Source organism: Crinia signifera, chromosome 3, assembly GCF_055691185.1.
Source record: "Crinia signifera chromosome 3, ASM5569118v1, whole genome shotgun sequence".
Taxonomy (NCBI): domain Eukaryota; kingdom Metazoa; phylum Chordata; class Amphibia; order Anura; family Myobatrachidae; genus Crinia; species Crinia signifera.
Window position 1 is genome coordinate 45,533,937 of NC_139219.1, and position 288,358 is coordinate 45,822,294.

General features: G+C 43.4%; 1 protein-coding gene across 1 annotated transcript; it reads right to left on the minus strand.

Annotated features, from left to right (window-relative positions):
• Positions 1 to 21,473: 21,473 nt before the first annotated feature.
• SRBD1 (S1 RNA binding domain 1) lies at positions 21,474 to 232,645 on the minus strand. The gene is made up of 22 exons (XM_083175725.1): positions 232,521 to 232,645; positions 227,051 to 227,124; positions 219,260 to 219,407; positions 217,318 to 217,443; positions 215,789 to 216,133; positions 212,581 to 212,747; positions 208,994 to 209,111; positions 208,764 to 208,902; positions 203,651 to 203,747; positions 199,603 to 199,744; positions 189,057 to 189,160; positions 187,612 to 187,719; positions 172,855 to 173,012; positions 166,570 to 166,666; positions 159,383 to 159,490; positions 143,829 to 143,920; positions 108,537 to 108,619; positions 53,876 to 53,982; positions 49,913 to 50,089; positions 47,780 to 47,953; positions 30,113 to 30,297; positions 21,474 to 23,780 (listed from the first exon to the last, which is right to left on the minus strand). Exons 2-22 carry the CDS (start codon positions 227,122 to 227,124, stop codon positions 23,491 to 23,493), a joined length of 3,039 nt encoding a protein of 1,012 aa, XP_083031851.1. The 5' UTR covers positions 232,521 to 232,645; the 3' UTR covers positions 21,474 to 23,490.
• Between the last annotated feature and the right edge of the window lie 55,713 nt (positions 232,646 to 288,358).

The window sequence follows — 288,358 nt, forward strand, 5'->3', positions numbered from 1 at the left end:
TATCGATGGTGTAGACATTCGTATTTGTAAATACAAATACGAATGTTCCATCTTTAGGACTACGAATTGTTGTATTTTTGGGATTGTAAATCCCGAAAATACAAATTCGTAAAAAAAAGGTGTATTTCTCCCTACGAATACACCTTTTTTCTACGAATCCATTTTAGTAAATTTCCCCCGGAATGTCTTAAAATTCACATTATGCCACATGGAATGACACAAAATTCACATTATGCCACACAGATTGAGGATCGCTGTTAAATAAGGGGAAAATAAACTGATTTCTTATGTATTGTTGGTGTAAATGGATTGCTCCATGAACCAATCAGTAGCACATCTTAATAGTGCCACTTGGGAAAACATCTTAATAGTGCCGCTTGGGAAAATGATTGGGAAACTAAATCCACCATCTCCCCTGGGGAGACATAATATAGCGATTGGCATCCTGGGTTATTTGCCTTACCGGATACATTTTGACACAAGAGATTTATAATTGCTAATGTACACTTTATCCCACGTAAGTATTTAAAAAAGGCTTTTGCATATTTTAAAATGGTGAAGCGTAGGGTCAGCCAGAATAAGAGACAGAGACAGACCCAATGGGAGGGATTTGTTATAATTGACCTTGAAGCCTGAGAACAAACCAAACTCATCTATAATGGACATGAGTATAGGTACTGAGAAGTGAGGATTTGATAAAAATATGAGTATATCATCTGCAAAAAAGCTCAGCTTGATCTGAACATCTCTCCCCGGTATGCCAGCGAAGGCTGGTGTGGTACGAAGTTTGATCGCCAATGGCTCCAAGGCAAATGCAAATAGTAGAGGTGGTAGTGGACAACTCTGGCGAGTGCCTTTAAGTATCAGAAAAGGTGGGGATAGATGGTTATTGGAGAGTATTTGAGATGATGCAGTGGAGTCCCGCAAGGTTCAATATTGGGACCCACCTTGTTTAATATATTTATTAATGATATTGGAAGTGACATAGCGAGTAAAATTGCAATATTTGCGGATGACACGAAATTCAGTAAGGAAATTAACTGAGGAGAGGATGTGGAAACCCTACAAAGTGACTTAAATAAACTGGAAAGGTGGGCGGAAGGGTGGAAAATGCAGTTTAACGTTGATAAATGTAAAGTAATTCATTATGGGAACAAAAATGAACCAGCTATAGGGAAAGGAACAAGTAGAGATAGCGCTAGGAACAAACAGGCATTAATAGTAATGATGCACGCCAGTGAAAATGGATTGTAATCAATATAAAACTTATATTAATAAATTAAATAAATATACATAAAAATAACAATAGCATATTTAATAAGTATATGATTATGTACCAGCCGATACAGCAAAAAAATATAGAACAAATTAAAAATATATTAAAACTATAACATGCAAAAAGAGGTTTTTTTTTTATTTTCTGGCTGAATAAGCCTAAATGGTAGTCCACTGTAAATCAATTGGGCAGTGAGTAGTGAGCCAGTAGTTGGTAGCATAGGTGCCGATTTATGTTTTTGCTGGTGGGTGCTCAAGCCAAAAATATAGGGGAGTGGCTTCATGGAGAATGGGCGTGGCCACAAAAAGAATACCAATTTATATTACACAGCACAGTTGTCACCAATATTCAAATTACGGCAGCAGTGCCAAATACATAAATGCCCCCCCCCCACAGTACCTGTGCTGGCTACGAGGGAGGGGGATTGCGGTGGGACATGGGCAGATGGGCCGATGCTGAGCTGCTCAGTCAGTGCACGGTATGCAGCACCGGCGTCTGACATCAGGCGCTGGCACCGCACAGCACGCACAGAGCCCACACAGGCTGGCCCGCCCCACATCCACGTATTACTCCGCGGACGGAATACTTCCCGCCATCCCAGCATACTGTTTCCCAAGTGCCAGGTCCGGCGATGTAGGTGCTGCAGCCGCAAATTTGCACGTTAATACGGCGGCCCAGCGGAGGGACTCGGGCCCGTGGGTGCTCACCAATTTCCGTGGGTGCTCAAGCCCTTGAGCACCCACAGAATCGGCGCCTATGGTTGGTAGTTGCTCAATGTATTGCCATTTAGGTTGCAGTAATACTGAGATAATGGCTGCAGTGGACTGATAGATACCAGAGTACCTTGATATTAAGGGACTATATCCTGGTTTAAAGTCCAGACTCCCGTGTGCCTGCCAGCGTTGGATGGATGCTAGAGCAATCAGAAGCTGACGCGTTTCCCCGCCTTCATCTGTCGGAGGCTTTATCAAAGATCAAGTGTCCTTGGAGTGTTGTTTTTGGCTATTTGGTCTATGGTTGAACTATTAATCTATAATAGTGCGGTCCAGTCAGATTGTTTCTCTTACACTAGAGCAGGATCACTGTATCCTCTCACCATGGGCGCACTGTCACATGGTTCTCCTCAGACAGGAGTCACGTGGACAGTCACTGCTGCAAAAGGCTCACTAGCCACTGACAGGCTGAGTGCACTGTCACTTAAGAGTGCAACAGCATACGGGGCCAATGGGGTCACCTACTACTAGGGATGGCAAGAGTAAGGGGCCATACAGCCCACCGGCTGTGGGGACAGGTATAGAGCGCACCATATTAACACCAACAGAATGCTGAATTTGACCCTGACTCCCTTTCTATCCATAACCCTGCCATTTATCACCCCCCTTGGTCCCACCTTATCATCGTTATATTTAAGATTAAATTTGCATTGCAGCACATGCCACGCTTGCCCAACATTGAAAAAAACCTGCACCCTCTTCTGTTTTCAGTGTGAATGAGGCAGAATGACCGATTTCTCATTTATTATTTTTTTTATTTATAATTATAATAATGATGTTGGATTTATATTCTATTTGTAAAGCCTATAATACCCCATGTATTATGATCTTGTCCCCTACCCCCCCCCCCCCTTTTATCTTTTTGTTTTGTAACCCTTCCCTTTTGCAAAAAAAATCTCTTTTCAATAAAGATGATTGATGATAAAAAAAAGTGTGGAGGCCAAGGTGTTCAAACGACACTATATTACTGAATGCACCAATCGGAGGTGGAGACAAGGCTTCAGGAGACAAAGCTAGGCTCTGTGCCAACTGTGGAACCATTGGATTTCCACCATCAAGAAAAAAACCAACAAGCACCTGTAATTAACCATTAATGGTTGTTAAAAAAAAAAAAAACACCATAGCAGGGAGACAAAACGTACACCCCAAACCTGTCCAGCCCAGGTCTGGGAATCCTTGGGAAGTGGAGACCCCTCTTAATAAATGGCCTCCCCTCCTATCATTGACCCCACCACAGAAAATAGGTCTTGTTCCTGAAAGCTCTGACAGTACGTTGGGAACTATGGTTTTGTAAATCTGCAATTTTGATTGTAAAATATTCCATCGATGTTCAGCAATTTTGTTTAGACATCAAACATCAAATTGACCCCTTTACCCTTTATGACCACTTGCCAATTTAAATGGACATTGCAATTATTGCGTGGACTATATTCTGGTGACGGTTGTCATTCAAATCCCAATGTCCATTTAAATGTTCAAAAAATACTGTGAACATTTTCCAGCAGATGCCAGCGTATCAAAATATTGAATTAAAATGAATCGCGATGTTTTGGTGTACGAGTTACAGTACAATGCTTTATGTACTAGAAATTAAAATGGCCAAAGCATACTTTTACGGCCTCATTTGTCTACTTTACCAGTGTCATCACGGAGATACACCAGAAATATGCCATGGGTCATAAAGAGTTTAAGTTAGCTAGTCACAGATCCTGAGCAATTTATATGTGTCCATGATAAAGTGGATATTATAACCCTACATACAGAACACTGCCCAAATAATGTTAATAGTGGGGTGAAGCAGATATTTCCAGTGAAAGGCAAGTTGACATTTGCATTTAAAATATGTTCCTGTCTGGGGCGATATCTGTGGGAAATAGGTTGGGAGAGTAAGGGATAGAGGAAAGACACGAAAGCATGTATTCCCATAGTCTTCCCACATACTGTATGTGCTTCCAGTATGTTTGCTCGGTCAACCAGAGACATTATATGTGGAACAGGGATCATTGCTGGCCACAAGAATCTCAACATAAATCGGGGGAGGTAAGAAAAACTGTATATCCCAGTACTCCTCAGGCGAACAGGGGTATCCAATCCATGACCTCAGTGTTGTGAGGCAGTAATGCTAACTATTACACTGTCCATGCTGACCCATTTCAATGTAACATGCAAGAATAGCCCAAAATATTTTAAAATATTTTTTTTAAATCAGGACGCCAAAAACAAACTTCCTTTGCCTGGAAACGAGCCTAACTTTTACTGGTACATGAGAACACAAATTATACACTAAATACAGAACTCGACCTCTCTCATATAATTAAAATCTTAACTGCTTTAGTGTTAAAATGTAAATAGGAATCCGTACAGCAGCTGTTACATAAGTATTGGAGAATCAATCATTTCTGGCAAGTGGAAAAAAATAATTTTCCATCAATCAGAACTTAGTGTATCTTGTTTAGCGGAATGAGCTGGTACATTTGCTTGGATATAATTTTTCAATGTACGATAATAAAATGAATGTAATGGTATTATATAACAGAGTGTCTTTTGACAATCAGCCATTTCCCCGGAGAATCATGCATTTATACCACTTAAAATTATTATAAAATGAGTGGTGAAATGAGATTTAGCTTGACAAGGCATAATTCAAATAAACTAACATGGTTCTTAATATAAAATAACTAGATGGAGCATAAATGTTATCAGCAGATCAGTATACTTTTATATTACAATATGCTCTTTGTTTGCAGCCCTTTAGACCAAATAAGTAACTTTTACCGCTTTCACATTGCACCTAAGTACCGGGTTCATGCTGGTTCGACCTGTCAGTTGGTGAGATGTGAAAGGGGTTACCGGGTTCTGCAAACCGATAGCAACACGGAAATACGAATCGGTAAAAAAAAAGGGTTCTTACCAGTTTGTTGCTGTGTTGCTTTGCGGTATGCGCAAAACGCTGCCTCCTCCCCTGCCCCCAAAGATGCTCCACTGCTCTGCCGCTCCCTGGATGACGTTAGTGAATCGGCAATATTGCCAGTTCGCTGGCGAGGTCTGAACAGACCAAAATGCTTGGTCGCACCAGAACTAAACTGTTTCAAAGTCCCAGTGCGACCCTGCATTTGGGGTCTGAAAGCAGTATTTAAATGGATTAACCAGTCCATAGAGATAACAGTGATCTCTATAGACACAAATGCAATATAGCTATTTTCACAATACACAAATTACCATTATATATGGATGGAGAGCTGTATATAATCACTGAACAAACATGACCAAGCCCCCATGGTGTTACGCCGCAAATTTTAGTGGTGGTGCCATGATAATAATTTGCAGTAGTTTGCTTCAACAAACCTCAGCCCACTTCACTAGGTAGTGGGAGAGTTCCACGAGGGTTCCTTGTTCTCTCGGGAGTCAGGTGGAAGTGTCCGAACCCTTCTGGAAGTGCAATCAAGTAAGGGGATAATATGGCGCAGAGTGTAAAATGAACTTACAGTAGTAGCTTAGAAGAACATGAGTTGGATTTTTGACAATGGAAGACCATGGGCAAATAAGAAAGAAGAGGTATTCTATGGACACTGGAAATAACGCTGCACTCATTACCGAGCATAAAATAACTCTGTGTGCACTTTATATAGATAGAATTAGTACTGTTCTACACTAGACATTAGCTTGTATTACTAGAGCAGCAGCTAATTGCAGCCACTATATGGTTCAAACGTTCTATCACAGAGATTGTTCTTATATCCTCCGATGCCCCACAATATAAACTTGTGTGTTACAGGAATATTCTGTAACATATTTAGTATAGAAGATACATCATACTTGCCTACCCTCCCAAAAGCTGCAAGAGACTCACAAATTTTAGTGTAGTCCTCCACAACCCCGGAAAGGTATGAGGCTTGCCCGCATCCCGCCGGCTACCTAGTGAAGTTTGTAAGATGATGATAAATCTATGTAGCTTTCATCCCCTGAACTTCTAACTCATATCTCAAACTGTCTCTCTGCTATCTCTTCTTGGTCGTTCCAGAGGTTTCTTAAACTCAACATGTCTAAAGGCCCCCATACACTAGCCGATTTTGGTCAGATTTCAGCCAGATCAGTCGGATCTGGCCGAAATCGGACCAAAATCGGCTAGTTTTGATGTCCCCTCAGATCCGAGGCGCGGTCCCGTGCGCATCGGATCTGCGTCGGGTGGTCGGACCTGCTGCACGTCCGACCACCCGACTTGGGACCTAGTGGGGCGGCGAGGCGGTAGAGGGAGCAGGGGGGGCTGGGGACGCTGCGGGGGACACAGGCGGCATAGAGCCGCGCAGGGGGAGCCGGCGGGAGCTGTCAGTATTGAATAAAAAAAAAAAGCCCATACAATGAGAGCACTCAGCCAATCACAGGCTGCCCATTCATTGTATAGGCTTTTTTTTTCTAGCACTGAAAGCTCCCGCCGGCTCCCCCTGCCCGGCTCTATGCCGCCTGTGTCCCCCGCAGCGTCCCCAGCAGCGGGGGACACAGACGCTGTCCCCGCAGCGTTACCAGCAGCGGGGGACACAGACGCTGTCCCCGCAGCGTTACCAGCAGCGGGGGACACAGACGCTGTCCCCGCAGCGTTACCAGCAGCGGGGGACACAGACGCTGTCCCCGCAGCGTCCCCAGCCCCCCTGCTCCCACCTCTGTAGCCCCCCCCCCCCCCCTGCTCCCCGGGTTTTTTACATGTGATAAATCGAGACGATTTATCACATGTAAAAAATGTCACATCAAGTGCCAATCTAATCAAGCTCCCCCGGGGAGCAGCCGGGGAAGCTCAGGGGGAAGTCGGGGGTGACTTGTCCTAAGGACAAGTCGCCCTAGTGTATGGGGGCCTTAAGACTGAGTTGTTCATCTTCCCAACTCCCGCACTATCTCACCTCCCACAATTTAATTATCTATTGATAACACTACTATCTCCTCTAGCCCCCAAGTGCGCTGTCTTGGAGTAATCCTTGACTATTCCATCTCCTTCAAACCACACATTAAGCACCTCTCACAAACCTGTTGTATTCATATCAAAAATATTTCCAGAGCAGACTCTTTCTCGACCAGGATGCTACTAAGACCCTCATCTACTCACGGGTATTCCCGCACTAGACTACTGTCATCTTCTCCTGTGTGGCCTCCCTGACAAACCTCTGCTGTATCTACTGGATTCTCCCGGAGAGGAGAAATAAATGTATAAGATACATTTACCATACAGAATAACAGGAATAGTAGCTGCACCCACCATGTAGCCCATACAGGTCTAAAGGTGCGTACACACGGGGTGAGATATATTGCTCAGTGTCTCCTTTTCATCAGCGTCCAGAGATGGTCACTGATGAAAAGGAACCTCTGCCGGGGGAGCTGCAGAGGTAATCAGCTGGTCGCGACCAGCGATTAGAATGGGGCTGAAAACGGGAGCACGCACCCGGCGATTTATCGCCGGGGCACACTCCAATCACTGGCAATATGGTCGCCAGCGACCATATTTCCAGCGATTTCAGCCCCTATCGCCCCCCGTGTGCACACAGCTTAAGTGCACAGTGTCCGGATTCAGACGTGGCTGGATTTAGCAATGCTGCGCTTCCTTGGAAGCAGGAGCAATGCACAGATATAGTAATGTAGCAGGAGGCCTCTAGTAAAAGTAGACATTTCCTGCATGCATGTGCGCTCCATTACTGTCTCCAAGGATGCAGCATCGGATCACTTGAGACACTATTAGTCGGCTCAGTGATGCCTCTCTTTTGTGAAATTGCTGCCATCACCATCTCCTCCCTGCCCTCAAACTGTCCAGACTGTCAATCACTTACCAACTGCAGACCTTCTGTTTCCAACCAAACAGTATGGGTCCGGCACTTGCTCAAAGTACTGGCCAACGTCTGGACCTGAATTAGGCTCCAGGGGGAAAAAAATGTGTTTTGAGTGTGTTTAAGCTCTAAGAGCAAGTACTGCAAATTGGATCCAAAATAAGTGACATCCCAAACCAATCAATACTGAGGTTATGGTCAATTTCTCACAACCATTTTGCAGCCGCAAGGGTAAACTTGCAATATCATTATCGACTACTTACAACATTTGGACTTATAAATAGATAGTTACGGCCCTTATTCTGGTTGGTGCGGTAATGGCCGCGTGCGTTCGTGCCACTGATGTTATGTGTCTGCGCATGTGCAGAGGCATATCTGCGCATGTGCGAACGGAACGCACGTCCAAATTCCGCATGAAATGTGTACACTACGAACAGGGGGTGGAGAGGGGCGTGAAGGGCTGTTTGGCCGCATTAACATATGCATACGCCCCGCGTTTCAACGGCGTTCCCATGAAAACGCAGGGCGTACGTATGGTAATGCGGCCGTGACGCACGTGTGGCCGGCGGACATATGACATTGACGGATGTCAGCTGCTCGCCCAGATCCCTGCTTTTGCACAAAGAAATGCCCGTGTGGTCTGAGGTTGCGGGAGCTGCCTGGCCATTCGGTCCTGCGACCATCAAATGATGGGGGAGGTTCCCTGAGATGGAGGAGGTGTATTCTTGAGAAATACACGTGCGGTCCGTTCAGACAGCTTCTTACCGCGTACGGACGGAGTTGGCGATCTGTATGGAAGGCGGGGTTAAGGACGCACGGTGCTGGCCGCATATTCGGATCCGGCCGCACCTATCAGAATAAGGGCTTACATCACTTGTGCTAAGGAATGTTCTAGATGGTAATATTCTTATCTGCGGTATTCCAAAATGTCACTTAGTTCCGTTAGGCCAGACAGTCCCACTTCCGAATGTTATGGGCATGGATCATAGAGCAAACTCTTACATGAGAAACAGTGGTGAAAAACTCATAAAGGTTTCTTTACATTTTTCTGTGGTCTGCTTCAGAATTGTAATGGTGTAATTACTCCAATTGAAATATAAAACGGCATGAAAATAAAAGCTACAGTATTTTATGCTATATAATGTAGTAAACGCCAGCTTTTATTATAAAACATATAAGGTGCAGATCTATATGATGTAAAAACACAATACCATTGTGCTACAAAAGACAGAACCTGCATATTTATGCAAATACTATGGTAAAATGTTCACCGCTCTTCCAAAGAGGAAAACACCCACCAGGGAAACAGACTTACTGACACCATTGGGGGTCACATTGGCAGGACTGGCAGGCACTGCTATATTTGGCCTTTATTGGATTCAAGGATTCCATACACTGCCACGCTAGGCACCTGTATTCACAGGGCTCACTAAAACTGTGAATACACATTTAGAGGTACATTGATAACAGTCTTGGACACATTGAAATGATAGACACACCAACAGGAATCATAGGGACATTGACAGGACATGAAAAACCTCTAGAGAAGACACAAATTGGCATACCCAATGAGCCGTGGGATTTAGGACAGAGGCAGCATGATTCAGTGAGAGGGGATTTCCCAAGGGTGCGGCACATCAAACCTACAGTAGCCTCATTAGGAGGGTGCGGGCTGCACCCGGGGGTCACCTAGCGAAGGGTGACACCAAAGTGTCAGGAGCTGCATTGTAACATTACATGCAACACCCAGCTCCAATCACTGTGTAAATACCGCACTGCAGCTCCAGACAGTGGGGATTCCGATGTTGGAGAAACGACCGTCAGAATCCCGACGTTCGGGGAGTCATCCGGCACCCACAAACCTGATATCAATAGCAACTGCCGGTGCACGCATATTGGTCATACACACTGAGCAATATGTCCGCTATCCTTATCAGCTGGAGACAACATATTGGGCAAATATCGTTCCAGTGTGTCAACCCAGGTTAACAGTTCTATTGGTTTCAGTAAATGCCTGTAATTAAACCTAAAGGGTACTTGTGTATTTTTTCATCGCATGCGATGCGATGCGATTTTTCATTGTAAAGACCCGATTTTTAATTGTATAGTCACCCATGGGTGATTTCATACCCCCACTATCCAACTACGCATGGAGTTGATTTTATATAGTGTGGCAAGCGCAGCGAGCCACCGAGCCCGAAGCGTAGCGAGCACAGTGAGCCCCGCGAGGGGACGCGGATTACTTTACATGTATTCTGGATCCCCTCCCCACGCTTCGCGCTCGCCACACTATATAAAATCAACTCCATGCGTAGTTGGATAGTGGGGGTATGAAATCACCCATGGGTGACTATACAATTAAAAATCGTGTCTTTACAATGAAAAATCGCATCGCATGAATTGTATGCCACTATATTGCATGCGATGCGATGCAATACAATGAAAAAAACGGGCGCCCAGATATTACACAAGTACCACCTAAAGTTCTAATGATCCATATAAAAAAACTGTGGTCAAATCGAGACCCAAACAGTCCACTGTCAATATTACACAATGGGTTCCACTCCTGTCAGCTAAAAAAGGGAAACTGAAAAAATTAGTTGGAACAGGCTCCCCAATCCTGGACAGCTGAAGACTGCAAAAACGTTGTCTGCCCTGATGAATCTGGCCTTCTGGCTGGAAATTTGGAGTAAATAGCTAGGTGGTTGCTAGATGCAAGTGGGAGAAAGGACCTTTTCTGCCCAACTGCATGACATACGATGCTAGAGAAAAGAAGCAAGGTCGGTGGCCTCGCACTGTCACTATCCAGAGCGAGCCATTGTGCCCAAAGTGTGGTGAGCAAAGCGAGCACACAAAGGTACATATGTGCTTCCATGTTTGGACCTTGCTACTCCCCTTGTTGAGCCGTGTCATGGGGTATGGGTAAAAACCGGACCAGGACAGGACCCCCGGGCCGCACATCAAATTCGGCAGTACAGAGCTTGTAGCGTCCAGTCCGGGGGGTGTCCTTTCTGGGGGTGTCCTGCCTGGAAGGGCTGCCTGTGACACCGGTCACCAGGGAGTGGAGGAGGGGGAGATTAAAGCATCCCTGTATGGTCAGGGCATATAGCAAAAACCGGACGGTCCGAACCACAAGGGGAGGCAGCAATCTCCCCTTCCCTATGTCCCTGATGATAGGGACATGGGGTCCGGGGTTTAGTCCGAGTCCGGTTTTTACATAGTCTCCGTGTCATGTGCTTGTGACTTCAGAGGTCTTTTCTCCAACTAGAATCTAAATATCAAGACTTCATGGATCGCTCATGCCATGTGTTAATTGTTCAGGATGCAGGGGGTATATATACATATATATTCATTGTTTTAATTTTTAAATAGCCCTTACAACCGGCCATAGTTTGGGATATGAAAGGCACTAAAGCATTTACAGGTGAAAGCTTACGACGGCTTTGAACACAATGTAAGTCTTACTTATTTTACAGTATAAGTAGTTTTTCCTTGCAGCATGTCTAATTATCACATTATCCTCCTGTCATAGTGAGTTTGGTTTCTTTAATTTATTTTAGTTTTATTATGAATTCGCTTAATAAAGTCTACACCCAATGGAAGCCTCTCCTCATCAGCTATTCCCGGGCTTGAGGGGACAAATGCCTGTTTACATTACAAATGGTAACAGAAATATGCTTATTGGCAGCACACGGGAGCTCTGGGGAGCATCCCAGAAGCCTCCAGTGATGTTTTCTCCTCACAATGCTTTATCTGCCTTGCTGCAGGCTGTATCTACTTCATGTGCAAATCTCTTCTGAACTTTTGTGACTACGAAAGTGCTAAATCAGCTCCTTTGATTCAGGGGGTTAATTATGTAGAAGGAAATGTACTCAGAACCCTGTCTGAGGGCAGGAGACTGCACCCCTTATTGCTGCTGCAGGCTTACCATGACACTGTGCAATGCCTGGGATCTCATTTCAATATTTATTACTTAGATCACTTAAGGGCTGTCAGCTTTAATAATATTTTATCAATTGGATACGTGTTTTATTAACAGTATAGAAAAAAAGAAGACAACATTATAATTTGCATGCCAATTATATACTGGTATTTTTTAATCCGAGATTAATGGATGGTGGCAGACTCCAACAATGAGATGCTGAAATACAAATGGTTTAACATTATGTTCATAGTATTCCATGTTTCGCATGCAGATATGTAAGTATCAGGAATGAGTTATACGGACTTTGCTCATGTTAGGTGAAGGGAGAAAAGTGGTACAGAGGACTATGGTGATTATTCTGGTTTACTCCTTCTGGCAAATTCCTTCTTAGATGGACAAAACCATGTGCACTGCAGGGGGGGAGGGGGGGCAGATGTAAAATGCGCAGAAAGAATTAGATTTGGGTGAGTTATTTTGTTTCTGTGCAGGGAAAATACTGACTGCTTTATTTTTACACTGCAATATAGATCTCACTATAAAAACCCACCCAAATCTAACTCTCTCTGCACAAGTAACATCTACCCCACCTGCAGTGCACATGGTTTTGTCCATTTAAAAAGGAATTTGCCAGAAGGAGTGAACCAGAATAACCCCCTATGTATTTAGTGAAATACCTGCATAAAAAAAGTAAATTATTTTGACAGACACAATGTTGATGTTATATATATGTCAACAGTAGGATGTAGAGACTAAGATTGTAGCCTAACCCTAATTAAATATGTTAACATTCTGACTTTGGTAGATTTTCTAAAGGGAAAATGCTGTAAAACCCCCGTTTTACGGCATTTTCCTATGTATCAATCCCCGTCCGCCCCGTTTTCGCAAGGCTGGGTATCGCCACCCCCTGGGTGGCGATACCCTATAGAAGCCTATGGGCTTCTTTCGCCTCCCGCCGTACGACGTCCGCGCGTTTGCCCCCCCCCCTCCCGTCCTCCAAAATCTCCTCCTCAGAGACGCAGGGGGACGCTGCCAGCCGCCGAGAGGTGACGGAGACCTCCACAGCCCACATCACAGGTATCGCGGGGGTCTCCGTCACCGCAACCCGATGCTGGCCACATATGTTAGTACATATGCGGCAGCATCGCGGCGGCTGCAGTGCGAAGGGCAGCGATGATGTAAATCGCCCATAGTGGGAGATTTACAAAGCCTTGGAAAGTGATAAAGTATAGAGCAGTGGTTCTCCACCTCGTTCCTCAGGACCCCCCAAAGTTCACGTTTTACAGGTCTCCACACAGAATCACAGGCCTTCGAAGCTCTTTTGCATGGCCGCCGCCTCCCAGGACTTGGTCTTCAGGAGCTCTTCTCTGCTCCTCCTCTGCCATCGGACTGCCTACTCCCTGTCTTAAGCTGGCTATTTTCAAATTCAATTTTTTTTCCTTCTCTTTCTACGCTGCTGTCGACCCGGATGGCGCTGCCACCAAATAGGGCTACCTCTGAGCGGCAGGGAAGGGGGACTGCCACACACCCAGTACAGTGCTGCCACAGCACTATGTCAGCGCTGGGAGCAGTTTGCCAGCGGGGACATGCGCATGCAGGTGAGAGTGGGCATTGCTCAGAAGGCCCTGCTCATCCGCCTGCGCCCACACGATGTGCAGGACCTTCTGAGCAACTGCACTGAAATTATCTGACCCGTCCTTTCTGTGTCGGGGGCAGATAATATAAGGCGCTGTGTGGTCTACATACATAGTGATTTACATGCGTTTTCAGGCATTTTCTGAGTGATTTAGTAAAATGTCGTTCCGTGTGTAGGGCCCATAAGCCTTGAACAGAGATAAAGTAGAGAGATAACCTACAGTACATTCAGCACCTGTCAAACGCAGACTGTAAAGGTGCACACACACTAGAATGATTTTTTTGCTGATCGGCCGATTTCCGATAGATCGGCTGATATATCGTCCTATGTTTACTGATAATTAGACGATATTGGTCCGATGCACGCTCCCGTGGATCTTTTGCTAAATCTCCTGATCTTACATGCTGCACGAAAGATCAGAAGATTTAACAAAATATCCATAGGAACGCACATGGGATCTTAAGAAAGATCTTTGGTAAAGATGTGCGCTTGCCTGAAATCTTTTGTCCAGGACAGACAAAAGATTTCAATGATTATTTATGCGCACATCTTAAGATCGCAGATCTTTCTAGTGTGTGGGCACCTTAACATTGTAGTTAGGAATTAAGTGGCTGGCTGGTACTGTATCTCTCTCTACATTATCACGAAGCAAGGCTTAGCATATCTGCCCATTAGGTGTTGATATACTATCTACACATTATGGTGGGAATTCTATTAGCCACAGTAATTGACCACAGACCAATTGCTCCCCCTGAGCTACTCAATTTGTCCCCAACGTCAGCTGCAGGCTGCATTTAACACAGAGCTATTTTTTTTTCAGACCTGAGCAGGCTCAGAAAAAAATAAATATCCCTTTTATCGCAAGCTGCGGCAGTAACACAAATTACTACGATTATTACGGATTGTATGTGTTAACACACAAAAACAGATAATTTAGCAGGTCAAAAAAACTGGCTGTAATTGAATAACTCAAGGCTTAAAATCTTGAAACATTTCGAGGCTACTCCGTTTTTCATTCACATTAAATTATCGGGGCTAACGGAATTCCATCTAGGACAATTAATATAATTATTCATTAAAAAAATATATACTTACCACACACACACATTCCGCAGAATACTTATTCACATCATTCTTGGCTGCAATGCAGCTATTCCCTATAGGACACACATACTCAAGTTAAATTTGCTTATTAACCTACCATGGAATTTGTGAGGAAACTTACCCAAACACACAAAATACAAATGCCACACACACAGAAAAGGACCTTGGTAGGAAGCAATGCTAACCACTGAGCGACCGTGCTGTCCTATACGAAAATCAATGAATACACAATACACTGACTGGCACAATAAATCTGAACACAAAATACACTACGACTGGCACGTGGAGGTGAACTTATCAGGTAAGAACTGTCCATAACTTCAAAATCTATCTCTAGAATTAAAAGAAACCTTTTATTTTCAAGATCATACTAGCTCACTGGTTGCTACGAGCAATGTAGATAGTTTGATACTTTTCCACCACGTAAAGGCTGCTAGTGCCACAGGAGATACAGTATGTGCCTACCTCAGATGAAGAGGGCACCACGACTGGTGTCCTTTGCCACTATTGAAGATGTAGACCAGTGGTGTCGAAATCATGGCCCTCCAGCTGTTGTGGAACTACATATCTCAGCATGTTCTGCCACAGTTTTAACAATCCATTATATAAAATCTGTGGCAGGGCATGCTGGGATGTGTAGGGAGAATAAATTAGCGTGCCGAGCGCAGCAAGGAACCATGTCTGAAGCATGGCTAGCACAGAGCGCCATGTGAGGGGACGCTGTGCACTTTGACTGTGTCCATTTCGACATACAGGGCAAAAGAGTCAACCTTGCCCTTGACTACCTTTGCTACGTTCGACCCCATACCCATACTACCAGCAGCAATCTCAGATCACAGGAGAGTGCAAGCTAAATCCATGTTAACCTATAAATAAATGGGGTATGGATCATATGGTCGACCATAAGTTTGTCATCAGTCATTAGGTCGACATGGGTCTAGGTCGACATGGGACAAGGTTGACAGGTCATTAGGTTGATACAAGCATTTGGCCGACATGGTCTAGGTCGACATGGGGTTTTTCACTGCTTTTTTACCCGAATGTCGACACAGTCGACATGGACACAGGATAAAGTGCACCGATGCGCTCGCCATGCTTTGGGTATTCTCCCACCACGCCCGAGTGGTTGGTAGGGCATGAAATACCGCCTGCCGGGATGTCGGCTCAAAAAACTGTGAAAAACCCCATGTTGACTGTTGACCTAGACCATGTTGACCTAATGCTTGTGTCGACCTAATGACCTGTCGACCTTGTCCCATGTTGACCAACCGACCGTATCCTAAATAAAAGGCTGAGGAATGTGTAAGGAAATCATGCACCCAACAAGTTTATGTTCTACTGTGTCGTCATAATACAACTCTACAATACATTTCATGCTTTTTTTCTCCTTTTATCTCAGTTTAAAAACTCATCCAGCAAGCGAATGTGGCAAGGACAAGAAGAAAACGAATTACAAGCCACTACCAATATTACTTCCCTGTAATGTATTACCAATGGAGAAATGTAATTGGACTGTGGGGAAACAGGAGGTTACTGAAGTAGTCAATTTCCCCTACAAACACAAACAGGAAAGAAGGCTAATACAATAAGGGAATGTGGGATTCATTTTGCAAATTGTCTGATTAGTGGATTGTTGCCCATCCATAATTACCTTAAGATTTTCCCAAGACCCTTCTTTATTGGAGTCTGGCATCGGCACCTCCCGAACGGGCCTGTCAATCAGCTCTTGCAGCTGGGAGGGCCATTGGGGAGACACAATTTGAAGCCTGCCGAGGAAGATGATTAAACAAAGCAATATGTATGAGAAACTAAAACCGGTGTGCCTGGATAACATGAAGGTATAATTCACTTTGGTCTGCAGAATTTGCATGTATGTATTTATGAATATTGGGTGAGCAGAACTCTGGGACGTCATTCACAGACATGTGCTACACTCACCATGGAGGCGGCAGGGGGGTGCAATAGGTCAAGATCTAGGGCGACATTGTTTCATGACTTTTTTTTTTTTGAAACCGACTTGTTCATACTTTACCATCCCAGTGGGCATAGGGAGAGAATATAATATTGTGACGCAGGAAGGCACCGTGCCGAAGCATGGTGAGCGGAGCAAGGGGGCGCGGTACACTTACACAATTACAGGGATATACACTGCGCTATGGGCCTTATTCTGGTTCACTCCTTCTGGCAAATTCCTCCTTAGCTGGACAAAACCATGTGCACTGCAGGTGGGGTAGATGTTACTTGTGCAATCCTCCAGCGGTGAGATACCCACTATTTCCAGCATAAAGACATTCAGTTGTATGCCAAATCAGAACATTATTATGCCCCACTGTGCCATTCCCCCATGCCACTGTGCCGTTTAACTCAGATCCTATATAATATTGCAGTGATTTTTCATGTTATATTTTAAGTGATATTAATATTTTTAGAATAATAAAATGTTCATGTGTATTTAGACAGTCCCGCTTGTCCTTACATTGATGGTTAGATAACTTAAGCGCTGCTTTTTTCTCCCTTTTGTTCTATTGTATTTACTTGAGGTGCGTGACTATACACCTCACCCAAGCAGCTGCTCATTGAAAAAGCCACTCCTAAAAGCACCTGAATACATCCTCTGGTAAATTCCATGAAGGATAGCAGCAGCAGCTGCCTTGTCATGGGAGGGTTTTTAATCAGAGGCAGCACAGAGCCGGTCAGGGCTCCTACAGAGTAAGGTATAGAGGGACAAACACATGCTTTTCATGCAGTATTTTTATATATGTTTATATTAATCCACCCCAACCCCCCTGCAGTTGACCATTGACCAAGTTTATACTGCTTTTACTCTGTGTTTTGACAGTGTAATATTCTCCAATGCAGTTTGCGGCCAGTAATGACAAGTAGGAGGGGGCCCTACTTTCTAAAGTGCCCCTGGCCCCCCAAAGGCTTAATCCGGCTCTGTGGGCAACCAATCAGTTTCTATCTATTATCTTCTAGAAGGTACTAAATAAATAAGTAGTAGATTCTGAATGGTTGCCCATAACAAGATTCCAAATGAAATAGACCTCCCATCTTAGTAAATTTACCCCAGCAGAGTTTGTTCAAATACAGATGAAATACGGCAGAACACTCATGTACAGTACGAACCAATAGACCATCAGCAGGACTTTTATTTTAGCATTTTAAACTCTCTCTTTACTGACTGACCGATCCGGACATACTTCATGTTTGGCGCCTCCGGGAAAAGAAAGAGTACACTCTCAGAAAACAGAAATTCCCCAAAACAGTTTAGTCAATTTCCTGATTTTTTTTTTGTTGAGGTAAGTACTACAAAACATGTCGTTATTGTAGACAGGGGGGATTAAGAGGTAGGGGAAGTGTGTTCAGCTTTTCGGGTGGCACCCCACCTCTCTCCACAGCGCAGGCGTCCGCGGACTACGGCCCTGTGTCTGAATGTACGCACATGCGCAAGTCTCTGGGATCAGGGTACCCATACCCTGTTCCTAGTGATTTCTGTGCATGACATTATACACTATTTTTAATATAGAGGCCACTCAATGAACCAAATTACTCATTTGTGTGCTAAAAAATTCCATAACAGAAAGTAAAAGCAATTTTTGCAGGGACACTGATCTGTTTGAAACTTGATGGATATGGAGAGAGGGAGTTGTGAAGACAGTGATTGGAGGTAGGACAGATAGGGATTGGGGGTGGGGTGGGCTAAAACCGGTCACAGCTCAAAGTGAAAGTTAAAAACAGCTCAGTGGAAGTACATTGCAGAAGCCGTCATTTTGACTTTTAACTAGCATATTTATCAGACAGTCAATGAGCTACCTACAAACATTAATGTACAGTATTAGTGCATGACATAAAAAGAATAATCAGTATACTGTAACTAAGCATGTTGAATTTAAGTTGCTATTGCCCCGCCCACACACAAACACAATAAAAAAAAGCAGATTATGTTAATGGCAGAAATTGGAGATTGTGCTCGGGAAGGCTCTATATGGCGGACTAGTCACAACTTTTGTCCAACAACACCTAGGACATTATGGTGGGTATCGGTCCTTTTCAACAACAATTTACATTCGACCTACAATGTCAGGTCTGTTTTTCCAACTGTGGATAGGCTAAATCGGCCGCAGATTCAAAAATACAGCAACCATTTTCGACAATGCAGAATCGACTTTTGAAAAACGCCAAATCTGCATAAGTGAGTCCAGGGCAACAATGGCCAGGGTTGAATGCCCCTCTAAAGCTGAATGGGGGAAAAACTATTTTGGAAAACGTATACAACATATAAAGAGTTGATAAGCTCAACTGTGAGAATCAAATTTTTCTTGATGGTCTCACAAAAATAGTACAATTAAATACAGTATATTATATTGGTATTATAGGTGAGCTTAAAGAATATAATGAAATTCAGAATTTGTAATATTTCCGTTTTCCAATATTCATGAGATTGCATCAAATTCATTAGGGGCGGTATTCAATGTGAATACCGGCGACGTGCAGCGAATCCTGTTTAGGATTCGCTGCACATTCGCCACTGCTCTCTGCGTTTCGGAGCCTCGCTGGCTCCGGTATTCAACGAGTCAGGGGCTCGCTGCCCCTGACTGGTGAATTTGAGCTCCTGCGGCGGATGCCGCAGGGAGCCTGAGGACAGTGGCAGGCAGGTAAATGGAAGTCTCCCTGCCTGCCCCAGAACGTTTGTGGGGGGGAGGTGGGCTCCCCGAGTGCCAGGCAGCACAGGCTGCCCCCCGGGGGTGCCAGCAGGGGACCGGGTATATTCACTACACCCGATCATGAATATGTAATGATCGGGTGAAGTGAATATATGAATATCTAATGAGCGGCTCGGCTCCGGCCCCCTGCTGGCTGGTCTGTGTAAAAAAAATATATATATATATATATATATTTTTTTAAATTAAATATATAATCATGTGCTTACAGCACATGAATAAAAATAGCATGCCCCTCCTCAGAATAAAATTCCAGATTTTTTTACACCAATAGTAAAAAACAAAACACTTTATTTTAAAAGTTCACCTTCCACTTCACCATAAAAATATAGCGATTGCTACTCGGTGAATCATGGCGAAAAAAACCTTGAAATGTATTCGCCATCTGGTCATTGAATAGGGTGATTCACCGTTTTAGTCAGAAATTCGCCTTACAGCACAAAATCGCCATAAAAACCTGGCGAATCAGCCTCATTGAATACCGCCCTAGGAATTAGGAACATACAGTACGGATGCTTCTACTGTGTGGTTGGGTGCGGTGTGGTTGGATGCAACACCGAGGCTGCATGAATGGATGTACCCTGAAAATTCAAGGCATGGGGATTGGGAAGTCAGATGTGCAGCACATAAATCATGAACTCCGATGTTGGTAGTTACATGAGCGTAACAAGCTAATTATCGGCTAACACTCTTGCATGGGCACAGTGTACACACAAATACAATGGATGGCCCATTCTCCCCATACATCAGGCAATGCATCGCACCATTGTACAATGCTTGCCAGAAGACCTGCTCTGCTGAGAAGTCAGCACAGTAATAAGTAATTTCCCCAACCTCCAGACCATCCACCATCACAGTGATATGGAGTTTTGGTGAACTCTTTAGATTTCCCCTGTATGATGTCACTGTATATGAATCCAGTATTTTAATATGTGAAATATTTTACAATGTCTCCAAAAGCGGAGTAGAAGGACTTGGAAATCTGTATTTCCTAGAAGAACTACATAATGGCAGATTTGTACTTAAAACCTCCTTGAGCACGACACACTTCACTCATTTATTTATTTAAACATAAGAATTAATGAGCAGTGGTCTGTCCTCTAGCAACCAATTCGATTCTGTCGATCATTTTCTAGGATGCATAGAGAAATGAAAGACAGAATTTTATTGGTTGCTATTGGCAACATCACCTCTTTTCGGCCCTTATTCTGGTTGGTGCGGATATGTCCGCATGCGTTCGTTCCGCCGATGTTTTGTGTCTGCGCATGTGCAGAGGCATATCTGCGCATGTGCCAAAGGGACATACGTCCAAATTCCGCATGAATTGTTTACACTACGAACAGGGGGAGGAGAGGAGCGTGAAGGGCTGTTTGGCCTCATTAACATATGCATACGCCCCGCGTTTCATGGGCGTTCCCATGAAAACGCTGGGCATACGTATGGTAATGTGGCCGTGACACACGTGTAGGGGGCGGACATATGACATTGCCGGATGTCAGCTGCCCGCCCAGATCCCTGCTTTTGCATGGAGAAATGGCGAGTGGTCTGAGCTCGCGGGAGCTGCCTGACCACTCGGTCCTGCATTCGATGGTATGCGACCATCGAATGATGTGGGAGGTTCCCAGAGATGAAATCCACTCGTGCTCCGTGCAGTCAGTGGCTTACCGCATTCGGACGGAGTGAGCGATCCGTACGGAAGGCGGGGTTTAGGACGCACGGTCCTGGCCGCATATTCGGCTCCGGCTGCACAGACCAGAATAAGGCCCTTCATTTTTATAAGCTTTATTAAATGTACCCCAAAGTGCATATTGATAGAGGAGGGTTGCTAACGAGACTCCACTTTGCCATACGAACTTACAGGTATATGAATGTAAGTCCCATTGGTGGAGGGTAGTCTCTCCAGTACCAGCCTCCGTCCTCTGTATCAGCATACCCAGCATTACGCGTTGGTCAGGAGCACTAACAAAGAGGAGGAAGGCCTGCAGAGGGACGGTGGTGGAGCCAAGGCCAGTTGTTGGCCATATTGGCAGCACTACAATGTGCGTGAATGTTTGTTTTAGAACATCTCTAAAGTCTAAAGGGCCATAGACACTGGGCGATTATGCCCAGCGTGTATGGTCAACGATGACCGCTGTCATTGTGGGGGGCAAAGCCGCTCAGCCCATACAGGTTTTCAATCTATACATAAAAAACAACATTCCACTTTAATAAGAAATAATACAAATGAACCTCAGTGTTTTTAAAAACTTTAGTTTGTTTTCTGTTCTTATTTATGCCTAGTACAGGAGAAATGATATATTAGACATATGGATCATGTCACTCTGAAGGATATGAAAACGTTGATGCTTGTAAATCACATTTTTAGAACTGCCCACACTAGCAATATCATACCCATTTCCTGCCACCGGACTACATCCCAAACTACTGTATTGCGAGAGGATAAGTACACAGCAATAAGATTGACAAGAGGGTTCTGGGAGAAGATCAGGGAATTGTTCACAAAGCAGAAAAAAATGGCATTCTACAGATAGGTGATCTCTGCAATTAAACTTGGCAACATCATTACAGAATATTAAGGAAAGGTCACATTATATATGTAGTGTTCACTCTAGCACCCTGCACCTAATCAATGAGGAAGGCGTTTTAAGAGAGGAGGAGCCCATGTGCAGCTTCCTCTGTCCGGGCCCACCCCACTAAGCCAGGACCATAGTGGTGCGCAGTCGAGTCTGAGCACTACAGTGCTTAAACCCTACTGCCCATGCGCAGATCTCTGGAAAAAATGGCGTATCGGCTATATTTTCGGCAATTTCCGCATCACTGCACCCACCGTCATGGACTCAGGAGGGTAAGTATTACAAATATGTGAGCGGTGTGGGCCCCACTGGGACTCGGGCCAGTGTGCACCACACTACATCCAGGGACGTATTTATAATGGGTGCAGTGTACCCATTATAAATACGTCCCTGGATGTACAGCTACTGTAGCTTTAACGATACAGCACATATAAAATGTTGCCAGAAAAAGTTAAAAGATATCCGGTGTATAGATCTACAGTAAAAAAGAAATCGATTGACCCTAAATGGTCGACATGAAAAAGCTTGACAGGTTCAAAAGATCAACAGGTAATAGGTAGACCGTATTTGAGGTTGGAATGTTCAAAATGTCAACATGGCAATAGTCGACACATTATTATTATTTTATAATATCTTAACCATCCATGCGGACTGGGAATAATGACCTTGTCCAAAGCGTGGTGAGCAAAGTGAGCCCTTAAGGATACAAGTCTCCTCTAATTTGGTTAAAATATGGTGAAACATACAAAATAACACTAAAATAAGAAACCTTGTGTTGACCATTTTCATTTGGATCTCTTGAACATGATGACCTATTCCATGTCGACCAAATTGACTAGCTATCTTTTTCTTGTAGACCAGGGGTGGCCAAAACTTCCTCAAGATCTACCAACAGTTTAGTTCAGTAGGAATGAATGCAGCAGGTTTGAAAAGGTGGCAGTTAATAGTGACTACAGCTGTGCACCATCTAGGTGATTTGTAAAATGTGGACCATTGGTAGATCTCGAGGACCAGTTTGGCCACCCCTGCTGTAGACCTACTGAACCACATCCGGTTACAAGAAGCTTTCCTCACTTATTAGTGCTAGAATGAACACTAATATCCACACACAAATCTACATTCCTCATAATGCCTTTAGACAAACATAATGAAACATAAACAATAAGGGATACAGCATCTTAACACATTGAGCAACACGGCAATCAACAGAAGAATGTGCACAATATTACACATTCCATTCTAAACTCACCATAAAAAAACTAGGCTTTACCTGCTCATGTACAAAAAAAAAAGTAATTATGAGAACCAATCTCGAATAAAAAAAAAAAAGCCCAATATTTTTTGGGGCAATGTTACTGGGAATTGGGAATGTATTTGTGCTATTAACATAAACGAATGGCTACCTGTTCTGCAATTAATATTTATAGTTTAAGAGTTCAAAAGCTCCCGGTCTAAATAGTTCTGCTAATATTAGAGGGAAATAAAAAGCACGGAGAGGACATTTTAGACATGTGTGATGGTGATGTGAGAGGAAATAACTTGGCGTTACAAAAATAACAATGTATCCTGCCAGAGTTTATTTCTGACTGGCATGTCTGCTCCAAATCCTAAATCATGGAGGCACTTTAGATGTCAGAACAGCAGAATTTCTACTAGTAGCAGCTGAAAACATCCAACATTATAAAACACGCAAAAGTTCCAGAGTTATCCTCGACTGTCTAATGTCGATATTTATTACTCTAACTTCCACTCGTTCTCCAGGTCCTAATCCAAGGCTTCGTCTCCTCTTTTCCTTGGACAGTTTTTCCTCCGATATATATCTCATGGGGATTAACCCGGCTTTACCCACACCGATATCAACAAAAACACCGAACAATGTTGCATTTTCTACTTTCCCAGTTAGAATAGTCCCGACCTTCAGATCTTCGAGGCAGACAATATTGGTTTTGAAGTCTGTTTTGTCAAATTCTGTAAAAAGGACAAACATAATGTTGATTGTTTCTTTACATTCTAACTCATTATTACACACTGAATATATTGAATGAACAGGTGGGACTTGGGATTGGAGGATGGATAGTAGAGAGAAAGGGAGAATGGACGAAGAATCAAGGGTGGACGGGAGAAAGAAAGAGTAGATGGCAGAAGAGAGAGTAGATGGAAGAATGGTGGTTGACTATGAGAAAGAAAGGGGGATGGTAGAGAAAAAGGGCGAATGGCAGAAAGGGATGGAAGGTGGGAGAACGGGAGGATGGGCAGGAGAATGGGAGGGTGGACGGGGGGAAATGGCAGGTAGATGGGAGAATGAAAAGTTGGATGTGAGATTTGAAGGGTGGATGGAAGAAAGGGAAGGTGGATGGGAGAAAAGACGCTGTATGGGACAGTTAAACCACAGATAGAATGGGATAATGGATAGGTGGAAGGTATATAGGAGAATGGAATGATGGGAGAAAGGGAGGGTGTATGTTTTTGATAGATGGAAAATCATATAGTCATGTACTAGAACAGATACTGGAGCCAGGTAGGTGTCACTGGAAAGACAATAGTGAATAATCTTGCGGTACATTAGATAAAGGATGAATAAGTAGAGGAAGATAACAACAACCAAGTTGGTTAGTGTTAAGAAACAAATTATGGTAGGTTACTTTTTTGTAGGTTAGCAAATAAAAAATGAAGTAGAAACTGATGAACATTAAGAATGGAGAGGGTGGGCACTCTAGTGACAGGATGAAGGCACTGAGTATGAAAAAGAAACTGCAGTGCAAATAAGAATATTGGCAGATAGTCTAAGCTCAATATCTTAATGGATTCAAAAACCTTTAAATGCACATTTCATCCTTTCCATGAGACATTTCTCATTGATTTATCAATCTTAATCCTGAACGACAAGAAGATCTAGTCACTAGGTAATACCAGCTCCTCCTAGCTCATAATTAATCCAAATACTGTATGTACAGTATTTCCACACACATTCAATGCTGTTCTTCATCAAAATCTAAGCACGTAGTGCATGCTTGTACTTAACTAGTACACTGGAGAACCACATGCTGACTCAGAGGCAGATAAGGCATGCTCAGAGTTTAGTCCAGTTAGAGAACCAAAGGCTGATGATTACTCTTTTTATCCTAATATTATATTTAGAAATGTTTCTCATAAGCCGCATGATTTTCCTTCCTGATTATTAATACCGGCACAATAATCGTTATAAATCCTATAACAAAAAAAATGAATTGTAATCATCTAGGGAACATCTATAAAGAAACACAAATCATACGTGCACAAGAAGGAAAGTTGTACTGTGAAACAACTCATTTTTGTGGTCAGGCGACCACATATTCAGGAAATGAATTCAAATCTGAAAATAAATTACATGCCATATAAATTGTGAATCAAGAAATGCGCACTTATTAAATAAAGCCACCAGAGACGGTTGGAAGACTGCGGTTAGCTTATGACAGGGCAGACTTCAAGGAGTAAATGTTATTTCTTGGGACGGTTGATGCTGAATCTGATAAATGGGTGATTTATGAGCGCGATCGAGAAAAAGAAATACGGTTTTCACTGATCTCTTCAATCAAAGTCTTTGTAAAAGTTCAGATTGAGAGGATATGGTGTCCAGCTACAAGACTAACATTAAAATAGGTATTATTATTTTAGTGTAAAGCCGTGTTCTGTTTGAAGCTTCTCATGAAAAATGACTTTCTTCTAAATACTTGCACAGAGAAGATCCTTTTGTATAATCCAAAGATAAACGCCACATAAAGGTTATTATAAAGAATAAAAAATAATGATGAATATGTATACTTATATTTATGGAAGAAAAATTTAAGTGTATATAGAGCTTCTTTAGTGCTGGGAATAATGCACCGCTCACTGAAGATTGCAACAATATTAAAAGGCGATGAATGATTCCTAAAAAAGTCTAATGTACAATTTACTGTACCTATATTTGCCGATTTCTAAGATATTTGTTACTATGAGATTCTATTTACATAACTGTTGGGAATATTTTATCCTCATATAATGTTCACTGTTCGCCGAAAGAGAACATTGAATGCCGGACAGTTCTCCGTTTCATAGTTGCTACAATTCACTGGTGTATTTCAATGGGGTTTTGACTCTAATTCGCCGAGAGTGTATTCAATGCTAGAATGGCGAACTGCTTTTTACCGTGATTTTCGCAGAGTTTCATTATTTTGCACTCAACATCTTTTCTAGGTGAATTGGAATGTGTTCTTTTAAAATAAAGGTTTTCTATGATTTTTGTGGGTTTCAAAAAAAAATTTTTTATTAATTGAAGGGTCATGCTATTTGTATTAAAAAACTTGTAGCACATAAATATATTTTTAATTTTTGAACATTACGTATGCAAGGGGGCGGGGACCTGCTCATTAATATTCACTGCGCTTGGTCCTGCTCATTAGATATGCATGGAGCGGGACCAGCGCAGCAAAATGGCATGGGTTTATTCCACAAGTGGACGAAAGACCACTGGCAAGATGTTTTTTCCATCCCATCTGGTTAGTTTTCAACAGCTCCCTCATACTTGTAGATCTTAGGTGCAAATGGACCTCTCACCACGGGTCAGATGCACTAAGCTTCAAAAATGATAAAATGGAGAGTGCTAAACAACCAACCAATCAGCTCCTGCCTGACATTTTTTAAACACAGTCTGTGACATGGCAGGTAGGAGCCGATTGGCTGGCTGTTTATCACTCTCTATTTGATCACTTTTGAAGCTTAGTGCATCTGGCCCCATATCTTATAATGCTCGATTGGGTACATGTTGGGCCACATCTTTTTTTTTCAGAGCTCTTAAAAAATGCTCCTTAAACCTGTTCTGAACAAGTTAGGATCGACGACATGGTGAATTATCCTGCTGAAATAGGTCATGAATGTGAAGCTTTGAGAACTCTGATCACCTTGCAATGAGCAAACTGGCCGGTCTTCAAACTGACTCACGGGATGGCAGATTACAACTGATGCAGGTCTGGCCATTTCTATGATGTCACAATACAATGAAGCCACGTTACCTTCATATAATGCTTCTATAAAGTATAATTCATTTTCTCTATGTAAGTCAATAAATTTGTTGAGACATGTATGTAGGATAGTGACTACAGTAGACATAGTGTTCATGTCTAAATCGCATGCAAATTCAAATGCGACTACTTGTAGGGAATTTTAGAAAACTGCTCATGTGCAGCAACAGACACAGGCATCTTTGCACATCTATGAGCGACTCTGAGTTGCTTCTCTCCAATTACCAAATACTGTAGGTATTACTGGTTGCATTCACCTGGGTGTGTGGCTATCATTACACCATGTTCAGAATAACGCGTATTCCAAAAGGATTTCTGTGGTTGTATCTTGCACTTAGCATTGGTTAGGTGTAAGTGCTGGTAATAGAATTTTTTTTCTTCAAAGAACACTATAGAAACATAGAATTTGACGGCAGATAAGAACCACTTGGCCCATCTAGTCTGCCCCTTTTTTTAAACATGTTACCTCAAACCATATTTGATCCTTATTTTTTTGTAAGGATATCAATATGCTTATCCCAAGCATGTTTAAATTTTACTACTGTATTTGCGTCTACCACCTCTGTTGGGAGGCTATTCCACTTATCTACTACTCTTTCTGTCTTCCTCACATTTCCCCTGAATCTTCCTCTCTCTAGTTTCACTACATGTCCTCGTGTTCTGTTGCTCCTCTTCCTGTGAAGAATGTCTCCCACCTGCACCTTGTTAAAACCCTTGATATATTTGAAAGTTTCTATCATGTCCCCCTTTCCCTTCTCTGCTCTAAAGTATACATATTAAGATCTTTTAGTCTTTCCTGGTACGTTTTGTGATGTAGGCCATGCACCATTTTAGTTGCTCTTCTTTGTACAGTCTCTAATGTATTTATATCCTTCTGGAGATATGGCCTCCAGAACTGAACACAATACTCTAGGTGAGGTCATACCAATGACCTATACAGTGGCATTATTACTTCTTTCTTTCTATTGCTGATACCTCTCCCTATGCAACCAAGAATCTGACTTGCCTTCTTCATTGCTTTGTTACATTGCCTACCTGCTTTTAAGTTCCCCGAAATAGTGACACCTAGATCCCTCTCTTCCTCAGTAGTTTCCATTATAGTGCCATTTATACTATATTGAGTCTTTGGATTTCTGAGACCCAAGTGCATGATTTTGCATTTTTTGGCATTAAACTGTAGTTGCCATTCTCTTGACCATTTCTCTAATCTACCTAGATCCTCAATTATTTGTTTTACCCCTCCTGGTGTGTCTACCCTGTTGTATACCTTTGTGTCATCTGCAAAAAGGCACATTTTACCCTGAAGTCCATTTGCAATATCACCAATAAAGATATTAAAAAGCACCGGTCCAAGTACAGATCCCTGGGGTACTCCACTTGTAACCTTTCCCTCCTTTGACTGTACTCCGTTTACTACAACTCTCTGTTTTCTGTCCTGCAACCATGCTCTTATCCATTCAACTATCTTAGAATCCAATCCCAAGCTCTCAAGTTTATTTAACAGTTTGCGATGTGGGACAGTGTCAAAAGCTTTACTAAAGTCTAGATAAGCGACATCTACAGCCCCACCTTGATCTATTACTTTAGTCACCCAGTCAAAAAAGTCAATAAGATTTGTTTGACATGATCTTCCCCCAGTAAACCCATGCTGTTTTGGATCCTGTAAATTGCTGGTTTTGAGATATTCTACAACTGTTTGTTAAGAGTGTTTCCATCAATTTCCCTACTACTGATGTAAGGCTCACTGGTCGATAGTTGCTTACCTCTTCCTTGCTTCCACTTTTGTGCAGTGGGACTACATTCACTGTTTTCCAGTCCTCTGGGATTACTTCAGTAGCTAGTGACTGGTTGAATAATTCTGTTATTGGTTTTACCAGCTCCCCTTTAAGCTCTTTTAGTATCCTTGGATGTATCCCATCTGGCCCCATTGATTTATCCACTTTCAGTTTTGAGAGTTCTGTGAGGACTTTCTCCTATGGGGCGGATGTATTAAGCCTTGGAGAGTGATATTGTGGAGACAAACAACCAATCAGCTCCTAACTCTTATTCTTCAAATACAGCCCATAGCATGGCATTTATAGACAAAATACCATAGTTAAGATTGTACCTAGTGCCCATGCCCCATGCAATGCGGGACACTTTGCACTTGCTGACAATGTGCGCACCTGAGAAGGAAGATGGGTGACTGGAGAGGCAGGTGGCATCCGTGCCCCCCTTGTATCTCCAGCAATGAAATATTTCCCCCTTGTGTGTCTCCAGCCATCAAATGTCTTCCTCATATTTCTTCAGCAATCAAGTCTCTCCCTCTAGTGTGTCTCCAGCCATCAAGTCTCCACCCACCGTGTCTTTAAACATCAAATCTCTGCCTGCTATGTGGCTCCAGCTATCAAATCTCTCCCCCTTGTGCATCTCCAGCAATTAAATATGTCCCCATTCTGTGTCTTCAACAATCAAATATCTCCTCCATGTTTGTCTCCATCTACCCAATCCTAACTCTTATCATTTAATAACCTCTACTGTCTACCCTCCGCTTCACTATTCAGATGTGTGCTCTATGCTGTAAATGACGCTGACATGACTTAAGATGACACCAGCAACACACTGATGGAAGCTGTGTATCTGACGTTGGACTGTACAGACATTCTGCTGCTGCTGGATGGCCTTTTCTTCCAATGGGAGGACAGCCACAGTCACCAAGAACATCTGAAATCTGCATAGGGACAGCTCTGCTTATACTGTAGAGACGCCAGTTCTGGACCCCTCACTTAGAATAAGGTTCAACGGCTAATTGACGGATCCCTCATACCACCTTACTCCCAGATGTCGAATATGAGTTATTCTCCAATTTTCACTACTAACTACTTTTCCACTAAGCTGCGAGAATCGAATAAGTATTTAAATCCACCGGGTATTTTCATATTAATCACTGGGAATTTTTTTTACGTAAACCAATTTTTTTTTTTTATCGTATTCATTAGGTATTTTACTATGTTTTGACTTATTACCTTAATTTCCAGTGTATTTTATGACACAAAGCCCTATATTTTATTGAAATATCGGTCATCAGCGCAGTGATATTTTGGGCGTCCATAGATCTTAATATCATGTAGACCTAGTTATTCAATCACTTGCAACTAGTTTTATAGTTAATTAGGCGCTGGACTGTGTGAACACAATTCCTTATGTCAGCGGCATTTACACAAAGGAAAGTGTTGAGGTTACAGTCACTGCAATTAGAAGAGTGTTAGTTCATTAATGTACCTGTCCGAATGTCATAGCCTTCGGGCTGGCAGAGACCATCGATGATCAGTTGTAATGTGAGAACTGTTGTCTTCAGTTTTTCAGCTACAGTATCGATGCCTTCTTTATGAACGAACCCATTAACTTGCTTCTGTAGGTTCTCTGTACCAATGGCATCAGCACGTCCACCCACCAGGGTTAGAAACCTGTAATGGCCAAATACCAATTTACTGAAGGGCTTTATCAAGCTAAAGTTCTGCTATGTAATATCATAGGTACAAGAGAACATAGCAAATATATACAGAAACATACAGACCAGATGATCCAAAGCTTGGTCCTCAAGGCACCCAACAGTCCAGGTTTAAAGTATATCCATGGCTGAGCACACATGGTTAAATCAATTTGACTAAGTTACTGTACTTATTAAGTCACCTGTGACCAAGCATGAATATGCTTAAAACCTGGACAGTGCCCGAGGACAGCCTTTCGGAACCTCTGATATAGAGTAATGAGAAGATGAAACACAACTTGACTAGCGGTAGACGTTCACAAAGACTGTTAGCAGAGTGTAAACATAGATGGGAGAAGAACACCTGTAGATGCGTCCTCTTATGTCTTTACTGTGGTTATGATAAACTGCCCCTCTTGGCGGGATGCAGTTCAAATCCCGGCGGTCGGAATCCCAACCGCCGAAATCCCGACACTTTCTCCCTCCGTGGGTGTCCACAACACTCATAGAGGGAGAATAAATTAGTGTGCCAAGCGTAGCGAGGCACCGGGCTACCGTGAGAATATTCTAGTGTCGGGCTTCTTTTTTTATGTAAATGCTTCTTAATTGCAATGCAATTCAAATAAGATGCAGAAGGAGATTGTGCTTATTAATGTGATCTATCGCAATTGAATATGAGTGTGACTGAGTCTGAAAAGGAGCAGAACAGAGCTTGTATTGGAAAAAAGCTGCAGCTGTTAGCGGTTTGTGTAGAGATTCAGCGACGTAAGCCCCGTACACAGGGCGATGGAAGCTTTGTGCTGAGTGATCTAGTTCAGCACAGATCACTCAGCACATTAGCGCTGTACCAGCAATGTGTGCTGAGCGAACAATGAAGATGCCACCCATCTCAACCAATCAGATTATAGTTATCATTTTATAGAATGTATTAGATAAATGCTAGAATCTGATTGATCTGCTCTTGGCAACAACTCTTCATTAGATGGTTTTACTTTTTCCCTGAGTTTTGCATCTAATGAGGAATTCAAATGTGCTTGATAAATCTTTGGGTGAAACAAACAAGCTTCAGCATGATTTCCTCCCAATATGGTTTATTGGGCAATTAAATTGCAGCCTGTTTGGATTTTTTTTTTTTTGCAGGCAAAAATACAGGATCCAAGAAAAGTTTTCAGATCCATGTGTTTTTGCGTTTAGGAAAAACAAAAACAGCACTTACCGCAGTGAGTCTAAAGGCAGTGATTTTGTTTTGCTTGTCCCCGGGAGGTGGTAAACACATTTCCAACAGTACCGGCTTTTGGGGAGAACTGAATAACCCCCAGGGGATCAATAAGCCTGACTGCAGCTAATTCCCCCTAGCCACAAACAAATTTACTAGTTACATAGTTGGGTGGCCAATCCCAGGATTTGGCCCCCAAAACGACGGGATTTCAATCCTGGGATTGGAGTTTCCAATCCCGGGATTTTAGGATTAGACTGCGCATGCGCAGTCTATTTCCGGGCAGCGTCTGAGTACTCGCTCAGACGCTGCCCGGCTTCTCCCATACCCAGCAGTGCAGCACTGCGCAGCGTGATGAGATCAGAGGTCACACTGCGCAGGGCACAGCCGTACAGCCCGCATCAGCCAGCAGTCCACCCACCCAGCCTTACCAGCTCCCAGCCTACCAACCCGGCGGCAACCCAGCCAGCAGCCCTCCCGCCCGCCCACTCAGCATACACGGCTCCCGGCTGCACCCGGCTCCAAGGGCGTTTTTTTATTATTAGAGATGCCAATCCCGGGATCCCGGGAATCCCAGGATTGAGCATTTCTCAATCCCGAATACTGGGATTGAAAAAATGTCCCAGGATTGGCATCCCTAGTACATAGTATGCTATAAGGTCACAGACTAAGACGGATAGTTTAAGAAAAAGTTGCAAAGCCTGTGACGCATCAAACAGGGCCCTTTGGAGAGATTTGAGGATAGGTGTATATGGACACATCTTGCAGAATTTTACAGACATAATGGGGGGGGGGATTTAATTGTTTTTATCTTGGCTAACACCAGTGGGCGCCCAACAACAATTCAATTGTTCTGCTGTTTGGGGCACCCAGTACCCATGGAGTTCACATCTTTTTCTCGCAGTCATCTGAGGCATTAAAAAAAATTTCTGTAAACTTAGCCCTATTTTGACGCCAAAATCAGGACTTTAGACGGGTTTTGCATGGCTAAATCCTGTCTATTTAGGTGCGACATGCAAACCCAAAAAAACAACAGAATTGTGACAATTCTTTACGCATCTAAACAAAACCTGCTTAGACAGGAATAATAGACGCCCAAAACAATTGAATTCCCCCAATATGATCTCTGTTGATCTTTCCCGTGAGATCTATACCGTGTTGCAAAACTGGCTAACAAAGGCTCGGCAAAAAAACACGCCAGCAAAACCAGTGATAACATTATTCCTTCTAATCACACGATATCTGTTCCTTCCACGTATATTAAAGAAAACGCATTTACCAAAAATTTGTATAATTTAATTCCTTGTCAAGCTGCAACATATCTGAAAATATCTGATTTAACTGTTAGTCATTCATTTTACTATAAGTATTACTAAAACATGACTTTTACTCCACCACATCTAAAGATGATGAAAAATTCTAAAAACATCATTGCGTTCCATACACTGAGAGATTTAAGCACTGTAACTAAATTACCGGAAGGCTAAGTCATCGCCGGGAAAACATCAATGAAATTCTGATTCTAGAATGTCCTTTTAATAGCCTTACACATCGGGAGGGAAAAAAAATTACGGGTTAAGTCTTTGAAAACGGTTTCTTGCTTTTTAAAATGCAGGTTTTAAATCCATACACAGAGTTTATTTAAAAAGATTATCCACCTTCAAACAGGGTCATATTTTATACAGAGAAAAGCAGCCTTAACACTTAGCTATCGATTGCAGAAGAGCTACCAACAGAACTGGCCAGTTTAATACAGGATGTTGCCAAACCCTGCTTGTTTCCAGACTTTGCGGAACTTGAATAGGACTGGATATATAATACCCAGTTTCTACTCAAACATGGATTGAGGATGCACGGGATAAAGTTGGAGACAGGAGGAGGAATCAATACGTTGAACTGTGTAATGCTTTACTGATAATGCATTGTATCGATTGGCTCTATTTTTAAAATTCAATGTTAAGAAGAGAGATAAATAATGACTTGATTTTGAGAGCACTTCAAGGTGAAGAAATTACAACGGAAGATGACATAAATTAAACTATCATCATGGGGCTCTTTTAAATCAGTTTTATTTGGAAAGTTCCAGTGGGTCCTATGGGATCAGCACATAGGTAAAGCTGCAATCATCAAGTATAACCATACTTGCCTACCTGACCCTCTCCAAGAGGGAGAAAATGCTCTGTTCCTGGGCTTCCCTGGTAATGTATAATTGCCATCACCTGTGGGGAGCTAGGCAATAGATAAGAAAGGTGTTTCACCACAGGTGATGGTAATATGATGGTCATACATTACCAGGGAAGTCCAGGACCAGAGCATTTTCTCCCTCATGCAGAGGAGCAGGTAGACCAGTATGAGTACACCCCAACTATTATCTTTCCAACACCGCAAAGTACCACACTTTTTCCACACTAGTTACAGGTAGCCAAAACTGTGTGTTTGTGTGTGTAAATAGAGAGATAACAGGATATACTGCAATGAGGTAGATGCATTCCTCACAACATGACCCTCTCCAGGAGTAACATAATGCTCTGCTCCTGGACTTTCTTCTTAATGCATGATTACCTTCATCTGTGTTGAACAGGTTAATTGATAAGAAAGATACAGTAACACAGGAGATGGAAATCATACATTAAGAGGTAAGTGCAGGAGCAATGTGTCCCTGGCAGGTGTATAGGTGCTCTCATTATCAGAGGCGTAGGGAGGGTGGAGCCGGCGGGACATCACAGGGCGCCGGAGCCGTGCAGCCCGTTCCCTGCTATCTCCCCCGCCCACTCCTCACCAGGGCTGAATTTCTCCCAATCTATCATGGGCGGCAGCCACCACCAGCCAGGGAGAAGTGAAGCCGAGCAGAGATCCCGGCTGCCATCGTAGCAGGTTCGGGTCCCCCCTCCGCCCACCCCCTTCCAGGAAAGTGACAGCTGGGCAGAGAGCCTGGCTGCTATCAGAGCAGGTCCACGTCCCACCTCTGCCCACCTCTCCCCCCCCCTCTGTTTGTAAATACCACTGTATTTTTCCCTGTATGGCACTATGAACACATTTGGTGGCACCACATAAATAAAAAAAATGGTAGGTGTAGGGGAGATAATGTGAAGGACACTTAAGGCAGTATTCAATGCTCCCGATTCACTGGTTTTTTTTGGCGAATCGGGCCCTTTTTTTTTACTGCTTGCGGTGAATCTATTTCACTGAAAATCTGATTCGAGCATTGAATGCCGGCCAGTTCTCCGTTTCATGCTCGCTGCAATTCGCTGGTGTATTTCAATGGGGTTTTCACTGGGATTCGTCAAGAGTGTATTCAATGCTAGGATGGAGAACTGCTTTCAGCATGATTTTCGTCATGATTCACCATTTTGCATTTGACATCTTTTAAAGGTGAACTAGAAAGTGATCTTTAAAAATAAAGTTGTTTTTTTTTGTGTCAAAAAAACTGAATTTTTTTTTCATGAAGGGGCATGATATTTTTATTCATGTGCTTGAAGCATATGAATATATATTTAATTTTTAATTATTTTTTTTTACACAGGGGGCCGGGAGCCGCTCATTACATATTCATATATTCACTTCACACTGCTCTTGCTCATTACATATACACGAGCGGGAGCAGTGCAGCGACTCCCTACCCTGTCCCCTGCCAGCTCTCCCGGGGGGGAGCTCCTGCTGCCTGTGTCCCCGGGAGCCTTCCTTCTCCCCCGCACATTCTGGGGCAGGCAGTGAGGCTTCTATCTCCCTGCCGCCATCCCCCAGCTCCCTGCGAGTATAAATTCACCGTCAGGGGCAGCGGGCCCCAGCGGTGTTGAATGGGGTGACAGGGAGGGCTGGCAGCGAATGCTCCAGCCCTCCGGAACCCTGCGAATGTGCAGCGAATCCTAAACAGGATTCGCTGCACATCGCGTAATTTATCATTGAATACTGCCCTTAATGTTCGGAGACAGTAGCTAGGGTCACAGAGAAAGTAAGGGACAGTTTGCGTATGGACGGCAGGATGAATGACAGAACCAGAAACTGATATCTAATGGCTATGGCCTAGACTGTGAACTCGCTGAAATGGGAGACACTGTCCTTGTTTAGTTCTAAATATACCAAGTCTGCATAGAGTGGTAAGACAGCAATGAGACTGGAGAAATCCCAAGCTGTATATATTACATGAAGATGTAATATAATTATCTACTTGACCAGAACTTGACTGCTGTTATTTTATAGTGTCATTCGTTGAAACATCACCAAAACCTACAATTTATACATACAGGCCAGGAAAAATAGAAATGAATAGAATCACATTGTCTGAGATCTCCATCTCTACTAATAATCCCATAATAATACATTCCTGCAAGTCTAAATCTGCAGCTTTATGCCTAATTATTCATTTCTACATGTGCATGCTATTAAATAACAAAATAAACTTTAATCTCTCATATTTATTCTCATAATATCCAGTTCTACCAGTAATGCTCCTAAATTACCTGTCAAGTAACATAAACATGTCTTCAATAAAGAAATAATAAAAAAGTGATCCATTAGATATCATTTAATAAATATTATATATTTAATAAATGCTATAATACATTAGTAATTATAAGTAAATTAATTGATAATGATATATTTAATTAATTATAATTTAATCAATTATTTTATATATATATATATATATATATATATATATATATATTTATATATATATATATAACAACAGAGGAGCGCTCCATAGTGTAAAACCGATTTTTTAATAAGCATAAAATTGCTCCGGTGCAGTCAAGGTGGACTCGTACCAGAAATAAAACAGGTGTGGGCTGGGTACCACAAGGCGTATAATAACAAAGACCAGGCTTATCTCCTACCACCTCCGGGGCGCTGCGGACACGATCGGTATCCCGTCGGGCTCACACAAAGTGGGACACGGCGTTCCGAGAGTCCTAGCAGGAACAGATGAGGCAGGGGAGACCCGGCGTACAAGCAGGCTGACGTCACCAAGCCCCGCCCTAACGCGTTTCGTATAGGAACTTCGTCAGAGGGCCCTCTGACGAAGTTCCTATACGAAACGCGTTAGAGATACCGATCGTGTCCGCAGCGCCCCGGAGGTGGTAGGAGATAAGCCTGGTCTTTGTTATTATACGCCTTGTGGTACCCAGCCCATGTCTGTTTTATTTCTGGTACAAGTCCACCTTGACTGCACCGGAGCAATTTTATGCTTATTAAAAAATCGGTTTTACACTATGGAGCGCTCCTCTGTTGTTATGTTTCTGCAGATTGTTGTCTGATTCCTGGGGTCCTGGAATCTTGCAGAGTTAGCTGTAGTCCGGATTGGGACTTAGTGTACATTTTAAAAGAGTCTGCCTAAACCCATTGCTAGCTGGCTGTGAGGACCGCAAATTAGCGCTGGACTGATACACCTGTGCATTTTCCATATATATATATATATATATATATATATATATATATATATATATATATATATATATATATATATATATATATTTCCAAGCAAATAGCTGCGTCACTCCAGGGGTCTTTTCTCAGATTTTAATGCATGAATAAAGTGCTACAAGTTACATGTTTAACTGGTCAACGTTTCGATGTTCTCAAACATCGTGTTCACGACCACATGCATCAAGGCTTCAAGTGCAAATACAGATACAAACAACCGCACGGCGGCGGAGAAGAAATATTTATACTTACAGAGCCCGCGTTTTCACCCCGGCAGCCGGCTGCAATCTGCTACCTCTCCGTCCATCAGGTTGGGAGGCGCTTGCTGGTGACGTCTTCCTGCATCCGTTGCTAAGCAACACAGTGCGTGAGACGCCGCCGCCGGCTACCTTGGTGAATCGACCTGCCTGTAGGAAAACATACATAGTACAAACAAACAATAAACATTAAACATTGGCCATTACAGCAACACGGCAGTACTAAGTGCCATAGACGCACTTAGACAATAATGAATACTCGCAATAAATAAATACTGAATAAGACTGCCGGTTGTAAGGTCAAGGGGATAAATAGCGGGGACCTATATTAGTGGACACAGCACAATTAATAATCCAAACTGCAGATATGCTACAATGGGGACACGTCTAGAGAAATATGCTCCAACTCAGTCTCTCATTAAGACCGTTCGGTTTAACTGTCTTCAAACGATATATCCAAGATGTCTCCAACTTAAGCAGTTTACCATCCCTGTCACCGCCACGATTCATCACTGGGACATGGTCAATCAAGATAAATTTTAGATCAGCCACTGAATGATTGGCCTCTAGAAAGTGCCTCGCTACTGGTTGGTCAGATTTTTTGTGTAGGATTGCGTTGTTAATTGCCGACCTATGTAAGGCCATCCTATCTCTGATAGTTCTAATTGTTTTTCCCACATAATGCATGTGGCATGGACAGAATAAAAGATATATGACATGGGTCATCAAACATGTCAATACATGTCTGATAGGGATGTCCACACCAGTATGTGGGTGCTTAAAGGAACGGCACACTACAAGGTTTCTACAGGTTGTGCACTTCAGGCAGCGGTAACATCCAAATGGCTTCTGTAAGAAATTGGGTGCTTTAGATACTATCTTGTCAAACCCGGTGATGTCCGTATGCACCACCTGATCCTTGATGTTCCTCCCTCGCGTGTAACACGCCATCGGTTTGACTGTTCGAAAACAAGGAAGTGTAGCATCCAATTTGACTATGGGCCATAGAGCGGTGGTGGCTCTCTGTACCACAGGGCTAGATGTGGTATACTCCTGTTTCCAAGGTAAGATTGATTGTTGGGCCCGAGCTTTAGGGATGAGTAGCTGTGATCTGGGCATTGCCAATACCTCAGTCTGGGTAGCTCTTAAGGCACGTAAATGTCATAGCCCCTTTGCGCAAATCGTTGAACCACTTGGTTAGTACTCTCAGTAGCGGCTTCCAGAGTGCTTGAAATCCTCGCAACTCGCATAAGTTGCGATTTTGGAAGACCTCTTTTAAGAGGCTTTGGGTGGTGGCTTGATGCTGCCAGTAGTGTGTTTCGGTCGGTGGGCTTAGTGAACACCTTGGTGATGATACGAGAGTCATGTATTGTTACAAGCACATCCAAGTAGTTAATGGCTGCTGTTTGGATATCCATTGTGTACTTTATAGGTGATGAACTTTCATTAATTTGAAACACATGATCTTTCAAGAGTTGGACCGGGCCCGTCCAAAGCAGAAATAGATCGTCAATAAATCTGACATACATCAATATATGTTTACTGATGGATTGATTGTGCAGGAATTTCTGATTTTCTTCCTGGAACATAAAAATGTTTGCCAGGCTAGGCGCTACCGGGCTGCCCATGGCACACCCGCTGGTCTGCTGATAGAATTCCCCACTATATAGGAAATAATTCCTCTCCAGAGTTAGTGACAACAATTCAACAAATAATGATTGATCCAGGTCCATGATGTCATTATCCCTCAGGAAGGACGCCACTGCTGCCACTCCTGCTTGTTGTGGTATGGCTGTATATAAGCTACTCACGTCCATAGTAACTAAGACAGTATTGATGGGAAGAATGTCAAATGTTGCTAGACGTGTCAGGAAAGCTGTAGTGTCCTTGATGAAGGTTGATTGTATCTGAATATATGGTTGGAGGATTTGATCTAGAAGCTTTGAAACAGGGTAGTATAAGGAATTAATTGCGGCAATTATGGGACGTCCTGGTGGCATGCTGGTATTTTTGTGGATCTTTGGTACAGGGTATATTATCGGTATTACTGGGAATTTCTGGGTTAATGCTGTTGCAAGTGTCATCTCAATTTTCTTATTGAGCACTGCTGTACTAAGCAGCTGGTCCAGTTCCATTTTGTACCGGTTGGTAGGATCCATAGAAAGTTTGATATACGTCTTTGAATCCGCCAGTTGTCCCTCCAATTCCAATTTGTAGTCAGTGAGATTTTGGACTACAATTGCACCGCCTTTGTCCGCCGGGCGAATCAGTATGTGGCGGTACCCTGCTAGTTGTTTGAGAGCCTCCTGCTCCTCCCTGGATAAATTATGATGTATTTTTGGAGCTGCTGCATTGTATTTGATTACAGCGGTGTTGACTAATCTGGAGAAGGTCGGCACTGATTTGTTCACTGATGGTGGGTCAAATGATGATTTCGACCTAGAACGCACGAAATTCTGCACTGTAGTTGGAATGTCGGCATTGTTGTCATGATATTGGAAATGTTCTTTAAGCCGTAGATTTCTTTCAAAACGGAATTTATCTATTTGCCACTGCATATCCCGGTGTGTATTGGGTGGAATAAATGAAAGTCCTTTATTTAAAACTGATATTTCTGCTGGTGACAAAACGTGGTCGGAGAGATTGTAAATTAATTCCTGGCGAGCGCCTTGAGTTCGCGCTGTCCTCGCGTTTTGGCCCCCCCTGCGGGTGGTCGCCCTCTTGCGCGTTTTTGAGCCAGTGGTGGATCTAAAGGGGCCGCACTGCTCTGCGATGGTTCGTCGGATTCTCTCACTCGAAAATCACTGTCTGAATTAGATGTTTGAGTTTCACGCATACGATTTTCCCGTCTACGGCGGTAGTTGTAAGTTCCACTGCGATTATATTGTTGTGATTGTGGCTCACCACCCATCAACCCTGACTTCTGCACCAAATGGGTGGGAATTTTAAACAAGTGCAGCAATGTCATCGAAGAGTCTGCACGTGAACTTGCGATAGTAAAGACAAAAATCACAACCATCGAAGCTGCCTACAATATACCCCAGATCCGGATTGAGAACCCAGACTGGCAAGAGAATCTCTCACTAAAAATCGACACATATAGGAAAGAACTCCTAAAATTCAAAGCAAATAAGTATAACATCGTCACGAGAGATTATGAAGAAAATAAGGTATATCGGTGGTTGATGGGTGGTGAGCCACAATCACAACAATATAATCGCAGTGGAACTTACAACTACCGCCGTAGACGGGAAAATCGTATGCGTGAAACTCAAACATCTAATTCAGACAGTGATTTTCGAGTGAGAGAATCCGACGAACCATCGCAGAGCAGTGCGGCCCCTTTAGATCCACCACTGGCTCAAAAACGCGCAAGAGGGCGACCACCCGCAGGGGGGGGCCAAAACGCGAGGACAGCGCGAACTCAAGGCGCTCGCCAGGAATTAATTTACAATCTCTCCGACCACGTTTTGTCACCAGCAGAAATATCAGTTTTAAATAAAGGACTTTCATTTATTCCAACCAATACACACCGGGATATGCAGTGGCAAATAGATAAATTCCGTTTTGAAAGAAATCTACGGCTTAAAGAACATTTCCAACATCATGACAACAATGCCGACATTCCAACTACAGTGCAGAATTTCGTGCGTTCTAGGTCGAAATCATCATTTGACCCACCATCAGTGAACAAATCAGTGCCGACCTTCTCCAGATTAGTCGACACCGCTGTAATCAAATACAATGCAGCAGCTCCAAAAATACATCATAATTTATCCAGGGAGGAGCAGGAGGCTCTCAAACAACTAGCAGGGTACCGCCACATACTGATTAGCCCGGCGGACAAAGGCGGTGCAATTGTAGTCCAAAATCTCACTGACTACAAATTGGAATTGGAGGGACAACTGGCGGATTCAAAGACGTATATCAAACTTTCTATGGATCCTACCAACCGGTACAAAATGGAACTGGACCAGCTGCTTAGTACAGCAGTGCTCAATAAGAAAATTGAGATGACACTTGCAACAGCATTAACCCAGAAATTCCCAGTAATACCGATAATATACACTGTACCAAAGATCCACAAAAATACCAGCATGCCACCAGGACGTCCCATAATTGCCGCAATTAATTCCTTATACTACCCTGTTTCAAAGCTTCCGGATCAAATCCTCCAACCATATATTCAGATACAATCAACCTTCATCAAGGACACTACAGCTTTCCTGACACGTCTAGCAACATTTGACATTCTTCCCATCAATACTGTCTTAGTTACTATGGACGTGAGTAGCTTATATACAGCCATACCACAACAAGCAGGAGTGGCAGCAGTGGCGTCCTTCCTGAGGGATAATGACATCATGGACCTGGATCAATCATTATTTGTTGAATTGTTGTCACTAACTCTGGAGAGGAATTATTTCCTATATAATGGGGAATTCTATCAGCAGACCAGCGGGTGTGCCATGGGCAGCCCGGTAGCGCCTAGCCTGGCAAACATTTTTATGTTCAAGGAAGAAAATCAGAAATTCCTGCACAATCAATCCATCAGTAAACATATATTGATGTATGTCAGATTTATTGACGATCTATTTCTGCTTTGGACGGGCCCGGTCCAACTCTTGAAAGATCATGTGTTTCAAATTAATGAAAGTTCATCACCTATAAAGTACACAATGGATATCCAAACAGCAGCCATTAACTACTTGGATGTGCTTGTAACAATACATGACTCTCGTATCATCACCAAGGTGTTCACTAAGCCCACCGACCGAAACACACTACTGGCAGCATCAAGCCACCACCCAAAGCCTCTTAAAAGAGGTCTTCCAAAATCGCAACTTATGCGAGTTGCGAGGATTTCAAGCACTCTGGAAGCCGCTACTGAGAGTACTAACCAAGTGGTTCAACGATTTGCGCAAAGGGGCTATGACATATACGTGCCTTAAGAGCTACCCAGACTGAGGTATTGGCAATGCCCAGATCACAGCTACTCATCCCTAAAGCTCGGGCCCAACAATCAATCTTACCTTGGAAACAGGAGTATACCACATCTAGCCCTGTGGTACAGAGAGCCACCACCGCTCTATGGCCCATAGTCAAATTGGATGCTACACTTCCTTGTTTTCGAACAGTCAAACCGATGGCGTGTTACACGCGAGGGAGGAACATCAAGGATCAGGTGGTGCATACGGACATCACCGGGTTTGACAAGATAGTATCTAAAGCACCCAATTTCTTACAGAAGCCATTTGGATGTTACCGCTGCCTGAAGTGCACAACCTGTAGAAACCTTGTAGTGTGCCGTTCCTTTAAGCACCCACATACTGGTGTGGACATCCCTATCAGACATGTATTGACATGTTTGATGACCCATGTCATATATCTTTTATTCTGTCCATGCCACATGCATTATGTGGGAAAAACAATTAGAACTATCAGAGATAGGATGGCCTTACATAGGTCGGCAATTAACAACGCAATCCTACACAAAAAATCTGACCAACCAGTAGCGAGGCACTTTCTAGAGGCCAATCATTCAGTGGCTGATCTAAAATTTATCTTGATTGACCATGTCCCAGTGATGAATCGTGGCGGTGACAGGGATGGTAAACTGCTTAAGTTGGAGACATCTTGGATATATCGTTTGAAGACAGTTAAACCGAACGGTCTTAATGAGAGACTGAGTTGGAGCATATTTCTCTAGACGTGTCCCCATTGTAGCATATCTGCAGTTTGGATTATTAATTGTGCTGTGTCCACTAATATAGGTCCCCGCTATTTATCCCCTTGACCTTACAACCGGCAGTCTTATTCAGTATTTATTTATTGCGAGTATTCATTATTGTCTAAGTGCGTCTATGGCACTTAGTACTGCCGTGTTGCTGTAATGGCCAATGTTTAATGTTTAATGTTTATTGTTTGTTTGTACTATGTATGTTTTCCTACAGGCAGGCGATTCACCAAGGTAGCCGGCGGCGGCGTCTCACGCACTGTGTTGCTTAGCAACGGATGCAGGAAGACGTCACCAGCAAGCGCCTCCCAACCTGATGGACGGAGAGGTAGCAGATTGCAGCCGGCTGCCGGGGTGAAAACGCGGGCTCTGTAAGTATAAATATTCTTCTCCACCGCCGTGCGGTTGTTTGTATCTGTATTTGCACTTGAAGCCTTGATGCATGTGGTCGTGAACACGATGTTTGAGAACATCGAAACGTTGACCAGTTAAACATGTAACTTGTAGCACTTTATTCATGCATTAAAATCTGAGAAAAGACCCCTGGAGTGACGCAGCTATTTGCTTGGAAATGTCTGTATCTCACTGAAGGCACCCGGGGCAGGTTGCATATTTATGTGGAGTGCTGAATCTACACCAATCCAATATATATATATATATATATATATATATATATATATATATATATATATATATATATATATATATATATATATATATATATAAACAGAAAATGACCCCACGTGCGCCCTGTTTAGTGAGCAGCTACTCTATAGGGAGGCAAAGAGGAAATAGAAACAGGAAGTATAGAGAGCGCTGTAAATTCCACCACCTACAATATTCTCACCACTAATATCAATGGTGCACAATACAATAACAGAATACAATGTATATTCCTAAAACCAGAGTGCTTTATTGTATTTCAAGATCCACATCTGGACATTGTTTCCTTTTCAGAATAAGACATCAGTAACCCGACGCGTTTCATCTTGAAAAATACTTCATCAGGGGTTTTACACAAAAATTTAGGAAATCAATCATAAAAATGAAGAAGCATATGTTCTTTACAAGGATTTGTCCCACAAGATCCCAAAATCTAAGTACATTTTCATACACGTTTCCCTCCATGTTTACACTGAATTATCCACCCATTTTTGGTGATCCTGTAGTAATCGCTCTGCAATGTCCTAGGGTATGGATGTGCTGCTGTAATGATGCTTAGCCTGATGATTGTCCTGTCGGACCAAAACCTTGTGTACTGTATTAGGCCATCGCTATGTGAGAAATAAATCTCTTTTACTATTTTTGAAATTAAAAAGACTGACTGAAAGAAGGTTTTGGGTTTCTCCTGGGAGCCACTCCGGATGCTGTGTATTTATGGATGTTAGTGCGGTCTAATTTTTTTCCCCATTTTGTTTATTTGTAGGGCAGCCACAAAAATGTTCTAAAAAAGGTATAATTTTCCGCCTACCAACATTAATTAAAATGACAAATAAAGTCAGATTAAAAAAAAACAACAGGCTACAGCATACCTCCCAACTGTCCCGTTTTTCACGAGACATCCCGATATTTTGAGGCGGTCCCGCCCCCCGCCGCCAGTGTCCCCTCAGCCTGAAGGGAATAGTCGTCTATTCAATATTGCAGAAGGGCGAAAACCGGGGGTGTGGCCTGAGGATGCATCATCCTGTGAGGCCATGCCCCTTTTCATAGGCCACGCCCACTTTTCGAGCGCTGTCTTATGAAAAAGTGTCCCGTTTTGAAGATGACATATGTTTGGAGGTATGCTACAGTTTGCTTGTTGACCCAACACGGGGCACTGAAGGATCTAGCTGTCCAGCACGGTCATATCTCCACACCATGAAGTTCCCGTTCAGGTGAAAAAGTTTGAGGTTAACAAGGAGAGAATTCTGCGTAATTACGGAAGAGAGACAGTAGAATGGAAAGAAGAGGCACTTCTGACACTGGAAGCAGAGCAAACCACTGGGGACCCTTATAACCTGTGCGGTGAATACAATGAGGTCTTGTGTTAAAGTGTTCTCTATTTGTGACATTTAAGAAGGTAAAGTGAAAACACTTCAAAGAAGATCTGATAAAGACAAGTGCAACACTGAAAATAAGCCAGTACCAGAGTTATTAAGCAAGTTTACAAGGGCCTATTGGTCATATATCAGTCATGATTGCCTCCTATTTCCATACATTTTAAATCTCAGAATGGTGCAGGCAAAGGGTTAACAGGATACATCCTTGTGTGGTTACCCTGTACACTGCAAAGTAAGCTCAAGTATCATGACTCAAGAGTAAACAGTATCATGTGTTACAGCACAGCAATGTGATACCCCCATTACATTCTGTTCCAATGCCCCCAGATTAATGGTGGTGCAACACTAGCTCTTGCAAAACACAACAAAAAAATCATTATATGCCGCTATGTGGTGCAAAATATGTATCAGCTATCAACGCACAAAGCTAATGAGAAGAAAAAGATGACTGATGGAAAATATTTGCATCATTAACATATATCAGATATTTTAATTAGTTGTAATTAATGTTGATAGGGTTAACAAAAGAAAAGAAAAAAACTGCACCAAAACGATACATTTGAATGAGATGTGAAAACAAAAAGTGAGTTCTCATTCTAGTTACAGTATTATGGGTCCCCGGGAGCCAATCCTAGCAATTATCAAACTCACTCATGACATGGTTTTGTATAATCTACAAACATAATAACCGTCACTTATCATTAATAACAAAGGGATTCACCAGAAGCAACATAATGTAGGCAATTCAATTATTTATCACGCCTGACCTCCCAGCTAAAGTGACTGGAGGTATGGAAGGCTGGGATATTCAATTGTGGGTTTTTTTTTAATCGCACTGATGTTGCTCAGGTCCAGCTGTGTAAATCAGTTAAACACAAGCAAATTGTTGGGTGCGAACCGAAAAGTGGCGTTTGTACACCAAACTGGGCCACTTTTTGCACATTTCAGATTGGTAGCATTGGGGCTGAAAGGGAATGGGTCATTGGGTTGACCCAATTCAGGTCAACATGCAGTGGGTCGACCACGACACTCCTTAGGTCGACATAGCTAAGTTCGACAGCGTTTCGAAGGTCAACCATGGCAAAGTTGACAGCCAAAAAGTCGACATGAGTCTTTCACATTTTTGTCCCAAATGTCGACATGGACACTGTTAAAGCGTACAGCTGCGCTGACCATGCTTAAGGCACGGTGCCTTGCTGCGCTCGGCACACTATTCTATTCTCCCTCGACACCGTAGTGGATGGTAGCGCATGAAATAACACCTGTCGACTCAAAAAAAAATTGTAAAAAAACTCATGTCAACCTTTTAACCGTCGACTGTGCCATTGTCGACCTAATGCTCGTGTTGACCTTTCAACACACACATTAGGACGACAATGTTTGTACTTGGGCAATGCGGATCCCTTGTGGTGCCATACAAATAAAGGATCATAAGGTACCTAAACCATAAAGATGCTGAGCATGTTTCCTGTGACACTACAGGCCTCAAGAAACGGAGGCATTTCACGATATTTAGGTGACTACGCAGGGGTCTGAATCTGATTAAATGGCGTGAGTCTGCCTAACACAATGCATGAAGTATTAAGTAATTGGTTCTGGGCGGCAACTGGTTAGTGAGTATACAAGCATGAAGCAGCAGTGCCTGCTGGGCTGCCAGTAGTGAGCATGCAGCCACACTTCCATGTTTAGCCTATCGTAGCCTGTACATTGCTGCGACCAGGCACAAAGTTGGTTGTGACTCCTGCGCCCAGTATGACATAAGTATCTTATGGCAGCTACGTACATACTTTATACTGGCCAGCAAACTGTAGTGCTGATGGTGAGGAAACACATCCTAACAGTGATATATATACTGTATATGTCATACATGTAACCAGTCAGCACCATGATGCCAGAGACTGTATTAACTACTATATCTATGCATGTCCTAGGTAACCAGTAAACTACAGCAATAGGTGTTACTGTCACCATTGTGAAATGAATCAGAGCTTTCACAGACATCCACCAATGGTTATAGGTATAACCTATATAGGTTTTATACGCATGATGCCATATAGAGTCATGTATTACAGCTCTTTGTTGAATCGTTCCCCTACGCATTCGCACAGGGTAGCGGTTCCTAGAGACTGCGCATAAGTAATTGATTATTCGCCAGCTGCTCACACACAGCAGTGCGGGCGGGGGGCCGTCGGCACGCCCATGGGAACGCCCAGCAGCAGATGTCAGCTGCCCGCTCGCTTCCCGCGCAGGGCACTCGCGGATGTAATTACATCATGCGAGCACTTGAAAATCATTCGATTTCGGCGACCATTTAATGATTTTGCCCCCCTGCACGCAAGGCTCCGAATGGATGTTTATCCATTCGCAGGCATGTAAGGAAATTGGCGTGCGGGGGAGGGGGGGGGGGTTCGTGCAGGCGCCGTTTAGAAGACCCGCAAAGCTGTGCGTTTCGCAGCATTGTGGGTCAACCAGAACCAGGCCCCATACGCACTGCAGTACACCACACAAACATTTTCAGTACACATTCTGCGCTGCAGTCCAGAAAGCTCCAGTTCCACCTCTGTTTTAACAATATACATAGACTTTATAAGATCCTGGTAGTCTAATGGAAATAATTCCCAGCATAATGTAGTGTTTTACTGTTTTAAATATCAGATGTGTCATTCTTCCAAATTCATATTTTTTGCAAAATGAAAAGGGCAGAACATTAAACTGAAGGAAACATTTGCAGACTGTAAAATTGAGCTGGCCGTGTGTTTTAGCAGCCTCCCCTCAGAATGACTCCTTACCTCATTGCTATGCCGTACGACTCGGGGTGAACACACGTTTGATCCAGGGGGTTAGGCTTGGCAGGCACGTTCGCTGTAGATTTTGCTGTCTTTTTGCCTTGTTTTGATACGGTGCCCTGGGTAACAGACACACTTGATCCAGCAAAGTTTGAGGCCTGGCAGCCTGACGGGTCCCTTAGAAAGCAAACAATCGCTCAATGATTACACGTTGGATAATCCGGCATTCCTCCACAAGTGTGTTATTACATGAGTTACATCACGCTATAGAAGGCTAAAAAAATGCTGGCATTTGTAGTGCAACAGCAGCCAAACATAGGTTACCTATGCCTGCTGTATATAACATATACTACATAGACAGAGTTTAAGTGCTCTAGTTCAGGTCATACCAATGTATTAGTTTAACCTACCTTTTGCCAGATGCTGAAATAACTGCAAAGTGAGTTCCGCTAAAGCCACAGACATGATTTAAAATGTATGTGTTCAAAATAAAGCAGACCAAATGGGCCTGATGTTCTAAGCTTGAAAGGTGATACAATGGAGAGTGATAAACCACCAGCCAATCAGCTCCTACCTGCCATGTCACAGGCTGTGTTTGAAAAAATGACAGGTAGGAGCTGATTGCTTGGTGATTTATCACTTCCCGTATCACTTTTCAAGCTTAGTACATCTCGCCCTTTGCTGCATTTTCAAAATGTCCCCATACAAAATCCTCTTTTCCTTATCTCCAACACTCTGTCATGAGAATCACCAGGGTGCTGGGAGACCCAGAGTGCACTTCTGCATGAACATTCTAGGAACGGTGGTCAAGGACTACTTTGTTTAAAGAAATATAACTTCACTACTCATCTCAATCAAGTTGTCCTAGTCCACTTTGAATCTGGGTGAATCTAGAGCTTCTTCCATGGACTCTCTCTTTTCTGACTCTCTTTTGGCTCCCACCCAACTGGAGGTCACTGGGCTTCTTCCTACCGTTCAATTTACCTTCTCCCAATTGAATTAAACCTACCTCCCTAGGCTTTTTAACCCTAGATCTGGCATAATATCAAAATCATCTTGGACCTCTTTGATTTAGACACTTTTTCTCTGATTTCTCCCCCATGCAGGATAAATGTGGTCTTCCCTACAAATGTTTCTACCAATATCTCCATTTTCATTCGCCTTAATTTGGTACCAAGCATAGCCCACAATATACTCCTTGCAAGAGTTTTTGACTCCAAAGCATGAATTCCAGTGGCCTCATATGGTTTCCTGTTTTCCCACAACCAATCTGCTAAAGAGCCCCATGTATTGGTCTGGGATAGACAACTCATTAATGGGAAGGCATCAGACAACATGCTGCCAGACATCTATAGGAATGAAACAATATAAATATGATAAAGATCTATAGGAATGAGAATTAAAGAAAACAAATACAATCACATGTTCCGCTGGTACCCAGTTCCTTCACATCTACATGCTATTTTCCTCAATCCACAAACAATGCTTGAGGGGCTGCTGGGAGAAGGGCACTCATGGTCATGTTTGGAGGCTTTGTCCAATAATGAAGAGATTTTGGGTAGTGGTGACCTACTTCCCTGGTATTACAAGGCAACCATTATCTTCATTCTTCTCTATGTCATATACAATCACATCCAACAACTAATTATTCATGCTTTCAACACTGCTAATTGTAACATTGCTGCCTGGTGGAAACACCTGGGTATTCGCCATCTCTCTACCCTACGGAAAAGTAAAACACCTACTACTGTACCTTGAATACATATCCAGCATTCTATATGGGTGTCCTGACAAATTTATACATTTTTAGGTGCCATGAATTCTTACAATGAGGTCTTTTCTTCCAGCTGAATTGATGAAACCTGAAGCAAAGAAACGCACACCACCCGTGGCTGTGATTGTATGGCTATGGGGTATGGCCCCTTGGGGAAGCGGTTAACGGTTCTTTAAGAATTGGTAGTGGCACAGCCACCATGGACCAAAGCATTAGTGATTTTTTGTTGTTATGTTAGAACAGTATAAATGTAATACACAAGACTTATTTCATGCAATGATAGGAAGAACAGGGCTTGAATTTCAATGTAAGGAATTGCTGAGCATAGTCTGTATGAACGCAGTAGTGATGTGGAAACCTACCTGGAGAGGTTCTTGACATACTCCTGGTTAATTCTAATGAAGCCAGCACATTGTTGGAAGGATTTGGGACCCAGCCCTTTTACACATTTGAGCTGCTCTCTGTTGATAAAAGATCCATTCTGCTCTCTCCATTCAACGATATTCTTAGCCCTAACGGAGTTTAACCCTGCAATATGCCTGGCAAAACAAAACCAAAAATGTCATATTAAAAGAAAACCATTAAATACACCAATGCTCTTCTGTCTATGTAGCAGACGTTCATTGTTATAAGCCAAAATCATTTCCAGACTGCCACCACCACAACAACAGATACAGAATTAGCAGATGGTACTAATGTTAGTTCCTTCCCTGTTTCTCCTAAAGTACACTGAAGCCAGTATGCGAAAGTTAGACTGGTCATTCATTTGTAGCCTTCTAGCTTGGGAATTTTGGAAGATTGATTTACAACGAACAGGAGTAAATATATCTTTTTTTATCTTAATGTCTTGATCACAATTATAACTTGCTCCAAAGATAATGCATGGGTTCTCCAACTTCAGATGGTCTAGAATGATTAAAAAAAAAGGTCTCCTACAGATGGAGCGCCTCTCAGCCAGTGCTGAAAATCACCAGATTCCTTTAGCTGGTGCAGGCTGGTGGAGAGGGGCTCCCATCTGATGGTGTCTCACATGCACGTGTGTCTCTGTCAACACACGGCAGCGGGGATCTCTTTCCCTGTCCGTCTCTGCTTCAGGAAGACAGGCGGAGATCGGGGGGAGCTGGGGGCAGCTAGGGTGGGTCATCGGGGGAGCTGCAGAGGGCAGAGGGCTCCGTCGGAGCGGGGGGGGGGGCGCGAGCATCTTGTGCGCATTCGCCCCCTTCTGGTGATTGGCGGCTGGTGATTCTATCGCCAGAAGCAGCTCCAACAGGAGCTTCTTTATCTGTATGTGAAGGAGGAAAGGAAGGGGAGGGAGGATTAGCTCAACATGCGTAGTATGAGAGGAACGGACCACATGGGTGCATGCTATGGTCTATGGCAGCGGTTACAAACCATGGTCCTTAATTACCCCCAACAGTGCAAGTTTTCCAGGTCTCCACACAGAATCACAAGTCAAATAATTAGCCACATCTGTGGATCTTTTAAAATGTGTCCGTGAATAAGGAGTGCACCTACGGTGTGACCTGGAAAATGTGAACTGTTGGGGGTACTTTAGGACCAGGGTCTATGGCCAAAAATGTTTTTAATGATTAATATGGCTATCAGAATCTATATATATATATGATGAAAACTGCTCACATGCAGTTGAAACGGCTGTCAGGTCGGCAGCTGTCTCTTTGTGCAATGATGTAATTGCAATAAACCCTTTTTTTCTTCACCTACTACCGTGTGCCGGCTCCAATCCTTTCTGCGAGGGGGTAAGTGCTTTCTATATATATATATATATATATAGAAAAAATAGGAAGCCAGCACATCCAAATGAATGAAAATAAATTATTTTTATATAGACAAAAAGAGTTACAGCATACAGTTCAATGGATACATGTTACCAAAAAGTGGCAAAGTGTCAGCACCTTCTAGTTGGACCACCATGCTGACACTTTGCCACTTTTTGGTAACATGTATTCATTGAACTGTATGCCGTGTTTGCACCATGCTTGGTGTGTCCTTCTTTTGGATTCTTCAATTGAACTCTTTTGTAATACAGTAGACATCATTTTCACCAAAGATTAATTTGCAGCTGGATCCCAATAGAATCTGTGATTTAACATACAAGGGACTTTACACTTACAGCATCTAAAATAAAAGGACTTTTTCAGCAATAAAAAATTTAAATTGGGTTGTGTTAAACATTTGGTAAAATATTATTTTCTTTTTAGCTACATCTTTAAACATACATTTTCGACTGGCTGCACAGCTGTAACATAGACACAGAGGTGGTTGCCTCATGTGATATGGGACCTTTGCATGCAACTGTGGTGACCAATTGCATGAAAAACGTCCATATCACATTTGATTAACAGCAGGTATGATGCGATGCATGGTGCTGTGCGCATCGCTAGGAGCCCTTAAGTCACACCGGCTGTAGAAGCGATCTGTTGGATCGCATGCGAGCCGGGAAGGCTTGGGTGGGATCACATATGATATATTGTAGGCAAAAAGGACTGCATAGGATATATCGCATGCGATCCTGCTGCACGGACTGAGTTACATACAGCTGAAGATGTAGAGTGGTGGATTCACAGCTGTAACATACAGTAGCTAAGTGCAACACAACTGAAGATGTATAAGGGTCAGTGGCGTAGCTATGTTTTGGGTGCCCCCCCGCCGTTAGGGGGGGGGGGGGCGCCCACCCCCCCGTCGCCGCCCCGCCAAGCACCCCTACCCCGCCGCCAATGCAAACCCCCCTCAATCCCCCACAGAATTACCTATCTCGCTGGTCCCGGCGGCTCCGTTCTTCTGCTGAGGACCACCAGAAAATGGCCGCCCCCATACAGCAGACAGTTTCAGAGAACAGTGTGCTATATGGGGGCGGACATTTTGTGGTGGTCCTCAGCAGAAGAACGGAGCCGCCGGGACCAGCGTGATAGGTAAGTCTGCAGGGGATTGAGGGGGGGTTTAACTATAGCACCGCAGCCCCCGGCGCCCCCACATGCACAGCGCCCCCCCGCGGTGGCGGGGGCTGCGGTGCTATAGTTACGCTGCTGATAAGGGTGGCTGTACAGCTGTAACATACAGTAACTAAGTGCAACACAGCTAAAGATATTTAAGGGTGGCTGTAAAGCTGTAACATACAGTAACTAAGTGCAACACAACTGAAGATGTAGAAGGGTGGCTGTACAGCTGTAACATACAGTAACTAAGTGCAACACAGCTAAATTATATAAGGGTAGCTGTAACACACAGTAACTAAGTGCAACACAACTGAAGATGTATAAGGGTGGCTGTACATTTGTAACACACAGTTACTAAGTGTGACACAACTGAAGATGTATAAGGGTGGCTGTACAGCTGTAACATACACTAAGTGTAACACAACTGAAGATGTATAGTGGTGGTTGCACAGTTGTAACATGCACTAAGTGTAACACAACTGAAGATGTATATGGGGTGGCTGCACCGCTGTAACATGCACTAAGTGTAACACAATTGAAGATGTATAGTGGTGGCTGCACAGTTGTAACATACAGAAACTAAGTGAAATAAAACTGAAGCTGTATAGTGGCAGCTAAACAGCTGTAACATACAGTAACTAAGTGAAATAAAACTGAAGATGTATAAGGGTGGCTGCACAGCTGTAACATACAGTAACTAAGTGTAACACAACTGAAGATGTACTGTATATGGGGTGGCTGCACAGCTATAACATACAGTAACTACTGTAAGTGTAACACAACTGAAGATGTACTGTATATGGGGTGGCTGCACAGCTGTAACATACTGTAACTACAGTAAGTGTCACCCAAATGAAGATGAATATCGAGTGGCTGCACATCTGTAACTAAGTGCAACACAAATCAAGATGTATAGGGTTGTCTGTACTAGAAAGTAACAGGAAATATTGAAGGAAAGAACATGTCAGCAATAGATTTTACCTAGTTATATGCATGTTACAACTAACACAGTTAGTTAGTTGATGATTAGTTTGGTTGCTCAGTTAACCTTTCTATATGAAAACATACACGTGAAGCATGTTTGTCTCTCGCACAGTGAATGACTCACAAAGACATTGTGATGTTAATTCATCCACAGGAACAGTTGGGAAAGCAGTGTCTGTGTGTTCTAGGTTAATATTATGTACATTGGAGAAAGACAAACAGCATTAAACTAATAACGTGCAGTACACAAAGTGCATCATTGTGTGGTTTCTATAGAAGAGTCCCAGGAGCAGGTGCTAGCGCCGGGATGTCCGCAGAATTACTCTTCCCATGCTGGGAAGTTCAAAGTGAAATGAATGGTGAAGCAATGTACAAGGCTGTGTTTACCTCAATAGAGTTTCAGAGCAGATGTTGATATCCACCCCCACAAAGCTGACACACTCCTCCACCACGCTATCCAGGGTGCCTTTAAGCAGGACCTGCGAGACGTCATGCTGGAAGACAGAAGTAGAGATTAACGTTACAGGCTGACACTGGGTGCTATATTGACAGTGGCAATGAACTTGCACAATTAACCTTTTAGCTACCAGACTGCAAGGTCAGGAGACAGACCACAAGAGAGCATTCCGTTTAGCTTGCAGCAGGTGCTAATGGAAGCCTTGATTATGATGGTTTAATAGTGTAGTATAATAATAATAATAGGCTGCTTACTTCTGCTGTTTTGACTCTAATTTGATGTTGGTTACTTACGACCTTAACCTTTTATTTTATCAATCTAGGTAAACACAGTAAGACCACAATAGGACAGAGGTCCAATTTAAACAGGATGTACAGTTACACGATACAGTAAGAATCCTATTGTTTCCAGCTGTTTCTACAGACAGCTGTCTGCACAGTACAGCTGACATAATCCCCCCACACACCCTCCGGTGATAGTCAAGCTGATAGGCTTCAGAGGCATGGGTGGGTATAGCGCGCCGAGAGTGGGGATTCGGACAGTCATTAGTCCAACGTTGGAATCCCGACTGCAAAGTCTCAGACATCGGGGCTTGGTGGCTTTCTACGCTCGCCACTTATTCTATTCTCCCTCTATGGGGCCATGGAATCCCACGAGGGAGAATAGCCCCGGTCATTCGGGAGGCCATCCGGCACCCCAGGGGCATCATTGGTGCAGTTCAGATGTGGTTGGCATTGCTATTGCTGCTTTTCCCTTTGATAGCTCCATTGTAGTGCAAAAGCCACCTATCATAGAGACCAGGAAATTTCCATCCAATGACAGAGATCCCTGGTCTCTACCATCCTCCTAAACGACAGCAATACGCCTTAGGGATGGCCATCGACCATTGATGATTTGAAATCATTAATGGTGTATGGCCAGTGTAGAATATTTTTGCTATTGATGGGGGTAAACTAGATGGTTTACCTCCATCGATGTCAAACATAAATTAATAGTTTTTTTTTCCCCCCAAGGGTAGGGACAGGAAGCATAGTTCCGCCCTAACACGGTGAATCCCCACCCCCATGTTATGATTGGCGCACAGGCCAAACAATCAAAGAAAATGGATGACCATCGATAGGTAAAAATCCATTGCATAGTATGACACTATTGATGACCAGTTGCACTATTGCAGATGGCAATAGCAACGATGGCAATTCCTAACGTATCTACATTTTCAAAACCAGAGGCTGTTGCCACCCACCTTCTTATCCACAAACAGCATCGCATGCATTTTCAGAACGGGTGCTGTGCATGCATGCAGATAATCAGTATTTAGCAAAACAGGGACACAGCTCCGATCACATCTGAATTAGGCCCCATACGCAGCCCAGTAGTCTTAGAATTAATGGTAACACGTTACCCGTAACGTGTAATAATTTAGGTCAACACATTTACTCAAAGAAGATGCTGATCTGTAGTACCATACAAGCAGGCACTTCAACGTAAGATAACAAGTGTAACACGTTATAACATACAGTATCTGACCTATTCAATGTGACTTCTGGGTGATCAGATTTTCCACTAGCTATTGAAATGTAGGCTGGATTAGGCACAAGACCATGCTAGAGAGGTTTCTATTCAATCTGGTCACGCTTGTTTTTTATGTGCCCCCATGACAGTGAATGTCTGGTGCATATGAAAATTCATTAGCATGCATTAAAGAGGTAAACAGGAGTGAAGTAGATCATTCTAGTGGAAGCCACATGTCCCTTCTTCTCAGGTCTCAGAAGTGCTGGAAGAACCATCACATATATGAGGTCACGTGATGTGCTTTTTTTGTGGATTGGATGCTCCAGGCTGCAATTAATATCAAGTTCAGTCTTCTTCTCTTATGAGCCACTGAGCTTCACCTGCTGTGAGTACTCATCTTTAAGAAGAGTTGGTGCCACGAGTTAACCTTCAGCCACAGTGAGAGATAAGTTATGTTTGCCTACATAAAGCAGATAAAGGGACATAAAGGAGATAAGGGCACAGGTGAGGGCTTGGAGGGCCGTCTATTGCCCATTACAGCCAGGTACCATTTGCTGATTCTTTTCTTCCAATCACTGAATTATACAGCAATTCAGCTAACCCCAGCACCTACACAGGTAGAGCATCCATAAAATTCCTTTCTTACAGCAAGCTGGATCTCAAAGTTGTAGAGGCTTCTATGTAGAGACTCCAGAAATGGGTTCATGATAGCGTTGGCAGTGGTAGTCAAGCCTCTGTGGTGGCTGAGCACATCCACTATGGAGGATGGCCACGCTCCAAAGCATGGGCCCCATGCTTTGGAGCGTGGCCAGCCTCTATAGCGGTGTGGCCAGACTATATAGTGGGTGAGTGACGAATCAGATGAGCATGCATGGTTTGTGCCCATTGATATAGTGCATGAATAATAAAGAACCAAATGAATAACAGCAATAAAAAATACACCATGAAGTAATAATGTATAAGTGTACAGTCTGGAACCTGATCCTAAACGGAGGGAGTGGGCTTTCAAGCAATGTACCAGGTAGCGCAGACGGTGTAATGGATAGCATTACTAGCTCACAGCACTGGGGTCATGGGTTGGATTCCAACCACGGCCTTACCATGCAGAGTTTGTACATTCTCCCCGTGCTTGCGTGGGTTTTCTCTGGGTACTCCAGTTTCCTCCCACAACCCAAAAATATGCTGGTACAGTAGGTCAATTGGCTCCCACAATGTGTGTGTGTGTGTGTGTGTGTGTGTGTGTGTGTGTGTGTGAACATGTGGTAGGAAATATAGATTGTAAGCTCCACTGGGGCAGGGACTGATGTGAATGATCAAATATTCTCCGTAAAGCGCTGCTGAATATGTGTGCACTATATAAATAACTGGTAATAAATAAATATATATACAGTATACCGATGTACCATTGAGGGCCAGCCCAACTTTGTATATCATTTATACCCCTTTCGCATTGCACCTTGGACCCGTGTTATTGCTGGGTTGGTGACGTGTCGACCCGGGTTGAAGTGTGGTAGGAAAGCACCAAAGCTTATACCCCAGGTCGACCAACCCGGCAATTCAACCCAGATTATAAAAATGGTTAAACCCGGTTCGACCTCTGTATAATGGGCGACTCAGGTTTAATCTGAAAGCTCTGGACCCGGGATCGAGACCCTGGATCTGACGCGGCTTTGCTGTGTATTAGAGTAGTTTTAGCTGAGTGCAGGGTTTGTGTACATCCATCAAAGCTGCACAACCTATTTAATTACAAAGCAGTATATGCTACAGTCGATCGGAACTAAATCACTGAGCTGGCAAATATTTATTTCAGAAAGAAAAAATAAATTGCACTTCTAACAAATACACGCAAGTGTTTCCTTGCCATGACACCTGGGAACAAAACTCCCTTTGATCAAGCAGTCTCCATCATCACAGTAACCTTACCACACCTGGAAGCTGCGCTGATGGTGTACCGGCGTCCCGACAACGGTTCACACATCACTCAACATAAGGTGTTAATATCAGCAATGTCAGTGTTCATGAGCAACTGGAGCGTGGAGAAGGCCCCTTTTCTGTCTACCCATGCTCAATAGTCTGTAAAACGACTCAGCAAGTCCTTGGTAGATACTGGAGCGATTAGAAAGGAAAATACCTGGCAATATGCCTTTTCATTGAAAAAATAGGTCTCTACCTCTTGCAAATATTTGCATTTAATTCATAGTTTTCTAATTCCCAGACTGTACTTTGGCATCTATTTTGTGCAATAAAAATACCTGCAAAAAGCTTTTCCTGTAATGGACATAGAAAGCCAAACATTATAAATGGGAAGTACTAGGTCATTTTATAGACCACCTGCACTCTCAGAGGCACGGGCAGAGAAGCAGTTATGTTGTGTAATACTTTGCACAACTCAATTTTAGTTTTAATCATATAAGTATTTAAAAGATCAAGAAACAATTACAAAGGCGATCAAGAAGATGACATTGAAAAAGGAACAACATTAACAGTAAACAAACTGTCATTTTTGAGATCCAGTCTGTGACATGACCGTTAGCTGATTGGCTGGTGGTTTATCAATCTCCATTGTATCACCTTTAAATCTTAGTAAATCTGGCCCATAGTAAGTTAGTAGAATACTCCCAGAAAACTGTGAATAGCAAATAAACTCCGAAAGACTTCAGGGAGAGATAGGGGGAGAAAAAAGGATAAATATAAAGGGGTAGAAGAGAAGAAAAAACCAAAGTGGTCCACCCTGGGGAAAATAAAGGGTACTTATGTATTATCTGGGCTCCCATGTTAAATGCACCCCATTTTTTCATACCCCTACTATCGAACTACGCATGGAGTTGATTTTATATAGTGTGGCGAGCGCAGAGAGCCACCGCGCCCAAAGCGTGGCGAGCCCCGCGAGGGGACGCGGTCTCATAAGAAAAACGGGAGCCCAGATATTACATAAGTACCAAATAAAGTTAAACCGGGCGAGAAACGCTTAGTGTGTATGCACAGATCATTTTTCAGCCCAGCGATATTCCATATCATCGGTCCCCATACATGCTGGGCAAAATTGCCCAGTGTGTATGGACCTTTAGAACATCCTCTCCAACCCAGTGTACTGTTCTCTTCCCATGGCAGTTTACAGTTGCATACAGGTTACAGCATATACCCACTTTGGAGCCAAGAAAATGAGACATGGGTAGACTAAAGAATATCTATCTAATTTAATGCAATCCTCAGGTTTTTGTTACTAATAAAAAAAATTCTGTTTTCTCAGCAAGTACATCAACCCTCATAGGTTCCAAAAATATTGTGAAATGTTAATAGTTAGATACAGGGGAAAAATGTTTGATCACAATGGAGAAATGTTAAGATCACCTTCAGTAGGGTCTGGATAAAATGACTTAACATCCTTACAGAGAGCTTAAAAGTAACATGAATTCCTTAAGTGGCCTAAGTCTGTTATCAGGAGCAATAGCTGGAGGCAAGAGAACACATAGACAGGGAAAGTAAAAAGGTTACAGGAGGAGTTTCATGGAAAGCACATGTGATTTCCAATAAAGGGCATTTCTTCTGCCTGTGTGCCTATATAAAATATCTTTTTCCTTTTGATTGGCATGTGGCAGTTCAAAGCACTAATCAACGATGGCACATGGCAAGTGACCCATGAAATGCACAGAGCAGACAGGAGACTGAACGTGCTCAAAGAGTTTCATTCTATATGCCTTAAAATACCAGTAAAAACATATCTTCAGATCTGTGTTCCAATGATCCGCAACTACAGAGCATAGCAATGTACAGAAAAGAAAAAAAACATTAAAGATGTTGTCTATGGTTTGCATTGCACCAATCTTGTACTCAGAGCTGGTGCAGCCATGTTGTAGACCAGTGATTTTCAACCTTTTTTACCTTGTGGCACACTAAATAAGATTTTAAAATTGCCAAGGTACACCATGAGATCCCCACAGGGCAAAACATATTGGCCCCCACAGGAAAAAACAACCCTATTGGCCCCCATATTAAAAACCATCACACTGGTCGCCACAGGTATCAAAAATAAAATACATTGGCCCTTTACATGAAAAGAATAGACCAGTAAATAACAGTTGAACTGGTGGTGGCTGTAAACTGGTTTGGGCATCTCTAGAACTGGGGGCACACTTGAGAACAGCTCAAAGCACACTAGTATGCCACGGTACAGTGGTTGAAAAACACTGTTGTAGACCATCCTAGCATATAGGAGAATGCATCTTATTCATTCACAAGGCACTACATCCATTTACTTCTTGTAGAACCAGTTAATTAAAATCTACCCATTGTTTAAAGCTTTATCCTAGAAAATAACAGCGCTAATGTGTGTAATCTGTACTTTAGTCATATCATTCTATTGATAAGTTGCATAAGGAGATGATGTGGTGGGATGAGGAAGCAAGGGGTAATCTGTCTCACTTTGCCGGGAACTTTCTGAATGTTCTTGCACCCCAATGTCCATATCCTATGAAGAAACATGACACACTGAAGAGATGGGCATCACCTAAATATCTGGTCTCTGAATTATATGCTGAGCTTAAACCCCTTGGGTCTTCTCTGAGGTATTGTCCTCAGTGTACGTGGAGACAGATCCAGGGGGTCTTTAGAGGAAGTTTTATTTGTGTAAAGAAGAAAGAAAACACATATAAACTGTATTGTTGGTACTATGTACTTAAGACTATAAATAACCTAATAAATACTAAAAAAGTAAAAATACTAATGGGGCTCACCCATCCACACTTGGAGCTGAATTTAGGTCTTCTGGAGTGATTTTGTAAGCCGAGTACACACTGGAGCGACAGAAATTCATTCCGATATTGGAACAAATCCCCATCAGTGCAGATCACCCATACAGGAGCAACAGTAATGAAGGGCAGAAAGATCACTGTTCCATCCTTCATGAACATAAAGTCACCAGGTTTGATGTGCAGCACATTAAACCTAGCGTTGTCCTAATCGTGAGCAGGTATACAGCACATACACACTGAGATAAGCCAGCGTGTATCCGGCTTTGGTCTCTATTACAACATCATTTACTGAGACATATTCCACTATTTCCCATATTCATTATTCTATATTTTTGGGATTTTGTTCTGAAACCACCGAAATCTCCACTACCTCTCGACAGCTATCAGTATACATTACCAGATACATACAAACTACAATTTATCATATTTTAACGAACAGTGTCGTCTTTTTTTCCCATTTAATTCCAAATGGAATTGAGAATTAGACGTACTGTAAACTTCATTAAAGAGATATAAAATGAATGAAACATTGATTTCTTGAAGATCTCAAAAAGTAAGATTTGCAATGGATTGCAAGAATTATTTGTGTCACGTGGAGAATTCGGTTGAATTACAAGCAGAATTTTTTTTTTTGAACCTTTGAGTGCCAAGTGACTGTCAAAATTGGTGCAAAATTGCCAAGCAAACATTTTTATTCCTCATAATGACCTGCAATGTTTACCTTATATATGAAATATAATTCTGACACATGTTTTTATTTGAATTGATATAACAAATGTGAGGAAGGACGATATTTTGCACATTTGTAGTAGAGTTGTTGGCATTTTTAGATGATATTTTGCGCATCTCTCACAGAGATGCTGGCACTCAAAGGGTTAATATGGGTTCCATAGTCCCATACATACAGGCTTTACAGGGCGCGATTCTAAGTAAGACACTAATCAGCTGCAAGTGCAGATGTCCACAGCAGCCAGATTCCCTACTTTATGTTAATGAGTATTCATCTGTATAAGCAAGTTACCATGTGATTTCATGTTCGCACTAACTACTGTTTTTTGATCTATAGGAGTAATCATTGGTGTCGTCATTCACTCCCACCCCATGGTGAGTGCAAAAGGCACACATACCCCCCACACACATACCACAAAGAAGCAGGGAAGTCTGGCTACACGTCTACAAGACTCCCATGACACTCTCAAGAAACAGGTCTTCCAATGCATTTGCACCCCGAAACACCCATATCACATAGTGAGCCGTGGAGAGTGCAGCCCATTTCCGTATCCTTCATCAAGATAAGCATGTAAGGTGTGGTGCTTGCTCTCTCCCCTAAAACTCTGCTTAATTTCATTCATCTATTTAAAGTTCAAAGTTTCTCATCTTAACTTAAATACAGGTGTTGCCACGCGCAACGTATGATCCCATCTCCACTAAACCACTCCCACGGCTCAAAGAAACACATTGAGTGTCGATGGAACAGCATACCGGTTTCACACCGTGTGTGTGGCAAACATGGCGAAGCAACGATGAGTGAGGCTACATCTATAGTTAATATATTTTTATGTATATTTGTACATTAGACATAAATGCTTGAAACACTCATGGCAATGAATGGTAAAAAAAACCTCTGTGTCACTATTTATTACCAGTTATTTATATAGCGCACTCATATTCCGCAGCACTGTACAGAGAATATTTGAACACTCACATCAGTCCCTGCCCCAGTGGAGCTTAAAATCTATCGTCCTTACCACATGTACACGCACACACATTCTAGGGTTAGTTTTTGTTGGAAGTCAATTAACCTGCCAGTATATTTTTATAATGTGGGAGAAAACCGGAGTACCCAGAGGAAACCCACGCAAGCACGGGGAGAATAAACAAACAAATATACACAATTAGGGCCATGGTGGGAAAATAACCCATGACCTCAGTGCAGTAATGCTAACCATTACACCAAAAACAAGAAAAAATGTGAAAAAGTCCCAAGGCGCAGCCAATCCTTGCAGCCACAAGTTTGGAAGAGGGACCACAAACGACGTCCCTGCTGGTTATACTTGGCAGAAGAAGAATACACTTGTTGGCGCTGAATTTGTTGTCACAGATTTATTTGACAGTCGTCTCCGTCAAAATTCGGTGTATATGCAAAAATAAATAGAAATGCAATGGGTAAGAGAAAATAATTCACTAAGGGAATATCTCAGTGACTTCGGGGAAGGGCTCCGTACCCAACTCACAGAAGGGAAAAGAATAATACACCTATAAAGGTATCTTTTTCACTGGTTTAACCCTTGAAGTCACCACGTGCTGTTTGGAATCCGACAATGGTGGATGTGGATAAGGAAGGGTGCGTACCGTACTCACTTCTCAGGAGCAGTGGAATAAAGCGCGTAACGGTTTCTTTGCTTAAAGGGGTCACCACTTCAGTGAAGTACAATTCTCATCATACCAAAATACGGGGTGTCATTTGTATAGATGCGTACCGTACTCACTAAAACAAAGTGTTGCTAGAAGCACATAAAGGTATCTTTTGTTTGAGGAGACCTCCGATCCCTTTCACACCTCGTCTCAATATCCACAAGCAGTGTAATTGAGGGAGGAAGGAAAAAACAGTGGTCTCATACGTAGTTCAACAAAAGGTTTAATATACCACACAGTAAAAAAGATAAAAAACATGGAGTAAAACAATCACCTGAAAAAACGGTCACATTGGCCAATGACCGCATATGCAGGAAGATAGCTCACAACAAAGTCCTCAATCACTCCTGGCCAACATGTTTCAACGGCTGCTGCCGTCTTTCTCAAGGCTCTAACCATTACGCCGTTCATGCTGCCACTTGAATTGCGGATGCAATTTTGCAACACATTTAGAGCATATTAACCTCAAATAAAAGAAAACGTGGCCCGAATATTAAAAGCATGCGCGGATGCTTAGCGCTTATATAGGCTTCGATGTTCTGATAGCACTAGCATTTTTACATGCAAAACCATTGGCCAACTGAACACAGACACCTAGATCTGAACTCTGGGTGCAAAAAGAGGGCTTCGGGCTACGAATTGCTGCTGTAGACCTACAAATTGCTGCTGTAATAAATGAAATGTATATATTATATCTGTGTCAATATCACATTCATAAAAGGCTTGCAGCAAAAGTCAATGCTTACAGTACATTCTTCTCCTATAACTATGTAACAGATGCCAATGGCGGCATAATAATGTTGATACAATATTTATATTGGGCGCATTTTTGGAGCAACAGAAGTCAAACACGGCAAGGACTTTCAATGTACACATTCGTCAGTGAAATGTTACACTACTGCATTAGAAGGCAATTTAATATACATAAAATATCTTTGAAAGAATCATAACAATAAACTGTTTATAGATGTATAAAGTGAGTGAAATGCCTGTCGTATCTTTTGGCTTCAGAAGGGTCACCCCTTCCCAATATTGAACACACATATTCGCAAGCTTGGCCACATCTGGAAATTCAGCATCTACAATGTGAGGAAATGTATTCAGCTAGAACCTAGTAAAATACTTCAAAGAGGTGAGTGCACCAGGTACAGGCTGCTCTGCTACTCCAAAGAGTGATCTCTTGTATTTTATACATCAGAAAAACAGTGAGCATTACATTTTAAACGGATGTTATTTCACAAGTCTGTAGTAACAGCTGTGATCTATTAAATTTGTGAAAACGTTAAAAAAAAAACTAAAAAGAGAGGTCAATGTGAAAGGATCTTAAAAAGTTAAATCGGTGACGTTGGTAGAAGCTTCTTTTTGATGCACCGTCAACAATTCATGAAATTGAAGTGTAGTAAACCCAGAATTTAGTCAAGTAGCTGCACAACACAAGTTACCCATGGATGGTGATTATTTTTTTTTAATGAAAAAATATAACACAGAGGCTCACCTATTTAACCATAATGATGGGTCAATTTTAACTGGAGCCACAGGCTGCTGGTGCTTGGACATATAATTCTTACAGCTCTGAACCGATACTTTAGCTGGGCATGAACGTGCAGATAAAATGCCCATCAGCCTCAGATATTGCGAGGGCCCATGGGAAATGTCTGTAGGCCAGCCACAGTGCGGCATACAAAGCCGATGCAGCAAACTTGCACATTACGCTGCACTGGACGATTCAGCATGCTCGACTGATCAATATTATTGGACTAGTCTCCCAAATTGTCTAATCTTTCCAAGTGCCAGGATCATTTACCATCATTGACACCCTATATGAACAAACATGGCTGCTGTGCATCTGGGTCACAAGACTGCCAGTAATTATGTGGGCAGCAGATACCCAAACATGGAGATGGTGATCATCCCAAATGGATTGTTTCCTGGTATGTCGGTTGTTTGGAGAAACACATAGAAAAGATTGGGCAAATTTTCCATTAGCACAGCCACGGCTGCTCTGTTCAAATAGGTTACTCAAAAAGGTTTTCACATGTTGATATGGAGACATTTGGTCTAATCAAATGTTTAAGTCTTTGATGAAATTAGCAAACTGCCTCCGTGCTCACTGGTCAGATCAAAAGGCTGTTGATCATGAAAGCACATCATTGCATGTCTAAACTCAAATCAAAATGCTAATCCCAAGCACCTAGTACACAAAAAGCCAATTAAGATGCATAAGGGAAGAAAATTTAGTGCCTGGCTCGGGAATCGTGTCCGGGGCCTCGCACCTTTATGAGGATAGGTGCAAAACCCCAAAAGTGCAAAAACACAGAGCTCTTTTGTACAAAGGCTTGGTTCGCTCAGAAGAGGTTGGATCTGTGAGCTGAGATGCCAGCACAGGCAGGCTGCCATAGGTACAATGACTGATGGAAGGAGCAGTGCGGATTGATGTTATTTACGGCTTGGAGAGTATAGTTTTGCACTGAATACAGAAATAAGAATCATCTGCAACCTCTGAGGACTTGAAGATTGGGTCACATCCCTAGAAGTATAATAAGATGCACCTTGCACCTCTACCATACAATTTTGTTGATGAGACATTTCTACAAACCCGAATATTCACCTCCCCCCCCCCCCCCCCTCCCACAGCATTTTATAGTTAGGTTAGAAACATGCAAAACCGGAGTCACTTTTATTCCCCGTATACACGGTGCGATTAGGGTTAGCTTTCAATTCAATTTTGACTATATAGTCAAAATCGAATCAAAAACAAATAGACATTGGATGGTTTTTAATGTGCAGCCCCAAAAATCGAATAGAAAAATAGACTGTACAGGCAAGACTATATAGTACAGATCTGTAATATATAGTCAAAATCGAATGTGTTCACTGCGCCGTGCAATTCGATCCCGATCGAATCCGGATTAAATAGAAAATGAATCGCACCAGGTGTACGGGTCTTATTGGTGGTCATTGCAAAATCTGCAAAAGAGGCGTGGACCTAAATCTGCCTGGATATGTTAGACACCAAGGTGGTTAATATAATATCACACTGTACATAAAAAAACAGAAAATCATATATATATATATATATATATATATATATATATATATATATATATATATATATGCAGGGCTATTTTTGTGCAGGCTCTAGCAGGAACTGTGGCCCTTATTCTAGCTCACTCTGACAAAATATTTCTTAGATGGACAAAACCATGTGCACTGCAGGTGAGGCAGATGTAAAACCCCACCCAAATCTAATTATCTCTGCACAAGTAACACCTGCCTCACCTGCAGTGCTCATGGTTTTGTCCATCTAAGAAATATTTTGTCAGAAAGAGTGAGCTAGAATAAGGGCCACAGTTCCTGCTGGAGCCTGCACAAAAATAGCCCTGTATATATATATATATATATATATATATATATATATATATATATATATATATATATATATATATAATTCCAAATCAACCGGCACTCGCTGATACTCCTTGATAATAGGCCCCGGTGCCCGAATGGTAATGATAATGCAGGAATCCAAAAGAACAGCACTCAGGAGGAAGTAGGTAGCAAAGAATAAAGTCTGTGTTCAAAGAACAAGCTTTCGGGGTGTGACCCCCTTCGTCAGGTACATACAGCTGTATGTACCTGACGAAGGGGGTCACACCCCGAAAGCTTGTTCTTTGAATACAGACTTTATTCTTTGCTACCTACTGCCTCCTGAGTGCTGTTCTTTTGGATTCCTATATATATATATATTTATTCAATTTACTATGTTATTTTAGCCATACATACTCGAAATTTGTAAAGTGGTTTAAAAAAAAACTTGATCTTAAAATGCATAAAACTTAGAACACGTACTATGAGATTCCATCAAAAATTATAAAAAAATTATAAAAAAAAATAAAAAATTTCTAACATTTTTGAAGCTATATCCAGACATTACAGTCTAGATCCACTATCAACGGGGCATAGTAAACCACTGGGCAAAGCTTGCTTATGAAGCACATACTGACAGACTGACAGCCCTGGCAACCACAATGATCATTCCAGCAGCGAAAAGAAAAAAAAACCTTTAGCATTAAAACATTTTACCATTTTCCGAAGAGCATTTATGTCAATTGGTAAAGGAATATCAAACAGACATCACATTGTAGTGAGTTATTGACACCTCCCTGCCAGGCTGGGTGATGTAAAATAAACTGCGAAGAGCGTGGAAGGCTACAAAAAGCCATCACTACAAAGACTGGCCAAAGCAATTTACAGGAAAACATCAGAAGTGTGACAGGAGCAATTAAAGCAATTATCACGCAGTAAGCATGTTAGGTTAAATCTCAGGTTCAAAAACGCATCAGAAGTTTAAGTGTAAAAAATGAAAAAAGTTTTCTCTATGGACTTTGCAGCATTATTAAATTCAGATGCAAGGTCCTGTTTATATTGGACAGCCCCCAACAGTAGAACAAAGTAAGTCTGTCTGAGAGCCATAAGTGAATTCTACAAGTTAACAGCTATTCATGAAAAGCTGCCATTTCAAGATGTCAATCAAAGCTGCCCATAAGTGGGAACTCCTGCAGACATAACCAGCTGCAGGTTTGAAAAGCAGGGACTTTTTTTTACTGAAAGTGGAAACACAAATTTTGTTTGAACGGGATCTTTTTTTTTTTTCATTCCAGAAATATTAGACGGCCATTTTTTTTTTATTTTTACAATATCAATGACATGACAGGGGACAACACTGCAAGGAGGTGCTTGAAATAACATTGTGAAAAACTGTCTGCCAATAACATAAAAGCAAATGATAAAGATGACCATTAACAACTGTATTGTACCATCCGAAAATAGATTAGTATACTGCTGAAAAATTCCAAGCGTCCCTACTTTTTCTCTTAATATTTACTCAACCGAACGTGTTATAGCAATTCAGGCAGCAGTTGATAAAAGGACATGTCTATAGCCAGTAAGCATACTGGCCACCAGCAACTGGCGCCACTATCTACATGGGTGTGGAATCTGAGCAGCAGCTTTGAATGCCCATAAGCGGAGGGCCACATTCCTTGCACCAACAGTATTGTACAGTGACTGTATTGCACAGCTCACGTCACATGATGAAGTAGGAGGGTAACTGTATTGGTATAATTCCCACTGCTCAGTACTGCTCCTAGTGTTTGTGGTACGACAGAGGTAGTGCTTTGAGGAAGAAGTTACAAGCTTATTCCTGGGCACAATGAAGGAATCGGTGATGCAATTAGGAGTCGATTCTTCTAAAGAAGATCATTTCATGTAACATTGGGTTCACTAAACTTTACACACACAACAGTGCCAGAAGTGGCTGCACTGAGCCTTGCACACCATGATCTAACCTGTTGTAGCTGGAAATTAACCAGTTACAGCTTATTGAAAACATGGTCCTACTGATCCACTCACACTTGTGATCTCTGTCCATGCCCGATCCAACTTATTTGCAATCATCGATTACGTCCCCTGGAACATGCTAATATCTGCGAGATCTGTCCACAAACCCACTTAAATCTGAATCGCATCCCTAATGTCTAAGGTGTGGAATGCCAATAGAAAAAATACCAACAACTGTCGGTAGAAGCGCATATGCTAGCATCCACACATTCATTGGCATATTTTTGCTCCTCCAGCAAAATCAGCCATTTGCAGGGACTGCTTAGAAGTGGCAATTAGTTCCCATTGGAAGTGCTCCCTGTTCATCACAGCCAGACAGGCAATCCAAGGAGAAGGTGTTTTCTCCCCTAGGGACTGCCAGCCCAGACAGTGATAGCAGAGAGAGCATTTTCCATGGTAAGCCATTTATCTCCATAACATCAGCCCTTTATAGCTTCCATGGGCTGCAGTCGATGCAGTCCATACAAGCCAGACTGTTTTCTACAAGCGCTGTGCTTAAGTCCCACCCCTGGTGACATCAGCTATCACCAAGAGGGCAGGGCCAGGAGGTGGTCAACCACCCATCCCACCCAGTCCCTCATGTAAGGAGCCGCCGTTGAACACATTAATGTGAAACACAAAACAGGCAAATGACTCTAGTATGTCAGCAGTCAGTCACCTAAAATGGTCTTGCAAGAACCCCACCGAGCTGTATATCATAGCGATTACCACCACCATTAACTAAATGGCCCAGAACAACCTCTGACAACGCTGCACTTACTTCCATGGAGCACACAGGCCAAACTATGCATTGCTTTTCAAAGTGACACTCGGGTACATCATAAAAAGGATTTAGGGTGTAAATAGTAACCCTGCGACACTACATGTAACACATAGTGACAGATGAGAATGCCATGAAAAATTGTGATTTGCAAAAATATTTTAGACACAGTAATAGACCCCTCAAGGGATCCTGAAATCAGAGATGTATAATGCTACAGCCAATTTCAGAACCGTAATAGAAAAGAAAAAGAAATCCTTCCTTGAAGTCATGAAATTTTGGCAGGCAATTTACAAGAAACCCCTCATAAATCGGCAATTACAAACTACAGACAAATAAAATGGCTGATTTATTCCTATAATTTACAAGTCACCCACAATTAGGCCCCTAGTAATGAACTCATAAACACTCACTGGGCCATACTCTCAAAGGAGGGTAGAGGGGGAAAAAAACATTGAGTTTACAAGTAAAAAAAAAATCCCCTTTTGTCACCAAATTAAAGGGGGAAAAAAGAATTGCAATTCAAAGATTTTTTATGTACATTTCTTAGATGGAGTTTTTGCAATAAAAAACACAGATGAGTAAATCTTATATTCACTGGTTTCATGATTCAGAGGTGGTTACTTAGATGCAGCAGCGATGCCGTTATTTTAATGTGGCAAGAAGCACCTGGTATAAGTAGTATCTGTGATCCTTTGCTGCATTTGAGAAAGCACCATCATCACTCCGTGACAACATCACCCATAAGGTCACACAAGCCGTATCACCCATAAGGTCAAACGCTGATCCTGGCCTTGACACTCACTTAGGGAAAGAGTCCGTTGCCACCCACTCGCAGCCCCCATATGGCTGCTGACTGTCGATCACATCAGCAGCCATTTTGGATCTGACGATGCAGGACTCATTTTGACTACAGTAGCAGGAGCATTGGGTTAAGGCCCAGAGTGGGAGAGGGTGAGTCAAATTGTATGCGAGATGTTCTCAAATAAAGTATGGCTAAGCATTAGCAATACTAAAGTAATACACGATAAAAGGGAGAGACTGGTAAACACAAACACACAAGGAAATGCCATGAGGGAGTGTTGGAGGCGATATACGGTCGGAGAAGAGAGATACAGCATACTAAAGGATGGGTTTAAAATTCTATGACTGAATTAACTACATCATGCAAGCCATAGCTAACATATAAAACAAGGATACAAAAAATAACAGCTCTACAAAGAGGCAAATTCCGGTGGACTCAAAAATGGTAAAGATAAATTAGATGGTACTCTTTACCTAGAACGGCGCCCATCGCGGTGATCGCGACATCGCGGGCAGTACATAAACGGCCGCGACGCGATGCCCGCGATCACCGCGATTTTCCCATAGGGAACAATGTTAAAAAGCCTGATTGACCGCGATTTTGCATTCAATGCCTCATTGCCCGCGATTTTCACATAGGAATCAATGTTAAATGGGCTACAGAGCCCAAATAGGCAGAATTAACCCTTAAATGTCCCCCCAATTTTTGTACGCCACCCCACGATCCACGCCAACCCGAAGCGTGGCGAGCGCAGCGAGCCCGCGAGGGGCGGCGGTACGCGTCCTCCGACCTTTTCATGCCCTACTATCCACGTCGGCGTGGAGTTGAGAATAGAATAGTGTGGCGAGCGTAGCGAGCCACCGAGCCCGAAGCGTGGCGAGCGCAGCGAGCCCCGCGAGGGGACGCGGATACCTTCACAGGTAAACGCGTCCCCTCGCGGGCTTCACAGGTGTCCGCTTTTCGCCACGGATACCTGTGAAGCCCGCGAGGGGACGCGTATAACTGTGAAGGTATCCGCGTGCGCTCGCCACGCTTCGGGCTCGGTGGCTCGCTGCACTCGCCACACTATTCTATTCTCAACTCCACGCCGACGTGGATAGTAGGGCATGAAAAGGTCGGAGGACGCGTACCGCCGCCCCTCGCGGGCTCGCTGCGCTCGCCACGCTTCGGGTTGGCGTGGATCGTGGGGTGGCGTACAAAAATTGGGGTGACATTTAAGGGTTAATTGTGCCTATTTGGGCTCTGTAGCCCATTTAACATTGATTCCTATGTGAAAATCGCGGGCATTGAGGCATTTTAAAGTAAAATCGCGGTCAATCAGGCTTTTTAACATTGTTCCCTATGGGAAAATCGCGGTGATCGCGGGTACACGATTTTTATGTACCCGCGATTTACCCGCGATGACCGCGATTTTTTACCCCCGACGCCCGCGATTCTAATCGCGGGCGCCGTTCTAGGTAAAGAGTACCAATTAGATCATAGTAAAGCTAAGGGGTCAGGCTGTATATGGAGGGAGAAAATAACATTAATGAACCCTATCAGTTTATTCCAACAATGTTTAACCTTACAACACTCACAATAAAGCAATTAAAAAAGTTTGCTTTAGAGCAAAGAGATTTGTGACAATCCCCAGATTCTGTGGATGTCACATGTTTGCGCTGGATTGGATACATGTATGTAGGCAGTAATGGGGAACAAAATGTCTACTTTGTAAATACAGTATTTAAATAAAACAAGGTCAAGCAAGTGAAATAACTTTTGCAACCTTAAAAATTAGAGCAGAGACCTGTCTTGATCATAAACTTTGGTTATAGACCTTAAGGTGCGTACACACGGGGGCGATTTTCTACAATATCGCGGGAAATATGGTCGCTAAGCGACCATATTGCCCACGATGGGAGTGTGCACCCGGGTGCGCGCTCACGTTTTTACCCCTGTAGTGATCGCTGGTCGCAGGAACATGCTCCTGCGACCAGCTGATTACCACTGCCGGGCTCCCCCGGCAGTTTTTTTTTCATCAGCGACCATCTATGGTCGCTGATGAACAGCGGAAACTGAGCAATTTATTGCTCAGCCATATATTGCTCAGCTATATATGGCTGAGCAATATATCTCCCCCGTGTGTACGGGGCTTAAGTCCTTTGTCTCGCCAGGTCAAAAAAGATTATGATGGAAGGAAAGAGAGGTTCATCCCACAGGGGAACAAAGAGAGTTAAGGTGACTACTATGAAAGTTTTGGGCAATAGAAATCCAGGAGAGAAAGGTAAATGGGAGTAAAGTGGATGAAAGCTTTGTAAGTCAGCATAAGGAACTTAATTTGGATTTTGCAAGGGAAGGGCAGTCAGCGAATGGCTTGTAAGAGATGGGTGGATGTTGTACGGCTGGTGAGAAAGATGAGCCTGGCTGCAGCATTGCCAGCCAGATTGGTTATGAAGAAAAGCATTTGTCATAGTTGCAACATAGGAGGAAATTGTCCCCGGAAGGGTAGATGGGATAAATTAATGGGGAAAAGGTGCAGAGGTGGTAGTTAGTGATCTGAGATGCGTCCTAGGATGCATTGTTGGATCATCTCCTTCCCAAACATCAGTACTTTGCAGCATGAGCCGCAACTCCAACCACAGCTAAATAAGGGCCTAGGTGAACATGGTTTGTACAGATGACAGTCTAGGTCACAGGCAGTGCAAGTCAAATAAGAACAAATACTTTTTAGCACCTGATGAAAGAATCATGCTAGCAGCATCATTCCCAGAATCCTTTGTGTGCTGAACAGCTGATTTGACATTGACCATTGAGTGTCAGGCCAAATAAAGCCAGTTAAGTCTCAGTGGATGATGGGCTGAAGGGTCTTTGCAGTCTTTCTGCAAGAATTTCATAGCAGAGTTAAAATATAACATAACAGATTATGAGAAGAACCATAATAAGGCTGCAGTGTGGCTGGATATAATGGTTAGAGAATTTGTGCTTCTTCTCAAGTTGGATACAAATATTAGAAAAAGTCTTGCATGCCTTGATGATTTTGACCGAGGTGTCTTGTGCTACTAAAGGTTTATGTCCTTCTCAGGTGAGATTGCATGTCTTGTGAGAAGCAGACCAAAAGGAAACCTAGTGGAGGCAATTGAGGCATCTTTAAAGAGGGTCACTCTGAGCTGGGAGAATGAAGATGTAGGAGAAGAGCAAAACCAGTGGAACCATTCAATAACCAAGTTGCAACATTCTTCCTCAATACCCAGTAATGATGGTAACATGCTGCATACAATGTGTGCTAATGTAAATCCCCAAACATTTTTCAGGAACCCCACCAGTCTGAGGTTATTCCATTGACAACCCATTTTCTAAATCATCTACTTTTCGAGACTTAAGCCCTGAACACACGGTATAAGGTGTATATTCCTGCCATATTTTCGTGGCTGTTTCACGCCAATTAGCAGCCGTATTATCAATACGGCTGCTTAGTAAATCAGGAACCACCATTCTTTTGAATGATGATTCCTGTCGTATTCTATCGATGGTGTAGACCATGGGTCTTCAAACTGCGGCCCTCCAGATGTTGTGAAACTACAAATCCCAGTATGCCTTGCCACAGTTTTGCTATAAGGGAGTGTTAAAACTGTGGCAAGGCATGCTGGGATTTGTAGTTTCACAACATCTGGAGGGCCGCAGTTTGAAGACCCTTGGTGTAGACATTCATATTTGTAAATACAAATACGAATGTCCCATCATTAAGAATACGAAATAAGTTTTTTGGCATAGTAAATGCCAAAAATATGTATACCCCCCAAAAATTACGATTACGAAAATACGATTTTTTTCCACGATTTTTTTTTTGTAAATTTCCCCTGTAATGGAGATGGCACTGCTGCTCCATTATCCCCCTATTCCATAAAATTTCGATTTTTGGGAGTGATGCGAGTGTACATTTTAGTATACACATCTCCCTTTAAGGCATATTTTGGAGAGAAAAACCCCATCATCAGTCACCTACCAGGCACCTCCCAACTGGTAACCCATTACTTATACAAGTTGTACACGCACATGTCAACTACTCAGCAAATACTGCACAGTTTACTCTCTCTGCAACCCTGAACTCAAATTGCTAATCTTAAACTCTCCTGATAATTTACACATTAAATTGAGATGTTCTAGTCCAGGGGTTCCCAAACTCGGTCCTCAAGACCCCACACAGTTCACGTTTTCCAGGTTACCCGTAAGTGACACATTTTAAAAGATCCACAGGTGGAGCTAATTATTTCACTTGTGATTCTGTGAGGAGACCTGCAAACCATGCACTGTGGGGGGCCCTGAGGACCGAGTTTGATAATCTGTGTTCTAGTCTCATTCAAGTATATACAGTATGCTGGTGTTAAGTGACTCCAGTCCAGATCGAGGTGCCACCATCATTAGTTATGGCCAGGGCAGATATCATCTGTGTGTGGGAGCCTGAAATTACACCTTTGAGAGAGTATTGCACCCAACACTCAAGGGGAGTTGATAAAAGTAGTGTAGGCCCTGGGCCCTGGATGCAAGAGGGACCTGAAATAAGGCTATGGGACCATTTACTGTGCTGCCCATCACAGTGCTAGTAAAGTAGCTATGGGTATGGGTCATAGGGTATGGGTCGACAGCATGAAGGTCAACAGACATTAGGTTGACAGGGCCTAGATCGATATATGAAATACGTTGACAGGCCTCAGGTCGACACAAGTATTAGGTTGACAATGGGACGGTCGATAGTCCAAAGATCTACAGGATTTTTCGTGTCTATGCCAATGTAAGTCTACATGGACACCGTATCAGTGGACCAATGCGCTCACCATGCATCGGGTACGGTACCTCGCTGCCCTCAGCACACTAGTCATATACCGCAAGCCAGAAAGAGAAGGAAAAGCAGGAGGTTAAAAGGAGGCAATACGCAGTGGTTCTTATTTCTTTACCTTAGCATCTGCCAGTCATCAGCATACACTCCTAAATTGCTTGGCCACTCCTGTTTAGTAAACTACCTCTGCACTCAGCAGCATGTTGCCATAGTGGATATTAATGCCCTTTAGTAAGAGGACACCTCATTTCTAAATAATGTAATGTCACTCACTTCAGCAGCGGCAATTGTGTGTTTAAACACATGTTCCGGAGAACGTAGCCTATTAAATCACGAGTGACCTGACAGGCTGCATTCTCGGGCAAAGCAACTGCTGCTTCCATTAGCAGAACAGAGGTTCATTGGGTACTGTACTTAACTTCCAAATAATAAAGTGCTTGTTTGTGCTGTTTGTTTGGGACTATAAAGAACCAAAAAGTCTTGTAAAAATTGTTTTTAAGAACATTGCGGTAACTTGGAAACAGTTACTTTACTTCACTTGGCCAGGGTTCGCTCATTACAGTATAAAGATGCAATACATAATGACAAAAATATGTTTGTTCTAGTCTAGGAAGCTCTGCATTGCCCCTGAAATCATTTCTTACTGAAATAGAAGCAAGTTAATGATCTGGAATGTGAGTGGGCACATCCGTACAAGCAAACACCACCCAGAATAGATGCATGCATTTCGCTTGGTGGTTGGATTCTGTTTGATTAAGGTCCTGCCAATGAATTAGCAAATACATCATATACCAGTCCAGCCCTAATAACTATGGGCCTTATTCTAGTTCACTCTTTCTGACAAAATCCTTCTTAGATGAACAAAACCATGTGCACTGCAGGTGGGGCAGATGTTACTTGTGCAGAGAGAATAAGATTTGGGTGAGTTATTTTGTTTCTGTGCAGGGTAAATACTGGCTGCTTTATTTTTACACTGCAATATAGATCTCACTTTGAAGTAAAACCCCACCCAAATCTAATCCTCTCTGCACAAGTTACATCTGCCCCACATGCAGCGCACATGGTTTTGTCCATCTAAGAATGATTTTGTCAGAGAGTGAACTAGAATAAGGCCCTATATGTTTAATAGCTGCTTACAGCCTGAGCAGCAGTCTTCACAAGCTTGTATATATACACACACACACACACACACACACATGCACACATACCTGCCAGCACTGCCCAGCTAAAAAAAAGGAACAAGATGGGTACACACAGAACGTAGGGACCTCTCCTCATGTCATGCACACACCCCCCCCCCCCCATCTTACCTTGAAACAGAGGTGAACTGGAGTGCTTCCTAGTGGCAGGTAATTTACTGTCACAATGTGCTGTCAGTATAAAAAGCCCATCTTCCTGAATAGGAACAGCTGGAAGGTACACTGCACAACAAGCGCTGCTGCGCACGATGTGCAGAGGTATTATAGCACTGGGGTATTTTAAGAACCGATCCTGAAGTTATAACACTTCTTGTCATTGTTGGGAACACTACACTAACAGCAGCTGCACATAGCTGTCCAAGTAGTGTAGTTCAGGGTGTATGCCCACTTCCTGATGTTTGGAAACATCACTGTAATGTAAGACCAATCGGCACCAACATTACATGAAAGCCAAACATATAGATATGCTCTCATACATCTAGCCTCAATACGTCACCCAATTTGAGGTGCCTCGTTTGAGTGAGCCACCATCTTTTTTTATTGGAGGAAGCAAAAACGCATCTTAGTCGCAGCACAAAGGACCCACGAGGAGGCTGTGATGATTCATTTTATATATGACACTTGACAATATTTGTGTGCGACTGAGTCGGTATACAGGGAAGAACATGTATAGGAAAAAAAGCAGCAGCTGCTGCTTTGTAGATTCAGAGACTCAGTTGCACACAGATATATTAGTACTAGTAAGCCCGCTCGAAGCAAATGCTTCGAAAGATAGTCTGCTAGCTTGTGATTGCCTCTATGTTTGTGCATGTGTGAGAGAGAGAACGAGATGTAGTTTCACTCGCTGGCAACAGATGGCAATATTTTGGAGACACACAATCAGACAGATGAAACGCGTTGGTGGTTTAATGTAAGGTGAGTTATTTTGTTTCTGTGCAGGGTAAATACTGGATAAAACTGTATTGTGTAAATCAGACTATTTGGATACATCTAACAACTGGCTTTGTATTTCACCTACAGATGTGTCCACATGCATCTTTGCTGCACTCACAGCCCCTCTGCTAGCGCTGGGCACTTTTCTTTGCCAAAACTGTGCCTTAGACACAATGGGGTTTATTCGAGTTCATTCTTTCTGACAAAATCCTTCTTAGATGGACAAAACCATGTGCACTGCAGGGGGGCAGATGTAACATGTGCAGATAGAATTAGATTCGGGTGAGTTATTTTGTTTCTGTGCAGGGAAAATACTGACTGCTTTATTTTACACTGCAATATAGATCTCACTTTGAAGAAAAACCCCACCCAAATCTAATTCTCTCTGCACAAGTTACATCTGCCCCACCCGCAGTGCACATGGTTTTATCCATCTAAGAAGGATTTTGTCAGAAAGAATGAACTAGAATAACCCCCAATGTGATATACAGGTAGGATGAATAGGAAGACTGTGCAGATTCATTTGATATACAACACTTACATATCTGTGTGCAGCTGAGTCTCTGAATCTGTAAATACTACAAAATCCTTGATGCAGCGACCATGGCTTGTTTCCATACCAAGTTCTGTTGTGCTTCATATACAGACTCAGTCGCGCTGGGGCTGTCGGAGTTGCACAGCACCTGTCAGCTGGCTCACTCCATGCATCTCCCAATGCGGGGCTTATTGAGGCTAGATCAGGCATGGCCAAACCAGTTTTAGCATTCCCTAATAGCAAAACTGTGACAAGGTATGATGGGACTTGTAGTTTCACAACAGCTGGAGGGCCATAGTTTGGCCATGCCAGGGCTAGATGCATGAAAATACACCTGTATATTCTGCTGAACAATACAGGTTATTAGTAGGTACTGTAGTAGTAGTCTGTGTTCTCTGTACATGGTAGGTGTTATATTTGACCACTTTAACAATGTCGCTGAAAAACCTATCACTTTCAGCACAATAATAAGCCTACTACCAAATGCACAAAACGAACATCATTCTGATGAGATGACAGTCCAATTATTTTCCCTGTATAAAGGAAGTGGAGACCTCTGTCTGCCAAGTGCATGTACAGTAAACCCCTTCGGGAGACAGTCTATTAATTACATTTTAAAAATATCTATATATTTTTTTAGCAGATGGAGAATTCTGCATTATTGCTACTGGTAGTATGGAGGAAACCTTCCGAGTAACAAATACACAGACATTTGCTGGTCTTCACTGTAGACTGCTTCTTCATCTTGCTGCATTGACATTATTTTACCTCACAAAAAAAAGCCAATTTGGGTGCCAAGTGATTTTGGCAAAATAGGTGCAAAGAAATTGCAGAGCAAACATTGTTATTCATCATAATGACCTGTAAGGCTTACCTTATATAGGAAATAAATAATCTTTTTTCGGTACTTGTTTCCTAGAACGGCGCCCACTAAGCAATTTGTTTAGTGGGCTATTCTGCGTAGGGAAATCGCGAGGGGCGGCGGAACGCGTCCTCCGACTTTTTCATTACCCCACTATCAGCGTCGGCGTGGAGTTGACTTTATAAAGTGTGGCGAGCACAGCGAGCCCGAAGCGTGGCGAGCCCCTTGAGGGGACGCTGAATACATGTAAAGTAATCCTCGTCCGCTCGCCACACTTCGGGCTCGGTGGCTCGCCACACTATATATAGTTGACTTCAGGCCGACGTCGATAGTGGGGGAATGAAAAGGTCGGAGGACGCGTTCTGCCGACGCTCGCCACGCTTCGGGCTGGTGTGAATAGTGGGGGGGGGGTGCTTTAAACCTAATTTTGGGACATACAATCATATTATTGTATAGCTAATGTCATGGCATCGCACACCCTATAAAATCGAATGCGATCGCATGCAATTTTGCGGGACATGCGATGCGATATAAGTGGGGTACATTGACCATAGAAAAAATTACATAAAAAAAACGCATCGCATGCCGCTATAATGGCCCATGCGATGCGATGCGATTTCCCTACGGTGCCGTACGTAGGAAATCTGGGCGCGGTGCTAGGAAACAAGTACCCCCTTTTTTTTTTTTGAACATCTCTCACAGAGATGTTGGCAGCTATCAGCATAAGAATGGGGCATATAACAGTGACCAACTGGCTTTTGTAAAAATGAAAAGTATATTTTCTAATAATTATTATTTTTTTATTTTTTAAAGTACATGGCTGATAATTACATTAGCCTTAACTAGCATTAATCAATATACAGGTTAAGTATCTTATCCAAAATGCTGGGGACCAGAAAATTTTTGGATAACGGATTATTCCGTATTTTGGAATATTTTAATATTTGAATGAGGTATCTTAAGGTATCTTGCATTTGTGTTGTATAAACACACCAAACACACGAAATACACGTAAATATATTTTATTTGTGCATAAAACAAGGTTTTAAAACATAAAACACAGTTTGTGTACAATCTCAGACACGGAATTTGAATCTCAAGCAATCATGTCCTTGCCCCTATTTAGTGGCAGTTACATGTTATTTCCCCAGTAGTGCCAGTTAGAGATGTCCCCAGTAGTGCCAGTTAGAGATGTACCCAGTAGGTTTTGAGCTAAAAAAATAAAAAATAAAAGTACATTTTGGAGACTCTGGTTTTCGGAATAATTTGGATAACGGATATTTGGATACGGGATACTCAACCTGTATAGGTTTACAGAAAACTGTAGTATTGCATTGAACGGTAAACCCCCCCAAATGTTCAGTGAATTGGAGTGTGCCATGTGTGTAATGCTGTAATGCAGCACATCTGCTTCCTATGGACTCTAATAACTGATCTGCTCCCAGCGTCCATCAACCGCAAAGCGTCTGTGGTCGGACAGCTGTCACACACAGTATTGAGCTATGGCACTGGGAATGGGGCAGTAACAGCCGTTTCCATTTCGTGATGTCAGAAAATAAAACATTAACATTTCTAAAGGAGGTGGATACAGCAATTGTACACAGTGGGCCCAATTCTGGTTCACTCGCAAAAGGAAATTCTCTCTCTAATGGACAAAGCCATGTGCACTGCAGGAGGGCAGATGTAACATGTCCTATAATTTTTCTCTGTTATCTAATTTGCATAAATATATATTTTATCAGGGACATCATTTGCATAATCATAATTTTTTACTGTTACACCGATTGCAGACCATATCATTTTTCTTTGGTACATCGATTGCGTAATCGATCCTTTTTGTTTGATACCCGATTTGACCAATCACAACTATTTCATACAGTATTACACGACTATATATTTTTCCTCCGCTATATATATTGAAATAGTGGGGATGTTGAGCTCTTCACACCCACAATCCTAACACCATATATGAAGAAAAATTATATATGCAAATAACTATGACGATGCAGAGCCAGATTTCACACTAAAATTCCCATGATCCTTTGACAGCTATGATACGGTGTAGCAGAGGGAGTCAACATGGGGCTCTCCAGCCATTGTGCGGTATTCAATGCCGCTGGCGAGGGGGTTTCTTTAAGGGGAGGATCGCTAAAAACAAGCCATCCTCACCTTCTAACCCTGTCACCAGCCGCACGTCCAATTCTATTTTCTGGGGGAAGATGGTGAGGATTTGCCCGAATGGCAAGGTTCACCGCTAATGCAGCAAGCCCGCTGCATATAGCTCGACCCTCGCCGTTTTGACAGCCGCACTCGCTGTTTCCAACTCGCTGAAATAATCCAGCGAGGTGGAAACGGCAAGTGCAGGGGGGTCAGTTGCAAGCTGTGACGGCGAGCTATTGGCACTGCTCATTGTCACAGCCCGCCAAAGGTAATTGAAGATACCCCATTGTGAATCTACAGGTTCCAGTAGGAGATTATGGGCGACATGTACTAAGCCTTGAAAAGTGATAAAATGGAGAGTGATAAACAACCAGTCAATCAGCTCCTACCTGTCTTTTTTCAAACCCAGCCTGTGACATGGCAGGTAGGAGCTGATTGGTTGGTGGTTTATCACTCTCCATTTTATCACTTTTCAAGCTTAGTACATCTGTCCCTATGGGAGTTCTGGCTCCACAATAACTGTCAGGTTATAATGACGCACATTAGCGGTTGGCACATTGGTTAATACAAAAAGATCCCACAAAAGTGCCTACTTATGCCTTTTTATTTAAACCACAGTTTATATTTGAAATAAAAATTATATGGAGCAGTATGGCATCTTAAACAGTGCAGAGAGCGGTAGTCAGACACAGTGGGAGCATTCGTTAAACCCTGACACCGTCAGTCATGGTGGTACACTGCACACTTCAACTGACCTCATTGGGAGTCACCCAGAGATAATGCTCCAATTCACACAACTGCAGAGGAACCTCGCTGCATTCATCAGCAATCTGTTTATTGAAATAAAATACGCAGCGATTTGATGTCCACAGTACCTGGGCTGTGTTTTTAATAACTGCAGATTTTACAAGCACATTATTCTTTCCATTAGGATTAAAAACCTCAACGAATAGCAATTTGTGAAAGAATTCGAGCAGGGCCCTGAGCCCAGAACTATGACCTCTGATGAGATGCTTGGCAGAGAGAAAACTCTGGGTCTCCTCAGGACATCTGGTTTGTATTAGATTCCCTGAAAAAAATAGCCCCCGTGCTGGGGAAACTGGTATTCACTTGGCTTTGTCTATGTACTTAGATTGACTATAGGATTGAGAAAGGAAAACTCAACAGAATAAGTGTCAGTTATAATAGACTTCTTGGTGGCCTCTCCAAAGCCAAAAATATGTCTTCCTGGGCACTTGTTAGCGCATTTTGCTGTGGTGTTATCTTTCTGCCATTACACATAATTCCTCATGAGCATTTTAGTGTACTCCCTGCAATAACTAAACATTGAAAATCGGCAGAGTACTTCCCTGTCTCCTGGCACACGTAATACATACATATATTATATCCAAATTGTACTGTAGCAGTACCGAAGTGTAAACATAAAAGACAACAGATGGAAAATTAGCAAGGAGATTCTATAAACAAAACAATATCCCGAGGATAAATATATGTCAATTGAACATTATAGTGTTCATTCTAGCACCCGCTATCTTTGAAAACCCATGCAGTTCCTCTTCCCTGCCTGGGGTGTCGCTGTCTGCTGTAGTGCTTCTAGCACAGTGTGGTCTGTATATCAGCACTGATATGCAAACCAGACCTGTGCTAGAAACACCACAGCAGACAGCAACACCCCAGGCAGGGAAGAGGAACTGCATAGATTTTCAAAGATAGCGGGTGCTAGAATGAACACTACATTACAATATAAGAACATTTTAGACAATAACAAATTAAAGATATTAAAGTTTAAATTTTGCCAACACCGAGGTGGCAGCCATGTTGGGGGCTGGCCCATATCAATAATAATGCAGCCAATCAATTAATTAGGAATGAGTGACATCAATGAGATATACAGTAGCGGCAGACATTTTGTAGACTAAAAATGTAATTTAAAAGAATTAAGTAGTTCAATGCACTTTAAAATAAAAAAAAATGCAAATTACATTTTCAATTACTAGAACGTATTGCATTTTCTATTATAAGAAGTACAGAATTATGATTACATTCATAGTTAAGTCACAATTTTCCACTTGAGTATCATCACCGAAGCTTCAAGTGGCCCCCATTTCATCTGGCAACCGCAGCCTTGCCATACACGTATGTAGTGTTCATTCTAGCACCCACTATCTTTGAAAACCCATGCAGTTCCTCTTCCCTGCCTGGGGTGTCGCTGTCTTCTAACTGTCACATTTCAAAACATCCTGCATTCCAACTACAGATTATTATCCTTTATTTATACGGCACCACGTGGGATGCGCAGCACCCAATTTCAGAGTGCAATATGAATAAGCAAAACAGTGACTTACAGTTGGTTGAATACAGTAGAGAACTGGCACAGGGTAGCTATGTGTATGTATACATACACTTAGCTGCATCAACAGAGGACACTGGAATAAGCATCAAAGTGGCAAAAAATTGTAGGATTTGGTGCCGTCAAAGACGATTTAAGAGAAGGAAAAGCACATTGGGGAAGAAAGCCCGGCTCATGAGAGCTTACATTCCTAAAGGGGAGGGGCAGACAGACATGGATGGCACAGATGGGGTAGAAATTAGCAAATTACACTGGGTTAGGATGAGAGTTGGATGAGCTTGGTGAAGAAATGGCTCTTGAGAGCCCGTTTGATGTTTTTTTAGCAAGGTGCAGAGTCTGAGGGAGAAAGGTAGAGAGTTCCAGTAAAGAGCAGCACGTGGAAAGACTTGGAGGTAGGAGTGTAAGGAAGTAGTCAGAATACAGGAGAAGTTGTCCACCCCTGGTTTTAGAGTGATTTTCAAATTAATAGAGGCCTAAACTGGGAAGATAATCCAGGAGGGAAGGTGGCAGAATTGACAGAGGGCTGTGAATAAATTAAACTGATTTCCCACCCTCAGTCATTTAAATTTATTGGCTCTCCCCAAATGTAACTAAATACAAGTACAAAGCTGGTTATTTTTGACAAAAGTCAATAACATCACAGATCACTTTTGTACCGCTGAGTAACAAAACCAAAAAATAACACTAATAAACAACAATAAAATGAATTTAAACCAATAAATGAAAGATACCCAATGCCGAAAGACTTCAGGAAGAAAAAAAAAATCCTTCATTTACCTTAGAGTTTATGTTTAGTGTTATGAGCATGATCTGAACCAATATAAGAAACCACCACAGTAGCAATAAATTCAATAAGAGCAATACAACGTTTATAACTTGTTATTCAATAGGTGACTTTATTTTACACACACCGGTGAAAACCCACTAATAAACTTCCTTGATGTTGTACCGCTTTTAAAATACAGCTTTTGGTTACGAGCGGAATTTATTGGACCCACTCGTTATTTAAATACATTTTATGGTAAAGATTTATCAGCAAGAAAAATGTTTCCCATTTGTCATTAGATATTTTCTTTGTAATTCTCTGGGTGTTTGAGGGCCTGTAACACTGCAATGACATCTGGCACTAACGGAACTCCAGAAACAGCCTGCGCTGTGTTAATGTGACAACTGCATGTGCTGAAAGAAGTAATGCATTCCATATATAGAAACTGACATACCCTTGATTCATTTTAAGGACAAGTGTAGCCAGCATAATATATGATGCTATGACATTGAAAAAAAAAAGTTATGAAACTTTCTTAATGCCTCGACACAATGTAGGTCAGTGTGCACTAAAATAGTTTATGACACGGGTCGTTTCTCTATGCTGCCAATTAAACAAGTCTATTGACTTTACCTAGAACATTATTAGAACAGTAATATAAACCGCAGGACTGTGGCAGGTATGACTGCGGATTTTTACATCTAGGGCTCGGACAGGCAAGACTTGATTTTGGAAAGAAAAATGTAAGATGTTAACCCTTTGAGGGCCAACACCTCTGTGAGAGATGTGCAAAATATCGGCTAAAAATGCCAGCGTCGCCATCAAATAACGGCTTCTGCCATGTACGTTCACTTTGAGCTGTGACAGTTTTTACTTTCACTTTGAGCTGTAACAGTTTTTAGCCCACAAACTCTTCACACCACCACCTATCTGCTCCTACCTCAAATCTCTACGTCACAGCTCCCTCTCTCCATATCCAGCAAGTTTAAAACAGATCAGTATCCCTGCAAAAATTGCTTTCACTTTCTGTTATGACATCTTTTAGCATACAAAGGAGTAATTTGTTTAGTTCAGTGGTCTCTAGGGCCACTGGTGGTATGTCATTTTAAGAGGTGAGGAGTGGTTAGCCTTTTATTATATACTGTATATAGATGAGAAAAATTAGAGCAAGAAAGCACTTACAAATGTTAGCCATTATAGGTTAATGTACTGGCTTGCAGTCTTCGTAGCAAATTGGTGCATGTGGCCACCGAGGTCAGAGAAACTGACATGCTATGTTTTGCCATTTTTACTTTTTGACTTATGCTGCCCATACATATGTGCGATTGCATTCGATTCGATCTCGGGTTCGATTTCCAATAGTGCATTTGATAAATCGCATGAAAAAAGCATTTAAGTGTATTAGATTTTGCATTCGATCATGCGATTTATCGAATGCGCCATTCGATAAAAAAAGAGGAGGGGCCAGGAAGTGACCAGAACTCTTCAAGAATCGCACGTGGGCATTTAGAAAAATCGCATGCGCACAAAACAGCATCCGACCGCACGTACAATTCGAGAAATATTATGCGCAGTACATAAGACTGTGAGACGCGACATTCGAGCGGCGTGCCCGCGCATCATACAATTATTCTATATATCGGCCAGATGCGGTCGAAATCGAAGGATTGTATGCGATATCTCACATATGTGTGGGCAGCATTACATTCACAGCTGTTTATGAGATTGTGATTTGCTGCTTGTGATTGCATCACAGTACTTTTTTAACAGGGCTGCATTGCTCCCCCAGGTTTACATAGTATATGAATGTTTTATGGCTAAAATCATGCAGCTTTTATCCACCAAGGCTTTAATGATGAAACCGCATAGCACAGTCCAAAATTCAAAAAGGGGAGCCACACCAACGCCCAGTGAGTCAGTTTGGAATGGCATTTGGTGTGGCTCCCCTATTTGTATTGTGGACTGTGCTACACCCTCTCCTCTAGAGCTTCCACTGATAGAAAATACCATTGTATACACAGTTTAAATAGCTCTTTAAATGTTCTAACCCTAATAATATATTGATCTCCAAATTTGTTTTAATTTGTAAAGAAACCTAAAAAGGGTGAAGCCAACACCCAACTATGAACACAATAATGTCCTTGATGACAGCAGCATGATACATCCCCTGCAGCATCACAATGTTTCATGCTTTGAGCTATAAATGCCCGTACACACTAGAAGATTTTCATTTCAAAAGACTTTGCCAAAATCTCTGATAGATATATCTTTCATCAAAGTAGTGCGTACACACTGAGCTATTTTCCCCAAAGAGAAGAGATTTTCAGGAAAGGAAAGACTTTGCTGAAAATCTTTCATATAATAGGCTATTTACATAATGGGCGGGGTTTGAATACCAAGGGTGGGAATAGTGGCCATTTTATTCAGTGCATTTCTGTACTTGGGGAATTACTCAGAACTAATCGCTGGGCTGCGTATATTCGGTGCCCAGCGAACAGGTAAACTCCACCCTACTCTGCTCCGACTGGGAGAAATCCATTCACCTGCACCAGCAATGTATACGTTACCGCCATAACAAAATATACATTGGGCGGTATTCAATGAGCCTGATTCGCTAGGTTTTTATGGCGAATTTGTGCTGTTTGGCGAATTTCTGACAAAAACGGTGAATCACCCTATTCAATGACCACATGGCGAATACATTTGAAGGTTTTTTTCGCCATGATTCACCGAGTAGCAATCGCTATCTTTTTATGGCGAAGTGGAATGTGAACTTTTAAAATAAAGTGTTTTGTTTTTTACATTTGGTGTCAAAAAATCAGGAATTTTATTCTGAGGAGGGGCATGCTATTTTTATTCATGTGCTGTAAGAATATATATTTAATTTTAAAAATAATATTTATTTTTTTTTATTTTTTTTTACACAGCAGCCAGCAGGGGGCGGCCGGAGCCGAGCCGCTCATTACATATTCATATATTCACTGCACGATCATTACGATCGTGTGTAGTGAATATACGCCCCCCTGCTGGCACCCCTGGGGGGGCAGCCTGTGCTGCCTGGCAACCGGGGAGCCCACCTAACCCCCCACAAAGGTCTGGGCTAGGCAGAGAGACTTCCATCTCTCTGCCTGGCACCGTCCTCAGGCTCCCTGCGGCAATCGCCGCAGGAGCTCATATTCGCCAGTCAGGGGCTCGCTGCCCCTGACTCGTTGAATACCGGAGCCCGCCGGCTCCGGAACGTGGCGAATGTGCAGCGAATCCAAAAAAGGATTCGCTGCACCTCGCAGGCATTCACATTGAATACCGCCCATTGTTGAACTGCATCGGCAGTGTATACATTACCGCCATAAAAAATATACATTGGTGGCCAGTGGCAGCGGTATCGTATACATTGCTGTCTACTCCAGCAATGTTTACATTACTATTATTACTATACATTGGTGCACAGCAGTGTTTAAAGTGGTCCTGGTGAGGTGGTGGAACTCACTTCCCCGCCTCTCTACCCACCCCCCACCCCCATTATGTCACAGCCAGGGAGGGAGCTAGGGTGTTCGACGCCCCCCTGCATGCTTTAAATTTATGGCCTATGCCAGTGGTTCCCAAACTGTGTGCCTAGGCTCCCTGGGGTGCCTCGGGACACTTGCAGGGGTGCCTCGGGTTGGTCATCCAGGACCAATTCAGATGATTTATGACCAATTATTTCTGGACAAAACCAGTGCTGGTGCCTGCCAATCATAAAATGTGTACAATCAGAATCAAATCCTGCCCTTTACCACAAAACTGAACCTAAGATGCATATATAAACACAATCTACTTAATTTGATATATATTTTGGGGGGCCTAGGGGTGCCGTGGAAAAATTTTGATCCTCTAGGGTGCCGTGATTAGAAAAAGATTGGGAACCCCTGGCCTATGCCATAACCCATGAAAAGAATAATGTACAGAACAACCCAACACCTAATAAAAACAGGAACATTTTGTGCCAAAAAATTTAGGGCATGGCTTTATGGGACAGGGGATTATGCACACAGTAATACCAACTACACATTATGCCACACACCGTAATGCCCATTATACAATATGCCAAACATGGTAATGCCCATTACACAATATGCAAAACACAGTATTGCCCATTACACAATATGCAAAACACAGTATTGCCCATTACTTATTATGCCACATAAGTGCCGCTTACATACATGCTCATTGCCAGGTATTACATTCTCAGTGCCAGGGCTAACGTGCCCAGTGCCAGGGGAAGTGACTGTGTGCTCTGCACTGTGTGGGAAAGGAGACAGCAGGGAAGAGCGGTGGGAAACCCGGATATCTCAGAGCGGGTCCATCCGTCCGTGGTGCGGCTATTTCAAATGACTCGCCGACTTGCGAGCCAGTCCGTGCTTGCGGCCCGGCAGCTCCTGATTTGTTGCCATCCCACGAGCGCCGATTGGCTCACAAGCCGCTAGCCGGCGCATCATTTGAAATAGCTGCACCATGGATGGATGGACCTGCTCTGAGACATCTGGGTTTCCCACCGCTCTGCCCGGCTGTCACCTTTAGCGATGCGGATGGAGGCGGAACCATTCCGCCTCCAAAATGGAACGGACGGAATCACTTTAACCCCTGGTGGGCAAAGGTGCCTGTGCCAGCAATGTATATATTACAGGATAATTAATAATCATTGGTGCCCAGTGGTGCCAGTAATATATACATTGCTGGCTAATTAATAATCATTAGTGGGCAGCAAGCTAATTAATAATCATTGGTTCCCAATAATAAACTAGGCAATTTTCAGCTGAAAATCGGCAAGTGTGTATGGGCCTTAAGACTAATACACTAAAACCAGCAACCACTAGAAGGTGAGGAGCACCACCCCAAAATATAGAAAGTAGAAATCCGTAAGCACTCATCTTATTGCATGGACCTTCTATAACAATACATCAGAACAGGGGAAAAGTTGATTTGATTTATTATAACACACTTTTTCAGGATTAATGCATAAAAACAGAACTGTATATGCGTGATAAATGGCATAAATGAAACTTAAACCATAAGCAGCCTACTTGTTTTATACATGTTCACTGAAGTGCCAAAAGTAATAAGATAACAGTATGCAAAAGGTATGTAGGTGGCGCCACTATACTTTAACATCTTGGAAATGGCCAGACCTGCATCAGTTTTAATCTGACATCTTGTGAGTCAATTCAAATACTGGTTAGGCTGTGTGAATTATTCAAACGGGGCATGATAGTTGGTGGAATGAGACAAGCCATTACCAAAGTTGTGTGGACATTCAATATTCCTTAATCTACACGGTCACGTGTGTAATCGGAATTACACTCAACCACGGGTACTTAATGATCAGGACCAGCTGCGACACTGGCTCAAATCACATCCACAGGTAAACACATATCCAGCAGGACAGTGCAGTGTTCTTTAGCATCCATGGGAGTGACACGGTTAATGCTACAACACTTTGTGATGTGGGTAATTGAACCCTGGAGGATCAACAACATGTGGCATGCTCTGATGTGTCACAGTGCCAGTTGTTTTGGGCTCATGGTAGGATTTAGATGTGATGCAGATCCCATGAGGCCATGAATCCAAGTTGTCAAGAAGGCACTTTGTAGGTTGGTGGTTGTTCCATAATGGTGTGGTGTGTATTCACAAGGCATGAGTTGGGTCCAATGGTTTGCCTGAACATGCCATTGACTGGTAAATGCTACATTGAAGTGCTTGGTGACCATTTGTAGCCTTCATAACTTCATGTTCCCCCACAATGATGGACTATTCTAGAAGAATAATGCAACATGACATTGGTCCCAAGTTGTGTAGAATTGGTTAGGAGCATTCTGGAGCATTCCAATGAATTGTTTGGCCACCACATTCCTCCGACGTGATCCCAATCGAGCTTTAATGTAAAGTAGCAGAGAAGACCATTCACATCGAAGAATCTGCACTTACAAATACAGTATCAGTGAGGACGCTGGGTGTGGTATTGCTCAGAGAATGTCTAGGTCACAGGTTGACATGGAAACGTCTGACACATGAAAAAGGTCTTTCATGGTCAATGTGGACACCTAAGCATATGGACCACCAATTAGTGTACGACTTCCCTCTCCACCCTCTGCTCATGGCACACTTTAAAGTTCTCGAATGGAGTCCATGTGGATGATAAAGTATGAAAACGTTGTTTTTTTTAAAGATGCCTTCTTAGATGGAGCGTTAGCTTCCTTTTTTTTACACCTTCAAAAGGAATTTTATGTCCCTAAAAGAGATTTGTCTAAATATCTTCAATTGAGACATTGTCTCCAAAGCTACCTACCTGACCCCCCCAGACAATTAAGTGTTCCTAAGCTGCTGACTTTTCTCCTCACGTCCCAACCTATAAGAGGAGGTATTTCTAGATGGTATCAACACCTGATTGGGGCATTTTGAAGAGAGATGTTCCCTGCACAGTCCAAATGGGAAGCGGATCTACCTAATAGCGTTACTAAAACAATTTGGAAAGATATTTTCAATTCATGTTTTAAAATTTCCAAATGTATAACTCACTCTGAGATGTATTTTAAGCTAGTCCATAGAGTCTATTTTACTCCAGAACGACTCCATAGGATTTGGCCCGAGACTTTCCCTCATTGTTGGCGGAATTGTGGAATGGTGGGAGACATATTTCATATATTTTGGCTGTGTCCATTAGTGTAGCCTCTCTGGCAGGAAGGTTTTTTTTTATCTCCAAGGTGCTGGGAGTCGCCCTTCCAGTTGATCCCCTTGTAGCTCTTTTTCATTATTATCCCAATAAACTGTCCGTGGGAGATAGTTACCTCATGGGACATATTGTAATAGCTACAAAGGCTGCCATTGCCCAACTATGGACGTCCCCAATATATTGATGATTGAGAATAAGATCCATAAACATTTTGTTTTCGAGACAGCGGATAGTAAATACTCCTCAGCTACCTCCATTTACATGAAATTGTATAAGTGGACCTTATATAGGGAGAAATCCGGTCAAACTCCTATCTATAGTGCTCCTATTGATCTGTCAGTACTTCACTCTCCTGATAAGTAGAGGATTTTGATTAATCACTGATCAATATATAATATGTATGTAACCAGGCATATATGTACCTGATATTATTATGTGTCCTTTAATGTAGGTTTTATTTTTTTGTTCCCCCCCCCTTTTTTTGTTTGTTCCTTTTCATAAATAATTGTAATATGTAAAACCCTTAATAAAAATTATTCTGAAAAAAAAAAAAGAAAACTTTTTTTAAAAGTCCACAATTGCACATGTAGACCTTTTCATGTGTTGAACTTTTCGATGTCAACATTTTGCCAATGCCAACTTTGTTCATGTCAACTTTTTGGTTTTGACCAATGGTCTTTCAACCCAGGCATTGTCTGTCATCTGTCCAGATACCAAAAAGAGCAGGGGTCAACAACTCTCCAGAGGTCTTCACTTGTGAAATCGATACCATGTTGAGTTGCCGCACTTCACCAGGTTAGAGGGGGTCCTACATCATATTGGCGCCTATGCCATGACTTTTGGCACTTCAGTCTATATTACTTATATGTAATGTTTCTGTGTACTTTGCATCAACACCCTTTTAGAAATGCATGAGTACACAATACAGTGGGGCAAAAAAGTATTTGGACAGCCACCGATTGTGCAAGTTGACCCACATAAAAAGATGAGAGAGGTCTATAAATTCCATCATACAGTAGGTACACTTAAACTGTGAGGGCCACAATGGGGGGGAGGAAACCAGGAAATCACATTGTATGATTTTTTTTAAAATAAATTTTTATTAAGTCAAGCAGCAAAGTATACCGCAATTACATTGTAAATTCACAGTGATACAATATACGGTAACAAATAGTTACAATGAAATATGGAAACCAGAATGTAATGTCCAAAGAATCAGAAAACTACATTGTCTTATATTTTTAGAGAAAAAAAATATAGGGGAAAATGTAAAGAATACGAACTCAACCAGAAAGAAACATGAGGGAGCAGGTACACAAAGACAGGGGGTATGCCTCAGATTTGTGACACATATATCAATAGAGCATAGGCACATTGTATGATTTTTAAACAATTTATTTGTATATTCTTGCAGAAAATAAATATTTGGCCACCTACCAACCAGCAAGATTTCTGGCTCTCACAGACCTGTTACTTCATTAAAAAGCTCTTCTATCCTCCACTCGTTACCAGTGTCCAGACTGGTTATCTTTATAAAAGACACCTGTCCACACCCTTAAACCGTCAGACTGCAACTTCTACACTGTGGTCAAGAGCAGAGAGCTGTCTAAGGACCACAGGCATACAATTGTAAAGCTGCTCAAGGCTGGGGTGAGCTACTAAAAATATGCAAGCAGCTTGGTGAGAAGAGGTCAACTGTTGGCGCAATTATTAAAAAATGGAAGAAATACAAGATCACTGACATTCTCCCTCGACCTGGGGCTCCATGCAAGATCTCACCTCGTGGGGTATCAATGATCTTGAGAACGGTGAGGAATCAGCCCAGAACTACATGGGGGGACCTGGTCAATGACCTCAAGAGAGCTGGGAACACAGTCACAAAGGTTACCATTAGTAACACACTACATCGTCATGGATTCAAATCCTGCTACTCAACAAAAGATCCCCCTGTTTAAGCCAGCACTCGACAAGGCCCATCTAAAATTTGCCAGTGACCATCTGGATGATCCAGAGGAGGACTGGGAAAATGTGGTCAGATGAGAGCAAAATAAAACTTTTTTGTATAAACTCCACTCGCCGTGTTTGGAGGGAGATAAGTGGCATCCCAAAAACACCATAACCACTGTGAAGCATGGGGTGGAAACATCATGCTTTGAGGCTGCTTTTCTGCAAAGGGGACAGGACGACTGATTCATATTAAAGACAGGATGAATGGGGCCATGTATCGTGAGATTCTGGGCAAAAACCTAATTTCCTCAGTAAGAGCGTTGAAGATACAACATGGCTGGGTCTTCCAGCATGACAATGACCCCCAAACATACCGCCCAGGCAACTAAGGAGTGGCTCCGTAAGAAGCATTTCAAGGTCCTGGAGTGGCCTAGTCAGTCTCCAGACCTCAACCCAATTGAAAATCTGTGTTGCCCGGCGACAGCCCCAAAACATGCAAATCTAAGGAAGATCTGCATGGAAGAGTAGGCCAAAATACCGGCTACAGTGTGTGCAAACCTGGTCAAGTAATTGCCAACCGAAGTTATACTACAAAGTATTGAGTTTCATTTCATACATTGTGATTTCCTGTTTTTTTCTCCACATTATGTCTCTCACAGTTGAAGTGTACATATGCTGGAAATTACAGACCTCTCTCATCTTTTTAAGTGGGTCAAATCGCACAATCGGTGGCTGTCCAAATATTTTTTTGCCCCTCTGTAGGTGTTTACCAGATAATGGACCAGTTTTTTTTTGCTAAAATTGTCAATTTGTACTAACGCAAACATATACAAATGGAGCCACACTTGTTCATCCCGCTGATATGCCAGGCATGCCGTTTGATGAGACGGGGAAACACGAGCATTTCACATGCACACATGTCCTATTGCCACGAAAGAGGCATCCAAGCATTTTGCACTTATGACAGAATGCTCTGGCGTGTTGGTGGTATGAACAAAAGCAGCTCCACCTGTGAGCAATAAAATTAATGCATGTTATGCTTCAAAATATTGAACAGTGTGCAACAAGACAGGCAGTTTTATCCAGGGCACATCACTTTAGTGAAAATAAGACGTGCACTAGAGGTACAGTGATTTATATAGAAATGACAGCGTCCCATTTTCTCTCCTCTAATTGAATAGCAAAACCCTGCAGTTGCAGGAAAGAACCTCACTGCTGGGTTTTTCAATTTTCCACCATCAAATCAATACCCTCTTAGTGTTCCTATGACAACTGACAGTTTATTATAGTATTACATTAGAATTATTTTCTATACTGTATATTGTGGATGAAAGCATCAACTGTAACTTAGACCACATGTGATAAACTAAAAGGTAGCCATCACACTGTCTACTAAAGTGGCCATATCATTCCAATCACTGAAGGTTACACATTGTTAGATAGAACTCTTGCTGGCTGGTGCCCTTCAAAAGGTAAAACGAAGATTTAAGTTTTAGTAATACTGTAGAAAAAGAAACGGAATCCATTCGTGTTGCTGTATTCTAGAACACGGTTTGTTATTTTTTTTTATTTCATCTCTTTATTTATATACACCGTACAAAAGTTTGGCATTTAAATCATTGCAAAACAAACAGCAATAAGTTTGTCGCAAATACTGAACTTTTATTAATTCTAATTTGATAGATTAATATTTACAACTACAGTAGACACGTGTTTAAAGTTCAACTTCAATGACTCCTGGGATAATTGGGTGAACCTACCCCAAAAAAAAATCAAAAAACATTGCAACACAATATACATATGCTGACCAAACAATAAAAAAGTATAGAACGAATAAAGTCTGAAAAATAAAGATCGGACATATATAACTTTAACCATTGGTGTTTTGTTTTTGTTAACGTTAAGGTATCGGGGGGGGGGGGGAGGAGATATGCAGTGTAAAATCATGCAGTCAGTATTTTCCCTGCACAGAAACAAAAAAACTCACCCAAATCTAATTCTCTCTGCACATGTTACATCTGCCCCCCTGCAGTGCACATGGTTTTGTCCATCTAAGAAGGATTTTGTCAGAAAGAATGAACTAGAATAAACCCCTAAAAGAGGCAATTAAGTCATACCATACCAGAGAGTTGTCTATGGAAATAAGAAAACCACGGGCCCCAGACAGATTTGTTCATGCTGTTTTTCTCCTCGGGTGGTGCGATCGCATCGCATGTGATCGCATTGCACCGCAAAATCGCGTGCAATTGTATAGGGTGCAATGCCATTTACTTTACTATACAGTTGTATGAGTTGCAATGAGATTGAGGCATCCCTCCAGGATCCACGCTGCCTGAAGCATGGCGAGCGTAGAGAGGCGGAACGCGTCCTCCCGACCTTTTCATACCCCCACTATCCACGTCGTCGTGGAGTTGATTTTATATAGTGTGGTGAGCGGAGCGAGCCACCGAGCCCGAAGCGTAGCGAGCCCCGCAAGGGGACACGGAATACATGTAAAGTAATCTGCTGCGCTCGCCACACGATATAAAATCAACTCCACGCCGATGTGGATAGTGGGGGAAAGAAAAGGTCGGTAGGGCGCGTTCTGCTGCGCTCGCCACACTTCGGGGTGGAGTGGATACTGAGGGGGTGCCTCAATCTCATTGCATGTCATGTATAGTAAAGTAAATGGCAATCGCACCGCCAGGGGGGGGGAATAGCAGTGAATATATTACATAGGAAAATCGCATTGCACGCAAAAACGGCATGCAATGCGATTTTCTTACGCAGAATCGCCCACTAAGCTATTTGATAAGTGGGTGCCCTGCTAGGAAACAAGTACAGAGTTTTCTTTGATATTTGTGTTAATATAAGATTTAGCTATACGTAGTAGGATATCTGCCCAATACTCTTCTCTATACTGATCCCTAAGTCTTTTTCCCAAGCCCTTTCAAAAGGTGTGTGTGTGTGTGTGTGTGTGTGTGTGTGTGTGTGTGTGTGTGTGTGTGTGTGTGTGTGTGTGTGTGTGTGTGTGTGTGTGTGTGTGTGTGTGTGTCAGGTTGAATATTTAAAATAGAGTAGAGAATATAAATGTCTCCTTTACACTCAGGGTTATAGTTGAAGAAGCTTTTGTGTCTTACAGGTAGACTGGATGAAACTTTTCAATTGCGTACCGTATATTCAAAATTGTATTGTCTCCAATTTGTATTTCTCACATAGATCTGAGAAATTCTCAAGGGATTCTATAACACGTTTAAACAGTAGTTCTTTATAAGTATTTATATTATTGCAATATTTGACTTTGCAATATTTTAATGACTGATATTAATGCTAATCTTATTGTTTTGTTGATCTGTAATTTGTATCATACTTTGCATGTGATACTCGTATTTAAGTTCTAACATAACATTTGTTTTATAAAGTGCATTTCAATGCAGAATTTCCAGTAACTGAGATTTGTAAATATGCCCAATAGTCTCATAAAACATATGGTTAATGGACTTCTATTACTCATATATTGTTGCCAATGGTTTCTTATCCACCCCTTTCCCTTCACAAAAATGGTCTAGACAGGGTTCCCCCCTTTCTCCTTTCATCTTGGTGCTGGAAACCCCTTGCAGTTACCCTGCGGGACCGCTGCTTATATTCAGGGATATATGCATCAGGAAAGTATTCACAGCACTTCACTTTTTCACCATTTTGTATGATACAGCCTTATTCCGAAATGAAATGGAATAAATTAATCTTTCCCTCAAAATTCTACAAACAATACCCCATAATGACAGCGTGCAAAAAAAATTTTTGTGGAAAATAAGTATCCACAGCCTTTGCCATGAAGCTCAAATTTAGCTAAGGACATCCTGTTTACACTGATTGTCCTTGAGAAGTTCCTACAGCTTAATTTGGAGTCCACCTTTGGTAAGTTCAATTGATTGGACATGATTTGGAAAGGCACATACCTGTCTATATAAGATCCCACACTTGACAGTGCATGTTAGAGCACAAACCAAGCATGAAGTCAAAGGAATTGTCTGCAGACATCTAAGACAGGATTGTCTCGAGGTACAAATCTGGGGAAGGGTACATAAAAAAATCTGCTGCTTTGAAGGTCCCAAAGACCACAGTGGCCTCCATCATCCTTAAATGGAAGAAATTCAGAACCACCAAGACTCTTTCTGGAGCTGGCCAGCACCGTCTCTAAACTGAGCAATCGGGGGAGAAGGGCCCTAGTTAGGGAGGTTACCAAGAACCAGATGGTCACTCTTTTAGAGCTACAGCATGCCTATGTGTAGAGAAGACAACCTTCCAGAAGGACAACCATCTCCGCAGCAATCCACCAATCAGGCCTGTATGGTAGAGTGGACAGGCAGAAGCCGAACTTTAGTAAAAATCACATGGCAGCCCAACTGGAGTTTGCCAAAATACACCCGAAGGACTCTCAGACCATGAGAAAAAAATTCTGGTCAGATGAGACAAAGTTAGAACTCTTTGACATAAATGCCAGATGTTATGTTTGGAGAAAACCAGGCACCACTCAACACCAGGCCACAACCTCATGTGAATATTTATGTACATGTGATTTCTTAGATTCTTATTTGTAATGAATTTGCAAAAATCCTCCCAAAAACATGTTCACATTGTCATTATGGGGTATTGTGTGTAGAATTTTGAGGGAAAAAATGTATTTGTTCCATTTTTGGAATAAGACGGCAACTGTCGTAACGTAACAAAATGTGGAAAAAGCGAAGCACTGTGAATAATTTCTGGATGCACTGTATATACAGTATAATCAATTGAAACGTGTTTCTGTTTGATAACATGATGTTGTCCCCGACCTAGCTACATCCCTCCCTGCTATGGGATACGGTCATTAGGCCTACAACAACTAAATCAACAAGCATTGGCTTAACACCACTAGGTCGACATGCAGCTTTGTCGACATGGGTCAAGGTCGACATGACAATAGGTCAACATGACATTAGGTCGACACAAGCATTAGGTCGACATGGTCTAGGTCAACAGTCAAAAGGTCGACATGGGGTTTTTCACTGTTTTTTGAGCCGGCAGGCGGTATTTCATGACCTACCATCCACTAGGGCGTGGCAGGTGAATAAAATAGTGTGCCGGGCTCAGCGAGGCACCGTGCCCGAAGCATCGCGAGCGAAGCAAGCGATGTGAGGGGATGCGGTGCACTTCAAACTGTGTCCATGTTGACTTTGTCGACATTCGGGGGGAAAAAGTGAAAAACCCCATGTCGACCTAATGCTTGTGTCGACCTGGACCCATGTTGACCCAATGCTTGTCAAGCTAATTGTCCAAACCAAGTTGTCCAGACCAAACGATCCACACCTTCTGCTATAATGAATGCCATAGCTACATTCAGCTCATTGTAGGATAACGCATGGATATTCATACATCTGAAATCCTTTCATTGTCCACTTTTTGACAACCTTTAACACTACTATTTGTTTTATTACAATTCCATGTCACTCATCAATCTATAAAATACCTTGGTATTTATAGTACTATATATAGTCTTCATGCATTAAACTTCTAACCTATTTTGAAGAAAACACTGTTCCAATTGGATAATTGGTTGCACGTACCTCTCTCATTGCTTTGAATACTAGCACTCTTTAAGAGTGTAATATTTCCCAATTCAAATGCTCCCATTACCCATTTCTAAGGCAGGTGTCAAAACATGCTCTAAAGCCTTTAGTAAATGAATTTGGTTATATTGAGAAAACCCAAAGATTTCGCAGCTATGTTTAATACAAACGAGAGCATCAGGGAGATTGGGTCTTCCTAATCTACCGCCTTCTCTTCTGCAGCCTTCTCCCATTGATTGTTAAATCATGGATTTTTTGTTAGATGAGTCACTTTGCCCTGTACAGAAACACTGCTCTGCCTTCACAGAGCGTCTATATTTCCTTATATACCAGGGCTGGGCAATTGCGGTCCTCCAGATGTTGATGAACTACACAGCCCAGCATGCCTTGCATCAGTTTCAGCATGGCCACATAGCAAAACTAATGCAAAGCATCCTGGGATGTGTAGTTCACTAACATCTGGAGGGCCGCAATTGCCCAGCCCTGTTATATACTAAACAACTTTTTTCTAAGACACATGTGCAACTTGGCTAGCAGTCACCAGGAGATTAGGCAGGGGTAACCCAGACTCCATGCCGGACCTTCATGATACCTGTTTTTAGTAAAGGAAATGTAAAGGAATCAGGGTCATTTCAGACAACTTTTATCCGTGCAACCACAAATTTCATATTTCCAACTCCCAATCTTTTAATATATTTACAACATTTTGCCTCCAGTAAATCTCATCAGTCCTATACTCGGAACTAGGGAGGCCAATCCTGGCCCACTTTTGTAAACTTGGGATTTTACTTGCATCCCATAAGTAAAACCCACCACCGGGTACTACTGCATACTCTGCCTGGAGTTTGTGCTTTACGGGTGTATACCCAAATTACGTACGTACCTCTCTTCACCTCTTGTATCATATTATATATTGTAAATGTAAAACACTTGAAATATCTTAATAAAATGTTATTTATAGAATAAACAAGTTACCTGTCTCTAATTGAATGATTTCAAGTAGCTAATCCATAAATAATACAGGCTTCACCGCTTACTCACAAAACAAAAGGACCTCCAACCCTTCATGCTACTAGAATAACAAACGCATAAAAAGGTTCTAATAAAGCTTTAACTGACAGATTTCTGTAGAATTTTCTACCATAACAGAAAAAAATACCCTAATTTCATTGCAGGTTGGAAGTTCAAGTCTCACGTTTTCACGTCACTCTAGAAATCATATTTTGGATGATAAAAATAAAGACAACATTCATCTGAAATAAGCTGGAATTATTTGCAGTTGAGCAAATGTATATTTGTTTTGATTTTAAGGTCTTGCAAAGTTGAGGCCTATGTGCACAAGAAAAATATTAAACTATCTATAACCTTGTGTCAACAAATGATGCTACTGGGAATGGTTACTGAACTAATTTTCCAAAGAAAATTAATTACTTATGACTTACAGTTGTGAAAGCAAACAACGTAAGTCTGGATTAAGAGACTTTTAATTTCTGCTTGGAGTAGCTATTAAACCGATTTCGTATAAATCAAACTATGTCATGGAAAGCGGGGCAACGATGAAACCCTAGACAATGACTGACAGAGAAGATTGTGTATTTATAGAGCAGATGCAGGGAAAGGTCACAGATATTAATCATTATCTAATAAAATTTGATTTGAGTTTCTAAAACAATATTTCCTATACTTGCAAAAAAAAATGTTGACTGTGGCCAGATTTAGACTACATCAAATTGCAAACTGAAAGCAAAACTTTGCCATGTGCATCTGGGTTTCCAGACACAGAGACAAACTCGTACTCTACTACGTGTCCACGTGTAAAAAGATCACGAAGCAGATTTACTAGCAAGTGTAACCTGAAGCTAAACTGGTATTACGCCCTCAGATGACTTTCATTTATTAACTTGTACAAACCTCCAGGAACTTTTACAAAATACTAGATTTATCTTTCTGGGTGTCCTCCATGTTTTTAAGTAGCATTACAATGCTTATTTCCCTTATGTGCGGTACTCTCCCTGCTGTCTTCTAACTGCATTCAGAGAACCGCACTTCAGTGATTGAAGAACTAGAAAGCAGAGCACATGTAACAGTTAGCAGCAAAATTCTAAGTACATAATGTAGGAGTATTGTCATTAGTAGAAATGAATGAACACTGGTGAGAAGAGATGTGGCTATAGATGGTAGGTTATACCCCTTTCACACAGCACTTGTTAAATGGTATATTGCCATTTTTTTTCCATTATAAAATGTTTAAGGCTGCATTGGGAAAGCACCAGAGTTCATTTACAGCTTAAAGATAGCCAGTATTTCAAAACGTTTAAAAAGCAGTCTCCTACATGTTTCAGAGCCGTTTTTTATGCATTGAGAATGGCTCTAAAACGGTATTCAGTAAAAACAACAAATTACAGACCTGTGATAGGCTGTCCCCTGCATTCTGCCTTGAAACGTGTTCAGGGATTAAACGGGTTGACTGATGTGAATGGAACTTAAACGTTATTTAAAGCGGAAATGTACTGCAATGTGAAGGCTGAGACCCATTTTAAATCCAGTTTAAAAATACCGGCTTTTGAAACATTTTGGCAGTGTGAAAGCGGTATTAGAGAGCTGTAATTGACATGCAAGAAGAGGGCTGTGAGAACAGGAAGGTAGAGGGCCCTGCCACAAAATACAGAGAATTTTTTTCTCTAAAGCAAAGGGTAAAATATATCTAGGATGGGGAACCTTCGGCCCTCCAGCTGTTGTTTAACTACATATCCCAGCTATAGTTTAAGCAAGGCCAAATAGCAAAACAGTAGCAAGGCATTCTGGGATGTGTAGTTCAACAACAGCTGGAGGGCCAAAAATTCCCCATCCCTGATCTAGCAGGTAATTAAACTTGCCCAACTGGTATCTATTTTTGGCCATTTTTAAACAGATAATATTTTTGTTGAAAAACTTATGCCACAGCCACTGTAATTAATGTGTATTAAAAGAATCAATTTTAAAACTAATAAAATCAACATGAATAGGGTTGACGTGAGTTTTTCAAAAAAAATTTAAAAGGTGGTTTTTCACACTTTAGTAAAGAATGTGAGAATATAATAATGTCCCGAGCGAAGTTAGCCATGCATACATATGTCCACATAGACACCCAAAAAAAGTGAATAACTTATGCCGACCATATTCATGTCCATGTTGACCTAAAGCTTATGTTGACTTTCTGCCAATATCAACCTAGGGTATGTCAACCATCCTTCGGTGTTGACCATTAGTGGTTGACCTAGACATTGCCGATCATGTATACCCATAACCACTTTGAACTGCTCAGTTTATAGAACTGAATATACCCATTACTCATTAAACTCTGAATCCTATACCTTGCAGAACCACAGCTGTTGCAACAGCAATATGTAGGTTGCTAAAACAGATGAATTGTAGAATTATTGCAGTTGATTTGTAAGGGAAAATATTAAATATGGACATACAAGGTGTACAACATGAAATTAAGCAGGACAACTACGTGGAGTGGAGCCCCTGCTCATGAGACATATCATAATCTTGTACTCTTTAATAAGCACAAACATTGTCCTACTGATTTACATTAGGGATTTGTGTGAAACAGGAATAATCATCAGAGTGCGAGAGATAGATTAATCATATGCGGTTCAAAAATAACAGAGCGACAACTGAAATGACCCCTCATGGACAAAACTCATCTCTTCTAGTTATTTCACACATCCGTCAAGCTTCCAGTTACTGCAAGGAAAGCATTACATATAGTAGGTGCTTATGGAATATACAGACTGTAATATAATCTACAATCCATTTCCTGGATTTATAAAGGAGACGCAGCAGAGCTTCAGATTCTGGCAAGATCTTTGATTTGGACTGTTTTCAACTTTGTAGAACAGACATTACCACCATCAACAACAAAAAATGATGTTATATAACTAAAGCAGAAAGCGCAGATGACCAAAAAGTTTCTACATTCCATACAAAAATACTATGTATAAACAGGATCATATACTGTACATATATATATAATCACTCTATCCAGGGAACTACAACACAGTACCGTATACATGTACATTCATGTTGCAGTCATTTCTCTGATACCTTCTACCATTTGTTTGCCAACTTTACAGACACTGTTGCTTCTAAGATGCTCTGAATCTTCCTCCTTTAACCTCGCCCATTGAACCTAATTTCTCTATCACTACTATGGTGTTTGGCTGGATTTGGATCTCTCACTGCGGCAAACTTATTTTCCATCCCCTCTCCATTAGACTATTGCTCTATCATAACTCCATCTTTTAAGGTTCTACTCACCAAATGCAATCTGGATATTGACCTTCGTTCCAAGGCCTCCTCCTCTCTCCCACCTCCACCCTCTCCTACCCTGGACAATCGGACTTTATAATTCCACCCTGATGTCTGCTTTTAAGTCTTCTGCTCCAGCTGTTACTCTCAGACTACGTTGTTCGGAACCCAAACCTTGTCTTTCCAACCTCACCTGCTATCACTAGAACTGTGCTTGGACTGTTTAACAGTACTGGAGAAGGTAATGCAACAAATAACAACTTCAAATTTGTGCTTTTATTCCAGAGAACCACCATATCTCATGATAAAATATCATACTTGAAACCTCTTATTTTCTCGCAATTATCCAACCAATGTTTATATTTTTTTTATAAAAAAAAAAACCCTGACTGGTCAGCCTGAGCAGAGATTCTGGGGTAGTGGAGACCTGCCAATGAAGGAGTTCCCCCTCCAGAATTTACCTGTTCAGGGTAAAGCCTGGGGCTGTCCTTGATGCTTTTGATCCCGCGGGGCCACGCATCGGGATGAAATTTGCATCGAAGGCAGTCAACATACTTCGATTCAGGGTCATTTTGGATTTGATTTCGATTCAATTTTGCTTCTATACGCAAAATCAAAGCGTGTGTATCAGTCTTGTAGTCTACAGCAAGTATCTGATTTAGTTTGTGACTTTTCAAGTATCACATTAATACAGCACTTGAAACGCGAGGGGTGGCGGTACACGTCCTCCGACCTTTTCATACCCCCACTATCCACGTCGGCGTGGAGCTGATTTTAGATAGTGTGGCGAGCGCAGTGAGCCACCGAGCCCGAAGTGTGGCGAGCGCAGCGAGGCCCACGAGGGGACGCGGAATACATGTAAAGTAATATGCGTGCGCTCGCCACGCTTCGGGCTTAGTGGCTTGCTGCGCTCGCCACACTATCTAAAATAAACTCCACGTCAACGTGGATAGTGGGGGTATGAAAAGGTCGAAGGGTGCGTACCGCCGCCCCTCGCGGGCTCGCTGCGCTACCCACGCTTCCGGTTCACGTTGATAGTGGGGGTGGTGTAGGGGTGCATTTGACATTGAAAGCACCCATTAGGCTGCTTATATAATAAAAAATCGTATTGGGGGGTGCATTTAACATTGTAAGCACCCATTAGGGTGCTTATAAAATAAAAAATCGTATTGCATCGCATGCGGCTATATGGCATGTGATGTGATGCGATGGCATAAGATGCCATAAAATGGAAAAATTGGGCACCGTGCTAGGAAACAAGTACCGGATAAGTTTTTATGGATCGTGCCTTCTCAACTTTGATTTTCTAAATGACTAGTAACTCAAGAGCATGGGGTTTATGTATCAGCTTATTTATTTAGGAAACATGGAGACAAAAAATAGTAAATTCATTTTTAGATATGATAAATACATATTGTGGTATAAGAAAAATAAATGTTTCTGATACTTGTGGAATCTCCTTATTAACCAGCAATAATTGATTGCATAACCTGAATATAAAAACATATAGCTCTGCAAAATGACATGACCACTGACACAGGTTTTAAAGGGTTTTAGAGATATGGGTCTTGCATTGGATGTAAGAACGCAATAATTTTGGAATGAAGATGACCAAGGTCTAAATCAGGCTTGTCCAACATTGGCCCTCCAGATGTTGTGAGACTACACATCCCAGCATGCTTTGCCACAGTTTTGCTATTAGAGAATGCTAAAACTATTGCAAAGCATACTGGGATGTGTAGTTTCACAACATCTGGAGGGCCAACGTTGGACATGCCTGGTCTAAATAAATGGAAAAAAGTGCAATATCAGAGATTTTTTGACTTGCCATACATACAAATGTAATTTATGCAATTGAGTGCAACTGCAAAAACTTCTATATACAATAGATCGAACCAGCAGACCATTAAAAATCATAATATTGAAGCACCTCCGTAATATAAAAATAGGGCTGGAAACTCACGTATTATCGTCATACAATTCATAACCACGACATAAAAAACATAAAAAAAGTTTATGTTTTACGTAAAGTGACACTAGATATAAGAGGTGGTAACCACTTCGCTAAATTGGCAAGATAAGAAACGTCCATGATATTTGACTATAGCACTTTAAATCCCACAGGGCTAAACAAAGATTTTGAAATTAAATGTTTTTTATCATTTCATTAATTTAGTCTTTGTGATGTTTTTCTTTGTTTTATCTTTGTAGTATTATATCTGTTTTAATTCTATGTATTTTATGTTTTTGAGGCAATGACTTAAGAGAATGTCCATGATCTTGAAGTCTTCACTTATGTGCTTTAGGAATATGGCCGCTACTATGGAAACTCTTCCCCCCAGTGCCGTATCAAAGGAGGGGGGGGTGGGGGGAGAGAGAATCCGGATTACCTAATTAGATTTTAGTTGTAGATACTCTATGTCTGGTATTAGGCTTCACTTGTTCAATTGGATGAAATGTAATGGGAGGAAATTTTTTTTTTTTGCGTTTTTTTTTCCGCAAAATATGCAGTTTTCGGGCATTTCCCGAAAATCGCATATTTTATAGGGTGCGATTTGCGGCAAAAAATCTCACTTTTTGCCGCGAAATCGCACATATTGAAGTGGTGATTTTTAGTCACACTTCAATTCGCATCCAGATGTTTTCCCATTGGAAAGCATCTAACTCACACATGTAATAGGGTGCGATTTTTGGTAAAATCGCAAAAAAATTAGACCAGGTTCTGGCTGGCGAGTTTGACAGAACCATGCACAGATCATTGTGATCTGTGCATGGTTCTGTCCAAAAAAAAGGGTTAAAATTAAAAAATGGGAAAAAAAATGCGTGGGGTCCCCCCTCCTGAGCATAACCAGCCCCGGGCTGAAAGAGCCTGTCCTGGTTTCATAAAATCACAGAAACAAGCAAGTTGGGGTTCTGTGGATTTTATAAAACCAGCACCAGGCTCAAGGGCCGGTCCTGGTTCCCAAAATACGGGGGACAAAATGAGTAGGGGTCCCCCTATTTCAAGAACCAGCACCGGGCCCAACCAGCCAGAAGGGTAATGCCACAGCAGGGGGGGAGACTTTTTATGCAAGTCCCCCCAGCCAAAGCATTCACCCCCTGACCGGTCAGCATGGGCAGGGGTCCTGGGGAAGTGGGGACCACCCCAAAGAAGGGGTCCCCCCCCCTCCAAAACTTACCTGCCCATGCTGAAGCCCGGGGCTGTTCTCAATGCCCCTGGGCGGTGGGCATCGAGCTGATACTGGTGTAAAAAAATAGATGAAAAACTATTATCTTATACCGTGGAACTATGAGTCCCAGCAAGCCTCCCCCGCATGCTGGGACTTGGAGAACCACAAGTCCCAGCATGCGGGGCATTAAAGGGCCCGCTGGCACTTGTAGTTCCACAGTAAAAGAAATAGTTAAATAAACACACTGACACCCATTTAAAATAAAACTTTAATACATACAAAGCCCATACATACTGATACTTACCTATCTTGAGCCCGTAGGTAGGTCCCAGGGTCTTGATCCGGGGCCTCGTCCTGGTCCGGATCTATGTCAGCATTCTTCTCCATGTCAATGTCCGTGTCGTCGTCCGGTTCGGGGTCCGAAGAAATCCATGGGGGACCTGTGGAAGGAAATCCTACTCACCCAGGTCGTCCATGGAAGATCTGAAGTCTTGATCCGACGTAGTCCTGGACTTTTGTCACCTTCTGTGACACGCCGGCATCTCCATCGGCTCCCCGCATCGGACTGTCAGAGGCGCAGAGATGTTTCATCTTCCGCGCCTCTGCATAGAATGATTCTATTGGCCGCTAGGCGGCCAATCAGGAGCTGACTTTCTCAGATCCTGATAAAGATATACCATATATCAAAACCGGTCGGCCAGCAGGTGGAACATCGGGATAGAAGGACTTTCTGCACATTGTAAGGATAACCAGGCCCACCAGGGACGCCTGTTGATTTTCCATCGTGCCTGGTTTGTCTGCAATTTCATTGTGGACCACCACCTTTGGTGAGAGTCTTGAACTACCCGATACCCTTGTTTTTATTATTTTATTTGTGTATTAAAAAATGTGCTACACCATGATTCATTTCCTCTGTCTTATATACTGAGTGAAAACGGAAGAAGAGGTTGTGTCTGATCCAGTGATGACAGCAGTGTCCCCCCTCCCTATGTGATACTAGTCTACCATAAACAGTAGACCTTCTGCTTTTGGTACAGGTCCTAATGTTCTGGCACTTGATTGCTTTTTGGTGAATTGGAACTTAACAATACTTCCCAGAGGACTGGAAAACAGCGAATGTAGTCCCACTGCACAAAAGTGGAAGCAAGGAAGAGGTAAGCAACTATCGACCAGTGAGCCTTACATCAGTAGTAGGGAAATTGATGGAAACACTCTTAAAACAAAGAGTTGTAGAATATCTCAAAACCAGCAATTTACAGGATCCAAAACAGCATGGGTTTACTGGGGGAAGATCATGTCAAACAAATCTTATTGACTTTTTTGACAGGGTGACAAAAGTAATAGATCAAGGTGGGGCTGTAGATGTCGCTTATCTAGACTTTAGTAAAGCTTTTGACACTGTCCCACATCGCAGACTGTTAAATAAACTTGAAAGCTTGGGATTGGATTCTAAGATAGTTGATTGGATAAGAGCGTGGTTGCAGGACAGAAAACAGAGAGTTGTAGTAAACGAAGTACAGCCAAAGGAGGGAAAGGTTAGTACCCCAGTGATCTGTACTTGGACCGGTGCTTTTTAATATCTTTATTGGTGATAATGCAAATGGAATTGAGGGTAAAATGTGCCTTTTTTGCAGATGACACAAAGGTATGCAACAGGGTAGACACACAAGGAGGGGTAAAACAAATTATTGAGGATCTAGGTAGATTAGAGGAATGGTCAAGATCATGGCAACTACAGTTTAATGCCAAAAGAAAAATCCAAAATCATGCACTTGGGTCTCAGAAATCCAAAGACTAAATATAGTATAAATGGCACTATAATGGAAACTACTGAGGAAGAGAGGGATCTAGGTGTCACTATATCAGGGGACTTAAAAGCAGGTAGGCAATGTAACAAAGCAATGAAGAAGGCAAGTCAGATGCTTGGTTGCATAGGGAGAGGTATCAGCAGTAGAAAGAAAGAAGTAATAATGCCACTGTATAGGTCCTTGGTACGACCTCACCTAGAGTATTGTGTTCAGTTCTGGAGGCCATATCTCCAGAAGAATATAAATACACTAGAGACTGTACAAAGAAGGGCAACTAAAATGGTGCATGGCCTACATCACAAAACGTACCAGGAAAGACTAAAATATCTTAATATGTATACTTTAGAGCAGAGAAGGGAAAGGGGGGACATGGTAGAAACTTTCAAATATATCAAGGGTTTTAACAAGGTACAGGTGGGAGACATTCTTCACAGGAAGAGGAGCAACAGAACAAGAGGACATGCACTGAAACTAGAGGGAGGAAGATTCAGGGGAAATGTGAGGAAGAATTACTTCACAGAAAGAGTAGTAGATAAGTGGAATAGCCTACCATCAGAGGTGGTAGACGCAAATACAGTAGTACAATTTAAACATGCTTGGGATAAGCATATTGATATCCTTACAAAAAAATAAGGATCAAATATGGTTTGAGGTAACATGTTTAAAAAAGGGGCAGACTAGATGGGCCAAGTGGTTCTTATCTGCCGTAAAATTCTATGTTTCTATTATATGGTATTTGCTTTCTTTTGGGTACCCCCTTTTGAGAGAAACTCATCCATGTGAGTTCAGCACCCAGGAACACATCTGCCTACCATGTAAAATCGAACCCTACATACCTAAAGTACTGTAGGTCTTGAAAGGTGAAGTAAGTAACTAGAATTAATAAGCCATGAGAACAAGTATGCCATTTAGTGTTGCAAATTACTGATTTTATTATATATATATATATATATATATATAAATATATATAAATATATATATATATATATATATATATATATATATATATATATATATATATATATATATATATATATATATATATATATATAATAAATATGTTAACAACTGTGCAGGATTACATAAAAGTGTCCAGTCATTAATCAATTAGCATTACTGAACATCACCACGATATCATATGTCCACACTCCAATGAAATCAGATCCTTTCAACAAAACTACACAGACTAGTAAATTAAATGGACAGGTCTCTGGATATTGTGTTGAATTGGATTTTTTTTAAACATGGCTTGAAAATAAATCCCAACAGAAATATTTATAAAATTAAGAAATAGATTTAAGAATTCAATTATCCAATACATTTTTAAAATGTTGCACAAACCTGTGCATAAAAAATTGTAATGATTTGTAGAATAAAAAAGGATAATTTTTTTAGTAAATATTTAACCATAAACAGACTACTCATTTTTTTATAAGTAAATAGTGCATTACAGAATTTGTACATAAAATAAAGCAGGTTTAGATAATGATAGCTGAAAAAAATTAGATTACATATAAATTTAGATTTTCTAAAAAAAATAAAAAAAAATCTATTGCTATTTGCAAATAGCAATAGAAAAATACATACACAAAATGATATAATAAAAACGTAATATTTCTTAATATTTTGTATTGGATTTGTAATTCAAACTACTAAATTGCACAGCCGCTAAAATATAAATTAAAATAATAACTCACTAAATAAATAACATAAAGAATAACGTTTTTGACACTTTTGCATTAATTAAAAAGCAATGTTTAGCAGCTACTCCAAAAATGATGGATTACGGAGATTAAATAGTCAGCACTGCCTTACCTGGTACATTCCAACACCAATGTGTTTGGGTTCGATTTTCACAAGCTCAGCTAACGGATCTTGTACACGTCTTGCTATGGAAACTAAAAAAAAAGAATAGGGAAACAAATGCAGTTTTATGCGAAAGTCAGTTCCAAATAATTATTGCAGTTTTGATTTTCTACTTCAGACTAATAAATGTAATTTCACTAAAGCAGTTCATTCAGACAAACATTTGGCAATATTATAAATGTGCTTTTAAAATAAAAAAACACACCTAAAACAATTTATATTTTTAATTTGTATATTATATGTAGCATGCTAAAAAAAAGGTTTTGTGAATGTAGTATATTATGTAAATATATGTACAGTCTCAACTCAAAGCAATTTCATTCAATGTTGATAAAATGATATCAACATTTCATGGAACATCCCTAAAATCCTGTCTAATTTTAATCAAGTTAATGGAGGCAACAGGTCAAATATAATGAATGATAAACTGTTACCTGCATTTCCTCATCCAGTGGTTATTACCATATATCTAAGGTCGAAGAAAGCTAAGGAGGGTATTCAATGACAGTCGGAGGGTATTCAAAGATAGTCGGAAAAATTGACAAACATCTATTCAATGCAGCCATTTCTGACTGCATTGAAGCCGGTGCAGATTTGACTTTTTAAAAAGTCAACTCTGCATTGTCGAATCCGTGGCCGTTTTCGATAAAATACATTATAGATTCAACAATGTCAACTATCAGATTGTTTCCACAAGTCAGAAGATTGAATTCCGACTGTCAGATTGACCGATATTCCGACAGACAGAAACGTTCTAAAAGTCGGAATCAACATATATGTTTATGTTTATGTTTATCAAGACCACTTCTCCATAAGCTTTCTATTGATACTGATAAGACCAAAACAGATCTCGCAAAGCTCATTGGACTGTAACCAGGAATTTAAAATAGATTCACTCATTTCATTCAAAACAAAGTATTTAATTTTTTATGAAATTACTGCACATGTATGTGACACAACACATTAAATGGCATTTGACTGAGGTATTATAATGTTGGAGCACATTTTCCAATCAGTATAGGTTTGGACGCCAGTCCTTTAGGAGGCTAGTGTGTCTAGTATATGAAGGGTCTAGTTTGTAAAGGGTCAGCTTAACATTAATAACAGCGTTATACCAGCATTAATCCAAAGGAAAAAAAAAGACAAACAACAAACCAACATTACTACAGAAGGACTGCATTACAAGCACAAACCTCAGGTTCATTATGTGGCCACACCCACCAGTTCTGCTCCCATGAGACCAGGTCATTTATGACTATATCAAAATAGTGATTCCCAAATTATCCGACTTTCATGGTCCCCTGCAAAAGGTGTTTTTATCATGTGTCCCTCCTCCAACAGTATATTTCCACCTCAGTGTGCTATTCCTGTAATGTATACCTCCACAGGTTGCACACCCTGCCACCAGTGACCTACACAGTGCACCCCAACTGGTTGCCTCGGATGGTTCCCCTGCAGGCAGGATGTGCTTCACGTGGATGTTTCCATACACTGTATATTATATACTACACAAGCATCAGCTTTCCCATATCTTCATTGGGTCCTTATATAGCTCACCTCCCACATGTAACCTTCGTAGTGCGCCCAACATGGCTGCCTCATCTGGTATACTTGTGGATGGGATGAGAAATACTGTACATGGACCTGACTGTCTTAATGGGACCCTATTCTACACTGCAATCCCTTAATTTTGTGTAATTTCTTCTAGGGGTAACCTATTTCACCCAGTATAATCCTATGCAGTGCACCTTAGATGGCTGCCTCACCTGGTACTTTGTTAGGGTGGAATACACAACTTGTGGAAGCTATTATCCAAAATGCCTGCACCAAAACTGCATTGTGCCTTCTGGCCCTGAAGAAGCTTAACTGCGAAGCGCGTGCCGGCAAGCGGTGCGCAGGCAGTTGTGCTGTTTATTATTTTCTTTACCATTGCATTTTGATTTGTGTACTACAGTGTGTAACCTTGGAAGCCCTTATAAGGGCTCCAACGTATACCTGTACCTCAGTGGATATACCCCACCTTGGGATATCCAACTCTCCTTGCTACTCTCCGCCTGAATGCCACTAGTGGAGGTTGTGTTTCCACACTCCACCCTAGAATCCGTACTCTGAGCTGGTTCATTTACGTGCCGTGTCACTAGGTTTGGGGTTGAGATCTCTCTGCCATTTGGGACAGAGGTGACACCCCATTATTTGACACCCCAGCTTGTGAGATACCTACTCCAGGTGACCTACATAGCACCTGTGATTCTGCATTCTTACGGTCAGAGAGGCATCAGTGGTGACTGTGTTTACCCCGGTCCACGGACGGGGACACACTTTACCCCAGAATCTCCATTATCAGCTGTTCAGGCACTGGGCCACATCACTATTGGTCATAGGGTCGAGGTCTCTCTGCCATTTAGACAGAGACGACACCCTATTATTAGACCCTAGTGACCCTACTGCCTGGCATATGTGCCCTTTCTAGATATACACAGCACTCAAGATTCTGTTCTGTGTCATGGTACACTGATACATACTGAGGTCCTACCACATATAGAGCTATTGGCAATTTATAACTTAGCTCCTCTGGGTACCCCAGCTATTCGCTCAGCAGGTAGAGATCTTGGATCCACTGCACGAACTGGGGCATTTACACACTGACCAGCCTTTATACGTCATAATAAACTTACAGCCACTTCTGCCTGCCACCTTAGTTTTAATATAAGTGTGTTACCCTACCCTGTTATGTTATATGTCTTTTAACTATTTTTTCGCAGCCTTTTATATAAAGTTAAATAAAAGTTAAATTTTACATACTTACCTTATCTTTACGGTGCACCCACACAAGGACACTCTTTCTCTTCTTTATCCTCATGCCTACTGTGCTATCAAGGCATTTATTTTTTGTCTATTGCTGTACTACCCAAATCCTATGCATTTTTTTATGTCTGTAAAGCGCCTTAAGTCCTGTTGGAGAAAGTGTGCTATATAAATAAAACTTACTTTCCTCTCTGTGGATTCTTGGGGTCATTTACCATAGTATAATATATGGAAGTGTCCATAATTGGTGGTACAGTTGGTAGCTTCTGGGCTAGTTTGTAGCAACAGTATACTTTGTAAAGATATTGCTATTCATAAGGTTGAGTGGTAAGGTCCTGTGGCATTACCTATACTCTGATCATCAACTCATTAGCAGCTACATTATGGCTCAATGATGTCACTAGCACCTGAAGGACATTAATGTGCCTCTATCTCCGTTTTGTCACTTGCACCTAAGTGAATTAAAAGGTCCGCTTTCTCAGTGATGTCACTGGCTCCTAATTTACGTGACGATCTGCTGCCTCAGTGGAGTCAGTAGCGCCTAGAAAATGCAGAGCATAGAAGGGCCCCTTTATAAATGACGTCACTAGCAATTATGTGAATGTGTGGGTCTCCCGATCACTGCTTTTGCTACCTCCTTTGTGAATCGGGTGGCAACTTGCTTATTGATCTCAGTATCCTGAAATGGGTGCCGGACGGCTCCCCGACAGTCGGGATTCTGACAGTCATTACTCTGACGTCGGAATCCCGACTGCTCCCTCATGGGGGTCCATGACCCCCATAGAGGGAGAATAAAATAGGTGGCAAGCGCAGCTTGCCACCGTGCCCGCAGCGTGGTGAGCGCAGCGAGCCCGCAAGGGGCTTCATTGCGCTCCCCCGCTGTGCAGTCGGGATTCCAACATCATAGTAATGACTGTAAGACATCATAGTAAGACATTCTGGGCTACTTTCTGAAGACTATTGGTGCATCTCCCAGAATGGGTACATCAATTGTGGTTGACAGGTATATGTTAGCAGAGTTATATGTTAGCTGGATTATATTAGCAATCCTAGTTTAATATTTTTTATATTTAAAATTGTGAAACAGTTCAAATATTTGATGGTCTGTGTGATTTCAAAACAAAGTATAATAGCAGCAATTCTCCAATTTAGACAACATTTCACCATCAATACAATACAAAGAACTGAAAATAATATTTTTAACCCCTTCCCGACATTTGACGTATATATACGTCATGGCCGGGATGTACTTCCCGACACATGACGTATATATACGTCATGACTTTAAACTGTCCCCGCGTCTATAGACGCGGGGACAGAGGGACGATGTCTGCTGTCCCTGACAACAGACATGTCCCTGCATGCCCAGGGGGGGCTGCGATGCCGCCCCCCCGTCGGCGATCGCTGTGATTGGCTGTTCAGTGTGAACAGCCATTCACAGCGTTTTCCTGTGTTACCGGCGAATCAGACGCTCGGTAACACAGGTGTCAATCACCGCCGGGCGTCAGGGGGCATGAGGGGGTCATCGGTGACGACGACACCTCACCCCACCTGCCCCCAAGGCTGTGATTGGTCCGTGGGACCCACGGACCAATCACAGCCAAGGCGCGTGATTTAAACCTGTCGTGATACATACCTGATCCTTGCCTGAAACTTACCTGATCACCGCTGATCACCGCTGGTAGCGTGCTGCCAGCAGCTGGATACTTCCTGGATCTTGTGACTTCTGTGTGTGCTGCTGCTGCAGTGTCATAGAGTCACAGATCGTGAGAGATAGGGACAGATAGTGACAGAGAGTGATAGAGAGTGATAGAGAGTGCTATATTTTGTGTCTGCTGCACCCCCTTTTGTGCTGATCACTATATTTGAGGTGATCAGCAACTTTTTGGGGGTGCAGAGGTTTTTTTTTTATATATATACCTGTCAGTTGCAGCAAAGGTTGTGCTGCATGTGCAACTGACTGCTGCCCCCCCTTTTGTGCTGATTGTGCTGATTAATTAACTGATCAGCAACTTTTTGGGGGTCCAGGGTTTTTTTTTTTATATATATATACCTGTCAGTTGCACCAAAGGTTGTGCTGCGTGTGCAACTGACTGCTGCCCCCCCTGCTGCCCCCCCTTTTGTGCTGGTCAGTTTAAATTAATTAATCAGCAACTTTTTGGGGGTCCAGGGTTTTTTTTTTATATATATACCCTGTCAGGTTGTGTGTCTGCTGCCCCTCACTGCTAATCAGTGGTGCATCACTGCATCACTGATCTGCAGTTTTTTTTTTTTTGGAGAGTGCAGTGGGGTTTTGTTTTTACACCCACGTTGCTTGTGTGGGTGTCCTGTGGCCGCTGAGCGCTGATCAGTGACGTACAATCACTGAACAGCATTTTTGGCACAGGGTTGATATCATTTTTTTTTCTGCAGTTTTTTTAAATTGTTTTTTTTTTTTGGAGAGTGCTGTGGAAATTTTTTTTAAATTGTTTTTACACCCACGTTGCTTTTGTGGGTGTCCTGTGGCCGCTGATCAGTGACGTACAATCACTGAACAGCATTTTTGGCACAGGTTGATATTTTTTTTCTGCAGTTTTTTTTAAATAGTTTTTTTTTGTTTTTACACCCACGTTGTTTTTGTGGGTGTCCTGTTGCCTTTGAGCGCTGTTCAGTGACGGACGTTACTGACCAACATCTGTGCTCAATTTTTGGCGCAGGACCTTTTTTTTTTTTTTTTTAACCCCTTCAATTTTTTTTTTTTTTTTATTGGGATCAAATTCCTGTATAAAGTATTTTTTTTTCTGCACTACATACACACTACACACTACATACCCCCCGTGTTGAAATAAAGTTTGTACCCCCCCCTACACTATACACGTGTTGAAACATTACACTTACAGAAACACAAAAATAAAAATGGCATCCCAAATGTCATCCCAGTCATCCAGAAGAATGTATTCAGCGGAGGAGGCATATGCCATGCTTGCCTCTGACTCTGACACAGCCAGTGATGCAAGCGGGGAATTTGAAGGATTCGCCTTAAGCTCCTCTTCCTCCTCTGCTGATGAGGGACCCCCTCAAAGACGCCCCCGTAGAGCAGCTGAGACCCCCCCCAAATGATTGATCCCGTATGGACCCCACCACCAGACAATTTTGAGCCCCAGGTTCCTGAGTTTTTGGCCATCCCAGGAATCCAATTTGATTCAGCAGGTCTCAGAGAAATTGACTTTTTCAAATTATTTTTCTCTGATGAGTTTATAAATTTAATGGTGGACCAAAGTAATTTATATGCCCAGCAGTTTATTGCTCAAAACCCCACGTCATCATTTGCTAGGTGGACCCCTGTAGATGCAGTAGAGATGATGACGTTTTGGGGTCTGGTGTTACATATGGGCATAGTAAAAAAGCCAGAAATTAGGCAATATTGGAGTACAGATGTTCTGTACAGCACCCCATTTTACCGTATGGCCATGACTCGGGCTCATTTTGAGATAATCCTTAAATTTTTACATTACACCGATAATACACTGTGCCCACCCAGAGATGATCCCTTTGACCGGCTATTCAAAGTCAGGCCGGTCATTGATCATTTCAGTGCCAAATTTGCAGAGATGTACATCCCTGAAAAATTTATTTGTATTGACGAGTCCCTTATACATTTTAAAGGAAGGGTTAAATTCCGCCAGTACCTTCCCAGTAAGAGGGCAAGGTATGGCATAAAAATGTATAAGCTGTGTGAAAGCACCTCAGGGTACACCCACAGGTTTAGGGTATATGAAGGGAAGGATTCAAGAATTGAACCGTCAGAATGCCCCCCCTCCCTCGTAGGTGTTAGTGGAAAAATTGTCTGGGATTTAGTGCACCCCTTCCTGGTTAAAGGTTATCACCTCTATGTGGATAACTTTTACACTAGCATCCCCCTGTTTAAGGCCCTTGGTTCAAGAGGTACAGCAGCTTGCGGTACTGTGCGTAAGAACCAAAGAGGCCTCCCAAAAACGCACATTGCCCAAGTAATGAGAAGGGGTGAAAGCAGGGGAATATGCACCGAAAATATGTTGTTGGTCAAATATAAGGACAAGAGGGATGTCCTTATACTGACAACAATTCATGTACGAGGTACCAGTACCCACACCTCAAAACCTAATTGTATCCTAGATTACAATAGGTACATGGGCGGAGTGGATCTTTCAGATCAGGTACTGAAGCCGTACAGTGCCCTGCGGAAAACAAAAATCTGGTACAAGAAGCTGGCCGTGTATATCATCCAGATGGCACTGTATAACGCTTACGTGCTATTCCGTTCTACCAGCCAGACGGGGACATTTATGCACTTTCAAGAGGAAGTCATAAAGGGCCTAATATTTGGGAACCAGCAGGCAGAGGGCCCCAGTACTTCTAGTACTGGCCCCCGTATTGTACCAGGGCAGCATTTTCCTAACGAAATCCCCTCCACTGCAAGAAAGGGCAGGACACAAAAAAGGTGCAAAGTTTGCTATAAAAAGGGAATAAGAAAGGAAACTATTTTCCACTGTGAAACTTGCCCCGACAAACCCGGCCTATGTATAAAGGAGTGTTTTAAAATATACCACACATCTATGGATTATTAGGTTCATCATTTCACCGTGCTTCGGGGTTCTTGCTAATGCCACATAGCACCCACCATTTATTCCACCAGAATCTGAGCTGCAAAATCCAAAAATCACTCCTTCCCTTCTGAGTCCTGCCATGCACCCAACTGGTATTTTTTGGTCACATATGAGGCATTGCCATACTCGGGAGAAATTGGGGCACAGATTTTGGGGTGCTTTTTCTCCTTCATACCTTCTGAAAATGAAAAATTTTGAGCCAGAACTGCATTTTTGTGTAAAAAAATGTAATTTTTTCATTTTCACTGCCCAGTTGTATCAAAATTGGTGAAACCCCCGGGGGTTTGAAATGTACACTATACCCCTAGATGAATTCCCTGAGGGGTGTAGTTTGCAAAATGGGGTCACTTGTGGGGGGGGTTCCACTGTATTGGTGCTTTGGGGGTCTTGCTAATGCGACATAGCACCCACCAACATTCCACCAGAATCTGTGCTGCAAAATCCAAATATCACTCCTTCCCTTCTGAGTCCTGCCACTTTTTGGTCACACATGAGGCATTGCCGTACTCGGGAGAAATTGGGGCACAGATTTTGGGGTGCTTTTTCTCCTTCATACCTTCTGAAAATGAAAAATTTTGAGCCAGAACTGCATTTTTGTGTAAAAAGATGTAATTTTTCATTTTCACTGCCCAGTTGTATCAAAATTGGTGAAACCCCTGGGGGTTTGAAATGTACACTATACCCCTAGATGAATTCCCTGAGGGGTGTAGTTTGCAAAATGGGGTCACTTGTGGGGGGGTTCCACTGTATTTGTGCTTGGGGGGTCTTGCTAATGCGACATAGCACCCACCAACATTCCACCAGAATCTGTGCTGCAAAATCCAAAAATCACTCCTTCCCTTCTGAGTCCTGCCATGCACCCAAATGGTATTTTTTGGTCACATGTGAGGCATTGCCGTACTCGGGAGAAATTGGGGCACAGATTTTGGGGTGCTTTGTCTCCTTCATTCCTTGTGAAAATGAAAAATTTTGAGCCAGAACTGCATTTTTGTGTAAAAAATGTAATTTTTCATTTGCAAAGCCCAGTTGTATCAAAATTGGTGAAACCCCTGGGGGTTTGAAATGTACACTATACCCCTAGATGAATTCCCTGAGGGGTGTAGTTTGCAAAATGGGGTCACTTGTGGGGGGGTTCCACTGTATTGGTGCTTGGGGGGGGTCTTGCTAATGCGACATAGCACCCACCAACATTCCACCAGAATCTGAGCTGCAAAATCCAAAAATCACTCCTTCCCTTCTGAGTCCTGCCATGCACCCAAATGGTACTTTTTGGTCACATGTGAGGCATTGCCGTACTCGGGAGAAATTGGGGCACAGATTTTGGGGTGCTTTTTCTCCTTCATACCTTCTGAAAATGAAAAATTTTGAGCCAGAACTGCATTTTTGTGTAAAAAAATGTAATTTTTCATTTTCACTGCCCAGTTGTATCAAAATTGGTGAAACCCCTGGGGGTTTGAAATGTACACTATACCCCTAGATGAATTCCCTGAGGGGTGTAGTTTGCAAAATGGGGTCACTTGTGGGGGGGTTCCACTGTATTGGTGCTTGGGGGGTCTTGCTAATGCGACATAGCACCCACCAACATTCCACCAGAATCTGAGCTGCAAAATCCAAAAATCACTCCTTCCCTTCTGAGTCCTGCCATGCACCCAAATGGTATTTTTTGGTCACATGTGAGGCATTGCCGTACTCGGGAGAAATTGGGGCACAGATTTTGGGGTGCTTTTTCTCCTTCATACCTTCTGAAAATGAAAAATTTTGAGCCAGAACTGCATTTTTGTGTAAAACAATGTAATTTTTCATTTTCACTGCCCAGTTGTATCAAAATTGGTGAAACCCCTGGGAGTTTGAAATGTACACTATACCCCTAGATGAATTCCCTGAGGGGTGTAGTTTGCAAAATGGGGTCACTTGTGGGGGGGTTCCACTGTATTGGTGCTTGGGGGGTCTTGCTAATGCGACATAGCACCCACCAACATTCCACCAGAATCTGAGCTGCAAAATCCAAAAATCACTCCTTCCCTTCTGAGTCCTGCCATGCACCCAAATGGTATTTTTTGGTCACATGTGAGGCATTGCCGTACTCGGGAGAAATTGGGGCACAGATTTTGGGGTGCTTTTTCTCCTTCATACCTTCTGAAAATGAAAAATTTTGAGCCAGAACTGCATTTTTGTGTAAAAAAATGTAATTTTTCATTTTCACTGCCCAGTTGTATCAAAATTGGTGAAACCCCTGGGGGTTTGAAATGTACACTATACCCCTAGATGAATTCCCTGAGGGGTGTAGTTTGCAAAATGGGGTCACTTGTGGGGGGGTTCCTAAATTTTAGCATCTTATGGTGCCTAGAAACCTACATGGTGCCTAAAAAATAATCTCATAAAAAGGAGGCTCCAAAATCAAGTAGGTGCTCCTTCTATTATGAAGCCTGTGGTTTGGTCAACGTGCACACTAGGGCCACATATAGGATATTTATGAAAACAAAAGAATTGGGGGAATCAATTTTTAGTCACATTTCTCTAGTAAAATCTACTGTGTTCCTTAGAAAAATGTATTAAAATTGCAAATCTGCAAAAAAAATGAAATTTTGAAATTTCACCTACACTTTGTTTTAATTCCTGTGAAACACCTAAAGGGTTAACAAACTTCCAAAATGCTGTTTTGAATACTGTGAGGGGTGCAGTTTTTGAAATGGCATCATTTATGGGGGTGTCTCACATACAAGTCCCTCAAAGTCACATCAGAACTGAACTGGTCCCTAAAAAAATCAGTGTTTGAAATTTTCTTGAGAATTTGCTATTCATATTGTAAGCCTCCTAGTGTCCAAAAAAATTAAAAGGAAGTTGAAATAATGATGGAAACATAAAGTAGACATATGGTCTATGTTAGTTATTAACTATTTTGAGTGGTATGATTATTTGTCTCACAAGCAGAAAATTTAACATTTTGCAAATTGCTAAATTTTCCATTTTTTTACGACATTTTGGTATTTTTCACAAAAAAACACAGACTGTATCGACCCAAATTTACCACTAATTTGAAGTACAATGTGTCACGAGAAAACAATCTCAAAATCACTGGGATAAGTAAAAGCAAAAAAAAGTTATCCCCACTTAAGTGATACATGTCAGATTTGAAAAAAAGGGCTCTGTCAGGAAGGCAAAAACTGGCTGTGTCAGGAAGGGGTTAAACAACCCTTCTCTTACAATTTCTTAAGCTTGAACAATTTAGGGATAGAGGCAGGTAAAAATATTTGATTTCAATAATTCATTGTAGTTTCTTTTTCTCTCTGACACTTCTGTCCTCAAAAGAAAACGAAAACGCACTTAACTCAAAGAAGGCAGGCTGTGCAAAAGGTTTTGGGTTTAGTAAACACGTGAAGCCCATTTTCACTTGACTATGGGGGTTATTCAGACCTGATCGCTGTTGTGCAAATTTGCAACCCGGTTTGATTATCGAATGAAATGCGCATGTGTATGAATAGTTGCGCCCATGTGTGAGCCAAAAAAGTGACAGAATAGCAAAAATATCGGTACTTGTTTCCTAGCACGGCGCCCATCGCATGGTATAATATAAGACTAAATATGGTATATGATGCAATGCGATGTAACGTGATATTGTACAATAAAAAATCGTATCGCATCAAAAATATCCCCTCTTAATTTTACAGACAGGAAGCCAGCGTTTGGGGGTGGTAACGGGCTGTTTTCTGAGAGTATCAGAAAAAATAATAATGCCATGATGTCAGCATTGGCATCAATCAGCCTGTTTCTGTCGCAGAGTTGTGGAACGGTCAGACTCACTCACATTTAAACAGACTGGGGAAGTCATTCAATGGTTAATGAATTGCGTATGGATGTGCGACAAGATAGCGGTTTGAGAAATTTCACCATTTGTTTGCAAACTTTCACAGGGTTTTCCTTCTGTCTGGGCAGCTGCTATCTACTCGCAGTCATGTTAAACTTTGCAGATGTGCGATTTAGTCTGAATCAAGCTCTATATCAATTAAAAAATTGTTGTCTTTCAATTATTTTGTCCAGAGTGCAGGAAAACCATCCCAGAAATGGTGTAGTCAAAAAGTTGACACTCATAATAATTAATAATAATAAAAAAGTAGTTGACAGTCAAAACAGTATAGTTTAATATCAGTGTTTGACAATTTACCCTTTTCAGCCTGTTTATGGCTGTAACTGCACTTACAGGCAGTAGCTTATCTAAGAGTCTGGTTGCAGCGGCAAAGTGAAAGACGTTACTCGCACTGCACTTCTCGGCCACAACATCATGGAGGTTAAGTGATGGAGTGGAGAGTCTGGAGCTTGGATCAAAAGGCAAGTCTGGGGTAATCTGCAAACAGCCTTCTCTGCCTTGGGCGGCAGTTGGCCCCCTATCCACTTGGGGTAAGTCTGGGGTAATCTGCAAACTGCCTTGGGGGCAGTTGGCCCCCTATCCACTTGACTCGCAGGGTGGCCTACCGGTACTTACAGCTCTGCATAGGCAACTAGTGACATTCAATATGACTACTTGGCTCAATCATGCAGCATTTAGACAGAACATGTGTTGGATACAGAGATACTATTTGCATAATGGAGCAGGAAAAATTGCTGCACTATTCTTAACCCTTTATGAAAAGTCCTTAACATTGGTCAACGTCATGCTTGTCTGCAATTACAAAATGTGCATGATGGCAGGCTACTGAAGGTTATATATGCTGACGGGTAAGTGTTCGTTCTAAATTGTGGTGCAAGATTAAATAATCTTGTTTAACGCACGATTACAATAAAAGAGGTTATGAGCTAGTATTTTTTGTTCTTACATCTGTTCTCCTAAGCTAGTCCTGCCATGTATTGTCATTGTAAAGCGAACAAAGGCGTGAGAGGAACATAAAAATGTGTGAACAAACCCTTTAAGCAATTGTAGGAATGTAACATTGCTTATAAAATATCAGGGATTGAAGAACCATATTTCTAACTTCATTTTACATACTTCCTGTACGTAGGCTGTTTCATAACAAATCTAATTTAAACAAATAAGAGTCTTGTCACGTATTGGAATCCATGATTAATAAAGTGTTCCATTAAAGAAATCCCCGTGTGCAATATCTGTTCTAATCCGAAACTAAGAGCTTCGTAAAATATTTGGAAAAATCAATAAATAAGCAAGTAACCAGGAACTTTTACACTTTCCTCCTATTGTATGAGCACCTCTGTAGTTTAAAGCAGTTTTAATGTGGAGTCTACTGCCCGTCAGTCCTCAGTGTGTCAATGCATTGTAACTATGGGGGAACATATGGATTGTTCTAAACTTTACCAGATGTAAGATGATGTTAGATTAAGTTATTTAGTGTGTGCTACATGATTTTAGATTACGTTAAATTAGCATGTTTGGAAGGAGCACAGAGTAATGTGAGCAGTTCCAGCTCATGCAATCTGGCTAAGCCCTTTAACCCTGTAAGTTGAACTGAAAAATAGTCCTCGTCTTCTTGTGAATCCTGGTAAACACCAATGGGAAAGGTTGTCAGAAAGTGTTCTTCTATTCTGGCAAAGGGAGATTTTTTTTTCGTCCTATAGGTTTCTCAAAACACCTAGAACTAAAACATTTGCACGCGTTCTTTGTTTGAGCATGATGAATTAAACAGATTGAGAGTCGCCGCCAGCCACATTACGCACACATAATTTTGTAGCAAAATTCACGTGTTCCTGCACAATATTTATACATCACATAACATTATTGTCCACTACTTCCCCACTCCAAAAAAACACACTTAACAATAACCTTCTTGTATTGATTACTTGCTATGACATTCTAAGTATTAAAAAAAAAAAACATAATAAACAAATGTTAAAAATGTTAAACCACTAGGAAAATTAAACTCATCCAGTTTCCTGCCCAATAGAAAAACCAGAGAGGGTACAGATTCTACAATGATGCATTTAATGATAAAGATTTCTTGAGTCTGCTTAATGGCCCATGTTCTGTACAAATGTTTCTTATTATAAATCAATTAAAGAAGTGCTATCTTAAGGCCCCCATTTACTAGAACGATTTTGTCTGATTTCGTCCAATTCCGACCATTCGGGTGCCACATCGTTTGTGTTTTCTATCTGATCCGATGCGATGCGTGGTCCCATGAGTGTCGGATAGGAGCCTCTAGGTTGGTCGCACTGCATCTGTGATTTATCAGAATCAGATGTAATCGGATGGAAAAAGGAGTGCTTTTTGTGCACGCGATATACCGTATGCGATATATTGCAGAAAGTTTGATATTTCCAGTCCCTCCAGCCCCTTTATCCAGCTCATCAGATATATCTTATGGCACAATTGCACATCTCATGCGATTTATCTTGCCTTGATCAATTGTATGAGGTAATATCTAATGCAAAAAATTACACCAAGGTACCAAATTGCCTGAAATCACTCCCGGGAAGGTCCAGGGGGAGATCAAGGAAAATTGCATCCAATTTCAGCATCAGATATATCGTTATAGTGTAGTGTAATAATTGCATTAAAATATACTTTGTAGTCATCATAAATTAAACCTTTATATCAGGAAGCCCTCTTTATGGTGGTACATCCTGAGTACAATTTAGCATGCACTTATCTCTTGATACATAATGAATGGTAGAAATACCAACCATCAGGAAAGGGCCATTGGATATGATCAAAGCATCAAGCAAATCTGATGCATTTTACCCCTTTGAGTGCCAACATCATTGTGAGATGTGCAAAATTCCTGCTGAAAATGCCAACATCTCTGTGAGAGATGTGCAAAATATCGGCTAAAAATGCCAGCGTCGCTCACATTTGTTTTATAATTTCAAATAAAAAATTTTTGTATATAAAAGGTAAACATTACAGGTCATTATGATGAATAAAATACTTGATTGGCAATTTTCTCAACCAATTTTGACAAATTCACTTGGCACTCAAAGGGTTGAATACACATTTAATATATAGGACAATAAAGGATACTGAATCAAATAAATATTCTGCCATATGGTGTCATTTAACAAATAAATCCTAATACAAAAATAATATTAAGTGCGAATGGTCCAAATGGTGCAGAAAAAAAAGAAACTTAACAAAATAATTAAGAAAATATCCCCCAAAATATGTGAGGAAAGTAGGGATTCTACAAAAGATTGTATTCAGAAATGAAACGTGTCATATGTTTAACAAAGTCTGTTGTTTTGTTCAGAAGTAATTAAAAAAATTAGATTTTCACTAAATATTAATGATTGGCTTTTATTCATAAAAAAATGATCTAATGTTCTTTTAAAATCATCTCAATGTGAAGTTCACAATTTTTTTTACATTGTTTTGCAAACTATTCTAAAAATGTAAATTATCACTGAAACTTTAAAACAATGTATTTTCTTACTCAAAATTATTTTATGGACAGAATCTTTCTTAACATAAAAAGTATTTTCAAGTGTAAATAAAGAATATGTTAGCTAACTAATCACAAAGTTTTAGTTAAGTAAAATACAGGTTGAGTATCCCTTATACCCTTTCACACCACAAATGCACAGACAAACCCAGGAATAAATTCCAGGGACAAGCAGGGACATTCCCGGTTTAGGACCCATTCACACATTTATTTATTTATTAAGTTTCTTATATAGCGCACACAGATTCCGCAGCGCTTTACAAAGCATAGTTATGAGCAAAAACACATAACGAATTACAGCACAAGACAGTTTAGGACAAGTACATGGTTAATACGGATAGTTGCATCAGGGGACAGGACACTGAAGCAAGCATCAGGGTGGCAAAGGTTTATATATTCTAAGAAAGGCACATGAGGAGAGAGGGCCCTGCCCGTGAGAGCTTACATTCTAAAGGGGAGGGTTAGACAGACTGGGGTGACACAGAAGGGGAAGAGGTGAGCATAAACAGTAGGTTAGGATGAGAGATGGTCAGGTTTTAAGCAGGATGCTTTTGAAGCAGGGACAACGCGGGTCGGTACCTTTCACACAGAACCCGGGTTGACCCTGCATTTCTATGAGACTATTATTGAAAATGGCCTTTTTTCAGGCCCACATTAAGATTATTGATTATTAATAATTAAGACACAAAACATTTGTAGTGTTTCAGCTTTTGTTTACTTGTATAAAACAAATTAAAAGGCATATAAAAGCATTAAACTTTGCCTATTTCTAGGCACAAAAGTACAACATTAAATATAATGGCTCATTAAACACATATCAAACACCCCCCCCCCCCCCCCCCGACCCCATAACACAAACATTTTGACCTTATAACAGGCCAAAATTATAATAAACTTTAGTGAAAAGTGCAAACCAATCATTGGCTAGTGTAAAAACTAACCTGCTAAATGCACAGGCATATAAAGTGTCCAACTTTTTAATGTGGGTAACATATATCAGCATATTAATACAAAAATAACATGCTAAAAACCCAACCCCCCACCAGCAATAAAATTTAAAACTGCCTATTCCAATTGCCTGTATACAGGATATTCAGGTGAGGGTAGTGGAGGGTTAGGGGGTCATAGTAGGGACCTCTGTTGTTACCCACAAAGTGGGGCAGGATGTGTTCCAGGAACTGGAATTGATGGTCTTGGTAGCTGTGCAAGATGCGCTCTTGGTGACCCATTATCTGCGTTATGAAGGTCTGCTGCAGCTCTCTTTCCGCCTCTATGAAACAGAGTTGCCGGGCATCCTCCTGTCGCTGCATGTTGTTGTCCATATCGCACAGTTCTTCACAGAGCACCATGGTCATTTCCCGTGCTGCGAGCTCTACTTTCGTGCCTTTGCACTTCCTCTGAGGAACTGTATATACTGCAAGGGGAGTAGGAGAAAAGGGCATAAGAAAAAGCAGTGGTGTAATCGTAAATGTTTGTGGCCTCCTCCCACCTACACATGATACACTCTGCGACACCAAACTTTGCGGTGGCCGGTTACGGTGGTGTATAGTGCAGCATTAATGTGTATTGGTATGCCGGTACTTTGGACCTTAATTATGGGATGCAAGGATAAATACTTACTATTGGTATGCATCACAGGGCGATCTTCCTGGAGTTTAGCCGTGGGAGTCACCTGGGGTGATGGGGGGCACATCGCTCTCCTGGACAGTCACAGCATCTGCACTGGTGCCGGATATGCAGTCATCAACAGGGTTGGTGGATGAGTCCAAATTGGAGCTGATAGGGTCATCTGTGAATAGTATCGGAGATGTTGGGCCACATCGGGTACTGTCTGTGGACGGACTCTCAACATCAACTGCAGGTGAGAGAGTGGCAGAGCTGTAGGATGACAGGCTGATGGGGTCACTCAGCGCAGTTTTGCCAAAACATGCTGTGCACAGCTCATAGAAGATCCACTCGTGCCTTGCAGCCCAACTCTTGTTCCGATTGTGGTTGTGTATGCGGTTGAACTGTTTCTTTAGCACCTTCAGCTTGTTCACCACTTGCTGCTGGCTGCGAACGAAGCCCCGCGATGCCAGGATCTTCGCAATGTTGTGGTATATCTGGGCATCCTTCACAGTGCCTGTAATCTGTCACCTGATCTCCTCTTCCCCTCTCATGGTCAATAGCTCTCTCACCTCCTCATTTGTCCAAGACATTGCACACATTGCAGGCTTTCAGGGGTTAAAATGCACTTCTTGGGTCTGTGGTGCCACAGAACATGCACACTGTCTCCCTGCACACTGTATGCTGCCTCTGGGCGTGTCTGTGAGCATCCACCACAACAGGATGTTGCCCTGCTAGCAAATCAGCATTAGCTGACATAAGCAGAGGCAACACGGGAAGCAGGGACATGTCCCTGCACCTTTCACACCAGACAGTAGTCTGGGAAGGACCCGGGAGCAACCCTGCTACCTAGAGGGGTTGAATTGCTGGCAAATTTACCTGGGAATTTGTCCCTGGAACCTTTCACACCAGCGCTAGTCGCAGGTTGTTCCCGGACCCAACCAGGGAATTTAGGCTGGTGTGAAAGGGCTATTATCCGAAATGCTTGGGACCACAAGCATTTTGGATAAGTGATTATTCCGGTTTTCGGAATATTTTTTTTTCTATATACTGACCTGGTCCCCTGGCGGTCCCCCAATGCCCACAGTGTCCCCTGGTTTCCGCAGCGACCATCGAATTAGTCTTCAGTGGCATTCCCAGTCCCAAGGATGCATTGCACATGTGTTCTGGTGACGTCACCGGCACAATGAATCCTTGGGACCGGGTATGCCACTGAAGACGAATCACTGGACACTGGGGGACCAGTTGAGTATAAAAAAGGCATGGGGGAAAAAACAAAACCCCACCCTCCTGAAATATTCTGAAAACCTACGGTTTTCTGAATATTTCAGCTTTGGGAGATCTGGATAAGGGATACCTAACCTGTAGTACTTTTTCAACTTTGAGTCCATGTTTGTTACTTATTTTTAAATTTTTTGTAAAGAAAACATTTTAAAATATCCTCTGCATGCTTTAAGATCACTTTTTAAATTTGATCTACTGTATTAATGTTTTTATTAATTTGTCATTAGAGCAAGAACTACAGCCAGCACAGACAGCAAAACAAGGGGCATTTTTTAGTTGTGGAGTGGAATTTTTCTCTGACCACACTACAGTTTTCTTTCACCAAATATTACGAGAGGTATGCCATAGGTACAGTAGACAAAATCTGACTGGTTATGAATTGCAATCACTGTCTAAAGTTTTTGTCCAATGTCAAGGCACAGAATCATATAAAAGCAGCACTGCACGCCGAAGAAGTTAGCATGTTTATTTCATTCACAAACTCATTACGGAGCTCAACAGATAACACTGGAGAGCCATGATCTTTTACGACTACAAGAAAGTTTTGACTCAGCACTGTCCTGAACCACTGTGTTTGATTGATTTGCAGAATTTCAGCACGGGAGACAGTCCCTGGTAGAAGAGGAGCACTGAGGATGTCCTGTATCTGCCATCTCAGAGGACAACATTGCTTGGCCCAGTCTCATCAGGATCCATGTACTTGATACTCCATAAAAATATTGGTCTGAGCAAGGTTTGGCCTGCACAATGGAGGCCCCCATCAGCTGACTTGAGAGCAGGAGGAAGCTTGGATGAAAGTACTGTGAAATTCTGGCCAGGTTTGATGGCAGTCACTCAAAGTCTGTCTAGGAGATCATCAGTGGTGATAAATCTTGGATCCACAGTTTTGTCTCAAGGCCAAACAAGTCGGCTCAATGAACCCCAGATGAAGGTGCACCACCACAGAGGTTCCACCATAAACGCAGCATGGCCAAGCAGATGGTGGCTGTTTTTGTTGCCAAAATTAGTCATACAGTACCACTTATGTAGCAGAACATATCTAAGGACTGGTACACCCTACCAATGCTTGTCATGAATGCAACCAGGAGCTTGGCCATCTCCTGTTCAGTCCAGACCTGACCCCATGTGACTTTGTGTTCCCTCAAATCAAAGTGTAAGATGCGTTGGATTCATTTGAAGTCACCAGAAGTTGCAAGCTGAGAACTTCATCCAACATGTAGAAGACATACCTGCTTCAGACTGGGCCAGATATTTCACTGAGTGGTTTGAGGGCATGCTAATTTACATAGACTCTTCCAGCAAATACTTTTAATGTTCGCTGTATGAATATATTCTTTGTGCACCAAGAAATGTATTGCACACCCCTCGTATATCACTGTTCTGTTCTGTTTTCACATATGTTAATCATTCTTTTCTTTTTGTAACTTACATATACATAGGAAAGAAGTACCTGGATGATCTGTAGTAATCTGCTACTCTCAGGAATTTAATGCTCTGATTGGCTACAGCTTGTTCTAATTCTGCCCACTTAATCTCCGGCTTGGATTCGTGTCCAATTTTAAAGAATACATAAATTAAGTTCGTTAACCCTAATCAAGAATGCACAAAACATTGGTGCTGCCAGTAACAATTTTTAAAATACTGGAATCCTAAATTCTAATAAAGGACAGTGACAGCTACAGTATGCCTGACATGATTTACTTTACAGAAACATCCACTTCACATTAATAGAGGAATGCTACTATTTCAGTATTTGGTCAGAGGGGAATTTCAACAGCTCTCATTGTTGATGTAACATACAGTGATAGTGGCAGCCTCTAGACAGGCCTTAAGACAAAAACCCAGGTTACGGTCATATGATCCCTGCCTTTTCACTAAATATACAACACAAATGCACCTTATCCCTAAGATGCTATTTTCTGGAAATCTGTTTCCTGTATTGCTGCTACTAATAAGTCATGTAAAGTATTCTAAAAGTATATTAAAACTTGAAAACCAACAGACAGCATATAGAGTACACTTCATTTACTCTCTATTTGATATATATAAGGTGTGCCCAAATAAAAAGGAGACTTTTTCTGTAGCGGTGTTGTATCTAATCACAGTGGGTTCATGTGCTTGCAGATAGATGGCATGGAGATTTTCCCAGTAGCTCATGTGTAGTGAACGGCTTCGGCCTCAGTTTCTTCATTCCTGGAAAGTTGTTTTGTGTGGTCGGATGCATGATGGATTCCTCCAGATCAGCGCAAAGAGCTGTTATCCAATTTCTGAAGCATGCTCTCCTTCTAGACAATTTCTTTGTCTAGAAGGAGAGCATGCTTCAGAAATTTGTCGCAGGATGATGGCAGTGTACGGAGAGCCACGTCATCTATCGGCAAACATTTAGAAACAATTTCGGCGCCACTTGGAACGCATTCCAAGATGGCGGTGGAACGCATGACGCGTTTCCGCCTTTTCATTTGTTCTTAACTCCGCCGGAAATATCCGGCTACTTATGAGTCCTAGAGACAATAGCGCTGTATTTGCAACACATTTCCAAGATGGCGGTGGAACACATGACGCACTTCCACCGCTTAATAGATTCTGCCGGGGATACCAGCAATAGCTCCCGCTTGGCTTCAAGTATTTATAAAAAAGAGGCACATATCTATTACAGTTGGCCAATATAATATAGGCTATTTAGCATGAAAGGGCTGCATTTAATAGCTGCCATTTTCAAGATAGCGCTGGAACGCATATATCTTGTACATGGTGTTGTTTTGGAGCGCACAGCCATCATGGTAGTGGCACACATAAAGTGATAATAAATTTAGGTAAAGTGCTAGTGGATTTAAAAAGTGCCGATGGGTGCCAATAAAGTGCTAATGCCTGTATATCATACCTCTTTAAAAAGAATTACAAACACTGTATTCAAAATAATTAAAACATTAATGATAAAAGCAGACAAAAACTTGAACCACTTTAACTCAAAATCCACATTAAGTCAATGTGGTACTAATGAGTGCATATTAAAAAATCCATCTCATTTCTTTTTGGGCCATTTTTTTCTCTTTCATGTATATGATTGATTGCGAAAGCTAAAGAGGAAATTTTGGTATAAGAACTACCGCCATCGCCGTATGCCTGATTTGTTGTGAAAAAAATATATATAATTCAATGTAAGCATACTAAGTGGAAACAAATAATGGGTTGAAGAAGTATAAAAACATTTTATAAAAAATGGCCATTGGAGACGGAATCACCCTAGCAGACAGGCATGAGTAAGCAGGCAACCAACAAGGGTAAACAGGCAACCAGGGTAGATGGGCAAGTGGAAGCAGGCAATCAAGAAGGATGGACAGGCAAGAGGAAGAAGGCATCCAAACAAGGGTGGACAGGCAAGAGGAAGCAGGCAACCAACAAGGGTGGACAGGCAAGAGGAAGCAGGCAATCAACAAGGATGGACAGGCAAGAGGAAGCAGGCATCCAACAAGGGTGGACAGGCAAGAGGAAGCAGGCAACCAACAAGGGTGGACAGGCAAGAGGAAGCAGGCAACCAACAAGGGTGGACAGGCAAGAAAAGGCAGGCAACCAAAAAGGGTGGACAGGCAAGAGGAAGCAGGCAAAAATGGATATATAAGAAGAGGCCTCCGCAAGATCGAGGGGGTGATGATGATGAAAGCAGGTTAGAAGTGGCGAGGCGTGATAAAGTAGGGTGGACAGACACATGGAGCAGACCAGAGAGAAGGGAGAATTTGCAGAAAAACAGGGAGTATGGGTGAAACAATGGGGGTGATTCACATTGACTCGGTAAGCATAGTACATTCAATGCTTATAGAGTAGTTAGATGCCACCTGTCAGGCAAGCAAACTCATGTCCCCCTTCCCCGAGCCAACATCTGCATTTGTATGCTCACACATCTATTCGCATGCGAGTGTACGGGCGAAAAATCATTCGATGGTCGGCAACCATCAAATGATTGTTCCATCCCTTCACAGATAAAAGTCAGTCTAGGCTGACTTTTATTTACAAGCTCCTGAATGAAGACTTGGCGGACGGCTGACTTCCTATGACGTCAGCAGCACATCCCGAGCAGGCTTCGGCATGCCTGAGTTCACATGGGGATACCCAGTGTTTTTCCTGGCGCATCCACCATTTTTGTGCGACGCCCAGGAAACGCTGGCCATCCCCATGCTCCAGCCCCCTGCTCGCACCACTATGTGCGAACGTTTCGGCGAGTGTGATACTCACCAAAGGAGTTCGTAGTGCGGGTCTGCACGTGCGTATTTTCACCAATAGACATAAACAGACCCGCACCATCAGTTCCGAAACAAATTCAGCTCTTTCTGAGCCAACCTGAATCACCCCAATGTGTGATATGCTGCTGTTTGTGTGTATGGTAGGTGACATTAGAAATGGGGAAATGTGAGAGTGGCCCCAAAACAAATTGATGGCCCTGTAGCTATGTCACTGATGTAAGAGAGCACGGCTTACCGTACATACTGTCCAAGTGTACGATTCACGGTTTACATTTACAATTTTACTGAAAAGGCCAAGATCATAAATTGTTGGAATATGGCACAATAACTTACAATGTGGATCCTTGTTACATATTAAATCAAGCAAACGCTTGGATTAGATCTGTAATATCTTCCCCCTGTGTTCATATAATTTACAGTACTGGAAGTGACAAGCAGTTCTATGTAAGATACACTGAAATTTAAGAATCTGATACTGATTTGCAAAGAAAGTGTATAAAAATCTTAGCTGCATCTAAACTCCAGGTGAACAAAAAAAAATTCTAAAAAGGATAAAACATTCTACTCACTCAACATTGTGATTTAATCCCCGGAGTCCATTAATGTAGAGACTTGTATATTCTTATTGCTGGTGATATAAGACTACAGTAAGTGTAGGAAAATGTACTTTTTCCTCAATGAATTCTTAAAGTGCATATAAGGCTACATGACCCTAAAATTTCTAAATGTAGGAGTTCCATAACCACAGAATAAAAGACTGTTTATTTTCCCTCAAATGGCAGCAACAAATTGAGTGGAGAAATTATGTATTTTCTACATGTTTACCTGAATATCATATTTGCCAGCATGTGAATTTAATTTACAAGGGTCTTTTGTTGACGAGCTTCTGCATCCACCAAAGTCACGCAAGTTGCATGGTGGCCATGTTTATTCAGTTAAAGGTACTCTTATCGCTGCGGATATTGACCTTACCATGAATGTCTAACCCTTTGAGTGGCAATTGAATTTGTCAGAATAGGTGGGGAAATTTCCCAAGCTATCATTTGTATTTATCATAATGACCTGCAACGTTTAACTTATATAGGAATTATAAGATTTTTATACAGAACAAATTTTATTTGAATTTATATAACAAATGTCAGTGAACTTGGAATTTTAGTGGATTCTTTGCACATCTCTCACAGATTTTAGCACTCAAAGGGTTAATGCCATTTGGTGCAATATAATTCTGCAGTTGATAGATAAGACTATACACTTAAATATCCATCTGTGTGAACATGTTTTTATTGTTTTGGATGCGATCGCTTTTAAGTGTTTCAGGGGAAAAAACTTTATTTACCAGTAGTATTTTACATTATATGTAGAGATGTGCAGGTTCTTATTTACTCTGATTTCAAAGCAGGATCATATTGGCTATCAACTGTCAACAACTGTCATGTGATTTGGGATAGCCAATCCAAGATCCTGCTTTGAAATCAGAGCAAAACATGACTTTTATTGCAGACTCCATGTCAGTCTTCACCTACTGTAATAAAACTTAAGTGGAATGTTCCGACCCCCCCTTAGTGCTAAGTAGAATCTTCAATTCTTTAAGCCTGCACTTTAGCTAATATACCCCTGGATTATTTATGAGGTCAACATTCAGAATGTTGACAGGTCCTGAATGTCAAAATACCGACATTACTGTTAGGTCGATACACAATAAATGTTAAAATGTCCACATTCAACATGTTGGTGCTATAATGTAAAAAAAAAATTGTTGTTGATTATTTCAGCCAGACCCAAAAAACACAATAACAAAAAAACATATCAACGTTCAGGTGTCAACATGTAAAATGTCAACATCCTGAATGCATCAACATTTTCACCATGTTGAACTAATTGTAAATATATTGCTTGTCAACCTAACATTCATGTTGACATTCAGAACCTGTTCACATTCTTGTGTCAGTGTTTTCAAAGTCGACCAGTTGACTTGATACCCTTATGCTAACCCAATATTTATTTATTTATTAACAGTTTCTTATATAGCGCTTAATATTCCACAGCGCTTTACAGAGAATATTTGAACATTCACATCAGTCCCTGCCCCAGTGGAGCTTACAATCTATATTCCCTACCACATGTACACGCACACACATTCATTCTAGGGTTAATTTGGTTAGGAGCCAAATAACCTACCAGTATATTTTTGGGAATGTGGGAGGAAACCGGAGTACCCAGAGGAAACCCACGCAAGCACGGGGAGAATATACAAACTCTGCACAGTTAGAGCCATGGTGGGAATTGAACCCATGACCTCAGTGCTCTGAGGCAGTAATGCTAACTATTACACCGTCCGTACTGCCCTGCCCAATATTATCATATACATATTTTGCTAAGTAACTTACGTGTTGAAATATTTAACATCTGTTGATTTTATGATCGGATGCTTCCATTGAAAAACAGCAAAAATAATGACAATTAAAAAGTGACAAAGATTTCAACATATTTCTATTGCTGTTTAAAGAGTATGTAAAGCAAGTTTCTGTCATCCCTATTAAATGATGTGCATTAGTTTAAAAAATAAATTAAATAAGGGTGTAAACCCCTGACTCAGGCATGTCCAAACTGTGGCCCTCCAGCTGATGTGAAACTACACATCCCAGCATGCCTTGCCATGGTTTTAGCATTCCCTAATAGCAAATCTGTGGCAAGGCATGTAGTTTCAAAACAGCTGGAGGACATGCCTGCCCTAACTAAACATGTGTTACTATGCTCAAAGAATTATTCATATAAAGCAGGCTGCCATATTTGGAGGACAGGGCTTCTTCACTTTTGATGGCAGAGAATGACAGTGTGCAACACCAAAAATGTCAACACTAAATTTTAGATTATTGACATGTGACAGACACCATCATGACAGTGCCATAGAGACGTGGAAGATGATGCATCTATGATGAAGTGGGGAGGTAATACCTCTTTATATGTTAACAAAACTGCAGTAGAATGTCATGCCAACAGTTATTCTGTTAAAGACAATGATCGCTACTTAATGTAGAGTGATCATCTTCTCTTCATGTAATAGTATTTCTTTCCTGATAGGATGGATGTCTCCCAGAGAGAGATTGTCCCCATCCATAGTGCCCTCTCAATAGTTTGGTAAGCTTGATACAGCTGTCATGACCTCATCAGTAACCAGGTCTATACGCAGTGGAGCAGTTATGGGATATTCTGGAATGGATTGAGTGCATTTTCCACCATTATCAGTTGGGTGGGAAAATGGCGCTTAAAAACTCAATTACACAATTCCAAGCATTGGTAAACTTAATGCCACAGTGCATGAATAGGGTGTGTAAACTCTCTGTTCAACGACTTGATCTTGGTAATTGTGATTTTGTGGCTAGTACAGGGCAGAAACAGAAAATGTACACTAAATGTTTATTCAAAAGAAAAATCTAAAAAAAATTTGCAGAATAATGGCTTCAATGCTTGGTTAAAGCCTAATGGGGCGATTTCAAAGCATCTTGTAAGCGATTTGACGAGATTGCTTAGAAAATGCCCCTACATCGCTTAGTGTATAGGGGCTATAGCGATGCAGGGCCCTATCGCCCGACGATTACTATCCAGTATGCTAAGTAAAGCTATTAAGATCGCTGGTCAGGGCAAGTGTTGCGCTGAGACACATCACTCAGCAGTGTCGCCCTGTATGTAGGCCTCATAACCGTTTTTATCAAGATTAGAAATAATTCTAATCTTTAGGATGAACTCAACAGAACCCTTTGCTTTTATACAGTATATTGGGTTAAAGATTAAGAAAGATGTAGTCATAAGACAACGAGTTAATAGTAGCAAAAAAAAAGTACAATTTCAGTTCTCTTTTGAAAAAGTGAACTATTCGACTGAAGTCTAAAATATGCATTTGGTGCCTCTCTGTGGCACAGTGGTTAGCACTGTGAGTATACGGTCATTCTTGCAAGAGGGTCTATCTGTGTGGAAGGAGGATCTTTTTTAAGTATGGATGTGCTCCTCAGCTTCCCAAGTTTCCCTGTTCCCTCAGCTTCCCAAGTTTCCCATGGATGTGCTCCTCAGCTTCCCAGGTTTCCTCTCTAGCTGCTCCGATTTCTACCCACAGTCCAACAATATATTGGTAGGTTAATTGGCTGCTGACAAAATAGATCCATATGTGTAAGAAATATTATCTAACTTTAAACTGTTGTTTCGGCATGTGTTAGCAGGAATACCAAGAAAAATTGCTGATCAAATTTACCAGAGAAATTCTTTTATAAACCAAGATTTTATTTTTTTTCACTTGATGACTGTAGTAGACAGAATGTTGCCCCATAGGTTTCATCACCTCAGTCTACTACAACCAGGAACATGCCATGTCTGAATGTTTTAGTACCACCAGAGTTTCGAGCTGCCAGAATAAAATACATTCCACAGCTAAGGACAGAAACATAACGAAGCAGCATTGAGATGACTTGTTTTTCTCCCTCTGATTGCACGCCAGGGCAAACATTTAACAGGTCTGGCAGTCTTGAACTGCATTGGCCAGTATAACTAGAGTATTGTATGAAAGCGTGAAGGAAATCTTACTAAATAAAGACCACTACATTTATTTGCTTCATGTATGTAATTACTGGAAAAATTGATCCCACTTCCAAATTACTGCAAAAGAAAATACCAGAACTGACTCGTCCGCAGTTTATAAAAAAATAAAGGCGGTTTCCTATTTTCGGTGTATAAATCTTGTCATGACTGATGCAAAAATATGCTTTATAGCTTCATTGTAACTAATTTAAAATAGATATTTTATTAAGTTCTGGGCCATCCTACCATAAACCCAGAGTTTTACTTCATATCTTGTACAGCTGAGCCTTCCATTAATTGCTAAGCTTCCACTGCAGTTTGGCAGTGGCGCACTTGCTGCTGCTGTGTTGATCAGCGTTCTCTCAGGAGCCCCACTGATAACTGAAATTATTTATTTATTTACAGTTTCTTATATAACGCAGCAGATTCTGTTGAGCTTTGCAATAGGAAACAGTGATAAAACAAACTGGGTAGTAACAAGCCGACATAGAGGAAGGAGGGCCCTGCCCGCAAGCTTACAATACATAGGTATAATAGGAGGGAAACACCTCACCTCAGTCTACCACAACCAGGAACATGCCATGTCTGAATGTTTTAGTACCACCAGAGTTTTGAGGCACCAGTAATAGCATAGCAGTCCCAGCAAGTTACAAGTCCAGATGGGAAGCTTTATAATACATAATTGCCTTAGAGGGTTATGCGTGTAGAACTTAAATATGATAGGCTTGCCTGAAGAGGTGAGTTTTCAGGGAACACTTGAAAGTTTGAAGGCTAGCGGAGAGTCTTATTGTGCGAGGAAATATGGGTCCGGTTGACTCCCATCTGGTACCGGGGTTAACCCCTGTCCCTACTAATTCAGCATCACAGCAAACAGCAATGTACATGCAATCTGCTGCTGCAGAGTCGTCTTAAACTGGCCATACACCTAAAGATTTCTTGTCAGATCTGGCTGGTTGGTTCAAAAATCTGGTAATATCTGAATAACTGTTCTTGGCAGTTTTCCAGCATTTCGAAGCAAAATGGGCAACTGTCATTTCGTCCCATAAGTTACCAGGTTTTTGTTCCAACCAGCTAGAGCGGATGACCCACCAATCTGTACATATAATGTATATCATTTTTATTTTGTCTATGGGGGAGGGAGATCCAAACTCATGGTGTGTACACACGGTGAGATTCCCTAGCTATTCGACTTTAGATTTGAGTGCTATGCAATCTTTGCTATCTCTGTACTATTTACATACAATCTACATTAGAGTTGCAATATATAGTCACTGCTGCCCTGTCTATCTGGGTTTTCAATTTGTGCTACCATGGGAGGGCATACGATCTGCATGCGATTCTGACTATATAGTCAAAATCTAATGTCAAATCTCACCGTGTGTACACATCATTAGACTTGCCTCCAGGCAGAGCCTGCATCCCTGGTCACTGGTCACATGTAACCTGAAATGTTTCAGTAGAGACTCATTAAAGATAAAACATAGACAAGAGAGACTCTTCTTTTATGAGGATGAAAAACAGCTGGTAGACTCCTATGCAAATAAAATGTCCTGTAGCATATGCCCTTCTGCTCCACGGTAGGGTTCTGTGCTCCCTAAGATCGCCTTAGGACCCTGGGTTACGGTTTAACAGGTGTACCGCCCCAGTCAAACTCCCCACCTGCCACTGTCCCCATCTATCCCATGTGCAAAAGATATAGCGGAGAGACCGACTATCCTATGAGACTAGACCTAGACCGTGGATGTCTCTTAACTGCTCAGCAGAACAGTAGTGAGATCTAATATTGGGGAAGATGTACTAAGCATGGCTAAGAGAAAAACTGGAGATAAAGTGGAAGGCGATAACGCACCGGCCAATCAGCTGTGTTTGAAATATGACAGTTGGGAGTTGATTGGCTGGTGCGTTATCTCCTTCCACTTTATCTCTTTTGTTAATTTATTTATTATTCTCTCCCTGATGTCGCATGTATGGATGTATGGAATCCGCTTGGTGGCATATTTTAATTTTAAAATATGATCTACATTATTACTATCTTGCAGAAGACTTTTCCCAAGTAATAATACTTGTACTTCTCAGGAGACAAAACAATATCTCACAGCAAGCACATTCAGAAAGTGTTCTGCACACTGGCAGCTTTTCTGTGACCTTGGAGAGAGTCTACTTTATGTGTTCGGATTTTGTTTCAGTATATCTGATCTAGAAACATATACTGTAATATAAATACTTCTATCACCCCAGAATCTTTTTCAGATCTGTTTGGTTCCATAACTTAGGTTCTGGTGTTCTATCAGACTCAACAAGTCAATATCTTCCATAGTCTGGTGATGATCTTCCGGTACTTATGTAGTATCTGGGCTGCCGATTTTGTGATTGTATGCCTTACCTTAAGGCATACAATCAGATGCGATGCGATTCGATGCGATTTTGCATAGGATTCAATGTTAAGAAGGTCCTGTTAATTTCCCCACTATCCAAGTGGGCATAGAGTTGATTTTATATAGCGTGGCGAGCGCAGCGAGCCACCGAGCCCGAAGCGTGGCGAGCCCCGCGAGGGGATGCATATTTCTTAAAAAGTATTCTGTGTCCCCTCGCGGGGCTCGCTGCGCTTGCCTCGCTACGCTCGCCACAGGTTTGTATCCAACTCCATGCCCACTTGGATAGTGGGGAAAGGAAAAGGACCCCTTTTTCCCATTGAATTCTATGTTAAAATGGACTCAGACCATTTTAACATTGAATCCTATGGAAAAATCTTGACCATCGCATCGCATACGATTTGGTCGCATGCGATGCGATCCGATTTCTAAATCGGACGCCCAGATACTACATAAGTACCGATCTTCCTCTTACCAGCAATATGTTACCAAATAACAGCACAAAACCTGTATAGAATGGTGCACTTCGGCAGGAGCAACAAGTCTTTTTTTGGGGGGAATTGTGGAAGACATTGGGGGACATGATTAATTTTGTGGAACAAAAAATCCCAGGTAATAATTTGTATTTATATTCCAATTAAGGAAATAAGCCTTTAAAGAGGATATGCACCTTATTATTTACTAGAATGTCTTTTTACTAGAAGCTTCTGTCAATGGAAATGAAGAGACAGACAAAGCTACTGTACTTCATTTTATTAAGCAGGCTGACCGTGGAATCCGGACACCCAGGTCCACAAAGTCTGTGTCCAATGACACAGAACCTGCCCCCAAATGCCGTTGTCAGTGACATCCCAAGACCCATTCGGCACATGTGATGACCCACAACCATCGTATTTCCAAACAAACTTTCAGATTTGAATACAAATGTTAATTAGGTCCTATAATTAGGACAACAGATCCTAGATCAGGGGTTCTTGAATTTGGTCCACGGGACCCCACACAGTTCACGTTTTCCAGGTCACCCAACAGGTGCACTCATTACTCACTGACACATTTAAAAGATCTACAGGTGGGGCTAATTGTTTCACTTGTGATTCTGTAAGATTATTTCACTTGAGACCTGCAAAACATGCACTGTGTGGGGTCCTGAGGACCGAATTTGAGAACGTGTGTTCTAGATATTCTCTTTTAGTGAACCATGTAATACATATAGATGGAGCGCCTCTCAGCCAGCACCGGGGCTCGCCAGAATGCCCCCGCTGGCGAGATGGTGCTCCATCTGACTGAGCGGCAGGGGATGCGAAGCCTGCCCGTTTACGCTTCAGGGAGAGGGCCATGGTTTTGGGGGGGGGGGGGGCAATCGGCAGGGAGCGGCGGCAAGGAGCTCCGTTGGAAGGGGACGCACGAGCATCTCCAGCGTGTGCATTCCCTTCCGGCAGCAGGAGGTTGGCGATCTGACCACCAGACCCCCCTGCTAGATGGCCGGCGCTCCATCTGTAGCGGTTGATGTATCAAGCAGTGAAATCAGTAACCTCTATAAAATGATAAACAGCAGCTGGTATGGTATGGCCAACTTGTTCACAATTTCCAATGCTTGATACATCAACCGCAAAGTTTACGAAAATTAGAAACTTCATCAAAATGTCACATAAATAATTCTAATTGCTAGCTGGAGTTGAAAATTATTTTCGGCATACCTATTATTATTATTTTGATCTCAATGACTACTGAAATAAAAATGCCTGATTTATCATGCACAGAAGAAAAGAAATCTCTGTATATTCACATTACAGTCCTAGTAGCCCTAAATAATATTATGTTTTTTCAAAGGAAGAGGGAAGGAGCTCAAGTACCTTGGAGACCAAGTTCGCACTCTGTGCTTGCTCCAGGCTAAGAAAGCTCTTAACAGATTTTATCGGAAGATCTATACACAAGGCAATAGGGCAAATAAACATCAAGTCTGCAAACTCAGAGAACAACATGCTAGAAAGCAGGATTTACAGTATGGACCAACTTTGTGAGAAGGTATAAAATATAAATATACTGTAGACACATTTGCTTCATATTATCACAAAAAGGGCCTTAAACACCCCAAACTATTTCAGCCACAATGCAATCCAGTTTGTAAACTTCCAGCCCTCCTCATCATTCCTATAATCATGAATATTGTTTAAGTATTTGGGGGTTGATTTATGAAGACCCTAAAGCCCATCATTAGCGGATTTACAGCAATAGGACAAATGGGAAATTAGAGAATTGCAATTATCAACGTCTTTGCTTAACCACATCTTCTCCCTGGTCAGTAAAAATAGTGACTACTCTAGGAACTCAACCTACAAATAATACCCCATGGGACTTCATCATTTTAGAATCCCAAACAGCAGGTGTGGCCAAACCGGTCCTCGAGATCTACCAACGGTCCAGGTTTTCCAGGTTACCTAGCTGGTGCACAGCTGTAGTCATTACTAACTGTCACATTTAAAACCTGCTGCATTCATTCCTACTATAGATCCACAGATTGCCTGGAAAACATGCACCGTTGGTAGATCTTGAGGACAGGTTTGGCCACCCCTGCCATACAGCAAGACGATTACCACAATGATCTCTCTCAAAACCAAGGTCAATGTGGTTTACGGCAACCGCAAAAACATTTTCTTCAGGTACTGTATGTGCCCCAAACACAGCATACATATAGATGATGGGCAGTCAGGAAGACGGCATACAGAATACCGATGCTGGCAACCCGATGGAGGGTATCCCGACAGGGGTCTAGGAAATATACATATTCTCCCCCTGACCCTCCTTTCTAGCTGTCTAACCCTAACACACACACCCCTGTAGCCTGAATCTAACCCCCCTCTCCCCACAGCCTAACCCTACCCCCACCTCCTTGGTGCCTAACCCTGAATGCCTAAACCTAACCCCACTTCCCCAGCCACATTCTAGCTAGCGCCACATTGGGTTCCTAGCTGTCGGTATATCTGATCTATTCGGAGATCTGGCGCTGGTGTACTGAACGCCGGCATCCTGACTGCGGGGATGTTAAGCGCATTCCCCATACACAACATACAGATGGAGTCATCCTCATCTAGCCATCTCTGGATAGCCATGGTGTGCCATGGCTATCCAAGGACTATTGTTCTCAGCTGCAATACAATACATAGAACAATACAGTAAGGGATTCGCAGAGTAATCCTATTACTTACTTAATCCTAATGAAGGACTAGATGGAAATGGCTCCATCCGTATGATGTAAAATAGGCTGGAGTCATACATAGTAGTATAATTTTTTAAATGAAGCTGGGAATACGTGGGGTGGACATCTTCAGATGTATGGCAGCATTCAACGAGCAAAGCGTTAAAACTAATAAATACCTTCATAGTAAAGACAGTTTTTTTGAGAATCAAGATAAAGAAAGGATGCTACAATTCGCCAAGTGCTAGAAAAGAAAATCCGCCGTTCCCAGCTGAAGGGCAACAGTGCTCTTTTACACAAGATGACCAAATTAGCTGAAGCTGACATTAAAGCACTAAGCCCCACACATGCAATCCGCACTTAGGCTGACTTTCCCTAGGAAAACATCGCAATACATTATACTGCCTGATATCACCAGGTTTAATTGTATTTGTCACTGTGACAGTTCTGGACTTTGCATCTCTACCTGCAACTTCTTACTTACTGTATTTGGCCTAATGTCCCACCGTGTCCTTAAGGGCCTTAAGGCATTCATCTGCAAAGTGACATAAAATGGCATTTCTAAATTTTGCACCTTGTAATAAATAATTCCCGTGTCTGTTACACACTACCAGCAAATAGAAGGTGACAACGTAATACCACTGCCCTTTAAATAGACCACTTACTTACAAAGCCAAACAACTATTTTTCACCTATTTACCAACTTTTGTAATCTTAAATAAACACTCTGTTGCTCTGTTTTTATACCTTTTCTCACTAGCAAAACTATAAATGATGCGGTGATCTATATAATCAACGTAGCTAAACACTAACCATGATAAAGCTCAACGGTACAAATGTTTTGTAAGACAACATAACACTTGACAATAAGCTACCCTTTTACATCCTTTAACCTATATGAACTTCTACATTTTTCCACTGGAATTATAGCAGTGGCGTAGCAAATCCACTGCAGTCCAAGCGCTGGCTTGGGGGAGCCGTCACCGTCTGCCATCTGCCATCTTGGAGGAGACTAATGCTAGAGGTCCTACTGGACCTCTAGCGCCAGAGAAGCACAGCGTGTATAGCATTACCTGGAAGTATCTGATTCCGGGAACGCCTTCATTCCCGCAAGCATTGAACATCTGACAACAAGCAAATAACCCCTGGTAACAAGCAAGAAACCCCTGGTAATGACCAAGTACCTGGCAAAGAGCATGCAATACCAGGCAACGAACATGAACCCTGGCAACGAGCAAGAAACCCTGGCAACAAGCATGTAGGTTAAAAAGGTATAATTAATATATGTCCTAATGCCGACACTCTAGATGGGTTATGATGCCCCCAATGCCATGTCCTTTCTGCACCACAGCTATGTTAGGAGTAGGGAGGACCCCCTTTTATTTAACCCCCCCCCCCAACACATATAAGAAATGCGTTCAGGCCATAGCTATGTTTGGCCATAGTCACCATGGCCTGGTCTCACTTAATATTGAAAAATAGAAAAAGCTCGATTAGAGGTTATTCTAATGCTGACCATACAATAGATCAGTAATTTCCAACCCTGGACCTCAAGTGCCCCCAACAGTACATGTTTTCCAGGTCACCCAGCAGGTGCACTCATTATTCAGACACATTTTAAAAGATCCACAAGTGGAGCTAATTATGTCACTTTTCTGTGATTCTGTGTGGAGACCTGGAAAATGGGCACTGTTGGGGGTACTTGAGGACCAGGGATGGGAACCACTGCATTAGAGCAGAGAAGTCAGGGAACCTCCAATGTGATGCACACAGGGCCGGGCATCTCATCAGACCTGCTGTCCAATACATGTGATTTAGAAGCTTTTTATGCGATTAACTGCCGCAATCGCATAAGAAGTGGCCAAGTCACATGTATTTCACCCCAATTATATTGTCGGCAGATGCTGTAATTGTAATCTCCCTGTGGCCTATCCAAATAGCGTGAATTGCCTGGGATTATTGAATTAGGGGTACAAGGTTGGATAAAAAAGCAAAGGTGACAAGGGTAATCTTTGTCAAGTGCCTCTACTTAGTTACGTCACCTCCCCAAGGCCCATTCAGTAAGAGAGTGGTGAGTGGTAAGGTATCAAAATAATGTATTCAAATCCTGTCCAAAAGCCCAACGTGACAGCTTTGTTTAGGTGCAACCAAAGGATAGTATCAAAGCCTCAGTGGGACTCACGGCTAAGCAGCATGTTGGAAGAGGAGAAATCATGAGAAAAAAATTATATCATTCTTCCATTATAAAAGACTATAGAATGGTCTCCCCTATTGCTAGCACTTACATGTGCTGTGTAAACCGGGCATAAAGTAATAGTAATTGGCAAGTCAGACGATTGAGAGTCCCAGTGCATACTCTATGTAACAGAGAGTATGGAGAATATACACAGATTATGGTTCCTGTAGAATGGTCAGTGATGAGAGGAAACACCAGGAAATATTCTTTCGTTCACAAACTATTTTGCCATTGCAACAGTGTGTGCCTACCAAAAGTAGGGTGATGCTGGGGCTGGGTAACTGCCTTGCTGGCAAGAAGCAACACTCTACTAGAGTATGTCTATAAAGGATAACTCAAGGGATTTGCTCAAGTAGTAAACAACTGTGATGCTACAGATACAGCCACAATCATCTTTGTTGCGATATGGACGCTAGCGCCGTTTGGTGCGGAATCACAACACTGTGCCATGCGCTGTCTACTGCTTTTCTATGAGCCGCAGGTATGAATTAGGCACAGGAGTATAACATCTGGTGCGTGCCTTGCACCATGCATGGAGTACGGCAGAGCAACGGCCAGTATGACTACATCTGTATGTTGCAGGGAGACTTAATATTGGTAATTCCGCCTGCTTATCTGCATACCTGTACAATAAGGCACTGGACAAATGCTGAAGTTGATGTCCATTCACCCATTGTCTGTGTTCTAACATGAAGTAACTGGGCATTAGATTTACACTCAGTAGGCACCACTAGCACTGGAAAAGCTCCATTTCTTTGGTGCCCACTTGTGATGGATCAGGTTGTGATGGATGGTTATCTTTTATAACAGGCACACTCGCACCCTATACAGCAGACTGTGGAACATTACAATACAGTGTGGAACATAAGCAAGAAGTTGATAAACTTGGAGGAAGCAACCAACTGAGCTGTAAGGAATCGTACCTGCACTTCGTAGATTAGGGTCTAGACCTGGCATCTCCTTGGCAGCTTCTGGGCTTACACTATAGATAGATGCACCGGCTTCATTAGTAATGCTGAAAAATGAAATAATAGGTATATTAGTCAATGAAGCCTCCTGTGCTGGGCACTGATTACGTTCTCTGCTCTTTAAGGGTAAATTTCCTTCTAGATGCTGTCTTTAGCTTAAGAAAGAACCTTATTAAAGAGGCAACTGAAACCCATGTGTATGTGATGCATGTGTGACATGCATTATTATTATTACTTACATTTTACCTGTCGTTGTCTACTTGCGGTCAATCCCAAGAAAATGAAAGTATTTGACAAAGTGGAAAGGCAGCATAGCGAACGTAACAAGCAGAAATGTGAGGACTCTCATGGAGCAATGACTTTTAGTCTCATCCACTTATGTATGCAATAATAATAATATACAAATATATATAACACACAAGTCCACCATTAGATCATCATTGATCAGTTACTCAGAACAGCATTAAATTATTAATTATATCTTCTTACCCCCCACCCCCCTGCTCCCCTCACAGATGCATCTCCCATAGGTTTCTATTGGGGGGTGCAATGCTGCCCGATGTATTATTTAGCAGATTGGGAATTTTTTGAATAATAGAGAAAAGAATCAATTTACTTTTAATGTGTATGTATACACTTAATTAAATCTAATTCAAAAGAGAGCGACACACACCTGAACAGATGTCTTAGACAATTCATATAAAAATTTATTATAAAAGAAGAAAAAGACAAAAACACAAATAAAATCACAAAATACAATATCACAAATATAATTATCCCTATTAGGAATACAATAAAATTGTTAGCCACTTAATCAAAGGTTACTAATAAACCCAGCTCTCAGACATTGTCCCTGCGTATGAAATGGAGAATATCCATCAAATGTTACTTCAGAAGGATTATATATAAACGTAGGGCCAGTTAGGATGGTGATCCTTTGGGGTCTTTGAAAGCTTTTCCTTTTGTAAAGAAAGATGTGCACATCTAAAACATTATTAGACCGTTCTTTGTTAACAAGGGGTCCTCAGGAGGAAAGGTTGCGCTATTTCTAAATTGAGACCAGTACCTCTCAGATGTAGCGGGTACTTGTATGCAGTCCCTGCCCGATGTATTATTTAGCAGATTCCATTACGCTTTACAATAGTAGACAGTGATAAAACGAACTGGGTAACAACAGACAGACTAGGAGGTAGGAGGGCCCTGCTGCAAACTTACACATCTATAGGGATATAGGAGGGAAACACAAGGACAGGCACCAGTAATAGCATAACAGTCCCACCAAGTTGCAAGTCCAGAAGAAACCTATACAGGTAGAGTCACCTGTATCCAGAGATCTCTTATCCGAAATATTCCAAAAACCGTGGATTTCGGATTTTTTTTTCCGTTCCCCCTGCCCCTTTTTTTTTTATACTTACCAAGTCCACCGATGTCCACGGCGGCCTTCAGGGTCTTCTTCAGCGGTCCCAGGAGTGCATTGCGCGGGTGCGCCAGTGACATCACCGGCACGCCTGCAAACTCGCGCAATGCACCCCTTGGACTCCTGAAGAAGACCCTGATGGTTGCAGTGGATGCCGGGGGACCAGGTAATTATGTTCAAAACAAAAATTTAAATCGAAAAACCGTAATAATCCCTTATCCGATATGCTCGTGGTCCCGAGCATTTCGGATAAGGGATACACAACCTGTATAACACATAAGTGCCTCAGAGGGTTTTGAGTGTGGAACTTAAATATGATAGGCTTGCCTGAAGAGGTGAGTTTTCAGGGAATGCTTGAAAGGCTAGTGGAGAGTCTTAGGGGGGTATGCAATGTGCCGGCGCTATTTCCGACGTGGGAAATAGCGGCGGCTCCCTAGTCAATGCTGTCATGAACGAGAGCATTGATGCGGGATCACGGCAGAATGGGCCCAACTTCAGAAGCTGTCGGGCTTGTTCTGCCGATAACGGCCATGGAATGTCGTTATCCGGGCCGCAGATCGACAATCCATGGCCATTTTCGCGGCCAAGCCCCCTTTGCGCCCATCGGCAGGCGGGACATTGAATCCCGTCTGTCGTTATGCGGTCAATCTGACCGCAAACAGGCCAGGATCACGGCTGTCGGCGGGGATCGACAGCCGTGATCCCAGATTGCATACCCCCCCTTATTGTGCGTGGAAGGGCATTCCATAGGGTAGGAGCAGCCCAATGAAATCCTGTAATAGTGAATGGGAGCTAGTGATCCGTGCAGAAGAGAGACGCAGATCTTGTGTAAAGCTGAGTGATCGAGATGGGAGATATTTTGTGATAAGTGCAGAGATATATGCTGGTGCAGTATGGTGAATAGATTTATATGCTAGCAGAAGTGTTTTATATTGAATACTGTAAAATACAGGCAACCAATGGAGGGACTGGCAGAGCGGATCAGCGGACTATGAGACTCTTGCTAGGAAGATCAGCCTAGCAGCAGCATTTAATATGGATTGCAGTGGTGAGAGTCTGTTCTTGGGAAGACCAGTTAGGAGACTATTGCAATAATCAATGCGGGATATAATGAGTGCATGGATAAGAGATTTAGTAGTGTCTTGTGTGAGATACGGTCGTATTTTGGATATGTTTTTTAGATGCATGTAACATGATTTGGAGACAGATTGAATGTATCAACATCGGGCAGCATCGCAGTGGGTCCCTGGGCTACAGACATTCTGAGATGGCGGTAGCTCATTGTAGCCGATAGATCACACTGCCTATGTACAGTATATATGCACCACTGGTTTGTGTGTCATAGTAATAGTGTTTGTAAATGAGATCCATAATGTTCTACAGCAGAAAGTGCCCATTGACATTGCATGAGTCAAAATGTAAATTAGGTATTGACCAGCAGAGGGAGCAGCACTTACTGTAATAACACTTATATGCCACTTTCTGATGACCAGTAGCTGCTGAAAATATCTAATTAGAGGAAAAATGTTGGTGGTAAGAATGGTACTGTTACATGGTACGTGTCATCCAAAATAATATTTGTGCTTCAAATCTAGACTGGAATAATCTCAAGGTACATACAACTCCTAGAGTATAGCAGAAAAAAGTTAGGTAAGACCTTGCGCTCTGGGGTTTGAGGGTCAGTGCAATGTCTATGGATTCCAAGTGAAAGGCCGGTGGGTAGTCGAACAGGGAGCAATAACTGTGAGCTGAGTGTTGTAATAAGAAGATCAACTATCAGTGGCTGCAGATGGTAAGATATATGGCTGTCCCACAAAGAGAGAGCCCCTGGATCTGGCTGACTGGAGGCAGGGAGTTCAATAGATGTATGGAGGTACCAAATAGTACTGATGCATCTGCGTCTGGGATACGGTCATATTGTCTACAGCAACTAGGTCGACAAGCATTAGGTCGACACCACTATGTCGACATGGGCTAAGGTTGGAGGGTCATTAGGTCGACACAAGCATTGGGTCGTCAGTCAATAGGTCGACATGGGGTTTTTCAGAGGCAGTGTGCCCATGTGAGGGACGCGGTGCACTTTAACCTGTGTTCATGTCGACTGTGTCGACATTCGGGCAAAAAAAAACAGTGAAAATCACCATGTCGACCTTTTGACTGTCGACATTGCCCATGTCGACTTAATACTTGTGTTGACCTAATGACCTGTCGACCTAATGTTGACCTAGACCCATGTCAACATAATGCTTGTCGACCTAGTTGCTGTAGACAATATGATCCACACCCCTGCGTCAGTCCCCTGCTCAGTGCAGTGGAGGCGAGTGAACAAGGAGGGGTGTGGTATAAATCAGGATGGCTGAAAATGAGTGCTTCTGGTAATAGCACTGCTTTATTGTGAGGCTAAAAGTAACAATACACAAAGTGGAAATAACACTGAGTACAATTCGCAGAATAACACTACCAGTGTGTGGGGTATGGCTGTCCCAAACGTGTTTCGTCCCAATGAGGGACTTTCTCAATGGTCTAGTGAGCTACACTAGACCATTGAGAAAGTCCCTTGTCCACATGTGTTTATGATTAGCAGCCACCAGCACTGGTTTTACCGGTTACATTGCCCATATGAACTGATCCTGGTTCACCAACCCAAGGCACCCCTGCAAGTGTCCTGAGGTACCCCAGGTTGCCTAGGCCCACCGTTTGGCTGCCTTATGGTCATAATCCACATGGGCTCATTTCAAATGATCTATGACTGTTAAAAATAATCTAAACCGGTTCTACCCCCTTGTAAACAGAGTATAACACTGCACTGTATTACATTCGTATAATAGTTCCTGCAGCCACTGTAGGCAGAGACTGATCCTTAACCCTTTCAGCGCCAACATATCTGTGAGAGATGTTAAAAATATCTGCGAAAAATGCCAGCGTTGCTCACGTGTTGTATAAACTCAACTAAAAACGTGTAAAAAAAAAAAAAAAAGATTATATTTCCTATATAAAGGTAAACATTACAGGTCCTTATGATGAAAAACGTTTGCTTGGCAATTTTTACACCAATTTTGACAAATTCACTTGGCGCTCAAAGGGTTAAATATGACCGACCGATATTTAGAGGAATTCAGTTTTTGCCATTATTTAATCTGACAGACCCTGAACTGGCTTCAGTACAGGAAGACGCAGTAAAAGCCAATCACTTTTTTCCTGCATTATTAGAAGCAGCATTATACTGATGTATGATTAGATTACACGCAAATGGTGTTTATCATATTGTAGACTCATGAAATATATTCATCTACATTGGTCATACAAAAGTGCTAACTGATCGATTTAACAAGGGCAGGTATCCCGGATCAATAAGTGTCTGGCGTGATTGCTGGGATTAAATGTACAAAGCTTCTTTGTTTCGGAATTTCAGTATAAAGCGATTTTGGAGACCGGGTCAATTATTAGATCATCAGATTCACTTTTCTTGTACCGTTCAATTATATAACTGGGTTCAGGTTACATAGGCAATGCTATGAGAAAAGGTTCACACACCCATGCAACTTGCTAGCGTTTTCCAGACCAACTGGATACGAGCATTGTGGTAGTGTTTCGTTTGCGTTCCAAACACTAATGATATATTTAATAACAATTGCTATCACAACTCTAGTGGGTACCTCGCACCAGAGATCATGGTATTGACAAATTATTGAGAGTATGTTGGTTTGTATTATTCGTAACAACACAGTGATCCAACCGTCGAAATTTGTTTGTTTGTGTGACAAAAATCACTTATCAGCTATAAAATTCTACTACACAATTGTGATATATTTTCGCAGAGTCTGTGTAATAAAGACAGAAAAAAAAATACCAATAAAAATAATGAAATGGGCTATACAATTCAAATGTATGTTTGAATCTGAATTTCAGGAAACTGTTGATTTTTATTTGAAATATGCAAATTGTACCCGTCGTCTTGCATAAAATTGTGTATGCGATTACACAACGCTACACCTGATGCAGCGAATCTGTTCAGATAAGATAAAAGCAACAAAAAAAAAAAAAAATAGGCACAAGTACTTTCATTTTTACAATCACAGTGAATTTGTCCTAAATGCACTCTCCAGACTACTTTCTGTATAATTTATACCATCGCTCCTAAACAATCAAAGGGGCTGCGGTTGTATTTTTTGTAAGATTTCACAGCTAAAACAAAGTAAAAAAAAAACCTACAGAATAGATAAAATATGACACTAGCCCCACCTACTGGTCAGGGAAAATAATACTTTGAAACTAAAGTAATTGTATTACTTTGTCCAAGCTTATTTTGAGGATCCCCTTTTCTATAAAATTGCATTTTAAAGATAACTTGAAAATAAATATTTTTGAACTAAACAATCTATTTCTTTTTTTCAGAATAGTTTGCTGGGTTTTGGGCCCTTAAAGGAGCGGGTGATGGTGATATGTTCAGAGTAAAGTGACAAAATTCAATCCCCTATCAGGATTCCTGAGCGTTACTTTGCAGGCGCGGTCTACTGACAATACATGTGTGGCGGCCAGTGCTTGGGAGGTTTCAGGAAGAACTTACTCCAAGTAATGTTTGCATAATGTAGACCATTGTTTTTGAACCACTGTGCCGTGGCATACTAGTGTGCCTTGAGCTGTTCTCAAGTGTGCCCCCAGATCTAGAGATGCCCAAACCAGTTACAGCCACCACCAGTTTAACTGTTATTTACTGGTCTCTTCTTTTCATGTAAAGGGCCAATGTATTTTATATTTGTTACCTATGGGGACCAGTGTGATTGTTTTTTATATATATATGGGGGCCAATAGGTTTTTTTCTTCCCTGTGGGGGCCAATGTGTTTTGCCCTGTGGGGATTTCATGGTGTGCCTTGGCAATTTTAAAATCTTATTTAGTGTGCCGCAAGGTAAAAAGGTTTAAAATCACTGATGTACTGTAGACCATCGACTTCAGCATCTAATGCCTTTATCAAATTAGAGAGATGGGAGGGGGATGGGGGTGTTCTAACTCAGGCTTAGTAAATGTGAGAGCTTTGCAGCTCCCATAGAACCCTATGGGTTTGCTTCTGCTGTCATAATTGGAGGAACCGCAGCAGATCTGCGAAGGAAGGAAGCTTAGTCAGCACACTTCAAAAGACAATTGCTTATACCACTTTTACACCAGAACTGCTGGGTTGCACCAGGGTTTTTGGACTCGACTCCAACCCAGATGCGACCTGGAAGTTGTTCCCTTTTACACCGGCATCCCCCGGCATTATGCCAGGAGGGCGACGATGGAGAAGGCGGACCCCGAGCCAGTGCTTGGAGATGACATCATCTTCAAGTGCCTGCAAACCCACTAACCGACATACTGGGGCAGGGCCTGCACCCCCCCACCCCATGTTCGCATAGGGACACCAAGCATTTTTCTGGGCGCACCCACCGTTTTTTGTGGGCATGACCAGGGAATGCTTGGTGCCCCAATGCGCCAGCCCCCTGTAATTCTCTGCCTGCCCCTCTCTGTTAGAACGCTTCAGCGACTGTGATAGTTGCCAAAGGCCTTCGCACAGTGGCCCTGCACAGGTGTATTTTCGGTGATTCTTCTGCGCAGTGCCGCACCATCGGTACCAGAACGAATACGCTGAGGACCGAGCCAACCTGAATCTCCCCTATTGGATGTTTTCCATATGGCTTCTGGTTAGAAATCCAGCATGAACACACATATAGCAGGCAGATAAATAGTTTAATATAGAAGATATTACTGAGAGTTGGAATTATATTTCAATTAGACCATTGACTGGTTTAAAAAAAAAACGGTACAAAATACACTATCGTGTGTACATAATCTAGGTGCTCAATAGTGCTTACTTATTTTATTCCATTTAGGAGGGAAGGCAAGGCTGGAAGTGCCAGTGTTCTGAGCTGGGTGCTGTTTGTATTACTGGAATTGACTCAATGTTAACCTTAAGGTGGTATTATTTATTTATTTACAGTTTCTTATATAGTGCAGCAGATTCCGCTGCGCTTTACAATAGTAGACAGTGATGAAATAAACTGGGTTACAGCAGACAGACTTGGAGGTAGGAGGGCCCTGCTGCAAGCTTACAATCTATAGGGATATAGGAGGGAAACACAAGGACAGGCACCAGTAATAGAATAGCAGTCCCACCAAGTTACAGGTCCCGAAGGGAAGCTATATAATACATAAGTGCCTCAGAGGGTTATGCATGTAGAACTTAAATATGATAGGCTTGCCTGAATAGGTGAGTTTTCAGGGAACACTTGAAAGTTTGGAGGCTAGTGGAGAGTCTTATTGTGTGTGGAAGGGCATTCCATAGGATGGGAGCAGCCCGATGAATGTCCTGTAATAGTGAATGGGAGCTAGTGATCCGTGCAGAAGAGAGACGCAGATCTTGTGCAGAGCAGAGTGGTTGAGATGGGAGATATTTTGTGATAAGTGCAGAGATATATGCTAGTGTAGTATGGTTAATAGCTTTATATGCTAGTAGAAGTGTTTTATACTGAATACGGTAAGATACAGGTAACCAATGGAGGAACTGGCAGATCGGATCAGCAGACGATGAGCATCTTGCAAGGAAGATCAGCCTACCAGCAGCATTTAAAATGGATTGTAGTGGTGGTATCCCTATGATTTACCTTACCATATATTTTGCAACCAATGTGGACTCTAAATGTGACATAATGTTTGTTCACTCTATAAAGGAGTGAAACAGATGTTGTAACCGGTTATGTTTTTCGTATTGTCCAATTGCAGGAAGAGTCTAAGAAATGTTCCCTTCCAATTAGAGTTTTATAATGGCAGCCTCTGGGACTCTCCTGGTGAAATAGGGGCACCTGGGAGCCCTACATATATTATGAACCTGACTACACCAACATATATCTCTTTGTTTCTCTCAAAAAAAGTCCCAAATTGATCTCTCCGCTCTGCACAAAATCTGCATCTCTCATCCACACTCATTACTAGATTCCAGTCACGATGTAGGACTTTCATCAAGCAGCACCCACCCTATGGAATGCCCTTCCCCTCACATTGGGCCTTATTCTAGTTCACTCTTTCTGACAAAATCCTTCTTAGATGGACAAAACCATGTGCACTGCAGGGGGGCAGATGCAACTTGTGCAGAGAGAGTTACATTTGGGTGGGGGTTTTACTTCAAAGTGAGATCTATATTGCAGTGTAAAAATAAAGCAGCCAGTATTTACCCTGCACAGAAACAAAATAACTCACCCAAATCTAATTCTCTCTGCACATGTTACATCTGCCCCCCTGCAGTGCACATGGTTTTGTCCATCTAAGAAGGAATTTGTCAGAAAGAGTGAACGAGAATAACCCCCATTAAGACTTTCCTCTAGCCACCAAACTTTCAAGCGTTCCCTGAAAACTCACCTCTTCAGGCAAGCCTATCATATTCCAAAACTCCCACATAACCTCCAGTAGCATTCATATCTAATTGCATCCCATCAGGACTGTCCTGTAATCTGATGGGACTGCCATGCTATGGAATCCTACCCTTATGTATCCCTCCTATTATCCCTATATATTGTAAGCTTGCGAACAGGGCCCTCCTACCTCCATGTTGGTTTGTTACTGCCAAGTTTGTTTTTTCACTGTTTCCAATTGTAAAGCGCAACAAAATCTGCTGCGCTATATAAGAAACTGTAAATAAATAAATATACTTTAAAAGTTATTGTCAAATAAAACAAGAAATGGAACGATTCCATAGAGATGTACCAGTGTATCCTAAAAAGCTCACTCCAACAACCTGTAAAACTATTCAGACGCCCGGGCGACACTTGCTGTTTCTAACACCTGTCAAATTCTGCATGGACGTCAGTAATAATAAAGTGTGACTTTGTTCCGTGACAGGTGAAGCAGACGTTCACTGGAGAGCAGAAATCACAAAACACTGAGTGAAGAGAGAAGCCGCTCGTGTGCACAGTAACTCAGCCGAACGACGGCAGCCTTAGATCCCAGGCACTACGTAATGCGAGTCTGTGCAGAGCTGCATCTCCTGTCCATTCATCTATAAACCATGCCCTGAGAACATCCTTATAAGAGGGAGAACCATCAGATAGCTGTCTTTAGCTTGTCTGAAAATGATGACATTTTTCAGTAGGAAAAAGGTTCAAATGGCAGGTGTCAAAGACTTTTAGCTTCACACGTGATGCTAGGAGGCAGGAAAGACAACGCTAGCGTGTGCTCATGTCAGAGCCACACAGAGGTTTGCAGTGAGACCGTTCGTTTGAAAAGAGCAAAACCTCACAGCCTGTTACATCAAACCCAGAGTCAGGCTCTGAGATCAGAGCAAAGCTGCTTGCTGCACATTCGTCCTGGGGAGAAATGTACGTCCTCAGACACCGGTGAGAGGAGAGAAAAGCTGCTTTGACACCTCACAGGCCTAAAGGTGACAGTTACCTGTGGCTGCCCCCACTTGGTGTATTGACAGGATGCAGGAACTGGTCCTGTCGTGGCGAGTCAGGTGAGAAGACATTGCATCTCTGAAGTCTAATAAAACTTTCAGCAGCCTTGGACGCAAGTCACTATACATAGAAATCCAGCACAGAGAGAGAGAGAGAGGAGCCGGGTTCTGCTGTAAAGGCCATAATACTGATTTCCATCCAGCGGCTGAGGTGCAGAAATCTGAGCTCTGTGTGTATTCACAACACCTAATACAGCTTATTGCTACATGACCCCGATTCTGAACTACCTGCTTTCACCACCAAATAACATCAAGCTGATATACTGTAAGTTGTTACAAATAACAATTATAAGCTTTCACACCCATTTGTTTTTTCTATCTTTTCTTGAGAGAAAAGAAAGACACTGTGGGGGGTATTCAATGTGCCGCCGCTATTTTCGAAGGGGGAAATAGCATCGGCTCCCTATTTAATGCTGTCTTTAGCGAAAGCATTGAAGCGGGGTTCACGGCAGAACGGGCCCGACTTTAGAAGCTGTCGGGCCCGTTCTGCCACTAATGGCCGTGGATCGTCGCGATCCCGGTCGCAGCTCACCAATCCACAGCCGTTTTCGCGGCCACGCCCCCTTTGTGCCGATCAGCAGGCGGGACATTGAATCTCTCCTGTCGTTCAGCTGTTGGGCTGACCGCTAACGGGCCAGGATCACGGCTGTCGGCAGGGATCGACAGCCGTGATCCTAGATTAAATACTGAGACGATAGAATGACAGAATTTTTCCATTTTTAACATTAATGTTACCACTAGATGTCACAGTTTTATTTAATGCCTTCAACTGTTCACCTCATATAGCTCTTGGCTGAGCCTGCCCCATATACAGTCCAGTGCCCTGCATACAGAGCCGGCCCTAGCCTAAATTACACCCTAGGCAAGATTTTGACTGTTGCCCCCTAGCACCGCCACTAGTTCCGTCTCTGACCCTGCTCCCCTTTCCCAGCATCATCAACCCTCATCATAGCAGTCATCATTTTGGTGCTCCTACCCGCAATATTTTAAATAGAAACAGCGCACCCATTCGGTGCGGAGCCCAAACAGGGGTGTGTTCTTGCTGGGAAGGGGCATGGCCACACAATAGTACTCTGCTGGGCAGAGGAGAAGAGCTGCAGCTGCTGCTGTCACTTAAGGGGACGGGGCCCGGGGCCCCCACTGGGCCCTTCCATCAGACTTTGGCCTGGGTAATTTGTACCCCCTACCCCTTTTTCTCGGCACCCCGGATAATACCACACAGTAATGCCCCTTACACATGACACACCTTATTAATGTCCTTATAACCATAATGCCCCTTACAAATTATGCCAACCTTTATTAATGCCCTTCATACACATAATGACACACATAATCCCCCTTACACATATGTCACACATTATTAATGCCCTTATACACATGACACACATTATGCCCCTTACACATATGTCACACATTATTAATGCATTTATACATGACACACATAATGCCCCTTACACATATGCCGAACACTATTGCACAACCAACCCACCCGCAGACAGGACTCGCACAGCCGCTAACAGCCTCACTCACACACACAAAATAGGCATGCTGCATATCATTTTAATCAGCAGAAGCTGCTGATGCCCCTAGGCATTCCAAATGCCCTAGGCAATTGCCTAGTTGGCCTATGCCTAAGGCCGGCTCTGCCTGCATATAAGGTCCCTGATACCAGAATATAAGCCCGATGCTTACAGCTGCAGTATAGGGACCGGAACCCATAACAACATAAAAGGTCCCTGTTATGACTTTGTTATTTGGAGTCTGGGCTTAAATGACTAAAGAGGAAAACCATATTCAGATTACATCATTTTAGTGAGGACAAATGTGTTGCAAGTTGCTTTTAGCAATAGATAATAGAAAATATACATATAGAAAATATAAACACTGTAGAACACTCAGCTTTCTTTTCATCTTATAATAATTCTACAGGGATTCGGTAAAAAAAAAAAAAAAAAGTGGTTGACAGGCCAAAGGTCAACATAAGCACAATGAGGTTTTCACACTTTAAAAAAAAATTACTTGTTCATACTTTCCCATCCCAGTGGATATGGAGGGGGAATATAATAGTATAAATAAGACATCATCACAAAAAAAAAAAAATCAAAAACAGCATGTCAACCTTTTTCATGTCAACCTTTTTTGGAGCATTGACCTTTGGATTGTCGAGAAATAGTGGTCGACGAATGACCGTCGACAAGTGCGGATGCTGCCTGTGTGTGGCATCCATTCACCTCGGACCACGGCACGGAGGCTGGGGGCAGCCCATCAGCTTACTTTGGTGCTTAGCTTGCCCCCCCATCTTGTGATGGCACATCGGGTGCTGAAAGAGGGTGGCAGAGTAGCATAGAGCTATGAAGTAGCGCTAACGGGTGGCGGGGGTCAGCGTGGCAGCAGAATATACAAAAAATGTAAAACACAGGTGGCTCTCTGATCGGCTCAATCAGAGTACTGGCCAGTGTTTTAAACAATTCTGCCGCCGCCGCTGACCCCCGCTGCCCGCTAGCGCTCCTTCACAGCGCTGAACTACACAGACAGACACTGGAAGCAGTCCCTCCGGGCCCCTCTCCCCAAACCCAAAAGCGTTCCCTATGCCCCCCACCCGTGGATTGCATTCCAGCGATCGCATGTGGTTCAAAACCACGTCGCTCCTGCAGTTCGATAGACATTATGTGCAGCACATAATATCTATTGACGCAACATTCAGCGGCGGGCCCGCGCATTGCGTTGAATGGGCCCTAAAATATGCGTACAATCGTTCAATTTATGGAACAGATGTGGTTGAAATCGAATGATTGCATGCAATACAGTATCTCACAAGTGTATGGGTAGCATTAGAGTTTTTTGCTTGTATCCTTTTATAATTACTAAGTTGAACATTAAAATGAAAGGGTCATTTTATTTCTGGGGTTAATTAAAAACAATAGTTTACACTTCAATGGTTTGTCACTTCAGTAAGCTTACTGAATCCCCCTCTTCTAGCACTTGGGAGGGTTCCCTTGCCCTAAAACCCACATTATTTGCTGTATTTAGCAACGTCCTAGCACCCATATATAACCGAGATCTATGGCGAGATCCCAACCGACACTAGACAGCTCTCTCCATGAAGAGCCAAAGTCACCAGAACATTAAGCTGGCCCATAACTTATAACTGGTCTCTTTGGGATGTTTCAAGCACATGCTGCACAGATCTTGGTCCCATATGAGGCATCATTAGTGTGATACAGTATGTGAGAAAATAATCAAGCAGGAGATTAGGCGGGGCAGTGAGAGCTGCTGGCGCACAGCACCATCTTTTATCCTGATTTAGCTGCAATCTATGGCAACAAACAGCGACTCAGAAAGGAACGATGTAGGCAACAATTAGACAGTGGTTTACTCTGGCTTTAATCGACTAAACCAAACTGCTTATAATAAGGAATGGTACTGAGGGGATTCGGAGGGGGTGGGCGGTGGAGCTTCGTCCGTTTAGCCCGGCAGCGTTAAGCCACTCGCGAGAGGTACCGAATCTGGCCCTAAGGCCAAGCCAGTCACTGTTTTAATGTATGCATAGATCCAGTGTGATAAAGCGCAGGTCATCCATGTCACCACAGTACAGCAACCAGGCAGCAGTTCTGGCCTAAGTAAAAATGAGTAGAAATAATATAATTGGACGCATAGATGAGTGCACCAAAGATATTTCCTTGTTACAAACCAAAACACACTCGAGTAGGGGTGTTAAATCGTTTGATTCTGCCTCGTCCGGATCCCACGGGAACCGCAGAGAGGAGGCTTAAGGTGCAACTGCAGTTCTTAAGAACAAACGCTACCTGCTACCAAAAGCCTACCAATGCATAGAAGGAGCTGCAGCATCAAATGATGTGTTTTGGAAGTCCAGATACATCACTCTGGTGGGTGTAGCGGTTGTCTTCAGTAGTAGGCAGACTGACAGAAAGTCTGCTACCAGAGTAATAAAAAAAAAAAATAAAGCAATAAAAAAGCCTAAAAAAAACCCAGCTCCATAGGCAGCTGAATTAAAATGAATTAGCTGTGGTATAGAGGAGGATTTAAGCCCAGGGGCCAGATGCACTAAGCTTCAAAAGTGATAAAATGGAGAGTGATGAACAACCGACCAATCAGCTGCTGCCTGGCATTTTCCAAACACAGCCTGTAACATGGCAGGTAGGATCTGATTGGTTGGCTGTTTAACACTCTCCATTTTATCACTGTTGAAGCTTAGTCTGGCCCAAGATATGTTAAGTTTAAAGTGCCAGGCCCCACACACCATTGTCTATTTGATATGCATTGGGTCGACCACTGAAGGTCGAAAAGGGGTTAGGTTGACACATGAAATAGGTCGACATGGCTAAGGTCAACAGGGTTGAAAGGTCGACACAAGCATTAGGTCGACAATGGCAAGGTCGACAGTCAAAAGGTCGACAATAGTTTTTCATGGGGGTTTTTTGTCCTGAGTGCACCGCTGTGCTCACCATGCTTTAGACCAGGCATGTCCAACGTTGGCCCTCCAGATGTTGTGAAACTACACATCCCAGCATGCTTTGCAATAGTTTTAGCATTCTCTAATAGCAAAACTGTGGCAAAGCATGCTGGGATGTGTAGTTTCGCAACATCTGGAGGGCCAACGTTGGACATGCCTGCTTTAGACTATATTACTCTCCCACCACGCCCGAGTGGATTGTAGGTCATGAAATAATGCCTGTCGGCACACCAACAAATAGGAGACCACCTCAAGTCGACCTTTTGACCATCAACCTTCCCACTGTCGATCTAATTATTGTGTCACCTTCCACTTTGAGGTGTGCGACGAGGGGGGTTTGTACGGCGAGGATGGCTTATTTTCGATGAGGAAAAGCCACCCTTGCCATCCAGCCCCCTCACTAGCCAGGTTCATCGCAAATGCAGCGAGTCCGCTGCATTTTGGGGCGAGCATCGCCATTTTGATGTCCGCACTCGCCGTGTCCACCTCACTGAAAAGAGCCAGCGTGGGTGGAAAGGGCGAGTTAAGGGGTTGGTCTTAAATACTCTGCTCACCGTATAGCTCACAGTCAGTGGCTTGCTGGTGGCATTGAATACCGCTCTTTATATCTTAACCAGGCTTAACACATCTGCCCCAGCATTAGCTAATATTTATTAATTAACAGTTTCTTATATAGCGCACACATATTCCGCAGCGCTTTACAGAGAATATTTGAACATTCACATCAATACCTGCCCCAGTGGAGCTTACAATCTATATTCCCTACCACATGTACACGCACACACAGACATTCTAGGGTTAATTTTGTTGGGTGCACAGTTAGGGCCATGGTGGAAACGGAACCCATGACCTCAGTGCTGTGAGGCAGTAATGCTAACCACTACACCATCCGTACTGCCCCAATATTCTGCAAATATTCTTACAAAAAGTTTTAAAAACGGACATTGGTCAACGGTAGTGTGATAATGTATCAAGTAGTAGTAGCGGATAACTCTACAACGCTCTACAACATTTCTTAAACGCTTTTATTCACACATGACAGCTGGAACCATCACTGCTGTGACACTATTATTTCTACAAAAGAAAATTTCTTAAACCAGAAAAGTGAGAAATGATCATAAATAAGACAACTCTTACCAATAGACAACATTCAGAGGTGTAAAGAATTTCCGTTGAATTAGGTCAGCAAAATATCGCTCCGTTTCCCTGCATGCTGTTCCGTTCCCAATAGCAATTGTGTAACAGCTTGAAATGGAAAGAAAAATAAAAGTTATTGTAATTATTCCTTGAAATTAAGTTCTCCTACTTATGGGCAGCTTCAGGATTTCTATAGTGGTGTGTGGGTGTAATTGCAGCAAAAAATGTATAGAAAGAAATTAAGTAAATGGAACTGAACATTTTATCAAACCCATATTACATTTTGGATACATTTACAACTGACAAACTATATCACAATAAAAGTCACTGGCATCAGAAGAGATAGAACCTTGGAACCAATGGTTTAGGACAGTCACTAGTGTTTATGAATTTGCTTCGATTCTATTGGGCGGTGTCATTCTTTGCAAGAAATATATCTTGGGGTAAAGGAGGTCCTTATGTAGACTGTAGTCTGAGTGGCTACCTGGTAGAGCAGGGATTCTTGTGAACATTGTATACAAGGTGGCATCCTGGTAGAGAAGAGGTTCTCATGCAGGCTTTAGACAGGGTGTCAATGTGGAAAAGGAGATGCACTTGTGAACACTGTGTACATGGTGGTATTCTTTGAGAGGAGAGGCATTTTCATACAATGTAATCAAGGTGGCAACTTTGGGAAAAAGAGGTACTCGTCTAGTTTGTATCCAATGTGGAGTCCTCATGTAGATTGTTTGTGGGGTGGCACTATGGGAGAGGGAAGGTCCCCATGTATATAATATGTGGGGTGGCACTCTGGCAGAGGAAAGGTCCTCATATAGACTGTACAGTATGTAGGCTGGGACTCTGGGAGAGTGGATGTCCTTGTGTAGACTGTATGTGGGGTGGCACTTTGGGAGAGCAGAGGTGCTCATGCTGACTGTGTGGAATGTCACTTTCAGAGAGGGTAGGTCTTCACGTAGATTGTATGCGGGGTGACATTCAGGGAGGAGAGTTCCTCATGTAGGTTGTAGGAGTGTGGGTGGCACTCAAGTAGAAGAGAGGTCATCATGCAGATTGTATGTGGGGTGGCACTGTGGGAGATACTCATGCAGATTGTACATGGGCAGCACTCTGGGAAAGGGGCTGTCCTCATGTAGATTGTACATGGAGCAGCACTCTGGGAGAGGTGGAGTCCTCATGTAGATTGTACATGGGGTGGCACTCTGGGAGAGGGGAGGTCCTCACGTAGATTGTACATGGGGTGGCACTCTGGGAGAGGAGAGTTCCTCATGTAGATTGTACATGGGGTGGCACTCTGGGAGAGGGGAGGTCCTCATGTAGATTCTACATGTGGTGGCACTCTGGGAGAGGGGGGGTCCTCATGTAGATTGTACATGTGGTGGCACTCTGGGAGAGGGGTGGTCCTCATGTAGATTGTACATGTGGTGGCACTCTGGGAGAGGTGGAGTCCTCATGTAGATTGTACATGGGGTGGCACTCTGGGAGAGGGGGGTCCTCATGTAGATTGTACATGTGGTGGCACTCTGGGAGAGGGGAGGTCCTCATGTAGATTGTACATGTGGTGGCACTCTGGGACAGGGGAGGTCCTCATGTAGATTGTACATGTGGTGGCACTCTGGGAGAGGGGGGGTCCTCATGTAGATTGTACATGTGGTGGCACTCTGGGAGAGGGGTGGTCCTCATGTAGATTGTACATGTGGTGGCACTCTGGGAGAGGTGGAGTCCTCATGTAGATTGTACATGGGGTGGCACTCTGGGACAGGGGCTGTCCTTATGTAGATTGTACATGGGGTGGCATTCTGGGAGAGGGGAGGTCCTCATGTAGATTGTACATGGGGTGGCACTATGGGAGAGGGCCTGTCAACATGTAGATTGTACATGGGGTAGCACTCTGGGAGAGGGGAGGTCCTCATGTACTGTATATTTTGCAGTACTCTGGTAGGCAAAGCATATATATTTTATGTGATGTGACTCTGAGAAATTAAAAGTACACATTCTAACCATGGTTGCACCTAAAGATCTAACTATAATATTCCAAAAATGAGGGAGCAACAAAACTGAAGGCAAACTGAAGGAGTAATGTTATGAAGATGAACATCCACATCACACAAGAAAATATTTATTTAGAAGATGAATACCCCACTATTCACTATTATTTCCAAATTAAAACAGACAGAAGATGCTTTCACCTTCACCAAGAAGAGCCAATACAAAATAATTAAGTCTATGTATAATTTTAAACAACCAAAGTACATCTATTTATTGAACTAGTTTTCATGACTGTATTGGGAGAACACAATTACAGACAACTGCAGACCACAAAACTACAGGTCAATTCAATTAACACGTAATTGATCAATTACAGTAGCTTCTCTCCAATTATCCATGCAACTTAGTTTTGATAGGTATTGCCCTGGAAACATGATAATTACCTGAGATCTAATTATTACTGCGCTATCGTGTATTGCCCAGAAAATTAACCTATTTCAAATTATCAGCTAGAAAATGCGATGAGACAATGTACCTGCACAAAATGGTATCCACATGGAAAAATCAATATGTGAAAGAAATCATGAACTAATTACTCCATTCGCCTTTCAACGGGAAAGACTATTACAATACTATAATTATTTCTGAATATTAGATAAAAAAAAAAAAAAAAGAATTGTTAAAGGCTTAAAAAAAACCCACTCCATTAACGGTCCAAAGGGCTTAACATGACTCATTCAAAATTAATTGACCGGCTGTAATCTCATGACTGCTACAAAATGGCTGCTTTCATTGTGTTTCAACGAAAATTCTACTATAATAAGGCTTAATATACTGTCCCTTTAAACCGGGGCAATCAAGATTTATACAGGTTCTGCGGATGATCAAAATCAATTGCAATGCAGGCTTAAAGTCAGCCACAGGACCTGTGCAATTCATGAGTGCACCATTTTATGTCATGACTGATTATAATAAGCCTCAACTTGACCCCTACACACTCGCTCTGCTCTTTGCCAGCACTACACACAGAAATAACTAAGGACCAGCACAGTTCAACCCCAGCATGCTTGATGCCAGGTGCTCTTCACTACTATACAAAACTGGCTGCAATGATATAATAACTATACAATACAGTACAGTAATAATGATATAATAACTATACAATACAGCCAGTAACTTTAGCCACAAAGTTGAGGACAAAGTCAACAAATTGTGGGTGTTGCTGCTTGCCATGCTCCCTTTCTTATCATGCTGTGGGCATACCCAGCACTTTCCACCTTGGCTATCCTCCATACCATCGTGCTTGGGGTGCGGTGCCAGAACAGTGCCTGATAAATTGAAATGTCTTACCGCAATAGGGGCAATTGAGAAGTATGTCTAACTACAGATGTGTCTTTTTACCCTGTGGCTTCAGTGACATACCCCCTCTTTGTGCACCAGATCCTAGGTGACTGAGCTTCGCTGATCGGCTCTATTCTTATTCCCACAAATAAAACTACTGGAAAATGACAATGTGTATTGCTATGTTGGCCATCCGCTGTGTGACTGCATCGGTACAAAAAGGGCTTTGATCCCAATAGCAGCAATTTTTCCTAATGCCAAGTTCAGCTGACCTTAATCTGCGACTTTGTGGGGGCTATGCAATATGCCACCGCTATTTCCGACGTGGGAAACATCGGTAGGTCCCGCTTCAATGCTGCCGCTAAAGACAGCATTGAAGAGGGATCAGAACAGGCCCGACTTTAAAAGCTGTCAGGCGCGTTCTGCCGATAACGGATGTGGATTGTTGTGATTCCGGCCGCAGATAGCCAATCCATGGCCGTTTTTGCGGCCACGCCCCCTTTGCGCCGAGCGGCAGGCGGGACATTGAATCCTGCCTGTTGCTCTGCGGTCGATCAAACTGCAAACGGGCCAGGATCATGGCTGTCGGCAGGGATCAACAGCCGTGATCCGGATTGCATACCCCCCTGTATGTGAAAAAAAAATTCACCTCCGGTTAAAGTCGCAGCCCAGCAGCTCCAGCCGGGTTGGATTTACAAATGGGCTGATGGAGCTGCAGCTCCAGGCCCACACTCCAAACAGACTCCACAACACAGCCTAGGGCACTAGCAGCAGCTACGTGAAGGCGACCCAGAAGCAGAACTGTCCTACTGTCTTATTAGCAAGCCTATTGTCTTATCATAGCAAGCCTGCTGTCTTATCATAGCAAGCCTACTGTCTTATCATAGCAAGCCTACTGTCTTATCATAGCAAGCCTACTGTCTAACCATAGCAAGCCTACTGTCTAACCATAGCAAGCCTACTGTCTAACCATAGCGAGCCTACTGTCTTATCATAGCGAGCCTACTGTCTTATCATAGCGAGCCTACTGTCTGATCATAGCGAGCCTACTGTCTGATCATAGCGAGCCTACTGTCTGATCATAGCAAGCCTACTGTCTTATCATAGCGAGCCTACTGTCATATCATAGCAAGCCTTCTGTCTTCTCATAGCAAGCCTACTGTCTTATCATAGCAAGCCTACTGTCTTGTCATAGCAAGCCTACTGTCTTGTCATAGCAAGCCTACTGTCTTGTCATAGCAAGCCTACTGTCTTGTCATAGCAAGCCTACTGTCTTATCATAGCAAGCCTACTGTCTTATCATAGCAAGCCTACTGTATTCTCATAGCAAGCCTACTGTCTTATCATAACAAGCCTACTGTCTTATCATAGCAAGCCTACTGTCTTATCATAGCAAGCCTACTGTATTCTCATAGCAAGCCTACTGTCTTATCATAACAAGCCTACTGTCTTATCATAACAGGCCTACTGTCTTATCATAACAAGCCTACTGTCTTATCATAACAAGCCTACTGTCTTATCATAACAAGCCTACTGTCTTATCATAACAAGCCTACTGTCTTATCATAACAAGCCTACTGTCTTATCATAACAAGCCTACTGTCTTATCCTAGCAAGCCTACTGTCTTATCATAGCAAGCCTACTGTCTCGTCATAGCAAGCCTACTGTCTCGTCATAGCAAGCCTACTGTCTCGTCATAGCAAGCCTACTGTCTTCTCATAGCAAGCCTACTGTCTTCTCATAGCAAGCCTACTGTCTTCTCATAGCAAGCCTACTGTCTTCTCATAGCAAGCCTACTGTCTTATCATAGCAAGCCTACTGTCTTCTCATAGCAAGCCTACTGTCTTATCACAGCAAGCCTACTGTCTTATCACAGCAAGCCTACTGTCTCGTCATAGCAAGCCTACTGTCTTACCATAGCAAGCCTACTGTCTTACCATAGCAAGCCTACTGTCTTATCATAGCAAGCCTACTGTCTTACCATAGCAAGCCTACTGTCTTATCATAGCAAGCCTACTGTCTTACCATAGCAAGCCTACTGTCTTATCATAGCAAGCCTACTGTCTTATCCTAGCAAGCCTGCTGTCTTATCATAGCAAGCCTACTGTCTTATCATAGCGAGACTACTGTCTTATCATAGCGAGCCTACTGTCTTACCATAGCAAGCCTACTGTCTTATCATAGCGAGACTACTGTCTTATCATAGCGAGCCTACTGTCTTATCATAGCGAGCCTACTGTCATATCATAGCGAGCCTACTGTCTTACCATAGCAAGCCTACTGTCTTATCATAGCGAGCCTACTGTCTTATCATAGCGAGCCTACTGTCATATCATAGCGAGCCTACTGTCTTATCATAGCAAGCCTACTGTCTAACCATAGCAAGCCTACTGTCTTACCATAGCAAGCCTACTGTCTTATCATAGCGAGACTACTGTCTTATCATAGCAAGTCTACTGTCTTATCATAGCGAGACTACTGTCTTATCATAGCGAGCCTACTGTCTTATCATAGCGAGCCTACTGTCATATCATAGCGAGCCTACTGTCTTATCATAGCGAGCCTACTGTCATATCATAGCGAGCCTACTGTCTTACCATAGCAAGCCTACTGTCTTATCATAGCAAGCCTACTGTCTTATCATAGCAAGCCTACTGTCTTATCATAGCAAGCCTACTGTCTTATCATAGCGAGCCTACTGTCTTATCATAGCGAGCCTACTGTCTTATCATAGCGAGCCTACTGTCTTACCATAGCAAGCCTACTGTCTTATCATAGCAAGCCTACTGTCTTATCATAGCAAGCCTACTGTCTTATCATAGCAAGCCTACTGTCTTATCATAGCGAGCCTACTGTCTTATCATAGCGAGCCTACTGTCTTATCATAGCGAGCCTACTGTCTTATCATAGCGAGCCTACTGACATGCAGACAGCTATTATCGGGTCTATTTATACACCTTGGAGATAAAGTACCAGCCAGTCAGCTAAATGTCAGTTAGGAGCTGGATCATTGGCACTTGCTTAGTAAATAGACCACTATAACCTTAAGAAGCATATGAACTAAGCCTTCGAGAGTGATAAAGTGGAGAGATAAAGTACCAACCAATCAGCTCACAACCGTAACCAGGCACTTAGGAGCTGATTGGGGTATGGGTCATATGGTCGACTTTATTAAGGTCGACAGTCATTAGCTCGACCACTATTGGTTGACAGGCGACACATTAAAAAGGTCAACAGGGTCAAAAGGGTGACACAAGCAATAGATCAACATAGAAAAGGTCGACATAAGTTGTTCAAGCTTTCTGCCATCTTTGTCAACTTCCGTCGACATGGACACCGTATAATCGTACCGCTTTGCTTGCAATGCAATGGGAACAGTGCCTCGCTATGCTCGGCACACCGTTACGTTCTCCCACTATGTCCACTTGGATAGTAAAGTATGAAAAAAACACCTGTACTGGAAAATGAAATGTGCAAAACTCATGTAGACTTTTTTTCGAGTCAACCTTATGACCATGCCAACCTAATGTATGTGAACCTTTTTATTGTGTCAACCCACTGATTCTTGACCTATTTATTGTCGACCTCCTGCTGATTGTTGGTACATTATCTCCCTCTCTCCTATGCTTAGTACATCTGCCCCTGTATAAGCATACTATACGGGAGGCCCAATGATCAACCTTAGGGACGATTTACGTGGTCATAATCCAGTTGTAGATTTGATGAGTGTCTGGTGACATCCAGAGAAAGGAGCAAGCATAACATTAACCAGCCACACACAACGCAAGTCACTAAACTATAGCGCAATCATTCAATGATGTGACTATGAGAGAACGGCTGAAAGATAAAATGATCTCACTTGAAATGCAGTAAAAGTCTTTTTATTTTCTCTGCTTCATGCATCCCACGTCCATGTCCCGTGTGCAAATAAACAACATCTGTGGTAAGGATTTGATCTAAACAACAAGAACACAAATGAGCATGAAGGAATGCATGGACATGAATGCATGTAGGCACAGCACACAGAACAGAATATAAATAACAGTTAGATATCTGCAGACTATACCACTACTCTGTCACCCTCTTCTGTTCTGCTGATGACTTAGGGCAGGCATGTCCAAACGATGGCCCTCCAGCTGTTGTGAAACTACAAGTCCACTCATGCGTTGCCACAGTTTTGCTATTAGGGAATGCTAAAACTATTGCAAGGCATGCTGGGATGTGTAGTTTCACAACTGGAGGGCCATAGTTTAGACATGCCTGACTTAGGGAATCCCGAGCTGCCTGAAAGCAACTCATAGTAATATTTATTCATGGCCGTCACATACACAAGTGCTGCAGAAAATCAAACTAAAATGCAAACACATTTGTATAGCTTATTAAATAACCCAATAGAACCGCATATTTAAAACAACAAACCATGTCTGGAGTACACCATCTGAGCATGAGAAGAATGTGGCGATGTAATAGGGTAGAGGAGGATGGGTAACAATTTAAACTACATTACAATAACTATAATAGTATGCTATAATAATCAAGCAAGACAGCATAACCATATAATAACATATGGTTCCATCCCTTTTAACCAAAATATACTAGTCTACACCACTTAGTAGGACACCACATTGTACACGATCTATCCAACATAACATATGAGCTCATAGTAAATGGAATATAATAAAGTAGTAATAAAATATAGGGCCTTATTCTGGTCTGTGCGGACGGAGCCGAATATGCAGCCAGCACCGTGCGTCCTAAACCCCGCCTTTCGTACGGATCGCTCACTCCGTCCGAATGCGGTAAGAAGCTGTCCGAACGGACCGCAAGTGTATTTCTCATGAATACACCTCCTCCATCTCAGGGAACCTCCCCCATCATTCGATGGTCGCAGACCATCGAATGCAGGACCGAGTGGTCAGGCAGCTCCCGCAACCTCAGACCACACGGGCATTTCTCCGTGCAAAAGCAGGGATCTGGGCGGGCAGCTGACATCCGGCAATGTCATATGTCCGCCCCCTACACGTGCGTCACGGCCGCATTACCATACGTACGCCCAGCGTTTGCATGGGAACGCCCATGAAACGCGGGGCGTATGCATATGGTAATGAGCCCAAATAGCCCTTCACACCCCTCTCCACCCCCTGTTCGTAGTGTACACATTTCTTGCGGAGTTTGGACTCCGTCCCGTTCGCACATGCGCAGACACAAAACATCGGCGGACCGACCGCTCGCGGACATTACCGCACCAACCAGAATAAGGGCCCTAATACTGTAATAACAGAATGAAAACTATCTATATTTCCTCCAATGCAACAGCATTAAACTATAACGCTCAGCGAGACCTAAATGCATTATTATTATTATCATCATCATCATTATCAGTTACATATATATATATATATATATATATATATATATATATATATATATATATATATATATATATATACTGATGTGCTTTACAATTGGGAACAGTAAAAAAAGAAGATTGCGTAATAACAGACAGACAGGCGAAAGAGGGCTCTGCTCATAAGGGTACAACCTATAGATATAGGAATTGATACACAAGGATGGGTGACAGCTTTTGCATAATGGTCTAGCCAAGGTGGTTGGTGTGCTCTATGATCTATTATAGAAGCTAATAAATGTTTGCATGAGGAACGCTGCAGTGCCGGTCTGTGTCCTGGGGTCTATGGATCAATGGGGACACCATGCAGGACATGGTCTGTTTTATATAGTAGTAAGAGCGGCACTCACGGACTTATAGTGTGTACAGACGGGCAGATATGGCTTCCGATTTTGCTGATATAGTGAACATCGGAAGCCAAATCGCATGCTTTTTTTTAGGGCTTGCGAGCCCGATGGGCTGCCGATGCGCGCTCCCGTGTGAGTGCAAATCGGCAGCCAGATAGAGAGGGCAGGCAACACTATATAGTGCAGATCTGCACTATATAGTGTAAATTGTGCCCCTCTTACATGCCGTGCGATGCGAGTCCCGGTGCGATCTGATGGTATCGGGACTCGCATAGCACGGCATATCGCACAAAATATTGAAGCATTAAACTGTGACTCTGTCGTTACTGATCAAGCCAAGTCTGTGAGTGACTATATATATATATATATATATATATATATATATATACTAGGTGATTCATCGCGCCCTACGGGCGCTCTTCACACCGGCGTAAGGGGCAACGCCCCTTAATTTGTGAACATTTGTATTGTGAGAAATATGGTTAGAATTGTATGAAAGATGCCCTGTATTGCAGCTTCTGGCAGTGGGTGAGGGTCCAGCGTGGCAGCACAGGAGTACCGGACGGTGGCCCTGAGTCAGTGTCTCCTCCTACTGGGTGGGAGTTAGGGTGCATGAGAGCAGGAGGCTGGGATATGAGGCATGATAGGGGTATGTGGGCAACACAGCGTCAGCGATTACCCAGTGGTGGAAGTTACGGTTCAGGAGAGCAGGAAGCTGGGTAGTGATAGGGGTGTGTGGGCATACGGGGGACTAAAGAGGGTGGTGGACACTGTGCAGCTTCTGCCAGTGGGTGAGGGTCCAGCGTGGCAGCACAGAAATACAGGAGTCAGTGTCTCCTCCGACTGGGTGGGAGTTAGGGTGCATGAGAGCAGGAGGCTGGGCGGTAAAGCATGATAGGGGAATGTGGGCAACACAGGGTGAGCGGGTCTCCACTGGCGGAAGTTACGAGGCAGGAGAACAGGAGGCAGGGCAGTGTCCTCCTACATTGATGGCAAAAGTATTCAACATCGGCCATAAACCATCGATTATTTGAAAATCATTGATGGTCGATGGGCATCCCTAGAACTGGAGGAGGGTGGGGGACAGTATGCAGCTCCCGGCAGTGGGTGAGCGTCTCCTCCCACTGGGAGGGAGTGAGCGTGCATGAGAGCAGGAGGCTGTATAATAGTGGTATGTGGGCAAGACATTGATAAAAGTTGTGGCGCTGGTGCAGAGGGCAGTGGGGAAACCTGCAGTGCGGCAGCCAGGGCCGGATTTCCCACCTAGGGGCGGTACCTGCTTGTGGTGGTACAGGATCCCCCATTGTCACGGGGGTACGTGAAATGCGGGTGCGGGGGCCGCGGTGGTCCGCTGGGGGGTGGAATTGCCGGAAGGGGGTCTGGGGGGTCTGCAAATTGCGGGAGGGGGGGTGGTGTGTGGGGATCCGCGGTTAGCGGGAGGGGGCGGGGGTCCGCAAATCGTGGGCGGGGGCGCGGGGGGGCTTGAATCGTGGGAAGGGGGGTCCGCAAATTGCGGGAGGGGGGTTGTCGGGGTTAGTGAATTGCATGAGGGGGGGTTGGGGAGGTCCGTGAATTGCGGGAGGGGCGCGTGGGGTGCCGTGAGTCAAGGGGGGGTGGTGCGTGGGTCCGTGAATCACGGGAGGGGTCATGAATCGCAGGAGGGGGGGGTCGTGGGGGGGCTGCGAATCGCAGGAGGGGGGGGGGGTGTGGGGGGTTGCCGTGAATTGCATGAGGGGGGCGTGAATCAAGGGAGGGTGGGCGCAGGGGGGTGGTGCGGGGGTCCGTGAATCGCGGGAGGGGGCATGAATCGCGGGAGGGGGGGTCGTGGGGGGTTCCGAATCGCAGGAAAGGGGGTATGGGGGGTGCCGTGAATTGCGTGAGGGGGGCATGAATCGCGGGAGGGGGGGTCCCCGAATGTGTGAATTACGGGGCGGTCGCAAATCGCGAGAGGTGCCGAGGGGGCCCGCAAATCGCGGGAGGGGGGCGCTACGGGGGGTTTCGTGAATCGCGGGAGGGGGGGTCGTGGGGGGTTGCGAATCGCAGGAAGGGGGGTGTGGGGGGTGGCGTGAATTGCGTGAGGGGGGCATGAATCGCGGGAGGTGGGGTCCCCGAATGTGTGAATTAGGGGGCGGTCGCAAATCGCGAGAAGTGCCGAGGGGGCCCGCAAATCGCAGGAGGGGGGCGCTACGGGGGGTTCCGTGAATCGCGGGAGGGGGCGGCGCAAATTGCGGGAGGGGGGTCGCAAATCACAGTAGGGGGGGGGTGCCGTGAATTGCGGGAGGGGGGGTCGCGGGGGGCCCTTTTAATGCCGGGAGGGGGGGTCGCAGGGGTCCCCCGAATCGCGGGAGGGGAGGATGCAGGGGTCCTGCGAATCGCGAGAGGGAGGGGTCGCTGGGGTCCCGCGATTTGCGGGAGGGTCGCGGGGGTCCCGCGTTTCGCGGGAGGGGGTGGTCGCGGAGGTCCAGCGAATCGCGGGAGGGGGTGGTCGGGTCTGGGACGGATATTAGACAGCACTTACATCGACAGCCATTACATCGACACCATTAGTTAGACAGCTCAATAGGTCGACATGGTTTTAGGTCGACATACCATTAGGTCGACATACCATTAGGTCGACAGCTCATTAGGTCGACATGTTTTTAGGTCGACACTGCCATTAGGTCGACAGAGTCTATGTCGACAGTCAAAAGGTCGACATGGTTTTTTCACAGTTTTTTTGGCCGAAATGTCGACACAGTCGACATGGACACAGTTTGAAGTGTACCGCAGCCGCTCGCTATGCTTCGGGCACGGTGCCTCGCTGCACTCGGCACACTATTTTATTCTCCCACCACGCGCTAGTGGATAGTAGGGAATGAAATACCCTTCGCGACCTAATGGCAGTGTCGACCTAAAAACATGTCGACCTAATGAGCTGTCGACCTAATGAGCTGTCGACCTAATGAGCTGGCGACATAATGACATGTCGACCTAATGGTATGTCGACCTAAAACCATGTCGACCTATTGAGCTGTCGAACTAATGGTGTCGATGTAATGGCTGTCGATGTAAGTGCTGTCTAACAATAGTCCGGATAACGGGGTGGTCGCGGGGGTCCCGCGAATCGTGGGAGGGGGGTGGCGGGGGTCCCGCGAATCGCGGGAGGGGGGGTTCGCGGGGGTCCTGCGAATCACGGGAGGGGGGGTCGCGGGGGTCCCGCGACTCGCAGGAGGGTGGAAAGCGGGGGTCCCGCGAATGGCGTGAGGGGGGGTGCGGGGTCCCGCGAATGGCGTGAGGGGGGGTCACGGGGGTTCCACAAATCGCGGGAGGGGGGGTCGCGGGGGTCCCGCGAATCGCGGGAGGGGGGGTCGCGGGGGTCCCGCGAATCGCGGGAGGGGGGTCGCGGGAGTCCCGCGATTTGCGGGAGGGGGGGGGCGCGGGGGTCCTGGCAGAGGGTAGGGATGTGCAGGAGTAATGGTGGATGGTGGCTGTGGAGTAATGGTGGATGGTGGGCGTGTACTGTAGCCCTGGCTGGGCGGGGGGAGGTGATGTCAAGGGGGTGGAACGTCAGACACATGAAAGTGAAACTGTTCTACACAGGAACGTTCTCCACAGGGGTTGAGTGACAGATCTGGCTAAATATATAAGATATATATATATAGCACACATGTACTGTGTCCATTTTACTCAGCATATACCAGCCACCCAACTCAATCCCTAACCTCAATTTCTAACCCCCTAAATACCATTTTAAAATACTTATTCCAGCAAACGGTAGCGTATCAGGTCAATATACAGAAATACCCTTTCCACACTGAAATTTTCAGACACGGAAGATGAATTATGAGAGCTCTGTACTGTGCCCATAAACCTCTGGGGTCATAGATGGTCCATCCATAAGATTCATTAAAACTATGTTATTCTTTCCTACGTCTTCTTGTCATCAATACTCATTTCATACAGCCCCAGAGTAATGAAATCTAAGATAAACTCCTTTCAATTCTACCCAATGAGGATAAACACCTGAGCAACGAGCGAATCAAGGGCAACTGTTGGGTAGTAAGAACTCAACATCAGAACCTACTTCCCTCTCGCTCTTCAGCTATTTTTTTTACCTGTGCAGAACAGGCGGCCTACCATGAACGGGCAGTAACTGGCAGCATCACGTGAAGAACATACTCCAACGTCACGGGGGGGGGGGGCGGGGGAGTTGGGGGTGTCATGTAATGGTTCACCAGGAATGAAGTAACCCGAACAGTGTTATATGCACCCCCAAAATGTTATTGCATCAGAGTATCATAAGGGCTGGACAGACACTACACCCAAGGACCTGAGAAACAACATTACATCACTACTACCACGGAAGTATATACCATGTCAGAATGAGTACAGTAACAGCGGAAAGACTCACTGGTTGGGGATATGACAGCCAGCTTACAGCCATGCTTATATCCAGGATCCACACCCAATATAGTTCGTCCTCTTACAGGACTCGCAAGGAGCAGCTGACGCAGGTTTCTCCCAAACATCATAATGGATTCTTTCTCGGCATCTGAAGTTAGTTTGGACCTGTCAGAGGACAGATAATACAAGCAGTTTAAGAAATGTTCTTGAAGCTAAAGACTAACACATGAATGGGATATAATTATCCCCAAAGTAACATGCTACATGGATTGGACTCCTGCAAATGATGTACCTGTCAGTGTCGTGCGCAGCAAGTTTAATCACAGAAGGCTGCCAATACGGATGGTCATGAATACATTCATCTAGAATACAAGTCTCAACGGTAGCAGCAACATCCACAGTTATAAGCCCGCCCCATCTCTGTGTGACATATATTAGGCATAAACACGATCAGAACTTCTGGATTTCAAAACACAGAACAGAAACAAAGCCCTTCATCTTCATTTAACCAAGCCATATACATCCTTTATTTTTTATTATTTAATACTGAGCATTTGGAGTATTCTAATATATACATATAGGGCGGGATGTACTAAGTGGAAAATGCGGTAAAATCCCGGTTTTACAGCATTTTTCTATGTATTAAAATGCTGCCGGCGCGATACCACATTGTAGGGTATCGCCACCTTTCGGTGGCAATACCCTATAGAAGCCTATGGGCTTCTTTTTGCCGCCCAACGCCTCCGCCGCAAACTCGCCGACCCCCCCTCTCCCACTCCCTCCGGCATACCTGGTCGGAAGGTAAGCCCTTCCTCCCCCTAGTAAAGCAGCCGGACGTCCTTCCGGGTGCAGGGGGGAGTAGGAGACGCCGGGGACAGCCTGTTTAGCTGTCCCCGACGTAAGGGGGGAAGCAGGCGGCAGGGAGATGACTGAGACCCCCCGCACACCACAGTACAGGTATCGTGGTGGGTCTCCGTCACCGCACCGCAATGTCAGCCACATATGTTAGTCCATATGCGCTGGGCGGCGATGTATTTTAATAGAGCCTGTTTCAGGTTGGCCCGGCCGAATCCCCTTGGTACCATGCGAGGGGATGGGTTTACTAACCCATCCTCTTGCATGTGGATGTTAGCAGGAGAAATCATTCGATGGTCGCCCATCATCGAATGATTACTCCTGCCTTCGGAAATGAAAGTCAGTCTGAACCGACTGTTATTTCCTCCGCAAATCACCGAAGACGGGCCGGGCACTGACGTTCTGTGTTCACGTGGTGCAGCCCCGTTTACGCCCTCATCCCTCCCTCTTTGTATCGAACGGGCCAGTGAGTGTGTAACTTGCTGAAGCCGTTTGGTGCCAGTGTTTGCACATGCGCGGAATTTGGATAGTTACGAGCGACCCTGAATCATCCCCATATTCTTTATTAGTGCTGTTTATCCTTTTCCATGATTCTTTTAAACTGTTAACACTAAAGCCCCATACACACGGTGCAATTCTAGCAAGAATCGCTGGGGTTATGGTCACTGAGCCACCATATCTCCTGCATACGGGAAGACTATCGCAGGGAGCGCACTGCCGCGATCAGCCCTGCAATGTTCGCTGGTCGTAGGAGCATACTCCTGCGACCAGCGGCTTCCCGGCGAACAGCTGTGTCCCCCTGCTGCTTCCCCCAGCAGTGTCTCCTTTTTATCAGCGACCATCTCTGGTCGCTGATGAAAAGGAGACACTGAGCAATGATATTGCTCGGTGTGTACGCAGCTCCAACAACACCAGTAAGCTGCAATAATACAAAACAGATCACAGACTAAAACAAAAACCAAAATGTTGAGAGCTGCTTAAGCGGAACAAACATAACCCTAATCAAATGCACTCATATCAACAAGCCCAACACAAACTTTTGAGAACTGAAGACCGATTGTGTTCTGTGTGTGAAACACTTCTTTCCTGTATGTTCTACTGAACAGAGCATCCATTCTTCACGCATATATGTAAGGCACTAGGAAGCAATAAGCACAAACAGATATATTGTACAGTCTACCACCATACAGGAGCTATTAAACATACAGGCCAATGGCTCCAGATACACTGACAGTGCCAATGATTGGGGGCAATGCTATCATTTTTCTTGAATCCTTAACACTTCCTGGGGGGCACGTCAGCGACAATGCTGTAATGTCCATTCTAGAACCCCGCATCTTTCAAACTCCGTTCAAATCCTCTTTCCTGCCTGGGGTGTCAATCTCGGCTGTGGATATTCTAGCACAGACCGACTTTTATTTTTGAGAGAGATACAGACCAAACTGTGCTAGAAGCACCACAGCAGAGAGTGACATCCCAGACAGGAAAGGGCAACTGCATGGCTTTTGTAAGGTGCAGGTTCTTGAATGAGCACTGATGCTGTATTACTGGCAATATACCTCAGGCACTTGCATTCATTTTAATGAATTCTACAAATCCTTATATTTTGCTGCCTTTGGATATGACACATGGCTGTCTCGGAACAGAAACGCGTACGATGCAGGCAGAACAGCATCTAACAGATCTTCCTGAAGATCAAAATAAATGGCAAAATCTAAAGAACGCATGTCTTTATATAAAAGGATAACTACCCCTCACCTCTACGAGGTGAAATACCGCCAGTAACCACTAGAGGTCACACATGATGACCAAATGACTCCTTTGTGTGCTAAAAGATGTCATAACAGAAAGTGAAAGCCTTTTTTGCAGGGACACTGATCTGTTGCAAACTTGCTGGATATGGAGAAAGGGACATGTGAAGACAGAGTTGGAGGTAGGAGCAAATAGAGGCGGGGTGGAGAGTCCGTAGGCTAAATACAGTCACAGGTCAAAGTGAAAGTAAAAACTGTCACAGCTTAAAGTGAAAGTACATTGCAGAAGCCGCCATTTTTTAACTCGTATTTGGTACTTGTGTATTAGCACGACTAAGAAAATCGCATCGCATGCGGTTTCTTGCGTGTGATGCGATCGGATGCGATTTTCCTATGTAATTTATTCACTGCTCTCTGGCCGCTGGCGGTGCGATGCAATCGCATCGCATGCGATCGCACCGCACGCAAAATCGCATGCGATTTTATAGGGTGCAATGCCATTTACTTTACTATACACTCCTATGAGATGCAAGGAGTTTTAGGCACCCCCCCCCCCCCCCCCCCACTATCCACGCCACCCTGAAGCGTGGCGAGCGGAGCGAGTCCCGCGAGCGAATGCAGAATACTTGTAACGTAATCCGCGTCCCCTCGTGGATAGTGGGGGTATGAAAAGGTCGGGAGGACGTGTTCCGCCACCACTCAGGGTGGCGTGGATAGTGGGGGGTGCCTAAATCTCATTGCATCACATAGAAGTGTATAGTAAAGTAAATGGCATCGCACCCTATAAAATCGCATGCGGTGCGCCTGCGGCAAGAGAGCAGTGATTAAATTACATAGGAAAATTGCAAATAGGGCGCCGTGATAATACACAAGTAACTCGTATTTTTATATTTATTCAAAGTGCACGACAGAACACCATTTAAATATTGCTGCCCCTTTAATTTTTACCATCTGTTTTAGTGTTCAAGTCTGAAATCATTATAGCTGCAAATTGCATATTACCATTTTAACCATATACCTAAACGTCTGCCTGTATCCTGTAACACCATTATTGACACAGAAAGGACGTTATAATGGCAAGTTCTGTCGAACTGAAAGCCAAGATATTTCAGTATAAACTTTATAATCTTATCTGCATAAAAAATCCTATGAAAACACATTGCAAAGTGCCAAGTCCAACAAGCGCCAGATTTTTCAGACATGAAAGACAATACGAGTTTTAGGAGGCGGGGTAATGAAATAATAAGCGCAGCGCTGGGCCCGTAATTCCGCAAATCTATGTGAATATTTCCCCACCTGTCACTAAATAATAAACTATGTTGCTGGCACTAGAAACCTTGGATAAGTGTGTGCTGGTACTGTATGTTCACAGTCCACTTTTAAAGCACCACAGGGCTATGTTTTATGGGCTAAGGAAATGTTCTGCTTTTAAATGGACATTTTTGGTTATACAAGTACATCTGGAGGGAGCACAAATATGAATATTTGGCAATGAGGCTTTTAATCTGGGTGGTGCTCTCTACAGCATCATTTTGATGAATTGGAATAAGTAGCTGACAGTGAGTGACATCTGGTTCACCATACAGAAAGAATTTACACCATATTTAGGCTACTGGATATATATTTCTATCGGGTATGACATTTCAATTATCCCACAATTTTGCAAACATTATAAGCACATAAAATTCTTGATAATCTTCCAAATGTTTCTGTGCAATCAACGTAACGATTATATAGAACTCCTTAAATAAATGTGAACAAGCTAAAATAACTTTCATTTGGAACTTCAGAAAAGTAATTCAAATTACCATAAATGCCGCAAAACAAAAAGACATCAATAGGCAAATATCAGTAATTGAGCTTAAAGCCATAAACATTAAACATAAATTAAACCAGTTGCTGGGCAATGTACAGTATTCACTGTTTCTGAGTGTCGACCTGCAAACTGTATGTGGCCTAACTGGAAACTGCGTCTGGTCTGTTACCCCTTAAACCACCAGTTATAGGGCGGTATTCAATTCCGAAAGGGAACATTGTGGCGGCTGCCTATTCATTGCTGCCGTTTTGACAGCATTGAAGGCGGATTTCGACAAATCAGATCCAACGTTAAAACAAGTCAGATCTGTTTTGTAGGGAACGGCCTTAGATTGTCTAATTCACAGACGTTTCTCAACAATCCAAGGCCGTTTTCACCGGCACGCCCACTTTTCGCCACTCGACAGGTGGAACTTTGAATTCTGCCTGTGGAGTTGTAGACGAGCTGACCAAAAACGGTCTGGGATTCTGACTGTTGGGACATTCAGAAAGTCGGAATCCCACATTAAATACCTAGACTGGCCCAAGGAAGAAGAATGATGGAAACCATAAATGTTAGATTGCACAAGGCAGGTCTGCGCTTACTGTAGGGACTCCCCTTTTAATGTCACAGGCTACTGCTACTTAAAGCTACAGTGACTAGAAACTGACAAAAAAGCATATATTTAATCCTGAATGATATCTGCGGCAGCCTGAAATATCAGCTATCTGTATTCCAAATGTTTTTGTCCTAGTCTTGCCAAAGCAGATAGACTTTTTAAAAAACGGACAATGGATTCTCAAATCTGCATCCGTTTTCAATGATCCACAGCCTTTTCGACAGTTGGAACGGTTCCAACAGTCGGAAGATTGAATTCAATCTTCTGACTGTTGAATTGACGTCGGAAACGGACAATGTTCCGACAGTCAGAATAAAGATATAATAGACACACCAAGCTTCAAAAAGTGATAAAGTGTGTGATAAAAAAAACCCTGCCGGGGGCGTGGCCTGGCTGCCATCTAGAGCAGAAGCACCTTGAAAGAGCTCCGGCAAGACCCGTCGCATAAACGGGATTTCGGGTGCCCACACCTACACAAGTGACTGCTGGGGGTCCCTCTGAGCCTGCCCGTCCCTTCAGCGGTAGATTGCGGGTGGCAGCGGAGTCGGGAGGCCTATTTATAGGCCTCCGCGGATTGCGGCCTTCCCGCGAACCCGGAGCCGGGACCTAGATTTGGAGCTGTAGCCGGGAATCGAGCTCCGCGGCGGGAAAACGCCGCCGGAACGTCTAAAAACTTCCCCAGCGGCACACCTGGCACACCCAGCCTTCCCCAAGCACCCCCAGATACCTTTCTGAACGCAGACCACGCTGGTAAGTGCTGTATCTCTGCACTGAGACCCCCTCCAGGCCCAGTACACATCACTGAACGGCGGCCATCTTGGTTGGGGCACCTGAGGCTCTGCACAGTATAGATCATTTGCCTTTATACTGTGGTGCCCGTACTGCCTATTGGCCCCCACACTGTCCCAGGGTCCTTTTCTATATTGACCCCTGGAGCTTTGTACTGCCTGTGTCAGGGAGTGGGAGCCCTGGTTCTCCCTACATAACACCAGGCTGCAGTGTCCATATTGGGAATAGCCTGCCAGCACTTAAGGGGGACTAGAGATAGAGACTGTCTCCTGCAGGCCCTCTGCTACTGCAGGGTCCTTATAAGTGATCACTGGTGACAATAGTCTCACCTTGTACACCAGCAATGCAGCTCTGATGCTGACTTGCCCTCCTACCATCCCTCCCTTCAGCAGGATGCTTTAACAGTATCTATTCAAGTGGAACCTTCACATCTCTCACTAATATATCGGTGACACCTCGCACTGTATACTATTGTATCCTACTATGCCTCCCAAGCGGGCTAAGGTCACAAAACCGATCCCCCAAGTTTCCTTCTTCAAACCGTCCCCACAGTCCTCCAGACCTAAGAAAGGTAGTGTCCCACCTGACACCCCTGACTGTCCATCTTTTGCCCAAATGGCTGCTACCTCTCCACCTAGCGATGTGCCTTCTATGGAAGCGGTCAAAGACACTGATGCTCTCACTGTCGGCACTATGAAGATGTTATTGTCGCGTTTTAAGGAGGAAATGGCGATAGACTTTCGTGCCACTCTTCAGGAGTGCCAAACATCCATTGATGAACTTGGGGACCGCACTAATCATTTAGAGGCAAAAATGGAGGAGGTGGTTGGGTCACACAATGGCCTTTTGGACTCACATGATGCACTTACAACTGAGGTACGGATGTTACGCGACAAAGTTGCGGATCTGGAGGACAGGTCTCGTCGAAACAATTTGAAACTACGGGGTATACCCGAATCGGTATCAAATAGCAGCCTGCATGACTTCGCAGTGGATGTATTTAAGAAGCTTGTGCCCCAGACCTTGTCCGCAGACTTACTGATTGATCGTATCCAGAGTCCCTAAGGCCAAATCAGCCCCAGACAACGCTCCTCGAGACGTCCTAATGAGGATGCACTACTTTCATATAAAAGAGTCTATTTTAAAAGCTGCCAGACCCTCTTCTGATACATCATCTACCCTTGGAGAGCTTCAACTTTTTGGAGACTTGTCCCCAGCTACGCTACTCAAAAGACGCTCATTCCAACCCATCACGTCGGCCCTTCGTAATGCTAACATACCTTATCGATGGGGTTTCCCAACAAAACTCTTACTTTCACGAGAAGGTTCCACTCTTATTATCAACGATATTGAGGAAGGAGTCAATCTACTGGGTTCATGGGGCATTACATGTTCTACCCCCGGAGTCCCCCCGGGCCGTAGGCTCCAGCAGGACTGGTCTACGGCTGGGTAGGGGTTCTATACGCAGAGATACGCTGCACTGTTATACCTGTTTGGCTCTTTATTACATATACCCATCCCATATTCATTTGCTTAAAATGTTACTTAACTACGCAGACTTTAACTTAGTTACCTATGGGTCACCCTCAACCCCTGGGTCCTTAATTGTACTGTTAATGCTTCTCTGTAATACACTGTTCAGGTCTGTTTATCCGCACTGTTTCTATATCAAGGTAGTTTAGATATGCCGAGAATACCGAGCTTCTTTCAGTCCATCACCAACCTCTGGGTTATTAACTGAACAGCTAACATTTCTCTGTAAACGCTGTCCAGATCTGAGTGTCTGTAAAGTTCCCCTCTCAAGTTATCTTAGGAAAATACTGTTTTCATCTGTTACGTATATGGTGTAATATACTGCAGGATGGTAGGAAACTGTCCACTACCCCCCACTGCTTCACACAGTCGCCACTTCATGGCGTCTGGTCGTGGCCTCAAGAGAGGCCAGTTCTGTTCTGTCTTTTCCCTGCTTTTTTTTGTTTTTCAATTTAAGTATGTTTTTTGTTTTTCTATATACATGTCAGGTACATATGTTTTATTTGTTAACTTTAGCGTGCAAGTCCCAACGTCTACTCAGTTTCAGACATGGTTAAAATAGTCTCTATAAATGCTAAGGGGCTTAACTCACCCCAGAAACATAAGGTAGCATTAAATTACTTCCATAAACTTAAGGCGAATGTGGTCGCAGTGCAAGAGACACATTTTCAGCGCCAGAATCCCCCCTCTTTCACTAACCATAGATATCCCTATTGTTATACGGCTAACGGACCATCTAAGAAAGCTGGTGTAGCCATTCTATTTTCCCAACACTGCCTCTTTAAGCTAGCCGCACAGTATGCAGACCCGGAGGGCCGTTACTTGATCTTAGTTGGTCAACTAGAAAATGTAGAGACCACCATAGTGTCTTGTTATGCTCCAAATGCTAAACAAATCTCGTTCTGTCGGAAATTCTGCAATACCCTCCAGAAGCATATTAGAGGTGCTCTATTAATCCTCGGTGACTTCAATATGGTACTGGACCCTAAAATTGACAAATCTCATCACACTAGTGGCCCCATATTGAGTCACACACAAAAATCCTCATCCCAGTTCCGCCAACTCCTCGCTGAATATGAACTCTATGACGCCTGGAGAGCTAAGCATCCCACAACTAAAGATTTTACTTTTTACTCCCATGTCCATAGATCCTACTCGAGGATTGATTTTGCTCTAGTCGACAGATGGACACTACCCTCCATCAGCAAAATAGACATATTACCAATTACTTGGTCTGACCACTCCCCGCTTTTGCTGACATGGGAAGTTAGTAAACGCATAGTCACCCCCAGCTCTTGGAGGCTGAGTGCACAGCTCCTTGCTCGACCGGAGGCACAGCAGGTCATTCAGGGGTCCCTAGATGTATTTCTTGAAACTAACCATCCCGAAGATACATCTACTTTCACACACTGGTGCACACTAAAGGCTGTTCTCAGAGGCTCTGCGATTCAGATTGCCTCTAGACTAAAAAGGGATTGGGGGCGAAGATTCGAGTCAGCGGAGAGGGAGGCAGCTAAACTGGAGGAGGCACATAAAATTGACCCTTCCAATGGGAGCCTTTACCGTCAGCTCCTCTCGGCTAGGGATAAGGTCAACGCATTCTCCCTCACTGAGGTCCACCGCAACATACAGCGCCTTAGGCAAAAATATTATGTCCACAGTAATAGAGCCGGATGCCTTTTAGCGCGTAAGCTACGAGGTTGCAGGGCACGGGAAAGAATACATGCTATACACACCCCCAGGGGAGCTAAGGTATTCGATCCAGTTGGCATCGCTGATGCATTCGCTGAGTATTACTCTCAACTTTATAACTTGAAGGATGACCCTAATACTCCCCAACCGTCCAAGGTGGATATAGATGACTTCCTCAGGGGCTTGCCCCTCCCGTCCATTAGCAAAGATACTTGTACAGCACTTAGTGCTCCCTGGACGCTGGGGGAAGTAGAGACAGCAATTGACTCCCTCCCGTTTGACAAAGCCCCAGGGCCTGATGGATACCCCTCAAATTTTTACAAGAAATTTAAAAACACTCTGGCCCCGGTCCTTCTGGCAGTTTTTAATAAAGCTTCCTCTGATGCTTGCTTCCCTGGGGAAATGTTAGAGGCCCAAATAATAACTATCCCTAAGCCAGGCAAACCGCCCACTGCTGTCCAAAATTATCGGCCTATCGCTTTATTGAATAAGGACATTAAACTATATGCTAAAATGATAGCGAACCGGCTCTCTCCTCTGTTACCTGGTCTAATTAACCCAGACCAGGTGGGTTTTGTGATGGGTAGGCAGGCGTCGGATAATACCCGTAGAGTTATCAATATTATTGAAAATTGTCAAGCCCAGAAACTGCCCCTATTGGCTTTGTCCCTGGACGCAGAGAAAGCTTTTGACAGGCTCCATTGGGCATATATGCAGGCAACCCTGCGTCGATTCGGACTTGAAGATAGAATTCTTGACTCTATATTGGCCCTATATTCTTCCCCTTCTGCTAAAGTTTTTGCAAATGGATGCTACTCATCCAAATTTAATATATCAAATGGCACCCGTCAAGGATGCCCACTATCCCCTTTAATTTTTGCTCTGGCTATCGAGCCTCTGGCTGAGCGTATTAGATCTGTGAGTACTATCGCCGAACCAGTAATAGGGGGCCTATCCCATAAGATATGCCTGTTCGCAGATGACATCCTGTTGTGCCTCCTAGAGCCAGAGACCTCTCTACCCCAAGTGCACTCAGTTCTAGATCTATACTCCAGAATATCTTACTATAAGTTAAACACTACTAAGACTGAAGCTCTCCCATTCAACATCCCAGACAGCACACTCAAACGGTTAACAAACAAGTATAAATATGCCTGGCAATCCAAATCACTGAAATATCTTGGTGTTAATCTCTCTAAAGAAGCGGATTTGCTTGCCTGTAACTATGAACCCCTCTATAGAGCATTTGAGCAACTTTCTAAAGAATGGATGATGCAGGAGATATCTTGGGTGGGGCGCATAGCCGCGGTTAAGATGATGCTATTGCCCAAATTGATGTATTTGTTTCGAACTATCCCACGACCCCTTCCTAAGACTATCTATAACAAATTTAACAGACTCATATCCAGTTATGTCTGGAGGGGAGCGAAACCCAGAATAGCAAAATCAACCCTAATTACCGCTAAAACTGTGGGAGGGGTTGCATACCCCGACCTGGAGAAATACCACATGGCATGCATATTTGCTCAGGCCAGGGATTGGTTTCAGAAAGACAACCCTAAACCTTGGGTACTTATGGAACAAGCTTATACTCTTCCCTTAACTCTGTCAGATGTGCTGTGGCTGCCACAGGTAGCGGTTCCCTCTGGGATTTGTCGGTGTAAAGCTATCCAGACGACTATTTCACTATGGCACAAAATGGTCCTATCGAATGAAACAACCTCCCTACCCTCTCCCCAATTATCACTACATGCTATAGCTCAGCAGATTCCAAATCTAAATATCAATACATGGATTAATTTAGTCATCTCAACCCTTCAAAATATCCTGACTGACGGTGATCTGGATTCCTTCTCCCATCTTCAAACACAATTTGGTATACCAAAGCAAGACTTCTTTAAATACCTTCAAATACGGCATTGGCTTCATAGTTTCACCACCAAACCACCTCGCCTACTTAGATTCCCTAAACTGCTCAAGGTTCTTCTCATGTCCCGCTCTGAACGAGGGGGAATTTCTAGATGGTATCGATATTTGACTGAGAACGGGAAGGTCGCATTCCCCTCACAAATTAAATGGGAGAGGGATATGCCCAACACATTCACTGAAGAAATTTGGTCACAAATCACCCACTCCTGCTTTAGAATATCCAAAAACATCAACCACTCCGAAATGTTCTTTAAATTGTTACATAGAGCATGTCTTACCCCTGCAATATTACATAAGTTCTGGCCTAACGTCTCTCCTTACTGTTGGAGGAATTGTGGAATGGTGGGAGATATATTTCATGTTTTCTGGACATGCCCAGTCCTGCAACCCCTGTGGCGTAAAGTGTTCTGTTTGGCATCAAAGGTGCTGCGCAGACAGGTTCGCATGAATCCCCTGCTAGCCCTATTTCACCACCTTCCGGGCGAGCAGAAAAACGAGGACCACTATCTCCTGGGCCACATATTGATAGCAACCAAAGCCTCTATATCTCAAATGTGGAAGTCGCCCTCAATACCTACTCTTGAGTCCATAGAAAGTAGAATCCATAAGCATTTTATTTTTGAATCCGCTAGCGCTACATATTCTTCCTCTGCCTCGTCTGTACACATGAGGTGGTGCAGGTGGGGTGAATATAGGGAATCATCAGGTCAATCCTGTACCTCAAGTGCGCCGTGTGATTTGTCTGTACTGGACTCTCCTAGCTGAATCTCACGCCCACTCGGGTTTTTTTTTGTTTTTGTTGGTGTCACTGGGGGTAATATTATATCCTAGGAGCTTGTACTGACATGACTAGTAAGTCATATTGTTCATACCCCTCTCGCTCAATTTACCATCTCATATGTAAAGTATGTGAATACTGCTCTGTACCTGAAATGTACCCCATTTTCCTTTACTTTGTCCCCTATACCCCCTCTTCTTTATTTTTGCTATTTTCACAGCCTATTTTGTGTAATGTTGAAAAATTCAATAAAAACTAATTAAAAAAAAAAAAAAACCCTGCCAATCAGCTCCAACTGTAATTTTTCAAACCTAGCCTGTACCATGGCTGTTAGGAGTTGATTGGCTGGTTGTTTATGACTCTCCACTTTATCACTTTTTAAAGCTTTGTGCATCTGGCTCAAAGGGAGATGCAATAGACTCCACATTTACAGAAAATGTTAAATTGGCAAAAATCCCAAATTGATTGATATTTCCCCTTCCAAACTTATAGATGTAATACCAAGTGGTTTGGATGATTCTTATGAAATTTTACAGTGAATTACATTACCGCCTTTTGGGGACTCCGGCAGCAAAGACCCATTTGCAATGCAAAAAGCAGATTAAGGCAGGTGTACTTGCTGCTGTTAATGCCATTCGCACAGTGGAAAGGAATGTGGATAAATGTCATAAGCACTTCTATGATATAGAAAGGGGTGTCATTGATGAGTAGAGGAGAGGAGAACGGCAGTGAGAAATGAGTTAAACAGAAAATATACTTCATATGAGGGGGTAATAATTTTATCTAGAAGTACAACATGGTATCCACATACAGGAAACGGACACACCCATTCCTCAAACCCAGGCAGATGAGTACACCCAACATTACGTAACTGTAAGCATATAGGCCATATATTGTAATTTTTGGCAAATGTGTTTTATCTGTGTCACACCATAAGGTGGAAAATTCTGAAGACATAAGGTCCTGCCATTCTCATGCAGAGATTAACCCTGCTGGAGCCGGCTAGAGGAGACATACTGCACATCATCCCTGACTCGCGGTGGGGGTCTGCAGCCATCGCAGGAGGGGGGGGGGGGTGTTTTCACTCCAGCATCCAAATGTTAACACATCTCAGCCTTTCCTGCTTCGCTTGTTAAAATGGAGAAGCCGAAGGCGTTAATCCCGCATGATACATGTAGGTATAATATATCTACCCCTCTATAAGACAGGTGAATCCATTAAGTTCAGAAACCAAAACTCTGGGGTGAGAGGAGGAGGTAATCTTGTTTTTCCCCTAACATATATCACTGATTTTTACCAAATACTCAGGAAGTAGCAACATTGGGGTAGATGTAGTATACCTGCACTTATTTTGCATGCACAGAGATCAGCTGTAATCAGGGGGACCAATGACTAGGCCCCACACTCCACGGGAATATGGAATCTTTTGGCACTGTATATTAAAAATTATAGTTAAAAGCCAGTCAAAATGGCGGTACTTCACCTCAGAGGTAAGGTTAGAGTTTCAGAAAGTGAGAGATTTTGGGAGAGTTTTACCATTTTTTTTTAAAGCTGCAATCAATTACATGGCAAAATCAAACTGGTTTTGCAGTGTAAATGATTGCCGCTTTACACTATGAAAATATGTACCATCACTAGATTTTAGGTAAAATATGCAATAACCAGTGAGAATGGGCAAAATATGCAAATATATATAATCCTATAATCTTAATGAAGATTTTTACAAGAGACATATCTGAATATGCGACAATGATTACAATTGACTTCACCACCATCAGGCCCAAAGTGTTTTCTGGTTTATAGTATAGTTATCTGTAGGGAACGTTTTGTCCCTAAGTAAGGAGATCTAATTCTGCACTGTATGTACTGTGAACAGATCTTGCGAGTATACCCTAAGAACTGTCAGATATAAATAGAAATGGCCTCTACTGGGGCCCATTGAACAGAAAGCTTTTCATGTCATGTATACCGGTGAGCACAAGACACAATGCAAATACACACTATAAGGCAAAACATAATATATTTTTTCTCCTTGTGATTGCAAACAGAAAATTGAAGCAACAGATCTACATTGTTGGGCAGTATGTTAGCACAGTGGTCAGCTTTGCTGTCTCACAACACAATGTTCATGGCTTTGAGTCCAACAAGTTACCTATCTGTGTTTAGCTAGTATGGTTTCCCAATGTAGACTGTAGGTGCACGTGCAGGGAGTGATGTCAAAGACAAAATAAAAAAGACAACCGCTGCTTGGGAGGGGAGAGAGAGGAGGCTACTGCCACTTGGGCAGAAAGAGAGAGGAGACAACTGCTGCTTGTGCAGGGAAAGAGCTTAGGCTACTGTTGCTTAGGCAGGGAGAGAGCGGAGGCTACTGTTGCTTAGGCAGGGAGAGAGCGGAGGCTACTGTTGCTTGGGCAGGTAGAGAGCGGAGGATACTGTTGCTTGGGCAGGGAAAGAGCGGAGGCTACTGTTGCTTGGGCAGGTAGAGAGCGGAGGATACTGTTGCTTGGGCAGAGAGAGAGCGGAGGATACTGTTGCTTGGGCAGGAGAGAGAAGAGGCTACTGCCTCTTGGGCAAAGAGAAAGAGAGGCGACAACTGCTGCTTGGGCAGGGAGAGAGTTGGGGCTACTGTTGCTTGGGCAGGAAGAGAGCGGAGGCTACTGTTGCTTGGGCAGGGAGAGAGCGGAGGCTACTGTTGCTTGGGCAGGAGAGAGAGGAGGCTACTGCCTCTTAGGCAGAAAGAGAGAGCAGACAACTGCGGCTTGGGCAGGGAGAGAGAGAGAGGAGACAACTGCTGCTTGGACAGGGATCTGCACTCTGAGCGAGAATAAAAAATACGATCCTCTTCCCAGCATGCATACAAATATTTACCAAATTTAAAAAATGATTAGAGGCATGGTTATGCTAGCCTTGTTTGTAACCCTGGAATATACTCCCCATGTACACAGACCAGTCACTGCTCTCAACACTCCTGCCTGGAAGTGGCAATGCACACACACATTATCTTGTACTATGGAGTAACATACCGGTACTCTCTGCAGAGAAGAGGATAAATGAGACGCTTATAGGAGTCTTCCACAGAATTATGCAGTATTTGCATTAGCTCAGGTCTCGCAAACTGCTTTGGCCTCCACCTTCAGAAACATGGACATAAAGGCAAGAGAACATTTTAACTTTCTATTTACAAAGACAAAATGTTTACAGGTAACATACCAGTCTACAGGTAACATACTAATCATATTAAAGGTTAACATAGGTGACATTTTCAAAAGGTGAAATCTCCAACACAAAAAGAATAACTATGGGGAGGGTATCCAATTATTTGTGGGGGGATATAGAATTAGCTTATCACTTTTCAAGCTTTGTACATCTGGCCCTAAAAATGAAAAAGTGGTGATGTTGTCAATAGCAACCAATCCAATTCTGTCTATCATTTCTCTATGCCATCCTAGAAAATGATAGACATAATCTGAAAAAAAAAAAACAATGTGTACAGTTGTGGAATCAGTTGGCATAGAATAAAATTCCAAATACTGTATATTGTACCTCTTCTCTGCAGATCCGACAGGTGCAGATTGGGGCAAATTCAATTAGCTGCAGAGTTTACTCTGCCTAGGCCTATTCAATTGTGTAGATAACACTAGCACATTAAGCCCCAGAGGATGCACTTACTGCGGTTACAGGATCAGCATTAAATGCACCCAGGGCTTAACACATGGCGGTAAACCATAGTTTCCAGGCAGATAAAAAGGAATCTATGGGTTCAGGTTTGTTACCTACAGGTTTGCTGTGCAGGAAACTTTACTAACAATTGAATAGCTCTGGGAATTAAACTTGGAGTTTTACCCATACAGTAAATGCTGTTGGTAAATGAATCTACACCTATATGTCTTATGTTGTTCATAAACACAGTTGTAAACTATTTTCCTTTTAGATGTTCATGGGACAGATTTCTGGATAAAGAAAGCTCTTCTGAGCAGAAGGGAGGATCACGAAACGCACCAGGTGACCAGTGTATGTATGTAAACAACTACAATATGTCACATTTTATTCCATCCCACCTTATTACATCCAAAACAAAGATCTTTCATTTGTGTAAAATTAGCCTAGAAGTGAAGAACTACCCCATCCCTTATCTAAAATTCTATCATTTAAATAAAACAATGCAAATGAATAAAACACTCTCTTTCATTGGGGCAAGCAAGTTCTTCCTAATAGTTTTAATCTACAGTTCCAAATAAATGAGCTTTCTATTATTTAACCAGCTCAAACTGATAAGCACTGTCTTATCTCAGGGGTAACATGTAGAGCAGTGCCGCACAAAACATGTCAAACATTTAATAATGAAAAAAATACAATGTAAAAAGGCTTTTTAGTCTAACAAATAGTATTAACACAATCTCACTATAATGCGCTAAGACATTGAAGGAGCTTTTCAGTACGAGCAGAATAAAACTGAATGTATACAGACCTTTCATTCACACACCACCTACAGAACGCATCCTTCACCCTGTCAGGAACGTTGACCTTTACTGTCAAGACTTTCAGATTTTCCCCACGGTTAATGGCCAGAATCTGAGCACAAACATAAATGGCAAAGACAGATGACACACGAATACCCAAAAGATAAACTTATCAAGTCAACATCCGTATAAGCACTTTATGACATTCTACATGAGCTCGCTGAGATTACGTTCAGGTTCAAAAATAATACTAAGAACGCGAATATGAATACTGATCAGTACAGATAAACCGTTACAAAGAAAAAGTTATTGTGTTCTTATGTTTCAATACACATGAACAACACAACATAAATACATAATAATGCACTAACATATTAAGAGAACCAGGTATTGCAGAGTCCGTCACAATGAAATGCTTACTGGCTAAGACCCCAAACCAGTGTGGCAGGATCCTTTTAATTCCCCCACTACACAAGAAAATAAAGTATTAATGGGGTGCACTGGACGTCTTCATTTATTAATTATGAAATATAACTTATTATTTCTGGATAAAAATTTGTGAAATATTAAAACATAGTAAACAAGTGTGAAAAAGAAAGAATAAAGTGTATTAAAATGGAAAGGGCCACTGTCTCTTTTAGTCCAATATTTGCAGAGTTAATGTGTCCCTGTGTGTTTATATATGTTCTTTATATTTCTTTCAAGTAGTTATGAGACTTGGAAATGGGTGTTCTTTGTACTTGAAAGAAATATAAAGAACATATATAAACACACATTTTATTACATTTTTTTTTAAATAACTTTTAATTAAAGTACTGCACTGCAATGAACATTTACAATTGTTTGTATAGTACAATAAAATAACTTGATGGTAAGCATCGATGACAATGAAGTCTTAATATTATATATAGTGACAATTTGTTTGGCCTGCTATTATTTTATTACATTTTAATACACTTTATTCTTTCTTTTTCAAACTTGTTTGCTATAATTTAATATGTCACCAATTGTTATCCAGAAATAATAAAAGTTATATTTTATAATTGATAAATGAGGACATCCAGTGCACCTCTTTAATACTTTATTTTCTTGTGTAGTGGTGGAACTTGCTCTAAGTAGATGGTAGCACCTCCAAATCGTTAAATAGGGGGCACTAACCCCTGATATTCAAAATTATTGGAGAAGGGATAGTCCAAAAAAACAGTAACTAAAACTGGTGCGGGAATCCTCCATGTATGCTAATGTCCCTTTAATTCCAGTTTACAAACTTACCAGGTACTGTCTGCCAATATAATATTTGCTAGTCATGTTTTACCAGTATAGATTTTAATGCTTGCCAAATTTCATTGCACATTTACACAATAACATAACATTTAGAAACAGTAAATTAATTCAGAAAAATGAATTAGGAAAGGGTAATGACACTTATTCATAACCATAATTTGGATCTTGGATGAAAAGGGATAAGAACATACAAATAGCATCTTCTAAGTCACATTTAAGGGGTTTCTAGCACACAGAAAGCGTTAATTATCTTCGTACAATAACAGCTTGATGACACAATTCACAAATTCAGTTATAATTAGAATATATTCTGACACTTCCTTACAAAAACAAACCTATGTCAATATACGGTGCACTAATTGGCAGCTGTCATAAATTCAGTCTGAAAATATTAACTACGAAATATGAGGTCATCAAAACAACCCAATGAAGGTTTCCATTTATACAGTATGCAACAAAATAAAATAATAATAAATAAAAATGTACTGTACGCTGAATATGTAAAATAGAAGAAAATTATCCTCCAATTAAAAAAAAGGTCATAACGGAGTTGATTATATGGCATTTGATATATCTCACAATATTTAAAAAATCGGGATTAACCACAAAGTGATTTTTTTTAATGCGGAAATGCACTGACTCCTTAACCAGTCATAAACAATATTATAACGCACTATTTAGTAGCAAATATGTGAGTGTTATCACTATGTCAGTGTTCTGTTTTGGTGCAAGCTATTTACTGGGGTTTAAACATTTCTGAGTTTAGAAAAATATGAGCAAACAGGTAGTGAGAACAATGTGGGCTCCTTCATTCCCACTAGCTGTTAATGCGCTTTTCGTATTGTAGTATTCCATTTTTTTTAAATGCGCCAATACCATTTTCAGCTGCACAGTAAGTTAATAAATGAGTTAATAAATTTACATTAGTAAAATGTAAAAAGGTATATACAAAAAAAAAAAAAAACACTAATAGTTAAAGTGTTAACCCTTTGAGCTCAAGGGGATTTGTCAAAATAAGTGTGAGAATTGCAAAGCAAATCTTTTCACTAACCCTTTGAGTGCCAAAACTGTTGTAAGAGGCGACTTATTTTTTTTGGGGTACAATATTTAACTAAACTTCAATGAATTGACTTGGCTGTATTTGTATTGGTTTATCCTAAAATAATTTTTAGCGGATATTTTGAGGATCTCACAGCAACGTTGGCACTCAAAGGCCTAGTGAAAAGGTTTGCTTGACCCACTTCAGCTCCAATTTTTCCAATACCAGCGTAGACTGAAGAACTACTGCTGGTTTCTATTTCAGGGGTGGACCCTGTACTTAAAAAAAAAAAAAAAAACGCCGGAGTGACATCGGCAATGTGCGGATTCATAACGAACCTGAATTTGGAGTTTACAGTCACAGAAAGACCTTAGAACTTTCCAGTAACTTAAGCCTACATCATTGACAATTACAAGAAAGGAAAGCCGTGAGCACTTGCATCACAGTCAATTTACAGATTCAGACTCAGTCGCACACAGGTATACAAATGCAGTTTTGTCACACCCAGATGCTTTATTAAGAATAAGGTGCATATTTTTCTGAGAAAACTGGGTACTGAGAGACTGAAGCCACAGTGTAAAAAGGACACGTTTGTGTCCCTATCTCTCTATAAATAAATATATATATATATATATATATATATATATATATATATAAAAGTTTTATTGTTCCTCAGTGAGAAAAACAAAATAGCAATCTAGCAAATATGATACCTTTTAATGGCTAACAAAAATAAATGTTGTTAAAATGCAAGCTTTCGAGACTTCTTAGGTCTCTTCCTCAGGCATGGTATAACAAGGTGTGTGAAGAACCACATATATATACACAGCAGAGTAGGAACAAGATGTGATAGATGGACATTCTTAAGATCAAAACAAAACAAAATAACAGAATGAGCTTGTAAATTGAGTCCTTAATTGGTTTGTAGATAAGTAGTGTGAAAGTTTTATTGTCTCTAAGTTGATGACAGACCAGAGTTAGAGCTCCGATGCCCTCACTCTCTCTGGGCCAGATTCCTCAGATGTTGTAGTGGGCCATAAATCCCTCGGATAGATTCAGTCCTGTGTTAAGGGTGTCAAACGTTGTCATTAATTTGTATTCCCAGACCCTCCTGTCTCTTTGTGATTTGAAATTTCCTTTTAGTATAATCACTTTCATATGATCCTGATTGTGTCCTGGGCTGCAGAAATGTTTGGCCACAGGAAAGTGTGTCTTTTTTTCCTTTATAGTGTGGCAATGGGACCTCATCCTTGCCTTAAGTTTTTGTCCTGTTTCTCCAACATACAGACCCCCAATAGGACATTTGGTGCACAGAATCAGGTACACTACATTGGCAGTAGAACATGTGAATGTCCCTGGGATCTTATAGTCCTGTTGTGTGTTGGGGATCCGTACACTGTCTGTAGTGAGGATATGGGCACAGGTTTTGCAGCTCCTTACATTGCAGGGATAGGTTCCTCTTTGTGTAATGGATGGCAGTGAACTTCGGATTATAATATTTTTCAGGTTTGCAGGTTGTCGGTAACATAGTAGTGGAGGGTCTGGGAATATTGTTTTCAGGCGGTCATCTTTGTGTATGATGTGATGTAGTTTTTTTGCAGTTTTTCTTAGCACCTCAAGCTGTGGGTTGTAGGTGACTACCAGGGGTACACGGTTGTTTCTTTCTCTTTCTTTATATTGGAGAAGTTGATTTCTGGGTAGCTCATTCTGTTATTTTGTTTTGTTTTGATCTTAAGAATGTCCATCTATCACATCTTGTTCCTACTCTGCTGTGTATATATATGTGGTTCTTCACACACCTTGTTATACCATGCCTGAGGAAGAGACCTAAGAAGTCTCGAAAGCTTGCATTTTAACAACATTTATTTTTGTTAGCCATTAAAAGGTATCATATTTGCTAGATTGCTATTTTGTTTTTCTCACTGAGGAACAATAAAACTTTTCTTATCAACTGGCTAACACGGTACCAAACTTTTTTCTTTTTATATATATATACGCACACACACACACATTTATCTGTGAAAATGCATATTAGTTTTAATTTGTAATCTAATTTGCCTTAGCCTTTATGCTGAGTGTTACACTGTAACTGACTCTCAAACACGACTGTGATTGAGAACAGATTGGTACGTGTGATTACAGCCACAGTCGGACAGGAAGTACAGTGAGTATTGAGCCTGCGCTGCCCCTGCTGGATAACACATGGCTGTGCTCAGAGGCCCAAAGCACTGTCACTACCAACATTGCCGTGTCAATCAAGATCTTTAATTCAATCACTGGCTAACTCAGACATGTCACATATGTTAAATGCAACATTTTTAAACCACCCCGGGACACAGTAACAATTTATATTCCTCAACTTTGCAGTGCTGGTGACATACTAAGCCTGACATATCACTGAGCAAGAAATAGAGTCAAAATTGCAAGTGAAACTCTATAGCAGAGGGAACCACCATTGCCAGATCACATTTTTTATGTGAAAAGAATGCACTTTTTTAGTTTTTTTTTACATATGCAAACACTATATCACTTTACAATTAAAGGAGATTTTTCCGCAAATGCGGTACTTGCCTTAACAAAATGACAACACCACCAAAAAGAATAGGTTTTATTTTTTTACACTCTCACTATAGAAATCTGAAATCGTTTGGAATTTATTATACCTGCGAAGGTGCAAATATGTACATTATATTTGCTGTGCGTCCCTGTCCCCTAAACGTAGATGTAAAAATGTGAAATTAAATGGTTTATTTTGAACGTAGAACCGCAGCTCCAATGGGGATCCGGATGTTAGGACAGCGGCCAATAGTATGAACAGTAACGTGTGACTAGCACCGTATTAGCGATGCGAGGCACCTTGCCCGCTTCACTCACCATGCATGGGGACACGGTACATTAGATTGGTGTACATGTTATCAAATCTACAAATTGACAACAACAATAAGCACCCCATGACATTTTTCATATATCTACCTATTACGTGTTGAACTTTTGCTTGTGTCGATCTTGAGCCTACACACTGTCGACCTTATATACCCCAACTGCTCCAGTGACCGCTGCACAGCTTGCATTGGAATTCAATCATTAAAAATTACGGTACTTATGTATTATCTGGGCTCCCATGTTAAATGCACCCCATTTTTTCATACCCCTACTATCCAACTACGCATGGAGTTGATTTTATATAGTGTGGCGAGCGCAGCGAGCCACCATGCCCGAAGCGTGTCGAGCGCAGCGAGCCCCGCGAGGGGACGCGGTCTCATAAGAAAAACGGGAGCCCAGATATTACATAAGTACCAAAATTACAAAGATGAGTTCGGTCACTCACATTTATTTTCAATCACTGATTCACTCTAAAAAATAATGTATACACTTGTCTGTGCTTTTTATCCTCAGGTTCAGCATAATAACAGCAAAACCAGCAACCACATATTATAATAATAATAATGCTAAAAACAATAATGATAAAGATAAGAATATAGTATCAAGCATGGCTCCATAGTCTAACATGTCACACTCGCTGAGGCGTTCCCACAGACTGGGACGGGCAGGGGGCTGTCCCATGGGAACACCCAGCGTTTCCTGGGCATGCCCACCATAAAAACAGTGGGTGCATGAAAATGCAGGCGTGTCGAAGCTTGCATGGGGTGGGCAGCTGATGTCACATAACGTCAGGGCCCCCCCTCCCAAATTCAGCTATATCCGACCCAAATAAATGTTAGGCTACATTGAAGGGTAAAAAAATTATTTGATAGTCAACGACCATCGAATTATATTTTGCCAGTTTGGCTGCATGCGAAGGGCTGTGTAAGCATACACAGACCTTCGCATGCAGTTGCGGGCATTCTCTCGCCCAGCGGGCGGCATTTACCCACTCGCTAAACAGCGAAAGAACAGTGCTTAGCGAGTGGGTCTGAAACAGGCCCTAAATCAGGCATGTCCAAACTGTGGCCCTCCAGCTATTGTGAAACTACATATCCCAGCATGCCTTGCCATAGTTTTAACATTCCCCAATAGCGAAACTGTGGCAAGGCATGATGGGACTTGTAGTTTTACAACAGCTGGAGGGCCATTGTTTGGATATGCCTGCCCTAAATGCTAAGGACGGGGCATGTACATGTAGGCCTATATATTAAAATAAAAAATAAAAAAAAAATGTAATGCTAAATTAAATCTACAAATGATGTGTGCAATTACAATCTGAATATAATTTTGAATAACTATAGTGATTGCATAAAAAAAATAATCACTAGAATATAAAAAAAAAAATAACGAAAATATTCAGAAGAAAATAAAAAGATATAGAATTTCAATTAAACAGCAATTCTCCGCGCAGTAATGATTTATTTGTGGCGAAAGTAAAAGATCTGCCGTTGGATTCCGAACCGTGTTGTTCCATAAATTAAATGTAATCAAAATCTATAATACTGAGGTCATGTCTGAGGTGAGCAGTCTGAGAAAAACAACTCCTTACTATAAGCTAATACCACAAACTAATGAGTCAATACTATTAACACCTGCACATTAAATGTATTTCAGTTGGCAGCGTTCCCAGAAAAAAAGGTGAAATGTAATATGGCGAGGTAGGAAAAAAAGACATTTTGAACTGTAATTAGAAAGCTCTCTTTTGTGCGGGTCTCAGACTAAAATGTTTGCCACTGCAACCAAACCTAATGCTTTAAGCCAAGCAACTTGGCACCTACTTGAAAGATGATGGGTCTTGACACCAGCAACACTTGACTGTGCCAGCGAGAAGAGACGCGAGGACAGGGCGAGCGAGGAAGGATTAGACAGGGTCAGAGATAAAGAATTCCGAGTCCATTTCAGAGTCTAGAAGAGACAGCCGCTATGTCCCAGAGCTCTCATCTGTCAAAGTTACACTTCTGTCTTCTTTGTAACTATGCCCTGATGTCAGTAATGCATGCATTGTGCTTGTTTATAAGCGTCATTTTAATGTATAACCCTTAAATAAACAAATTAATATAATTAAATATTTGCTATAGCGTTAGTCCCAAACATTATTCATTTATTCCAATGGGCTATTTCCACATTACTGCATTATGTACCTCTTTGGAAAGAGAAATGTTACCAGGTACACAGTAGTGTGTAAGTATTCCCGTAAACACCTAATCTGTACATATGTTTAAGGAACAGTCTAATAAGGGGGGTATTCAATCCGTGCCACCATTTCCGCCGGCGGAAATAGGGGCACTTGCCTATTCAATGCTGCGGTTTCCGACAGCCTGGAAGCCTTTTTGGCTTTTTTAAATTTATTTTTTTAAAGTCGAATCTGAATTTTAAAAAAAGGCCGCTTAATTGTCCGTTTCCAACAATTTAGCATCCGTCAAAACGCGGCCAATTCGACACTCAATCGGTACATTGAATACCGACTGTCGAGTTAGTCAGAAGTGGTCGAAAATGGGCATGAATCCAACTGTCGGGAACGTCTCAACAGTCGGATTTGTGATCGATTACATTTATTCCTTCATTGATACACTACAATGCTATTTGTAGATTCATTTAACAGACTGAAGTACCCCAGGAACTGTCAATATCCCTCATTCAGGTGTGTGGGGTTGCGCAAGCCAGCTACCACAATTGCTCTACAGAGGCCAGAAAATCTCCACCCTCTGACAGAGAACCTGGCCTGTTCTGTCCCCTGCAATGCCCCCAATGAGATAGAAATAGTTGCCAACCCTCCCCACCCCCTAATGGTATCAGACTGACTGTCAATCACTGACATTTTGATGCAATCCTGCATTTGCCGTCACAGACCTGTACTGCACATGGGTAGTATGGGTCTAGTGCATGCACAAAGCACAGAACATTGTTTTCTGGTATATTCAACAGATCCTTTTGAGGGCTCATGCAAAATGAATATAATTTGATAGATAATTTGCATTAGCCCAGAGGCGCAACTATAAATTTTGCTTCCCCCCCCCCCCCCCCCCCCCAAAAAAAAATAATTTATGACCCCCCCCCCCCAGTACCTCTTACACATTACACCACACACAATAATGCCCCATACACATTACGCCATACACTGTAATGTCCCTTACACATTACGCCATATACTGTAATGCCCCTTACACATTATGCCACACACCTTAAAGCACCTTACACTATATGCCTTTTACACATTTTGATGGCCATCCCCTTTATTTGATGGGCCAGTCAGTCAAAATCAACACACCGCATGCTACCATCGATGATCATTTGCACTATCACCATCGATGGCAACCATCTATGGCAGTAGCGTTGATGGACATCCCTGTAACCAGGGGCCCCTGTGTTGTCATCCCTTCCCTTGGCCCCTGTATGAGCCATGTCCCTTCTTTCCCTCCCCCCTGCTTGAGCCATGCCCCTATTCCCTGTGTAAGTGAAATCCCCTCTTCCCCCTGTGTAAATCATGTCCCATCCCCCCCCCCCCTTCCCATTCACCCAGTGTGAGCCTTCTCCCATAGCCTTAGGTCATATAATGTTTATTTTTCGTCCCCTGCTGCTCCAAGTCCTGCTGCTGATCTCCCAAGTCCATCATCTGCATGCAGGGACAGCTCGGCACCCTCCTACCTGCTCTGTCTACCAGCCGGTGGGTCCTCAGTCAAGTGCAGCGCAGCGTGCAGCCTACTGAGCGCCGAGTCTAGGGCACAGAGGGGAGCGCAGAGCTGCTGGTCAGCACTTCCCCTCTACTTGGGGACTTTACTATCTAAGCAGTCTGGAGGACAGCTGGCGGCTGTCAATCACGGCAGCAGGGGACCCAGGAGAGCAGCGCTGCACTGCCTGTGCCTGCAGCTGCGCAGAGGATCCTTTATTCTTCACACTCCCACAGACCCCATCGGCGCTGGCTCCTTCAAGCCAACACGGGGTCACCATTGTTACACCACTGCATTAGTCCCTGGGTATTTGGGGATCTTCATTTATGTTTTCACTGGAGTTTGTTCAAATACTATATTGGTGCGCAGTATCCTTCATTTGGGGGTTTGTTTGCTAGTGTGTGCTGAGAGACTTTTTTTAACTGCAATGAGTGCCGATAGGTGGTGCTAAACATGCCCCTCTGACAGCACCCCACTTTTTTTATTGCAAAGACCTCCACCCGGCTACTTCTTGATGCCACCTGGCTGTAAACATTTTCTGGGGAGAACACTGCAAACAATCTGATGTGAAACCATCACTGTATGTGCTGATGTAGTCAGGGCTTCGCATACACATACACTGAGCTGCAGACACCACTTCACGGCGGTGTCTGCAATAGATGGACATCGGAAAGCAATAGCCAGGGGCTGGCAACCATTGAGAGCCCGGAATTTGATGGAAAAAAAGTATTTTCATTGGACAGGGAACATCGATGGCTGATAAACATCAACTTCCAACGTCCATCCCTACCTGCAGTTTAAGCTGCCACCCAGTATTGCCTTTTACTGATGATATCCCCTCCATGTCCTGAAGTGTCATCACCAGAGCTAACAATTATCTTCTTTCATAGTAACCAAGCTCTACGGTGGGGGCGGCGCTGACCTGTTCGCTCTTAGCAAACAATCCTGAATCAGATCCTAAGTCACTTGTGCCTAAGCCTGGATAGCCATTAAACCAGGCTGTTGGTATGCCCTGAGAACCGTGGTTGAGGACCACTGCTTTAACCCCATTAGTGGTAATCCTGCGCATTTTCTGAACTATGCTTCAGTGCCCAGACTGGCAAGCCCGGAAAATTCTCAGGATTGCCACTGTTTAGCGCCGGACAGCACTGCTGAATTGATCGCTGGCTCCCTCTCCTCCACCGCGCATCCTCCTCACCCCGCCCCCACAGCTGTTGTATTACAGCCGGCGGTGCTGGGTTGCTGGGGGCAGGGCTGGCTAGCGGCTGACAGTGTTCAGCGGCGCTGCAAAGACCCTAGACACAGCGTGGTGTTTTTTTTTTTTAGGTAGCGCTCACCCTAAAAAACTTGCCCAGTGGGGAGCTCTACCTTAAAAAAAACACCACTGAAGGGGTTAAATGAACCTGTCAAAACTGTATAACCTGTAACTACTGGTTCCCAGTGACTGTAGAGCAAATATATTGTATTGTACGAGCATCCCACTAACATGGAAGCTGGTGTTATCCTATATAGCAGACACAAATGTGCTGCACCAAAGTAAAAAAAAAAGGGGAAATGGTGTGATACCTTCCTATCCCTTTAGTATTAAGTAATGTACTTTTACGATACACAGAGATCTGAGCAGAGTATTGCGTGTACCTGATGATGCTGAATTCTGGTTATATTGCTGGTAAAGTTGTGATATAAATGGAATTTGTCGACATCTTTGACATTTCCTTCCTTCTCCTTTCCTGTTGCTTTAGCCAGTGTGGAATGGATGGTGACATAATTCTGTTTACAGCTAAAAAACAGAATGAAAACAATAGATGGTTGAGAACAATACAATTGTATAAATATGCTATCATAAGTGCAGATGAGAAGTGAGGCACACATCCTGCAGGTCATGTCATACCCCTAATGCCGGCTGTGACATCACTGCACGTGAATATACAGGATCACGGACACTACAGGCCAATGATGTATATTCATAACTTCCCTGCTCTGTGCTTATTTCACTGCTGCATGCAAAATACACAGTACAAGTACCTTAAGGGGTTATATACAATTACAGTCGAAACTGCCGTCTTGTCGGAAAGAAGGCAGTTTCCAACTGATTTAGGCCGGAAGGGGTTCTGACCTATTCAATGATGGCTGCTTTTTTTCTGACCGGTCGGAATGTTCACCAATGGACATCAAGTGGATTGGTGAAATAAAAGGAGAGAAGGGATACGAATATCCACAAAAAAAGGCGCTGGTATATGAGTGGGTTGGCTAATGAAGCTGCAGTCTGAAAAACGGGGGAGTCAACCCCGATACAATGGTGAACAGAAACGAAAGTGATTGACTGCGCTAAATGGTGTATACAAATTATCTAGTACAATGAATAGATTAATAAAACAATAATAATAATGATGATAATAAAATTGGTCAGGTGTGCGGTGAAAAAAGATAGAACAATTTATTGTAGCTCCAATGACATGAATAAAAGACAAAATAAAATAGCAATAAAATAGTTAAAAGATGACGCTGATCATATAGTCACCCTCAGATGAATGTGAACAGTCCAGTTCAGTTGATCGATCTTGGATAAAGAATCCTGTTGGTGGAATTGGATGAGTGGATCCACACCTGGAGATATCGGATTCTCCCGTGAAATGGTGGCAAAGTGAGGGGCCAGTTCACTTTGCAATGGATGGTTGAAAGTCACACTATGTGTGGTACCAGGAGATGGTGATGCGGTACTCGGGGGAACACTGGACCTCTATGATCCCAGCCGGGCTTGTTAAGGGGGTGGCGTGCCTCCAGATGGATCAAAGCCTCGGATGGAATTGTGGGTTTTCCAAGTGTTGCACCCGCTGGTGGTGTCCAAATAGTGGATGGTATTTCCTGAATGTGCGATACTCCCAATTGGAAAGGTGCAGAATTCAATTAAATGAGGAACAAGGACCGTGGATATCAGATCTGAGGGGTGAGCAGGTCATCCGAGTGGCACCTACGCGTTTCGCCGCTCTCAGCAGCTTTTTCACGATATCCACGGTCCTTGTTCCTCATTTAATTGAATTCTGCACCTTTCCAATTGGGAGTATCGCACATTCAGGAAATACCATCCACTATTTGGACACCACCAGCGGGTGCAACACTTGGAAAACCCACAATTCCATCCGAGGCTTTGATCCATCTGGAGGCACGCCACCCCCTTAACAAGCCCGGCTGGGATCATAGAGGTCCAGTGTTCCCCCGAGTACCGCATCACCATCTCCTGGTACCACACATAGGGATTGGTGAAATAGCCACGGATCCACCTGCTTTTGATGGAAACTCAGCCAAATCCAACAGGTTTTGGTCCTGTTTCAGGCAATCTCACTCCGACTTAAAAAGATGTCGGACTAAGGCAGGGAGGACGGCGCCGTCCTCCCGCCAGCCTCCCACTGCGCTCACCCATCCCGCCACCGGGCCAGGTGACAGCAGTTCACACTGCACCATCCCGGTACCCACCACCACCCATCCGCATCCCGCCATCGCTCACCTGGTCCCTTCTGAGTGAGCAGCAATCAGCGCCCCAAAAGACGACATTCGGATTTGGCCGCTGATTTGAATAGGTGGTGTCGGATCCATTCCGACAAAAGAATGTCAGAATGGATCTGACACTAACTGAATATATACCAAAGTAGTCAATGAATATCGGAATTATATTCTGAAAGGCCCAGAACCATTATACATATCTGCTAAAGATTGGCAGACGCTAACGGCTAATACGGTCCCTTTGCCCCGCCCTTTCATATTATTCTTGACAGCTAATGGATATACAATAAAAAAGTTATCTATTTTACTATATTACCCAAGGAAACATTATGTGCACAGGAATAGCAGTAAAAAATGTTCTTTGTCCGAAAGTTAAGAGAAATAGTTGTTGAAACTACGGCACACAGCGATGAAAATAGTTTGTACGGGTTCAAATTCGAATGCGCATGAACAGACCCCCTGTGCAAATGCCTTAAGCGAGTATCAGACTCGCCGAAGCATTCGCTGGGGAGGGGGGGGGGGGGCGTGGATTTGTCTTCCCTTCAGCCACATGCAAGGGGGTGTGTTCTCGTACACATCCCCTCGCAGGTTTTAAAACACAGGGTCAGATGTATTAAGCCTGATGCGAAAGTGGATAAAAAGTGGAAGGAGATAAAGCACCAGCCAATCAACTACCAACTGTCATTTTTCAAACAGTTAATTGGCTGGTAAATTATCTCCTTTATCTCTTCACCAGGTGTAATACATCTGCCCCGCAGCTTGTAAAACAATAGATGATTGGTTGATACTTCTATCTGTCTCCACACTATCTCTTTCCAAGTTCCCTCCACCATCTTTACCTAGTGGACGAATGTTCAGTTTATGGGTGTGGCCAGTTTTAGTGAAGCGCAATGTCAGCATTGCAGGAACATGAATGACTTTCTGTACAAGGCACAGTGGGGGGGATGTATTATAGTGGCAGAGCGAGTGTGTGAAAAATCCCCCTTTCAGGGATTCCCCACATGAGCACACAGCGCATCAGCCTAGCACTGTTGTGCTACGTGTCCCTGCACAGCCAGCTCCAGTGCGCACGTGCAAGATCACGCTACTAATGCACAGCGCGGAACCGTCACCTGCCACAGCCAGGGACAGCGCTGTCCCTGCTGTGGAGATAGGGCAACGACACCTGCAGCTGTCTAAAATGACACTTGCAAGTGTCTGAATGGTTATTGCCACTGAGCAGTCAAACATCGCCCTTCACGTGGCATGCTATCTTTTAGATAGACTAGTGCTTCTGTCACCTGCAACACCGGCCGGTGTAAAACGTGAGGAGAAGTGGTATCAGCGCACATAACCTGCACTCCTTTCCCCCCATAACAACCAGATTGTGTCCGTCTGCCAGGCCGTGCTTCTAATGAATATTATCAACACAAACAGGTGGATTAGAGCAAGGCTGAACACTGCCCACATTAGGTCACTTAACACTTTGAGGGGTAGATTTATTATCTGCCTTAAGGTAGGGGATAGCACTTCCCCTGATCTATCACACCTGCTGGCCGGGTACTTTATCGGCGGCGGTGTGGGGCAGGAGGCATAGCGCAGCTACGATATTTCGTGCTGCGCGCCTGCCTCCTGCCTGATTTATGAACGGTCAGCATCTCTGACCGTTCCGCCGCCTGCAGCTATCGACTTCGACAGCTGCAGGCGGCGATGCCCTATGCCCACAGCCGGGACAGCGCTGTCCTTGCTGCTGGCTCTGAGCTGCGCGGGATCTCGCGTGAGTAGCGAGATCCCGCGCATGCGCAGTCCAGCCGGCCGGGGGGAAGGAGACAGCGCGTCAATGTTAACTGACGCGCTGTCAGCTGGAGGGGACATCGCCGGAGGGGGGGGTTAGCGCTCCCCCTCTTAGGCGGCAAGATCTTAGTAGATCTTGTCGGTGTCCCCTCCTGCTTCGCCTCGCTAATGAGGCAAAGCAGGGAGTGTTATAGCGGCGCTCTTAGCGCCGCTACAATAAATCTACCCCTGAGTGCCAAAATCTCTAGAGAGATGCGCAAAATATCCGCTAAAAATGCCAACGTCGCTCACATTTGTTATATAAATTCAAATAAAAAATGTTGTGGGGATAAAAAGATCATATTTCCTATATAAGGTAAGGTATAAGAGAATGAGAATGGGTGATAATATGAGTACGTGTCAGTGTTCTTACAGGTTTCTGATGTGCTCCAGCGTGTCCTTGTCTTTCGCAATCATGTCCGCTAAGATGTGCTGCACTCCTGTCTCGATATCTTGAAGTTTTGATAGACCTTTGACAAAAATATAAAAGACAGCATTGATGGGATATAATGACCCCCCTGGGAGCTAAGGGTAGCATTCATTCCTCTACAGAGAATCCCCCTCAACCCACCAATGTCTTATACCTTCTGCATGATTGTCTGATTATTGTTTGTACTTCAATCCGACCACATTGAAAGTGCTGCATATCCTGTTAGAAATACTGAATAATGATATTTAACAATGACAACTGGAAGCTTACTACAGCTACAGTCAGTGGCTGTGATGTAGAGGTTATAGTCATATAGCCACTGTCACCGCAGAGTACAGGTAGCAGAACACACTGAGCTGAGTATTGTACCTCAGTCAGGGGCAGATTTATTAACCCCTTACCGACGCAGCATGTTTTTGCCTTCCTGACAGAGGCCTTTTTTTCAAATCTGACAGGTATCACTTAAGTGGGGATAACTTTTTTTTGCTTTTACTTATCCCAGTGATTTTGAGATTGTTTTCCCGTGACACATTGTACTTTAAGTTAGTGATAAATTTTGGTCGATACAGTTTTTTTTTTTTTGTGAAAAATACCAAAATGTCGTAAAAAAAATGAACATTTTGCAATTTGCAAAATGTTAAATTTTCTGCTTGTGAGACAAATAATCATACCACTCAAAATAGTTAATAACTAACAAAGACCATATCTAAACTTTATTATTACATCATTATTTCAACTTTCTTTTATTTTTTTTGGACGCTAGGGGGCAGCAGAGTCTAAATTTTACACATAACACAGTAAACGCTGCTTTTGGCTGTTCACGTTTGAACAGCCAATCGCAGCGATCGCCCATGGCGGGGGGCATCGCTGCCCACCCTGGGCAATGAGGGAAGATGTCTGCTGTCAGGGACAGCAGACATCGTCCCTCTGTCACCGCGTCTCTAGACGCGGTGACAGTTACAAGTCATGACGTACATTTATGCCATGTGTCGGGAAGTACATCCCGACCATGACGTAAATGTACGTCAAATGTCGGGAAGGGGTTAAGATCAGTGAAGTGATAAAGTGTCTGGTTTTTATCAACGGCCAATCAGCTCCTAGCTGTCATTTTTCAAACCAAACCTTTTTTCTAGATACAGCTACATAGGGGCCTTACCACCCCCAGGTGTGAGCAGCTTGGCAATTTCCACACATCTCCCCAAGCGCCCTATATAGGCTCTGCCATCCAGGTGGTAGGGTTTAGAACTCTCTATTTTTCAAACCAAGCCTGTAACTTCACAATTAGGAGATGATTGGCCGGTGATAAAAACCAGACACTTTATCACTTCACGGAGCTTAAGAAATCTGCCCCTCTGTTCTGTATTTCAGCAGAGAGATAAAGATCATAATGTGCTAGAAGCACCACAGCAGAGTGTGACACCCCAGGCAGGAAAGAGAACTGCACAGATTTTTAAAGGTGCAGGGTGCTAGAATGAGCACTATGAACCCACTATACTTTTTTTACTATTGCTCATACATGATGTACAGCACATAGATCAGACAGCAATTACTGTACTGCAGATATGTATTACACAGGGTTGGGATCGTTGGGTCTACAACAACTAGGTCGACAAGCATTGGGTCGACACCACTAGGTGGACATTCAGCAGCAAGGTCGACATGGGTCAAGGTCGACATAACATTAGGTCGACACAAGCATTAGGTCGACATGGGCTAGATCGACAGTCAAAGGGTCGACATGGAGTTTTTCACCTTTTTTTACCCGAATGTCGACACTGTCGACATGGACACAGTTTAAAGTAAATTTGCTTACTACCTTTGCCAGATGTGTATATTTTCAGTTCATTGTTAATGTATTGTGTTGTTTTCTTGCTTTGTAGTATTTTTGATTATACAGTATAATATAAATACAGTACTTATGCGATATCGGCCGAAATATCGATGCAATCCGAATCGATTTTTGACCTGTTCATAACCCCACTATCCACTACGCATGGAGTTGATTTTATATAGTGTGGCGAGCACAGCGAGCCCCGCAAGGGGAGGCGGATTACTGTGCTCGCCACACTATATAAAATCAACTCCATGCGTAGTGGATAGTAGGGGTATGAACAGGTCAAAAATCGATTCGGATTGCATCGATATTTCGGCCGATATCGCATAAGTACTGTATTTATATTATACTGTATAATCAAAAATACTACAAAGCAAGAAAACAACACAATACATTATGAACTGGAAAATATACACATCTGGCAAAGGTAGTAAGCAAATTGAACTGCTGATAATCAGTTTGTTGTACGACACTGCCCTCTAGTGACTAACATTATAGTACACATCAAGTGGAAAGTAATATAAGTAACTAGGCAAACTTAGCAAATGCACAAATTAACAGTAATTTGATATGGTTCTAAGAGGAGAACCAAATATTTCACTGGAGCAAGGCACCATCATTGATTTGTAGACCAGCATTTCCTAAACAATGCAATGTGCAGAGCCAAACCAGACAGCTAGCAGCAGACTATGGGCCAGATGTACTAAGCTTCAAAAGTGACTAAATGGAGAGTGATAAACAGCCAGCCAATCAGCTCCTACCTTCCATGTCACAGGCTGCCTTTCAAAAATGTCAGGCAAAAGCTGATTGGCTGGCTGTTTATCAAAAACAAGTTATCCCAATATGAACAATATACTATAGGGCCTATTCAGGATCACTCGCAGTGATACGAATCCAGCCACTGCCCCGATAGACCGGGTTTGCGCATGACAATTTCTGCGCATGTGCACACCCCACCAGCGAATGCATGCAGCGAGTTACACACTCAACAGGACGTTTGTACCGGGGACGGCGCTGGTCCATGGGAACGCCAGCGTCTTATGGTCGGCCACCATTGAATGATTTCTACTGCTAGCAGCGGCATGCGAGGGGATGGGCTCGTTTCAGATCCCCTTGCATGTTTCCAAAGGGATTCGGTGGCAGAGGCCCCAGGCACTGATTGGGTCATCCCTTGTTAAGGCTTATATAATGCCTACGTTCATTCTAGCACCCTGCACCTGTCACAGCCTGTGCAGTTCCTCTTTCCTGCCTGGTGTGTTACTCTTCTAGCACTGGTATGTATCTAAGCACTGAGGGGCAGATTTATTAAGCTCAGTGAAGTGATAAAGTGTCTGGTTTTTATCACCGGCCAATCAGCTCTTACCTGTCATTCTTCAAACCAAGCCTGTAACTACACAGGTAGGAGCGGATTGGCCAGTGATAAAAACCAGACAGTTTATCACTTCACCGAGCTGAATACATCTGCCCCTGAGACACAGACAAGAGTGTGCCAGAAGCACCAGAGCAGAGAGTGACACCCCAGACAGGAAAGAGGAACTGCATGGGTTGTGATAGGTGCAGGGTGCTAAAATTAACAATAAATGTCTATAGCATTAATCTAAACACGGTATAATTTCCTTATTTGGTACTTGTGTAGTTTCACGGCGCCGCCACGCGCACACTCTGTCTCTGAAACTTGGCAGCATGCCAGAGGCACTCTTTACCTGTGCGCGTGCCGCTCTAGCTCTGTCTGGCTGTGCGCGTGCCGCTCTAGCTGTAAGCTACGTATTGTCAGCTTACGTTATCAGCGTAAGCTTACAGCTATCCGCGTCCCCTCGCGGGCTTCACAGGTGTCCGCGTCCGCTCGCCACGCTTCGGGCTCGGTGGCTCTCGCCACACTTTATACAATCAACTCCACGCCGACGTTGATAGAGGGGGTATGAAAAGGTCATAGGACACGTACCGCCGTCGCTCACCACGCTTCGGGTTGGCGTGGATAGTGGTGCTGTTTCAGAAACACATTCACACCTGCACACTCATACACCTGAGACAGTAATGACGACATTTTTGGTAACTGTTAACTGGTTAGCGGCTAGCAGGTAGTCGGGTTTCAGACGCTTTATCGTCAGAATCCTGACTCCCCCTTCTTAGCGGCTTTCAGATAGTCTGGGTTTCAGACGCTTTTGTGTCTAAATTTAGCGTCTGCATGGGGTACTCCCCCTTTGATAGCGATGTGCCGGGGTGTGTAGTTTAGAAGCCCGGCACGTCAGCGGTGTGCCCGGGGTGTCTACTTTTACATGCCCCCGTTGTCAGCGGTGCGCAGGGCTGCCTAATTCACTGTGGAACTACAAGTACCACAGTGACCTGTCAGCGCCTGGGCAGCGCGCTGCTGCCCGGCGCTACGCTGATAACGTAAGCTGACAATACGTAGCTTACAGCTAACAGGACGCCTGACAATTTCATGAGATATTCCATTGCGTCACTATGGTAACCAGCATGCCTAACAACCTCTTGGACCAGAACACTGTTTGAATGCCTGACTCCACATGGTGGCTCATAGTTCCCCTCTGAGATGGAAAAGTACGGCACTAAGGGGGTTATTTTGGTTCACTCTTTCTGACAAATTCCTTCTTAGAAGGACAAAACCATGTGCACTGCAGGGGGCAGATGTAAAATGTGCAGAGAGAATTAGATTTAGGTGAGTTATTTTGTTTCTGTGCAGGGTAAATACTGACTGCTTTATTTTTACACTGAAGTATAGATCTCACTTTGAAGTAAAACCCCACCCAAATCTAACTCTCTCTGCACAAGTAACATCTGCCCCACCTGCAGTGCACATGGTTTTGTCCGTCTAAGAAGGAATTTGTCAGAAAGAGTGAACCAAAAAAAAAACCCTTAGTCCCGAGTTTCGATAACCTTATATATTTTGTGTTCATCCTGTCCAGGCAAGTACTCTACAATCCTAATTTAAAGCCATGCTACCTGGCTAATAAGTGCTCTCGAAGTACAACACATTGCAGTAGTTCTGCATTAGACATAAACAAATTAAGACAGACAGACTTGTTTTCATAGTTGTAAATTAGGAACAGGCTAGTTGCTATGGGTTGCAGAGCCTTCTTTAGTTGCTATGGGTTACATAACCCTCATACAGCTCTATTTTACTGATGCATAGTCCCTATAAATTGTCACATTGATTTCAAGCAAGTCTATAGCTGGTGCTGTGTAACCTTCTGTGTTATTTACCTTCTGTGTTATTCTTAATGTACATGTGTAGGTTGAGCTGTTGCGGGGATTCGATGAGGGCTTTGGCCGCAGTTTCTAGTCCCAGTTGCCTGGCTCTTTGTGCTTTGGTTCCTTTGCTTCCAGTTTTGTAAGGAGTATACTGCACAGTAGAGACGTGTTAGTTCTAGCTACAGGGCAGCACTATGCACAGACAGGTGTCAGCTATGTATACATATACTGTATGTACTAACCACATGGTCAATCTCATCCAGAGATCTGCAGTTCAGCATGGCTGTCTGTAAACTGGAGTTCAGCTTTCCTTCCTTCTTCAGTTTCTCTACCAGATTATGAGCTTTTTTGGCAACAGACCTAAAGGGAAAAATAAAATATTATTGATTCTGATTTTAGGCCCAGTTTTACAGGTATGAGGGCATTCATATGTTCCTAGTAACCAGTCTAAGAATGATGATTATAATAATTGGATTATTTTATGTACTCACGGTAAAATCCTTTCATTATCGATCTGGGGAAACTACTAGCTGAGTTGGAAATCACCTGGCGGATAGCAGGAATAATCCTTCTAGCAATGGAACACTTTATTGCTAGCTAACTTCTCTATAGGCCATCTACTAATACCAAAAAATAAGGTACTTATATGTTAGTTGGGCGCCCACTAAGCTATTTGCTTAGTTTTCCGCGTCCGCTCGCCACGCTTCGGACTCAGTGGCTCGCTGCGCTCTCCACACTATATAAAATCAACTCCATGCCAACATGCATAGTGGGGGTATGAGTGTACTAACTATAGTGGACGCCCAACTAACATAAGTACCAAAAATAATCTTTACACCTAATTGAAACAGTATGGTCAATATTATTATTTATGGTTCTTGTTTAGTTTCACGGCGGCCGATATATCGGATGCGTTATCAGCCGATCCGATGTGATGCGATTTTTTTACCTGTTCATAACCCCACTATCCACTAAGAATGGAGCTGATTTTATAGTGTGGCGAGCGCAGTAATCCGTGTACGCTCGCCTCGCTGTGCTCGCCACACTATATAATATCTACTCCATGCATAGTGGATAGTGGGGTTATGAACAGGTAAAAAATCGCATCGGATCGGCTGATATCGCATCCGATATATCGGCCGCCATGAAACTAAACAAGTGCCTTATTTTTTTTTATTATTATTATTAACGGTTATTTATTCCGCAGCACTTTACAGAGAATAGTTGAACATTCACTTCAGTCCCTGCACCAGTGGAGCTAACAATCTATATTCCCTACAACAAGTACGGGGAGAATATGCAAAATCCGCAGTTAGGACCATGGTGGGAAATGCACCCATGACCTCAGCGCTGTGAGGCAGTAATGCTAACCATTGCACCATCCATGCTGCCCATATATATACCCAGAAAGAATGTACAACATCTAGAAGAAGAAGTCGTTAAAGTCAAAGATGACGTGCCAGAGAAAAAAAACGGAGAACAAAAAACTTTAAGGAGAAACAAATATAGGGCCTTATTCGAGTTCACTCTTTCAGACAAAATCCTTCTTAGATGGACAAAACCATGTGCACTGCAGGGGGGCAGATGTAACTTGTGCAGATCTAATTAGATTTGGGTGGGGTTTTACTTCAAAGTGAGATCTATATTGCAGTGTAAAAATAAAGCAGTCAGTATTTACCCTGCAAAGAATCACCAAATCTATTTCTATCTGCACATGTTACATCTGCCCCCCTGCAGTGCACATGGTTTTGTCCATCTAAGAAGGATTTTGTCAGAAAGAGTGAACTTGAATAAGGCCCATAGTGTCTCACAGCACAGACACTAGGAAACAACTGAGGCTTAAGCGGAGCGGGGGGGGGAATTAGAAAATTACACTGTTTATGTAATGAATCTCAATATTTTTTTTTTGTAATATCTTTTTATGTATATAAATAATAACGGAACTAAGGGCCTGATTCTGGTTTGCTAATTTATTCAGGGTACTGCACACACATCATAGAAAAAAATGGTGCCTCCACACGCACAATAATACTGCATATACAGCGGGACAGAACAGAACACCCTTTCCATGAAAAGAAGCGTTTCCATTTGGGAGTGTCCTGGAGGGTTTTGGGCATGTAAGCCAACTTCTTTAGAAGACGGAGATGTGACGCCTCTTTCAGGTGGACCTTTGCACCTAGCACAGAGTGGGTGCATGTCCCGCTTTTAATGGCCATTGTTGCAGTTGCAGATAGAGAAATAGTGGGCAGGGTGGCGTTCCACAGGCAGATGACACACATGTGCGGATTTTCACATCATCATAAGCTAGTGAATTCCACGCACACAGTGCCCTCTATGTTGTCAGAATGAACTACAGATGGAGCGTGCTTCATTCAGCGGGGGTCTGGCGGTCAGATCGCCAACTACCAGCCCCCGGAAGGGGATGCGCGCACACGAGATGCACGCGCATCCCCTTCTAACGGAGCTCCCCCAGGATCCCGCAGCCTCACCGCCGGACCACCTACACGGTCCACCCCTAATCCTGCCCGTCTCCCTGAAGTGGAGACGGGCAGGGTTCGTGTCCCCCGACCGCGCATCTCAGTCAGATGGAGTGCCATCTCACCAGCAGGGGCAATCTGGTGATGGAACAAGTGCCAAAACCACATAAGTTTTCTCTGCAAAACTCCACTGAATTCAACCCTGCATCAGGATGAGATTTTTACTTTTATCATTTTCAATAAGAAATAGTTACCATATAAAATGTATGTAGATATAACTTTTTGAGCTTACAAAATACTATTCTATTTAGGGTATTCACAGTTAATTTGGGAAGACCTTAGACACTACAGAATATGGAAGGAGTATTGCGGCTTCCCCATAAAAGAGAATATGGAGGAATGCCAGAACCCAGCGCTGCTATTTCCAGACAGTTTCCACGGAAATTTCCACTGACCTTAAGATGATTTATCTCTATTTCTATTCTTTAGTTGTTCCGTTTACGGCAGAAATAACCTCCTGAAGAAATCCATTTTATATTCATTCAATTCTGCAGTATTTCTCTGCCATCTATGAACTACAAACCCCAGCAAGCATTGTTTTGCAGAAACTAGATTTTGATAACCATGGGCAATGCCAACCATGGTCTCTCCAAAGCGACTGTGTGCCCTGGCAGAAGTAAGATGCCCGGACTGATATAGCCACGCAATCTTATTGGCAGAGTATATAGCGGTGCTTGTGGTGTTGTGAAATGTAGGTTTATTAATAGTAAAGAGCAGAGATAACAGGTCCTAAAAGGGTTAACTTGCAGGTATGCAGAATAGCAGATATATATATAACAGTCAGGTGTATGGTGCAGGTGTATGGTGCAGGTACTTATGGTTTCCTGCAGCTTGCAGTGGATGCTGGAGAGTAATGGACTTTTAGCAGGACTGTGAGGATGACAGTGAGGCTAGCACTGCGGCGCTATGCAGGGAACTCTGCCTCTGGTCGTTGGTGGTTGACAGCTGGCTCCCTTTCCGCCTCTGGCAGGGATAGCTGCCAGGATCAGGACGCACTGCACACACTAACAGCGCCGTCCTGTCAGCATAATGCGAGGGTCTCCGTCTGAGGTAAGGGCGCGCAGGCTTCCCTCACACTGTCACTGGGCACACCAACGGACACTCCCTCTGTCACAAACACACAGGGCACGTTGTCACTCACGGCGTAGCACGGGGGGGGGGGGGCTGGGACCGCCCACCAGCAGGACGGGGAGCACCGGGGGACACAGACGTCATGCAGAGTGCATCTCTCTAACACATCTTCCCTACCCCCTGTGGGGGCAACAATTTGATTTAACACAAAGAACTCTTACCTTAATTCCTCCAAGCTTTGCTGCACTTCTCTCAAAGCATCTGCGTCTAAATTGTTAATCAGCTCCTTTCTATAACGAGCGATAAATGGAATGGTGTTCTCATCCTGAAAGAGCTGGATCAGGTTTGAGCAAACCCAGGATTCAATATTTGTCCTTTCTGATAACACCTAAATAAAACATAATATATATACATGTTTTAGGTGTGAAAAAGCTCAAGGTAAAACAATCAGCAAGGGTACAAATCTACACTCTCTATATTGTCAATAAGAAAAGACTGGAGAAATACCTTTGTAGCTTCTCAGGATAATTTGTCACATATATACACACTATCATTTAAAGGCACATCCAACAATCAAATATGATTTGCTTGTGTTAAATGAACAATGGGACCAGTGTCTTATTCACATACATAAAACAACTGGGAGTGACAAAACCACTGTGCTAGCTTGCACTGATCATTTTTATGTGCAACATTTGTACATCTGTTTGTGAATGCGTCGCAATATGCGTAGAACGCGATACAGTGCGAGGCCCGGTTGGAGCCAGGTTTCGCCTGCAACTCTGTATGTCTTCACAATTACAATCTAGTATATTCTGAGTGATGTTTCGATGCATCTGTCACCCAACTACTGTATGCTGCAAAATGTAACAAAACTACGGAACATTACAAATTTGGTAGCATCTCTATCGTACTGGGAGTCTTTCACTGTATGGTGTATAGACACTAGGTGGATACATCTCTATGCTCTGCATACTGTATGTGTACAGCAGTCCAACATGTTTGGAGAAGTCTGTACTATATGCAGGGTTTGATAGATAGATAGATAGATAGATAGATAGATAGATAGATAGATAGATAGATAGATAGATAGATAGATAGATACTAATATGATTTATTCCATATGTAATGTAATCCTTTTTCTTCTGCACTCTCCATTTAATATGTGTGCCTTATGAAATTAAGGTGGTATTCAATCCCGCTATTTCCACCGGCAGCACTCGCCTATTCAATGCTGCCATTACCGACTGCATTGAAGGCACTTTTCGACAAAACAGATCTGACTTTTAAAAAAGTCAAATCAGTTTTGTCGGAAACGTCCGCTGTTTGTCAAATTCACTGCGTTTTCCGACAATCTGCAGCCGTTTTCACCGATTTGCAGCCTTTTCGACAGTCGGTACATTGAATACCAACTGTCGCGTTACTGTTGGAAGAGACAAAAAACGTCTGGGATTCAACTGTCAAGACATTCCAACAGTCGGAATCCCAAATTGAATATCCCCCTAAGATTGCAAAGATCTCAAAACCAAAAACAAAACATAGTTCAAGGCCCCATTGTTTAATAGAAGGCCACAACTTTAATTACCTAACTGGTTTATTTTTTTCTAAAAACCCCATATGAATTGTTGGATTCATTTCTTAATTTAAGAACTTACTTTTCAAATATGTATTTAAATATTTTGGTACTTGTTTCCTAGAACGGCCACAATCGGGGGTAATCGTGTACCTTAACTTAAGGTACACGATTACCCCCGATGGACCCGATTTCCTTTGAAATCAGGTCCATTTTGCCGGCAAAGGCAAAATCGGGTCCATCGCGTCGGTCGGGTGCATTAACATGGCACGCGACGCGACCGACGCGATGGACCCGATTTTGCCATAGGGTTCAATGTTAAAATATTTTTTACATTGTAATCGGGAAAAAAATGGGAAATGGGCCAATATGGGCCATTTCTCATTGTATATTCCCCCCCCCCCCCCCCATTGTGAACGTCACCCCACGATTGACGCCAACCCGAAGCGTGGCGAGCGTAGCGAGCCCGCGAGGGGCGGCGGTACGCGTCCTCCGGCCTTTTCATACCCCTACTATCCACGTCGGCGTGGAGTTGAGAATATAAAGTGTGGCGAGTGCAGCGAGCCACCGAGCCCGAAGCGTGGCGAGCCCCGCGAGGGGACGAGTATACCTGCGAAGTTATATGCGTCCGCTCGCCACGCTTCGGGCTCGGTGGCTCGCTGCGCTCGCCACACTTTATATTCTCAACTCCACGCCGACGTGGATAGTAGGGGTATGAAAAGGTCGGAGGACGCGTACCGCCGCCCCTTGCCACGCTTCGGGTTGGCGTCAATCGAGGGGTGCCGTTGAGGGGGTTAAAATTGGGGTCTGGGGAGAATTTTAAATTAAATCCAATGTAAAATAGGGTCCCAGGGACCCTATTCACATTTCAATCAATGTAAAAATCGGGGCCATCGCGTCGGTCGCATGCGATCGATGCGATGCGACCGACCCGATCAAAATCGGTGTGGCCGTTCTAGGAAACAAGTACCAATATTTTATTGAAAAATACTTACTCAGACTACGCAACCCACGTGTGTCCAAAGACTCTCATAGTATTAGAACCCCCCCCAGCGGCAATAGATTCCCATAAGCATTACCCCTCACATCCCCCACAAAATACAGCACAGCAGGATGATGGTATAGCCCGTAACATTTAGGGAGATATTCAATGTGTGTCGTGCTCTCGTAGCCATCACCCGACGGGGGAGGTGGCTGCGGGGCCCTATTCAATGCTGTCTTCCCCGACAGCATTGAACAGGGGTTCTTGGCAGAACGAGCCCGACATCACAAGCTGTCAGGCTAGTTCTGCCGAGAAAAGCCAGAAGTAGTCGAGCTCCCGGCCGGAGCTCGTCTATTTACGTCCTCAGCTCGTGGCCACGCCCCTTTCTCGCCGCTCGGCGGCCGGGACATTGAATCCCGACCGCCGAGCTCAAGTCGAACAAAGCGAGAACGGGACAGGGGCCGTACCCCTGACATTGAATACCCCCCTAAGTGTGATAATGTCAGCAGAAAATCCTAGCTGGCTGAAGTCCCCTCCATGTGACCACACCAGTTAAAAGAAATGTTTTACAATGGCAATCTGTGGTATGGCACTGGTGAATGTAATGCTTCTTAGCATCACTTGAAAGGCTATGTATGTGAGATACATTCCGAAGGTAGTCACAATGCAATGACACAGGTCACATGGAACCATAATAATATCTGGCCAGTATCAATTATGCACATATGCAATGTGACTTCTGTTCTTCATATAATTTCATAGAAAGATTAAAAAACTAGAAAAAAAGTAATCCCTGCATTTGTCCATATTACATACCAACTAACTCTTCTATTATGAACTGTGTGAAAACTAGATACTATAATTCCATCAATACCTCTACAAAGTTCCAGTTCATGTCTGTGCCATCTCTACCGGAGCCAGAGCCCCTGTATTTTACTGGCTTCCCAGCAGGATCAGAGGACGTCTTCAGTTTTTTCACAGGTGGGCCGCCAAACGTGAAATCATCCGGCGGCTCCTCCTCCACTGGGACACTCTCGTCTTTCACATGCACGTCCATGTTGAAGCTGCTGGTAGATGGGCATTCCTCAATACCAACACTCTTCCGTTCTGCCTTCACTTTAACCAGCTTTGGACCAACCTTCCGTGGGGTCGGGTTCTTGGCTTTTATGGTTTTTGGCTTTTCCTGTTTAATAGGTTGATCAAGACATATTGATATTCTCTGCAAGGAAGTAAACATGGTGAGAACTTGTATTTTGCATTGCTTTACAATCACAGAATTTAATATATCGGAGAAGAGAACACAATAAAAATGTAAAAAAAAATAATGTTTTATAAATGTGTCAGATCACAAGCCTAGGAAACTTTTTTGCATCTTACATTCTAATATTTAGTAGATGGGATGATGCCTGTAGTATATGAGTGCGTTGTACTTTGGTGTGATTCAGACTGAATTCGGTCCACTGGCCGATGGTGGGGGTCTTCGCATGAGTAAACCGCATGAGTTTCTCCAGTATAGGAGGCCAAAAACTGGGCGTACCCCTGCAAACGCTGTGTGTTGATGCCTGCTTGGGGCAAGCAGTCAGCACCCACCACCATTTCATCAAATGATGTGTTGTGTGCATAGATATATAAGGTTGCTCTGAAGAACCTTACGTAATGTATGCGTGCAAGTTCAGGAGGAAGTAGGCGGACAGCTGACATCCGGTGATCTCAGCTGGCTGCCCCATGCCTGTCCGACATGCCCGCATTAGCATGAGAATGCCCTGCGTTCTCATGGGAATGCCCATGAAACACTGGGCGTTCTTATATGCTAATGAGCTGCCCGGCACCCCACGCCCCTGGCCCGCCCCCAATGATGGTGCTAGCAGGCCCAGCCCACCCCCTTTGTTGATGTCGGTGGGCCGGTCCCACCCACTTTAGTGATGTTGCAGCCCAGACCCGCCCCCTTGGTTGCATCAGCAGGACAGACCCACCCACTTTGGTGACATCGCAGGCCGGGTCCGCCCCTTTCATTCTGCCCCCGCCCTGCCCTGTTTCTAGAAGGAACACTATCTCTAAATACTAGATGCAAGGTAATAACAATAAAATAATAATTTAGATAATATATGGTCCAGGTGTCTTTAAATATGCATTCCATGCTTTATCATTTATCAGGTTAATGCAATGTAGAAAATGCACCAAATCCTGGACAGTATATAGTAACATATGTATAATTCAAGTGCACTGTCTGGAACCTGTATCCATGTAGGCCAGTCCAGCCCCCCAGTATTTACAAACACTCTACATTCTTAAATGAACAACATCTACAAAAGCCATGACAATAGACAGCAACAATAAAAAAGTAACACCAAATGGTAGTAGTAATAATAATAATAACAATAATAATATACATAGACATTTCACCTCTTGTTTGATTGAGGGTCCTGTTGTCTCCCCAAATGTAGAAATCGTATTATCATTGTCCTGAGTAGTTGGTTTTGTTTCCTCTTGAGCAGCGTTGGAGATGCTGCTTACCGTTTTGGAGGCGGCCTAAAGAAAAATCATAAATGATAACATAAATAAACCCAAAATGTAGCAAAATAATAAAATAAAGGTGAAATAAACCAATAGATTAGAATAAACCTGACAAAGAATGGATTATAAATAAATAATATCCATACTGATGTTTAGGTATTGGTACGCACAGTACAAATATAATTATATCTAAAATCACTGAGATACCTTTACAGATTCAGGTTCTATGATATTGTTTCCCTTTGGTGGGAGGTTTGCACTCCTCATGTACAGTTATCTATTTTTACTTTTGGTTCTATGTAGACAAAAAAATGGCCAATTGGGATGCAGTTAACATCACAGCAGTCAGGATGCCAGTATTCAAGAAACCGACATGGCATCCCGACTGCCCTCGCAATACTGGTGCCGGAACTCTGAATAGATCAGGATCCTGACACAGGAACAGTAACAGCTGGGAGTACGCCGTTCTTGCTAGCGGCCAGCAGGGGAAGGGCAGGGAAGGTTTAAGCACTAGAGGAAACCCAGCGCCGCCGTATATGCCAACGCTTCCCAGGCAGTCACTCCAACAGGGCTAGGCCCGTCCCATTTGGTGATGTCGGTGGCCAGGCCCGTCCCCTTTGGTGATGTCGATGGCCCGGGCCCGCCCACAAGGGTGACATCTGAGAGCCCGGTCCACCCCCTTTATGCTGCCCCCGTGCAGCACCGCCCTGCCCAGTTCCTAGAAGGAACACTAATGTTCCAATATATACACAACAGGCTATGCTCTAAACTTGTGTCAAGGGATAAGACCACGGGCAAACTTTCATACATGGTATATTGCTACATCTACAGTTTTTAGACCCATTTAGACATAACTTGCAAGTCCTGGGAATAACCCTGCTCTGTTGCAGGGTGACAGATCTGAGACTAGTAATTACTGATGGAGATGTTTGCGATGATGCCACTCCACTAATAATATTGTGGAGATTGGCCACCAATGTATAATATTACTATTTTAACGGCTATTGTGAACAGCGAGCAGGACCAGTCTCTGCGCATGACTAAACTTTAGCGAAACACGTGTTGGACGTTTTTTTTTTTTTATATATATATATATATATTTCACTTCACATTGGGTTTACTTATTTTATCGTTTTCATGAATAAAATAATAAACGTTATGTTTTAATGTATTAGTGCAACTTTGTCTGGCTGTGATATTTTTCTTTATATATTTATTTTGTGATTGTATCTTCATAGAATTATGTGAATTTCTCTCAGCATGTATCTGCATTTGTATATATTGTATTTGTCTATTTTATTTATTTTATTTATTAACAGTTTCTTATATAGTGCAGCATATTCCATTGCCCTTTACATTAGGAGATAGTGATACAGCAAACTGGGTATTTCTGTTTGTTCTGGTATCAAGCTAAAACTACCAGATATATGTGGATAGCGTTTTCACTACTGAATAGCTAAGTGGCCTAGAAAAAAACATATGTATGTATAATCTCTATGTGAATGAGGCAATAGCGATTCTTTACACTCGACGTGTGTTAGTTCCTCTGAGCAATAACAGACATAGTAGCCAGCGAAGCTACATTATCACTTCACCAGGCTTAATACATCTGTCCAAGCCTTGGTGAGAGATAAAGAAACAACCAGCTCCAAACTGTCATTTCTCAACAAAGCCTGTAATATGGCAGGTAGAAGCAGATTTGCTGGTACTTTATCTCTCTCCGTTTTACCACTCTCTAATGTTTAGTCAATAGCCCCCACTGCTACATATTTTCTAGCAGTCACAACACACGTGATTTTCTTGGACACACAAGGCAGTTCCCATCACTTACCTTCCGTTTAGGGGCAGCTGCAGTCCTTGGTTTTGCTACACGTTTCTTTACAGGCTCTTTAGCCGCCTTTGGTTGTCTTTTTAATGCAGGAGCTTTTTTTTCTGGCATCCATTCATCTTCCTCTTTAGAGTCTTCTCCTGAATCCGACCTAACATCACAGATGAGCATAAGAAATAGCTTTGTGATGTGCCAAACTCATTAATGTGAACAATAAGGTGGTCAATGTCAGTAATTTTTTCCTCCACCTTCAGCAGACATTAGCTGATGGAGTGTGATTAGTACTTGTATTTTAGGTTTAAGGGTATTTAAAGCTGTGTACACACAGTGCAATATCGCTGGCAATATGGTCACTGAGCGACCATATTGCCAGTGATTTCTTTGTGCTGCAGCGATAAATTGCTGGGTGCGCGCTCCCGTATTCAGCCCCATAATGGTCACTGGTTGCAGGAGCGGTTTTCCTCTGCAGCTTCGTGCCCGCAGCGTGGCAAGCGCAGCGAGCCCGCAAGGGGCTTAGTTGCGCTCACCACGCTGTCTGAGTCCGGGCAGTCGGGATCCCGACGTCGGGCTAATGACTGTCGGGATCCCGACTGTCGGAACTCCATACCACACCCGTATTTGTTGCATTGGACCTTGCATTTCAGAGGTACTGTAAATCAGGGGCAAAACTATGAAGTACAGTTAGAGCATAGTGATTTGATACCAGTTATTTATATAGAGCACACATATTCCATAGTGATTTACAGAGAATATTTGAACACATTCACATCAGTCCCTGCCCCAGTGGAGCTTACAATCTATATTCCTTACCACATGTACACGCACTCACATTCTGGGGTTAATTTTGTTAGGAGCCAATTAACCTACCAGTACATTTTTGAAATGTGGGAGGAAATTGGAGTACCCACCCAAGCACGGGGAGAATATACAGACTCCACAGAGTTAGGGCCATGGTGGGAATCAAACGCATGATCTCAGAGCTGTGAGGCAGTAATGCTAACCATTACACCATCCATGCAGACGTGCTCTCATACATTGCAGCAGTCGCACAAAACATCCCTTCTCGGCGTGCCAGGTTCTGTGTGTGTCGTGGTTTCTTTTTCACATATTTTGACTGCACGGATATCTTTGATATGTGACACTTTTATATCTGTGTGTACACAAAGCACTACAATGCCGGGACCATATACCCCCCAGAACCCTTTGATCTTCAAACCCCTTAAGTCTTACTGTTATAGATAAATCGAATGACCCATCAATCGTCTCCCACCCTGTATCCCCTTCCCAAATCCCTCTACTTTATTTCACTTCTCCGCCTAGTAACTGGGCAGCTGTAATACAATGGTTATTTTTTATTCTAAGTCTATCCTTTAATATTGGTTTTACTTTATTTTTCCTGGTTTTACAGAAGTTCTATCCGCTAGTGCTATTTTGCATATTATTAGTTTAACCTAACTTAATCTGTTATTTAATATCATTGTGTTAAAGATTATGAGCATACACGCATTCGTGAGATTAATCTATACGTAGTGTCTTATTAAGAGTGAAAAATTATATATACCGTATTTATCGGCGTATAACACGCACAGGCGTATAACACGCACCTTCATTTTAAAAGGGAAATCTCAGGAAAAAAAGTAAAATTTCTAAATAAAAACTTTGAAGCAAAATAAGGGTAACTCAGAACTTTTTTTTATTAATATTATTACCACTTATAAGGTAAATAATGTAAAAGGACTGTAAAAGACCGGCAGCCATCTTAGACACTGGCAGCCAGCCTCCTCGCATAAGTACCGTACAGGCTGCACAGAATCCCGGTAAATATGAGCGCTGGAGCGGGTGCCTTCGGGGGGGCGGGCGGCAGGACTCTGCACATGATGTGCTGGTGTGGCGCTGGAGCGGGTGCCTTCGGGGGGGCGGGCGGCAGGACGCTGCACATGATGTGCTGGTGTGGCGCTGGAGCGGGTGCCTTCGGGGGGGGCGGGCGGCAGGACGCTGCACATGATGTGCTGGTGTGGTGCTGGAGCGGGTGCATGCGGGGGGACAGGCGGCTGGACGCTGCACAGCGTCCGGCTGCCTGTCCCTCTGCATGTGCCCGCTCCAGTGTTGCACCAGCGTATTTATTGTGTGCGGCGTCCTGCCGCCTGTCCCTCTGGGGGTGCCCGCTCCGGCGCTCCCTCGCTATATCGACGTATAACACGCACATATCGGCGTATAACACGCACCCATCTTTTCCCCCTATTTTCAGGGGGGAAAAAGTGCGTGTTATACGCCGATAAATACGGTAATTTTTTTTTTTTTTGTATATAAACAAAGTGAAAATATCCTCATTTAGTGTCTCAATTAATGTCCGAAACTCTTTTAGAGTATAAAGAAAAATACCATTTATCCCATATTACGTGAAATCTACCAATATTATTTCTAGATAGATACACAGCTTTCTCTTGTTCAAACGTATAATTAACCAACCTAACCCAGTCATTAGTATCCGGTGCTTTTTCTGCCATCCACAGTCTAGCGATACAGGTCTTAGCAAGTGCTCCGAGGTTAATGGCCAACTGCCTTAAGTCCGATGCCACCCCAGGCCTAGACCATACCCCCAATATTAACGCTTTAGGGCATATTTCCCCTCGAGGGATACCTATATTTATCATTACTTCCGCAACTTCCTTCCAGAATTTTTGCAGAGTTGTGCATTGCCACATTAGGTGCCAAAAATCACCACCTGCAGCTCTACATTTTGGACAGGAGTCGCTTTTCTCCCTTGCAAACTTTTTAATTTTAATCGGAGTTATATAGGTGCGGTGCAGTATATTAAATTGAATCTGCTGAGTCCTAAGGGAAGTGGTAGCTAAGTTGGGTATGGCCAAAGCCCTATCCCAGTCATCTGATGTGAGGTCAGGAATTTCCTTGGACCATTTTGTCATAAGGTCATGTAGGCCAGGGGTCAGCGTCATGGATGAAATATACTTGTAGCATTTGGATACACCTTTAATCGGTCCCAACTTCCGTAGGAATATTTTAACTGGATGATCTTTTATAATACTAGAAGATACGTGCAGATGTTCTTCCATTGCACTTCTGAGCTGCAGAGAGCGAAAGAACATGCTGTTTGGGATTTGGAATTCCAATTGCAGTTGGGCAAATGTTTTAACCCCATTTTGCATAACCACATGGCCTACATTAGTTATACCAAACTGAGACCAAGCTGCCATTCCCTGATGCCTTCTGATATTCTCAAAAGAGTCCAGAGAAGAAAGACTTGTTTCAGGGTCAGTATCTTTATGACCTATTGTCCTAGAGATACAATTCCAAATTTTTATTGCTTGGGTGAAAATCAAGGGATATTTCTTGCGATATTTATTCGTCAAGATAGCTTGTATTGGGGAGTGGCCTGGAATGGTCTTATTTATTAACTTTAACAGTTCTACTGAGTTACATGGATCTGCAACCCAATCTCGAAGATGAACCAATTGCGTTGAAAGATAGTACAATTTAAAGTTGGGGAGTGAGAGTCCTCCGAGTTCTCGTGGTCTCATGAGTGTGGTTAATTTAACTCTCGGTCTCTTATTTCTCCATATAAAGGAGGTTATTATCCCATTTATTTTCTTGAATATCGCATCAGGGATGTATACAGGGGAGTGTTGCATTAGATAAAGTAGTTTTGGTAGGATCATCATTTTGATGAGATTTACCCTTCCTATTACTGTCAAAGGTAATTTGAGCCAGTTCTTGCATTTAGACCTAATTAGAACAATTACTGGGTCTATATTGTATTTGACGTAGTCTCTTGCATCTTTAGAAATTACTACCCCCAGATATTCGAATCTTTCTACCCTCGGTATGTCGAATACTATATCGGGTTCCACCCGTGTCCCACTATCCACTAGCAAGTGGGATTTACTGCTATTTATTGTTAATCCTGAATACAGGCCAAATTCCTGGAGGACTTCCATCACCAAGGGAAGATCCTGCCTGTAGTTTGCCATCCCCACCAGTAAATCGTCCGCATAGAGCGAGACAAGGTTGCTCGCCCCCCCGCCCGGGTCTCCCCGACCCAGTATGTTTCTCAGTTTGCAAGCAACTGGCTCTATGGCCAGAGAGAACAACGAGGGGGAGAGCGGGCAACCCTGCCTCGTCCCACGGTATATAGAAAATGGGTCCGAAACGAATCCATTAATAGTAATACGTGCAGTAGGGTTATAATAAATCATAAGGATCCTTTTAATAAAACATGACCCGAAGCCAAACACCTCCAGAGTGGTCCTTAAATAAGGCCATTCCAGGGAGTCAAAGGCCTTATTTGTATCAAACGAGGCCAGGGCAGTCTCTGATCCCGTCATATTTCTCACCTGCAAGTAAGAGAAGACTCGTCGAACATTTATGGAAGTTGATTTCCCTTTCCTAAAACCTGTTTGGTCAATATGGACTAATTTATCTAAGACCTCTCCAATTCTATTGGCCAAAATTGTTGCATACACCTTGGCATCGACCGTGAGCAGCGAGATGGGTCTATAGGAGTCTGCCCTTAAGGGGTCTTTGCCCTTCTTGAGGATCACTGTGATTACTGCCTCGGTCATAGATTGTGATAATTGGCCATCTTTTTCCATTTCCTGGAAGAAATATAGTAACCTACAGGACAAAGTGTCTCTGAAGAGTTTGTATATTTCTACTGGTAGGCCATCGATACCTGGGGCCTTTCCGGAAGCTAAATTTCTTATTGCACATTCGACCTCACCCAACGTGATCGGTAATTCTAAAGACTCTCTATCTTGGACTGACAGAGCCGGCAAATCAATGGCCCTCAGATAGGACGAGCTATTATTATAATTAGGAGTTAATTTAGAGAGATATATTTCCCTATAGTGATTGACAAACACCTCAGTTATTTTTGAGGTTTCACTAAACGTTTCTCCTTCAAGAGAACAGATTTTGAAGATTATTCTGGGGGGTTCTTCAGATTTTGCCATGTAGGCCATCAGTTTGCCCGCCCTGTCCGCCATTAGGTACGTTTTATGTGAATCTTTTAATAACCGAAACTTGGCCATTTCCTGTAGGTGTGTGACCTAACCACACCCAATAACCACATCATGCACGGGGGAGCCCCGGCACAAAATTTACCTATGTCTTTTAAGACTACTGTGTTTAATTTTTTTTTATTTTTTTTAAATAACCACATTCTTCAACCCAACCACGGTCTACTAATTGGACCCGTGCTCTTCCCAAGTAAGGGAAATAAGGACAGAAAAAAAAAAGGAAGAAGGGATGAGAAGGGAGAAGGACTAATAGAATCCAGAAACGAGAAAGAACCTCCCGAACCCGGGATCACCTTCAGCCCAAAAACCCACTTCCCTACTGCATGCTAGAATTGCCCGGATAGTATTTGTCCAGCCAGTTAGCAGCTTCCGCTACTGTTAGGAAAAATAAAGTCTCCCCCTTTGCTACAACACGGAGTTTAGAAGGGTATTGCATTGCGTATTTTAATTCCAACTCTCTCAGCCGGGCTTTCACGAGGCGGAATTTTGCCCTGTCCCTTTGGACCTCCTGCGGGAAGTCAGGATAGATGGAGACCCTCGACCCTTTGTAGCCGAACTCGGCTTTCTCCCGAGTTAGTCTCAGGACTTGGTCCCGGTCCCTGAAGTGGAGAAATTTGACGATCAGTGTACGTGATTGTCCTCCTGGAATTGCTGAGCGAGTGGGAATACGATGTGCCCTCTCAATAGTAAACTGGTGTGAGAAAGACTCCTTCCCAAATTCTTGCAGCAACCATGATTCTACAAATTTTTCTGGTTCTCGCCCCTCTATACGCTCTTGCAGGCCCACGATCCGAACATTATTTCGCCGAGACCGACCCTCCAGATCTGTGACCTTAAATCGTAGGTCTGATATTTGCCCCGACATAGCCTTAATCTGGGCCTGCAGGGGAGCCATACTGTCCTCTATATCTGAGGTACGCTTCTCCAACTCCGTTTCCCTGTCTCGAGTTTTCTGAGCATCATCCCTGATCAACATTATATCTGATTGGACCTTGTTTATTTCTTCCAGGAGTCGAGTTTCGCACTTAGACACAGCCTCCAAAACTTGCTGCAGGGTGACCTTCGGGGCAGGTGGCAGGGCACTGGTTTTAGAGGGGGTAGTTTGCGGGGTGGTGGGTTGGGAAGGATTTGCTCGGGCATACTTTTCCAGCCTTGCAGCGGCTGAGGTCCCGGCTTTGGGCATGCTGCTACACAGTGAGCCAGACTAGGCTAGGATTGAATACTCGTACTTGCCCCGTTTAGGCCTAGGTCTGCTCAGATATGGGGCCCAAAAAGCAAAGAGAGAAAAAAAAAAAAAAACAGTCCAAAAAAAAAGAAAAAAGAAAAATTCAGGCTAGACCGAGCAGCCACAGATCAGTCCTGCCGGGATTCAAAAGTCACATGGGTATACCACTCTCATGTGGCACCCTGGTACAGCTTAACTGCACCTCCCCCCACAGCAGCTGGGAATTCAGCAAGTACTATAATGCTATTTGGAACTAGTCCATGTCTACCAAGGAGCACTCCGGTCCACTTACTCAGTAAACAGTCCCGACTCACACCCGGGACTCCTCCGCCCTGTGCCAGCCTCTCTCACAGGCTGTGCTAACAGGGTATCAGTTGCACAGATAGATGCGGTCAAAGTACCTTATAACTTGTGCCCAATTGCGCTTGCAGAGACTGCTGTCTGCCGGTGGTCTTGTTGGTGCGAGGTGGATTATTAGTGGCTTAAGAGCCAGCTCTCCCACTTCCCCGGCTCTGTCAGCCGTCCAGGGCTCCGGCACTCTCACTGCCGTTGCGTGACGTCCTCTGCTGGCAGCCGACGGGGTCCTCTGCTGGCAGGCGACGGAACTCAGTGGTGCGCCTGGAAATTGAGCCCCTAGCAAACACACTCACGGGTGGCAAGGTTCCACCCGCGGGTCAGCACGCCATCCGTTTACCGCCAGGGGGAATTCACGGTCCCAGTCCAGGAAGCCTGCTCGGGGGGGGTCATCAGACTGCGATCCTAGGGCATACGGCGTGGGCTAATTGAGTAGCGTGGTTAGCTCAGTACCATGCCGGAGCTCCTGCTCGCGTGACGTCACACGCGTGCAGCCGTGGTTATGCCCTCCACTCAAGCATTGTTTTAGCTCAGTCCATTGTTTTAGCTCAGTCTCAGCGGCTGCAAACTTATCATGCCAAGTTCAATTGTGCTTCTTCAGAGTCAGGCACGTACAGTTATAATTTGAAATACAAGTTTGCATACCAAATTAAATCAATGCTCTCAGTGTATTGTGATTAAGATGCACATTTAAGCAAAATAATATGCTACACTGCTTGTTGAGACTAGGTATATGGGGACACATCTGTAATTTAATAAATAACTAATAAGGTGCTAAAAAAAAACAGAAATTACATTTTGTATACAATCAGGAATATTTATGAAAATGAGCGACCAATCAAAAGTTGGCATTTCTTTTTGAACTTGCACTGCTTAAGCTAACCTGATTGGTCAATGACACATTTTGGGGGAAATTTACTAAAGGAAATTTGTAAAAAATAGGTGTATTTGTATCCAGAAATACACTTATTTTTGACATTTACTATCCCGAAAATATGGCAATTCGTATTCGTATTGATAGCACATCAATACGAATAGCCGTATTTTCGGGATAGTAAATGTAAAAAATAAGTGTATTTCTGGATACAAATACACCTTTTTTTTTTTACAAATTTCCATTAGTAAATTTCCCCCTTTCTCTTTGCCAGTTTTTGAATATAACTTTCAGCAATTACTCACAGTCCACTCAGAAAAGACAATTCCTGCTTCGGGGCCGCTACTGTCCGTCTTGCTCTTTTCGGTAATTCAGACATCTAAGGTCAAATCAAAAAAGTTATAATATAAAATCTTTGAGCATGTTATAGGCGAAATAAAAACATACAAAACAAATAATTTCAAAGCAATCAGAAATATATATTTTTTAAATAGATATGCTAATATTAACCCTTTGAGTGCCAACATCTCTGTAAGCGATGTGCTCAATGAGAGATATGCAAACTATTGGCTAAAAATGGCGAATTAGATCCAGGTAGGGATGGCCATCGATAGCAATACTGCAACCAGCCCTCAATAGTGACAAACTATGTGATGGATAACCATTAATAGATTTCGCTATCGATGGTCATCCATTTGCTTTGACTGACTGTCCCGTGGGCCAATCAGAATGTTAGGCGGGGCATCAGGGTTATCAGGGGCGGAGCTAGTCTCCATGTCCCAGCCTTAGTGAACAGGCACGGCTACACCGATCTCATTGTTCTGTCATATGAGAGGGATTCTGACAAACCCAGCTTTAGCATTTCTCTGCTAATATGTTTGCTGGCATTCAATTAATACACATCATTTTGAGTAGGCTGCTTTAAAGTCTTCCTGCAATTCATTCTAGAAATGCTCTTAGTATTCTGTAGTTTAGTAAAAATGTAAAAAAAAAATGTGATGTTTAAAATGATATAAAATCTGAAGAACAGCTTGAAACAAATGTAGAGATTGATTCGGAGTTCCTCAAATATGAAGAAGTTGCAAGATCTCAGACTGCACTACCCCCAGTACTTCATCTGCGAGAGCAGCTGTCATTGCTATTGCCAGCACTTGCACCTACCCCATGCCAGGTGCAAGAGATACAATTGATACCCCTTTTCCACTAGCCTAAATAACCTGGGTTTGCAGGCAATGTAACATTTGAAATGACCTGGGCTGTGAGACCCAACATTTCAACCCGGGTAGCAAGCAGGGTGGAACATGGATGCAACCCAGTTTGCTGTGCAGTGTACTGTAAATGGGTTACCCGGGTTGAGGCGACCCGGGACCCATTCACTGCAATGCTTTTGTTGAGGTCATGCTCCTTTCGGACGTGCACAGATTCACCATGCGCAGAAGTCCCAAGAAGCATTTGATTTCTGAACAGTGGGTTTCCGCTGATAGCTGGATTTTAAACAACAGCAATAAAAGCAAAACAAATCTGTTTTAGAATATATTACTATTGCAGTTTTAAATGCAGAGAATCAGCAACTTGAGAGCCCACTGTTTAGTAATATATTGTTTACATCATTGTTGCTGACTGCATGGGTGACATTGTCTAGGGAAGACCATTGCCCTGTTGGGTAATAGTCTTGGAATTTCTCTGGGATCCCCCTTTAAGGTCCCCATACACTCTGCGATAAGCAGAGTGCAATGCGAGGCGATGCAATGCCTGCTCCCGCAGGCATCGCATCGCACAGTACAAAAAGTATGTGCTGCACGTACTTTCTATACTGCACGCGGATCGCATCACATGCAAAACGCATGCATTGCGATGCGATCCACCCGATAACGCGCCGCATTGCACGCTGCTATCGCAGCATGTATGGGGCTTGACACCAACTAAAATTAACCTGATGATGAAACAAGAAGCGAGTGCCCTGCTTCTATAATGATGGTGATATAATGATGGTGCACATCTGGTTTGTGTGGAAGAGAGGTGTAGGGTGGTAGGAGGGGAACAAGTTCAATTCCTGAGCCAGATTAAGACTCTATGGGGCCCATGGAAACATACTGGTTTAGGTCCTACAAACAGGTTACAGTGATCCCAGCTCCTCTGTGCCCACTTGGCCCAAGGAAGTAGCAGAGACTGAGTTATTCCCTTATCTCCAATTTGATTACATTTAACATGAAGGTTGGCCTATATCTCAACTTAACTATGGGAAAATGTGGTTCAAAATATGCAATAGTAGTAAAACTATGGCCCTCAGTGTGGGGTGTCCACAATGCACAATCAGCAATGTTTAGGTTATTACTGTGGCGATTCTAAGAGAGTAATACACCTTTTACACTGAAGCGGTCTCCAACATAGGATACTGGACATGCCGCCCCCAGGACGCTGCTCTTGAGCCGGCAAATCGGCAGCCTTTTAGGCATGATCTGGGTCATTGTGGCCCTTTAACATAGAACTGGGACATGGGTCAGCTGGCCCCAGCAATTACCCAGGTTTTAAGCACAGTGTAAAAGGGTGTAACAGTTGTGTAAGTGGACATGACTGTGTAACTTCTCTCGCTGATTTTAGAAATCGCTGTCCCGAGACTTATGTGCTTTTTGTTTATTCATACAGCTGGAAAAAAAAAATCTGCTGCATAAATCTGCTGCACCTGGAACAGCGGTTCCCAACTGGGGGTACACTATCGCGGAAGAACTGTTGCCATAGAGATGAACCACGTTGCATCACTTCCGGTTCTATCTGCAGCATTATCAGCGTCTTAAATTATTTTTGCCTGGCCAGAAATCCACTGTGAGGTACATGCACTGCCCTCAGACATCAGCATTCATCTGCCTGGAGCGGATATGGGTGTAGGGACATTACCCCTACAGGCATTAGCGATTACCCCCGGAGACAGTACACCGCCAGCTGCCACAGAGGGACCCTATTCCTGAACGCACACTTCTCCTCCGCTACTCCTTAATCACCCCATAGCCCCCATAAGGATAGGCATACCGCTCACTTCACTCCACTTGTAATTGATACCGGCGCTTTAGAGAGGTCGTTTCTTAGAGATTAGGATTCCAATATATGTTCAGTACCAGAAGTAGGTTTAGATGTGGCGATTACGGATGTAATAATCCTCCATATATGGAATGAAGCAGAAACAAAATATAGTGCATAACGTTTAAAACAACAAATTTAATATGGGTAATGCACTCACAATTGATGGGGGTTAAAAAGGCACATAGTACAAGGTCCCGGGGTACAGCAGGCGGTAGGCGGTCAGTCTCAAAGGCTAATCAGTTCCGGATACTGAAATAGCCTGAATACGTCCGTCCACACAAGTCCCGATGTCCAGCACAGGTTCACAGGTCCAAAGGTAAAGTCGAATGGCAAGGCACGCTAAACGCGTTTCAGATCCTTATCGATCCTTCCTCAGTAGCGTCCTGATGCTACTGATGAAGGATCGATAAGGATCTGAAACCCCCATCAATTGTGAGTGCATTACCCATATTAAATTTGTTGTTTTAAACGTTATGCACTATATTTTGTTTCTGCTTCATTCCATATATGGAGGATTATTACATCCGTAATCGCCACATCTAAACCTACTTCTGGTACTGAACATGAATTGGAATCCTAATCTCTAAGAAACGACCTCTCTAAAGCGCCGGTATCAATTCATTTACTGTACTGTCCTTCTGCTTTTAAGGTGTCGTAAGAATAACACCTTGGATTGGAATAGGCTGCTGGAGAGCACTGTGTGCGCACCCACCACAGTTAACCCTTTTGTATTACTCCACTTGTAATGTAAGTACTGTGGATATTTAAAATTGAGATGAGGAGGGTACTCATAAATGAAAAGCCAAATCAAGGGGTATGGGAGAGAAAAAGGTTGGGAATCAGTGACCTAGAAAAAAAAAGAAGCTGCCTCTCTATTGTAATTAAATACTAAAGTGGTCACAGTCCTAAAATATCAGACTCCAAACTCTTTTAGTTCTGTGATAACAATACATAAAATTGCGCTCATTGATGTCGCAGTGAATTTTTAGCTATATTGAACATCTACTAGCAAAAAATTAATATTTTTTTTCAAACAACATTCAATAAAGAGATCAGATTTTAAACTGCATACATACATTTTGCTGGTTTGCCGTTTTGCCACTGAAAGCAGAAATAAGGCCTTAAAGTAAGGTTATTTTTGGCTAGCATAATAGTATTATGAACAACGTAGCATTTTTCAGTGGCTGTTATATCCGAATGACAAGTCCAACACAGAAGGGTCTATTGAGCAAGTATAACACCTGCTTAACCAATTGGATGGTTGGAAGAAAGTCTGATGTATGGCCAGCATTAAGATCACAATGACTAATTTGAATATGTGACAGTATGAGCAGCTCATGTTAAGCTGGGAGCCTGGAACGTGCTGTACGTTGGTGCACTCATGGTGGAAATGATAAAGTGATTGAGCACATGGGGGCTATGGGGTGATTTTATTAAAAAGTTCATAGAACAATTACACAATAAAATCATCCAGCCCTGTGTAATACATTACAGCAAGTATGTCCAAGTATGAAACTACACACCCCAGCATGCCTTGCAATAGTTTCAGCATTAACTAATAGCAAAACTGTGGCAAGGCATGCTGGGACTTGTAGTTTCAGAACAGCTGGAGGGCCACAGTCCGGACATGCCTGCATTACATTAATGGACAAAGAATGACCCCTCTTGACAAAGGTGCTGTATAGCACCGAAACGGCTGTCGAGGATGACGATGAGCAAGTGATGTAAAGTATAGCCTGCAAAGTATAGCCTGTTGGGTGTCACTATGGGCCTTATTTTAGTTCACTCTTTCTGACAAAATCCTTCTTAGATGGACAAAACCATGTGCACTGCAGGTGGGGCAGATGTTACTTGTGCAGAGAGAATTAGATTTGGGTGAGTTATTTTGTTTCTGTGCAGGGTAAATACTGACTGCTTTATTTTTACACTGCAATATAGATCTCACTTTGAAGTAAAACCCCACCTAAATCTAATTCTCTCTGCACGTTACATCTGCCCCCCTGCAGTGTACATGGTTTTGTCCATCTAAGAAGGAATTTGTCAGAAAGAGTGAACTAGAATAACACCCTATGTTATCTTGGTATGAGGATGCATTATCTTTTTAAAGGAAAATAAATATGAATTGAAGCATTTAATTGGAATGGTGCTGATCTCCCCTTGATTTGGGAACTCTGGACATGTTAATCATTTGACCTGGCATGGGCGGTATTTTTGGTTACAGTGAAGTGTTGTGCGATTTTCTCTGCAATATTATATATATATATATATACATATATATATATATATATATATATATATATATATATATATTATAATAGTTCGATATATATCTAGCATGGGACCTGTGGTACTAACATCATCATATGGTAGATGCTAAACTAACCTACTACATATGTTACTACATGCACTCAACTTCCAGTAAGTATTTTAATAGATGATTTCCTGAAAAGCATGTGAAGATCATACACCTATGAAGGACAGAAGTGATGCCTGATACAGAACATACTCTAGTACTGATGATATTGCAGTGTGAACGAGGATGGGAGCTAGCAACAGCAGCTGGGCATCCTCTCCCCAGGCATGGCACCGACATTAATGTCAGAGCTCGGTACCCTGCAGTCAAAGCCAGCACCGCACACACATGTCACAGTAACATTAAAATCCCCGATCCAGACTGATACTGTAGCGGTTCCTGACCTCACTGTACGGCAGCCACGTCCAGTGTACGGAAGGCGGAAGATGCCGCTCTGCTCAGCAGCACCTTGAATCTTCCTGCTCTCTCCGGACCCCGCCTCCTCTAACCACGCTTAGCTACGGGGCGTTCTGAGCACCATAATACATCAACTAGATGCTGCTAATTTCTGAACGCCGTTGTAATTGCTGAAGCATAGTTTATGAACGATGTTTAATAGAGAAAAATCATGTGCATCAAAACTAATAGTATTGCATTAAATTAAGCTGACTACACTATAAATATACATTAGTAAGATTACTGCATAGAACTCTGATAATAATGAATATGCTGTTATTATATTATATATTAACCTCCCCTGTGTAACACTGAAAAGGTTGACAAAAGTTTTTCATGTTTTTTTTGTTGTTGTTTAGAGCGACTTGGTTCATACTTTACCATCCAAGTGGGCATAGAGTAGATTATATTAGTGTACCCAGAGCATGGTGAGCGCAGCATCATACCTCCCAACAGTCCCGATTTCAGCGGGACAGTCCCGATTATCAGGGCCTGTCCCGCTGTCCCTCCCGCGGTCGGCAGTGTCCCGCGGTGAGGGGGGCTGTTGGGAGTCCCCCCTGTCGGCTGCTAAACAGCGGGGAATAAACGCTGTGCGCATGCGCACAGCGTCTATTCCCGCAGCCAGGGTGCTGGAGGCATGGCTAGAGGCTCACAGAGCCTCTGGGTCATGCCTCCATAGCGGTAAAATGGGGGCGTGGCCTCGCGGGGGAGCCGTGAGTATAGGCCACGCCCCGAAATTAGGCCACGCCCCCCCGGGGCATCGACGTTGCCAAAAGTTGGGAGGTATGCAGCATGCCAAGTGAGGGGATGCGGTAAACTCTTACGGTGTCCATATTGACATATGTCGACATAGACATCAAAAACCATGAAAAATATGTCGACCTTTTCAGTGTCGATCATGCCAATGTCGACCTTTTGCTTATGTTGACTTATGTAGACCTAGGGTAGACCTCCCGGAATCAGGGGGACCCCCACTGAGCCGCCCCCCCCCCCCCCCCCCCCCCCGATCACGGCATTTAAATGCCGCAATCCGCGGGTCTCAGAGGAGGGGGCGGAGCTAAAATGGCACAATCGTGTCATTTTAGCCCCACCCCCTCCATGGAGATCAGTTATTTCGGCTATTTGCCGTAATGGGGACTGGGCTTAATGACGTCACCGTTAAGCCCCGCCCCCAAACTCGTAATGAAAGATTCCTCTCCGGGCTTCTCCCGGAGAGGATTTGTTGCAAGTCGGCAACCCTGAGATAGATACATTTACATTGAATAATCAGTGCCATTTCTAAGCACTTCACCAACTATAGTATCTCTTACTAATTGCTTTGGGGCTCATCTACATTTGCCTATACTGTAAGTCATTTTACAAGATTATAGCAGTACACACCCACACTTCTAGGTGCCACGTTCACAATCTCTTTTCACAATCTCTCCATATATGGAACTAGACACGCCCTTTGGGAGGAGCATGACACGACCCCTCAATGGGGCACTGTGCAAAATTCTACTCAGGGCCGGCGCCAGTGGAGGGCGGTAATGAGCCGTCAAGGAGAGAAGGAAGAAGCTGCAGCAGGATGGAATTAATCCAAGCAGGGAGCAGGTGAGCCGTATGCCCATAGCCCCCCGCCCCCAAACCCCCTCCCGCCGCCTGGATCAGCGTTAATGCCCATCCTGCTTCTCAGCGACAATCTTCGGCTTTGGTGTGGGTCAATGACTATAGGTGCATACACATGAGATTTTGGCGATGTACGATTTTGACCATGCGATTTCCCTTGAACAGCATCGCAAGCTGTATACACACTGGGCCTTATTCTAGTTCACTCTTTCTGACAAAATCCTTCTTAGATAGAACCATGTGCACTGCAGGGGGGACAGATGTTACTTGTGCAGAGAGAATTAGATTTGGGTGGGGTTTTACTTCAAAGTGAGCTCTATATTGCAGTGTAAAAATAAAGCAGCCAGTATTTACCCTGCACAGAAACAAAATAACTCACCCAAATCTAATTCTGTTTTTAAACTAGTTTATGCAAAAATTTATGCCCCACCCCTGCTGTATCGCCACCCACAGTATCCACAGATCTGATTGCCTATTTTAGCGGTGGGGATCCCACAATTTCTGAGCCATGTAAATAATTGTACCAGTGGGATGGATTGTCCAAAACTTGTTTGAAATGGTACATTTCACATTTTGACCAGCAGATGGCACCAGTCAGTTATTATTTTCCTTTGATGGGATAGCTATTCAGTCTCATGGGTGTGGATCAGTTGGTCACCAGCAAGTTGTTAGACAGTCATTAGGTTGACATGCATTTAGGTCGACATGTGTCTATGTCGACATGCAGGAAGGTCGACACGAGTCTAGGTTGACATGGATTAGGTCAACCGGGTCATTAGGTCGACAGGGTCATTAGATCGACATGGTATGGTCAACATGGTCATTAGGTCGACATGAGTAGGTCGACAGGGTCATTAGGTCGACATGGGTAAGGTCGACAGGGTCATTAGGTCGACGTGGGTACGGTCGACAGTGAAAAAGTTTTTTTTTCTTATGTCTACACAGTCAACATAAACACTAAAACGTACCACTGCGTCCCCTGGCATGGCTCGCTGTGCTCGCCATGCTTTGGGCACGGTGTCTCGCTATGCTTGGCACACTATTCTATTCTCCCACTATGCCCTAGTGCAGTGTTTTTCAACCACTGTGCCGTGGCATACTAGTGTGCCTTGAGCTGTTCTCAAGTGTGCCCCCAGATCTAGAGATACCCAAACCCATTTACAGCCACCACCAGTTCAACTGTTATTTACTGGTCTCTTCTTTTCATGTAAAAGGCCAATGTATTTTATTTGTGTTACCTGTGGGGTCCAGTGCGATTTTTTTTATATAAGGGGCAATATGTTTGTTTTTTTCCTGTGGGGACCAATGTGTTTTGCCCCGTGGGGATTTCATGGTTTACCTTGGCAATTTTAAAATCTTATTTAGTGTGCCGCAAGGTAAAAAGGTTGAAAATCACTGCCCTAGTGGATGGTAGGGCATGAAATACCACCTGTTGGCACATGTGTTGACATGGACACCAAAACGTACCACCATGTCCCCTCGCATGGCTCGCCATGCATCGGGCAAGGTGCCTCGTTACGCTCGGCACACTATTTTATTCTCCCACCACGCCCTAGTGGATGGTAGGGCATGAAATACCGCCTGTCGGCACATGTCGGCTCAAAAAAAGTAAAAAAAAAAAACCAAGTCGACATATTGACCTTGTCGACCTAATGATCCATGTCGACCTAACTCATGACGACCTAATGACCCTGTCAACCTAACCCATGTCGACCTAAAGTCAAGTCGACCTAAACTCATGTCGACCTATCTGCATGTCGACCTAGTGGTGTCGACCAAATGTTTGTCGACCTACTTGGTGGTGACCCAATGACCGTATTCCAGACTCATATAGGGGCCCATTTATCAATAAATAATTGTAGCTTGTTCCCAAATCTCACCAACATATACAGTAGCTTACATCTGCTGCAATCCCTCCATTCCTGACAATAGCCAAGACTCGCAGAGGATTCTGGGATATGGGGGATGCGATGCTGTCAGATCACTAATACCCCTTTTACAATCCACCTCGGACCCAGGTCATCGCTTGTTTGATGATGTATGGACCCCGGTCTTGGTGCGGTGTGAAAGCACCACAGATTATAACCCAGGTCCAACACCCGGCAATTCGACCCAGGTTATAAGAAGGGTTAAACCTGGGTTGCCCTCTGTATAATGGGTGACACGAGTTTAATGTGAATGCGCCGGACTCGGCCTATATGTCACAGCAAGAATCGGGAGAGGGTTCCTCCCACGCAGCGAACAACCTTTGCCGCAAGTTTGCACACGCCGGGCACGCGCATGCGTGTGCACACATGCACCGCGCATGCATGCGCTTACTATCCCGGCTTGCAGGAGAGAGGGGAATAGCGGCGTGTGATGACCCCCTCTCTCCTAGACCTCAGCGGCGCACAGAGAGAGCCGCCGGACCCGCCGCAAGTCCAGCGGCTCTCTCTGTGCGCCAATCGGGAGGTGGAGCCTCCATCTTGCAAAAAAGAATCAGCCCACCTGGCCATCGGCCCCTCTGGCATTTTCCAAAAGTGCCAGATGGCCAGTCCGGTCCTGCTCCCCAGGAATTGCCACCACAGGGGGAACCCTCTGATGGCTACATTTCTTTAATCTATAGCCCATAGTGGACTAACGCATTAGCTGTGGGGGCCAACCTCCGGAACCCCTGGCATTGTGGAGCAGAGTTTTCTGACAGCATTGCATCCCCCATTAAAACTAATGTGGGCTGTAGCTGCTGTTGGGAATGGAGGGATCATAGCAGATATCGGAGATATATGCTGTGGTGCCTCTATGATACATGGGAGTGCTGTTTGCTGTTACTCACCAAAAATGGGTATTTTGGGGGGAGGGGGAGGCCACAAATAATTAATAATAAATGGGCCCTAGAAATATAAACATAAGATGAAAATATTTTGGTAAACGGAAAAATTGACAGGCCTTTTCTGAAACTTTGGGTGAAATTTAATATTATGAGAGATTCAGAAAATGAGAGATTAGGTAAGAAATCTCCAGGGTTTTTTAAAGCGGCAATCATTTACATTGCAAAATCAAACTGGTTTTGCAGTGTAAATGATTGCCGCTTTAAAAAAACTGGAGATTTCTTACCAAATATCTCACTTTCTGAATCTGAATTCTGAAGTGGTTCCCAAACGTTCATGAATCAAAGCACCCTAGAATACAGTGGCGTAAAAACACTACCGCAAACCAAGCTATGACGGGGATACATACCTCCCAACTTCTGACCTGTAGAAATAGGGACACTCGCGCGGCGAAAAGGGGACGGGGCGTATGCAAATGAGGTCGCGGCTTATGCTAATTAGCCGCGACCTCATTTTCATACGAGAATAGACGCTGTGCGCATGCGCACAGCGTCTATTCTACTAGATTGGGGGGTCTCCCAACTGCCACCCCCCGCAGCGGGACAATGCCTGCCGTGGGTGGGACAGCGGGACAGGACCCGAAAATCGGGAATGTCCCGCTGTAATCGTGACAGTTGTGAGGTATGGGGATAGCCAGCCCCACAGGGCTGCTGGGTTTCTGTAAATTCCATGCAGAGGGCATTTAATCTGCAAAAAACGGCTTCCAAAAAGTAGGCAGTACCTTCTAAGAGACAGATGCTAGAGGTCCTACTTGACCTCTAGGGTGAAATCTACTAATATGGGAGTTCTATTTCACATGGGATGTTGCTATGGAATACCAATACGAATCTACTTCTTACTTATTTAGCTCCAGAAATAAGAGACAGGATCTGATTGGTTTCCTATAGCAACAACCCATGTGAAATAGAAATCTCATCTTAGTAAATCCACCCTAGTGACTGTTATGCTATGAGCAGTAACCCACTGGCAACAAGCATGTTGCCCCCTGACAACTAGCATATGTTAACCCTGGCGATAAGCATATGTAAGCCCTGGCAATAAGCATGTCACGCTCTGGCAATGAGCATACTGTATGTAACCCCTGGCAAGGAGCAAAAACCCACTGGCAACAAGCATGTAACCCCTAACAATGGGCATGTAGGTAAAAGTAATTAGGGGTTCCAGAAAACATTTTTGGCTAGGGGTGCAACATTTCTTTTTACGTTTCTGCTAGAATATCAGCATTTTTTCCAAGGCTCCCAAAAGTTTGGTATTGATAAATAAAACAATTATTAAGTGAAATAAACTGTTACCCTTAGGTTTAATTAAATGGTGAGGGACATCATTGTGGTATGAATTGTACACATATGTTATGATTAGCAGATACTGGTTTTGTATATCACTTGGACCAGTGATTCAAATAAATTAACAATGGGTTCTATGTCCTACTGACCATTTTAACTATACCAAAAGATATACCTACAGTATAGGTAGTTTAATAATTCATTCAAAATCATTTGCCGCATATAAAGAATGTAATAAGAAATGTAAAAATACAATCAAGATGGCTAAATTGGACTGGTAATAGAAGGAAAAGAGAAAGTGGAATTATTAAATTATTTTTTTTCTTTGGAATTTCCAAGGGAAGAATCTTCAGAGGATCTCCCAAGGATTTAATGCTCGGCTCTTGATTGCTCCCAAACTGTATGTTTGAATGAGGAGGTAGTCAAAAATAGATTACAAAACCTAAATAGTAACAAAACTCCTGGCCCTGTCATAGTACTACCATTATATCTGATAATAAGGGACTGGCGCATAGCTAACATAGGGGCAGATGTATTAAGCCTTAACAAGAGATAAATGCAAGGGTGATAAGGAGAGATAAACTTCAAGTCAATCAGCTCCTTGCAAGCAATATATCTCCCCCCGTGTGTACGCACCATTAGTGTTAGCTGAAATGATCTTCAAAAATGAAGACATTCCTCCCTCCATTTTTACTGTGGGAGAGAATCGACATACATTGCAATGGAATCGAAGCTGAATACGAAGGCCAGTCAAGTGAGAACAGAAAATGCTTGATTTAGCAATCGCGATGGTTTAAGAGAAGCCTGTCAGTTAATTTTCGTTAGATAAAGTACAAGCATAGGAAAACCGCTGCCTCTTACACGGTATCTGACATGCTACTTATACTACTTAACAGGCAGTTACAATATGGCAGTTTACGGACAATGGGGCAGATGTATTAAGCCTTAACAAGAGATAAATGCAAGGGTGATAAGGAGATATAAATGTCCAGCCAATCAGCTCCTTACTGATTTTTTTCAAACACAGCCTGTAACATGGCAGTTAGCAGGTGATTGGATGGACGTTTATCTCTCCTTATCACCCTTGGATTTATCTCTTGTTAAAGCGTAATACATCTGCCCCATAGTACCAATAAGAAGAAAGGTAGCCTACATCCATAGTGGAGATAACATTACAAGGAATAGTGGGGCAGATAAATTAAGCTTTAACAAGAGATAAATCCAAGGGTGATAAGGAGAGATAAAGGTCCAGCCAATCACCTGCTAACTGCCATGTTACAGGCTGTGTTTGAAAAAAGTTAGTAAGGAGCTAATTGGCTGGACGTTTATCTCTCCTTATCACCCTTTCATTTATCTCTTGTTAAGGCTTAATACATCTGCCCCAATAAGAGATAGTATCCAAAATTTCTTAGAACAGAAGGTGATAAGAAAAGCTCAGCATAAGTTCGTCAAAAATAGATCATGTCAGACTAATTTAATTACCTTCTATGAGGAAGTCAATAAGGGGGTGGAAATCTGTTGATGTAATACTTCTTGATTTCGCTAAAGCTTTTGACACAGTGGGCCTTATTTTGGTTCATTCTTTCTGACAAAATCCTTCTTAGATGGACAAAACCATGTGCACTGCAGGGGGGGCAGATGTAACATGTGCAGAGAGAATTAGATTTGGGAGAGTAATTTTGTTTCTGTGCAGGGAAAATACTGACTGCTTTATTTTTACATCGCAATAAAGATCTCACTTTGAAGTAAAACCCCACCCAAATCTAATTCTCTCTGCACATTTTACATCTGCCCCACCTGCAGTGCACATGGTTTTGCCCATCTAAGAAGGATTTTGTCAGAAAGAATGAACCAAAATAAGGCCCAGTGTCTCATAAAAGGTTATTAATAAAACTAGATCATTTAGGGTTAGGAGATAAAATATGAAATTGGATTAAAAACTGGTTGCACAATCAGGGACAGAGAGTGGTGGTAAATGGCATACATTCCAGCTGGGGTAAGGTCCAAAGTGGAGTCCCACAAGGTTCAATATTGGGACCCACCATGTTTAATATATTCATTAATGATATAGGTAGTGACATAGGAGCTTATTCTGATCGGTGCGGCCAAACGTGCGTACGTTCCAAAACAACGTACGCTCTCCGTACGCGGCCGTTGGGGTTAAGTCCACCCACAACTCAGCCGCATACGTACGGCCAGAAACAACGTCGAAGGGGAGTGGCGTACAATTGAGCGTACGCCAACGTACACGGACGGACCGGCCCTTACACTCCGACAACTGGCGTACAACTGAGCGTACGCCACCGTTTACGGACGTCTCTCGTTCGTCTTCCCGCCGACTTCTTGCGGAAATCTGAGCGTACGCCAGCTTGCACGGACGGGTCGCTATTGTTTTCAATGGAAAACTCAGCTTATGTCACCGCTCGTGAGAGTGAGCGTACGTCCGTGTACGCTGGCATACCCTTCACATATATGGACCTGCAAATCTTGCCTTTCAACTACAATTCTGACAATTAATTAATTATTCTATTTGTTATTCAATTATTGTTTTCTATTAACTCAATTGTCTACCTTAATAAAGACCCTAATAAAACAACATTTTAACCCTCATTACATGTATATTTGTTATGTTCTAATGTGGCATTTTAATCACTATCTATGTGTCCCCATATTGCTGTTACTTTTAAATCAAGTTATGTTGGTGTTTCTGTATATGTACTAAATTATGTCCATAATTAGTTTGTCCAAAATGTGTAACATGTATACCTACCCTGATGTTATGTGTGATGTTTTAATCGAACAACATTAAACATTCATGCATTTTCACTATGTGTTATTTTACTCAAAGACACACACATTCACACATCAATCATTACCCCTCACCTCAAATTACAAATATAACTTACATTACACATCTGTATGTACCTACCCTTACAAGCCCTCTAACATATTTATTATTAAAAACACAGGCAATTTCTAACAGAATCGAAACTTTTATTTGTAACAAACATAATAAGGGGGGGGGGGGGGATAAAAATAAATTAAATGAGGGCCTCCAGTTGGCCAAAAAGAATAAATAAATAGAGGAGGGTCAGGAACATTTCCCTCATGATTCTGGCCACCTCCTCCTGGTGCTGTTCAGTGTCTGTAGTGAAGGGATAAAAAAAAAAAATTAATATATAACATACACAAATGTTTGTTGTATTTGTACATAATAAAAAGTTGTGAGTTATGTGTGAAGGCCACATACATTTTTAAACTACATTGAAGATGGGTCTGCTGTAAACACAGTACTAAAAAATAATATGTTAACACACACATACTGTACATAGTAAATAACATTAATTAAATTACTCCTTCTTGGATGAATTAGGGAGGGGGTGGGGTGGGGGTTGGGGAGGGGGTGGGGGTTGGGGAAGGGGATGGGGAAATTTGGTGGGCCCCAGCTTGACCCATTGTCTCCTCTTCCTCCTCCTCCTCTTCTTCCTCCTCCTCTTCCTCCTCCTCTTCCTCCTCCTCTTCCTCCTCCTCCTCTTCCTCCTCTTCCTCCTCCTCCTCTTCCTCCTCCTCCTCTTCCGGCTGCTCCTGGGCTGCCTGGTCACGGGCTGCCTGCTCCCGGGCTTCTATGCGGGCTCTTGCCCGTGCTGAAATGTTCATGTTGATGGCATAGAAATCGAAGATTGGGTTTCATAAAAAAGGGGGAAAGAAAAATTCACATTAGTCATGCTCATAACCTTCCACATTATCATTGCTGTTATATTTCAGACATTTATCATGCAAACTAATTGATATGCTACACCCAAAAACTGAGCAACTACTTAACCCCCCCTATACACCCCCTATACACCCCCTATACACCCCCTATACACCCATATACACCCCCTATACACCCATATACACCCCCTATACACCCCCTATACACCCATATACACCCCCTATACACCCCCTATACACCCATATACACCCCCTATACACCCCCTATACACCCCCTATACACCCATATACACCCCCTATACACCCATATACACCCCCTATACACCCCCTATACACCCCCTATACACCCATATACACCCCCTATACACCCCCTATACACCCATATACACCCCCTATACACCCCCTATACACCCCCTATACACCCCCTATACACCCATATACACCCCCTATACACCCCCTATACACCCCCTATACACCCATATACACCCCCATACTCAGGAACATATTTATAAAAAGTACAGAAAACATTGCAAAAAAACGCAGTCATACTAGTAAATAAAAACTTACATCGGGCAATATGGCGGCGAAGTGAGCATAGCAACACTGGCTGCCGCCGGCGCAGGTCAGACCAGCGCCGCTCAAGTTGGCCCAGGTTTCTGTCGACGCCGGTCCGGGCGAAAATTAGTCGGCGGGCAGCATTATATGCCCGCCGCTTGTCAAGATTTGACACATAAGGGCCCCTGGGCCCCAGGCGGCGGTCCATGACCTCAACCAAGGCCAATAGCTCCTGGGTAGAAAACGCCCTAGCCCTGGTTGAAGTCATAGTGGCAATGGCGCAGTTATTAATTGCAGGTACATATATAACTTTTGGTGCTTGCTGATTGGTGTAAAAAATTGTTTGTTTAGTATTAACTTTATTAATCCTTCTTACATGAACAAACTGGATGCGAATAGAAACTTACGCGGACCGTTCCGATTCACACACACCATAACCAACAGCATGCATTCAATGTATAGAGAGGAACTGTATATACAGTGTGCGAAAAAGAATACACGCAAGCGTCTACTAATAAATACGCTGCTAAAAGGGGCCCAATGCAACATGTTGGTGTATGACAATTTCAGACTCATTACATATGTAAGGAAAGCATTATAACGTGATGTTTTGAAATGTGACTCACAAAGCATACACGAACTCCAACAGATACCAGCTGACAACACTCATCATTGGAATGACAGGTGCACACATTTCACGATGTAGCACACAATGCTCCACAACCTGTGTATGTGCATATACAGGTGATTGATCAGGTGCGTGGAGACCTGCGTAATTTAAGCGGCAATTATCGGCGGAAAATATCGGCGGAAATTAGCAAGTACATTGCGGGGAAAAAAATACGCCCCCTTGTTCATGGCGGGAGATTAACATATAAATATTCAGTCAGATGCAGGCCAGAATTGCTGCAAACATGTCTAACTCAGACGATTCCGCAGCTGAGGACGCTCTGCAGAGAGCACAAGCAGAATCCCTGCTTGAAGCGTTACAGAAGAGGGAACAGGAGCGGAGAAGGAGGGCTCAAGAGAGAGGTAGCCTGCCAGACCAAGCGGGCCCCTCACTAACAGGCCCTGTTCAACCTCCACCAGCTCCACAAGGGCCAAGCAACCAGCCAGAACAAGAGGTTGCATCTCTCCAAACAGGTGTGACCCAGCAGGTGCATGGTGAGAGAACTGGGGCCACCAGAAAACGAGCTGCAACATCTAGGGTGAGGACTGAGCAGGATACCACCTCCAAAAAGAGAAACCCTGCATTTGTAGAGGCAGAATTAAGAATTTTAGTGCCCAGAGCACGTGAATGGATAGAATTGCCAATCAGGAAGCCGGTTGCCAGTGCAAGGAGAAACCTTTGGGACAAGATAACAGAGGAAGTGAACCAGGTGTCACCAGTGGTCAGAGATTGGCTATCGGTGAAGAAAAGGCAAGTGTGTTTGTCCCCCTGATAATGTCATATGTGTGTACATATGTTACATGTATGTTTTCAGAATAATAGAAAGGTGTGTTTGTAGATAGTGCTACACTTCACTGTCACATGTGAACACAACCATGTCTAATAACCCACATTGATATATGAAACATGCACCATTGGTGTGATGTGAGGTTATGGGCACAGTTCTGCTCATGTGAAGTATGTGAAGTATGTGATGGGACAAGAGAAAGTGTGTTTTGGAAAGAGTTGTTGTAAAGGTGCCCATACACGTTACAATTATTGTATACAATATTGTATACAATATCGCATCTCATAGCATATCGGTTTAGCGATGAGTACAAAAAGTATGTGCAGCACATACTTTTTGTACTAGATCTCATCTAATCTGATCTCATCGCAAAACCGATATGCTATGAGATGCAATATTGTATACAATAATTGTAACGTGTATGGCCACCTTTACATGTTCCATATGATGCAACTGAAACAAGAATGAGCAAACTGTGCACATGTAGCTGGTGAGAAACTACACATCCCAGTATGCCATCCCATAGTTAAATGACTCCATAATAACCACACTGTCAAGCTATGGTGGAATGTGTAGTTTCACAACAGGTGGAGGTGCCTAATTTGGCCAGGGATGATGTCATTTCTGCATAGTGATCTATGTATGTGTATTTAGTGGCCTAATGAATGAGATGAGACACTGAAATGCCTCCTAATGGAGACATTAATGTGTGTGTGGGACACATATGGCTAAAAAACATAAGATAACCCACACTAGGAAATGTAACGTAGTCATGATGTTCACTAGCACAGTGGTGCACATATCTCATGGTGATATTTGTATTTTTAAACTTGTAGGTGGACCGACTTCAAAAGTACACTGAAGAGGAAGATGACTGACCGGTACAACCACAGCATGTCCACCAGGAGAGGTCCTATGCCCGATACTTTGGAGTATACCCCCCGGAGCAGGACGCCTTGGACGTCATTGATGTGGCCGAGGTCAGGGGGATCTCCAATATGGACAGTGAGCTCCCGGCGGAGGTCTTTGATGCTGCTTTTGATGGTAAGTCACAGTAATGCATTGTATTTTGAAAGAGATTTTTTAGTGCGTATGTGATGGTGACATTGTTTTCAATTATTATCCTAGCAGAAGCAGAAACCCAGGATGTACCGGCAGCATCTTCCTCTGCAGAGCCACAGGTGGAGCAAGTGGTCCAGCCTCCACCAAGAAGACACCCCTAGCCCCAGCCACAGGAGACATGGGATGAGAGCATGATGGTGATGCTGGAGAGGATCGAGCAGCAAGGGGTGGATGCTGCGCTCCGTCATCAGCAGATTGGGGAATTTTTGGAGGATTGGAAGGCCACAAACAGGCAGCAGTGTGAGGCCTTCAACCGCATGAATGACACTCTGGCGGCTGGCATGCAAAACATTGGCCAACACCTCAGCCGCCTGAATGACATTCTTGTGGAGCTGCTGCCCACCGCCAGGTCCCTAAGGGACAATCCCCCATCTGCTGGCCCACCCCAAGCTGCTCCCCAACCTTCCACCTCTGCTGACCCTCCTGTGTCCACTAGGGGAAGACGCCGCAAGCCATCTGACCCAAAGGCCCCTGTCCCCAAGGCCCCATCTAAAAGGGGGAGAAAAGGGCCCAAATAATGAGACCTGGTTCACTTCGTCTGTGGTTGGACCCCAAATGTTTAAATTGCACTGGACATCCACTTCCTGAGTTGGCCATCTATCCATTTTCGTGCCATGGGCATTAAAGTTCTTATTTTGACCTCTACAAATGCAGGATAAATTTTTGGTGGTGTGTATCTTGCTTAGTATTCATCCTGGTTGTTGCAGTACGTATTCTGGTGTCCCCATTTCTTTCACCATTGCATTTGCAGGGTAACACATGTTTGGAGATATGCAACCTCTTGTTCTGGCTGTTTTTTTTATTTTTGTGTCTATTTTATTTGTTTATTTGATTTATGACATGAAAGTGTCTACTAAGCTGTGATGCTGAACAGCAAATAAATTTATTTTAGCAATTAAAACAACATTGTTGTATGTGTAATTTCTTGTGTGAAACAAATACTAGATTTATGTGTACTTACTGAAAAGGGTATTTTTGAACATTTGTTGAAGTGTGGTCGAAGTTTCCCATGTGTAACCCTCTCCATGGTCATTCCCATGTTCCTATCCAACTTTTCCCTGCTAATTAGTTTGTGTCAGCACATGTGCAGAGCAACTTAATAGGTGAGAAAGCAGTTTGTGTGCAGGTGAGGTAGCTCCTACAGTAGTAGGTAAAAGCAGGTCAGAACAATGCTTTCCTCATGGAGTGGGTGAGGCAGACAAACAAGGGTGAAAAGGTACATTTGTGTAGGAATGCATATGTGTCCTCCCTAAAAAAAGATGTGTGAATCGGCCAAACATGATAAAATTGCTTGTGAAGAAACATGTATAAGTTTTTAAATATATATGATTTTACAGTGTCATAAGCAGATGTAGGAATCCTTTGTTAGAGAGATGTGAGTGCAATAATGTGATTGGTGGCATCTTACATCCAGAGTGTAGTCAAATCCAATTCATAGCAGATCAGATAGTGGTACAGTTCTGTATTTTGGGTACTATACAAAGACAGGGTTGCCGACCCTCCCGGAATTCCCGGGAGTCTCCCGAAAATCGGGACCCCCTCCCGGCCCCCCGGAAGGGTGGGCAACCCTCCCGGAATCTAGTGGACCCCCCTGATTCCCCCGAATCGCGGCATGTAAATGCCGCAATCCGCGGGTCTCAGAGGAGGGGGCGGAGCTAAAATGGCACAATCGCGTCATTTTAGCCCCGCCCCCTCCTCGGACAGCAGTCATTTCTTCTATTTCCCGTAGTGGGGGCGGGGCTTAATGACGTCACCGCCAAGCCCCGCCCCCCGATCGGGTAAGGAAAGTCTCCTCTCCGGGCTTCTCCCGGAGAGGAGCATTAAAAAGTCAGCAACCCTGTACAAAGATTGTGTGCAAAATAGTGGGCATGGGCTTAAAACATTGCTGAAACATCCTTTGTAGGTGTTAGATGTGGTTTATGTTATTGTATCATAAATACAAAACCTATGTTTGTATTAGAGTGAACACGTTGACACATGTCGACATGTGTAGATTGAGTGTGCTACTGTGTAAAGTCTATGAAAGCACGTAGTGAATGTGTCTAACTGTTTAGCAAATAGCTACCTTAGCATATATAAGCAGGTCTTAAAAAGATTCTTACCTTAAATTAAACAAACCTTTAAATGTCGAGAAGTATAGAAAGATAAGCTTCCAATGTGTTTGAGTGCTGTGTGTGGCTTGCAGGTAGTGAAATCATGGTTTGGACTTAATAGACTGCAGCATTGCTTATTACATTCAGGTGTATGTGTTTGAGTAGTAATCAGCGTAAATTAGCAAACCCAGGCGCACGCTGGCATGCGGTATCTGTAGGGGTGGTTTGAGATGGCGGTTGGCGGCCGCCTGTTTTGTGTCCGAAATGAACGGTGCCTTAGTCGATCGTGCGGTAGTAGCACCGCTCATTTTTGGTGCACACCCCCGTGTACGCCCGTATTTACGCCCATTTTCCCTCATTATTTCGGCCGCTCCCCTCTTCACGCCCCTATGCCGCCCCCAATGCCCGTACACTCGCGTATAGGTTTTTTCGCACGTAGAGACCCGTCCGTAAGCGTTGTGGAGTGTTCGCGCCTGCGCATTAGCGAATGTACGCATGCGCAGATCATAAAAAATCCCGGGACGTACGCGTACGGCCCGGCCGCTCCAACCAGAATAAGGCCCATAGGCCCTTATTCTGATCTGTGCGTACTTTCCCGAATTCTTACGTAGCGGTCCGCACGCCATGCTGTGCGGACATCGTCCGTAGAAACGCCCACCGAGCCTCCGCATTCGGACGGACTCACTGTTTAAGAAGAGGGCGTGTGTACGGACGACATACAGACCTTGCGTGTGCGGTGGACACGCACAGATTTTGCACGGTCTTACAGCGTATGCACGGTCTTACCGCGTCAGAACGGACGGGAACCTGCCCGTAAGCACCGATGCGGTGTATTTACGCACAAATCACCACCACTCTTATCTGAAGTTCTTGTAATAAATGTATATTTTTATCCCGAAATGTGTGGTTTAATTGATACATGTAGAAGTGACATGTCTATTTCTATTAGTGATAGTAAGTTCTGTCCATTGGTTGCAGTGTAAAAGTGTGTGAAAACTGCAGCATATATGTGTGTGTTTAGTAATGGTCCATTTAAGCTGCAATGGTTCCAATTGAAGCACTGACAAGCGTGTAATTAATGATTAATGAGTAAAGGAGTGGATTGTATTGTGTTCAGCTGACATTGGTTGAGGTGCGGCCGTCCTGATTAAGCGTAGCGATTGCCTAGCGCATGAACGAGTGGTGTCCGCAAAGCAATACTTGCTTATGAACACCGCATATTTCTAGCCTTTTGGTTCTTGTGCATTTGGTGTGCTGTCCGAATGCACGCCTACCAGAATGAGTGCACTCCCCCGTGTACGCCCATGTTTACGCCCAGTTTAGCCCACTTTGAAACTACGCCCCTGTGTATTTCCGAATGACGCCCATATTTCCCGAGTGATTGCGGTGCACATTTCTGTACGGTATTAGTGAGAACAAGTACGGAGACCATGCATGGCACATGCGCATAGCGTACCCCACGCATGCGCAGACGGCTAAAAAACGCCATCAGTAAGAATTCGGGAAAGTACGCACAGACCAGAATAAGGCCCATAGTGAGTAAGCTTGCAATATTTGCGGATGACACGAAATTGAGCAAGGAAATTAACTCAGGAGAGGATGAGGATACACTACAAAGAGACTTAATTAAACTGGAAAGGTGGGTGGAATTATTTATTTATTTATTATTTATTAACAGTTTCTTATATAGCGCAGCATATTCCGTTGCGCTTTACAATAGCAGACAGTGAAACAACAAAACAGGGTATTTACAGACAGTCAAAATGTAGGAGGGCCCTGCTCGCAAGCTTACAATCTGATGGAAAATGTGGTGGTATTTAATGCCAGGGGCTTCATACTGGATGTCAAGGGGGTTTCATGCTCCTTGCCAAGGGGGAATACATGCTGGTTGCCAAGGGGGAGTGATAGCCAATTGGAGCTCGCGGTCCGGCAGCCAATCAGGATCACTGCTACTCCTGATTGGCTGCTGGACTGTGAGCTCCGACTGGCTCGCGGTCCAGCGGTAGAGTGCTAAACAACCAAGGACCTGCTTTGTGTACACAGCTGGGCAGCGCACAGCTCTCCGCCCCGGCTGTCACACCTTTACCTTGTGTGCGGCTTGCAGCAGTCTAAATTACAAGGAGCTGACTGCCCTCATTAGAAAAATGGTTCTGCAAAACTCATAGTACATTAGATATCGGTTCTGTAGAACCGGTGCGAACCGGCTGAATCCCACCACTGACTTTGACTATAAATCATTTATTTTGGTTCTGGACTGCGAATGCACCCTTGCAATTGTCTCGCGGCTCCCAAAAGGCACACAACTTAGAAGCCAATGCTCTAAATTGTAAATTGAGAAGTTGTTTTGGATCAGCCCAAAACAGCATCTGCTGTGTATAGGTAACAAGGTTTCTACTTTAAGTCTACTAAGGCAAACAAATAATTGAAGTTTGCGTAGTAGCACATTGCTGCCACTAGGCTGTGCAGTTCCTCCACAGTAAAGTGTTCTGAAGCCTCAGGGCATTTAAAGGTCATGAGCTAAAAAGAGTACAGTATTCCTGTGATCATGGCTCCAATAATCCGGTACCTGCACTACGTGAAGCCAGAGAACTAGAGTACTTTACAATGTAACACATATTCCCTTCTGTGTTAGCATTTTTCTCACTCCTACATAAGTTATACAGCTGTGCTAAGGAACAAAGAATAAGTGGCAGGCCCTCCGTGTAACATTTATTATTATCTGAAACACAGGCACAGTTCTAATAATTGACCAGTTTGTCAATGCAACATTTAACCTTTTTATCTCTGAGGGTTTACGTAGGATTAACATACAAAGAAAAATACCATTCTGCAATAAATTTTGGAGTGCACTCAGGGGTGTAACAAGGGTCGATGGCAGTTGGGTTCAATAAAAAAAAATGGCACCTTCGAATTCATATATTGGTACTGAAATAAACACATTGGAAACCCAAATTAGAAGCTATAGGAATTTTGTTGTTTGAAGTTAATTTTAAATACTTTTTTACAATCTCTTTTCACCAGTTTAGGGCCAGAGCAAAAGTAGAATTTACAGTGTTGTAATTATTGCTGTAAGCTTGCGAGCAGGGCCCTCCTACCTTTTGACCATTTGACTGTCTGTAACAACCCAGTTTGTTTTATCCCTTGGTTATAATTGTAAAGCGCAATGGAACAGTCAAAAGGTTTATTTGTCCTGATGTCACCATAAGTCGGCACGGACACCATATCAGTGTGCCGTGTCCCCACGCATATCTTGCAGGTCGTCTGATGTATGGCCAGCTTTACCTGTCGGCAGCAACAACCTCTCTCCCCAGTCCAACACCTTCAATACAGATTTTATATATTTTTTGGGGTATGTGAATGTGGCCATGGCTCTATCATTATGCTATGCCCCCTAGAGTACCCAGGCCCAGCCTCACTCACTAGAGACCATAGGGATGGCCATCGTTGCCATTACCATCGATGGTTGCCATCGATGGCAATTCAGCAACTGGCCATTGATAGTGCTTAACTATGCAATGGATGACCATCGATATTTTTATATTTGATTTGATTTATTGGCCTGTGGGCCAATCAAAACACAGGGGGCGGGGCTTCGTGGGTGTCAGGGGGTGGAGCTATGCTCCGTATCCCGGCACTTTAAAAAAATAAAACAGCAAAACATCGTTTTGCTATTCCATCGATGGAGGGCAACCATCTGGTTCTCCCCCATCGATGGCAAAAGTATTCGTCATCGGCCATGAACCACTGCCGCTTCGCTCCAAGAGGGGGGTTTTGGTGGCGGGAGATGCGGCGACGGCCAGCTGCTTCTCGCTCCACAGGGGGGGGGGGGGGGGCAGTTAGAGATGTGGCCATCGCAGCTCCGGGCAGGCTCCCGGCAGGGTCGGTGCTGACAACGAGCAGCATGGGGGGGTGGGGTGGTTGACAGCGGGTGCTTCTGTTTCCTAGAGGGGGTGGCGGAGGTACGCTCACTCACCTGCTCCCAGCTGCTTCTTTCTGCTCTCCTCCGTGGGAGCTTTGCACCTGCTACTTCTGCTCAGTACCGCCCTCCAGTGGCCCTGCTTATGGCAACCATGAGACAGCCCTGAAACCACAAGTGGCCCTCTGAGCTTTTACTTGTGGCCTTAAGCACTTTCTTGCTAATTGTTTGTTATAGCTTATAACACTGCTTAAAATGTTGTTACATGATGGGAGCTAGTTTGTGTTTAAGCATTAATGGGGAGCGATTTTGACCTATTTTCTAAGCGATCTGACTAGATTTAACTAGATTGCTTAGAAATTAAGCACACATCGCTGTGTATGTAGGGTAGGGTGACCAACTCATCCCTTTAATCCGGGACACATATTAATTACACAGGTTCTGTGGCAGTTTAAAACCAGGTGAAATGGAGTCTTGAAGTGTAGCAGTTTAAAACCAGGTGAAAGCCAGCCACAGAACCTGTGTAATTAATATGTGTCCCGGATTAAAGGGATGAGTTGGTCACCCGAATGTAGGGCCCATAGAGATAGAGTTGTGCATCCCTGTGCGTCGCTATCACCGGATCAGAACGCTTGGCAAGAGACTTAGCACATTGCCCATGTTTTGTGACACAAGTGATAGCAATCAGCCATCTATGTCACCGGAACACTCCCAGCCTTAAAATAACCTTTTTTTTTCCCCCATTGCTTAACTGAAATCGACTATGCTTAATCGCTTAGCACAGTCGATTGTCCACATCGCTGACTCTTTGTGAGCTATCTAGATCCCGGGAAGCTCAAGGGAAATCACCTATGCTTAAAACTGACCAAATCATTGGTGCAAATCGCTCAGTGTGTAGGCCCATTAGAACCAGTAACATAAATGATTAGACGACCCCTGGCAATAAGCATGTAATTCTCGGAAACAAGCCTATAACCGCTGGCAATGAGCAAGAACCCCCTGGCATCAAGCTAAAACACACTGGAAATGAACATGAAACCCCTAGCAACAATTGAAGAAACCCCTGGCAACGAGCATGTAACCCGTGGCAACGAGCATGTGTGTAAAATAATGTATAATGTTCTGCCACATTATTTTGCAGTCAAAAAATGGAGCTTGTTTGTAATTGTGACTGCACTGTATCGCATAATGAATAAAGTAATGCTGGCTGTGATACACTGTAGCAGAATTTATGCATATACAGTCACAATTTCATATAGAATGTAGGCATGCTGTATATCATTGTAGTCAGTTGTAAAGCTACTCAATACATAATATGCATTAACTGAAAAATTTATGTATAGTACATTAAATATTTTGCATTTTTAAGGTTACAAGTAATTGTTTAAATGTTTATTATAAATGTGCTCTAATTGTGTACTTGTTAGTTTATTCCAACTCTAATTATGTCCAACTTTCTAGAACTATTTTGTGTGAGACTTGCAAACCTGGCTCCCATTCCTTGCCTCGAACTGTTATACTAAGGCCCTAATTCTGTTTCACTCACAAAGACAAATTCCTTCAGATGTAACATGTGCAGAGAGATTTAGATTTGATGAGTTATTTTGTTTCTGTGCAGGGAAAATACTGACTGCTTTATTTTTACACTGCAATATAGATCTCACTTTGAAGAAAATCCACATCCAAATCTAATTCTCTCTGCAAGTTACATCTGCCCCTCCTGCAGTGCACATGGTTTTATCCATTTGAGAAGGAATTTGCCTTTGCGAGTGAACCAGAATAATGGCCTAAATTCTGGTTGGTCTGAAAAAATTGGACGCTTGCTGGTCTAAATATTGAGAGAATTTGCATCTGATTTGCAAACAGAGCATAGAAGTTGCACACCATTACATTGGGCGAGTTCCAGAAATAAGGTGGACACTCCAGCCTCTGACTTTCTCGGGGCCCTTAAAACCGTTTGTCATTACATACCATCTTTTTCGACTATATTTTTGGAATCAGCACCAGCTCAAAGGGTCTGAGACTGGTATCACTTTTTTTTTTTAAATGTAACTCTTTCACATTGTACAATCAGAAGCACTGCCCGGATCTCACCGACCCCCCGTGCATAACTCTACAAACATGGCAGCCAAAAGCAGTTCTAATTGAGAAGTGCATTTTGAACTGAATTCATGGCAGAGTTTGCTGATACGGCTGGTAGTAAATTTCAGTGTTGTCACGGGTACCTATGGAAAGTTCTGCAGAGTTTGGCCGATGGTCTGTTAATTCATACATGTGTGTTCTGCTGTGATTTTCCTTCATGTTTGAGAAATCGCTGTCGATTTTTGTATGTAGTAAATTTCATATATGTGATTTCTGGGCAAATATTCCTCATTTGTAACAATTTGATTGAAATTTACCCCATGAGTCCGATGAGAGCAATGTTACACATTAAAATGTGTAAAATTACTTTTTGTAATTTTTTTTAAGCAACAGGACGAGTGACAAGAAAAATAATTGATTGAGAGACATTGACATTCTGTTTTCATAGTAGGCCATAATTATCACTTTATAGTCTACAGTTCACTTAGGCAATGATTTAGCAAAGGGCTAAAAGGCCTAATACCAACAGCAACAGCCAACAGCAACAAAGGATTACCAGCAGCGGTAACAATGCTAGCAACGCAATAACCCCAGCCGGCAGTAAGGATCGTTGCACAGGGAAGAATTGGGCATATGTAAATTAAACACACTTTAATGTGTCATTTCATTGTGTATTTTTTAAATAATATTTTATGAAAATATTTTTGTACAAAAACCGTTACTCTGAATAAATAAAGTCTTATATTTTTAATTCTTAATCTTTTTTTATTTCTTTTTGTAAACTTTTTTTTTTTTGTCAAATGGAACTGAAAAAGCAAATCTGACTTACCCGGATCCCACATACACTATCAGCCATTAATATCTTGGACATGCTGCAATTGACCCTTTAGAGCCCCAGGCCTGTAACGTCCTTCAAAACTGACTTTCAATGAGCGGCCTCAGCAATATCATTTCAATATATTGCAGTAATGAGGGATATATTATTGATGCAGCAAAAAACTATACTTATTGCTACAAACTTGAACCTACTGAATATCTCCCCTGGTTTATCCAAGCCACAGTACCAGGCAGTGGTGGATTCAGGGAGGGGCACCCGGGCACATGCAACCCCTCCCCATGTACATCAATACGAATACGAATTGCCATATTTTCGGGATAGTAAATGTCAAAAATAAGTGTATTTCTGGATACAAATACACATATTTTTTACAAATTTCCTTGAGTAAATTTCCCCCGTAATTTCAGACTTTTACTCTTTTTTAAATTGAAGCTGCACAATGAAGCGGCCTGCAGCGGGCCGCAACAAACCGGGAGATGTTCAGCTGTCCCAAGCAGTCTCCGCACAGTCTCTCCCCCTGCCTGCCATTTTCTTCCTATATTGCCGGGGCTTGATGTCATGAATTAGTGACCGCCCTGACACGTAAAACGTGAGCAGCTGCTGCGGCTGCTACTCTGGTGACAAGCCGGTGCTTCCAGGAGCACCTCACAGGACCAGATAGCCGGGTGATGGCCGGGTCTGCAGCTGACAAAGGGACGGTTCCTAGCTGCCTTAGGCAGCGGCTGCTGAGCTTCTCCCTCCCACTTTCCCAGAATTCTGCAGCTGAGATTCTCCCTCCCACCTTCCCAGAATGCCAGTGCAGGCGCAATGTAATTGCGGCCGTGGGGGAGAGAAGATGGAGAAGTTACACAGCCTGCGCGCCTGCCATCTTACATAACCTGCCTACATGCACCTTGTGTGCATCCTTTCTGCAGCCTGCCTGCCTACCTGTGCCACCAGCTTTGATGAAACCCATCATCACCGAAGCAGTCCCGGTTCCTGGCCCCATCATCAGCACAGGCCAGAAAGTTTCATGCTCTCTCACTATCCTAAACTGCGCAACGTGTGTGTGTGTGTGTGTATATATATATATATATCCATCCAAAAATGCCGGCACTCCAATGTACATAAACAATAGACCCAGGTGCCAGAAAAAGCAATGCACAGTCCAAAGTCCCACAAAGTAGGACAATAACGGCACTCAAAGGGATTTGCAACGTGAAAAAACTGTATTAAAATACAGACATGTAGTACAAACAACGGGTAACGTTTCGGGGGACAAACCCCGTCCTCAGACCCTCCTACAGCAACAAGACTCCCCCAAAGTGGTCTTATTTATACTTGCCACGCTCCCCAGGCATCTCAGCCGCGTCTGCCGCTGCCGGAAGTGATCAGCGCGCACTTCCGCCCTGGTGCACTCGGAGTGTTGCTAAGCAACTCTCCGTTTGCGCTCCACAGGCAGGAAGCGTCATCTGATCCTAACACAGGCAGTGGCACGCAGACGCTGGAGCCGCAGCAGGAGCCTGGACAGCCAGATAATAGACAAATGTGTACTCCCATTGACCTGACTCCATAAGCACTCAGGCTGTGTGGATTGGAAGAAGCAGCGCCAGCCCGCACTGATACAGTATACTCACCATACAGGGGCAGCCCAGACCAGCACTAGCGCACCGCTGCATCCACCAACACAGTCCCTGGTTGCCATGGGTAACTCGGTCTGTGGAGATAAAAATAAAAACAAATGTTAAACAGTGCAAAAAATAACATAATAAACATTCAAAAATATACATATATATACACATAGAGGAACATAAACATACTGGCAGAGAAGGCAAGACAATTTTATAACTTATCCCATAATGAAATATTAAGGAATAAGGATGGATCTTATATAAGACTATTGAGATTAATTTTCTCATTGAGACCACCCGGTTGGATGGTGCCCAGCCTAAAGATCCATCTAGCTTCAAGGGTTAAAAATTGTTTGGCCCTATTACTGCCTCTCATCGACTCAGGGACATGGTCAATCATGAAATACTTCAAGGAGCTTAAAGAGTGACCCAACATCTTAAAATGGCATGCCACCGGTTGGTCCACCTCCCTACCCGTAATGGACAGGTTGATGGCCTATCGGTGTAACCCCATTCTCTCACGAAAAGACCTGGTGGTTTGCCCTACATAGTACAAATTACAGGGGCAAACAATAACATAAACCACATAAGCCTGTTTCTGGGCCCGAGCACTCAGTTGTTGACCAAGTTTGTGATGTGCGACTACCTCTCTATAAGAGTGACCTCTTACCTCCAGGTCTGTCTGTCTGTTGTTACCCAGTTTGTTATATCACTGTCTACTATTGTAAAGCACAACGGAATCTGCTGCGCTATATAAGAAACTGCAAATAAATAATAAATATATATTATATACATACATATATATGCAGGTAAAGAATGGGTGCACTTTTTTATTGGTACATACCACTCACATCAACCAGTGCATAATAGTGGCCATAAGGTCAACGTTTCGGTGCACACTGAAAAAGGCATGAAGGGGGTCTTGAGAAAGGTCCACCAGTGGACCGAAACATTGACCTTATGCCCACTGTCATGCACTGGTTGATGTGAGTGGTATGTACCAATAAACAAAAGTTTCCTCTACAAGCAAGTCCGGTGAGTGCCCCCATGCCTTTTCCAGAACCAGTATTGTTGGACCCTCCAGTACCGTTGGACTTACCTGTTGATTCTTCTGACCACCCGGTCCCCCAAGTTTGGATGTCTTTGGCTTAATCACACCTGGCATATATGGATACAATTTGCTGAGAGGTTGTAGTCCTACTCAAGCCATCAAAAGGGACTCCCTCAGACAGCCCCCAGAATTATACGCCGTGTGGACTCCATCAAAAATCGGGACTGCTGCTATTGTGGACAGTGCAGGTTACATACCAACCCCACTGTGGGTCAGTTCATTTATTTTCACAGTCTGGAAAATTTCTGATGCTGTTTTTAACTTCTATTCATTTTATTATTAATTAATTGGACTATATGATTATTACATGCCTCATTAAAATTATATTTTAAGTACAATTGATTTACCTATTCTTATCATTTAAGCGCTGCTTTCTGTTTTGTTTTTGCCCTCATTCTTTACCTGCATACATTTGGAAGTATGAAAAAAGAAAAAGGGATGGAGAATGCAGCACTGGGGTGTCTTTTGCAAATATTAATGAAAAATAGATTGGATGATCTTTACATATTTAATATAATAAGATACACAAAGAATACACAATAATAAACCATAGTTAAAAAAGCAATAAAATGGTGAGTCACCCACTTCCACAGTTATGGCAGCAATTTAAGGAGAGTCCGTTCCTATTGTTACCCAAACAGTTTATAGAATGAGATAGTTACCGCCCCTGGCTTGATGGATTGATGTTTGTGTCCATAAAGTCCAAGTGGTTGGCCCAGAGCTGGCACAAATAACCAATATTCACTGGAGGAAATTTGGAGAAAATTTGGAGGTATGTTCTTGATGACATTTGGAAGTTTCTGGACACTGGGACTTTCTGGCTTTATGGCACCCCGGCTGTTGTCAGCTTATTGAGTGCTATCCTTACAACATGGATATATATATTGAAAACGGGCCATTTGTAGCCCCGAAACGTCGGAGCCATTGCATATTAAAACATTTTAAGCACCAAGTCCGTAGGAGTGCCGCTACTTGTTTTGTACCGAGCCATACATCATCTTCCCTGGAGGGCACCCACGGCAGCTGAGAACAAAGAACGGAGTGCTGGGCTGACACAACTGCTACTGCTAACTGCTTGCTGGTGGCGATATTGGTAGTGTCTTGAGGAAGGCCGCCGGAGCGCGGTCGAAACGTCGACACATGACCTGACAACTGTCGCTGTAACCCATGTGAGAAATTAAACTCTTTTAAGCATGATCTAAAGAAGTCCTGGTGAGTGCATTCTGATATATACCCGCTATACAGTATATATCTATATATATAGATATATATATATATATATATATAGATATATATAGATATCTATATATATATATATATATATATATATATATATATATATATAGTAATAGATTGGAGGCCCGGCACTCGAGGTTTTCCTTTAGAGTATATGCTGGGGTGCCTTCCCAGGTAGCAGCAATTGCCCCAATGTAGAAGATGTTAAGAAGGCGGCACTCATCAGACTTGATACGGTGGATAAAAAGCCTTTAATCCGACGGCGTTTCAGGAATTGAACCCGTTCTCAAGGACATACAAGTGCATAATAGAACAAACACAATATATAAAGCAGATAGATCCCACCCCCAAAATGATCAGGTAACACCTGAGCTTACCGGTCTCGCCGCAAGCAGCTGCAGTAGATTGCATCTAGGGGCGAGCTCCCATCCACCAAGTCGCAGCAGAGTTACGTATCACGCTACTACAGTGCGCTGACGTCACACCGCCGTCCACTGTGGTGAGGGTAACTCGCTCCCGATCAGCCAATCATAGCCGCACGTCACCCTGCTGCGTCCCGGCATCTCCCGCGTTACCAAGCAACCTACAAACAATAATAAAGAATAAAGAAGAAAACATGATTACGATGATCGCGTAATAATAGCAGTTAAAAACACTATAGAAACGGACTTAATAACACACTGTCATCACATTTCTGGGCACGATGTATAATAATTATATGCAGTATAACAATACCACGTAAAGTGCGTATAACAGTGAAAAATACATAGATAAAAAAAAAGATAACATTTATCAATAGTTATCGATTTAAGGACAACAAGAGACCACAAAAAAATATATACAATTTTTTTTATAGATATTGAGATATTAATTAAAGCAGAAAATTCATACAATAAAAAATCAAAAATCAAAAATCAAAGTTCAAAGATAACATTGTAAACCCCACTGTTCGTTCAGGCCTTTAGGGGCAAGTGTCTGTAAATAAAAAATCCATTTACATTCTAACTGCAACAGTTTTTTGTTTCTGTTGCCACCTCGAAGAGAGGCTGGTACTTGGTCTATGATCATCGACCTCATACTTGCCACACTGTGCCCAAATTTTATGCAATGGCATGCCACTGGTTGGTCACTGTGACCACATGATAATCCCTGATGGATCCCTGACCTATGTAGGGCCATCCGCTCTTTGAAAGTACGTTGAGTTTTCCCCACATAGGTCAGGCCGCAGGGACAAGTCAGAAGATACACAACATGTGTTGAGTGGCATGATAAGGGAAATTTGATGGGGATCCGTTTCCCTGAATGGGGGTGATTAAAAGTGGCCCCTACTGCCATGGACCTACAAGTAATGCAGCCCAGGCAGCGGTAGCATCCATTTTTTCTACCAAGGAAAGTAGGCCCCGGTGCTTTGTCCCACCCAGATATATCTAATTTAACAACCTGGTCTTTGATGTTCTTACCTTTAGTGAGGCTAGGTAATAACTTAGTATTAGCCAGGAGGGGCAGGTCTTTATCATTTGAGACCGCTGGCCAGAATTGTTTAGCTTTCATGATATTATTTTTGCTCCTGGTAGAAAATTGGTTGACCCAAGGTATTCTATTGTCAACTGCTACATCCCCCTGTTTTTTTCTTTTAAGTAGATCACTACGTGGGATATTCAAAACCTTCTTTTTAAGGGCCAGAGGTTCTTTACGCTGGTACCCCCTATCAATAAATCTGGCCATCATGGCATCCAAGGCTGGCTCAACCTTAGTTTCATCCGAAGTGATACGCCATACTCTCAAAAATTGAGAGTAAGGTAAACCCTTACGGGTTGCCACAGGATGAAAGCTTTCATTCCGCAAAACTGTATTGCGGTCAGTGGGTTTGATACCTTACTCTCAATTTTTGAGAGTAAGGCGTATCACTTCGGATGAAACTAAGGTTGAGCCAGCCTTGGATGCCATGATGGCCAGATTTATTGATAGGGGGTACCAGCGTAAAGAACTTCTGGCCCTTAAAAAGAAGGTTTTGAATATCCCACGTAGTGATCTATTTAAAAGAAAAAAACAGGGGGATGTAGCAGTTAACAATAGAATACCTTGGGTCAACCAATTTTCTACCAGGAGCAAAAATAATATCATGAAAGCTAAACAATTCTGGCCAGCGGTCTCAACTGATAAAGACCTGCCCCTCCTGGCTAATACTAAGTTATTACCTAGCCTCACTAGAGGTAAGAACATCAAAGACCAGGTTGTTAAATTAGATATATCTGGGTGGGACAAAGTACCGGGGCCTACTTTCCTTGGTAGAAAAAATGGATGCTACCGCTGCCTGGGCTGCATTACTTGTAGGTCCATGGCAGTAGGGGCCACTTTTAATCACCCCCATTCAGGGAAACGGATCCCCATCAAATTTCCCTTATCATGCCACTCAACACATGTTGTGTATCTTCTGACTTGTCCCTGCGGCCTGACCTATGTGGGGAAAACTCAACGTACTTTCAAAGAGCGGATGGCCCTACATAGGTCAGGGATCCATCAGGGATTATCATGTGGTCACAGTGACCAGCCAGTGGCACGCCATTGCATAAAATTTGGGCACAGTGTGGCAAGTATGAGGTCGATGATCATAGACCAAGTACCAGCCTCTCTTCGAGGTGGCAACAGAAACAAAAAACTGTTGCAGTTAGAATGTAAATGGATTTTTTATTTACAGACACTTGCCCCTAAAGGCCTGAACGAACAGTGGGGTTTACAATGTTATCTTTGAACTTTGATTTTTGATTTTTGATTTTTTATTGTATGAATTTTCTGCTTTAATTAATATCTCAATATCTATAAAAAAAAATTATATATTTTTTTGTGGTCTCTTGTTGTCCTTAAATCGATAACTATTGATAAATGTTATCTTTTTTTTTTTATCTATGTATTTTTCACTGTTATACGCACTTTACGTGGTATTGTTATACGGCATATAATTATTATACATCGTGCCCAGAAATGTGATGACAGTGTGTTATTAAGTCCGTTTCTATAGTGTTTTTAACGGCTATTATTACGCGATCATCGTAATCATGTTTTCTTCTTTATTCTTTATTATTGTTTGTAGGTTGCTTGGTAACGCGGGAGATGCCGGGACGCAGCAGGGTGACGTGCGGCTATGATTGGCTGATCGGGAGCGAGTTACCCTCACCACAGTGGACGGCGGTGTGACGTCAGCGCGCTGTAGTAGCGTGATACGTAACTCTGCTGCGACTTGGTGGATAGGAGCTCGCCCCTAGATGCAATCTACTGCAGCTGCTTGCGGCGAGACCGGTAAGCTCAGGTGTTACCTGATCATTTTGGGGGTGGGATCTATCTGCTTTATATATTGTGTTTGTTCTATTATGCACTTGTATGTCCTTGAGAACGGGTTCAATTCCCGAAACTCAGTCGGATTAAAAGCTTTTTATCCACCGTATCAAGTCTGATGAGTGCCGCCTTCTTTACATCTTCTATATTTATATATATATATATATATATATATATATATATATATATATATATATATATATATATATATATATATATATAGGCAATTTGGTCGGCACTCCTACAAAATCAGTGCAACACGCATAAAGAAAGTGCAATGGTGCTTCTTACTCACAGCACCATTGCACTTTCTTTATGTGTCCTGATGAAAAGACTAAACTAGTCTTGAAACGTTGACGATGTTTGTGACGATATTCTATCGATGTTATGCATTTGCACGATAAATATGCTTTAAAAAGCCAAGCCAAGTGAGTGCCGCCTTCTTCTTGGGGACCCTTAAGAAGGCCTCAAGTTACCTGCGTATCTACCAAAGTATTTGGGAAGGCACCCCAGCGTGTTGCACTGATTTAGTAGGAGTGCCGACCAAATTGCCTCTATATATATAAGTGAGTGCCGCCTTCTTCTTGGGGACCCTTAAGAAGACCTCAAGTTACCTGCGTATCTATATATATATATATATATATAAAAACAAGGAAAACCCCAACCGTGCTCAGTAAGTTAATAGCAGCACCTCTGAGGGATCCCCTGTTAGACAAGATCCGAAGATTTTAGAGATGAGAGAAAAAGAGTTTCAGAGTGCGCTAACAGCAAATACACAGGATTGATAAAATAATGGTATTTAATAAAAAAAACAATCAATACATTTGATAATGTAGAATTTTCAGTAGTTTAGACTTCCAGAGAATGTAGCTGGTCCAACGCGTTTCGTCACCAGAATGACTTCATCAGGGGTGAAGGAAGCAGTTTGTAACAGAACAGATTTGTGCAAATATCATCATAAAGAAACAGTCTCATATGAGCTGTAATCTTGCAATAATGGTCCCAAGTGGTCAGTAATTATTGAAGGCAATCGCCATAGGTACATAGGTTAAAAATAAGGTTGAATTTAGCAAATCAGATCCATATCAGGAATTCACAACTGGTAGGGAAATATTGGCCCCGAATCGTTGATCATTTGTTGAATACACTGATTATTTGATTCACAAGACTTCGAGTGCCGCCTATTCATTACTATTGTACCGTTTGGCTGATGCCCTCTGGGAGGGCACCGGAGCACATTAACCCCATCAGGGGTGGCGGGAGTGCCGGAGGTGACAGCATTGAGATTCTGGGGTCTGGGGTTTTGGCCCCCTTCAACCCCAGGGGCTTATGTGCATCACCCACCCATTAAAGATAAGGCAGTGCCTAACTCTCCAGTTCCTGAAGAATGTTCACCATGTGCACATTCACAAAGCATCTATCACCCACTATGTAGCAGCTGCAGGTCCCAGAGGAGGGACATCAGGCCTGTCCCTGATAAATGGGAAGGTCCCGCTAAATTATAGGTATTGGTAAAAAGTACTTGTCAGAACTCAGGTATCTAGTGTTCCATAGCTGTGGCAGCAGTGAGCCAGAGGAGGATACTGGAAACCTGAAACTGGGTGTTTTAATGAGGTGATGGTGCATGTACTAGGAGCACTGGAACACTGAGGGCTCAGTTGAGGAGAGTGTTGGCGGAGACTCTGAACAGAGGCGTAGAGTTGTAGAGAGGCGTAGAGTCTATCCCCTATTTCTGACAGAGAGGGACCAGACCTGGCCACTCATTCTGCCCCCACCACCCCGACTATCTGCGCTGAACGAAGCCCACTGCTCCCAGAGCGCAGGCTTCTTCACCTCCGGACACCTACCAGCAGCCGCTCTGTTTGGCTACCGGGCCACAAGCCCTGATTGGCTTATAAGTTGGCGCCATATTTTAAATGGCTGCCAGCATCCAGAGGTGAAGAAGCCTGCTCTCCTGGATCAGTGGTCTTCGTTCCGCACAGTTCGCTCTGCTCCCCCCCAAGCAGAGCAGGGTGGTAAGTGAGGGGGGGGGGGAGCAGTAAGTGGGTGTTGGGGAGAGGTGGGGACCCCAAACTAGAAATCAATTCCAAGCCCCACAATTTCTAGTGGCAGCCCTGGATATGGGTTTTGCTGCAGCCAATGAACATGTCCCTACAGCATTACTGTGGGGCATAAAATAGACTGGGGCACTACTCTAACTTCATAAATAGTCCCATAGGTATTTTAGCCAAAGAGGGACTATAAGTGTGGCAGGCCCTTCCTCGTGCATTTTGCGGTATGTTCCTATAGCTAGCTGCCACCAGCACCATCTTTCATGTGCATGTACAGTGACAGGACTCTTTGCTATCTCTTATGCCAGGAGAATCTTTTTGAAGACATTGCAGAAATATGACGCTGGCAGCCCAGTAAGTCCGTGCTGGGATCAGGGAGTCTCCCATGACTCATGGTTGATCTGCTCCTATGATATCTAAGCCACTGTATAGACCTCTCAATATGCTAATGGAATACATACCTGTGATATGAGTAATATTTGTGTGGTATATATTCTAATATGAAATACTTTCATAATCCAACACTAAAACATCATACAGCCAACAACTTGCTACAGAGTTTTATATGCGTTTTATATGTAATAACTTATGGTTCATGTTAGTACAGGCTTCAGTTCACTTGGCAGAACAATAACATTGTAATGAATCTTGTCTTCAATGTTCTTGTCAGCAAGAATTTGGTACTTCAGGCTCAGAGCAATGAGCCGTCCTTCCAGTCACAGACTGCCTGAGGCTAGAAGACCAGCAGACGGAAAGCTGCATCTCTGGTCCACATCTCGGAACAGCTGGTTATGTTGCTTGGATGAACAAAGATGGTCTAAGAAGGCAATGACGTTCCACAAGGTCCCCACTGTACCTATTACTGAGCGGTTGTTTCAATTCTATAGATTATAAATAGCATGAATTATAAAGAGCCAGAAAGCATCGTTGCTGATGATTATGGCAGTGGTTCCCTTTTTGAATCATGGCACTCTAGACTATCAGACATTTTTTCATGTTACCCCTATGGCAAAAGTTTATTTTTGAGAAAGGTATCAGTACATTGTGTTTCAATTTCACCCTTAGGTTCAGTTATTTTCAGCCAAAAGCACAGGTTAAGATTGACCTTACATTTTTTTCATTGGTTTTGGACCACTCCTGCAAGTACCCCAAGGCACCCCGGGCAGGGGTGTAGGGAGGGCGAAGCCGGTGGAGTACAAGCTCCATGCGCCGAAGGGGTGCAGGGCGGCGGCGCATACCTCATATGACTGACGCTGTGCCTGCCCTGTCTGACTGTGTGCTGCATGGCACCTGCCCGCCCGTAAGCCGATGTCCTCCCATAGGCATGCACACCTGCTAAAAGACTGGTACCCACCGTCCGCCCGAACTGACAAGCACTACTACGCTATGCGGGGGGGGGGGGGGGTTGGGGCGCCTGGCTCAGCTGGGACTTGAACTCGCTTCCTGATTGGCTGTTCGGCGCTCACTGTGTGCGCGCGCAGCCGCCTGGAGATGCCCTCACAACATTTTTTATTTTATCTGTAATACACATAGGTGTTGGTTCTTTTGTTTTATTTTAGCTGCATTGCACCCTCGCAGGCTTGCTACGCTCGCACGCTGTGGGCGCTGTGGGCACTCTGGCTTGCTTCGCTCGCCACAGATTTATATCCCCCCTCCAGGTATACGTGGACCCAGTGCATGATGGGAAAATTGACAAAACTGAAGTGGATCTAGACACTACCATTTACTATAGTAAAAATATAAACATAATCTATTTGTGACATTTCTTGTCAATCTGGCAGACCTATCTAATGTTTGTACAAGAAATAAGAGATGTACCAGTCAAGGGTAGCAGCACGAAGGCACACAAATACAAATTGTATGTGTTTTGTGTTGTTGTGTTGTTATGTGTTTTGTATGTGTAGTATGCCTTGATACAGGGTGAGTGGCATAGTCTCTACAATGCAGATTGGTTAGCATTTGATAAACATCTACACTTGTGTCTGTAGTATCTAAACTAGACTGTAATGGCTATTGAGAGTCAGCTGGAAGAGTGAATATACCCCTTATCAGAAATATCATTTGCACCAAGAAAAGTGAGAAAGAAAGGTGGGAAGATGATCAGCTCAGTCTTAAGACAAGTTTGAGAAAGCGCTGGAACATCCAAGAAAAAATAGCAGATTGACAGTTGGAAAAATGAGTGAGGAGGGAGGGAGAGAGATCAGGAGAGGATCGGTAGATTTGAGAATCAACAGCATAGAGGTGATATTGGAATTCAAATGAGCAAATGAGCTCACCTTGGGCCAGATATACTGTATCAAGCTTCAAAAAGGGATAAAGTTGAGAGTGAAGAACAACCAGCTAATCAGCTCATAACTGTCATTTGTCAAATTCAGTCCTATTTGTGACATTTAGGAGCTGATTGGCTGGCTGTTAATCACTATTCCAGGGTTGCCGACCCTCCCGGAATTTGCGGGAGTCTCCCGAAAATTGGGTCCCCCTCCCGGCCCACCGGAAGGGTGGGCAACCCTCCCGGAATCAGGGGGACCCCCACTGAGCCCCCCCGATCGCAGCATTTAAATCCGCGGGTCTCAGAGGAGGGGGTGGAGCTAAAATGGCACAATCGTGTCATTTTAGCCCCGCCCCCTCCATGGAGATCAGTTATTTTGGCTATTTGTTGTAATGGGGGCGGGGCTTAATGATGTAACTGTTAAGCCCCGCCCCCAAACTCGTAATGAAAGATTCCTCTCCGAGCTTCTCCTGGAGAGGATTTTTTGCAAATCGGCAACCCTGCACTATTCAATTTATCACTTTTTGAAGCTTGATAGACAAAGAAGGAGCGGTAAGAGAGGTCGGAAAATAGCAGGGAGAGGGCAGTATCATGCAGACCAAGGGAGTGAAGAATTTGGAGAAGGAGATGGTGGTCTACAGTGTCAAAAGCTGCAGAGACATCAAGAAGAATAAGCAGGGAGTAGTGGCCCTTACATCTGGCAGCATGAAGATCATTGCAGACTTTTGTAAGGGCAGTGAAGTGAAGTGGAGAAGACAGCAGCCAGACTGGAATGGATCAAGCAGGGAGTAGGAGTAAAGAAAGACATTAAGGGGTAAATTTACTAAGGTAAGGCACTGCAAAATACAATTTTTGGGGGGCGTATTCGTATTTTCAGGATTTACTATCCTGAAAATACGATAATTCGTATTCGTATTCATACACATTTGTATTTGTATTTACAAATATGAATGTATACACCATCGAAAGAATACGAATCAAAAGAATGGTGATTCCTAATTTGCTAAATTGCTAATTAAGCCAATTGCCGGCCAAATACGCCAGGAAAATACACTTAATTTTCCTAGCGTATTTAGCAGAAGCCTGCACGGATCAGTCAGATCTGTAAAGGCTTCAGTGTGAAAAAAGAGAAAAATAAATAATAATAAAAAACCCGGCATAGTCACCTTCTATTTAGTTTGCATTGATTCCCAGTAGGCAATGGTGGACACGCAGAGTATGCAGTGATGGACACGCCCCTCCAATGGTGCACCCCTAAAAGAATGGGCTGCGCACACCTATGCCCTCCGTCCATCGGTGCGTCCGTTCCTGAACAAATCCATGGGGTACCTGTTGAATCAAATTATACTTACAAGTCTCCTCCGGTGTAGATCGTCAGGGCCGCCGACAGGGGGGTGCCAGGGGTACAGCTGTCCTGGGCCCCAGCCTCTGGAGGGGCCCGGGCAGCTGCCCACAGTGGCACCACCCCCCGCACCCGCATAATGCCACCCGGCGCCGGGGGACAGGCACGCACAATACACAGTGCAGCCTGCAGAGCGCCGAGCCTAGGATACAGAGCAGGCTGCACTGTGCAGTGAGTGTTCCGTCCGAGTCCCGAAGCCCGGAGGGAGAAGATGCTGTGCTGCCCCCGCCGCAACCGCAGGTAAGTAATAGTAATTGGCTGGGTGCCGGCACGCGAGGCATGCGAGGGGGGGGTGCCGGCGTGCGTGAGGGGGGGGTGCCGCTGGGGGCCCTGGCTGAAGGTCAGTCCCGGGCCCCAACATTACTAGAGGTGGCCCTGTAGATCGGGTCCTCTTCAGTCCATGTAGGCTCCAGGGACTTAGCAAAAAAATAAAAAAGATGACAGGCTGCTCCTCTATAGTCTGGCTTGGTTTGGATGATCGTTTGGATACGACTGATTAGTAATTTTCCTCCGGAATATGAATTTGCATACGGCTATAACAGCCGTATGCATTGGTATTCAGGCATATTAAGAATACGAATACAAATTTTTGTATTTCCCCCTAAGGCCAGGTACACACCAGAACGATCCTGATTGTTAGTAGATCGTTAGCAGATTGTGTGATTTTCGCACGATCTGTTGGAGCACACAATCTGCTAACAATCTGCTAACGATCTGCATCCAATCTGATCCCAATCCGATCTGAGTCTGTATCCAGTTGAATGGATCTTTTACAGATCCTCACTGCAGCAGGTAGGATCTGTAAAACGACCAAACGACAGCGGGGACGCGCATCGGATTGGAATCGGATCGGAATTGGACCTAAACATGCCCAATCTACATACAATCTGCATCCAATCGGTCGGAATTGGATCCAAATTGATGGAATTGAGCCCTAATCGTTTTGGTGTGTACCCCCCCTAAGGCTGTTATAGTCAATGCGCTCAAGGAGTTTGGAGGCAAAGGATAGAAAAGAGAGAGGACAGTAGTTGGAGAGAGTGTTAGCATCAAGGGTAGGTTTTTTTAAGAATAGGGGAGACAAGGGCATTCTTGAAGGCAGAGGGCACAGTACCAGATTAGAGGGAGAGATTGAGGGGTGCAAGGTAGGAACAGGAAGAAGGAGAGAGGTACTTTAGTTGAGGAGATGGAGGGGAAGTGAAATATTAATAACTATTGATGCTGACTTCCGGTTCCGGCTTCCATGGGAGAGGACGCGAGTTAGAGGAGCTCCGTGGCAGGTGAATCGGGCGGCACCCCAGACTCACCGCACTGTGGTCTAACTAGCTGGGCAGCCCCCCCTGGTCCTCCGGAGTCCCCCGCCGATTTATGGAGAGATATTTCTCCATGACAAAGCGACGGGGAACTGTGTCCAGAACACCGCTGAATACCAAGATGGCGACCGCGCCCATTCCGCCGGCAGTCTCTGTGTGTGCCCTCCAGTCCCCCCAGCCGGGAACCAGCAAGGTTAGTACACCAATCACTGACAGCCCGCCTGACCCCCTGGCATGCTTTTCGCAGCCTTCACAAGACGCTGTCTCATACCAAGTTATGGTGCAGGCTGTCAGAGACACTATGGAGCCGCTGTTCCAGCAACAGGCAAACGCCTTTAAAAGTTCAATTAACGAACTGAAGGATCATCTTTCTCAGCTCAATACAAGGGTGGCCCAGACTGAATCCAGGGTGGGGGCTGTATTTCATGATGTCAGTGAATTGCAGAAAGAAAATACTGTGTTGCAAAAATCAGTCCATATGCTAACTAACAAAGTAGACGATCTCGAAAACAGATCTAGACAAAATAATTTGAGGCTGATGGGACTGCCGGAGCAGGTGAAGGGTGCTGCTCTTCACCAATTTATAAGGAATACCCTGCCGGAACTTTTACAAATAACAGGAGACTGTTCAGATATGGTGGTTGAGAGGGCCCACCGCATAGGCTCAGAACCCAAAGACCAGAATGCAAGACCCAGAGAACTGATATGGAACGCTTCTAGGAAGCTTAAAAACTTGCAGTGGGAATCACACAGATTGCACATATTCCAGGATTACTCAGCGGAGGTCACTAGGGCCAGAAAAGAATTTTCCCCCATTTGTGCCAAGCTGATTGCGGACAATAAAAAGTTTGCCTTGATGTATCCTGCTAGGTTGCGCTTATTTGAGGGTGAATCTGTCAGAGACTTCTCTACCCCAGGAGATGCACAGGCCTATCTCCGGGAAAGCCTGGGATCACCACCAAGGCAGTCTTGAGCCTTACGATTGTTTAAATGGGCGAAGGTTTAAAGCATTGTGACTGACTGTGACGAGACTCTCAAATGGGATGATTATATTCGATTATTATACAGGAGGACTTCCCACGGAGTTGCCTTTTTCTTCCCCCCCCCCCCCTTTTTTTTTTTTGCCTAATACCACTGGTTGGACTCGGTGGGAGAGGGGAGGAGGGGATTTATTGATGGAGAGTCCGCTGACATGGGGAAACTCATCTATATTGCTTTTAAACACAAGTACTGATGATTCCTCCAGATTGGGGCCATTGAAAGCCAGGAGAGACTCTCATATTGAAATGGAGTTACGGCTGTTTACTTACTTGCTGCTCTTGAAAAGTACTTATATGTTCTTATTGTTATAGGGGTGCCGACCCGGATGCGCTGCCTGAGGAGCTCACATGTGGTCGTGGTTAGAATTTAGTTCTGTTTAATACTACGGAAGTTGTTAGAGTGAGCGATAATTCGCTTCGGAGGAGTAGTTCCTCTGAGGGAGGTTTTACCTTCCTTTTCTATTGTTATGTTTGTGTTGGGGGGGTGTTGGGAGGGAGGGAAGCGTGGGGGGGAGGGAAGTCAGCTCAGGGACATTGTACATGTTGGTAGCCATTTTATCTTGAGTAATGGCGCAGGTTAAGATCTGTTCTTGGAACATGGGCGGGATTAATTCCCCCATTAAGCGCAAAAAAAATCCTACTGTACCTTAAGAAACAGAATGCAGACATAGCTCTCCTTCAGGAGACACATTTGACCGAGGTGGAGCATGCGAAACTGGGTCAGATGGGATATATGTTGGCAGCGTCTGCCTCATACAATTCTAGGGCAAGGGGAGTGGCAATACTAGTCAGGAAAAGTCTGACGCCGGTAGTGGATCAAATATATGCAGACCCGGGAGGGAGATATGTTATCACTAAAATTTCCGTGCTTCAAGAAACGTATGTTGTTTGTAATGTTTATGCCCCTAATAATTACTCCCAGAAATTCGTAGGGAGACTGTTAACGCGACTTTACCCATTTGCTACCTCAGATTTATTGATGGGAGGAGATTTTAATATTGTGGCACTACCTTCAATGGATAGGTCATCAGTTTCCAAGAGACCCCCACCAAGACCATCTCTAGGTATACCCCAAATAACATCCCAACTAGGCCTTATTGATTGCTGGAGAGTTCTGCATTCTACTGAGAGGGAATATACCTGCTTATCAGCAGCACACGGGACCTTCTCCCGTATAGATTACCTCCTACCGTCTGAAAATCTATTCCCAAAATTAATTGATGCCCAGATAATGCCCATATGCATTTCTGGCCACTCAATGGTGTGGTGTACTTTGTTGACATCTGTCGATGTGGGGTCCCACAGACAGTGGAGGTTCCCGTCTTATTTGGCTGCGTCCCAGAGATTTAGGCAGGCATTGGAAGCGAGATGGGCTGAATTCACCCATGACAACAAGGGTCATGAACAAGATCCTGTACTGCTATGGCAGACAGCGAAGGCTGTGTTGAGGGGGAAATCATGTCCTATGTCAAAAAACTAAAAAAAAGATAGATCAGCCAATGTTCTCTTAGCACAATCTGCTTTGACGTCAGCTTACGCTGAATATAAGAACACCCCCTCCCAAACAAAATTGCCTATACGCAAGCAAAAACACACTTCGGCTCCCTGCTAGACAATCAAACTACCCAATATATTGCTAATACCAACTTCCAATTTTACCGTCATGGTAATAAAAATGGCAAATTGCTATCTAACCTGATCAGGGGAACCCGCCCCTCGGCCTTTGTTCCTGTTCTGAACGCCCCGGATGGGACTAAGTTAAGCAAGGGCAAGGATATTATAAATCTATTTCAAAACTTCTATCATAAATTATATACACAAGGGGAATTAGACGAAACCAACAAGACCCAGTTTTGGTCAGAAGTTGCCTTACCCCAATTACCGGCCTCCACCGTAGACAGCTTAATGGCCCCTATAGACGTAGATGAGGTCAAAGCGGCTATATCAAAACTTAAACCACTGAAAGCCCCGGGCCCTGATGGGTATTCAGGGGAATTTTATAGAATATTGGTTGACAAAATAAGTGACACGCTGACAGCAATGTTCAACCAGTTGATGATGGGTTCAGGATTGCCCCCTCATTTTAACTCAGCGGTGGTGAAGGTCCTCCCCAAAACGGGATGGGATCCAGAAGACCCGGGATCATATCGGCCCATCTCGCTTCTCAATGTAGACTATAAGCTGCTTACAAAAATCTTAGCGGATAGGATGAAATATGCATTACCCAAAATAGTTGACCCTGATCAGACGGGTTTCATACATGGCAGACATTCGGTCATAAACGTCAGGAAGGTCCTAGCAGCACTGCAACACCTTGAGAGGCGGGGTGACCCAGGGGACCATGGTATAATAACAATGGATGCTGAAAAGGCGTTTGACCTGGTCACCTGGGATCACCTGTTCGAGACTCTTGGGAGGTTTGGCTTCCCGGAGCCGTTTGTGGCTTTGTTGAGGAGTTTGTATGCGAGCCCAGTGACTCAGGTGGCGTGCAACGGACACACCTCGGACCCGTTTATAATACAGAAGGGAACTAGGCAGGGGTGCCCATTGTCGCCCCTGCTCTTTGCCTTAGCGTTGGAACCATTGGCCATAATGTCGCGAAATACAAATTCATTTCAAGGCATTAGAATAGGCTCTACAACTTTAAAAATCTGTCTGTCGATATGCTGCTTTTTGTGGCAAATTAACAATCATCCCTACCAGTCATAATGGACAAGATATTCAAATTTGGGTCCTTTGCAGGGTACAAAGTAAATGTACAAAAATCAGAAATACTACAGATAGCAGGTAGACAGCTATCCCATAATATATCCCCAATATTAAGCCAATTTAAAGTCAGAACCCAATCAATACAGTACTTAGGGGTCTATATCCCATATAGCCTATCTAAACTATATTTGTTTAATTTCACTCCCATAATTGACAAAGTAATGACGCAGCTTGAAGCATGGAAAACCCTGCCCTTATCATTGCTGGGAAGGACAGCTGTACTGCAGTCCATTATTTTCCCAAAGTTATCATATTGCATCCAAATGCTTCCTATACGGCTCTCAAAATCAGACATCGATAAAATTACAAAAGGATTTTTTAAATTCTTATGGCAGGGGAAAAAAACCCGAATTGCTAGAAACAAACTCTATTCCAGGAGGGCAGAGGGAGGATTGGGAATACCCAACATACAGGCGTTTACACACTCAGTATTTATGAGATATATCCTGGACTGGTTCCAGGGCACGGAATCTTATACACATAAGGCTCTGGAGGAAGATGTCTTTGCCCCTTACTCGCCCGCTGCCCTGCTGCATGCTCCACGGTCAGATCTATCGGCAGGGGCGCTAGAGAATATATTGTTCACAGACACCTATCTTTCATGGCAGGCTATCAACTAGAAACTGGGACGGAATCATGGGAGTATGAAATATGCCCCATTCTGGGGTAACCCTAAATTCCAGCCAGGCATTCTCGATTCAGGCTTTGTAAGATGGAAAACAAAAGGTATAGTGGCGATCCGAAACATATTCGACCCAGGGGGGAACCTGCTCACGTTCCAGAACTTAGTAGAGAAATATTCACTGCCTCACAAGGAATTTTTTATGTACCTCCAAGCCCGGCATTATGCCCAATCCATGCACACACCAATGCCTCAACCGACCACACCAGACCCACTACACTCAGTGTTTGTACTTAGTGCCACAGGGCCGTATAGGCTTAGGTACTTACTGTATATTCTGACCTGTTGCCAGTGGCAGTTGATGCTACTTGGACAGCAATTGCCGCCAAGTGGGCTGTGGACATTCCCCAGGTGGACTACCACGTAGTCATCACAAAGAAACTGGAGCAAACATTAAAAACACTACACTCAGCCATGCTCCAGGAGGTGCATTTAAAGACCCTACACAGGGCATACATCTCACAGTCGCAACGAAAGTACTTTGTACCAGGCGATTTAGGACTTAAAGTGCAAAAAGCACGTGCTCAACTTTTTATCATAATATGTGGGACGGTGGGAGGATACGAAAATTTTGGGACAAGGTGAAAAGAATGATTAATGAGGTATGCCATTTAAGATTGCAGAAAGACCCACTGGCCATGCTGCTGGTGAACTTCACAAATTGGAATATGGAGGGTAGAAAAACAGTGTTGACCCCTTTCCTAACTGTCGTCGTCACGGTCGCCAAAAAGATTATACTGAGATGCTGGACATCGTCAACTCCGCCATTCTTGGTGGCTGTGAAGACGACATTAATGCAGCTCCTATACATGGACCGGACAGCTGCACTTATAGATATAGAAAAGGGAGTTGTGAAATTTTATAAAAAATGGGGTACCTATATCGATTATGTGGATGAAACTGTGCGCACGCAGATATACAGAGTGTTTGAGGGTACAACATGGTATCTACATAGATCATTAACAGTATAGAGTGTCCCACTGAGCTGACAGATCTTTGTTGGGAGGGGGGGGGGAGGGGGGGAGGAAGGTTGGGATAAAAATAGGTTTGGACAAATCATTCAGGTCCATGCAGTTTATCAAATTCAAAAAAGAAAGGGAGTAACATTTAGGAAACATAGGCGTTTTGAATGTTCTGATATGGGGTCTGGTATAGTACAAAATCAGATACTTCGTAGAGGTTAGGTTGTGTTAGTTTATTTCAAGGTACATGCCAGAATAATAATCGATCTGAGTATTACATTATTACAATGTAAAATGTCTGTCAAAACCATGATGTTCAAAATTACTTTCTCATATTTGATTTACCTTGCATATCTACCAATGCGTGATGACTGTATGTTCATAAGAAAAATTATGCATAAAATAAAAGAAATTGTTTGGAAAAAATAAATAAAAATAATAACTATTGATGCTATGTCATGCTGGACATATGGAATCCTGGTCAACAGGAACTGCTTTGACAACACTACCTGATGGTCTCAGCTATAACTAAGCATTCCTGTTGGTCAAAGTTTACTAGCCCCAGGGCCGGCGCCACCACTAGGCAAATCTAGGCATTTGCCTAGGGCGCCGGCCACTGGAGGGCGGCATTTTGCCCCCCCCGTGCCGCCCGGGTACCTGTCCTGCGGCGCTGTGTATTTAAAGCTGGCGGCGGAGGCAGCGGGGGTCCCTGCAGTCCATTAGAAATAACAAGCGCTATCCGCCGGGCTATGCGGAAGCGCTTCTGTTGTGAAAACACTGGCAGCACGGCGCACGCTGATCTCAGCCAATCAGCGTGCTGCCAGTGTTTTCACAACAGAAGCGCTTCCGCATAACCCGGCGGATAGCGCTTGTTATTTCTAATGGACTGCAGGGACCCCCGCTGCCTCCGCCACCAGCTTTAAATACACAGCGCCGTAGGACAGGTACCCCCCTCCCCCGGCACCGGACAGCGCCACAGGACAGGTACCCCCCTCCCCCGGCACCGGACAGCGCCGCAGGACAGGTACCCCCCCTCCCCTGGCACCGGGGCGCCCCCACCCCGACTCGCCTGGGGCGCTCCGGTGCCTTGCACCGGCCGTGACTAGCCCTGTTGACATTGCTGGTGGATTGCTGCCAGTTTCTGCATGCACCCAGTCCTTGTTTCTGCCTTGTCTGTTTTTGTAAAAACCTTAGCCTTTTTAGGTATGACTGGCACTAAAGGTGGGGCCCCGGCGAGCGTGCCTTTACCTTGCTGTCTGCAGCAGTGAGGAGGTGCCGGCCGCCACAGTGAGATGTGTTTGGCGTCTTTTGGGTGAGTATGCATTCAACCCCTGCAGCTGCAATTGTATATCACCCTCCTCCATAATTACTGTGACAGCAGTGTGCAGGGAGCCGGCCCGGCGACAGGGGGGGTCAAGGCGGACATCTGACCCGGGCCCCAAGGGTCGGAGGGGCCCCATGATCAGTCACTGCCTCTGTATTAGATTGTGTTTAGTAGAAAACAGCAGCGGCACCTCCTCCCCCCAGACGCCGGTGATGTGCGCCCTGCGCTACTTTCTCCCGCCCCCAGACATTGAAGACGTCATTGGCTCCCTGTCCCTCCCTCTTCCCTTCACCCAGACGCTGAAGATTTTTGTGCGCCTTGCACCGCACTCCCCAGACGCCGGTGCCTCCCTCCTCCAGCAGCAGCCGTACGTCCAAGGTCCCCCGGCGCAAGGTCGAGCCCGCAGCAGTGTCTCTTGAAACCTTCACTTCCTGCTGCTGGGGAGTATGCTGCGCACCGCCAGCCCTGCCGGAACGGACAGTCAGTGGGGGAAAAAAAAGTAAGTGCAGCAGTGGTATGCTCACTGCTTTGGTGTTGATGCCTCTCTCATACAGTTCACCCCCCGTTCAGGCCCACAGCACCCTCCTCAGCAGTGGAAGCAAGAATATCACCAGCGCGATCCCTGCTGTCCCTGGCTGTGGTGAGTCCCTGGCTATATATATATATATATATATATATATATATGTGTGTGTGTTGAGGGTTGTCAATAGGGTTTATTTTTTGTGAGGGGGCCCGGAGATGTCTATGTGCCGGGCCCCAAGATTTCTGTTGCCTGCCCTGGTGGGGAGTGGGTACAGCAAGGGGGAAGCTTGCTCCCATACAGAGCCAGCCTTAGGCATAGGCAAACTAGGCAATTGCCTAGGGCATTTGGAATACTTAGGGGCATCAGCAGCTTCTGCTGATTAAAATGATACGCAGCATGCCTATATTCTGTGTGTGAGTGAGGCTGTATCTGCATATGAAATAGTGTATTAATGGAAATCACTGTAACATAGCATTCTGTATGCAGGTACAGCCACAGTCGCACACAGAATATTGGCATGCCACATATCATTTTGTTCATCGGAAGCTCCTTGTGTGCTGGTCATAACAATGCAAATAAGACGAATTTTCAGCAAAAAATGCACCCAACGTTATGGCCAGGAGCTGCATGGCTTATTGAGTCAAAATGTATGAGGAAACATCTGTATCCAAGCAGAGGCAGAGTTCACAGTGTTAGCGGCTGTGCGAGTGCTGTCTGCGGGTGGGTTGGTTGTGCAATAGTGTTCGGCATATGTGTAAGGGGCATTATGTGTGTCATGTATAAATGCATTAATAATGTGCGACATATGTGTAACAGGCATTATGTGTGTCATGTGTATAAGGGCATTAATAATGTGCAACATATGTGTAAGGGGCATTATGTGTGTCATTATGTGTATGAAGGGCATTAATAAAGGTTGGCATAATGTGTGAGGGACATTATGGTTATAAGGACATTAATAATGTGTGTCATGTGTAAGGGGCATTACTGTGTGGTATTATCAGTGGTGCCGAGAGAAAGGGGTAGGGGGTACAAATTTCCCAGGCCAAAGTCTGATGGAAGGGCCCAGTGGGGTCCAGGCCCCCTCCCCTTAAGTGACAGCAGCAGCTTCAGCTCTTCTCCTCTGCCCAGCACACACTGCTTTGTGCTGGGTTGCAGTGTGGCCATGGAGGTGCTTAAAATACAATATTTTCTCAGGATTTTTTTCAAAGGGTATAATGTGAATAACGTGAGTAGTAATGTACATAAGGTAAAGTGGTACTACTGTGTGATGTAATGTGAATAAGGGACACCATCGCATGATATAATGTGAATAAAGTGACACTACTGTGTGGCATAATTTGAATTGGGGGTACTATTGGGTGGCCATGCCCCTTCCCAGCAAGAACACACCCCTGTTTGGGCTGCGCACCAAATGTGTGCACTGTTTGTATTTAAAATATTGCAGGTAAGAGCACCAAAATGATGACTGCTATGATGAGGGTTGATGGTGCTGGGAAAGGGGAGCAGGGTCAGAGGCGGAACTAGTGGCAGTGCTAGGGGGCACCAGCCAAAATCTTGCCTAGGGCATCATTTAGGCTAGGGCCGGCTCTGCTCCCATAACATGCAGCGTGGAGGAGGGTGGCAGCGGGAGCCCAAGCATCTCCTCTCCTTGCAGTTCCTGCTTTGCCCCTCCATCCTCTGGCTCACACAAGGGACTGGGAAACATACAGAGACGGGAGGGGGCAGGCAGGGGGACATACAGTCAATGGGGGCATAGTGGGAGAAATACAGTGAAGGAGGGTCAGGCTGGTTGACATACAATGAATGGAGGCAGTGATGGACATTGAGAGATGGGGGCAGTGATGGACATTCAGAAGAACTGTGGGACAGTGAATGGGAGTCATACAGTAAATGGGAGTCATACAGTGAATGGGGAAGATTGGGGGAAATACAGTGAAGGAGGGTCAGCCTTTGGGACATACAGTGAATGGAGGGTCAGGCTTTGGGACATACAGTGAATGGTGGCAGTGATGGACATTCAGAGAAGGGGAGACAGGCTGGGGGACAGAGTGAATGGGTGCAGAGTGGGGAACATACAGTGAATGGTGGACATACAGTGAAGGAGGAGCAGGCTGGGGGACATACAGAGAAAGATGGTCAGGCAGGGGACATACAGAGAAGGGGGCAGAGCGGGGGACATACAGTGAATGGGAGCAGGCTGGAGGAAATACAGAGAAGGGGGGCAGTCTAGGGAATATACAGTGAAGGGGCAGAGCGGGGGACATAAAGTGAATGGGTGCAGTGTGAGGGACCATTCTGATGCGATTAATTATTCAAAGAATGTCAGGCTGAATGGTTGGCCCCCCACACTTTCACCTCACCAAAACTGGCCCTCGTCGCAAAAAGTTTGGACACCCCAGGTCTACACCTAACCCATGCTCTAGCCTTACCCTAACATTCCCTTCCCCACAGCCTAACCTTCCCTTCCCCAAAGCCAGGGCCGAAACTAGGGTTTCTGGTGCCCGGGGCAAGACATACATTTAGTGCCCCCCATATATATATATTTTTTTTTTTTGTTGTTTGTTTTGTTTTGTTGTTCAGAAGCAGGCACACATTTGGCATTTGGTTTTGCACAGAAAGAAAAACATTAATCAGAAGCCATTTATGTGCTTACAGACAGCAGAAGGGGTGACATTAAACGGACAGTGCGCGCCGAAGGCGCGCGTTAAAAATTTAGGGCATTTTTGGGGGGGAAGTGGTGTGGTCACATAGTAGTATCAATTCACATTATAGAACACACCGTAATGCCCAGTACACATTCCAGCACACACCGTAATGCCCAGAGCACATTACACCACAAACCATAACGCCCAGAGCAAATTACACCACAAACCGTAATGCCCAGAGCAAATTACACCACAAACCGTAATGCCCAGTACACATTATAGCACACACCATAATGCCCAGTACACATTATAGCACACACCGTTATGCCCAGTACACATTAATAGCACACACCGTTATGCCCAGTACACATTATAGCACACACCGTTATGCCCAGTACACATTAATAGCACACACCGTTATGCCCAGTACACATTATAGCACACCATAATGCCCAGTACACATTAATAGCACACACCGTTATGCCCAGTACACATTATAGCACACCATAATGCCCAGTACACATTATAGCACACACCATTATGCCCAGTACACATTATAACACACACCGTAATGCCCAGTATATATTATAGCACATAAGTGCTGCTTACCTACATGCTTGATGCCAGGGGTTATATGCTCCTTGCAGGGGTTACATGCTTGATGCCAGGGGTTACATGCTTGATGCCAGGGGTTACATGCTTGATGCCAGGGGTTATATGCTTGATGCCAGGGGTTACATGCTTGATGCCAGGGGTTACATGCTTGATGCCAGGGGTTACATGCTTGATGTAGGGGTTACATGCTGGTTGGTGCTTGGGGATCACCATAAGGGGCGGGGGCATTTTATGGCCGTTGCTGGGGGGAAGGGAAGCATTTTGTGCTCGTTGCCCAGGGGTTGGAGAAGCTGGCATGTTGCTCAGCAGGCTGTCAGTGCGGCAGGGGACTGGATGTGGCTGGAAGAGCTGACAAGCTGCTCTTCTAGCCACATCCAGGCCCCTGCTGCGCTGACAGCGAGCTCACCTCTTCTTCTGAGAGCGGCTGTCAGATTTCATAGCCGCATCGCGTCCCGTCCCCCCCCGCGCTCAGCAGTGGCATACTCTACATTGTGGGGGGCGGGTGGCCAAAGGTCACACGCACGAGTCTGTGTGCGACTGTGACAAAACCTGCAGTGATTGGCTGCCGGGCGGCCACTGAGCAATGATTGGGTCCCCGGCAGCCGCTGCAGTGATTGGTTCAGTGCAGCACAGCGCGTCCTCGGGGACCCCTTCAGTTTTAAAAACTGAGTCCCCGGGGAGAGTGAAAGTATTGCGCCCCCCCCCCCCCCTCCAGCGCCCGGTGCGCGTGACCCCCTAGCCACCCCCTAGTTACGGCCCTGCCAAAGCCTAACCCTAAGTCCCCCCCCTTCTAGTGCCTAAACCTAACTCCCCCTTCCATGGCCACAAACTAGCGCTCCCCGCATACTTACCAATAAGATGCCAGCTATTGGCATTCAGGTGTTGGCATCCTGATCTATTCACAGTACCGGCACCAGTCTTCTGATGGCAGTTGGGATGCCAATATCGGTATACTAAACACCAGCATCTTGACTGCTGGGGAGCTAACCGCACCCTACCTACAGGATATGGGGGAGGCACTAATATTTAAATTGCTTTTAAACAAATGAGAGGAACTTAAACTATTGCCTTGTTGCCTGCATTACCTCCTGCATTGTCAGCATCCACTCACCACTTCAGCTTGATTCTACAAGTACATGCCATGTACTTGTACCTGCCTTAAGTCCAAGTGGCATCTATTACGAGCCACCTCTGTCAGGTCAGTGTTAACGCAGCAGTCCCTGTTACTTATGTTCTGTGTGGGTTTTGTACCTCCCGGATCAGCGCTCCTGGTTTTGGCTGATCCACTTTGCCTTGTTTCCATGCATACCTTAGTCTTTGGGTGTGGCTGCCTCCTAAACCACTGGGAATATAGGTATGCTCTACGCCAGTGGTAGCAAACTCCAGTCCTCGAGAGCTACAGTACCAACAGTTCATGTTTTCTAGATCACCTAGCTAGGGCACAGGTGTGTTCATTACTCACTGACACATTATAAATGATCCACAAGTGGAGCTAATTACTTTACTTGTGTTTCTGTGAGGAGACCTGTAAAACGTTAACTTTTGGTAGCTCTCGAGGACTGGAGTTGGCTACCACTGCTCTAAGCAATAAACCCTGCCAGTTATACTACTGTTTTACTTCTATGATACAGCTATTATATAGAGATTCTCAGAGTTCCTAGCAAACTACTGTCTGATATTATTCCAGACTGTGTATCTAGGACCTCAATGCAGCAGCTGTGTCCTAGATTGCTCCAGCCTGTGTTTGAGTATTCCAGTAGAGATGGGCGGTTCGCGAATGAAGCAGATCTTTTAGACGGATTCCATTTAAGAGCGAGTGCGCGCCGATCCCAAAAAGGTGAACCGTAATTTTTTACTTTCAGTTTAGTTTTTCATTACAATGCATTTGCCTGAACTCAGCACTGCCACTTGTGGCAGCTGAGATATACTAACTCTGGAGACTGAGTACAATGCTGCCACTGCAAGTAAAAGTAAGAATAACAAGGCTGCTGCTGCTAGGGATGGCCATCGGTGCAGACACCATCGATGGTTGCCATCGATGGCGATTCTGCAACCAGCCATCGATCAGTGTTTTACTCAGTCATGTATGTTCTTATTTGTTCAGCTCACTGGTTTTTTTTTAAAGTTTAAAAAAAATGGCAATAAATGATTGTAAAACAAATTATGCTTCATTATTATCAAATTAGCCCCTTTTTTTTCAAAGTGAGTCGAGGACCCATCTAAAAGAGCTGAATCTTTTCACGGAGTGAACCACTGGGTCCCGGCTTGACTTAGTGACCCGTTTTGCCCATCTCTTCCAGTATCATACCTGCCATGTGACCTGTGAGATCCTGTCTGTGTCAGAGAACCATTGCACCCAGTCTGTGAGATCCTGTCGGTGTCAGAGAACCATTTCACCCAGTCTGTGAGATCTTGTCTGTGTCCAGCTTCTGTGAGTACCAGCGGCTTCCCCACACATTGTGGAAAAAGTTGCACCTTTCATTACTATCTGCCATTGGTATTCTCCCGGCACCAGCTGGAGCCATAGGTTTTGTCCCGCAACAGTCACGGAGCCGGTTAGGGCACAGGCCAAACCGCATGCTACTTGTCTTGTTTGTGTTTCTTGTTTGTTTTTCTCACGGCAGATGCCAGAGACATTGTTCTAGCCGTGCGATGGTGACTCATTAGAGCGGCTTCCTGGCATTTCTATCACCATGCACCGTCCCCCACCTGTCCTACAAAGTATGACAGAATGGGGCACGCTCAGCTGTCTCCCACTCCCTGCCCATCTCCGCTGCTCGCTGCCCACTCTGCCTGCTCCCTGCCTGTCTCCCTGAAGCACCCTGTCCCCGCTCTCTGCTGCCTTGCTGAGTGGGACACGCAAACGAGAGAGACACTCATGCCTCCCCATCCCTGCCATCCACCATGTCGTCAGCTCTGCCAGAAACATCGCCATGGCGAGCTGGCGGCATGGCTGAGAGGGGCTCAATCTGTATATGTCTATCGCCGAAAGTCTCTGAAACACTGCCATCTGCCGGCAGAGAGTGAAACTGCTTCTCTTTCTCACACATGCACAAACACAGAAAGTAGCAGACTAGCTTTCCAAATTTTAGCTTGGACTGGTTTTTCTAGTAGCTTATAATCTAGCTTGCTATGAGTACTTTCAGGCAGAAGATAGAGACATTCCTTTGTGACATATCAAGAAGCAATGGGGGTTATGCTAAATCACTCGGAAAGGCACAATCACTCCCTAATGGACAAAACCATATGCACTGCAGGTGGGGCAGATGTAACATGTGCAGAGACAGTTAGATTTGGGTGGGGTTTAATTTCAAACTGATATCTATATTGCAGTAGAAAAAATAAAGCAGCCAGTATTTACCCTGCACAGAAACAATAAAACACCCAAATCTAATTCTCTCTGCACATGTTACATCAGCCCCACCTGCAGTGCACATGGTTTTGTCCATTAGAGAGTGATTGTGCCTTTCTGATTGAATCAGAATAACCCCCAATATGTACAAGAAGTTTCTCTGCCTCACTGCTCCCCCTTTAGGATATGTATCCATTCCAACACAGCAGCCTTCCCCCAAACTCTCATGTAACAACACTGCTGGGCAGAAGATCAGTGTCACAAAACCAGTCGCCGTGTCCCGTGACATAGTGTGCTGGGGCCAGGCAGCTGTCGTCACATGGGGCTATGCACATGGTTTATTATGTGCATGTGCAGGTCCCCATGAGAACGCTGGGCATTCCTATGGGTGCAGACAGGTCAATGCCTGCTGGGGGTAGGTGGCTGATGTCACAGGACATCAGCCGGCCGCCCCGTCTTCGACCCGGGAGCCGCAAATGAATTTCTCCTGCTGCAGAGACATGCGAGGGGATGTGTTTTCGTTACACATCCACTCGCATGTTAAAGAGGGGAATCGTTGGTGGTGGGGAGGGGGGGCGCTCGGACGGAAGGCATCTCTGGTGCTCGGTAAGTTGCGATTCTCTACTGAGCCAACCAGAATAACCCCCTAATTGCTAGTTTGATGGGAGAGAGTAGCCGGAGAGGAAGATGACCAACAGGGAAGGGGTAAGTATGCAGCTGTAAGGGGGAGGGGGTAGGGTGGAGGCAATGGGCAGAGGGCCTACTTCATGCTGCTGTGCAAATTTGCAGAGGACTGCGATCAGTGAGCCGCCGTACAGACAGAGTAAAATCCTGCCCTCTGCAAGTATATGAATGACTTGCGAATGGATTGGTGATCCCATAACATCGGCAAATCCTTCCGGAACTCAATCAATATAGACAGATTTTCCCAGTCTGTGCAAGTGTGCATAACCCTAACTCCTCCACAACTCTGCGACAGAGACAGACTGATCGAGACATGAACTAAAGTCACACACCATCCCTGAAAATGCCTGGGTATGATTGTGTTTTTTTTACACTACCAGAAAATGGCAGGTTACCACCCAAAAGACTTCCTGTCAGTAAAAATGCGAGGGCAATGCGATTAGATTAATCACTGTTTTTTATGCTGTTTGGACTCGCGCATAGACGCTATGATCTCAACGCATGTGCGGTCATCCAATAATTGATAAACTTGCAAATTAACACAACAGCGATCAACTCTGTATTGGGATTGTTAGGAGCCGTGGTTCTGCTGCTGCCTGGGACACCGCTCTGTCCCAGCGGGCATCCGGGCAGCTCTGAAACTAACGGGCCACAGCTATGGCTGCCTCAGACGCCTCGCTGTCTAGGTGAGCATCTGAGTGGTTGCTAGGCAGCCAACGGTGTTTGTCTCTCCCTGGTGAGCTTCCTGCCATCACTAGGAGATGGAGGAAGGTTTTCTGTGCCTGTTTTTGTCATTCTCTGCGTTTGGCCTTGTTACCTTGCTGGAGCCTACACTCCCACCGGTCCCATTGTCTGAAACCTGTTATTTTGTTTCTCTGGAGGTTGCCAGCCTTGCTAAAGCTAAGTTGGAAATTAGTTCCTTATTCTCCATTACTTATTATTACACCTTGTGCATTGTTGCATTCAGCATTCTGATTATTATACATTGTACATTGTTGCATTCTGATTATTATACATTGTGCATTCAGCATTCTGGTTGTTGTTGTTATTATTATACCTTGTGCATTGTTGCATTCAGCATTCTGGTTGTTATTATTATACCTTATGCATTGTTGCATTTACCATTTCTGTCATTATTAAACCGTGTGTATTGTTGCCTTTATTATTAGTATTATTATTACATATTGTGCATTGTTGCATTTATTATAAGTATTATTATTACACCTTGTGCATTGTTGCATTTACCATTCTTGTCATTATTACATCTTGTGCATTGTTGTATTCAGTACTATTTTTTCTGGAAAAATAGGTCCAGGAACTCCAGGTCTGGGGCTGATCAATTAAATAAAAAAGTATATATATATTAGAGAGAGGGAGAGAGAGATACATCTATATATTGTATTTAGAAACAAAGGCACTCACAGGTGACTTTAAAATAAAACTTATCTTAAGGAAAGTAGAGAATTTATGCAGAGGCAAAAGAGTTGTCTCTACGTGGTGCACCTAAGAATTGACACAATAAGACATAACTTTTAATAAGTCTATTAAAATTGTTAGCAAAATAAAAGACACATAATACATACATACATTGTTGACACAGACATGTGTTAAAAAGGATATTGCTACCCTCACAACGTGTGGGGCCCCAAACCCAAAATGTTATGTTTGATGTATACAATTATCACTTTAATAGTGTAAATAAAATGCTTTCATCTGTTTAATGATTTTTACATATGACTGTGTTCAAGGTTGCGTATTAGATAATGAGCTATACTCCTTTAAACTGCGGAGCAATATTGGATAGAATGTCCAATATCTCGGCTAGTGGTAATAGGCACAAGTAGGAAATCTACATGCGATCTGAGTAAATGAACCATACAATAATATCTGGTGTACTGAGAACGCCTATGTGCTATTGCTGCCTTCTGTACTAACCTGACTCGCTATGTTGGACGCGAGTACGGGGGAGACGGCGTACTCGGGTAGCAGCGTCACTCGCTGCGCCCGGTGGAGTTGCTGTGAGCGGCTACTTGTAGCGCCGCAGGTATGACCTAGTAGTCGAAGCTGATGAGTCACGGTGCTAGTACGTAGCACACCATGTCTCTTCCTGGCCGGACTCTCGGTGGATGAGACTGACGGAACGCACCTCTAATATTTTAACAAAACAGATTAAAATGCATAATCAAAGGGGGAAGGGAGTGGGGCACACACACGAAGTGTACGGTCGGTGTACGCTTCCCTAATTAGCTTCTTCAGGGTCCTATGAAAGATCAAGTATTCTAAAGAGGTAAGAGGTCTGGCTACAAGTTGGGTATCAACTGAGTAGTGAAAGTGATGCAGTTGGAGATATTGAAAAAAATTCCTGTGAGCGATAGGGTGCTTTGTTTGAATGTCTGCAAAAGTAGGGAAGGTGGCAGTTTGAGAGATATCATTGAGAAAAATAATCCCATTTTTCCACCAGACTCTATAGGACCCTGGGGAGCAACCCAGGCAAAAATTAGGATTATCAAATATAGGTATGAGGGGACTGGGGGAGGGTGCAAGTTTAAATAGTCTATTAGCCGTGTCCCAGATATCTAGAGAGTGGGAAATTGTCGTGTGGGTTCTTGTTAATTTAGGGCGGTTAGTTCTGGCTACCCATAAAAGGGAGGAGATGTAGTTTGAGAGCTAGCGATTCAATTCCAACCCAAAACCTCTCTGAGCTAGGTCTGTGCCAAAGGACGCACGGGGCCAGTCCCGCCGCCAAATAGTATAACTTGAAGTTTGGGACCCCTAAATCACCGCTGGAAGAGCATCTCTGCATGACTACACGGCTCACTCTAGGCTTTTTTTTACCAGATAAAGTCCATAATATTCTGTTGCAAAAGTTTAATGATACAGGAGGGAACTCAAACTGGTAGGGTTTGAAAGTAATAAAATAACCTTGGAAGAAGGTTCATCTTAATGGCATTAACTCTACCAATCCCAGAGATGTAATATGCACTCCAATCAGCTAGATCTTTTTGTAAGCGAGCGATTAGTTTAGGACGATTGGCTTGGTAGAGTTGGTGATAATTTTTTGTGATAGCAATGCCCAGATACGTGAGCTGCAGTCTATTCCAGCAAAAGATATGGGGTGACGCCAGTGCGTCCCTTACATGCTGGGGAATGTAAAAATCTAAGACCTCAGTTTTAGTATGGTTAATTTTATAGCCAGAAAGTGTCCCAAAAGTCTCTATTTCTCGAAAAAGGTGGGGAAGGGAGTTAGCAGGATCGGAAATAGTTAATAAAACATCGTCCGCATAAAGAGCTATTATATGTTCTGTTTCCCCTATCCTAAAGCCCTTAATGTTAGGATTGGCTCTTATACGTGCAGAAAGGGGTTCAATCAAGAGGGCAAAAATAAGAGGGGGAAGGGGGTACCCTTGGCAAGTACCGTTGGTAATTGAGAACGAAGATGAGGCCATTCCATTGGCCAACACAGCAGCACTAGGTTTATGGTAAAGGGCCGAGATTCCTTGACGAAATCTATCTGTAATCCCTACTGAATGGAGAGTTTGAAACATAAAGGGCCACTGAATCCGGTCGAAGGCCTTCCCTGCGTCTAGGCCCAGTATCAGGGCTGGGGTCTTCTGATCATGAATAGCATGAATCAGATCCATCGCACGATGCGTGTTATCCAAGGCCTGACAACCGGATATAAAGCCCACCTGGTCAGGGTGAACCAGATCTGGGAGAAGGGGTCCCAATCTGTTCGACAGCACTTTAGCATATATTTTGATATCTACATTTAAAAAATAGATAGGTCTATAGCTGGAGACCAAAAGGGGGTCCCTGTTAGGTTTAGGTATCACTACTATATTGGCCAAGGAGGTCAGCGCATCAAAGGAGTCGCTGTCTAGGAGACCATTAAAAAACTTGTTTAAGAAAGGAGTAAGGACTGCAGCAAATTTTTTATAATATTGAGGGGTAAAGCCGTCCGGACCCGGTGCAGATGAGGATTTAAGGCCGCGTATAACTGAGAGGATTTCCTCTTCAGAAATATCAGCACACAGTTTGGACAATCTCGGCTCAGTGAGAGCAGGTAGAAGGCCATTGGAAAGAAATTAAGAAAAAGAAGGGGAGCCCAGGCCAATATTGTCAGTGTCAGTTTGGGCCAGATCCGAGGGATCTTTCAAATTATACAATTTCTTACAATAATTATGGAATTCAAAAATTATCTGTGTTGGATCATAAGTGATATTTCCAGAACTATGGCCTCTGATCTTGGTAATCAAGCTAGAAAACTTCCTTTGTTTGCTAAAACGAAGTGTGCTTTGTCAGCCTTATCATAATATTTTTGTTGTAGCTTTTTAAGAAGGTTGGAGATCTATGGGACAAGATAGTGTTGAGTGAGTAACAGGGGCAGTTTGTGTTGGGCAAGCAGCAAAGAAATCTCCAGCTCAAGGCAAGAGATGTCCTATTGGGCTCGTTTACGTCGGCAGGGGAGCCGAGAGAGGGGGGGAGCAGGTACTAATTACCCGGGCCCAGGCTTGCTGAAGGGGCCCCGCAGGGGCCCTGGTTCGACCCCTCCCTTCCCCCTCCGTCCCTCCAGGGTATCAACAGTAGCACACACTTCTACAGCATGTGCTGTTCTGACAGCAGGCTCAGCATGAGTGTCTCACTGACAGCGTGAGAGGTCATGCTGAGCCTCCTGTCAGCACAGCATGTGCTGTAGGTGTGTGCTGCGTCTGAGATTACAGGTTTTAGAGTTTTCTTTTACCCACCTCTAAACATTTTGGGGGTGTGGCCTAAGTGTGGGAGGTGCCCACACCACACACACACTTAGGCCACACCCCCAAAATTTTACCGGGGCCCGGCATTCCTCTCGGCTGCCCTGTACGTCGGTAGGCTGCTTTACTATTCAATTTGCCCCTGATTGTGACTTTGTGAGCTTCCCAGATCACCCCCTTTGCAATCTCATCGGTTAAATTTGAATTCTAAAAGTCCTGGTATTGTATTACTTGTATTAGTCCCTGCTCCACAGGAGCTTACGGTCTATATTTACTGACATACTGAAACATACACACAGGCACACAGTGTTGCATTATTTATATTAGCCCAACCCCATTGGAGCTTACAGTCTACAAATAATAACATGCTTAAACAAACACAGAGACCTGGTATTGCATTACTCGCATTAGTTCCTGCCCCATAGGAGCTTACAGTCTACATTTACTAACACACCGAAACATACACACAGATGCGTAGTGCTGCATTACTCCTATTAGTCCCTGCTTTATTGGAGCTTACAGTCTACATTTACTAAAACTCTGAAACACACACATCGACACACAATGTTGCATTAATCA

What these genes read in the sequence shown, in the direction of transcription:
- SRBD1 (XM_083175725.1), bottom strand. Translation starts at nt 227,124, where the DNA reads ATGTCTGAATTACCGAAAAGAGCAAGACGGACAGTAGCGGCCCCGAAG. An exon ending in TTGGTGTTGGAATGTACCAG is followed by an intron (nt 53,983 to 108,536) that starts GTAAGGCAGTGC and finishes TCTGTCTTCCAG; the next exon opens with CATGACGTCTCGCAGGTCCT. An exon ending in AGGCTATGACATTCGGACAG is followed by an intron (nt 23,781 to 30,112) that starts GTACATTAATGA and finishes TCCTTTTTACAG; the next exon opens with AATTTGACAAAACAGACTTC.